Below are 222,500 nucleotides of genomic sequence, written 5' to 3' on the forward strand. Positions count from 1 at the left end.
ACTCCCATGATTATAAAAGCACTCAGATTGTATGCGGTTTATGACATGTACTGATTTTGTTTGTTTTGTTTTGCTTTTTAATTCATGTGGCTTGGCTTGACCTTTTTTGATCGATGTTTTTTTTTGACGTTCACAATCTCGGCCACTTGAACAGACCATTGGTGTTTATTTGGGTCAGATTGTGACATATGCCGGGACACTGAAGTGATAGTAAACCAAAGACTATGTAAATGTAGGGTCATTGAGCAAACACAAAGGTCCAACACCCAAACTAGTTGTGTTTTTTTATGTTTGTTTGTTTATTCTTTTAACATAGATAAATATCTCGGTCTTTGTGGTTTTGACCTGTGAATCCTATGGACATTTTCCTTCTTTTTTTTCCTGCTGTAGTTTGAGGAGTGGTTCTTTGTCGAACGTTAGTGAAATTTATTTATTTATAGTCTGTTCATCTGAGATGATGATATTAGATGATATTAGTGAAATCCTACGGTGAAGACTGCGTGTGTGTGTGTGTGTTGACGGCAACTAGGCGCTGCCAGGTAGATCTACGTGACAATGGAGTTGTTCGACTTAATCACCATTGTTGATCTTCGTTAGATGGACACCTCCCCCACCCCCCAAATCTTTCCACGGTGATTATCCCCTCAGGCCACGCCACAGGTGGTAGTTGTGGACATGAGAGATTGTGTTCTGATCGATACACACAGAGTGAACATATAACTTATACAGCAACTGTTGTTTCCACAAAAACTTTTTTTGTGTGACAAATAACTTGTTTGCAAGGGTCAACAATTTTTTCAAGTTTCATTGAGTGAAACGGGTGACTGATTATCCTTTGTGGAAAGAGTTACTTATCATGTTGAACAAACTCATGATCCTTAAAAGAGCACAGTGCAACTTTCACGTTAAAATTAATCAGATGTAGCTGCTTTGACCGATAATTACTACTAAAGAAATAATGTCAAAACAAGAAGCTAATATATGATATATTTAGTTTGAATAAATGAATATAAAAATATAAAAATAGATGAATAGATGAATGAATAGATAAACAAATACATGAAGAAAGAAAGAAAGAATAAACTGAAAACAAACATTATAATCACTTTTGATGAAAACATTCCATCACCATTCTTTGTGGTACCCACAGAACCTGTTTGACATTGTTGAGCCCTGTGTTTCATCCCGTTCATTGCCATCATCTGCTGATTCACACATTCTCTGTATCCCACATCGTGAAAAGAAATTCCAAGAAAACCGTACCCTTTTCGTACCTTGGTCTTGTCACTTGGAATAAACTTCCCTGCCAAATTCGCCATACTGAAACAAAATTTCAGGTCAAATTTGGCCTAAAACTCATTTACTCATTCGTAAAAATTTGCTTTCATGGTGGTCTAGATGCTGGCATGTGGTATCTGTTCTTGACCCTTGTGTTTTAGAGAACGACCGCATTGTAAAAGTCCTTTTTTTTTTTTTTTATTGTTATTGCTTTTATAAACTGTCACGCATCTATTATCTGCGTCTTTAGCTGATATTCACACTATGACCATTACCTATTATTGTTACCATTGTCAATGTTATCGTCATATTCCTATCTCGGCTTGTGTTATATTCCCAATCTAATTTATAATCCTTTCTTCTTTAGTCTTTTTTTTTAATTTTCAAATTTATCTTAGTTTATCTTTCAGAAGCCTTGTAAACAGTGTCCCACATTGGGACCTTTCCAAAAGGACGTATGGTGAGAGAATATTAGAACTTTGTAGATATATTTGGCACATGTATAAAAGTAATACGCTCTCTCTCTCTCTCTCTCTCTCTCTCTCTCTCTCTCTCTCTCACACACACACACACACACACACACACACACACACTCACTCACTCACACACACACACACACACACACACACACACACACACACACACACACACACACACACACACACACACGCCCTAATACAGTATGTGACTGACATAACTGGATGTTGATTGTTCCAGTGTGGGTGTAACGCTGACCTGACACATTCTCAGGCGAAATGAAAGCACATGGCTACTGCTTGACTGAATTTTGGGCATTTGGGAAATGCGCACTCATGGGAATCACGTGGACATTGAAGTTCGTGATGTTCTTGTGTGTAATGTCTGCCACTCCTCCCGCTATAACACGCCTACACGTTTCGATTGATCTGACGCACCAGTCGCTTGCGACACTATCTTGGTGTGTGCTTTTTCGGGCGTTCACTGGAGTCGGAGATGAGGCCTTGCTTATAAGAAGAGATAATTCAGCTTTGAAAACGAAACAACAACACACGAAAGAAGAGAGTAAAAAGAAGAGGAATGATAGAAGGTAGGGTATCATAAATGAAGGAAACGAGAAGTAAAGGAAAGAAGGGAAGGCAAGGAAGGAAGAAAGGACAGATAAGGAGTGAGGTAGGAATGGAAAAAAAAGGAAAGGGGGAGGAAGAAAAGAAAGAAAGAAATGGAGGAAGGGGAGGAAAGAAAGAAAGGAAGTGAGAAAGAAATGAAGGAAGGAAAGAAAAGAAGAAATGAAGGGGGGAGGAAGGAAAGAAGAAAGGGAGAGAGTGAGAAAGAAATAAAGGATGTAAAGAAATGAAGGAAATAAAGAAATGAAGGGGGGAGGAAAGAAAGAAGAAAGGAAGAGAATGAGAAAGAAATGAAGGAAAGAAAAGAAGAAATGAGGGGGAAGAAGGAAAGAAAGAAAGAGAGGTTGGGAAGAAAGAAAGAAATGGGTGGAAAAAAAGGGGGGGGGAGAAAGGAAGGAAGAAAGGATTGAAAGAAAGGGATGGAATGAGGAAAGAAGAACGTAAAAGAAGGGAAGAAGAAAAGATGTAAAGAAAGGAAGAAATGAAGGGAGGAAAAAAGGAAAGAAAGATAGGAAGGGGAAAGGAAGAAAAGGGGATGAATAAAGGAAAGAAAGAAAGGGAGGAAGGCTGCATATAAAGAAAGAATGGGAGGAAAGGAAGGAGCGAAAGGATGGAAGGAAGGAAAGAAAATGATTTTTAAGGACGGGAAAAGGAGGGAAGGAAATAAATAAAGGACGGGAAGAAGGAAGGATGAAAGTAAGGAAGAAAGAAAGAGAAGGGTGAATCAGTAAAGGAAATGCAGCTGTGTGAGAACCGAGTGGCATATAAGGATGAGGGGGCTGCAAAACAACTACTGATTTACTGAATTAAAGAGTATGGTTGCAGAAATGATCCGCGCACAGGCCAGAGACATGTAAAGGCCAGTCACAAAGGGTTTTTCTACTGTTTTATTTTACAATATTATAGAAAAGAAGAAGAAAAGAAAGAAGATGAGAAGACAGTGCAGTATAATGGTAGGCAGCTGACAGTGGGTGCGACAAATGAGCGTGTGGACACAAGCACAACACCTGTGAATATGAGCGACTGGATGCCTAACAGCTTTCAGTTCAAATTCGAATTTGAATAGCGTTATTGCGACAGGTCAATGGTTGGACACCGTCACTGCAGTGAAACTTAGTGTCAGTTGAAATCCCTGCACCGACGAATGATTTAAACTGAAATCATATATGCTTCTAACTGATTAAAGTGAGTGTGTAAGCACAACAGACATAATCTGGCAGTGAATAATACATAGATTTGATTTAATAAATGTTTGGAGCATCTGTTTAGAATGGGCTTTGCATTTACAATTCGAATGGCGTCACGCATTTCTGTGCGAGTCATTGAAGACCAGCAGGTTGGCTACAAAAAAGGTATCTGCTCCAGTTCGTGTGTGAAGCAGTATTTGAAGCCAGCTGAGCGCTTGGCTACAGAAAGAAAGAAATGAACTGTGAATAAAGGAAAGAAAGAATGGAAGGGGGAAGAAAGAAAAAAAAAGCGTCTACGAAAGCTGGGTGTCCTCTCCAGCCAAAGAAAGAAAGACAAGGTGAAAAAACAAACAGCAACAAAAAGAACAGAAAGAAAGAGACAAAAAAGGCATGCAAAGAAAAAGGAAAGAAAGGAAAGAAAAACAAACATTGCAAGCTAAGCTGGATGTTCTCTACAACGAGCCCAACTGTTGTATCAATCAGATTGCCCAAATTGACTTGTGTATTTCTCTGGATCGCTTGCCACAGAGTTTCACTTGCTAATGCCGAGATATCTCAGGAATCCACAGGGGACGAAACTGCAGTCGTATTCGGCATACAATTAATCAGTTCTCTTCCTTAGATAGAATTCAGTTGACCCTAATTGCTGTCATTTACATCCTCCTCCACCTTTCTCTCCTTTTCCCTTCATCATTTATTCTTTTAGTCATGTGAGTAAACAGAGTGAGTCTATGTAAAATAAAATTTAAAAAAATTAAAAACCCGGTGTGTGTGTGTGTGTGTGTGTGTGTGTGTGTGTGTGTGTGTGTTGTGTGTGTGTGTGTGTGTGAAACTTTAATGTGGGCATTTTCTTAGCTTTACAAGTGCTGCAGGAAGCCAACTCGGTAGGAAGGTAGGTATGATTAAAACCGTTGAGGTCATCTGCTTTATGTTGATATGGCAAGAAGGGTGAGAGGTCAAAGGCAGGTCAAAGGTCAAGGTCATTATTTGACAAAAAAATTATAGAAAAGGCTTCACAAAGGAGTTATCTTACTTTTTTTTCTTTCTTTTTCTTTCTCCCCCGCCCCTCTTTTTTTTCTTTTTTTCTTTTTTTTTTTAATCAGACTTGGAATTATGACCTGTCTTGGTTGCAACATGATCCGTGATTCAGATTCCTAGGTTAAAAGTCAATGTCACACCTAGGAATATGATACTGATAAGTTCGTTTTTTTAATTTTAAAGAGGGGGAGAAGGTCTTCATCAAATCTGCTTCAATAATTGTCACAGCGAGAACAAGACATTTTATGTAATGAAACAAGGTCAAAGGTCAACGTTCAAGGTCATAACACAGCAAATCGAAAAATATAGAAACATGATATGACATGGGTTGTTCATCCTAGTTTCAATTAACAGAGTATATAGAGGTTGGTTAGGGCCAGAACATGAATGTATTGTAAAATTAGAGGTCAAAGGTCAAGGTCACATCAGTGTTTGTCTTTAGGGCCATATCTGCTTTGTAGTGTCATTCTATTTTCTTCTTCTTCTTCTTCTTCCTTTGTTGGATTAAGTGTATATTACACGTGAGTCATGAAGGCCTCGCCTCTCTCTCTCTCTCTCTCTCTCTGTCTCTCTTCTTCTTCTTCTCCCTCTGTTCTTTATACATATTTGCAATTTATATATGTATAGTTAGATAGACAGATAGGTAGATAGATAGATATAGTTAGTTAGATAAGAAGAAAGTCCATCCTTTTCGGGTCAAAAACAAAATCGGTGCGTGCTTGCGTGCATGCGTATGTGTGTGTGCACGTACATGCGTGGGCGCAAGTGTGTTCAGTTGTGTGTGTGGTTGAATGTGTGTTTATCCGAGTGTGTGCTGTGGTGTGCATATGTGTATTTGTGTGTGCTCATGTGTTGTTGTTGTTTTGTTTGTTGTGTGTGTTGTTGTTGTTGTTTGTTGTTGTCGTTTTGTGTGTGTGTTTGTTTGGGGGGGGGGTGTTCTCTCTCTCTCTCTCTCTCTCTCTCTCTCTCTCTCTCTCTCTCTCTTTCTGTGTGTGTGTGTGCATGCGTGCGAGCGCCGCACTCAGAAGCCGGGAAGATTGATTATTGATAAAGCTCATGGAAGGCTCTCTGTTTTAAAGTAAACTGACATTGTTTAGCTCCGTTCTATCATTGTCCCAGTCGAGTTGGGAAAATGTTTACACAGGTAACAACTAAACAAACTTTTCCTTATTTCAGAATAAATTTGCAAAAAGATTTAGAGAGAGAGAGAGAGAGAGAGAGAGAGAGAGTTCGCGATATAGGTCTGTAAAACAATGGCTGACATTATGTGCGACTGATGTCGCAGTTTCTCCACTCGCTAGCTCTCGCTTTCTTCTTCTTCTTTTTCTTCTTTTTGCGACTGAGGAACCTACCTAAGCAGAGCGCAATTTTGGGGGGGTGGAATAAAAGCTTTCTCTTCTGAATTAAGACTTGATCTTGGAATATTTCGGCCTTCATAGGCAAGGAATTAAAAAAAAGTTTGTGAAATCAATTTCTCATCAAGTCTAGCCTTTCGCATGCGCGGTTCGAAATTTTGTAAATCCGGTTCATTTCTAAGTCTGTGCTTGGTGTCTGAGTCGCTTTACTATGTGGACTTGGCATGAGATAATTATTTAAACATCGGACAGGGGTGAGAGGTGTTTGGTGTCAAGAACCCTTGAAGTGTGTGTGGTCAAACAAACCATTTATGTAAGAAAGAGAAGTACCTTTTAAGACCTACACAGCTAGCCTTTAAAAGGGGCGATAGACATGTTGGATAAAAAAAAAAAAATTAAAGATTAAGACTGCTAGCTGTGTATACTGAGCAAATCTGGACAGCCCGACATCCTGCACAGTTTCAGAAACCCTTCTAAACTGATGGTTTATGCTAAAACAGCTGGCTAGTCAAATTACGCGTGGTCATTTACTGCCAGTGGGTAATTTCATACATTTTGATGAATCAAAAGACAGTTCCTTGCGTTGTCGTAATAAAGGTTATAATTACAACGCTGTTATATGACTACACCAAATTAGAAAAAAGAAGAAAAAAAATATGAACTTGTAAAATGAACATAAAGAAGGGGAAAGAGACAGACAGACAGACAGACTGAGGCAGAGACAGAGACAGAGACAGAAACACACACACACACACACACACACACACACACACACACACACACACACACACACACACGGAACATAGAAGAATGCAGTTGTGTATACACCGCTGGCCATCGCTTTAAGCTCTTCAATGACCTTGAAACAAAAGATAAGCCAGGTGTGTATAAACGTTGACACTGTTGACAAGTACTTGAAATATATATATATATGTGCGTGTATGTATGAGCACACACACACACACACACACACACACACACACACACATATATATATATATATATATATATATATATATATAAATATATAAACCAGAGTTCTTCCACTATCTCTAAGGCAGTTGGGACGGGGGAGCGGGGTGGAAGGAATAACCCCCCTCCACTTCGTTGTCCCAGTTTGGCACACCCCCTCTCTGACCATGGAGGTGGAGGGTGGTAGATATACTGGTGGTCACAGAGAGAGAGAGAGAGAGAGAGAGAGAGAGAGAGGGAGGGAGAGAGGGAGAAAGGTGGGTGCCTAAACAAATCGGGTCAATGCAGCCTCGGTCCAAACGATGGATTCAGGTTTATCAATAGATTATCCTTATCTTACCTAATGAACAATCAAATGTATAAGTTACAGAAAATTCATTATCTATATTGAGACAGTGTATGTGTGTGCGTGTGCGTGTGGTGTGTGTGTGTGTGTGTGTGTGTGTGTGTGTGTGTGTGTGTGTGTGTGTGTGTGTGTGTTTGGGCATTGAATTGATGACATTGTGATGTCTTTGATGGTATATCTGCGTACTTCCAATGATACTGTTGTTGTGTCACAGGCGTTTGGGCATTGGGCTGATGAGATCTTTTTCTTTTCTTTTTTAACAATCCGTTTTTGTTGTTTCTTTTTAATTAGTGAAACAAAACAAAAGACATGAACAACAACAAAAATAAAATCAAACATCTGAAGATCGCATCATACAAACATCCATACTGGACTATGTAACACTGAGGAATTCAGTTGTTGTTACATTTCTCGAGAAACATCATCATCTCATTACCAGAATTTTGCACAGTTTATACATACCACTGTAGAAGAAATAAAACATTAACACCTTGAACAATTGCAGAGTATTACAGCGGCAATTGATTTGCAAGGGTATTTCCATTTCATAACATATAAAGAAAAGAAAATTTTGAAAAATAGAAATAAAACAGCAACAACAAGTAAAGGAAAACTAACAGACAACAACAACAACAACAAAAAAAAAGGTTCATCGCACAGTGAACAATACTAAGGAAGTGCCATGGCCAAAGAAAGAAGAAGAAAAAAGAACCGACATATTATCTAAACACCTGCTTTTATAATATACATACATGTATAAGTATACACACATATTTATTTTTTCATCGACAGCCAAGTTTATAGATTCTTCAGTAGCAGTATAAGTCGACAGCCAAGTTTATAGATTCTTCAGTAGCGGTATAAGTTGTGACATGTGCGGTTAAGAGGTATTATCAATTATTGACTGATACGGAAGCCACGTTGTTTTAAAACTATGTACGTTCATTCCCATTCTAGCATTGTGTTCTTCTATTTTGTAATGTGAAGAAAGATACCATTCAAATGCAGTCAAATCCGGTGTGCAATTATCAAATTTACATTTATAGATATACATTTTCCAAGGAGTATTAACAAATCAAATACTCGGTCTGTGCATGTATTTTCATAAAATCTGAATAATACAATATGTTTGTTTATTTGTAGTTTAAACACACTACACATTTTGCTTTCACTAATTCTTTGAAGTTTTTTTTTTTCCAGAAACGTTGATAAACGCTGCACACCCAGAATTATGTTCAATACTGTCTTTCTCTTCCATGCAGAAATCACAGTAATTATCATCTTTGATTCCCATTTCTTTTAGAACGATATGTGTTCCCAAAATTCTATGTATGATACGTAACTGAAACCATTTTAGTTTAACATCTTGTTGTTGCTGTTTGTGTGTGTTTTGTTGTTGTTGTTGAATACTTTTTTCCATGAAATATCTTTTCCCAGTTTTTCATTCCACTTGACACAAGAGTTTGGAAGTTTGTCTTCTGTTGTGAATATATTGATGAATATCTTATCTCCTTTAGATATGAAATTTATCTTTTTAGCGGCCCAAAAATACTGTTGCGAATACAATTCTTTGGCTTATCAAATCCTGTCTGCCATATAGGTATATATTCTTTATTGACATTATACATCCATTAAACGTTAAGAAGTTAAGTTTCATTCTGTATCTTAAACTGAACTCATTCTGTATGAGGAAAATTCCATTGTTACCAAGGAATGTGCTATACAGTATACATCCTTATGAATCCAATTTCTATATTTCATTGTGCTATTTCTAATTTAGATTTTCTCATTATAAAATACTGGTTCTGAAAGCAACTCCATTTTATTTTGAGAAGTTGGTTTCATATATTTACAAAATTGATTATAAGCCATTAAAGTATCCTTCCAAAATCTATTATCGCTGTTTTTATCCAAAGCACAACTAGGACCATATTTTTCGATTCCACAAATAAATGGGTGCACTTCTGAAAAATATTTGTCCATTTGTGCATTGTTATTTTAAATTTACGTATCCAAGTGAGTTTTAGTGCTTGCATATATGCTTTTAAATCTGGTACATTTAATCCCCCATTTCCTATACTTTCAGCTGAAGACATTGTCGTGTCCAAACAGACTGTTCATTTCAGTGTTTGGGGATAAGCTGGTGTCGAAGCAGGCGTTTGGGTGCTATTTGATAGTTTGATGCCTGACCCAGCTTTCTTATGGTGTTGTGATGATTGTGTCACTGGCATTTGTATGCTATATTGACGATTCTTTGATGTCTGTATTATGGCGATTCTCAGTTACTGGTGTGGGTGGGTGGGTGCCATGATGTGGAAGCATATGCGTGTGTCTGTGTGTGAGTTGCGTGCTCACGCATACTGCGCCGAACACACGGCACGCATGTTCATTATTTATGTAATAGGCCAATGAAAGCGCCGGCCGAAACCAGTCAGACTGGAAGCTTGGTTTCTGCAATACTCTGTGACCACCATGCCGGCAATAACCTGCCATTATATCTCGCTGGGTATACCTGATGCCGTCCGATTGCAACAGGCCGTTGTTGGTGAGCCCAGGAAACAGCCTGTCACACAATACGTGTTAACCAGAAAGTACAAATTCCCTTCCGTCGTCCATTTATCGAGCCAGAGGTCGGGCGCTATGCAGCAATGTGAAAATATATTGACAAATGTCACTGGAGGTCACAAAACATGTCCACAGAGGTGAATTAGAATCCAGCAGGCAGCCTGTTCCGGCCCAGAATCCGTTTTTGTGTAACCTGAGCTGAAACACTTTCCCAGCGTTGTCACAAAGAATGCCGCGACATGAGGCGTGCATGGATGGGTGAATGTTCTGTTTCCCCAAAGGGCGGGGGTCTCTTTGACTTTCACTGCATGCATAAACAGGCCCAGTCCATAGCAGTGTGTACATGCAGACGAATATTCTCATGAACGTAACTAAAGAATAATTTGGAACTGAAAAAAAAACAACACTGGTCAGTTATAATCACACACACACACACACACACACACACACACACACACACACACACACACACACACTTGTGTGTGTGTGTGTGTGTGTGTGTGTGTGTGTGTGTGAAAGAGGGACTGAGCGAATAATTGTGTGTGTGCAAGTGCACATTTTTTTGTTGAGGTTGTTGCATGTTGTTCAGTTTGCCTGCATTGCGAAAGACAGGTGAGCAATCCTCATGTGATGCGTCCAGTGTTTTTAGCTTTCTTTCTTTAAGAGAGAGAGGGGGTGAGGGGGGGGGGGCGAATTCGTGTTGTCACCGGTACCCTGAGTATTGCGACATAACTTCTTTCTCAACATCTGCCTGTGGACATACCCGTGTGCCAGTTTTCAGCCCACCAAAGGTTTTGACAGCCCCACTCACTGTCACATGCCGCGTGTTGCGCACACATCGGTGACCTTGAAAATGTCACACTGAAACCTCTTATCCAATCCACCACAGCCATCCACCCGACTCACCGTCCTCCCACTCACCCCTCCTTTTTAGTTTGGGTCACAGACTTTGAGCAAACACATTAGTTAAATATTGTTTTAAACAAGATGACTGGAAAGAACTGAATTTTTCCTATTTTTATGCCTAATTTGGTGTCAACTTACAAAGTATTTGCAGAGAAAATATCAATGTTAAAGTTTACCACGGACACACGGACACACACTCACACACACACACACACACACACACACACACACACACACACACACACACACACACACACACAACCGAACACCGGGTTAAAACATAGACTCACTTTGTTTACACAAGTGAGTCAAAAACGGATGTGATAACACCACAGAACGTTATTAATTGTGTACAACTGTCAGTACTCTCGCTCAGTTCATGTATGAACTACGACCGATAGGTTGGGACTGGAACAGAGAAAATTCTGACACTCTATACATCTACCTGTCTGTGTGTATACTGCCTGCTTATCTGTGTGTGTGTGTGTGTGTGTGTGTGTGTGTGTGTGTGTGTGTGTGTGTGTGTGTGTGTGTGTGTGACTGAAATTAAACCATTTATGGCATTTTCTCATTATAAGAATTGTTGAGTAATCTTTGAAATCTTTATTCAGCACTGTCATAATTATTAGCAATGCTAACAGGCCTAACACAATAAGCGTTTAAGAAGAAGAAGAAGAAGAAAACAGTTTGTCGAAAAAGCAATTACCCTTACCGAATACCGCCTCTGTTTTTTTGTTGTTGTTTTTTAAATGCAGATGTCTTGGACGTTGTGCAAGGCAGAGACTTCAAGGATGTGAGGCTGGATGCCACATCACTCGACTGCTCTTCGGTGTATTTCAGTCCGCAAGGCACTAATAATATCTCACTTGGGGTTATTAGTGTCTGTGTTCAGTCTCAGCTCCGGTAATCCTCGCCGGTCTTCCTCTGGATCTGGATCTGGATTTGTACATCGTAAGAGCCACAACTGGCAGTTGTCGCATCGGAAACTGAGGCTGTCCAATGCAATGAAGTCTGAGATGATATGTGACCCTCGACGTGAAAACGAAAACTGAGTAGGCAGCCACAATATTTCTTATTATATTGAATTCTGAACAGTTGTTCCACTCCAGTGCAGTTCCAGTGTAATTTTTAGTCGCTTGTCTCTGAGGAATCCTATGCCCTCGTTCACGGCCCGTTTACTGATTGGTTTACTGAAAGGTTTGAAGTTGTATTCTTCACCTTCCATGCCTCGCTTTCCAAGTCAACTAATCAAGAGGCAGGGTTGGTAGTTGTACAACCTTGTACATTGTTGTCAGCCTCATCTGCTGTCTGCGGGTTTGAAGAGTTGACAGTTGGTGCTGCTCGGTGCAGCATCTTTGTCACACAGCTCAGGGCTGGGTCGCATGAGTGATCTTAGTAGCCCAAAGTTTGCTTAGCGTTCAGAACTGGTGGCATAATGGATAAGACGCTCATCTGCCAATACAAAGAGTCCGTGAGAGTCTGGGTTCGAATCCCGCTCTCCGTCGCCCTTTCTCCCAAGTTTGACTGGGAAATCAAACTAGGTGTCTAGTGATTCGGATGAAACGATAAACCGAAGTCCCGTGTGCAGCACGCACCTCGCGCACTGAAAAAGAACCGGTGGCAACAAGAGTGTTATCCTCTAGTTAAAATGATGTAGAAGAAATCCGCCTTGATATATACGAGAATATAATGATTATATGCATGCACTCAAGACCAGATTAAGCGCATTGGGTTATGCTGCTGGTCTAGCGTCTGCCTAGTAGATGTGGTCTAGCGTATATGGATTTGACCGAATGCAGTGACGCCACCTTGAGAAACTGGAACTGGAACTATTTCCAAAGAATTAGGACAATTCTTAAATCCAAGAAAACTTAACGCTGCTGAGATCGCTCGTGCAATCCACTCCCGGTCCATGCACTTCTTGTTATTGGTTAGAAATCGTGCTGCCTGGTGTTGCAAGCTGTTCGGGTACGACGACTATATTTGTTTTCCATGCACGCGACAGCATCAACCTCGTGCAACCTGTGCTCGCTCTGTCCACCATCATTCTCCTCGGTGACTGTCCTGTCACTGGGTGTCTGTGAGGCTGGACAAATTTGTACATTTTCTTTTGGTGTCTTTGATATGTTTGTGTGCATGCATGATCATGCTGAATGTGGCCCATTTTCTTTTATTTTATGTTCATTGTCTTCTACCTACCCATTCGTTATAGTTTTATCTGCCTCTTTTATCTGCTTTATTATTTCATTCCTCTTTTTTTTTCTTAAAAAAAAAAAAAAAATTTTAATATTTCAAAATATTTTTAGTCTTTTTTTTCTTGAGTGAGGCGTGGCGTATTGGTTCTCAATGTTTGCCCAGTGCACAGTTTTCTGTGTAGGTCAGGCTTCTGCCATCGCTACCTCTTTGGTTTTTTTTTGTTTTGTTTTTAAGATCTGATGTTGGATCAATCCACAGGCTTTGTTGCCTCATTTAAACTGAAACTGGTGATTGACTCATATTTTTGGTTTTTATTAACAGTGACAAAAATTCTGTTTTAATTTATTCACTGTATATGTAGATTCTGATCATGCACAGAATCTTTACATGCTGAATATTCAAAGGCAAAAAATATATATATGAAGATAAAAATAGCTCAATTTTCGTGTATTGTTTGAATATTGCTAAAGAGTCAATGTGTATACCTACATACATACATTCACACAAATGAACACTCCATCCAGTGTAGGAAAAACATGCAAATTTATTCAGTTAAGTTTCAAAATCTGTTTAAAATCACATAATGAGCTCAGCAAATTTCATGTAACAAAATAAAACCAATACATTGTCAAACACATTGGCACACATACAGCAGGCATAGATGCACACATGCACAACCACACACATACACACACACACACACACACACACACATGCTCACACCTTTGCATTGTGAACATTGATACATATGTACATATGCGCACAAACAAGCACACACTCACACATGAAAATGTGTTCACAGACAGTGTGCAGCTGTCAAAACATGAAGCAGCACTTTCAAAATTCCCGTATCAGCAAATGCACAGAAAATGTCACAGTCACATGGAAACCAGACATGGAAAATAGAAATACAATAAAAAAGATTAGTAAAAAAAATAAAACAAAGAAACGTCCATCCCCAAAATGCTTTTCTTTGTTTCCAACATCAACCCATCCTCTCACACACAGACGAGACAAAGGGTGGGATGTAGGTGGTATGAGGTGGGTGAGGAAAGAGCTAAAAAAGTACCACTCAATAAACTACCAAGAAGTCTCAGAGCACCTTGAGCTGACCTCTTATACAGGTCTAGATTACCTGAAAATGGATTTCCACCTACAAAAAAAAAAAAAAAAAAAAAATTTCAAGCAATATCAAGTTCAAGAACTGAAACAGCATCTGCATTGCGACAAGGTCATTTCAAATGCTTTCGGATAAATAAAGCAGCTCCTTTGCCCTTATGGCCCTGAAGAAAGACCAAATGATCAGTGATTATCAACAGATTTTGAAATTCGCACACACTAGCTGCCGCAGCACAGTGGTCAGCATCACTAACTGGCATGACATCAGTTTAAACCCCATCAGAAGTACGTTGTTGTGTGATTTTTTTCAGTTCACAAAAATCATATTCATGCATGCATAATCTTTCTTTTTGTAGACACATACACACACACACAACCTAAACTGTTCCGAATTATTAATTCTAACTGTACAAGACACTCTATATATCTCAGAATTTACCCTAAGCTGTATAGAAAAAAAAAAAAAAAAAAAAATCAGTTGTAAGAATCTATGGGGTTTCTAGCTAAATAATTATCACAGAGTTATCTACATATTTGCCGAATCACCCAGTCATTGCCAGCCTTTCTCTGTTTACATGCATAAAAAAATGCATGCGCATATAAAATTTTTCCTCTCCAGACATAAAAAAAATCTGCATACATGTGTGTATCCAATCCATCAACTTATCAATTCTAAAATAATTTCACACACTGCAGAATAATTCTTAAATAAATATATCCATACTTTTGTCTATTACTCATCTCAGGGCCATAAACAGGTGCAGATCAACTAAATGAACTACCGTGAAAGTTAACCTGATCACATAATAAAAGGGAGATAAACCATTCTCACTGTCATGATAATGCATTTTTATTTCCCTTCTCTTTGATCAAGGCCACACTTGATTTGTTCAATATCTGGAGAGACTGAGATGGAACCAAAAGCTATTGCTTTATTTCAGTATATATTGTCCTTATTTCTTATTTCTAGGTAAAGTTTCACTGCTTTAATCATAAACTGCAGACAGGAATAGGCAGAAGAGAAACTGAACATACAGAAAACAGAATTGCAAGGCATGTAATTCAGGAACTACTGGAAATTAATTTCATCGTTTTAAAATGAACAGAAAACAAATTAATTCAAAATGGACGAATACCAAGTGAATACTGATCACAATCATCAGTTTGGTTCATGCAATATATTTCCTGCCAAGAAGACACAAGTAAATGATAAAACTTGGGAAGGGTGTGTAGTTTGTTGTTTTTCCTGCAACATAAATTTTAGTATTCTGAAGTTTATTTTCAAAATCTATTTTCAGTGTCTTTTATGTTTGTTTCATATGACACATTTGGACTGAACTTGTGACTATGTGTGCACATATCATTATCATATCTTCAACACCCCAAAATGAGTAAAAGGATTAAAATACTTTTAATCTAAAATCTTTAAAATCTTTGAGGGAGTGGTTGGGAAATGGTATTAAAAGAAAGAAAAAATGTAAAATGCTTCTGTTTCTGAGTAAATATCCCATTGATACACACATTCCAGTGTAAAAATCCACATGTACCCTTCAGGCAAATACCAATAGGTTAGTAATCTTCAATCTACCTAAAACCCATAATCTTTAAGGCATAATTCTAAGTCTGAATGGTCACTGATGTTTTGATAACAGGTTGCAATGACAAAGTCAGATTTCATCTGATTAAAAACACTTATTTCTAAAAATGTGATTTTTTAAATCCAGATTAAAACATACCAAACCACTCCCAAAATCTGAATATTTCATTTCATCATTCTTGAAAAGTGAGAGAGAATGTTTGTTGAGACATTAAAGAGAGAAAAGCTTCTTCCCGTCCCTTCCAACAGTCACATGTAATGATGCGTACATTATCATAAAGCATGCATTTTAAAGACAATGACACTGATGTAGAGACGCACGCATGCGTCATATGTGTACCCCTTTACCTTTTAAAAAAAATATATATACATATATATCACATGAATCCCAGTAAATCCATGGACTCGTCGCTCTTAAGTGTTATGAACAACAGGTATAGCATAGCCTAACATAACTTCTAGGATTCACATATATCAAAATTTATTTCATTATGTTTCTAAAATAAAGAGCAGATCAACGAACCACATCAAAAAATATTCATAAAGGTTCTCATATAAGCAACTAATCATAATATCTTCTGTTAAACACATGCAGACATGTATATAGACACACTCACTCTCTCTCTCTTTCTCACAAATGCACAAGTACAATATTTTGCATCACCTCAGAGAAAAAATGAGTAGAATGAATCATGCATTTCATTTGGCATGGGATAGAATAAAATAATTTTTAAAAAATGGAAAAGTAACCTCATTCTGACTACAACAAAATATATGCATCTGCTAACACAGAAACTTCTCACAATCACAGAATTTCTTTCTCTGACAATTCTTTTCCTTCATTTTTTAAATGTATATCAGAGTTACCCAAGTTTTTCCCCTTTCTCTGCTGAAGGTGGGTGAAAAGATTAGGACAGTTTTCATAACAGAAAAAAAAAAAAACTACAGGTAAATCATACTGAGCATTCAAAAGAATTCAGAGGTCACAATCACATGTTCCATGCAGCTGATCAATCATCTTCATCCCCATCCAGATGGTAGCATTCCAAAGCATTGGAAAAGCCTGAAAAACAATAAAGTCGTTTGTCTTATCAATCATGATTGTTCTTGATTTGTTTTTTCAACAACTCTGTTTCAAGAGGAAAGATAGGCAAGGGAAAAATCATTAGGAGCAAAGCTCATTTATTCAATAAAACATTGTCTCATAAGGTGGAACAGAATGCTTTGTGAAATTCAGATACGGGTCTAATCATACTTGAGTGTTTCACACATTTGCTTCAGTATACAGTACTTAACAACTTGTGATTCATCTCAGCTTATGTGCAAGTGTGAATGAGAAGTGTGTTTGAAGGAAGGCATGGGTTGCCTGTGCTATCTTTGAAGGTGGTGACTTTTTTCGTGAGTTAAAATGATTGTTTAATGTTCATACATACGCACAATCACACACACACACTCTACTGCACCACCGAAAGTTTTTCAGATGAAACAATAAACTTAAGCGAGGTCCTATGTGCAGCCTACACTATGCACACATAAAAGAACCAACAGCAACCCTGGCTAAATTCTATAGAAAAAGAAGAATCCAAATTTGAAAGTAATAGTAAAACAAATACACTCACAGACAGAAACAAACAACAACAACAAAAGATGGCACTTTACTGTAGCGATGTGCTCTTCCTGGAAAGAGTAGCCCTAACTTCACTCACAGAAATCTGCTGTGATAAAAATCAATACAACAGTGAAAGAAGGCGTTTGTGACAATGAGAGAACAGCCAACTATATCATCTCATAGTAAATTTCAAGCATTACCATCAAACAGCTCAGCCCCGTTCAGACACTCCACCACATAGTCACAAATCTCTCTGGTTTCGAACCTGAAACAGCAGCATTTTAACAATGGATTATTACATACAACAATTCAATGACTGTTGGACAAATATGTTTTTAATTTTCCAAACTAAACCAGACTTCATACAGAAACACACCTTTGAAGAAACCAGCACAGACTGATGGAGAGAGAAAATGCTTAAAAGACAAAGCAAAAACAACAGAAATGCGTAGGATGGCTCAGTCTCAGGACAATGTGTAATTTTCTGTACCTGATTTTTCATTTTGACATATCAACTAGACAGGTAATAGGTTACTTAAGAATTTACTTGTCAGTGTCTTAGCTGATGATGTACAATATGTGTTTTTCATAATGATCATTTCAGAGATGTAGGAAAAAAAAACAAAAAAAAAACGACAAACACATGACAAGAGAAAACCAAACATTTCAAAGACATGCTGACCTGAAGCGCCAAGCGTTGATTCCTTTCTTGGACTTTTTCTCCATGTCCAGTATCTTGCCAAAGTTGCTAATGCAGTGCTTCAGCTGCTCCCCACAGCCTTTGGGCACATTCCCCACGTGCACCACCAGTGCGTCTTCCAGCTTCCAGCCAGTGACCGACTTTTTCCTGGGTTTGACAGGTGGCCTGGATTCTTTGGTACAGGTGTCTTCTGCAGACGCACCTGGGCAGGTGTTTTCAATAGCTGGTGGGACTTTTGTGACAGCACACTCTTCACTGTCAGTCTGTTTCCTGGAAGGTGAAGCTTCAGGCTTCATGTTTGGAGAAACATTGTCACCGCCCTGAGATTTTACCTTCAAAGGTATGTTGTCCCCACCATCATTTAGTTCAGAGGTGTCAGAACACTGGATTCCAGACACAGTGATGATATTTCTGGGTATCTGGGACACAGACAGTTCACTACAGTTGTCAGTGCTTTCATCTTTCATGTCCTCTTTATTTTCCACAAACATGGAGTTCAATGGAGATTCACAAGGATCAACAGAAGAATCACTAGATTTGGGGATAATGCCCATCGGTCCCTGAGAGCTGTTCAAAGTTTTAGGTAATCGACAGGAGGATGCACTGGCTGACTCCTCAGTATCCTCAAAAACTGATGAAGTGTCTTTTGATTCTGAAGCTTTGACACACCTTGGCTGAGTGCTGATTTTGTGTATCCTGTGCACAGGCCTTGAGCTTACTGAAGCAGTTAAACCAGGAAAATCTTCAGAAGACTCAAAACAGAAGTCTGGAGGCTGAAACACAGGGGCAGAAGGCTCAAAAGCAAACTCACTGTTGTCAATGAGAATGGACCTGTGTTTGGGGGGACAGCTGATAGCATGGTCAGTTCTTGTCACTGAAGACTGAGCGGGATGTTTCCCACATGCCTGAACAAAACAGATAACAGAAAATATAAGCTATCAGCAGAATATATGAAACATGTTTTTCATCTAGTTTATTTTTTCTGAGCAATTCATTCTTTTTTCAGTTGAGCTAAAAACATAAAATTAATACTGGAAGTAGCTTATATTTTTTGTCCAATTTACTTTTAAAATGGACAAATCATAATAAAATGTTTTAAAATAAATCATTTAAAGCAATTGTGATTTTACACATCCAAGCCTTCAGTTAGAATCTAAAATACGAAATTAAAATAAGTACACATGTTTTTGTGAACTTTTTGAATCAGTGAACTGTTTAATCTATCACATATCTGAGATCTGATCAATAAAATTGAATTCTGATAATGTTTCAACACTTTCTTTTTTCTTTGTTCAATTTTTTTTTTTTTTTTTTTAAGTAAAGGCACATCACCACATTCCGCACAAACCTTACATTGCTCAATTCAGAATCTGCAAGCTCTGTCTTCAAACTGACAGAATGATCCTGAATCATCTTTCCTCGGCCAACTGTAGTGATTTGACGCTGGGTGCCTTGATGCTTAGTGCTAGCTCGCAGGCCTTTCTGCTGAAACAATAAATATAACTCCTTTCTTTGAAATTCTACAGGCTGTATACTAACCACAATCTCTATAAACTGAGGTAAATCACTAAATGCATGCATTCACAACAAAAGTTGTTTTCAACCAAAGGGCAACCAAAAGCAAAAGTTAAAAAAAAAAAAAAGTCAGACAGCAGGCTTCATGGTATTTGGATCCATCAAATTATGACTATATGAGTATATCAGTGATAACATGTTGCTAACATGTTGCTCACTCTAGAATCTATAGATGCCTAAAAAAAAAAAAAAAAGGCTCAAAACAAAAAGAATCAACCTAAACAAAATAAATCAAAAGTAAAAAGAAATGAGAGAAATTCTTTATAAAACATTTTAAAACATATGTCAATTTATATTCCAATGAAGAAGGCAAAACAGGTTCCTCACCATTACACTTGGTTTCATTACACATGACTGGATTAAGTATATTTTGACCAAATATAAACCTTTCTTTTCCAATATAAATTCAACCCAGCTCTTGTCAATTCATGGAATGATAGCTTGAAATCAAGAGATATAAATAAGATATAGGAATTTTCTTTTGTGTTCATGAGCTGCCACTCCAACTTGTATTCACTAAAAAAAAAAAAAAATTACAACTAGTACAAGTAAGCTTTCATGTTTTTGGCTGTTTATATCCCATATTTAGGAAGCCATGTTCAACTTTCAGGGTATGCATGTTGAATAAACAGTTATGTTCATGTAATTTCCATTCATAACCCACTGAATGATGACATGGATTATGGTACATCAGTTTGATATTCTGCAAGTATGAAAACATGATGGAGATTTACATCATTTAGCTACTAGCAGACATGCTTGTTTCTCGACCTAAAAGACAATAAAACTAAATCTTTACACTACCCTCACCCCATCAGGACCCTCAGGTTGAATGTTCAACACTTATAAATCAGATATTGCAAACCAATCAAAATAGGAATCAAAAGCAACGTTTCAAAACAAATTCAGATTCTGGCTCAAAGTGCTTCAGTATCTCCCACATCCATCCTTTCACTTACACTTGCAGTTGTAGGCCAAAAATCTGCGTCATCAGGCAGGAAAAACTCATCCTGGAATATCTTGGGAAGGCGTGGAACAGCTATGTCTTCCAGGCTTTTCCCTCTGCCATAGCAGCGGGAGGATGACAGCTGTTTGGGAATGTTGATATCAAGCTTCAGCTGGTTTTTATACTGGCACTTGTCTGATTGGCTTTCTATGCTGCTGTCATCAGCTGTTTCCAGATCACTGTCACTCAGTGACCAAGAAGCTGGGTCCATGATGTTCTTCCCAAGCTGGTCTTTGCTGTCCTTGGGCTTCCTCACCATCTTCAGCCGTCTGCAATAATGAAGGGATACAACTGTTGTAAAGCACACAGAGAAAAGGTAACTGGTATTTAGGGGATGGCTTTCAATAGTAAAATGACATTAGAAATACAGAGAACACTAAGCACACACACACACACACACACACACACACACACACACAACCTCTTTCTGTCTTGAACTAACATGGAACTGCACAAGTTTGTGAAATAAAAATATCTAAACAGTAAACTGTTCAAATTTCTTGTGTCATTAACATCTGGCTTCTGTCAGTGAACTCAGGAATATTTTACTTTGCTTGTAAGGACAAATGGACCCCTACCTTTGTAATGACACACATAACTCATCCATGTATTCTAATCCTTTGTTATGTCAACAATGTTGAGAACAAAGTCATGAAATGAGTATGCTGAGGAAGTGCAGATAACACCTGAAACCATAAAAATTAAAATGACTGTACAATAATCTATAATTGCAATGCAATGCAATTCATTGACAGACTCTTACTCATATGAAATACAGTAAATATTATACATCTTAATATGTTATAACTATGACATCTCCTGCTTTATCCCCTGTACTCTTTAGTTTTGAAGACGGAAAAAGTTGTAAATTAGTTAAAATCATTGAAATGTGCTGTACATTTTTTCACCTACACTCTTTTAATGGCCCCGTTTAAGGCATTCGAGTGGGGAAGAAATGCAGAGCATATAATTATTACAATCTTATTAACCAATACAACGTTTTCCGTCTTCAAAATGAAACTGAATGGAAAAAGAGTACATGGGAAGAAATGTGGATATTGCATACATACATATCTAAATAGAGAGAGAGAGAGAGAGAGAGAGAGAGAGATTATTTAACTTTAAGATCCAATGTGTGTGAACATAACTGACGCTGCAGCAGGATTGGGTCTCATCTGGGTTATCAACAGTTCCCTGAAGCTCTGGCTGACAAACCCGAGTGTGGCTGTGCATTGGGAACCCGGGATAAGAGGCGTGGGAGTTATGCCTGTGAAACGATGCAGATGGTGGGGCAGAAATTGGGGTGAGATTGGGGAGGGGTTCGGGGTTCATACAGCTCAGTTGCAGGCTAATGGATATAATTGTGATCGCTGACAAACACCGGTTAACTTTAAACGTCAGAATTCACACGAAATCAAATATCTAGTCCTGTCAAAAAGCAAGAACAATGATATTTTACTGATCTGTTGACCCTACCTGAAGTTGCCGCAAGTTTCACTTTGTGGCGGGGATTGAATTCTGTGGACCATCGGCCTGTGAGGAAATAAGGAGCGAGAGTGAATGTTCTTAACAAGGGAGGCCATTGTTATTGTTTTCCGTCAACGAAAAATGGCAACCCAAATGACTTTCCAAAGACGGGGTGCAGTCAAACCGCCGGAGAAAGGCAGTTTTCCCCTTGATCATGACGGTGAATATCAGGGAGAGTCGAATAATGTCTTTACATTACATAATGTCTTTACATTACATCTAAGTGGCAGCAGCATTTATCCTTACATCAGAAAGTGTTTCACATACAATTCTTCGCTGTTATCCAGGTTTACAACAGCGATTGGGGGTTGTTGTTTTTTATGCGGGGGGGGGGGGGGGGGGGGGGGGTCATTTCTGTGTGTGTGTGTGTGTGCGCGCGCGCGCGCGCGCGTGTGTGTGTGTGTGTGTGTGTGTGGCATCTTTCTCACTTCCTGCATGTTTCTCTCTGTGTGACCCAAGTATCTCCTACCTATACGCACGGACTACATAACTCGCACAATCCCACATCACACTTTACAGAGACGCGCTCGGACACACACACACACTCACACACACACACACACACACACACACACACACACGTCACACACAAGGTCACACACCTTCACACAGTCATACACACACTCATAGTCACACACACACACACACACACACACGTGTGTGACGTGTGTGTGTGTGTGAATAGAATAGATTTTTTTTTTTAGATTCTATTCTATTCACACACACGCACATGCACACGCACACACACACATATACACATACACATATACCTCCCCGAACACTCTCTACACACACATGCAGACACACATACTAGTAGTAGCGCTCATCCCTTGGCTAAATAATAACATAAATCAGGGATGTGAGACCTACACAGAGAAATGCATTTGTCCATTTCACTGGAAAAAGTAAAGAAAAAATAAAGCATCTGTTTGTAGGGTTTGACTGCTACAGAAAAGCCCCAGAGGCCATTCCTGAGATATCTGCAGATGCAGAGAGAAAATGGTGGAGGGGGAATTGCTGATATGTTTTTCACTCTTAACCTTGTTTTAACATGGAACACACACACACACACACACACACACACACACACACACACACACACACACTGGTATACGTGTGTGTACATGAATAGACACCCCAACCCCAAAGACACATAAAGACAGAGATGCACATACATACACATGCGCACACACACACATGCATGATCTCTGTCCCTGTCTAGCCATTAGGCATTCATCACTTTATGCAACAAAAACTGCAACATTGGACAATGCTTTTTTTTCTTTCTTTTTTTTTTTTTTTTTTTTTCTTTTTTTTTTTTGTGTGCTGAAATTAAGCCAGCTGATGTTGCAGTGGTATACTTGATCAAGTTGATGGGTGCTGTTGGGTTTTTTCGGGGTTACTTTTTGTGATTATTTAGATCTGGGATCTAAAGCTGAAGTACCAGAGATTCATTACCATTACGAGCAGAAGATATGTTTGTTTTGTTTTGTAAATTTTGTTTTGTTTTGTTTTTTTGTTAGCTTCAGGGGAGCTTTGTAGTCCTCCACCCCACCCCCTTGTCCCGTCAGCTACAGTATGCTTTTTTAATTCAGTCCCTCTCACAACCCTGTACTAAATGATACAATAAGACTTCTATTCCATCAACCAAAGTAATAAGTTGGAAGTTATGTAGATTACCATCTGCACAATTTTTTAACCATATGTCCACATTTGGATGTCACGCACATGACTGCAACATCCCAGTCTTCCCATTTGAGCTCATAGTTCATTAAGCTCTGAGTTGGAGTCAGCCATAGGCCATGAAATCCCTTTCTCTAAACTGGACTAGAATTTGTGTCCTCCCAGACATCAATCCTTGATGCTAACCGCTTTGCCGAAGTGGCTGTGTGGTGGAATGGATTGCAAAGTGCATATGAATGTGCTTGGTAAATACACATCTGCAATATCATGGAAAGGGTTGAACTTTGTTGGTTGTGTACATATTTCTTTATTAGTTAAGAAAAATCATTTTGTACAAAGACCTGTGCACAGTATAACAAGAAAGAGCTTTATAAAACTTTATTTCCCCAAGCCCCATGCACTGCAGTGCAATATGTATTGCACAAATCATACAAAGTGGAATTAGTTGACAAGATATATATATATTGTTTCAGGAGAATGCAAACAGTTTATGAAAAAATACATGCGCTGCCTTCGTGAAAACAAACAAGAGAATACCAAGTGTAGACAAGAATCAATGGACTACTTAAACTGTCGCATGGACAGGTAAGTTTCTTGTGTTTACCTTCTGCATTTCACATTTCATACTGAAGTTTTGAAAATTAAAACCAGTGGTATTGTTCTTCACATCTAAAAATAAACCAAACAACAAAAAAAACCAACAAAAAAATGGTATGATGTAGATCTCTGTGTGTATGCTTGATAAGTTTAACCTTTCTTTTAATTCTGGGGCAAGTACTCAAAGAGCAAGGATTGGAAGCAGGAGGAGCTAAACTAATTTCAGGACATTCTTCTTCTCTCATTTTCCTTATGTCTAACTTTAAGGGATGTGTTGCAGGTTTCATCAGTAAAAAAATACATCTAAAATTCAAAACACTTTAATTGTAAAGCTGCGTCTGTATATTCCTGCATACATGTGAGAATTCATTTTCAGTTTCTCTTGGAGTTGTTCCTACATTCAGACAAATCCATATACACTACATGCCTGACCAGCAGCATAATCCAAGCACTTAGGCTTTGAGTGCATGCACATACTTGTGTACCTATCAGAGTGGATTTCTTCTACAGAATTTTGCCAGACGACAACAGCTATGTTGCAATAATGATAATAATAATAATAATAATAGTACTTATATGGCGCAAACTCCACATATAATGGGCTCTAAGTACCTCACATGAAACAGTACATACAATAGTGCATAATGACATACCTCAGTCCATAAAAAGTAACACATATATGTGTATCTATACACAAAGACAATACTAAAAATTGCAGATGTATATGAGCAATAACACACACACACACACACACACACACACACACACACACACACACACAACAGCAACCAAAAAAATGCCCTACACATGCACACACACACACACACGCTCGCACACACAAATACCCAGCCACAGACACACACACTACATGATTTCAATAGAGGGTAAAGTGGGGTGGGAAGGAGGAGGAAGAATGCAGACAATTAACTATGCTCCATCACACCCAAAGGCCTGAAGAGAATTCCAGATGGAAGATGCTTGATACTGAAAGGCCCTTTGGCCAAATGTCTTTGAAGAGGTTTTGGGGACTCAAAGGAGCTTTTCAGCAGAAGACCTGAGAGAATGGGTAGGGGTGTAAGTATAAAGAACAGAAGATAAGTAAAATGGAAGAGATCCTTCAAAGTGGCGATTAGGCAATATGGTGATTTTGCACTGAATTATGTACTGGATGATTTGATTTTATATCAATGAAGTTGATATAAAAGTGGGGTAACATGATCCTTTTTTGACTCTCTGAAAATGATTATTGCAGCATTGTTCAAAATCATTTGAAGGCATGACAACAATCCAGAAGGCAGACCAGCAAGAAGTGAACTGTAGTAGTCAATGGGATTTAGGATAAAAAAAAAAAACAAGCTGAGTGGTTGCTTCAATAGTTAGATACGGTCAAATGGTACAGATTTTTCACAGTTGGAAGTTTGCAGTTTTACATAAATTTCTAACATGGCCTTGCATGGACAAAGCCTGAAAAAAATGCACCCAAGTTTCTGACAGAATTTTGAAAGTTGATATCAGCACTGACAGTCAAGATATAGTCTGAAATGTGACAAGGTGCAGACTTAGAATCTATATGTATGGCTTCTGTCTTGATGTCATTAAATCAAAGCTTGTTTGTAAGCATTCACTCCATCACAGAACAATCTCTATGCTTTTACAGAGGATAGCAAAAGAATTTGGGGAAGAACTTTAGTGGATTGGGTGTCATCTGCAAACTTGTGAAAATCACATTGATGCTGTCTGATGATAACGGACAGTGGTTGAGTATACAGACTAAATAACATTGGACCAAGAACTGAACCTTGGGGAACACCATATTGAGCAGGAAGAGGTCTGGATTCCGAAAGAGAAATTGAAATGAACACCCTTTGAGTGCGATTGGACAGGTAAGGCTTAAACCAATCGAGAGATTTGCCAAAAGTTCTTTTTTCAGAGCACCATTTGAGAGACAATGACATTGATTCTTTATTTTACAACAGTCAAAAGATATTCACTCATGCTTGACATTTTTTATACTTATGGTTCCTAATCTAGGCACACAAAGGTCGAGAGAGAGAGAGAGAGAGAACATAATGAACCGAGTGTGTGAATGGACAGCAGCACTTTCCCATGGTGTACTTCCTGTGCAGAAACCTGATGCTCAAAGAAGACTGGAAGAAGTTGGGTTACAGTGATATGGCCAAAGACACCACCAGCAACACCAGTACCACCAGCAACAACCCATCATCATCATCATCATCATCATCATGATCCTTGACAGACTGCACCAATGACAGTGGTATCACAATCCGTTGATACTTTCATTTTCAACTACTTCAAGCTATTTGACCAGTCTGATATATTATCAACAGCAGCAGCAACTCAAAAACCATAGAGACACTCACCGCTACTCACCAGTATGTCATGTCACATACAGGAATCCTCCATTGTGTTGTCATACAGCCATAATGGTATAGGTCACTAACAGTTCTTGACTAGTTATCTGTTTGCCACATATCAGGAGGATGTGATCTTTGTTGGGACATAGGAGACAACAGCATGAGTTATACAAATTACCACTTCAGTCAATCCCTTCTTAAAATTCTGCAAAAGAAAATGAAAAGTCTGAAAGATAAAGTTTTTTTTATATATATATTCAAGAATGTAAACTTTTAAGAAATTTCTTATTTTTCTTTGTCAAATTAAATGTTTTAAAGAGCTGGCTTGCTTGCAGAGAAAAGCAATTATTTTGGAGGGAAAAATGCCAGGAATGTGCAGACATCTGATGGCTTACTTTGTGATGTCAGTTTTCTTTCTTTGAATGGAGAAATTGGGAGAGTGGGTGAGAAAGAGAAAATGAATCCAAAATTGGATAGAAGAAAGTTCTGAGAGTGAATGAGAAAGAGTGAATCCAAAGCCTGTGCATGAAATGTAATTTCTGATACAATTTTTCAGTTAAATGTAATAAATCCAAAAGTGTGATAAATTTGGACATTGTGTCAAGTTGCTTTCTTTATGAAGAATGTCTGTATGCATGCATTTGGGTGACAGGATGAACAAAGAATGTTTTGACCTATTGTTTTTCGTCGTTGTTGTTGTTTTTTATCTAGTTGATGTTTGTACAGATGAATGAGTTCAAGTGGGGTTTTTTTGTTTGTTTTTTTGTTTTTGTTTTTTTTTCTTGTTTTTTTTTAAATCTAGTTATGTTTGTACAGATGAATGAGTTCAAGGAGGTTAGAAGAGCAGTGTGCTGTTCATATACTTCACACAGACCACCAGGAATGATTACTTTGGTCCTGTGTCTTGCAGATTTTTTCATTAATCATTACACTCATGATGATGTCTGTCAGTGAACACTTGCAGAAGGAAACTTGTGGTATCAGTGTGACAGGGTTGCATGGTGCAAAACTAAACCACTTCCTATTTTTACAAGAAAATATTACATGATGAGAATGTGGATAAGATTTAAAGTGGCAAAATTGTGTTGCTTGGAAACATTGATTAAACATGATACCAGGAATCTAAAGAGCACTTTTCAAAATCTTTCTCATGACATTCAGTACAGAGTACCCGAGTGCATAAAAACGACATGGCCTAAATGTCAGTGCTATCAATCAATTGGTTCATAATTCAGGTTAAGCATTTCTCTTTGTGACATTCAGACTGCTCTCCCACGGGATAGTGTGTCACTACAGTACAGCACCAACCCCACCTACCCCCCTTCTTTTTTTCTGCCTGCAAGTGTATTTGTTTTCTGATCAACAAAATTTTTGCCTGACAATCCTTTCAGTACATTGGGTTCTTCTGCATGTACCTTTTTTTTTTCTTTTTTTTTTCTTTCTTATATTCTTTCTTCTTCTTTTTATATTCATAAAAGTAGGCAATGAGTACAACTTTATTGTGTAGTTCCATGTCTAAATGGATTTTTATAGCTGCATTATCATCATCAAAAACAGATGTATGTCCTAAATTCTGTGGCTTTTCATGACCTATTCCCATGGTGGATATATTGAAAGTTGAACGTTCTCTGTCACTCCACCTTTTTCACAATAACCAGAATAGAATGTGACCAAGAAACTACTCTTAAATATTTCCCATACTGCCCTTTATTGTACAAAATAGACAACTGCTTTTGCCTTTATATGTCTTTGGATGGGTGCAGTTGCTGAATGCTTACAGCTCTGGATTGTGCCCCAATTTTATTGAATTTGATTCCCAGTTTCAGCCCACCTGGTGGGTTAAGGGTGGAAATTCTTCTGATCTCTCAGATCAGTGTATGTGCAAACCTGCTAATGCCTGAATTCCTATGTGTGAACATGCATGCAGATCCTGTGTGCACATCAAAGACCATGTAATCCATGTCAGTTTTCATTGGGTTATGGAAACAAGAACATACCCAGCAAGCACACCTCCAAAAACAGAGTATGGCTGCCTACATTGTGTGGTGAAAACGGTAATACATATAAAAGCTTATACAAACATTCGGTTTAACAAAGGAGTTGCAGCCCACAAATGCAGGAGGATGTCTTTGAACTGCACTATCAAAAAAGAGATGTGTAGACAGCAAGCTGTGTGAATGTCATCATATTGTGATATTGTGTCTGGCTTGACATACACTTATCAGTTTGCAATACATCCTTCAAGATACATGTTCAAAAGAAAAGAGACAGATGATAAAGCATAGCAACCTTCTGATATGAATCATACGTTCTGTTCAAGGTGTCATGTGCAGGGCATATGCAGTGGTATGTAACCCTACCTACTATTCACACAAACACACACACAAAACAGAGACTCACACACACTGTCTTAGCACAAAAATGGTTTATTATCCACAAATAATCTGTCCTCAGATTACAAAGCATACCATCCTTAACTTCCAGATCACATGCAGCATACACACACACACACACACACACACATCCATGCACATATACCACATACTCCACACAAGCATTAGTAATTCTGAAACAAGTGAATTGTCCACTTTCACATATTTGCAAACATTCTGAACAGATGCTGATATAAAATAAACGTAACCTGTTTTTATGCAGCTAAAAAAAAAAAAAAGAAAGAACAAAAAGTGTCCCAGTATTGAACAGACCTGTGTATAATACAAGTCCACTGTTCACAGAAACATCAGAGCTGTTTCAAGCACTTGAGGAGAGTGTCTTTGAGCCGGACACGGATTGCTTCATCATCACACAGAATGTGAGTCGACGTACTGTCCACATGGATGAGTGTGTCATCATTTGGCTGAAAAGATCAACAGATTAACGCATGAAAATTAAAGAGGAGAAACAATACATCCATGACAACTGCATAGGAACAGATATTCTGTTCAATTCTGTGTCTCATTCAAATCTTTTACTTTATATAACAAACAATGCATGCTTGACAACTGCATAGGAACAGATATTCTGTTCGAATTGTGTCTCATCCAAATCTGTTTTGCTTTATATAGCAAACAATGTATGCACGATAACTGCAAAGGAACAAATATCCTGTTCAATTCTGTTCATTTAAATCTCATTTCACTTTACACAGCAGAGATGTGTCATTTCCAGGTTGTTGTTTCTTTGTTAGTGTAAAAAATTTTGCTTATTCATAAAAAGAGAAAGACCTAGAAGAAGACTTTTTTTTAAAAACCTGTGCTCCACAATAAAAAAGATAAAAGGGATCACAGACATATATACCAGATCTATGCAGAGTTTTACAAATGTTTTACTTGCCTAACATTTCATTCATGTATTACAGCTTCACATTGCAAACACATGAACACAAATAACATTCAACCAACATTTTTTCCCCCCCAAAACATGATAAATAGGAAGAATGTATTTACACAGTGTTTAACTGGAATTAAATTCCTCACACAGGAACACAATAAAGTCATGCCAAGTTAGAATTCCATTTGTCCATGTGCTTTGTCCCTCCCTCCAAAATGAATGTGGTGCTGGTATTGATCATGAACACAAGGCAGACTGACTGCCAGTTTCAAAGCGATGCCATAGTGTGCAGACAGATCCATACATGCTATACAACATCTACTGTTAAAAAATGAAAATAAAATAATTTCTTTCAATGCAGCAGCAGATGCCTTATTTTTAATACTTTTTGCCATACCTCTGATATTCAACATCACTAGCATACTGAAAGAATGATGAACAATTTATCAAGAGATGAATAAATCACCTCTAAGTACTCACCAAATGAATGATGGATCCGTTTTCACGTTCTTCCACTTTTACAGAAGAGATTCCTTGCTGCAAATGGGGAGGAAAATAAAATCAAACTTATTCCATCAACTCTGATTATACAACACACCAGACACACACACAAATCTGTCTGAACATGGAAAGGCAAAACTATAACATATCTACAATTATTAAATATCTCCCACATGAAATCTTTTCTCAAACTGTACCTGAAGTCGTTTTTTCTGTTTTGCAAATGCTTTTTTTTGTTTTGTTTTTTTCAATGACTGACAAAGCATCTGGAATTCATATTAACAAGTGATCCTTGTCAATGTCCATTACAACTTCTGTGTCAATATGCAATTCTTGAAGATGTCACAAAGTACTAGAACTGTCACAAAAAAAAGTAATTCCAGAAAACAAATCCACTTGAACAAAAGAAACATGCATGCACACGTTACAGTGTGTACATGCATACATTATGCGCATAGTTTTGGTTGGCTTCCCGGTGTTTGGAAGGAAAGTAAAATTTGTTTACAGAGACTTGTAACTGCAGAACAGAGGAGTTCAAGAATGATAATCTGTGCAGGGTCATGGAAATCTTCAAAATCAGCCTGAGGGAGTTCATACGCTTTCTACCTTTAAGCAACAAGTACAAGTATTCTCGTACCAAAGCACTATTCCAACTTCATTCATTCTCAAAATATATACCATAATTTTCTGCCTTCTAGGCGCTAAAGCCCAAAAGGCGCACCCCCTGAACCAAAGAAAAAATTATTTTGAGGTTGTATGAGGCACATACATCTGATAAGCTGCATCTGCCATAAAGTAAAAATCCTTCATTTTGTCTCTGCTAACAGCGGATGTCGTTTTCCAAGTAGTGATGTCATCTTCAGAAAACTGAACCGCAGTCAGACTTGTTTTCATCTGTCTGTTGATTCTGCTTTGTCACCTGCAGTTTTCTTTTTCTTTTTTACACTTTTTTTAAATACAGTTTTACTGCCTTTAGTCAAATGTACACTGTTGTAAAGCGCCAGTTCGTTAACTTGTTCAATCAGAATCCAGTCTGCCTGCCCTGCTTTTCAGTCCTGTCTGCCATTTCGCTTTGTGTTCTGATTTTGAAAAGTGATCAGTTCACTTCCAACTTCTCTACCTTCACACCATAAATTTATCCTCAACTCAGTCACTGCTCTTTTTTCATGGCCTAAGGGCGAACTGAGATCACATTCAATTGAAATATTGTGTCGTATGCAATTTGGTTTCAATTTTATTTGATGGCGAACACGAACAGTGGTAAGACTGAAGTATTGCTGTTCAGTGTGATTGTGAATGTTTACTGTGATCAAAGATGTTGTCATATATTGAGTTTATAGAGTCAGGTGGCCCTATGTGGTGGTCAGAATTTAGTTTTCAAACATAAATAGGGTACATACAGCCAATAAGACACAGGGGTCAGATTCGAGTAAAATAGTAGCGGAAATTATGGTAATTTTATTTCTCAAATAAACCAAGCCTTACAGTGGAAGCATACAGAGACTGCTTTGTCTGGCCAGTTTTATTTGTAGGAGACATAATCACAGCACAGCCACAAGTGTGTCAGTGTTCTATACAACAAGCGTACCTGTGTGAGCATCTCCACAAGCTGAGAGATGTTGGGGGAACCAAACAGGTAGCTTTTGCTGATGGCTGTGCCATCAGCCCGTCTTTTTCGCCCAGGTTGACTTTGTAGGTGGGGGGGGAGTGGCTGCAATCAAATGACATGAAGTGTTATAAGTGAAAATGGTATGCGCTTCAATAACAACCTTGTGCAAACCAATAACGCATCACTAAGGCAGCACAGACTACATACTCACCATGATATGGTGTGCTATGTGTGCTCAATTTTTCTTCTTCTTGTTTTTTTTCACTGTGAATGAAATAGTTGAGTTTGCTGGGGTTTTTCAAGATAACAAGCACTATGCACTACAGGACAGACTGCATGTGAGAAAAACATGAACTGATAATAAGTAAGAACTCAAATACGCAACACATGCACACAAACTCAAACACATACACAAACACACACACATGGACATCTTGTCTTAATGTCATTAGAGTCATATTCACAACACATCAGTGGATGTGTGGCCTGTTTCTAACAAGCATATGACTGAAGCCATCCTGGACTGCATACATTCCAGTAAACTGAATGCAGCTAATCATACAATTCCTGCTACACTGAATGTCAGAGATGATGCTGATCTTTAACGTACTGAAATAGAATAATAACAGCAGCTGGTTATTTTTTTATGAATTTTTTTAATGAAATGTTGCGTTCAATGAAAACTGTTTACTGATGTCATACTATTATCAACTATGTTAGTGAACCAACCTTGAGAACAGATTTGTTGTCCTTGGATTCCAGGGAAGCGGTCAACATGCAGATGGCAGCTCCAGGCCTCACTTCCACAGGCTCCAGGTCAGCTGCCAGCTGAAAACAGTGCACACTGATGTTATTCACACACTGTCTGTTGTAGGTTTGCCACGTGTGTAGATAACAGACTATAGCTGTAACACCTGCAAGCACCTGTGTGCTTCCAGTCTTGGGCTGTAGAGCCACGTGCACTTTCATCATTGAGAACACAGACTGTGTCATCTTCACAGTCTGATGGGCTACCAAGAAAAGGTGTGTGTTTGTGTCTGTGTGTCTGTGGGTGTGTGCATGCATATTTGTACGCATGCGCGTCTGAAAGTGTGTGTGTACATGCGCATGTGTGTGCTTGTGTATAGCAGGTATGCTTGTGTGTTCACAGGACGTGCATGTAAGCATGACATGCATGCTGTGTGTGTATATATGAATGCACGCAAGTGACGGAATTTCCGAACAAATGATGAAGTTGCAGTTGTTTCAGTGTGGGAATGGTTCAGCAGCTCACAATGCTTGCTTGTCACACATCATCCCAGTGTCAACAAATTCCAACACCGTGACAGTTCTGGGTGGGTTTTTTTTAGTTTGTTTGTTTGCTTCTAACTTCTCAAAGGAAATAATTCTCCAATTACACTGGACACACATAACCAACACTTTCTTGATTAACATCAAAACCACCAGGTATTTGTTGTAGCTGGAGTGAAAAGTGTATAAATGAACATGAGCACTTGCAAGCACTGACATATCCCTTTTACCTCTGGGTCAATGTGAATGGTTTCCCACTGTCTTTTCACCGGCAGATTCAGCACTTCGTACTTCTTGTAGGTCAGTGGTGAAGGCTCCTGCAGAGAGAAGATACACATGACTGGCATACAGAAACAAAAACCACAGTAGATAACATGCAATTCTGCTCTTGTGAAAGTACAGCACTGAGTTTTTCCTGACAATATTTTGCTGAAATTACACACACACACACACACACACACACACACACACACACACACACAGACTTAAACATATGCACACAAACATGCACACACACACGTGCACACACACTCACTCAACATGCTCCTACCCAGTCAATGACGAGATCGGTGCGGTGCGGAGCCAAAGGGGGAGGACTCATGTAGGACTCGGCCACCACCAGGTGCAGAGGCTTCAGGTCACGGATCAGCATGTTGGTCTGTCCGAAGCTGAGGGTCACGTCAACTGGCAGGTACAGAACCTGCAGAAGGACGTGTCAATATGGTACTGCATTGCATGGCATTGCATTGCACTGCACTGTATTGTATTGTATTGTACTGCATTGCACTGTACTATATTGCATGGCATTGTATTGCATTGCATTTGTATTTGTATTTCTTTTTATCACAACAGATTTCTCTGTGTGAAATTCGGGCTGCTCTCCCCACGGCGAGCGCGTCGCTACACTACAGCACCACCCATTTTTTTGTATTTTTTCCTGCGTGCAGTTTTATTTGTTTTTCCTATCGAAGTGGATTTTTCTACAGAATTTTGCCAGGAACAACCCTTTTGTTGCAGTGGGTTCTTTTACGTGCGCTTAGTGCATGCTGCACACGGGACCTCAGTTTATCGTCTCATCCGAATGACTAGCGTTCAGACCACCACTCAAGGTCTAGTGGAGGGGGAGAAAATATCGGCGGCTGAGCCGTGATTCGAACCAGCGCGCTCAGATTCTCTCACTTCCTAGGCGGACGCGTTACCTCTAGGCCATCACTCCACATATTGCATTGTATTGTATTGCACTGTATTGTATTGAATTATTACTTTTTGTCGCAACAGACTGCAATGTGTGAAATTTGGGATGCTCTCCTCAAGGAAACCAGATAGCCACAGCACAGTGCGCCAATTTTTCTTTTTCTGCCTGCAAGTATATTTGTTTTCCTATCAAAGTGGGTTTTTCTACATAATATTGCCAGGGACAATACTTTTGCTGTCATAGGTTGTTGTTTGTATGTGCATTAAGTGCATGCTACACACAGGAATTTGGTAAATTATGTCAACCAAATGACTTGCGTCCAGACCACCATAGAAAGTACTGGCTAGTGTGGGATTCAAACCTGTGTGTTCAGGTTCTCTTGCTTCCTAGATGGGCGCATTACCACCAGGACACCACTCCACCACAAATACTGCATCTGTGTGCATCAATATTAACCCCTTGACTGCTGCTGACCAGTACGCTCATCAGTGAAGGGCTGTCACCTCACTGAGATCAGACAGAGCTAACAGGTAAGGAGGTAAGGATGTCAGTGAAGGGCTGTCACCTCACTGAGATCAGACAGAGCTAACAGGTAAGGATGTCAGTGAAGGGCTGTCACCTCACTGAGATCAGACAGAGCTAACAGGTAAGGATGTCAGTGAAGGGCTGTCACCTCACTGAGATCAGACAGAGCCAACAGGTAAGGATGTCAGTGAAGGGCTGTCACCTCACTGAGATCAGACTGAAATTCCAGGTCTGGATGTCAGTCATCATTGCATATTTCGACTTCTTCCTTTTGGGATAACATTACTTCTGTTCAGCAAAATCAATTACACCATTAATATGAACACAAATAGCAACTGCACTTCAAACTCATGCCACACTGATTTCATTTCACAAAGGGTCAGCTGTCAACGAGTTAATATGAAATATGCACACAGCCAAAACTGTGGTGTTTGGGGGTTAATCTCACACATAAAATGAAGATTACAAAAGAAATAATGGAAAAAAAACATGTATATTTCTAAAAGTTCATGCATCTGAAAAATATTGAATATACAACAAGGATTGTAACTTACAACACAGACCAATCTGGTCTCACAAAGCATCCAAATTTACAGCTGTTTATCAATATATCTAATTTTCTAAAAATGAGTCACCAGATATGCACCTGGATTTGAGGTGACTGATACAGGCATTGATGAATAGGCATGGATGTATTATCACACTCACCTTCATCATCAAAGGCTGGTATGGCGCCAATGCATCCATGTAAGGAAAATCTGGTTCTGGAACATGCATTTGTAGAGTGCATTTGCATGCATCAAAACACATATACTGATTTCCGTAGTTTTTCTCTTCATGAATCTTAATATTCTCTCCTCTTATGTGCACACACACACACACACACACACACACACACACACACATACATACATACATATGTAGGATTCTGCCACCAAGCGGTTGTGTGGTTTTGAGCTGGGAGTATGGCTGCCTACATGGGTAAAAACGGTTATACACGTAAAAGCCCACTCGTGTACATATGAGTGAACGTGGGAGTTGCAGCCCATGAACGCAGAAGAAGAAGAAGGAGAAACCTCTTCAAAACCTCAAATCTGGCTGCCGAGACAGAGTGTATTGTATTGTGTTTTATGACAATGCACTGTATCGCATTGCATCGTAGTTTAGTGTATTGTATTCAACTGTGTGGTATTGTTATTTTTTGACACAACATATTTTTCAGTGTGAAATTTGGGCTGCACTACTCAAGAAAATCATGTTGCTGCAGTGCGGTGCCACACTTTTTTTCTTTTTCATGTCTGCAAATGTATTTGTGATACTATCACATAGGATTTTTCCATAAAATTTCGCCTGGGACAACCCTTGTTGCATGGACAATGGGGACACTGAATCTGATCAGTATCCTTGGAATAATGTAGCCATTAATAGCAGATGCACCATACCTGAAACTTTGCCAAAGCAGACTTATATATATAGCTAGTGAATAACATATCCAACCATTCAGTCCCTAGTGGGATGCATTATGACTCGACCACCAATCCAGGTGTGGAGTGACTGTGTGTGAGGCCTGATCACTGTGTCTCAATGCCTGATCAGCGCATGGGGTTTATGCAAATATCAGACACATGCTCCCTTGTTTTTTATGGCAGATGTGGAGTAGCGTATATGGATCAAGTCTGCACGTTTAGACACTTTAAAACTGGACCTGTGACAGAGGGTGCAGAGTACCTGTGAAGATGATGCAGTTGGCCGGGTTCTGGCCCCAGGTCTCCATGAAGTGCACTGCATCCCCCATCCTCAGCGAAGGGTGACCCGTGAACACGATGCACGGCATGCGGAAGTCACTCCCCATGTCTGAAGACAGTGTTCCATGAAGTGATTCATGAAAAATGGTGCTCAGTAGTAAGTCAGATAGGATAGGAACACACAAACAAACAAACAAGTTTCATTTTCATTTCTTTTTCTTCTTTTTTTCTTTTTTTTTTGATTACAATTTCTTCTGAGAACTTGCTTTTATTGACAGGATTGATGCTTATCATAAATGTACTGATTAGCAAGCCTGTCTAAAGCTTATGTAATGTCATTTTCCAGTTCATTTCAAAGGTGCATTTGTGAGTGAATAGTGTGTGCATACATTTATTAATAATATCTCTGTGTGTCTGCATGTCAGCAGATATATATGTGTATGCATGTGTGTGCATGCATGCAGGTATGTGTGCGTGCATGTGTATGCAAATATGCATTGTATGCATGTATGTATATATGCATAAGCCGTGCATTAAAACAAAAGAGCACATAGAATATCTACCAACAAATGAAAAGTAAGAGCCAGACAATGAAAGAACAGTGAACAACACAGAGCATTAGGGACAACATAAATACAACACAAGTGTACAATACCATTAATATCCTTGAAGTGCTTCAGTCGGCCACAGTTGACCATCTGCACACCAAATCATCATTGCGAATCATGTCATTAAAGTTTGAGAAAAATATGGAAACAAATCAAACCAAACTACCTGAAACAAAATCTGTGTCCTCATACAGGCGAGAATCAAGATCAGGACTGGATCAAAACATGAAAAAAATAAACACATAGGTCTCCCTCAATGATAGGCATCAAATGAACGGAACACATGTTAATAATTAATATTTCTGTTAATTGTTATTTTTCTCTCACAAGACAGAACAACTGATAATGTCTCAGACAAAAATTAATACTTCTGTTTACAATTATTTTTCTCTCACACAACTGTTCATTCCATGCAGTCTGCAGTGTCCGATCCACAAATACACAACATCAAAATACAAATGAAGATTGACCATAAATACTGACAATACCTAAATGCAATAATTTGGCTTTTAATTGCACTTTCTGGTACAGTGATGGACAAGACTGACCATAAATACTGACAATACCTGATTCCAATAACTCAGCTTTTAATTGTGCTTTCTGGTACAGTGATGGACAAGACTGAAAAGGCAAATTATGTGGTCTTTCATGCCCTGCTCTCACAGTGACCTCAGTTTCAATACCCCTCCACTTCCGCACTTGGGATGACTTTTTTCAAGGTCTCAGTGTTGGTGGATTCATGGGTGACTCTTGTTGGATGGTCTCCACTCGGGGCAGACACTCACTCAGTCTGGCTCCACAGCTAAGCCATCACTGTGGTCAGTAGGTGGTGTCCTAAGTACAGTAAATCAGAACAGTCAATACCGAACACCACCGAAGTGACTCAGCAGCAGTGCAGGGCTCCTCTAGTGTGTGGCCTCCTGGTGACCTAACATTGATGGTTCCCTGTGGCCTGCCGGTACTGGGACTGTGAAAGATGAACTTGGGTGTGACTGTGTATGGGGGACTCAGAACAGGTGGCGTGGGAGTAATGCCACTGAAACGGTGCAGGTAATGGGGCAGCAAAAAAAAAAAAAAAAAAAAAAAGAGAGAGAGAGAGAGAGAAAAGACAGGGGACTTACCTCTGTGTGGGGGAAAGGACTCTCTGGGATGTACACTTTGCTCTGTTTGCTCTTTCCCAGCCTGAAACAAAGTCACACAACAGTGCAACTAAATGGCAACATTCAAAAAATCATCTTTTTTTTAAAACTGAAATTCACAATCAGTTCTTCTTCCCCAAAGCTAGCTACTGAGGCACCAAGATCGACAGAGAAGGAAAGTGGCAGAGTGGTTATCAAGACACTTATCTGCCAATACAGGTTCTGTGAGGGTCTGGGTTCGAATACCAGCCTCACCCGTTCTCTTGAGTTTGACTGGAAAATCAAACAGATCATCTGGTCATTCGAATGAGGCAATAACCTGAGACCCTGTTTGCAACATGTACTTGGAACACTGAAAAAGAACCCATGGAAACATAAGTGTTGTTCTCTGGCAAAATTCTATAGACAAAATCCACAATGATAGGTACACAAATAATTATGCATGCACTCAAGGCCTGACCAAGTGCGTTTGCTCATGCTACTGGTCATGGATCTGTCTAACAGACATGGCATCATGAAAATGGATTTGTCTGAGCGTCGCAACAACTGTATGAGATACTGAAACAGACGGACTTAATGTGGACAGACAAGAAAAAATAACAACACAAAGCACTGCAGCATTCTCAACAATTCTGAATACGCACACATACAGGCATGCAACTGCTCACACACATGCATGCATATAAACAAATGCACCCGCCCCCACACACACTCACACTCACACACACACAATCCACACACACATGAACAGTAAGTGACTGACAGCTTAAAAAACTCAGTTAAAAAACATTTAATAAAGAATGGATAGAACGTCCACCTGGAATGAGGTTCTGAAGCAATAATAAGTATAAATCTGAAAAAAAAAGACAAAAACTTCTCACTCAGTATAATACACCTTGGAAGCTTATTGGGAGAACAAAATGTCTTAAAAAGATGTTAATGTATAAATAATAATGAGCCAAGGAAAATGTGGCAACAGCCGACAAGAAATAAGAACGATATCTACACAAAACAAAGACGATGGTGTGTCTGGATTCTCACCATTCAGCATAAATGTTGGAGTAAGCCAGGGAGATGTCAGACACAGGTGAGAGGAAGTAGACAGGTGTGTTGGGCACAGGGGAGTTGTCCAGGTTCATGAAGAGACATTCAAACAGGTCATAGATCACGCCCGCAGGGTAGCAAGGCACCAGTACACTGCCACCCCGCGTCACCGTTGACACTGTACAACACACTTCAGAGTTCAGATCTGACATGTCAACTTGACACATCACTGTTCAGTATTAATCATCAGATCTGATACGTTGATACAACACTACACATCAATGTTCAGTATCAACAATCAGATTGGACATGCCCGCTCTACAGGCCAGGTATCGCAATATGCAGTGATCACATGCAGTTAGTTATCACAAAATGTGGTTAATACATTATGCATTGATCACATTATGCAATTATCACTTTAAAGCAATTATCACATAATGCAGTTGACGAATATACAGCAATCACATAATAGTTAATTCACTGTGCACCTATCACATGATGCATTTATCCAGTGGGAAGAGAATAACTCACCACAATTCTGCACAAATTCCACAATCATGGGATCAGGTAACACCAGCGGTGTCTGTGTCACACCAGTCAGGATCATCACATCGCTGTTCTTCAGCTGTGTCTGTTCCATCGACTGTCAAACACACACTGCCATCTTCAGTACAATACACTGTCAAACACACACTGCCATCTTCAGTACAATATACTGTCAAACACACACTGCTATCTTTAGTACAATACACTGTCAAACAAACACTGCCATCTTCAGTACAATATACTGTCAAACACACACTGCCATCTTCAGTACAATACACTGTCAAACACACACTGCCATCTTCAGTACAATACACTGTCAAACAAACACTGCCATCTTCAGTACAATACACTGTCAAACACACGCTGCCATCTTCAGTACAATACACTGTCAAACAAACACTGCCATCTTCAGTACAATACACTGTCAAACAGACACTGCCATCTTCAGTCTAATATACTGTCAAACAAACACTGCCATCTTCAGTACAATACACTGTCAAACAAACACTGCCATCTTCAGTACAATATACTGTCAAACAAACACTGCCATCTTCAGTCTAATATACTGTCAAACAAACACTGCCATCTTCAGTACAATACACTGTCAAACAAACACTGCCATCTTCAGTACAATTCATCTTCAGTACAATACACTGTCAAATAAACACTGCCATCTTCAGTACAATATACTGTCAAACAAACACTGCCATCTTCAGTACAATATACTGTCAAACAAACACTGCCATCTTCAGTACAATTCATCTTCAGTACAATACACTGTCAAATAAACACTGCAGTACAATACACTGTCAAACAAACACTGCCATCTCCAGTACAATATACTGTCAAACAGACACTTCCATCTTCAGTGCAATACAGTCAAACAAACACTGCCATCTTCAGTATAATAAATCAAACAAACACTGCCATCTTCAGTACAATATACTGTCAAACAAATACTGCCATCTTCAGTACAATACACTGTCAAATAAACACTGAAATCTTCAGTACAATACACTGTCAAACAAACACAGCCATCTTCAGTACAATACACTGTCAAACAAACATTGTGTGTATACATGTGCAGACAATCAAATATGCATATCAAAGATCTTGATATCCACGTCAGTGTTCAGTGGGTTATGAAAACGTGAACATATCCCAGAATGCACAACCCTAAAAATGGAGTATGGCTGCCTACAAGGCAGGGTAAAAAATAGTCATGCAGACAAATTCCACTCATATAAACAAGTGAAAGTGGAAGCAGCATGCCATGAATGCAGAAGAAAAGGAAAATGATCCTTCATCTTATGTTGAATAAGCTCCTGATTGCCACTGCATACAATTCATATTATTCTGTAACCATTTCCATTACTTCTACTGTGATATGGTGAAGGGTGCTCCTGCCTTATAGATTAAAGCTTTGGTATTTTGTCAAACTGCCACAACATTAAAAAAAAACACTTTTTGAGTCATTCAGATATCCTTAAGAAATTAGACAATACACAGTGGCAAACACAGTCAATCCAAACAGACTTTCTCTGTCTTACTTTCCCTCTCCCTTACTCATTCACATACATGATTTCACACATATCATGCATGCACTCACGCATGCACACATGCCCGCACGCACATGCACACACAGAGTAAGCTAAACAAAACAAAATTCAAATAGTTTAAAGAACAGAAATTCACTTTACCTTTGGGTGTGTGGTCAATGTTGATGAGGCGCCTAAATAGCAGATCTGAAAAGACAAAATAACATTTGCTTCCTTTCAAAATGAGATAGAAAACCCCACCTGATTTGTCTAGCGGGTAACAATTATATGCAGAAACTTATGATTTATTTATCACTGCACAATTCCTTGTCTTATGCTACCAAACTCACCTTTTGCAGAAGAACAGTTTAAATGTTCTTCAAAATTACAAAGCATTTTCAACATATTTTCATGTGGCACAAACTCCAAGCACTTGATGCAGACTAATCCTTGACAGTTCAAGTAGTTTTTTTTCAAAGACTTTCAAGATCACTCATACTACTTTTCATCACACTGCAGAAAAATCCAACAGCTTCTAAGTATATTAGAAAAACTAAAAAAACAAACAATGTTTCAATGGGTTTTTCTTGTTTGTTGGTACTATTCAGAACAATGTCTTACACTTTTACTTTGGTTGAATTAAGAAATGACAATTTACTTTGTTGGGTAATACAATATTAGAGAAAGAGAAATGCTGAATTACCATTACACATTCACTGTGTGTTTAGACCCAACCCTCTGCTTATATCAGAGATTGATAAAAGCTAACAGTTGGGCCAACAGTAAAGTTAGAGCTGTATGATCATTGGTTTCTCCATTACAATGGGAATTCATTTACAACTCAGTCTCTTGTGAAGGACTACAATGACCAAACTATGAAACAAGACTGCACTGACTCTTAATGCTGCAACAGTGGGAGCTAGCTGGTGTTTGGGGACCATCCCACTGCCAACTATCCCATTGCCCTCTTGGCCCAAAAAGTGTAGATATAAACTGGGCAAGAGGCACTCCACTATAATCAAATTCTTGCCCAGGTAATCAGGACAGCTGTTGCCTCTTCTGCTGTTCAAATTGTCATAGTCAGACACAACAATTATACATATATTCACTGTTGAGGCATGTGTACCTTTTCATGAGAGGACTGGATCAGCCAGTTACAGCTTCCTATGGCCCAGCCAGAGCTGGTGGGTGACACCTGGAGAGCTCCAAACACATCCTGTCACAAGGTTCAACAGCTCTGTTGTATATTTCAACAACAACAACATGAAAACTTTGCTCTTTAAAACAATGCATTATTTTACCACACACACACACACACACACACACACACACACACACAACCTATTTAAGGAAGCAAAATGCACAGATAGTGGTAAAAACAAGTTTGCAGAAACAGAGAGAAAAAATTACACTTCACAATAATTCTGATTTCCTGTGAAGTTATCAAAAAGCTTGCTCTGTTTTTACCCCAAGCAGGATATCTTAAATTGGCAGAATCTCTCTCTCTCTCTCTCTCTCTCTCTCTCTCTCAGACACACACACACACACACACACACACACACACACACACACACACACACACACACACAAACATATATTACAAAGTATGCTGCTCCCATTATTACAAATTAACGTTTAATATTTATGCATGGAACACATGAAAAATCTCGCTTAAAAAAAACATGCCACCATGAACAGAGTTTGTGACCTTAAATTGAACTTCATAATACTGGAGGCTGGAAAGAAATCCAGACATTTGAACATTAGGGGGAAAAAAATAAAAAAAATAAAATAAAAATAAAAAAAAAATAAAAAAATAAAAATAAAAAAAAAATATATATATATATATAATATATATATATATATATATATATAAGGAGAAAGAGAAAAAAAAGTTTTCAAAATTGTTAGTCTATGGCTGCTGTTGGAGGAAGTACTGTAACAGAATCAGTAAGGTGTTGGACTTCTGATCCAGTGTTCAGCAGGGACCAGGGTTCAAGGACCTATTTCAGAATAATTTTGTGTCCATGAGGAAGACTATATTACTCCAATTTTCCCCACTCCACCAACATGTAAGTGGGCACCAGAACTTTGGTTTGGGAAAGGTTACAACAGCGGAATTAGACGATTGGGCCTGGCCCTCCAATGCTGAGCCCTAGACACACTGAGCAGAGCCCTAGACACATTGAATGCAAATTCACTGCCCCAGTGACCATATAAGGCTATGGGACCTTTAACTTTTAATCTTAACTATGAATACCCATCTCACCAGTTTCTGGTTGTGGCCGACAATCTGCACTTTGGACAGGCAGGCATCAATGTCATGCTGGGTGAACAGCTTCCGCCATCCCCGCGGTTCTTTCGCTGTCTTCAGGCATGATGGCAGCAAGCTGCAGACAGACAGCACAGTTTCAAATACATTCATATATATATATATATATATATATATATAACACATATCTACCTACCAACCTACATACATACATACAGACATGCATACAGATAAAGACTGATATACACATACAGATACAGACAGACATAAAGACATACAGACAGACAGACAGATAGATAGATAGATAGACAAACAGATAGACTGTTGTCATACTGAAATAATTGAATACATGCTTCCATCAACTGTAGTGCTATCACATATGAACCTGAAACAAATACCATATTTCCCATTTCTTGACATGTTCCCCCAATCAACAATAATAGTTTTAAAAAATATATATATTAAAAAAAAGTAAATTGAGATCATTGTAAAAAAACAAAAACAAAAAAAACAACAACAATAACTAAAAATTCTACAGAGATAATCGAAGAAAACCAATAAATAAAAATTACACTGAGGATATCATGAAAATCCAGTCAGTAACAAATACATTGAAATAATCATGAAAATCCAATAAAAAATAATAAACTGAGATAATGGTGAGAAACCAATAAAGAAATAAAAAATGAATTCAGAAAACAGTAACAAATGAACACATATTCTAGCAAACAATCATTCACAAAGTATACAAAGAGCCAACTGTTGGCAGACACACAAACACACAGCACCGCCCCTACCTGGCAAAGTCCCTGTTTGAAGGTCTACACACACACACAGCACCGCCCCTACCTGGCAAAGTCCCTGTTGGAAGGTCTACACACACAGCACCGCCCCTACCTGGCAAAGTCCCTGTTGGCAGGTCTACACACACATATAGCACAGTCCCTACCTGGCAAAGTCCCTGTTTGAAGGTCTACACACACAGCACCACCCCTACCTGGCAAAGTCCCTGTTTGAAGGTCTACACACACACACAGCACCGCCCCTACCTGGCAAAGTCCCTGTTGGAAGATCTACACACACACACACAGCACCACCCCTACCTGGCAAAGTCCCTGTTGGAAGGTCTACACACACACACAGCACCGCCCCTACCTGGCAAAGTCCCTGTTGGCAGGTCTACACACACATATAGCACAGTCCCTACCTGGCAAAGTCCCTGTTTGAAGGTCTACACACACACACAGCACCGCCCCTACCTGGCAAAGTCCCTGTTGGAAGATCTACACACACACACACAGCACCACCCCTACCTGGCAAAGTCCCTGTTGGAAGGTCTACACACACACACAGCACCGCCCCTACCTGGCAAAGTCCCTGTTGGCAGGTCTACACACACATATAGCACAGTCCCTACCTGGCAAAGTCCCTGTTTGAAGGTCTACACACACAGCACCACCCCTACCTGGCAAAGTCCCTGTTGGAAGGTCTACACACACACACAGTACCGCCCCTACCTGGCAAAGTCCCTGTTGGAAGGTCTACACACACACAGCACCGCCCCTACCTGGCAAAGTCCCTGTTGGAAGGTCTACACACACACAGTACCGCCCTTACCTGGCAAAGTCCCTGTTTGAAGGTCTACACACACACAGTACCACCCTTACCTGGCAAAGTCCCTGTTGGAAGGTCTACACACACATACAGCACCACCCCTACCTGGCAAAGTCCCTGTTGGAAGGTCTACACACACATACAGCACCGCCCCTACCTGGCAAAGTCCCTGTTGGAAGGTCTACACACACATATAGCACAGTCCCTACCTGGCAAAGTCCCTGTTGGAAGATCTACACACACACACACAGCACCGCCCCTACCTGGCAAAGTCCCTGTTGGAAGATCTACACACACACAGCACCGCCCCTACCTGGCAAAGTCCCTGTTGGAAGATCTACACACACACACACAGCACTGCCCCTACCTGGCAAAGTCCCTGTTGGCAGGTCTACACACACACACAGCACAGTCCCTACCTGGCAAAGTCCTCTTCCTTCCAGTAGCTGGCTGTCTTCAGCTTGGGGTTTCTCTCCACGTACCTCACAATCTCCTCCATGAACATCCTGCACACCACATCAGTCAATAATAATAATAATAATAATTAGTATTTCTATCAATGTTAATTCACATTATATCTTTCCAAGTAAAAACATGCTCAGCTGTGCTTTACATTGTAAAACTCCGCGTATAAACACATTCAAATATAGTATATGACACCAAAAGTAATTTTTCAGAGGGACAAAGGGGAGGTTACCTACTTCCTGGAGGTTATCGACCGTAGTTTCGTTTTCTCCGCATAGGCGGATAGTAGTTTGCACAAGACAGGAATGTCAGACCCCTGCCGGAGTCTGCACTAGTTGGGTCACGGTTAAGTATGTGTAATTAAATTCACATTATATCTTTCCATGTAAAAACATGCTCAGCTGTGCTTTACACTGTAAAACTCCGCGTATAAACACATTCAAATACAGTATATGACACCAAAAGTAATTTTTGTAAGTGCATGCATAAAACCATCAAGCAAAACATTCAACATAAATTTCAAACATCACAATACCTAAATGATGAAATTACATATCACAACACCAAAATCCCAATATCCCAATGCCTGAACCCATAACACAATTCTTGAAACCAAATCTGAATACTTTAAACCAGTTACATACATCACAATGCCAATATAATGCACAACTCAAATCAGAACACTCAAAGTTAAAAAGTCCACCTTACACATCACACAGCAATCTTCACATCAGTCATACATCACTGCGCCTTCACAGCAACAGCTTTTCTCTCTCTCTCTCTCTCTCTCTTACACGTGCACACACATACACAACCCCCCCCCCCCACACACACACACACACACATACACACACACATACACATAAAACATCCACACACCCACACAATACACGCCCACACAAGCACACACCTTCCAGTCTGTAGCGTGGGCTCCGTAGCAAAGATCTTGCCCCTGAAGTTGGTGAACTTGGTCAGGTAGGGCAATGCCAGCATAGTGCTGTGATTGGAAATCAAGATGGCATCGATCTGAGACATGTCCACCAAGCCAAACTGCAAAAAGACAGTTATACAAACATTATTTCAACAAAACAGAAAATCTTTCACATTTATGACAAGTAATAAGTTCATGAATTAGAATATGGCAAAACTGGTGATTATCTCCTTTTAACATTTTTTTTTCCTCCAAAACATTGGTGATTACACATCAGGATGTGTTTATAGACTTCTTCAGATAAATGTGTTATTTCAAACAATGTTTCATTAAAATCTATTTATCAAGTGACCCAAGCAAATGCCAAACTTGGTCAGAAATGTATTGCAGGTACATATGATGTGCTTTATAAACTAATAATTTTTCATATAGTGTAAATAAAATTCACACTGAACATTTCAATGCTTTCGTTTCCTATTGTTGAATGTTCCAAGTCCTACTTTCCTTCACCCCTTTCAGTTGGTGATGTCTAAAACCAATCTAGTTACACTTCAACACCAACAAATATTTAAACAGAAACTTCAATAAAGGTTCTCGTATGTGATCATGAGACAAGCAGTATTTTTTTTCAGGCTGAAATGTTAAAAAAGTCTGATTTTGTGGTGTTTCTTTTTTCTTTGTCTGTTCACAGGCTGTAACCCCCACATTTACTCATATACATACGTAAGAGAAGACTTTCATCTGAATGACTGCCTTTTAGTTTTACCCCACGATAAAAGATGCCCAGGCAACAGTGAGATCCCATAACAAGAGAAAATCAGCTGGAGCTGACTTATCAAAACTGAACTGATCCAAGTATTAAAGTACGAAAGGAGATGAATCAAAACCTCACCTCTGGTACAGCAAACTCAAAGGCGCCATCGATGAACACTTTGCCTGCACACTCTTTCAGTTCTGGCATCTGTGGAAACATAACGAAAAAACGAAAAAATGGCCAATTCTGCTTAATATGCATACATGTGCAGCTGCATTTGCTTTCTCAATTTTGTTATTGTCTTGAACTGTCTTCTTAGAAAAGAAAGAATTCGCAAAATTAAATATGTGTTTAACCCCCCAAAAAACTTTTTTTCTGCTACTAAAGCAGATTTTGACAGAATGAACATATACGAGGGTCATTCAATAAATAAGGTGAATTTTTCGGTATAAGGACTTCTAATACAGATAGAAGCTTCCTTTTTTTTTCTTTTTTTTTTTTTTTTTTACTTCTTTTTCACATTGATTTAATTTGTTTTGCAGATTAAAGAACAGACTGAAGCGGACCAGCTTTCAACCACCTCTCCAAGGCCCTGCACCGCCAACATGAAGACCTGCTGCCCTCGTCCCCTGCCGAGATGGAAACACTCCCTGACTTCGAGGAACCGGCCGACCAACTGGAAGGAGTCTCAATCATCACAAAAGTCCCTGGCATCGACCAAAAGGACTGCCAAGCCCCTCCCCTGCTGAAAGCTCTGACACTGGAGATGATTGAGACTCGGTACAATCCCAGCGAATGGACGCACGTCTTCACAGACGGATCCTCGGAGGGAGCGGTGAAGAATGGAGGAGCAGGCATCTTCATCAGGCACACAGATGGAAGACTGACCCCTGGAGCCTTCCCCACAGGAAGAATCTCCTCGAACTACAGAGCGGAGACAGCAGCACTACTCCATGCTGCACAAGGCCTCAGGACGTCAGTCAACCCACCACCAAAGATAGCCTTCTTCACTGACTGCAGATATCTCCTGCAGGGACTCCAGTCAACCAGAAACGAACAGCAGCTGACAAACATCAAAGCAGCCCTTCATGACCTTTCAAAACGGTCGACTGTCACTGTTCAGTGGGTTCCTTCTCACTGTGGGGTCACGGGGAACGAAAAGGCCGATGCTCTCTCCAAGGCAGGCAGCAAAATGAAGCAGTTCAGCCACCCCGTGACCTACAGAGAGGCCAGGACCATCATCCACAACCGTTACCAGAACCAGTGGAAGAGAAGGCTGGGTGCAAACAGTGGTGTCGATCCAATCCACCAGCTCCAGAGACACCAGCAGACAGTCCTCTTCAGACTGAGAACTGGCCACTGCCGACTACTGAGTCACCTTCACCGTATGAAGATCGCCCACACTGATGAGTGTCCATGTGGCACTGGACCCCAGACCCCTGAACACATCCTCCAACACTGCCCAACCCATGAAGCTCTACGGCGTCAAACCTGGCCAGGGGGCACAGAGCTACAGGCGCAGCTTTGGGGAGACCGCCACGACCTGGAGAAGATCGTGGGTTACATCGTGGCGACAGGGGTGACCGTCTGACGCAGCCAAAACATCGAACGCAGAAGAAGAAGTTTTGCAGATTAAAAAAAACTTTGAGAGTTTTGGCGATTAACAAAGATGGCCGACCAAGAAGCATGCTCCAGGATTGAACAGCGGTCAGTTATCAAGTTTTTGGTTGCTAAAGGGTGCAAACCAGTTGAAATTCATAGGAGAATGTCAACTGTGTATGGTGCCACATGTTTCAGCCGAAAAAATGTCTACAAGTGGGCTAAATTGTTTAAAGAAGGACGGAGCAATGTTGAGGATGAAGACAGGCCTGGAAGGCCTACAGAAGTGAGGTCTCCTGAGGTGATCGAATCAGTCAATGACCTCATTCAGTCTGACAGAAGGGTGACAGTGGATGACAGTGCCAACTACTGTGAACTGCTGAGGCAGGTCAAGAAAGACATAAAGAACAAACGCAGGGGTCATCAGTCAGAAGGAGTCATCTTGCATCATGACAACGCAAGGCCTCACACAGCAGCCCGAACGGTGCAGACCATCAACGACCTGGGCTGGGAACTGCTCCCTCATCCCCCTTACAGCCCAGACCTTGCCCCTTCAGACTTTCACCTGTTTGGTCCCTTGAAAGCGTTCACGAGAGGCACGAAGTTTGAAAGTGACGATGAAGTCAAAAGTGTTGTGAGCGACTGGCTGAGACATCAGTCCAAAGATTTTTACGCTGAGGGAATACGGAAGCTTGTGCACAGATGGGAAAAGTGTGTGACAGTTCTGGGAGACTACATTGAAAAAAAAAGAAAAAAAGTAAGCTTCTATCTGTATTAGAAGTCCTTATACCGAAAAATTCACCTTATTTATTGAATGACCCTCGTATGTAAATTTCTTACTGATGTAAATTCTCTACACATTCTTCCTGTCATAGGCATGCACACAAGCATAAACAAACACATACGTACACATACATACACACAAGATAACACAACACACATGCATATTATACACAATCTGTCAATCACACCACCACAAATGACATACATAACACAAAATATAAAACAGAAATCATGAAAAGGAGAAAATTCAAACTCACCAACTTCTCTGCAAGTTTACGTTTATCACCTCCCCCAGTGAAACAGTCTGTCACTTTGGTCAGAATTGTCCTGAGCACAAAGCATGAAGTTTACAAATCAACATTTTACCCATCAATTTTATCACAGATTGACAAAAGCTTAAAGCTGGGCCAACAGAGAAGTGAGAGCTATATGATCTATGGTTTCTCCACTGCAATGGGTATCAATTTACAGCTTAGTCTTTTGTGAAGGACTATGACTCTCATACTATGAGACGAGACTATACTGGCTCTTAGTGCGGCGGCCTTGGAAGCTAGCTGGCCTTTGAGGACCATCCCAGTGCCGACTGTCCTAAAGCCCTCCTGGGCGAAAGAGTGATGATATAACTTGGGCAAGACTCTCTCCACTATAAGCAAATTCTCGCCAAGATAGTGCGGACAGCCGTTTCAATGGCTATAGTCAGACATGACTATTGTACACACACACACACACACACACACACACACACACACACACTAATATTTCATCCTGACCAAGGAAAAGAAATGCCAGCTGCAAACAAAAATCCCTATGCGATGAAAGCAGTCACAATACAATTTGCAGTTAGATACAAAGATAGTCACTGTGAATAAATAACTTCTGCACAAAGTTTCATGTCATAAAGCTTATGGTTACATTCAAAATACTGATGAATCTTTATTTGTATTCTGAATAACATAACAATAGTTCATTGTGGATCTGTGTTTTACCCCATAAATCCTTGAACTGAAATTGTGTGTGTGTGTGTATGCGCGCACGTGTGCATGTGTGTGTGTGTGTGTGTGTGTGTGTGTGTGTGTGTGTGTGTGTGTGCATGTTAGCAAGATCCAAGATGATCCAACTGATTCAGCTTTCAATTTCATAAGTAAATTTTGTACCACCTATAAAAACAACACTGCGGTGCCACTCTGGAAGGCTTACACTCAAAGCTAATGGTCACATAGACTTGGACTCCCAGGTCCCAAACAATGAAAACTGACCCTGGAATGGTGAGGAGAGGCAGGAAGTGAGTGATTTGTGAAATGTCCAGGCCACAATCCAGCATGAGGGCCACGCCCTTGAAGTACAACACAAAGCATGGCTTGCTGGGGTTGTCTGACAGGCAGATCTGAAAGACACAGATTCATGCTTTAAGTTGAGTTAAACTTTAAGTAGATCTGTCTCTGACAATGTGAAAATGACAGGTGATAGGTTTGGGTTTTCTACCTGATAGATGATAGCTCTCTGAGAGTGAGACAGATCAAAACCTTGTTTTCTTAAAAAATGCACAATCGACTCAAGTCTGCAAGTAATGCAGATGCTGAAGATGGCAACCAGGAATCTTTGTGAATGCTTTAAAGTTAAACTGTTCCTTTTATCTGTTATTGTTGTCATAAAATAAGGGATTTATATTGTTATTTCTTATATACAAAATGAAATATCAAATTTGAGGAGATGACTGTGTAGCTAAACCTTTGTTAATTATACCAGTGATGTCAGTATCAGTAGTAGAAGCATACAGTCTACAAAATACACAATAGCAGCAGCAGATGACACAGCTACAATAGTAATGACTTTGAAGTAATAGTATATGAAATATATGTGAATCTAAAAAAAAATTTGCTATATCATGATCAGCAGCATTCAGTTTGCTGCAGGATTATCTTACTGAAAGTTCTCAATACAATTACCAGTTGTCTGGCTTTCAGTTAAATACTTGATTAAACACCTGTGACCTGTGATACATCCTTGACTACATGTACATGGTTATTGGTATCTTATTTCATCATTTGGTTTTGAACATTAAAATCAAGAAATGGTTTAATCATTCCAAGATTGATATACATGTACTAACGTAAGTACTGTGCCTTTTGCTTCTTTTATCTACATATTCGATTGGAAAGTTTTCTCTCTCCATACTTTTCATCATTAAACATCCCTTTTCCACTTTTCAAACCAGACCCACATCACACCCAACTAAGTTCGGTGAGATAAACAACAAACAAACAAGTACATTAATAGTCACTCTTAATAAGAAAAGCAGACAACAGACATTGTTTTCCTTCGAATATTCAATTAGTCATGACTTGCACCAGGAGCGGCACAACCGCTAGTGTACTTCATTCATTTCATTTATTTCATTGTAATTGTATAACTTAGTTACATCTATTAAATCTGATTTCGGGCTCATGACAGTAAAATGCAAGAAATACACATCTTATAGGCTACTTATAGTGGTAAGTTTTGAATCTCAAGAAAAACGAAACGAAGGCACCTTACAAGTTTCATTTTCTTTCAGTGCGCCGGATTGAACGCTTGTCTCCCTTATTATTCGGGCTCTCCACATGCGGACAAACTAATTGGGGATTGCAGCAGGATGTACGCGATTGTGATTCCTTGCGGAATCCGGAGCAATCCGAAGCTGTCAAATATAATAGGGTGTCAAAGACCAATGAGATCTTCATTTCTAACAGAATAATCATTTAGAAAAACACTCCTTTAATTAACTCATACCTGCATAGACCTCAGTCAGTAGCAGCTTCATTCTGTGTATATAAAAAACTATCAGCCAGGGAACTTCTGAGGAGCATAACTGTTCAGCTGAATCACTATGTAGTTTACTGTAACGTCTGAGTGATCTCACATACATGCATATAGAGATATTCAGGTGTTTGTGTGTGTGTGTGTGTGTGTGTGTCTGTCTGTCTGTCTGTCTGTCTGTCTGTGTATGTCTGTATGTGACGGTGAGTGTTCTATTACAAGTAACTTAATTCCCGGGTGTTAATATGCCCCGTTTAATTCTTTCCTCAGTGCATTTGCCATAACACAGAATTTTGCAGTTACCCGTTCATGTCGAGATTTCTAAATTAATGTGTAAATTTTCACAGATCTTCTCTGGACGTGTTTTGTACTATATAGTTATATCGCTGATCATATTCGAGTCTTAATCATTCAAACTATCTCCGGCACTGAGACAGATACAGCCCCGGCCGCGGCAATACATACTGAGTAGTACCAACTTGAACAGACGGTGATCAGTGCCAGATTCAGAAACCATGCATCCGGCTCTGGGGACTTGGGGTTTGGAGAAACCTCAGTAAACAGGACTATGCTGAATTAACTGAGTAGAAATACAACTGATACATTTCGATGACAGAGCTGGCCGCGAACAAGAAAAACGAGAAATATGTCGCCTTAGTTAAATTGAATATGAATTTTTTTTTTTTAATTTAAAAAATAAAAAAACGCCGGGCTGAAAATGTAATCATTCCGTTCTTCTTGTTGCTGATAGGCAGCCAACTCAGTCAAAATTAATGTTGAGGAATACGTAGGGATACCCACCGATCCGAGCTGACTGGTCTGGTGCAAAGAAACTCAGTTGAGGTGGCAGTTGGGGGGTGGGAGGTATATAATCGAGTCATATATAGCGAGGAGCGTTACCACTGAGTGAGGCGGAATGCTGCCCGCCATACCACTGAGTTGCAGAATCAAGCCCACCATGCCGATCTGATGCTGGGGAAAGGCCCGGTCAGTAGACTGGAAGGATGGGGACGGACTGAAGAGTGTGTCAGTAGATATTAGTTTAATTACCTACTACATTGACGTACTTGGACCCTCAGTCTAACTTTGAAATCAAGGTTTTCATAAGAAGGTGCTGTGACCACCTCTTTCAGGAAACCGTTCTACTGAGATAATGATTATACTGTCCGATATGGACGAAATATATGCCGGATTTCATGCACTACAGAGTTTACTGAATGGAAGGGCACGGTGTCATAGGCCAGAGATTTGGATTGTCAGTCGCCGGCGGCTCCAGTCCGAATTTCGGCCCACGGCAGGCCCAGGCAGCTGGTTGGCCGCTGTGGCCGCCGGGGGGACCGTCGGAAGCCCTGGCAGGATTTATCGTTAGGATCCCAGGTGGAACTTGTTCAGCCCGTGGACAGGCACCGGGACTTCCATAAGCTGGAAATGCAGCAACTGAAGGGTTCAGTCGATTAGCATATTCTCAGATCTCGTGATCAATTAACCAGTGGTAGTTTTGGCCAGACTGATATATACTCAGCTCATACCCACAAAACATCATGCACTTCTCTGCCGGGACCCTTAATAGAATCATAGTCGCTGGTGCTCACAGTACGGTGGTGGTTGTGGTGTTTGTCACCGTGGTGGTGGTCAGTCATAGTGTGGGGATCCCCCTTATCCTGTGTGTGTGTGCCGGTCAGTGTGTGTACTATGTGTGTGTGTGTGTGTGTGTGTGTCTGTGTGTGTGTGTGTGTGTGTGTGTGTGTGTGTGTGTGTGTGTGTGTGTGTGTGAATGCATGAAGAGACCTGGACAAAAAAACTACGAGACATGTCACACTGGTTGTCCAAAGTAGCTGCGAGACATGACCCAGAAATCTGACTGAGAAGATAGAACCCGCGGCCCGAGCAGCTCAGTCCAATCAGAGATCTCGATCTACTATGGGATCGTTTGCAAGGTCCTTAATTAGTATCAGATGGGAAGACATATATAATTATAGGCTATGGTACCAGATAACCGGCCCTTCATCGTGCAATAATCATTGCAGCTGGGGTGAAAAATGGCCCGAGACCCCATTGAGTTCAATCTATATGGTTTTCATGCTAGATCTAGTTCAATACTGATTATCAGGCCTGACCGTATAGGTTCTACTTCTTTTTCTTTTTTTAACACTCTCCCCTGTTATTAGCATGCATTTAATCCCATCATCGTCAAAAACAAACGAAGCTGGAGCTGTGCCGGTCGGCGTTTATCCCCGAGGAGCGCTTCGAAAGCCGGAGTGGTACAGCCTAGATACCGCGAAATAATTTTTTTTTTCTTTTCTACTTAATAGAATCAGTGCTCTTTCCTGCAGCCTCCCCCCCCCTCCTCCACACACACACACACACACACACACACACAGTGACATAATAATCAATATTTGATTGTGTTCACTCAACGGAAGGAAGAAAGGATGAGCTCTTGATTGAAAACGAGTTTACCCAAGTCTCAAACATTTTCAGAATCGAGCTGAATGAATACGCTTCCGCTAACCCAGCGAAAGCAATCGCGATGAATGTCGGCCTTGGAGAGTTCAACTCCGGTTGAGATGTTGACGGAACCGTAGGCAACATCCGATTTGTGCGGCACAGTGGAATCTCACGTGCAGCATGGAGGGATCAAATGCAGGAGATAAACTGTTTCAGCTGTGGATGATTTACAGTGCAAAGGTAAAGTTTTTCGCTTGTGTAGTTTCAGAAGTTGGGCTAATTAATCTCGTACAGTGGCGCAACGCCTCTTACGGAGAGTTGACACGGATGAGAAATGAAATGGATTTCGAAATTTTTCTTGTCGGTGTGACACAGATTAAGAATCCATGTCAACACATTTATCTCTCATGCGTGAACAATGGGTATGTGGTCCTTTTTTTATCTGTCAAAACAATCCCTTCTGTTTGTTTTGAATGGCTCATTGTGGGGATCATAGCAGACGATGATGTCACACCTGCTGAATGAGCATTTTGGTAGTGAAGATCGCTGTCTGCTGGTCTAAAAATAGATTGCTTCCAGAAGAAATGTGGGAAACTTCCTGCATAGTGTGATTTGAAACATATAACATTTTACACAGTTAAAAAAAAGTTTTAACATTATGATTATAAGTAGAAAACTGAAAAGACAGATGAGACATATTTTACCTAAGACTACATTAGTATTAAATTTATAAGTATTAGAGAATGATCAGAAAGGCCCTTGATCAGTCAGCAATTGCTGTTTGAATGTTGTATTGAAGTGATTTTTTTTTTTTATATATATAAAAGGAAATGTAAGTATTTAAAGGAAGTAAATGGAAACAAGATCAGTTAATGACAACAGCTAATGACTAAATGAGCTATAATAATAATTATTATAATGATTATAAACTTAAAGATTATTATGGTAATATTGTCATTATTGTCACTATTTTATTTAGTTCCCTTTTTTTGTGTATGTATAATGTGGATTAACGTCAGTTGTGCACAGTATTATTATTAAAATAAAGAGTTAAAATCAGTATTACTACTAGTCGTAGGTGGAAATAAACTCAGAACTGAAAGTTCCGACAATTTTGTTCTGCTCTTGAATGCATACGTGGATGCACCCATCCACACACACACACACACACACACACACACACACACACACACACACACACACACACACACATGGATACACACACACATACACACACACACGCACACACTCACATGCACGCATATGGAATACATCAAAGAATAAGAGAAGGTGCAAATTTTGTTTTATTAACTTTAAGTAAATCCAGTTCAAGGATGTCTTTTTTAGTAGTGGTACAATTTTAGGCTGATAAATCATTATTTTGTCAGAACCATTAGTACAATTGCACTTTTTACTAAAGCATTTGACTGAGACTATTTTCAAAGATTAAGCCATGATCAGAAATTAATTCCTGACTCTGTTAATGTTTAGGAAGAACTAATTGTAAAGTATTGTCCAGTACCGATCAAGGCAGGTGATTTTTAAAACAATTTTTATTACTTGAATAGAAAATGCACAGATTGCTGTATACATGAGAGCAGAGACTGGTGAAAAAAAAGTTGTGATCTGAAAAGATCCAGAATTGACATCTGTCATATTTTCTTATAGTTTGGATCTTTGTTATTAACTCTTTTTTTAAATCATGAAATTATGATTTTAACCCTATCTTATTTTGGTGTCAAGAAAACCATTTTTAACAATATTTGAGAATGATAAGGTAGGTATGCTCATTTACAAAGTTGTAGTGACTATATATATATATTTATATATGTGTGTGTGTGTGTGAATATATATATATATATATATATATATGTGTGTGTGTGTGTGTGTGTGTGTGTGCTTTTTGTTTTGTTTTTTCATAAGATTAAAAAAAAAAAAGCGTAAAGAATATTTTTCTCATGGATTGTGAATTTCAGTCTCGCTGAACATGACTGCAAAATAGTATAATTTACTATAATAGTATAAATGATATAATTTCACAGTTAATGTGAGTCACCTTATAGGTTTCCTCAGCCATATGTCTGAATATGTTGATCTTGATTTTTATACTGGCATTCCAAGAGCATATATTAGTTAATATTATGGCTAGCTTTTGCTTAAGAAATTTATCATGATAACCTACTGTTTCAAACACAGTCTGATCAACTATGAGTATGATCAAGGCTCTTCTGTGTTTTTAAACTAATTAAAGCTACAGCTCCCATTTGCTCATTATCAGAAGTGGGTTTTGATGTGTTTGAGGAGTTTTACCTTACCATTTACTGATTTAGGTGACCATTTTCTGTTCTTAGTGGACTAATTGCATCAAGCTATTCAGAGCTGCATTGAGGAATTATGTTTCAACATATACCCTCATTACTAAACGGAAAGTATAGTCAATCATTAAAAATTTTGATTGATCAAACGCTTACTTACATCAATTAGAAAATTTGGAATGCTTGCCAGGAATTTCTGAGGACTGAGAATAATTTGAAGCAAAAAGTGGACTTGGCACAAATGTTGAGCTCCGAATGATTGTTTTATCTCCAAGCAGTATTTGGTTGGCATTTTTGACTCACTTGTGTAAACAAAGTGAGTCTATGTTTTAACCTGGTGTTCGGTTGTCTGTGTGTGTGTGTGTCTGTGTGTCCGTGGTAAACTTTAGTTTAACATTGACATTTTCTCTGCAACTACTTTGTCAGTTGACACCAAATTAGGCATAAAAATAGGAAAAATTCAGTTCTTTCCAGTCATCTTGTTTAAAACAATATTGCACCTCTGGGATGGGCACAAAAAAATAAACAAGAGGCAAGGCCTTCAAGACTCACTTGTGAAACACTTAAAAAAAACCCACAAAAAACCCCACAATCTTTTTATGTATTGAGTATAATTTCAAAATGTAATGTTTAAGATGAGAAAGATCAGTTCAAAGCAAATTAAGTCCCCTAGCATTAATTACAGAGTAATTTCCCTTTTTTACTATCTTCACCAAAACGTTTGCAAAATAAATAAAACTTCCATGCTTAGCAAAAGAAGTTCCTGTTTGAACAAAAAATGATAATAATGACTGCTCTTGTTGTTGGGTCAGAATATCAGATCAAAGTGCCAAGTTTAGACAATACAAAAAATATAAATATAACAGTAAATGCAGTTTGCATATAATTAGGCTTCATTTTTTTTTTTTTTTTGTGTGTGTGTGTGTGTGTGCCCATCCCAGAGGTGCAATATTGTTTTAAACAAGATGACTGGAAAGAACTGAATTTTTCCTATTTTTATGCCTAATTTGGTGTCAACTGACAAAGTAGTTGCAGAGAAAATGTCAATGTTAAAGTTTACCATGGACACACACACACACACAGACAACCGAACACCAGGTTAAAACATAGACTCACTTTGTTTACTCAAGTAAGTCAAAAATGAAGCCTAATTATATGCAAACTGCATTTACTGTTATATTTATATTTTTTGTATTGTCTAAACTTGGCACTTTGATCTGATATTCTGACCCAACACCAAGAGCAGTCATTATTATCATTTTTTGTTTAAACAGGAACTTCTTTTGCTAAGCATGGAAGTTTTATTTATTTTGCAAACGTTTTGGTGCAGATAGTAAAAAAGGGAAATTACTCTGTAATTAATGCTAGGGGACTTAATTTGCTTTAAACTGATCTTTCTCATCTTAAACATTACATTTTGAAATTATACTCAATACATAAAAAGCTTGGATTTTTTTTTTTTTTTTTTTTTTTTTTTAAGTGTATCACAAGTGAGTCTTGAAGGCCTTGCCTCTTGTTTATTATGTTGTAAAGCATGCTCAGCATTGACACTAGACAGCCACAGTTAAGTGACAGTAACACAGGCAGAAAGGCATTTCTGAAGCAGTTTTAGATGCTTTGCTGTGTTACTTGTTTTTACTCAAAAGTTATACATGTGGAATAATATTAATGATCTATTATTATAATTTTTTTATATTGAATATTCTGTCAAATCTGTTCCAATATTTATGCAGTATGTGATATTCATAACATATAGTGTCTATATAAATCAGAATTGTAGAAAAAGAAAACTGCCTCTGAACAAGATACAAAATTTGTGTGTGTGTGAGTGTGTGTTCATGCATGTGTGTGTGTGTGTGTGTGTGTGCGTGCGCACGGGTGAAAACACACGCATATTTGTGGGTTTCTGTGTGTGTGAATACATGTATACCTGGGTGTATGTAGATTGGAAAACATATCTTCTGGAGCCACAGGTGAATACTAGAATACTGAATAGTAATTTGTTTTGTTTGAATGTTTTTGTTTGTTTTTTTGATAAACTTTTTTTTCTCTTTGTGTTTTCAGCATGACATCAGGATTTTACGGGAGTTTGTGGATCTGTTTGTGGACAACTACAAAGAACTCATTGACATTGACTTTGACCACCTGAATGATGGGTGAGTAGTGGAAGTTTTGTGTGCAAGAATGCAGTCAGGCTACAAGGCTTCACATTCAATGATTTACAGATAATCTTTTTATTTGGTGTTCCAAATAAGAAGTATGAAAACAATGATAACAAAATCAGTATCAGTAGAGAAGGTAACAGGTTTGTCAAGTTATGTACTTAGATAATTTATATTATTTTTATAGTACTTAAAGAGATAACCGGTTTGCCAAGTTCCACGCTTTCATAAATGTTATCTTTATAGTACTTCCTTTTCTTTTCTTTTCTTTCTTCTTTCACTTTTTATTTTTTCCTTTTTTTATGAATATTTGCAAATTGACTCACTGTATTGGATTTGCAAAACTTATTTAAAAAAATATATATATATGTATATATTTATATATTGTAGGAAAAAAAAGAAAGATAAAACAACAACCCTGGTTTGCTTAATTAGTTAGTTTGAATACTTTGGTAGTTTCTGATGAATGTTCAGTATGCAGTTTCCTTTGTTTAATTTACAGTTCAAGTCTTACAGAGTTTACTGTTTTGTAAATGATGGAACAAGTTTCCCAGTTCTGACTGTCTTGTGATCCCTTGACAAGCAGTGGTATCCTGACCCTATATATATGTGTGCAAACAATGTTAATGTGTATGTGTGTGAGTGAGTGTGTGTGTGTGTGTGTGTGTGTGTGTGTGTGTGTGTGTGTGTGTGTGTGTGAGAGAGAGAGAGAGAGAGAGAGAGAGTTTGTTTAACCACATACTTTCCTTTGCTTTGTTTTGTGTCCTGGTTCGTCCATTTTCTTGTCCCTGCTGGCTTTTCCCATTTCACTGTTTGGTCATAAGTGCTGTGGCCCATATATGTTCTTTGTTCCTATCACTTTTATCTGTTTGTAATGGTGCTTGGAGCTTTGAAAAAAAGAGACTGGCATGACTGTTTGAATAGGCTATGATCATAATAATGACTTTTTTTACGTCCTTTTTTTTTCCCCACAGTAACAATGATTATGATAATAATAATGATAATGATGATAAAGATAGTAACAATGATAATAATCGCAATGACAGTAATGATCATGATAATAATATTTATTAATATTATTGTTGTTATTATTGTTGTTATTCTTACAAAAAGCTCAAAATACAAGATATTTACGGACTGTTGTTGACTGCCTAAACTCCTAGAGGTGCAACAGGCAAGGATTATGATTATGATATATAATAATAATGATAAATATATATTTTTTTTTTAATGAAGTAAGATTCAGTTAATAATGAGAGACAGAAAAGACCGTGGCATGTGAGAGACAAGTTTCTATAGATCTCTGAACCTATGTTCTATGTACATAAAACAAACTGACCAAGCCTCAGAAATCTTATCTTTCTGAACTCTCTGTTTCCAGAGATACATAGGTATGAAATATTGCTGTCTCTGTCTGTTCAGAACAAAATCAATAGCAACCATTGCTAAATTAGTAAATATGAATTAGGTCGACACAACATGAAAAGTAAGGGATGGGGATCCCAAGCAATCTGTAATGGATCATGTTAAAAAAAACCCTATTAAATGAACAAAAAGAGAAAAAAGGTATTAAAAAAAAAATTAAAACAGCCAATGAACTGACAAACAACAGGCACTTTTTCTTGTAACGTTTGTAACAGATCTTCAGCCTTCATTTGATGTACACACAGCAACAAATGGAGAAACAGGATGACCAGTTCACCTGACAGACTCGATCAAGTTCAGCATTATCTGATAACTTATTTCATTGATAAACTGACAGAACTGTAAAATCCGCAAGTAAATGTAAGATAACTTCAAAAACAAAGAACAAAACCAGAACAAAACATTGACATGCACATTCTGCCCGTGTCAAGCAAACAAAATGAATTTGAAAAATTCAGTGGATTGTTGTCTGCCAGTATCTGTCTTGTCATATTCCTTATGTTTTGTTTAATATACCATGACCATGGGCATTGTTAGTGTGCACATATTCATCACAAATGCAGGGGTATACCTGCCTTCCTCATAAACCGCAGCAAATCCTGTAATGACAGACAACAGCAGCAATACAAGGACAAACACTACCACTATGATAAACAACAAGCAGTATAACAGCAAGAACACTGTCAACAACACTAGTGATAATAACTAAATAAGGCCAACAATCCAGCAACATGACAACAAGAACAAACAGTAGCAACAATAGCAGTAAAAACTGATAACAACCTGACACAGCAGTATACTATTCAAAACAGTCTTCTTCAACAATACAGTTCAAGATAGTTGTCTAAAACAACAGCAATAGTTTACCTTTTTACTTTGAATAAAAAGGGCTTGAGCATATGTAAGCCTGTTGATGTGAACTGTAAATTCACAATATAAATTCAAATTGTATCACTCAAGAAATGCGTGCAGGTTTTCAGCAGAAGGCCCCCACCTCACTCGCCTTCCGGACAGGATTCTGGAAGCTCTGGGAAGTCAGCTGTCCCAGTGTGTGGGCGTGGCGACTGGTCCCAAGGGTGGGGGGGAGGCGGAGGATGCTTCCCAGGCACTAAAGTTTGCTGAAAAGATCGTGCAGTGTCTCATCGTTCTGTGCAGGTGTGTGAGGTTTTAGATGTTTGAATGTCGGTGTTAAGTTGCCAGAGTGAATTCTTGTCAGAATTTCAGGTTTTATACAGTAATGGTGTGTGTGTGTGTGTGAGAGAGAAAGAGAGAGGGTTCAGTGTGTGTGTGTGTGTGTGTGTGTGTGTGTGTGTGTGTGTGTGTGTGTAGGTAGGTAGGTAGGTAGGTGTGTGTGTAGGTGGGGGGTGGGGGCGATGCATGAATATATTGAATCTGAGAATTTTCACAGTCATGTAATGTTTTTATTGCATTTTATCTAAATGACTTCATTGCTCTGTGAGTATTTGATAATTCAAGATTTATAATGAAGCTTCAGACTTCGACTTGTGAGGCTGTATGTCAGCGGGTGTAATAAACCATGTTGTTTCACGAGGATTCCAGCTGCATGAATCTGTAGTTATTAGCATAGTGTATGCTCTGGCAGCTGTTGGGCCAACTGTTATTTCCTGTGATTTGCAGAAACCATGACAATGTGCACCTGGTTGCTTCCTGCCAGTTCGTCAGCCACATTGTCATGCTCAGTGGTGCGTGTATTGAACAGGTGAGACAGGTGTGTGTGTGTGTGTGTGTGTGTGTGCTTGCTATGTTTTATGAGTGTGTAGACAAGCGTATGTTTGCATGTGACATTGTCAATGTGTGTGTGTATGTACATATATGTTGCAGTAAGGATGTTGGCTGCGATGTTTTGTAGTTTGCAGATGTGGTGTACAGTATATGAATCAGTCAGCATGCTATCACAGTCATACCTCCTTGAAACTGAAACTGAATCAATATGTAAGTCTGCATTCCTTTACAGATGTATAGATCCGTCTGTTCTTCAGTTGTAGTGTCAAGCAAGTTGTTCGGAGTTATAAATGTATTTTGATAAGATAACTAAAATGAGTTTTGATAAGACAACCAGTCACTGAAACACAAAGCTGGAACTAAAACATTGTGACCCCAATGTTTGCTGATGTTCATCAAATATTTGGTTTGGTAAGAACTGTTTGTCTTCTATTTTGTAATCCATTTCATGCCATTTTTGTTGAAAAGTGAGTTTGCATTTGTATGTATTAGTAATTATGCATTTGTGTCCGTAAAATGCATTTGTGACATTATATTATACTGTTTGCCTTTTCTGCTGGAATTGAAGCTCATTATTTTACTTTGAATATGTTGCCTTTTTTTTTTAGCTGCAAATTTATATGTGTTTATATATGTTTTATTCCAGATGTCCTCTTCTCCAGGAGACACAGCAGCTGCCTCCACAGCTGGCCATCTTTCCTTTGTCAAACACACCCTCCACTTGTTTGAATGTCTCTATGACCCATACTTTGTCTGGAGAAAACGTCTGCGCAGGTCAGTTGGATTGCTTTCTTGTAAATCATCTTTATAACTGTACACTGGAGTTACTGTTTGAAAAAAAACACATCATAAACATTTGCAATATAGGTTTACAATATTAGTGCATGCTTGACACTTCCAAATGCAGATATGAGTAGATGTCCAGGAAAGAAAACGGGAAGAAAATGAAGACTTTGCGTACATGTGTTGTTCTGTTGCTGTACTGGTGTGTGGTGATGTGCAGTTGGAACGTGGACAAGATGCGGCAGAGATGTCGACCAGCCCTGCTACACAACGAGGTGGTGCCATTCTTTCATGGTAAGGCCTCTGGTGGCAGAGAGAAAAAAAATTCACTGGCTTTGTGTCTTTCTGTGGTGCTGGAAAAAAAATCAACTCGCTCTGTTTTTGGTGTTGCCAGGTATTGCACTGTGGTGGATATGAATAATGTTGAATAGTTAGTTTTTCAAAATTATGGGGAAATTTGGATTCTGTCTGTACTTAATTGAAACTTCTGATTTGATAAGTGTGAGTGTGGTTTGTGTGTGCTTTCTTTTTGTGTATATGCTTTTGCTTATTTGCTTTGTCATCAGTGTCTCTTTACTTACGTGATTTTGAACGGTGTGTATGTTTGTGTGTGTGTGTGTGTCTTCATGTATATTTGTATCTGTCGAATTGTGTATATACTTGTGTGGTGTGTGTGTGTGTGTGTGTGTGTGTGTGTGTGTGCATAGTAATTGGAGCTTTCAGTTTCATGTCTGTCCACTGATATTAGATGTGTGGCTGTGTGTGTGTTGTGTGTATGTACATTGGTGTGTGTGTGTGTGTGTGTGTGTGTGTGTGTGTGTAAGTGTATCTGCATTTTGAACTTGAGTGTATATGTGAATGAAATTGAAGATTGTTAATGACCTTGTCCATGAAACGATACCATCATCAACCATGTATGTGGCAACAAAGTTTCCTTTCTTGAAAAATAAAGATGTAATAGACACAACACCTGAACACATTAAAATTCCTGATCTTTTTTGTTTTTCTATGCCCTTGCAGAGTGTTTCCAGAAGACAGGGCTGTCCAGTGATGTACAGCTCCGTTTACTTCATGTCTTTGGAGCCATCATATGTGGATCACAGGTACAGCTCATTAATTTTGGTGCTTAACGATGATGCTAGCAGTAATGAGAACTGTGACAACTTGCAGTTATGTTCCTCACATTCACACACACATGTGTACACACACATGTGTACAGACACACACACACACACACACACACACACACACACACACACGCACACATGCACACACACACACTATGCAGGCATATACACACACACATATGCACATACACACACACTATATATATATATATATATATATATATATATATATATATATATATATATATACATGCATGTATATGCACACATGCCCCATGTCCTATTTGCTAATATTTCTACATACTCGGTTTTGATACCAATATCTTGCCCCTTGTTAAGATAATAAAGTTGTTCTGATTCAGATTCTGACAGAACTGTAGAAAACATACCATAAGAACTGAACCAAATATACCATAAAAACTGTACCAAATATACCATGAGAACTTTTCCAAAGAATGATTACAGACATACTGTAAGAACTATACCATACCTCTTATACAGTAGGAGCTGTACGGACCATACATTAAGAACCATACTTAAAGAACCACACCAACCATACTGTAAGAACCACATCTACCATACTATAAGAACCATATCAACCATACTATAAGAACACCCATACTATAAGAACCATATCAACCATACTATAGGAACCATATCAACTAATCAAAAGAACCATACCATCCATACTATAAGAACCATACCAAATATACTATAAGAACCATACCAACAATACAAAAAATTATAGCAACCCTACCATTTAAACGATACCAACCATGCAATAAGAACCATAACAACATACAATAAGAACCATAAAAACATACTGGAAGAACAATATGACGCTATGACAACGCCAAACAAACTGTGATAACCACGTAAGATTTTTTTTCTTATGACTACACCAACAACACCAAAAGAACCATAAGAACAATAATGATGATAATGATAATAGAAGGACATTTGGTATGCCCTATCTAAAGATACAAAAGCCCTGGGCGTTTACAATGAAAAATACAATACTATAAGAAACAAACTATTGTACAATAAATACCACACCAACAGTACTATAAGGAATACACCAAATATACTTTAAGTACCATGCCAACCACACAATAACAACTGTACAACTACACCAAACATACTACAAGTACCATACCAGCCACATGATAACAACTATACAACTACACCAACATACTACAAGAACCATGCCAACCACACAATAGCAATTGTACAACTACACCAAACATACCAAAAGAACCATGCCAACCACATAATAACAACTGTACAACTACACCAAACTTACTACAAGAACCATGCCAACCACACAATAACAACTGTACAACTACACCAAACATACTACAAGTACCATACCAGCCACATGATAACAACTATACAACTACACCAACATACTACAAATACCACACCAACCATACAATAACAACTGTACAACTACACCAAACATGCTACAAGTACCATACGAACCACACAATAACAACTGTACAACTACACCAAACATGCTACAAGTACCATACGAACCACACAATAACAACTGTACAACTGCACCAAACATGCTAGAAGTACCATACGAACTACACAATAACAACTGTCCCCAACGTATCGTTACAGACGAATGCCCTGAAGGGGATCACGCCGGCCACACTGGACGTGATGCTGAAGGTGCTGTCAGCTCACACGGTGCACGGACCCACCAACGCCCAGCGTCAGGAGGCTGCCACGCTCAAAGACCTCGTGCTGCAGTGTATTGTTCGTGTCATCCACGTCATCCATGAGTGCAGTCCTGACCAGGTAGGCTGGGGTTTTTTGGGTGTTCTTTTTTGTCCCTTGCATTGAAGTTTACAAGAAGGTGCCACGCCATAATCAGTTAGGTGTTGGACTTCTGATTCTGTGTTAACCAGTGATCATGGTTCAAAGCACTGTTGTGGGTGTACAGACAGAAAATACAAAAAAAAAACTTAGCCGTATGAAGAGCACAGGAACTGTCAAGATGGCTGCCAGAAAAAGAGGGCGCTAGTCAGGGATACTGAGGGGAGGTAACCTACTTCGGGAGGTTATCGGCCGTAGTTACTTTCGTTTTCTCCACATAGGCGGATAGTAGCTTGCACAGGACAGGAATGTCAGACCCCTGCTGGAGTCTGCACTAGTGGGTCACGGTAAGTATGTTACTTAAACAAAATTTTAAGAAGAAAATTTCCTTTTTGTCTCTTGCATTGGAGGTTACAAAGAGATGGCATGGTAGAGTCGGTAAGGCGTCAAACTTCTCATCCAGTGTTTGCCAGTGATCATGGTTTGATGCCTCTGTTTTTGCATGGTGTTGTGTTCCTTGGGGAAGGCATCTCACTCTGATTTCCTTCTCTCCACCCAGGTGTGAATGGGTACCTGACTTTGGTTGGGGAAGGTTAAAATGGCGGAAGGAGAGGATTGGGCCCTGCCTTCCTGTGCTGAGTCCTAGACACAGTGGATATGAGTTCACTGCCCTGTTGGTCAAAGGGACCTTAAACCTTTTTAAACTAAATTGAAATTATGTTTTCTCTTGAAACAGCGGCAGCAGCAACAGTTCCTTTTTACACTCTTAAACACATTAGCAGAACAATACTATACAGCACATTAAGCAGTCACGTGGTGCTGCAATGACAGCTTGCAAGAGTCTAGTAGGCACTTTGATGGTGGCAGCGATTTTCATTTGACTATTGTAATTTTTTTTCATTTTTGTTTTGTTTTGTTTTGTTTTTTGTTGATGAAAGTTTGTGACATCATCACTTTTATTCAGGCTGGTTCAGAAATTACTGTTCAGTTTCACCACATCAGTTGTAATTCAACAGCACATAATAAGAAAACAAGTGCGCTTATTCCAGCATTTTCCTGGACTTTTTTTTTTTTTAATTGAGGGGATGTGCCTTAAATGCAGGAGCCAAAAATTATGGTATATTGATAGATCCCCTTTGATTGAAGATGTTTGTGTGCTCTGCAGAGGCAAGAAGGGTTGTGTGAAGTGATGCAGGGATACATGCAGGTGTTATGTGTGTGTGATGTTGAGGTGTTGGTGTGTTGCAGAGGCAGGTGGAAGTGTGTGAGGTGATGCAGGTGTTATGTGCATGCGATGTTCAGGTGTTGGTTGTTGCATTGTGTTGGGACTTTCAGGTGTTGAAGTGTTGCAGAGGCAGGTAGAGATGTGCAAGGTGATGCAGGTGTTACGTGTGTGTGATGTGAAGTGTTGGTGTGTTGCAGAGGCAGGTGGAAGTGTGCAAGGTGATGCAGGTGTTATGTGTGTGCGATGTTCAGGTGTTGGTTGTTGCAGTGTGTTGGGACTTTCAGGTGTTGGTGTGTTGCAGAGGCAGGTAGAGATGTGCAAGGTGATGTAGGTGTTATGCGTGTGTGATGTGAAGTGTTGGTGTGTTGCAGAGGCAAGTAGAGGTGTGTGAGGTGGTACAGGTGTTATATGTGTGTGATGTTGTGGTGTTGGTGTATTGCAGAGGCAGGTAGAGGTGTGCATGGTGATACATGTGTTATGTGTGTGTGACGTTGAGGTGTTGGTGTGTTGCCGAGGCAGGCAGAGGTGTTCGAGGTAATGTAGGTGTTATATGTGTGTGATGTTGAGGTGTTGGTTGTTGCAGTGTGTTGGGACTTTCAGGTGTTGGTGTGTTGCAGAGGCAGGTAGAGGTGTGTGTGGTGATGCAGGTGTTATGTGTATGTGATGTTGAGATATTGGTGTGTTGGAGAGGCAGGTAGAGGTGTTCAAGGTGATACAGGTGTTATGTGCGTGTAACATTGAGATGTTGGTGTGTTGCAGAGGCAGGTCGAGGTGTTTGAGGTGATAACAGGTGTTAAGTGTGCATGACATTGAGATGTTGGTGTGTTGCAGAGGCAGGTCGAGGTGTTCGAGGTGATACAGGTGTTATGTGTGTGTGTGACATTGAGATGTTAGTGTGTTGCAGAGGCAGGTCGAGGTGTTCAAGGTGATACAGGTGTTAAGTGTGCATGACATTGAGATGTTGGTGTGTTGCAGAAGCAGGTCGAGGTGTTCGAGGTGATACAGGTGTTATGTGTGTGTAACATTGAGATGTTGGTGTGTTGCAGAGGCAGGTCGAGGTGTTCGAGGTGATACAGGTGTTAAGTGTGCATGACATTGAGATGTTGGTGTGTTGCAGAGGCAGGTCGAGGTGTTCGAGGTGATACAGGTGTTAAGTGTGCATGACATTGAGATGTTGGTGTGTTGCAGAGGCAGGTCGAGGTGTTCAAGGTGATACAGGTGTTATGTGTGTGTGACGTTGAGATGTTGGTGTGTTGCAGAGGCAGGTCGAGGTGATACAGGTGTTATGTGTGTGTGACATTGAGATGTTGGTGTGTTGCAGAGGCAGGTCGAGGTGTTCGAGGTGATACAGGTGTTATGTGTGTGTGACATTGAGATGTTGGTGTGTTGCAGAGGCAGGTCAAGGTGTTCGAGGTGATACAGGTGTTAAGTGTGTGTGATGATGTTGATGTGTTGCAGAGGCAGGTAGAGGTGTGTGAGGTGATGCAGGTGTTGTGTGTGATGTTGAGGTGTTATGTGTGTGTGATGTAGAGGTGTTGGTGTGTTGGTTTGCTGCAGAGGCAGGTAGAAGTGTGCGAGGTGATGCAGGGCTACATGCAGGTGTTGCTGAACCTGGACATGGAGCCGTCTGTGGAAACTGACACCAAGATGCAGCTGGCAATGATCAGTGAGTGCTGCAGTCTGTCTGTCTGTGGGGTCATGTGATCTGTATCTCATGGTATGTACTAGGTATCTGTAGGGTCATGTGATTTGTATCTCATGGTGTGTACTAGGTATCTGTCTGTGGGGTCATGTGATCTGTATCTCATGGTATGTACTAGGTATCTGTGGGGTCATGTGATCTGTATCTCATGGTATTTACTAGGTATCTGTCTGTGGGGTCATGTGATTTGTATCTCATGGTATGTACTAGGTATCTGTCTGTGGGGTCATGTGATCTGTATCTCATGGTATGTACTAGGTATCTGTGGGGTCGTGTGATTTGTATCTCATGGTATGTACTAGGTATCTGTGGGGTCATGTGATCTGTATCTCATGGTATGTACTAGGTATCTGTCTGTGGGGTCATGTGATCTGTATCTCATGGTATGTACTAGGTATCTGTCTTTGGGGTCGTGTGATTTGTATCTCATGGTATCTGTTTGGAGGCATCATGGCAGAATAAGTTAGGCGTTTGACTTCTGTCCCAGTGTTCATCACTGATCAGGTGTTTGATGACCTGTTTCGACATGGTGTTGCGTTGGTGTTTCTCTACCCTCATGTGAATGGGTACCTGACTTTAGTTTTGGAAGGTTAAAACGGTGAAAGGAGAGGATTAGGCCCCACCTTCCTTTGCCGAGCCCTGGATACAGTGCATGTGAATTCACTGTCCTGATGGCTTGATTGGTTACAGACCTTTGGCAAGTCCTTTGGTCTGCCCTTTGGTCCCTAGTGACAATGTACGGCATGGTTCAAGCTTTCATTTCTCCAAAGCAGCGCCACCTGTGTAAATCAGCAGACCAGTTAGTGTTTTGAGTCAGATTAGGGAATGTTTGACTATACCCAAAGCAATGCAGTTGGCCTCTGGTGATCGGGAGGATGTGCTTTGTCTGTGAAATCCAGGTGCCTGATGTGGGATGGCATTTTCTGTTTATAAAGCCCGCTGTCTGATGTGGTTTGTCTCAAAGTCCTGGTGTATGTTTGTGGGGTGATGTGGTTTGTCAGAAAGTCCTTTCGCTGGTCCATTCATCTACGTTTTTTCAAGGAAACCTTTGTTGTTGGTTGTTGTTTTTTCAGACTTTTTTTTTGTAATATATTATTTTTTGTGTCTAGTATATATGTGAGGTGCCCGTTGGCAATTTTTTTGTTTTGAATGCCTATTATTGAATATAATTTTTTTAAAGATATATATATTATGTATTGATATATTTATGTTCGTTGTTGTTGTTTTTTATCCTAGGCAAAAAATTGGCAGAATGTTCAGTATCAGAGGCATTACGTAGGTTTATGTGCATGAATATGAATTTACTTGTGCCTAATTTTCTTTTCCAGTTGTGCTTTTTTCCCTCTTTTTTTTAGGTTCTACAGGATCAGTTTTTAGTTTTTCAGTACTGATATGGCCTTGTATGGTAGGCAGGACTGTAAGCAACAGAAGTTAAAGATATGTGTAAGACATATACGTGAGAGACATGATCAATGTGTGACAGACATGATCAGTGTGTGACAGACATGATCAGTGTGTGAGAAACATGATCAATATGTGACAGACATGATCAGTGTGTGACAGACATGATCCCTGTGTGACAGACATGATCAGTGTGTGAGAAACATGATCAATATGTGACAGACATGATCAGTGTGTGACAGACATGATCCCTGTGTGACAGACATGATCACTGTGTGACAGACGTGATCACTGTGTGACAGTGTGACAGACATGATCGATGTGTGACAGACATGATCAATGTGTGACAGTGTGACAGACATGATCGATGTGTGACAGACATGATCAATGTGTGACAGTGTGACAGACATGATCACAGTGTGACAGACATGATCAGTGTGTGTCGATATGTGACAGACATGATCGATGTGTGACAGACATGATCAATATGTGACAGACATGATCAATGCGTGACAGATATGATCAGTGCGTGACAGACATGATCAGTGCATGACAGACAGACATGATCAATGCGTGACAGACATGATCAACGAGATGGTAGCCTGCAATGACAAGTCAGCTCTGCAAGTGTTGATGGTCAGTGGGGGAACGTTCGATGGCTTCATTTCACTCCTGCTTAAAACCACGGTCAGTACTGGCTTTCTACATTGTTTTGTGTCTATATCTTTATCATGATGATCTGTCGGTCTCACCTGTATTCGTCAGTCTGCCACTGTCGTTCTTCCACTCTTGTTCTCTTTGACTCTTTCAGTTTGTTCCCACTTTTCATTCCTTACTGCATGTTTTCTTTCCACATCACTCTAAAGCAAGTAAAACTCACTTGTCAGATATCAGTCATTTGGTGGACTCCAGTCAGTGGATTTAAAAGAGAGGAAAAAAATCCCAAGCATTTGTTTTTCATTTCTGTTCAGTTCAAAATGCATTATTTACCCTACCTCCAGGAAAATAGTGACCAGTTAGCTGGTGCTTGGTCTTGCATTTATTTCGATATTGAAAGCTCAGGGATGTAAATCTGTGGTTTCAACACCCACCTTGCTGCTTGTTCAAGGGAAAACGGATCATGTTTCAGCAAGGAAACATTTTGAAACACAGATTTTCTTTTTTTTATATATATATATATATGAATATGTATGCTTTGATACACAAAGTGACAAATAGCAAGAATTTTTTTTTTTTTTTTTTTATTTTTTTTTTTACAATGAAATATGAGATTGAAAGAAGAAAAGAAAAACATTACATATAATTAAGAAATTTTCTGTGTTTAGTGTCATAATATGTGGTGTTTTCTGAATCTGTCAGTTCTGATACTATTCCAGTGAAGTGGACAAACAGTTAAGAAATAGAAGTGTTATCGCTGAAGCATGGCTGTTGGTTTCAGCTGACTGGGGTGGATGCACAGAAACTGGCCATGGCAGTGGTGAGAGTTATGCAGGCCATTCTCTCTGGGTCAGCCAACGCTAAGGTGAGTTACACATTTTAACTCTCTTTGGGATGGGTTAGGGGAGGGGATTATGCCATCAGTAGGAGAATGGTTAAGATTTTGGGGGTGGACTGTCATTGTGGGGATGTGGTGGTAGTCTCTCTATGAGGGTCATCAGTTGGTGGCGTAGTAGGTGGTGTCCTTACTGCATCGAATCAGAACAGGCACTACCGAACACCACCAAAGTGACTCAGCAGCAGTGCAGTCTCCTCTGGTGTGAGGCCTTTTGGCAACCTAAGCATCAATGGTTCCCTGTGGACTGCTGACTCTGGGACTGCAACGGATAAACCTCAGTGCGGCCATGAATAGGGGACTACAGGAGTAATGCTACTGAAATCAGGCAGATGATGAGGCAGCAAAATGAAATAAATAAATAAAAGATTTTTGGAGCCAATATTTACTGGCTCCATTCTTGTTTTTTCTGTGATGTCCGCATGCAGTGTTTGAACAGTCGAGGCACAGTCAGGCAGGGCCGTGTTTAGCTTTCAAGGAGAGGAGGGGAGGGAGGGAAGCAAGGGGGGAACAGAACAGAAAGTGTGTGGTCCAGCACAGTGAGTACTGACCCCACAGATCTTTCAGGACCCACTGGATGGGCCTTCCCTCTGCTGGAACACAAAGACAGCTGTAGGTCGTGAATTTGGTAGAGAATGGTGTGCGTCTGGTAGAACATACTAAGGGCAAGTAAAGCTTCTGTAGAAAAAAAAAAAAATTTTGTATGGAGGAAAAAGTGTGAGTATGTGTTTGTGTGTTTATGTGTGTGTGTGTGTGTGTGTGTGTGCGTGATTCAGTTTCAAATTCAGTTTGTGTTTGTGCTATGTGCTATGTGTGTGTGTGTGTGTATAGGGGGGGAAGAGGGATGTGGTGGCAGGTTGGGAGAGGGGAATGGGGATATTCGTCTGGGTGTGCATCTGGGGGAGGTTGATTCAACTGTTGCGTATCTATGTGCAAACCCTTTTGCTTGGGGGGAACATGTTTCAGGGAGGAAGCAGAACATATTTCAGATTCAAATTTGAATGACAGAAGTTTCTTTCTGCATCTCTGTCCATTTCAGACATTGTTTGAAGGCAGAGTTGGCTATCAGCGGTTTGTCGAAGCCCTGAAAAGTCTTGGTCAGCCGTCAGTGGAGCTGCTGCAGACACTTCTGGACCTGGTAAGCCAGCGGTGGTTGTGGGGTTGGGGAGTTGGTCATGGTGATTATAATAGCAGTGGGATGTATTTGCATGTGAAATCTCTGCCAGTCCACAAACACATACAAGGATAACAATCACATGAAGTATAATGCTTCCAGAGTAATAATTTGGACTGTGTGATATTAAGATGTTGTTTGTTAAAATGACAATGATTTGGCAGTAGAGTGAGTGTGTGTGTGTGTGTGTGTGTGTGTGAGTGACTGTGTGTGTGTGTGTGTGTGTGTGTGTGTGTGTGTGTGTGTGAGTGACTGCGAGCATGTCTGTGGTATGTGCATCTATGTGTATTGGCATGTGTGCATATGTACATGTTTATATGTGCCCCGGTGAAAATAAGGTCCTGCAGTTACAATGTATTTAAAAAATACTAAGCAACATACACATTTTTACATGCTTTTTTTTTTAAATAGTAGTGTCAGTGGTGTAGTGTTTGGGAAGGTTCACTCCCTTCACCAGATTTCCTGGTATCCATCCCCATCAGCCACATCCAGTATGTCCAACAAAGACCATCAGATCAGAACAGGACAGGAGGCAACTGCTGTTCTGACTATCTGAACTAGAATTTGATTACAGTGGAGAGTGTCTTGCCCAAGTTGCATCCCCAACTCTCTTGGCCAAAAGGACTTTGGGACGGTCGTCACTCTGATGGTCTGTTGAGGCCAGCTAACCCTCAAGGCTGCAGCACCAAAAGGCAGTACAGTGTATTTGTTGCTGAGTTTGCAAAGTGCTTAGAGCTTGGTCTCCAACCGAGGATAGGTGCTATATAAGTATCCATATCATCAATATTGCCTCCTTGTTTAAGAGTCATAGTCTCTCACAAAAGACTCAGCTGTAAACGAATTCCCATTGTAGTAGAGAAACCATTGACCATACAGCTCTAACTTAGCTGTAGGCCCAAATGTTAGCTTATGTCAATCAATGATACAACCAAATAGCAGGAAAGACCAAAAGCCAGATCACCTGAAGTGGTTATGAACACACAACTGGAATGTAACGAACCAATCATTTCCGTTCCCCAGGTGGTGGAGGAGCACTACGAGAGCAGCAGCAAGCTGCGGGTGGTCAACACCCAGGCGGCCATGATGCTGCTGCAGTGGCTGCCAGACGTGCAGTCCCGAGAGCTACAGGTGTGGCTGGCCGAGCGGCTGGCCAGCCTGTGCACACATGGACACCGCAGTCGCATGAGCTGCTGCACGGCCGGCATGATCCCCCACATCATCACCGTGCTGGGCCGGCAGAAACAGATTGACCACAAGGCTGTCGGTGGGTGGAGTGCGTGTGGTGGTGTTTTGTGATGTGGTGTGTGTGGTGCGTTGTGTTGTGTGTACAGATTGACCACAAGGTTGTTGGTGTGTGTGGTGTTTTGTGATGTGGTGTGTGTGGTGTGGTGTGTTGTGTTGTGAACAGATTGACCTCAAGGCTGTTGGTGTGTGTGGTGTTGTTTTGTGAACAGATTGACCTCAAGGCTGTTGGTGTGTGTGGTGTTGTTTTGTGATGTGGTGTGTGTGGTGTGGTGTGTTGTGTTGTGTACAGATTGACCACAAGGCTGTTGGTGTGTGGTGGTGTTTTGTTATGTGGTGTGGTGTGTTGTTTTGTGAACAGATTGACCTCAAGGCTGTTTGTGTGTGTGGTGTTGTTTTGTGATATGGTGTGGTGTGTTGTTTTGTGAACAGATTGACCTCAAGGCTGTTTGTGTGTGTGGTGTTGTTTTGTGATATGGTGTGGTGTGTTGTTTTGTGAACAGATTGACCTCAAGGCTGTTGGTGTGTGGTGTTGTTTTGTGATGTGGTGTGGTGTGTTGTTTTGTGAACAGATTGACCTCAAGGCTGTTGGTGCGTGGTGTTGTTCTGTGATGTGGTGTGTGGTTTGTATACACTGACCACAAAGCTGTCAGTGAGTGGTGTGTATGGTGTAGTGTGTGTGGTGTGGGTGTGTTGTGTGTGTACAGATTGACCACAAGGCTGTCGGTGAGTGGTATGTGTGGTGTGGTATGGTGTGAATGTGGTGTGGTGTGTTATGTACATATTGAGCACAAGGATGTTGGTGTGTGTGTGTGTGCATTGTGTGTGGTGTGGTGTGGTGTGTACAGGTTAACAACAAGGCTGTTGGTGAGTGGTGTGGTGTGGTTTGGTGCGTTGTTTATAGATTGAGTGGTGTGCTGTAGTGTTGTGTTGTGTTGTGTTTGAGTGATGGTTTCATACGTATTATTCTAAGTATTTGTGAGTGTGTGTGTTTAGTGTATATGTATCTGTTATATAAGTGTGCGTGTGTGTGTCCCTATGGATGTAGTTGTGTGTGCTTGTTATTGTATGTTCATTAATTTTTATATGCATCTGTTTGTGTATATGTGAGTGTGCAAGCATCTGTTTGTGTTGTAATTAATTTCATTGGTCATGTGTGAAACATATGAAAACAAGTCATTTGATTTGTTACTGATTGTTGTTACAGGTCATCTGATTGGTCTGCTGGAGACTCTGGGTACTCTGTCCATGACAGCAGGAGAACTGAAACAGCTCATCAGCTTGTTCCGAGTGGATGAAGAGGGAAAGCAGGTAATTCCTCTGTGTGTGTGTGTGAGAGAGAGATGGACGAAATTGTATATATATGAGAGAGATGAAGAGCATCTATGTGTGTAAGTGCTCATGCTTTTGTTTGCATTTGCAATAAGTGTATGTGCATCTACTTCCCAGTTTTAGTGTAGAGTATAGAGTTTGTATAGAGTTGCATTCATGACTGGAGTGTATGTAGCCTTGTTAATTATGCCACAGTAATGCATTGGAAGTGTTGCTCAGTGCTGTATTCATGCATGCAGGGCACACTTGCAGAGTGATAATCTTTAAAATGAAAATCACCTTTACCCACAGATGCCGTACACAACCCGCCTGATGCGAGCCATTGCCACAATGGCAAGGCGAGAGGGGAAGGAGACAGCACTGAATTTCTTTGACTTACAGAGTCCTATGGATGTGAGTTGTCACCCACTGTAGTTCCTTACTTCATTCCTTTGGAGTGTGTGTGTGTGTGTGTGTGTGTGTGTGTGTGTGATTCTCTGCAGTCCCCCTGTTAGCTTGTGTGTTCAGCTGAACCCCACCAACACTAATGCCAGGCTGTACTTTGTTTTGTTTGGTGCTGTGTGGGAAAGGACTTGATATCAGATACTTGACTATATTATAGATTATCTACATTGACTTAAAAGAGTGTGTGTGTGTGTGAAGGGGGTTAGGCACAAGTTTGTGTGAGTTGACTTTGGTCTCATGACTTGGCATTTATGGTGCAGCTAATTTGTTCTCAAGAGTGTTATCAGAGTCATTTACCATTGTAAATACATCGTTCCTGGTCTCACCTCGTGTGACATGTTCCTTTCTCAGTTCTGTGTAATCTGTGTTTAAAGTTGAGTGTAATTTTTTGGGTGTTTTTTTTTGTTTGTTGTTGAACAGCATATGCAGTATAGTGTATTTGGATCTGTCCGCATGCTCTGACACATCTTTGAAACTGAAACTGAATTAAAACTGTGAATAGAGTACCCCTAGTCACACGAAGGGTGTTGTGTGTGTGTCTGTGTCAGTGAGTACCCCTAGTCACACGAAGGGTGTTGTGTGTGTGTCTGTGTCAGTGAGTACCCCTAGTCACACGAAGGGTGTTGCGTGTGTGTGTCTGTGTCAGTGAGTACCCCTAGTCACACGAAGGGTGTTGTGTGTGTGTCTGTGTCAGTGAGTACCCCTAGTCACACGAAGGGTGTTGTGTGTGTGTCTGTGTCAGTGAGTACCCCTAGTCACACGAAGGGTGTTGTGTGTGTGTCTGTGTCAGTCCATCGCGCTTCCCGCTGTACGCAAATGGCCGGGTCCTGCCTTCTCCTTCCACGCGTGGATCTGTCTGGACACGGAGATTGACCTCAGAAAGTACACACTGATGGGGCATCAGACGTTCAGACGACAGCTGTACATGTACGTCGTGCCGTTTTGTATCAGTAAATTTCAGTGTGGTATTGTCCCTGGCAAAATTCGGTAGAATAATCCACTGTGATAGGAAGACAAATACACTTGCACGCAAAAAAAGACAAAAAAAAGAACAAAGAAAAAAGGGTGGTGTTGCACTATAGTGACACACACTCCCAGGAGAGAGCAGCCCAAATTTCACACAGAGAAATCTGTTGTGACAAAAGAGTAATACAGTACAATAAAGTGCCATACAGTGCCATACAGTGCCATACAACACAAAGCAATGCAATGCAGTGCAGTACAATGAAATCTGTTGTGACAGAGTGACAGAATTATACAATACAATACAATACAATACAATACAATACAATACAAAGTTCTTGAAACATGTTAACTGTGATAGTGACTTTTTTTTGCTGTTGGGTTGTTTTTTGTTGTTTTTTCTCTCTTTTTTTCTTACATTTGTTCATTTTGCCCTATATAATTCTCATATATATATCTGTGATAGGTTATTCTTTATTAATAGTATTGGTGTGAAAAAGATGTCAGTTTTGTGTTCAAAGTCTCTGTGCTTCTAGTATTGATTCTTCCAGTATTTCCTACTGTTTCTGAAACTTTTTATTTGTGGTGTTTCAATTCTGCATTTTCATTTGTAATTTGGGTGAGTTAGATTTGGAGACATGTTATTGCAGTCATTTGTTTTTCCTCAACAGATTCAGTGACGGGTCCAACAATGGCCTGGAAGCATTCCTGACCCCCAGCTATGACCTGGTGATAGCGGTGTACAACAAAAAGGAGTTTTGCACACTGACAGTCACAGACACACGTCTCCAGGACGGCTTGTGGGTAAGATTTTGGTGTTCTTTTCTCACATGATATAGGTAGGATCAGTCTTACAAGCATGGTAAAGCAGAGCAACTGTCCGTCTGCTTGTGTGGTAGACCTTGGATGTTGTGTTGCAGCTACTAGCATTCCTTATTTCTGATTGGCTAATATTATCAAGACCTGGAGTGAGATTGTTTATGCGTGACAGAGGTCAAGGGCCGTTACTCTTCAGTTTCTATCCTTGGAATCTTCCAAATTATAACCATGTATCTTGCAGCAGAAAGTTTACAGAATGACATCAAATTATTATAGCAATAATAGCATAGAGGATTTAGCCCATGGACAATATATATATATATATTTTGTACAATAATGGCTTATTGGTGCATTAAACTGGATGTTTTCAGCTTTTTCTCACTTTCTCTCTCTCTTTTTTGTTTTTTTTCCCTTTAAAATAGTATTCTTAGCTAGTTTGTAACTTAATTGATAATATTCCTCATATTATTCATACTGGATTCATTGTTGAATGCACTTAGAGCAGCATGGTAAGTACTAAATAAATGCACATTATTATTATTATTATTGTGTGATTTTCCTAAAGACAGAAGCATGGCAGCCCCTGAAAGAGGTGTCTGGGTGTTTCAGCACTGTGTGGTATTATTATCATGTAATAAGCATGGCAGCCCCTGAAAGAGGTGTCTGGGTGTTTCAGCACTCTGTGGTATTATTATCATGTAATAAGCATGGCAGCCCCTGAAAGAGGTGTCTGGGTGTTTCAGCACTGTGTGGTATTGTTATCATGTAATAAGCATGGCAGCCCCTGAAAGAGGTGTCTGGGTGTTTCAGCACTGTGTGGTATTGTTATCATGTAATAAGCATGGCAGCCCCTGAAAGAGGTGTTTCAGCACTGTGTGGTATTGTTATCATGTAATAAGCATGGCAGCCCCTGTAAGAGGTGTTTCAGCACTGTGTGGTATTGTTATCATGTAATAAGCACGGCAGCCCCTGAAAGAGGTGTCAGGGTGTTTCAGCACTCTGTGGTATTATTATCATGTAATAAGCATGGCAGGCCCTGAAAGAGGTGTCTGGCTGTTTCAGCACTGTGTGGTATTGTTATCATGTAATAAGCATGGCAGGCCCTGAAAGAGGTGTCTGGCTGTTTCAGCACTGTGTGGTATTGTTATCATGTAATAAGCATGGCAGCCCCTGAAAGATGTGTTTCAGCACTCTGTGGTATTGTTATCATGTAATAAGCATGGCAGGCCCTGAAAGATGTGTTTCAGCACTGTGTGGTATTGTTATCATGTAATAAGCATGGCAGGCCCTGAAAGAGGTGTCTGGCTGTTTCAGCACTGTGTGGTATTGTTATCATGTAATAAGCATGGCAGGCCCTGAAAGATGTGTTTCAGCACTCTGTGGTATTGTTATCATGTAATAAGCGTGGCAGCCCCTGAAAGAGGTGTCTGGGTGTTTCAGCACTGTGTGGTATTGTTATCATGTAATAAGCATGGCAGCCCCTGAAAGAGGTGTCTGGGTGTTTCAGCACTGTGTGGTATTGTTATCATGTAATAAGCGTGGCAGCCCCTGAAAGAGGTGTCTGGGTGTTTCAGCACTGTGTGGTATTGTTATCATGTAATAAGCATGGCAGCCCCTGAAAGAGGTGTTTCAGCACTGTGTGGTATTGTTATCATGTAATAAGCGTGGCAGCCCCTGAAAGAGGTGTCTGGGTGTTTCAGCACTGTGTGGTATTGTTATCATGTAATAAGCATGGCAGCCCCTGAAAGAGGTGTCTGGGTGTTTCAGCACTCTGTGGGAGTGGTGCACACAGGCGCTCGACGTCCTTTCACCAACAGTCAGGTCATGGTGTACATTGATGGCCGACAGAAGTCCACCACACCTTTCAAGTTCCCCTCTCTCACTGAGGTGATATCCATTTTGTTCTGTCTGCTGTGATGTTTCTGTTTTGTGCATTTGTGTTTTTGTTGTCTGAAGTGTTTTTCTTTTCTTATTTTGGCTTGCCTGTTTCATTATCTTGATTGTGTGTCTGTGTCTGTGTGTGGTCATTTGCTCAGTGAGGATAAGTACCTCAGCACCTTTGGTGAGTTTGTGTCAGACTGTGTATATGTTGAATTTGAACAGGTGTGTATATTTTGTATTCGATTACGTATGTATATGTTGTATTTGAAGGGGCAGCACAGAAACACCACAATGTATTTGTGCTTAGCCCTCTGACATTGATAGCTCCCAGTGGATTGCTAGTGCTGGGACCGTTGAAGAACAGGCCTAGGTGGGTGGGATTCCAGATAAACAGCATAGGATTGTTGTTTTTAACTCCACATATTCCTTCTGCACTTTTCAAGATTGCAAAGTGCAACAGAATGTGCATGAAATATGCAACAGAAAAACACATGTTTTGTCATTGTTTTTGTGTGAATGCTCAAGACACTATCCACAATAATCAAATTCCAGCCAGGATAGTCAGGACAACAGTTGCCTCCTCTGCTGTTCTGATGGTAATAGTCAGACACAACTGTCATGCATACATTATTGAATGAAAATTTATATAAAGATATACATAAGAAAATAAATGTAACAATTTTCCTGTTTTGCACAGTAGTAATAGACACAACTGTCATATATTAGTACATTATTGAATGAAAAAAATAAAGATAGATTTGAGAAAAAATATAACAATTTTCCTGTTTTGCACAGTGGTTATTGTCAGACACAACTGTCATATATTTGTACATTATTGAATGAAAAAATAAAGATAGATTTGAGAAAATATATAACGATTTTCCTGTTCTGCACAGCCTTTCTCCACGTTACGCATCGGCTCCCCAGGCCCACACTACACAGAGATGCATTCTGACAACAACAGCAAACTGGACCAGAAGAAAACATCTGTCTCTCCGCTCAAAGCCATGTTTGGGGGGGGGTCCAAGAAGAACTCCCCTGCACCTGCTGTGGGTGTCACAGTTCTGACGACTGGCGCTCAGGATGACTACTGGGGACCGCCCATCACCTTACATGGGCGTATGTCGACAGTCTGCGTCTTCAGTGATGTGGTGCAGCCAGCCCAGTTCAGAGCTCTCAATATGTCAGGTCAGTTTTCATGAAGCTTTATCCCTCCACTTTCTCTTCCGTCTTTCATAGGCTGCAAATCTCATGTGCACTCTTATTTATGCTGCCAAGATATGGAGTCCGCTTCTGCAAAGATAAGTAGGTAACATGAAAAATATACTGCACTGTAAATGGTGTCTTTTTATTCTAAAAAAAAAAAAAAAAAAAAAAAAAGTAGTGTTAAGATTCTAATGTGTGATAAATGCTTTGTTCAGTTTTTGTTTGCAGTTTGCATTGAGTGATATATATTATCTGTTTCAGGGCCTAATGACATCACTGTGTTCAAAGACGATGCTGATCTTGCTGAGCTCTCAGCTAAACTGTTGGCCCGATACAGCGCCAAGGTTTGTTTGTGTTGTTTTCTGCTGTCTGTGTTGATGGCGGTGCTGTTTTGTTTTGGTTTAGTTGTGTTTTGACAAAGAGAATTAACATTGATTGTTCACTGTGGACTGCCATCACTGGGACTTCCATAGAAGAACCTGGGGTGTGTGTGGGGGACATGGAATGCGTGGCTTGGGAGTAATGCCACTGAAATTGTGCAGATGATGAGGCAGACAAAAAAAATGGCTGTTAAACAAAACCAAACAGGATATTGTGTATTTCAACAGGATGCTTGAAAAATTAGACATTTTTCAAGAAACTGTATTAATATTAATTTAATCAACATCTGTCATAAAAATCAACTCTATCTCTCTCTTTCTCACACACACACACACAACAAAAAACAAAACAAACTCTCTCTCTCTCTCTTTCACTCGCTTGCTTACTTGATAGCTCGCTTGCTCATTTTTCAAGAAACTGTATTAATGTTAATTTAATCAACATATGTCATAAAAATCAACTCTCTCTCTCTCTTTCTCACACACACACACACAACAAAAAACAAAACAAACTCTCTCTCTCTCTCTTTCACTCGCTTGCTTACTTGATAGCTCGCTTGCTTACTCAAACTCTCTCTCTCTCTCTCACTCATTTACATTCACACTCGGCTGCTCTCACACACACACACACACACACACATACACACACAAAGTAGCCTGTTCAGCCTTTGCAGAGCATTCAGCATTGTTTTTGGCATGAATACTTTCCATTTTTTATTGTCACCTGTTTTTGAAAATTGTTGGATGTGTGTGCGATGTTTACAACAGGCGTGCAAAGACCATTGTCGGATGTGTTTGTATGCTCACAACAGGCGTGTAAAGACCATTGTCGGATGTGTTTGTATGCTCACAACAGGCGTGTAAAGACCATGTGTGCGCAGACCTGTCCCCCTATCAGAACCATGGGCAGTTCTCTGGGGAGAAGTGCATTGCCTGGGACATCAAGGTCAGTGCACTGCAGGGCTCTTCATAACTTTGAATGCATTTCACTGCTTGGGGGGCTTGCAAGTCACCAGTGCAAAATAATGTCATCGGTGTGTTAAAGCCATGGATGTAAGTCTTGGTAGTAGGTTGTGTGCATGATTGTTGTTTATTTAGTCATGAATGACTGCCACATTCAAAGGGGCTTTCAAAGTTCTTCTCTTCCTTACTTAATTAGTGACAAGAAAAGATTTGTTTGTTAGATGTTGTTGTATAATAACTTGTCTGTATATTTGAAGCTTGAGGGTAACTGGGGTCTGAATGGTTTTTGAGTACTTTTTTGTTAGATATTGTTTTAAATTTGGGTTGCCATTTTATTATGCAGAAAATTACATTTCAAGAATATAGACAAAAATCTGGAACTTTCAGTGTGCTTTAGATATATATGTATTGGTTAGTTCTGAAATAGCATTGCATTTTTATTACTATCTGACAATACACAAATTTTTATAGCTCAAGTCCAATGATAATAAATGTTTTTCTCACAAAGACAAATGTTGACATCACTGTGCAAAGTCTTAGATTTTATCTGTCAGCAAATTTGGAGAAGATGTATAGAAATATTAACTATTTTTTTCCATTTTGAACTATGTAACTAGCATTTTCAGAGCAGACCGCTCAGCATGCTTTGATCATTATGCTGAAGATGTGAGCCAGGTGAGGTCTGGATTAATCTTGAGTTATCAAAGCAAATTCTCACCAGCTGCTTTGGCAAAAAGGTTAACGACGTGGACTGACAACCGGTCCAAGCTCCATCAGATGTGGGGTTTTATAAGCCAGTGGCCAAAAACAAACCCAGAGTTGAGTGTGCTGTGGACTCAGATGGGAATACCTGGACCGCACAGCCAAGGGTCATCAACTTAATGTATGTGTCTTTGGGAGTGTTGCTCAGATTTCCTGACCTACAATGCAGGTGTATGTATCTCTCAGCCTGGTTGGTTCCAGTATATATCACGAGAGTACAACCTTGTCCCATCGTCTCAAACCTAAATGGACCCCATAGCAGCATCTTCACCACCCCCATTATCATTCATCATCACTGAAATAGAGAAAACGACCGACGGGCGCAATAGCCGAGTGGTTAAAGCGTTGGACTGTCAATCTGAGGGTCCCGGGTTCGAATCACGGTGACGGCGCCTGGTGGGTAAAGGGTGAAGATTTTTACGATCTCCCAGGTCAACATATGTGCAGACCTGCTAGTGCCTGAACCCCCTTCGTGTGTATATGCAAACAGAAAATCAAATACGCACGTTAAAGATCCTGTAATCCATGTCAGTGTTCAGTGGGTTATGGAAACAAGAACATACCCAGCATGCACACCCCCGAAAACGGAGTATGGCTGCCTACATGGCGGGGTAAAAACGGTCATACACGTAAAAGCCCACTCGTGTGCATACGAGTGAACGCAGAAGAAGAAGAAGAAGAGAAAACAACCCACCCAAAATGTCCAAAATTATGGGGCACCCAAACAAATCACACAAAAAATTCAAATTGTGATGTGATGTGGGCAGGACACCATCAACTGTGTAGGAGGCATTCAGGTGTTGTTCCCACTGCTGGAGCAGGTGGATCCTGATGCACCTGTGCCTACACCTGTCCCAACTCCTATGACACCTGTCGCCAATGAGCCTCTCTTGTCCTCTGATTCCGGGGATGAATGGGTGGTTCTCAAAAGCAGCTCTTATGCAGGTGTGTGATCTGTGTGTGTGTTTTTTGCTTGGTGTATGTGAGTGCATGTGTGCTCAGGAATATGTTCAATTTGCACACCCATGTCTGTGTGTGTATCTTTCCCTTTTCATTTTCGTGGTTAAATGTCATCTGTAAACTCATGACTTTTCTTTCGTGAAAATTAGTTTTCAATTGATTTAAAAATCTTACAAACTTATTTTGTACCTTTGATATGTGAACACAATGTTGACCGCACAAATATGGCATTTCCATTTCATGATGTGTATATGAGTGTGAGTATATGTGTGTGTGTGTGTGTGTGTGTGTGCACGCATGTGTGTGTATGTGCATGCTTGTGTTTGTGTATGTGTGTGTGTGAGTGTGTGTGTGTCTTTGTGTATGGGTGCATGTGTTTGTGTGTGTCATGTGGACTGAATAATATGTAGGTGAACTGGTCTTTTTAACATTATTTTGATTGCGCTTTTAACATTATATTGCTCTCTCTAAGATTGACAGGTTACATGCCCTGAAAATGGCTCCTTTGCTGTGAGCTGGGCTATTTCATAAGTAAACGTAACATAATTTTATTTTATTTGTTGGTGTGCATGTCTGAGTGTGTGTGTGTGAGAGAGAGAGAGAGAGTGTGTGTGTGTGTGTATATATATGTGTTTGTGTGTGTGTCTATATGTATATGTGTGTACATGTTTGTGTATGTATGTGTGTGTGTATACATGTGTGTATACGTGTGTGTGTACATGTGTGTGTTTACATTTGTTTCTGTGTGTGTGTGTGTTATCAGACAGCAAGTTGGAGCAGAACCAGGTTGCGGCATTCCTCACCTTGCTGCGTCACATGCTGCAGACTAAACCTGTCAACCAGGACACCTTCATCAGAACGCAGGGTGCCGCCACAGTGGGCGCTCTGCTGCAGAAGGTACAACTCTTGTCCCCCGCACACCTCTGTCTGCAGGTTTCTTGTTCAGTTTCTCAAGGTGCCTCTGCATTCAGACATTACACTGAATCCATGTACACTACATGATATCTGCTAGGCAGATGCCTGACCAGCAGCATAAGCCAACAAGCTAGTCAGGCCTTGAGTGCATGGATATTTATTTGTGTGGATTTCAAAGCGGATTTCTTCTACAGAATTTTGCCAGAGGACAACTCTTACATTGCCATGGGTTCTTTTTCAGTGCAGCAAGTGTGTGCTGCACAGGGGACCTTGGTTTATGGATGTGAAACAGAACACGTGGCATCAGAAAGAGTGTCTCCATAGAAAAATCTACTTTGATAGTAAAACCAATGCACCTGTGAACAGAAAAAAATGAACACACACACACACACACACACACACACACACATATATATAGATATATATATATATTATATGGGTAGCACTGCAGTGTGGTGACTTGCTGTCTCTGAGAAGAGCAGTCTGAATTTGACAGAGAAAGCTTTTGTGACAAGACAGTTATACATTACTATTTGATTGATAAGCCTGACCAGTGAATTGGGCCTTTCAAAGTTCAAATTTAACTTTTGTTTTTGAGTGCCAGATGGGCACTCTGGACAAAACATTTGAGTACCCAGTTGTGGTTTTGGATGCCAGCATGATAAAATGAAACAAAATCTTTGATTGAGTTATAATTTGCATTTGCGTTGATGTTTGGAAAACCGCATCCATGGGCCTGATCTTTTAACACTGAAGATGAGAAACATTGTTCATCGCCAGTGCGCCATGAACATCAACATCCGATTGTGAACATGCAAAGATGATGCTCCATGAAGCAAGCTGCAGCAGATGACACTTTACATTTCGGTCGACAGCGTTCAAGCTTGCTTTCTTGGTGTATCTTTTAATTAATTTTCTTTCACCTCGATCAATATTTGAGTGCCAACTGGGCACTCTCGACAGAAACTTTGCGTTCCCGAGCCAACTTTTTGTAGCATTTGCACCCGGGCACCCACTTAATTCGAAGCCTGGGTCTTTGCATAGATCAGTTTATTGGGCTTTTTGACACAACAAACTTGTATCACATAAAATGATTGTGATTGGTAAAATATTGTTATTTGCTCCACCCTTTCTTTTAATCTTTAACAAAGCAGATGTTGTTTTATATACATGGATCAGTGCACTTGCTGTGTCTCCTCTTGAACTGAAACTGATTGATAGAAAGTGATGGAAGAGAAGACTGAGGCGAAACTTAATTGAGGTGTGGGGGTTCATAATGGAAGGTGAATGGAGCAGTATGTATTGATCCATTGTACATTGTATGATATTGATGATTCAATTGTTTTGAATGGTATAATGCTTTATATTTTTTTCATCTAATACTTTTGATTGGTAAAGTATGTTTGATTTGTTTATTCCATACTTCAAGATCAGTTTATTGGGCTTTTTGACATAACAAACTTGTATCACATAAAATGATTGTGATTGGTAAAATATTGTTATTTTAAATTCCATATAGTAATAGATTGGGTTTTGTTTAGCCTCTTGATGTAATAAACTTGTCTTCTCTATCTGTGTCTTGTGTCTTTTCACCCCCTCCTTCTCACACTAACTGTCTTCTTTTCTGTTGTCTTCTTCTTTCCACTTTCCCAACATAACCAAGCAAAAGAGTGATGGTGATTTTTCCTTTTTATCTAGGTGAGCCCACAGCTGATCGATGTCAATGTTCTAATGGCTGTTCAACTGTTGGTGGAGGCTTCTCAGGCCACAAGTAAAACATTGACCAATCATCTCTATCAGTACATCCTGTTTGATTTCCGGGTGTGGAGCAAGAGTGCCTTTCCTGTGCGCATTGGTAAGTCACTGGTTCGTTGTTTGTATTGTTCATTGCTATTTGGAATCTTGTACTGAACTGTTTAACAATAGCAAGATGCAGTGTGTGTGTTTGTGTGTGTGTGTGTGTAAAGCTTATGTGTGCATATATGTGCATGTATTTGATATACAGATATGTTTATATTTGTTTAAACATTTTAATTAAGGAAGCATGAATTTGATATCCATATTTCTGTGTATGTCTGGCAGTTGAATATTGGACAGCTTGCTTGTATGTTTTAATGTCTGCTGGTTGTGATAATGCAAATATCATTGTTAGGTATACCATACCATACCGTGAAATGCATATAAGGTCACTGGCAAACATGCATAGGTTATCTTTAACATGACTTTGATATCCAATTTACATAAGCATGTTGAAATGACAATTTATGTACATGTACATAATACACAACTTATTATGTACATTTTGTTTATGAATTATTTGTGCAGGTCACATTCAGTATTTGTCCACAATCATCAAAGATGACAAAAAGCTCTTCAGGAAAAAATATGGAGTGCAGTTTTTTCTGGATGTCATCAGGGCATACTACACGTAAGTTGACATGTCAAGTCATATGTCTGTCATCATTCTTTTTCTGCTGTTGGTTATTTACTGAATAAGTGAAAAGACTGTAAGGGAAGAGAATTTGTGCTCACTGCGTCAGACTGTTTTGGACACTGTCACATGTATGTAAGCTATTCTGGCTGGAAGACTGCCATTCACATTGTGAATAATCATTGGTGGTAAGAGAGGCATCCCCGTACTACTAGAGTGCAAGAGAACTTCTTTTTTTTAAGTATATTGATTTTCACAGCCCCATTCAAATTGCAGATTTTTTGGTTGTACTTTGTGTTGATTTCCTAGAGACAGACATGCACAGCACCTCATGTGAAGTCCAGGTTGCTACCTTCACCTCCCATAGTGAAGAAGCACATTACTCGTCTTTTGCAATCTCTCCATTGGCTTTCTGTCTCACACAGAATGAAGTACAAGATCAGCTGTCTTTGATATAAATGTATTAGCGAATCTGTCCCTTTGTATCTCTGTGACTGTGTTGACCTCTTTACCCCACCTCGCTCTCTACGATCAGCTTTAGATCCACTCTTGTTTCCATCAAGCAGCATGTTGGACCTTACGAAGATCTGCTGACATCAGTTGAGAAAAGAAAGCTACCCTGGTATGGCCATGTAACAGGATCCTGTGGTCTTGCTGAAACAAATGGCTCAGGAAACAAGATCCAGCGGCCTTGATAAAATAGTCCTCCAAGGAACTGTTGAGGGAGGGAGACAGAAGGGAAGACAGAGAGTGATGGACTGGCAACATTGCAGAATGGACGTGAAAACCATGTGCAGAGAGACCCAGGCTTTGACACACAACCGACAGACCTGACGGAATTGTGGACAGGTCTTCTGTGTGGCACCCAAATAACTCATCACAGAGTTGAGTGAGAAGAAGAAGATTCAAACACTCCACAGTCACCCACCCCTCTTTCTCCAGTTCAGGACCTTATACTTGGAACGAGCTCCCTCTTTCACCTCATCAAATCTCTGCACTCAGCTCTTTCACGTCTGGCCCTTAACTCACTCAGTACGGCCAGTCCTCTCTTCTCCTCTTCACAGACCCTTCAGATGTCCAGTGGGTGTCTGAATGACCCAACCTTTAGCTTCCATCATCAGAATTGTGGTATTCTTTGTTAACATTCACCTCTTCAGTATAAGAGCCTTCCGCTTGCAATATTTTGATGATGGTAATTGGCGTGAAACGCTGTTAACGTTGTCTCTTTCACCGTTCGTATGGAGAGAGTTAAACCTTCTGCTTTACATAATACCCCTTTCCCACACCACCTCTTTTCAGTCTACAATTTCTCCAGCCTTTTATTTACATGTATGGTTTTTAAGTTTGTCTTCCATCCCCCTAAATTAGAGTTATGCATGCATGTGAATGACTTGTATGAAAGTGCTTTGATTTGTCTCTGCACAAGATGCAGCACAATATAGATTATCTTATTATGGTGATTATTATCATTATCATTATTATGAAGACAGGGAACTATAGTGTCTTCACTTTCTTTAAATCAGACAGGTGTTAATCGTGAGTGTGTCACAGGTAATAAGAAAACTGGAGCAAGTGAAGAGTCATTCAGCTTCTTTCATTACTCATAGCATCGACAGGCTAAATCATACCTGTTTTCTTCTTAAATCAGATGGTGAGTGGTTTTGAGTGTTAATAGACTGTAGGAAAATTCAGCTTGTGCATGAGTCAAAATCACAGGCCTGGCTTGGGATATTCTTGCTTAGTTGATGTGTGTGGTTTCCTCACGAGCAGTGCCACGCTTGGCTAGGACAGTGATTGTCTGTCTTTCAGGACCAGTGAGGAGAGTGGTCTGTCTGAGGAAGACAGCAAGACAATACGTGTGTCGCTCTTCAACCTCATCAAGTATTACATCGTCCGTGACATTCGTGCTGAAGAACTGAATCAGATTGTTGGATTTCTGGTTGTGGTCAAGCAGCAGGAGTTGGTGAGTGCTGTGTGTGTGAGTGCATTTATGTGTGTGTGTGTGTGTGTGTGTGTGTGTGTACCTGTGTGCATGCACGTTTGTGTTTGCATGTGTGTGTGAGAGAATAAAAAGCAAGACAGAATGGGAACATGTTTTAAAGGAAAAATAGTTCACAAAGCTTTTGTTAAACTGGTTGGAAAGTCCAGTAAGCTTTCAATTGCAATAATCTGCCAAATCCACCAGATTAACAGCATGTTCTTGCTATGATTTATGTGTGATTTCTTCATGGGCTGTGGGCCTGCCAGGGGTGTGCATTTATCTTGTCACTCAGTTTATGCATTACTGTTCCATAATCATTGGAACAGTACATTGTGGGGCTGTGCCCACCTGTGTGTAGTGTTGTGGAACAATACATTGTGTTGCTGTGCCCACCTGTGTGTAGTGATGTAAAACAATACATTGTGTGGCTGTGCCCACCTGTGTTGTGATATGGAACAATACATTGTGTGGCTGTGCCCACCTGTGTGTAGTGATGTGGAACAATATATTGTGTGGCTGTGCCCACCTGTGTCGTGATATGGAACAATACACTGTGTGGCTGTGCCCACCTTTGTCGTGATATGGAACAATACACTGTGTGGCTCTGCCCACCTGTTTGCATCAGATACTGGAATGTCTGGACCTTCTGCTGGCTATGCTGGACAACCATGGACGGAAGCACGACAACCTTATCGCACTGCTCTTCGAGCCGGAGCAAGCCGAGATGCTGTACAAACTGCTCACCTACAAGAACTACCCCATCATCTTCTATGAGAAAATTGTCAAGGTGACAATGATTTTTTTTTCCTTTCTAGACAACTTTTTATTGGTTATCTGTATTTCTTTAAATGTATCTGAGCTGTTCACACTTGTAACTATCCTTGATTATATGTTCATCAGCAGATCTTTCACTTTTTGAGCTTAATGAACTATCCTCAGCTGATGCTAGTCAACAGGTCTGTACTGTTTTCTGGTCCCACCCAACTGGTTGTGCTACAGGACTGTTGTTAACTAGGTACAGGATTTGCTTATTCATACATCTTTGATAGAGTATATGTCTGTTGTTCACTTTATGCTCACTGTAGCCACTGGTTTTTAATTTGAACTCATTCTTCATATGAACAAAGTTTTAAGCATTATTGAAAAAGGCAAGGTCAGCAAAAAATTAGATACAGACTGTGGATTAACTTTTTAGCCAATGAATTATTGGTGAAAACAGATTGTAAGCACATCAGCTGCCTTGGCGAAGTGGTTAGCATCATGGACAAAGGGCTTGGAGGACACAGGTTCAATTCCCAGTGGAGGTGGGTTTTTCAGCCTGTGGCTGGCTCCTACTCAGAGTTGAGTGTGCTATGGGCTTAAATGGGAAGACTGGGACCACACAGTCAAGTATCATTCACTCCACAAATGAGTCTGTGGTTGTGTTGCTCAAATTTCCTGACCAGCACTGCCAGTGTATGTATCTCTAGGGCCTGGTTAGCGCTAGGATATTATTCTGACTGGAAGTGTAGAGTACACCCTTGTCACATAGTCCCAAACTTCATGGAACCCCATAGCAGCAGCATCATCATCATTGTCATCCTCCTCCTCTTCATGATCAGTATAACAAAAAGTCCCAAATTATGTGGCCTTTCATGCCTTGCTCTCATGGTAACCTCATTTTCAATACTCCTCCAATTCTGTGCTTTGGGTGAGTCCTGTCAAGGTCTTCAGTGTTAGCGGGTTCAGGAGAGACTGTCGTTGGAGGGACGTTTGGACAATCCACTCTGGCTCTGCGACTAAGTCAGTTGACAGTAGGGGGCTTAGTAGGTGGTGTCTTTGATATGTTAAATCAGCATAGGCATTACTGAAGACCACCAAAGTGACTCAGCAGCAGTGCAGGGTCTCCTCTGGTTTGTGGCCTTCTGGGGACCTAACATTGATGATTGTTGTGGACTGCCAATGTCAGGACAGTGACAGACGAACCCTGTTGTGGCTGTGTAAAGGGGACGCAGAATAAGCAGAATGGGAGTAATGCCACTGAAATGGTGCAGATGACGGCTCAAGCAAAAAATGAATAAATAAATGAATAGATAATTTATAAATCGCAAGCACTACATTATGAAGATAAATGTTCTTATAGGTGTGATACACAGAGACAATGACATGTTAGGAACACATATCATCTTGTAAGTATGATGCATAAGGTAAAGATGAATGACTAAAAATTTGTGACAATGATGTCACAGTTTCCTGTTTTCTTCTTTTCCCTTGTGGCATAAGTAGATATTGTGTAGCATATACGGATCAGTCCGCATGCTTTCACACCTCGCGGAAACTGACGGACTGGAGCTGTTTGGTGAGCAGGTGCTGTGGGTGTTGCTGAAGACGGACCGGGTGTACGACAAAAGCAAGCACCGTCTGCGGCTGGGGGACATGGGTCACTGGGGGCTGGTCACCATGATGGCCGGCTATGCCATCTCCGCTCCTATGATCCGCCGCTTTGTGGAGCAGGTCTCCTATGTGGGTCAGTCAACTGTCTTGCTGTTTTCTTATCATCACATTGTCTTGCTCGTGCAGTATTTGTAATAAACACATGAGCATTATCCCCCTTCACTTCATTGCTTGGGGTGAGTCCTGTCAAATCAGAATAAATGATCTCTTAGTCAAAAGGACAAGAATATGAAAACAAAAGTGTGTGATGTGTGTGTATATGTATGTGTGTTTGTTGTATGTGTGTGTATATGCTATGTTTATGAGTATGTGTTATGTATATGTGTACAGACACGGTCCAGAGCTACAACTCCATTCTTGCTGTGCTGTCTCTCATCCACAACTGTGGCCTGGACATCAAGCTAGAGGCCAGCAGACAGGTACGCCATACCCACTCTGTCTCAGTAATTGTCTCACCTGAAAGGCACTGCAGTCACTGTCACCAGTACCTGTCATTGTCTCACCTGAAAGCCACCGCAGTCACTGTCACCTGTGCCTGTCATTGTCTCACCTGAAAGCCACCACAGTCACTGTCACCTGTGCCTGTCATTGTCTCACCTGAAAGCCACCACAGTCACTGTCACCTGTACCTGTCATTGTCTCACCTGAAAGCCACCACAATCTACTTCACCTGTTTTTTTTTTTGTTAGTTTTATTCACTGGCTTGCTTTGAGATGAAAAATGTGTTTGTGAATGATCTGCCATCTTTAACAATCTTTTTCTTTGGTAACCATAAAAGTTTTTAACTGTTATACTTATATGACTTACTAACATTTATATGTATAATGAGCTTGACTGACTGACATTTATAAGCATAATAAGTTTTGCAGAAAGTATATTTTTAGATAATTGATTAACAATTGTATCTAAACAAGCCTGTTGAAAGGTTACATTTAAATGACTGACTGAAATTTATGTATATGATAAGCATTGCAGACCTATGTCACATTTATGCCACCATATCTTTGTGTTCTTACCAGCTGATGTCCATACTGGCCTCCAAGGAGAAAGACACAGCAGCCAAAAGCTTTGCCAAGCAACTGGCCTGGCAAGACACACTGGTACGTCTTCTTATTTCTGATGAAGATGACGGCACTGCCTCCCACCCGACCCCTGTACGTACCTCAATCTCTTTGCCGAGGATCTCAGAAAGTTTGACTGAAGAGGCAGAGGCAGAGGCAGGTGCGTCTGAGAGTGGTGTTCCCCTGAACACGTCCACGCCCAAAAGGCCCAACCGGCTGACCATCACAGCCTCTGAGGACAGTTTGCTGGAGCCCTCCACCCTCCACTCCCCCTCCTCCCCCATGTTCGTGCATGTGCAGGAGTTGGAGGACCTCAACGGCTCGGAGGAGGATCGCTCCCACTCCATGAGTCGGAGCTCCAGTGCCAGCGCTGAGGATCTGAGCGCCCTAGGCCAGAGGGTGGCGCTGCAGAGACACAGCTCCATCCCCCCGGCACAGAGCCCCACAGACAGCGCCCTGCCGATGAGCGACAGTGCCAGTGACATCATGGGACTGTCAGACCTTGACTCGCGGAGGTCGTCTGGGGTGACGCACAGTGACAGCATGCAGCATGTGTGGGATATGTTGGGCTGCTCCACGGATGCTGTGGAACAGATCGAGGAGCACTGCCAGAACATTGTGGTGTGCCTCATCTCCATCATGTGGAAAGGCCTGGACGGGTCAGACAAGGCTATATGGAAGGTCAGCTGATGTTGAGAACAGCTGTATTCAAGTGTGTTCATTTGTGCTTGTATGCTTATGCATGTGTGTGTGTGTGTGTGTGTTTTGTTGTTGTTTTTTTGACTCACTTGTGTAAACAAAGTGTCTATGTTTTAACCTGGTCTTCGGTTGTGTGTGTGTGTGTGTGTGTGTGTCCATGGTAAACTTTAACATTGACATTTTCTCTGCAAATACTTTGTCAGTTGACACCAAATTAGGCATAAAAATAGGACAAATTCAGTTCTTTCCAGTCATCTTGTTTAAAACAATATTGCACCTCTGGGATGGGCACAAAAAATTTTTAAAAAGAAGCCAAATTATATGCAAACTGCATTTACTGTTATATTTATATTTTTTGTATTCTCTAAACTTGGCAATTTGATCTGGTATTCTGACACAACAACAAGAGCAATCATTATTATCATTTTTTATTCAAACAGGAACTTCTTTTGCTAAGCATGGAAGTTTTATTTATTTTGCAAACGTTTTGGTGCAGATAGTAATTAATGCTAGGGGGCTTAATTTGCTTTAAACTGATCTTTCTTATCTTAAACATTACATTTTGAAATTATACTCAATACATAAAAAGCTTGTGTGTTTTACTCTCAGTGTACAGGGCTTTCACTATGTTCATTCGCTCAAGTGGTCTTTTTCGGAAAATACTTAAATCAATACGACGAGTGGACTTTACAGATCTATTGGCTGAGCCCTGAAGATCATGGGTAAAAATCAGTTGCGTACACATATTTATACACATTCAAAGCGTGTGCTCATATTCTTCACGAACGTGAACGACACCATTTTGTTTCAAGTTGTTGACCTGCCCGTTCAATCCTATATTCAATGGACATTACACGATAACATGTGATGGAAAGTTGGAGAAGGAGACCGTTAAATATTTATTCAAAGAAAGATTTGTGAACGCCTCATCACTTACTGGATTATGCCCCAAACTGCCATAAAAATATCCACAGAATCAGTCGGAATTCACAGTTAAAAATTGTAAACCATGCGAGTTAATACCTTTGAATTGATCACGATGAAACGAAAAAAATTCCAGTCTTGACTTTTCTCAAAATGAAGTCCTTTTCACATCATACGGTGTTTAGAAGTACTTGTACTTGGCTCTACATGTTATTAGTTTAACAAAATACTCAATTTTCATATCAACTTTAAAACTATAAAACTAGAATGAACATAAAAGAGAAATTGAATCGACCGTGTCATACTACATTCCTGGCGGGTGTAACTAAACTTGTACATCTATCTAGATCTAGAGAAAATGGCTAAATGTTGCAGTGTGATTGCGGCAATAGCCACATCTCCTTTACCGTGGACTTAAAAAGAATTTTTTTTATTGCCCGTAAAGATTTTTTAAATGCCCAAGATACACCAGAATAATGTGATTTAAACAGCGATCCCATTGTGAATACCGCAGTTGATTTATCGCCCTTTAAAAAAGTATGTTCAAATATTAAATTTTAGAACGTCAGTTAACCCTTTCGCTGCCAGGAAAATAAGATTTAAGTGAAATCTATTTGCCAGGGTTTTTTCACAAAAAACGGGTATAAATTTTCAAAAAATTCTGTGCTCTTTGTTATTGGAGAAAGACCCATAAAAGTATATATTTTCTGAAAGGGAAATGAATAAAGAATACAAAACACATGATGTTTTCCCATTTTATGCATTTTAAGTGACATGCTGTTGTTTTGAAATCAGTGTTTTGTTTTTTGTCACATTTTCAACTTGTTCATTACAAACATTAGTCTGGTAATTTGCACAAAAATATCATTTTCTGGACAAATGGATATCTGCACACACAAAATCATACTAGAACATCCACAATATAAAAAAAACTGAAAAAGAAATAGATGCATTGTGACTTCTGCAAGTGATAATATGGATGTGAGGCCACGCCCCCTCAGTCTCCACCCCTCTCCTCTTCACCCCTCTCACACGGTCACTTCATCAGACCGCGTTGGCTGAGTGCCAAGAAAATAGCTCATACGGTGCCCTGCTAAAAATTCGTCTGCTAGAGTTGAACAGCCTGCATCACTCACTGATAGTTGTATCTTGGCCACTCTCTTGATTGCTCCCTTTATTTTCTATCAAATCGTCCTATAAATGTTCACCACTGTCTTCTCCTTCGAATTTATGCTCCAATTCTTTCTGAGCATTAGCTGAAGAAAGTAATCTTGGTTGATTTAGTTCGCCACGAACGCATGTCTTGAGCACGGAGTCAGTCCGACATTTTGTTGAGCGAGCGAGGAGAGGAGCCAGGCAAAGACTGCGGCCAGTAACCCAACCAAAACGTTCAAATAAAGGACTGCCTTATGACGCAGATGGTGTTTCTAGCTATGAATAGAATCCAGAAAGATTCCCCAAGCTAAAGCTACCAGCATTTTTGTCAACGAACTGAATGCAAAGCAGGGAAAAGTCAGAATATTTCGATGACGAGTTATCTCGTCATGCAGGCAGCGAAGCATACATGCTTGCCATGACGAGTTATCTCGTCATGCAGGCAGCCTAGGGGTTAAGGAGCCACGATAGTGTAATGGGTAAGACATTTTCTTCTCACCCAAACACGCGGGGTTCGAATCTGGTTAGGACTTTTTTTTTCTTTTTTTTTTAACCCGAAGCTTTATAATAACCAATACAGAACACATTTTAACGATTAGATTTTTTTTTTAAGTGTATCACATGTGGGTCTTGAAGGCCTTGCCTCTCTGTTTTGTATGCTTATATGTGTATGGGGAGAGAGAGAGTGTGTGTTTGCATTAAAATATTGACTAATTCAAAGTTTATCTGATCTCTGAACAAGTTGGCACAACAAATGAGTTTATTCATTAATTAGAGGCTGCTTATGCTTAGCCCAGTATGTTGCAACTCTGCACATACACTTGCAAATGCATATGTACTCATGCGCACACACGGAAACACAAAATGTCAGTCACATGCTCATTCACTGCATGTACTTCAGCAAGTTCAATATCAATCACTTTACCAGGAGCGAGGCCAGGTGTTTGTCTGCCTGGACAAAGTGAGTCGCAGCCACACCTTGGTGCACCCAAGACTGGCCCTCAAGCGCCGGCTTCTGGTCATGATGCTGCAGGCGTGCACGGAGGACATCCGCAGCTCAGGTGAGTCCTTGTCAGTGTGTGTCGACACATTTTGGTGTGACGGAACTGAGGTCACCATTTGGTGTGACGGAACTGAGGTCACCGTTTGGTGTGATGGAACTGAGGTCACCTTTCAGTGTGACGGAACCGAGGTCACCGTTTGGTGTGATGGAACTGAAGTCACCGTTTGGTGTGACGGAACTGAGGTCACCTTTTAGTGTGAGGGAACCGAGGTCACTGTTTGGCGTGATGGAACTGAGGTCACCTTTTAGTGTAATGGAACCGAGGTCACCGTTTGATGTGCCAGAACTGAGGTCACCTTTTAGTGTGACGGAACTGAGGTCACCGTCTGGTGTGACGGAACTGAGGTCACCGTTTGGTGTGGCGGAACTGAGGCTTATTGTCTGTCTGTAAACAAGAAATTTGATGTAGGTTTTGTCCACTTCGATCTTGGGAGGAAAGGAGATTGTGGAGGATGGGGGTGGGGTAAGGATGGATTTAGGGTGTTGGGGTAAGGATGAATCTCAGGGTGTTGGGGTAAGGATGAATCTGAGGGTGTTTGGCTAAGGGTGGATCTCAGGGTGTTGGATCTAAGGTGTTTGGCTAAGGATGGATCTCAGGGTGTTTGGCTTAGGATGGATCTAAGGTGTTTGGCTAAGAATGGATCTCAGGGTGTTTGGCTAAGGATGGATCTAAGGTGTTGGGGTAAGGATGGATCTAAGGTGTTTGGCTAAGGATGGATCTTAGGATTCTGGTATTTGGGTAAAAAATGGATCTTAGGGTGTTAGGGTAAAGATGGATCCTTCTCAGGTTTGCAGTGTGATTGTAGGCACTTTCTGATATTTTTTAACTACCGGTACATATACTTTGCCGTGAGCCACTAGTACAGACTCCAGCAGGGGTCTGGTTCCTGTCCTCTGCAAACTACTACCTTTGTTTTTTCATCATGAATCCTTTAATTTCAAAGGAAATTTTCCTCTCTCTCTCTCTTTTTTTTTTTTTTTTTTTTTTTTTTCCACCAAGACCTCAGACAGAAAATGTGTTGGCACTATTCTTATGAGAGTTTATGGCTGTTTCTTATGATTTTATGAGTGTTAATGGATGTGTCTCTTTTTTTCTTTTTTTTTTTAAACTGTATTCTGCTTACGTGATGGCAGCAGTGGCAAAGACATGGCCTGTACTTGGTGTCACAGTGTAGTATAACATTTCCAAAACTTTGTGATTTCTGTATTGTTGTGATTTCTGTATTCATTCTTGATCATATGAACTGGGAGAGTTCAATTCACATTTCTTTTCCTTGTCAGTTGAGTGTACAAAGCAAATATGTCGGAAATCGTTGGAGGTTTCTTTAATGCTTCTGTCAAATTCAGACATATTGTTCAGGGCTCAGACTTTTCAGCGAATTTGATGATAAGTAAAAATGACATTCAGCACCAAAACAAAATTTCAGTGAAAAACAAAATTTCAGCAAATGGCAACTGCAAGAGCAACTGAACTGAAAAAGTCTATTTGCTTTGAGTTAAGAGTAATATATTGGAATATTGTTACTGTGAAACACTACTGAAGCTGTGAAGGTGAAAACTGAGAAGTGCTGGTATGTATCAACACCTTTTTCATCCCTGTGAATTGAAGATTAAGGTGTTCTGTGCGGATTACAGATTTTTGATAGTGGCAGTAAAGTGCTATAAATGGCTCTGATTTGTGTTGGATTGTACCATTTCAAATGTAACTTTCAAAATCTTTTGACTTATCCTTGGACCCCTTGAATTTAAGGAATTTTTTATTTTCCACAGTTGGAGCCATGATTGTTACATTGGGATAGCCAACCTGGTTGTACATGAGTGTGTCTGTGCATTGGCAAATACATGCAGTGAAAAGAGAAGTTTTAATGGATGTTTTGAAAGACAACTGATGCGGAATATCAGGGCAGTTATTTCCAAGTGGGTGCCTGTTTGAAGGTGCAGCATGACTAGAAAAAGGAAATTTGATTGGATTTTTTCTTCAAATATTAGTTTAGAATTCATTCCCATTAGAATCAAAAACTTTTTCAAGTATATGACAGGATTGTGTATTTGATAGTGAATTTATGGACAATGGGTGCCCCAAAGAGTTGATTGGATGGAGTGTGCCAGTAAACCAAAGTGATTTATAACAGTAATGAAAAGTTTACATTTTTCTAAACAAGGACAGGAGAGTCTTATACCTGGAACTGAAGATAACATTTGGTTAGCAATGTTTTATTATTATGTTTGTGTGTTTTTTGGGGTTTTTTTTTTTTGCATTTGTTGGCATTGATTTCATGCTGAGGAACATTTTCAAGTTTTTCGTTCTTGAGCAGAAAAACTAGGACTTCGTGAAGAAATAAACTAATCTTTTGCAGAATTCATCATTCCTATTTGTCACTGTTGCTGTCTCCTGTTTTGTTATCGTTGTTTGTTTTTTTTAAAACTTTTCTCTGTATTTCTTAAGATTTTTAATTATTTTTTTCAAAGACAGCTTTTGTTGGATTGTATTTCTGTCACATTATTTTGCTCTGTGCTTTTGCAGCTTGTGTTTTTCACCTGTTGCACACTATTGTCTTGTTTGTTAGATCACATCTCCATTTTCCCCTCTGCTTTTGGTAAGCACTACCACTGACTGCTTTACAGGGGAAAGGGAACGTGCCTGGTTTATTTTGTTTTTTGTGTGTGTTTTTTGTTTGTTTGTTTGTTTGTTTGTTTGTGTTTCCTTTTGGTTGTGTTGGGCGTGGCTGTGGAGATACTCGACCAATCTTCAGTTGTATTAGTATTGCAGCTTGTGTAAAATGAACCCTTATGTCATAGTCACATCTCCCATATACCTGTTTGTTTTCAGTTATTTTCAGGACTTGATTGCACAATATTTGTCAGAGCTGTATGTCACGGAATATGCTCAATGTACATGAGGTTGAGGTGGCATCATGAAATATTCTTGAGGAACATTTTGTGCATGTGTGTGTGTTTAGACTTGATGCAGGTTAGATATTGGTTTTGTTTTATAGTGTGGTGGATGGGTGTATATCTGAACAAAGAAAGAAATATATTAATGCTGCAAATTCTCATTTGCTGTAAGTTATATATTAAGTTTTATATTTGAACAAAAAAAGAAATGGGTTGATTCTGCAAATTGTCATTTGCTTTAAGTTACATGTTCATGATATATATATATATATATATATATATATATATATTTACATATTTACATACACACACACATATTGTTGTTTTTTGCCTAATGTTTTCTTTACAGTCTTATTCATGATGGTATTTATGATGATTTGTCACTTCAACATTTCTCCAGTGCATGTATATTTAAAAGCAGTATTTGTGTCAGCATGATCAACTGTATATTCATGAATACTGCATCACACACACACACACACACACACACACACACACATATATATACACATATGAAATAGTGTATACCGCTTGGATGGGAGTTAATGTATTGTGCATGTTTTGTTTTTTATCCTGTGTAATGATACAAATTATGAAGAAAAAAAAAACAGGCACATATAAGTAGGCGTAAATATGGGCATGTGTATATGCTATAATAAAGTAATGAATCTGTCAGTCAGCCAGCCATGAGTTAGGCAGGTGTGGATTCTTTTTAAAATTCTCTTTACTCATTGACTTTCCCAGAAGTGTTATGACTTAAAAAAGCTCACATAAAGAAGCTCACATAGGAGCAACGTTATCATTGCCAATAAGTGCCTCCATCGTCTTGTTTTGATCAGCTTGTTACAGTGTTATGGTATAACTGCATGTGCAGCTGATTCAAGGAAATTGTCTAGTATCTTCACAATCTTTGGGGCAAGTATTGTATTGTATTGTATTGTCTGGCCAGGATCTGTATGTGTTGTCCTTTGTATCTACATTTGATGCAATGTTTTTTTGTAGTTTATGTTTGCTCGCTTAGTTGGACCAACCTGTATGTCTTTTTTGATGAATGGTATTTTTATTGGAACTATGGTATTGTAAAGTGCTTAGAGCAGAATAATTTGATTATGCGCTTTTCTTTTTGTTGTTGTTGTTGTCTTTGTCTAATTTGTTCTTCATCAATTTTCATCCAGGCATTTTTGGTGTTCATGTGATCCTTGCTTTTAATGCCCAGTACTGTTGCTTTTCACCTTTGTCATAATATGATTACTAATGCCTTAATAACTCTTTTAGGTGATATGATTCTCTTATTATGATATTCAACATTTTGATTCTTACTTGCTTTTGTTATTTTTATGGTTTTGGCTTTGTGAAATTACAGTTTTCAGAGTCCTTTGTTAATATAAACTAATAAAGCTTTATATGCTTAACCGCTGAAGTGGTTTGAATTACTTGCATGTTAAGCTGTTAAGACATGTGCATCATCGTTCTTTTTCATCGATTATTTTTTAAAGTTGTTGAAGATTTGGTCTACACCTAGTCATTGGAATCATTCTGCTTCAGTTTACAGGTGGGGTTTTTTTTTGTGTGCAGGTGTGTTCATGATTCTGTGGAAGAGTTGTAAAAGTAAAAATATACTGCAATCTTTGTATGTACTACATCATGACAACTCTTTTGAATAATCCTTGTAAAGTCAAAGGGTCAAAATAAATGATTTCAGCACAGATTAATCATCAACTTTGAAAACTCTTCTTGCCGGTTTCAAGCATAGATTACGGCAGCTAGCCAGTTTCAGTTTCAACGTGGCATCAGAGTTGATTAATACATGCTGCCCCACCCCATGACTGCGATTTTTTGTTTGTTTGTTTTTTGATTTTTTGCTCTCTTTTTTTTTAAGGGGAGAGTGGTGACTAGATCGGGCAGGTACATGACATACACGGATGCCCAGTGTACTGGTTAGTCCTGTAGAATCTAATAAATGCAATGAGTTTGTAAGTGTATGGTTAGTAAGTTATATGGTTTGATGATAGAATTGGCCGTAATGACAATAAAACACAACTGAATGTTACTGTTTCTTGATCTCACACAGCAGTGAGACAGACTGTAGTGTGTTACTGTTTCTTGATCTCACACAGCAGTGAGACAGACTGTAGTGTGTTGTTTCTTGATCTCACACAGCAGTGAGACATACTGTAGTGTGTTGTTTCTTGATCTCACACAGCAGTGAGACAGATTGTAGTGTGTTGTTTCTTGATCTCACACGGCAGTGAGACAGACTGTAGTGTGTTGTTTCTTGATCTCACACAGCAGTGAGACAGACTGTAGTGTGTTATTGTTTCTTGATCTCACACAGCAGTGAGACAGACTGTAGTGTGTTGTTTCTTGATCTCACACGGCAGTGAGACAGACTGTAGTGTGTTATTGTTTCTTGATCTCACACAACAGTGAGACAGACAGTAGTGTGTTATTGTTTCTTGATCTCACACAGCAGTGAGACAGACTGTAGTGTGTTGTTTCTTGATCTCGCACGGCAGTGAGACGTACTGTATTGTGTTGTTTCTTGATCTCACACAGCAGTGAGACAGACTGTAGTGTGTTATTGTTTCTTGATCTCACACAGCAGTGAGACAGACTGTAGTGTGTTGTTTCTTGATCTCACACGGCAGTGAGACAGACTGTAGTGTGTTATTGTTTCTTGATCTCACACAACAGTGAGACAGACAGTAGTGTGTTATTGTTTCTTGATCTCACACAGCAGTGAGACAGACTGTAGTGTGTTATTGTTTCTTGATCTCACACAGCAGTGAGACAGACTGTAGTGTGTTATTTCTTGATCTCACACAGCAGTGAGACATACTGTAGTGTGTTATTGTTTCTTGATCTCACACAGCAGTGAGACAGACTGTACTGTGTTATTTCTTGATCTCACACAGCAGTGAAACATACTGTAGTGTGTTATTGTTTATCTCACACAGCAGTGAGACAGACTGTAGTGTGTTGTTTCTTGATCTCACATGGCAGTGAGACAGACTGTAGTGTGTTGTTGTTTCTTTATCTCACACTGCAGTGAGACAGACTGTAGTGTGTTGTTTCTTGATCTCACATGGCAGTGAGACGTACTGTAGTGTGTTATTGTTTCTTTATCTCACACAGCAGTGAGACAGACTGTAGCGTGTTGTTTCTTGATCTCACATGGCAGTGAGACGTACTGTAGTGTGTTGTTGTTTCTTTATCTCACACTGCAGTGAGACGTACTGTAGTGTGTTGTTGTTTCTTTATCTCACACAGCAGTGAGACAGACTGTAGTGTGTTGTTTCTTGATCTCACATGGCAGTGAGACGTACTGTAGTGTGTTATTGTTTCTTTATCTCACACTGCAGTGAGACAGACTGTAATGTGTTGTTGTTTCTCAATCACATGGGGGTGAGACAGACTGTAATGTGTTGTTTCTCAATCACACATGGGGGTGAGACAGACTGTAATGTGTTGTTTCTTGATCACACATGGGGGTGAGACAGACTGTAATGTGTTGTTGTTTCTTGATCACACATGGGGGTGAGACAGACTGTAATGTGTTGTTGTTTCTTGATCACACATGGGGGTGAGACAGACTGTAATGTGTTGTTTCTCAATCACACATGGGGGTGAGACAGACTGTAATGTGTTGTTTCTCAATCACACATGGGGGTGAGACAGACTGTAATGTGTTGTTGTTTCTTGATCACACATGGGGGTGAGACAGACTGTAATGTGTTGTTTCTTGATCACACATGGGGGTGAGACAGACTGTAATGTGTTGTTGTTTCTTGATCACACATGGGGGTGAGACAGACTGTAGTGTGTTGTTGTTTCTCAATCACACATGGGGGTGAGACAGACTGTAGTGTGTTGTTTCTTGATCACACAAAGGTTGAGACAAACTGTAATGTGCTGTTGTTTCTGCCTCTTGCCAGCAGACTGTAATATGTTGTTTCTACCTTTTGCCAGCAGACTGATATATTGTTGTTTCTGCCTCTTGCCAGCAGACTGTAATATGTTGTTTCTGCCTCTTGCCAGCAGACTGATATGTTGTTGTTTCTGCCTCTTGCCAGCAGACAGTAATATGTTGTTGTTTCTGCCTCTTGCCAGCAGACTGTAATATGTTGTTGTTTCTGCCTCTTGCCAGCAGACTGATATATTGTTGTTTCTACCTCTTGCCAGCAGTCTGTAATATGTTGTTTCTGCCTCTTGCCAGCAGACTGATATGTTGTTGTTTCTGCCTCTTGCCAGCAGACTGTAATATGTTGTTGTTTCTGCCTCTTGCCAGCAGACTGATATATTGTTGTTTCTGCCTCTTGCCAGCAGACTGATATATTGTTGTTTCTGCCTCTTGCCAGCAGACTGATATATTGTTGTTTCTGTCTCATATTGTTGTTTCTGCCTCTTGCCAGCAGACTGATATATTGTTGTTTCTGTCTCTTGCCAGCAGACTGATATATTGTTGTTTCTGCCCATTGCCAACAGACTAATGTGTCGTTTCTGCATGTTGCCTGCAGACTGAATGTGATATTGTTTCTGCCTGTTGCCAGCCCAGCCACTGGCCAACCACACGGAGAACGCCATAGAATTGGTGCGCATGGTGTGGGGCTTCATCACCAAAGAGGCTGACAACTTGGGACACGCCTTCTCTGAAACAGTCAGTCCCACGTTCCTGCAGTCACTTTCACCTTCTTCAGTTTCTTTTATTAACATTTTCATTCTTCTTGATTCTTTAGATGCTCCTCTCATTCTCTGTGATTGGGCTTTCATTTACACCTGTGACTGTTTTTGTTCAGCTGTGCAGCCTTTATTATTATTATTATTATTTTATTATTATTTTCATTACTACTACCTTTTTTTTATATCACAATTATTATTTATTTATTTATTTATTTATGTAAGCTTATCTATCTATATATATATTTTTTTTTTTTTCAAGGCCTGACTAAGCGCGTTGGGTTACGCTGCTGGTCAGGCATCTGCTTGGCAGATGTGGTGTAGCGTATATGGATTTGTCCGAACGCAGTGACACCTCCTTGAGCTACTGAAACTGAAACTGAAACTTACTCTGTAGTGTTGTTTTTCATGCTTGCTTGATTGTTTGTTTTCTTTTTTAGTTGGGAGGGTAGTTCCTTTCTTGTTTTTTTTCAAACAGTATGTGCAAAGTATGACTATATTTCTATAGGTCACTTACCTTGGGTTCTTTAACGTTTAATGTAAAAATCAGGCTGTTGAGCGCATCATTATATAGGCCACATCCCTGAATTTTTTTTTTAATTGGGAATTTATTTGCACATAAGCTACAGTAGTTTATAAGCCGCAAATGTTACACATACAAAAAAAAGAAACGAGTGCAAAAACATCTCAAAATTAGACACAGAAAATGAGAAACTCAGCAGATTGCCTTCAGTTTAAAGCTGCATTATGGAAGTTGTCTGAGCAAGGGCGATCAGCTGACTGTTTCATGTGCATAAAGGCCATGTGTTAATTTGGAGGGAAAAAAACATGAACAGTTCTTTGTCATCGTTCGTGGGCTGCAACTCCCACGAGCGGGCTTTTACGTGTTTGACCATTTTTACCCCACCATGTAGGCAGCCATACTCCATTTTCAGAGGCGTGCATGCTGGGTATGTTCTTCTTTCCATAACCCACTGAACGCTGGATTACAGGATCTTTGACATGTGTATTTGATCTTCTGCTTACGTATACACACGAAGGAGGTTCAGGCACAAGCAGGTCTGCACATATGTTGACCTGGGAGACCGGAAAAATCTCCACCCTTTACCCACCAGATTGAAAGTCCAACGCTTTAACCACTCGGCTATTGCGCCCGTTGCATGAACAGTTAAAACTAACACACTATTACAGTGAGTTTTTAATTCACAAGGAGTCGGAACTAGTTTTGAAACCTAAAGTGAATTTAAAGATAGACTGGAGACTGACGGCAACACTTGATTTGACCTGAATGTGTCATCGGGAAAAATCTGCATCATTGGAAAAATCCACTAAAAAGCCGCTTCGTTATTTTGGCCGCAGGGGTCATAGTTGAGAGAAAAAGTTGTGGCTAATAGTCCGAATTTTACCATATATTTCAGTCAAAGTATGTTTTCCCAAAAGTGGTTGCAACATTGGCAGGTCAGCACACATGATTTAGTTCAGTGGACAATGTGTAACTGTGTACTGGTGTGTGTCGGTCAGTTGATGATGTATCAGTGTGTACTGGTGTGTGTCAGTCAGTTGAGGATGTGTCAGCCTGTACTGGTGTGTGTCGGTCAGTTGATGATTCAGTGTGTACATGATGTGTGTCAGTCAGTTGATGATGTATCAGTGTGTACTTGTGTGTGTCGGTCAGTTGAGGATGTATGATTGTGTACTGGTGTGTGTCAGTCAGTTGATGATGTATCAGTTTGTACTGGTGTGTGTCGGTCAGTTGATGATTCAGTGTGTACATGATGTGTGTCAGTCAGTTGATGATGTATCAGTGTGTACTTGTGTGTGTCGGTCAGTTGAAGATGTATCAGTGTGTACTGGTGTGTGTCGGTCAGTTGATGATGTATCAGTGTGTACTGGTGTGTGTCGGTCAGTTGATGTATCAGTGTGTACTGGTGTTTGTCAGTCAGTTGAGGATGTATCAGTGTGTACTCGTGTGTGTTGGTCAGTTGATGATATATTCAGTGTGTATTGGTGTGTGTCGGTCAGTTGAGGATGTATCAGTGTGCATTGGTGTGTGTCGGTCAGTTGAGGATGTATCAGTGTGCATTGGTGTGTGTCGGTCAGTTGAGGATGTATCAGTGTGCATTGGTGTGTGTCGGTCAGTTGGGGATGTGTCAGTGTGTATTGGTGTGTGTCGGTCAGTTGAGGATGTATCAGTGTGTACCGAAGTGTATCAGTTTGTTGATGATGTATCAGTGTGTGCTGGTGTGTGTCGGTCAGTTGATGATGTATCAGTGTGTATTGGTGTGTGTCGGTCAGTTGAGGATGTGTCAGTGTGTACTGGTGTGTGTCGGTCAGTTGATGATGTATCAGTGTGTACTGGTGTGTGTCAGTCAGTTGATGATGTATCAGTGTGTACTGGTGTGTGTCGGTCAGTTGCTGGACGAAGTGATGGCCCTGCTGGACGTGTTGGGGGTGTGGGACACAGAGGCCGGTCACGGGTGGACGGAGATGGTACACCTGGGCTTTCACATCCTCCTTGTCTTCGCCAGTCAGCCACAGCTAGAGGTGTGTTTTTTTGTTGTTTTTTTCTTTGTCGTTGCCTGGTGAATGAGTCCGTAGGGTACTGGAGAGGGGAGTGGTGTATGATTTAACCCATTCAGGAGGGGAGTGGAGTATGATTTAACCCATTCAGGACACTGCTGCTGTGGGGTACTGGAGAGGGGAGTGGAGTATGATTTAACCCATTCAGGACACTGCTGCTGTGGGGTACTGGAGAGGGGAGTGGAGTATGATTTAACCCATTCAGGACACTGCTGCTGTGGGGTACTGGAGAGGGGAGTGGAGTATGATTTAACCCTTTCAGGAGTGGAGTGGAGTATGATTTAACCCATTCAGGACACTGCTGCTGTGGGGTACTGGAGAGGGGAGTGGAGTATGATTTAACCCATTCAGGAGGGGAGTGGAGTATGATTTAACCCATTCAGGACACTGCTGCTGTGGGGTACTGGAGAGGGGAGTGGAGTATGATTTAACCCTTTCAGGAGGGGAGTGGTCTATGATTTAACCCATTCAGGACACTGCTGCTGTGGGGTACTGGAGAGGGCAGTGGAGTATGATTTGACCCATTCAGGACACTGCTGCTGTGGGGTACTAGAGAAGGGAGTGGTGTATGATTTAACCCATTCAGGACACTGCTGCCTCAGGCCAGAACCTTTTTTTTGGCTGAGGCTGCCTAAAAAAAAACAACAGAAATGAGTAGTGGAACAAAAAGCACTGGCATTTTTTATTGTAGACAGATTGTCTTAAAACTTGGCATGATAGATTTATGCTTTTGTTTTTTTCTGCATTAAAATCTTTGTCACTTGACAGTAGGCTTCCTTCGGTCATGGCTGACCATGGATAGAGTATATCCGACCTAATGTCTAATTGGGCTGTCAGCTTGGACCAAGCAGCGTCACCTGTGACTGTAGAGACCCGATGCGAGAGAGACAGTCTCTGTCGCAGTGATCGCATGTGTAAGCTGATGCTGGTCTGTCGGCTGCCGTCCCTTTTCTGCGAGCTCGCTTTTCTGCTGCAGCAGCTGACAGTTTGTCCTCACCAATCCGTAGCTGCTTCTTGAGAGTGCTTCTCCATCTGTTGCAGTCATCTGCAAGGCCCTCCCAGGACTCAGTGTGCCTTCATGTCACGTTTGCAAACGTCTTTGTATCTCAGCTGTGGGCGGCCGATGCTTCTCTGCCCCGTGGTGAGCTCTCCATAAAGGATGTCTTTTGGGATGCGACCATCTTCCATGCGGCGAACGTGGCCCGGCCAGCGCAGCCAACACTGTCTCAGCATGGTATACATGGTCGGGAGGCCAGTGCGAGTCAGGACTTCGGTGTTTGTCACCTTGTCTTGCCAGGAAATGCCGAGTATGCGCCGTAGGCTTCTCAGGTGGAAGGTGTTGAGCCTTTTCCCCTGACGAGCATATGTGGTCCATGCCTCACTGCCATACAGCAAGGTGCTGAGGACGCAGGCATTGTATACAGCCATCTTTTTCTTTGTGGTCAGCTTGGGATTTATCCACACTCTTTGTGTGAGGCGGGCTAGCGTTGTGGCTGCCTTCCCAATCCTCTTATCGATCTTGGTGTCAAGGGAGAGGTTGTCGGTGATGGTGGACCCAAGGTAAGTGAACTGATGGATGGCTTCAAGCTCGTAGTCATCAATGGTGATGGCTGGTGGAGATGGCGTGTCTTGGCCTAGGACATTTGTCTTCTTGACACTGGTGGTCAGACCGAAATCTTTGCAGGCCTTGGAGAAGCGGTCCATTAGTGACTGCAAGTCCCGCTGGGTGTGGGTCACAACTGCGGCATCGTCATCAAAGAGCATGTCTCTGATGAGGGCTTCATGGACTTTTGTCCTTGCTCTGAGGCGGGCAGTCAGAATCATATATGTATATTGTGATATATATGTGCATGTAATTATTACAGAAATCTACCTCAATACAATATTTGTTTACATACCCATGTGTGTGCAGCCATGTTCAGCTGCAACTGTGAAGCTGACAACACTTGTCCAGACCAAGCTGATCAGCAGCTCTGCTGAGGCCTCCTTCATTCTGGGCTTCCTGCACGACCTCATCGTTAAGGCTGTGGAGGGTGAGTCCCACACACCTCTGTCCTTGTGTTATGTGATACTGTATTATTCTTTAGTGGCAACAGATTTATCTGTGAAACTGAGGCTGTTCTCCCCAGGGAGAGCATGTTGCTGCAGTGCAGAGCCACCTTTTTTTTCTATTTCTTTCTGTTTTTTTGTTTTCTCTGCCTGCAAGTGTATTTCTTTTCCTATCAGAGTGGATTCTTCTACAGAATTTTGCCAAGGACAACCCTTTAGTTTCTTTGGGCTCTTTTTCATGCACTAAGTGCATGCTATACATGGGACCTTGGTTGACTCATTGAGCCCTGCACCCGAGCATTGCTGAGGTGTTAAAATTTGTCTCATTGAAATGGATTTCACATGTGCATAAACCACGAGGAAAGAGAACTAACTACTGCAATATTTCCAGATGTGTCTACATGAAATTTGGAGGAAAAACGGTATGTTTCTGCAGTTTTTATGCATCACTATGGCATGGAAACTGGCCGAGGCTGTAAACTCCCCAGGGTTAATTGTCTCCTCCGAATAACTAGCATCCAGACCATCACTCAAGATCTAGTGGAGAGGGAGAAAATACTTGCAAGATGGGATTTGATCCTGAATGCTCAGTCTCAAGTTTCCTAGGCAAAGGCATTACCACCAGGCCACCACTCCACTGGTGATTTGGGGAGTAGGGGTGCGGGGGGAGTGTTGGAAAGTCTATGATCATTCTTTGACTGAATGCTCAGACGTTAAGCTAGAGATTGGGGTTCTGTTGAACACCCAGTATTCTTTCATCATTTCCTGCATGGAATTTCTGAGAAGTTTGTTTGACGCGTTGCAGAGGATTCGGAGAACTACACATACTTGATGAACGTGCTGAAGGCACTGATTGGCAAAGCTCACACCTTGCTGACCATTGACCACCTGTTGCCCCACCTGCCCCACACCGCCATGAGTCCTACTTTCTTTGACGACTTCCGTACCTACTGCAACACAGAGGAGTGGCTCAGCTTCATGCACAACTATGTGAGTGTACAACAGGAATCACCTGTCAAGATGAAGTTTTTACATTTCTTACTTGTCCGAACTGTACGTCCTTGCCAATAAAGGGAAGGGAATTGAGTCTTGACAGGGAATTGAGTGTGGACAGGTAGGTGAGAAATGGCCAAAATAATGTCATCACATTGTTTGCAGGTGCGCACTGGGATTCTGAAAGAAATGGGGAGAAATAAGGCATGGTGCACTGTAGTTAGAATCAGAAATACAGAGTGGCCTTTGTAAGTTTCTTTGCAGGACAGTGGATTTTCGTGAAGACTGCACTGCATAATCATTCATGTATATGGCTATTCGGTCACCTCCATCAGTTTTTAACCTTGGGCAAGCACGTATGTCTGTGTGTGTGTGTGTGTGTGTGTGTGTGTGTGTGTGTGTGTGAAAGTATAACATACTTCCTACGGAAACTTTTGTTTTCTGACTTTCATGGATCTGCCACGGGACTAGTTGACTGGTTCATCTGTCTCTCCCCGTCCCCCTCCAAAGAGGACAAATTATCAAGCAGGTCAGAAACACAAGACAGCCTGTTTGGAGAGAGGGACGTGTTGCAGGATGAGGGTGGTGTGTTTCAGATCAAGCCTCAGTACAACCACTTCATGGAGAGCCACTTTGGGGAGACCAGCACCAACCTCAACACCTACTGGATGGAGTGTCAGGAAGCAGTGGAGGTCACCTACCACAAGCACAACAGGGAGATTGGTGACAGCAAACTCAAGTTGCAGGTAAGTAGAACCATCAGTCCTGTGTGAATCAAACCCTCTGGATAGAAATGCTTCATGGTCCTTGTCTGTCTGTAAGTTTCCCATGCTCTTCTGTGTTTTTCATTCTTAACAGTAACAAAACTGATTTGTTTTTGAATATTTTGGTTATATTTCTGAAATACTTATTCCAAAACAACTGGTTCATTTCATTACCAGTTTTTAAAAAGATACAAAAAGAATCTTTTATTCGTCAAATTTGGGACGGCTATATTCCATATTTTGTCACTTCTTTTCTGAATTGCCCTGCTGAACATAAGTATTTTGTGTGGTTGCAGAGCCAGATTTTCGATGCTTGCTCTGGGCGGGTATCCACGGAGACTCGTCGGTTCCAGAACCTGCTGACTCAGCAGAAGAATCAACACCTGTCCACCTTGCGCCAATGGAAGGCTACCAAGAAGTTTTTCATTAGCGAGAGAGGGGCATGGAGAGAAAAGTAGGTACCAGAACCATTAAGGAATCTGCTGCTAGGCTTGAATCAATCAATCAAAAATACTTTATTAATTGAAACCTAGCATTATTATTGTCATTGTTGTTATCTTGGCAGAGTGTGAGTTTGTCTTGTGGGCAGTGCAATGTAAAGTTTTTATTCAGTGGTTTTGATGTTAGTATGCATATCAGTTGGCATACACTGTCAAAATATTTATTTGGTGTCATATACTGTACCATGTCAAACTGATGCAAACTAGGCCTATACACTGTCAAAATAGTTAACTGATTGAAATTTCATTCATGCATTATGTCCTGTTTTTAGCTTGTTGTTTAGTGTGATTTTAACATAAGTGAAAAACTTAACTTTGTGGAAAGATTTCATTTAAGTAGATGTCAGTTAGATTTTTATAGAAATAGTGTAAAATGGTAAATCAAATTGATAGATTGGTGTCTCTGTGAAAATATTTGCAGTTTCATGGTTTTATTGGTTCTTTTTTTTTTCTTTTTCTTTTAATAAAAGGGTTGCAGGGGCCAAGACAATACCATTTTATCTTCGGAATTCAAAATTGATGGCATGCTGCTAATTGTTTAAGGGCCTTAGGCTTACATAGCATAAGATCTTTTGATTTGTATCAGATGGAGAATATGACATAGAAACAGAGACAAACATACCTGGAAACTATCCAGATACCAACATTGACCATCAACAGGCACATTTACAGTATTGACATGAAAATACTGTCATGATCAGACAACAAAACAGCTGAATGTATATTCAGTCTTTGACAATGATATCAGTCAGTTTTCTTTCTTTATATATATATATATATATATATATATATATATATATATATATATGAATTCAGAGACAGAAACTGAAAAATTGAAACTGTTGACGGTTTGCAGATACACAGACGTGGTGCACTGGAAACTGTCCAACCAGGAGAACTTCTCCCGCATGAGAGTGAAGATGATTCCCAACTTCACCTTTGATCCTCACCATGATGCCAGTCAGCAGAGAGATAATTTAGGTATGACGTTATGAGTTGTGGTGTTGTGTGTGATGTTCATGTTTGGGTGTATAGGAGAGTGAGGAAGATGGACAATTAGTCTGATTCTGTGCATCACTAAAAAGACTGTGTCTTCAGCCCCGCAAAAGTGCAAATAATGACAAAAACTGTTAATGAAACAAGTCCTAACCATTATATTTTACGTAAGATTAATAGGAGGACAATGTAATTGCCTTGACTACAAGTTACATCGTCATTGTCATTGGGATCGTTTGCCTGCAAGTGATAGCTTTCTGATTGGGTACTGTCAGTTCTCAAGATACAGCACTCTAGCTCTGCACCAGGTCTGACGTATTATGTGTGTTTGTGTAGGTGGGCCATCAGAAGAAGATGCGATAGCAGCAGAGAAGATCCGTGTTGCCAAGGAAGCTCTGGTGTCCAAGGAGAACATCGCTGATGACACGCTGGGGGATGAGGAGTGGAGTGTCATCAGCGCCTCCAGGTAAACACCTAATGCCTCCAGATAAACATCTGTTGCCTCCAGGTACACACCTAGTGCCTCCAGGTACACACCTAGTGCCTCCAGGTAAACATGTAACTGTTGTGTGGTCAAATGGTTAGAGTGCTGGATTCTTGCCAGTTTCCTGAGTTTGATTCTCAGTTTCGGTGCATGTGGTGGGTCAAGGGTGGTTTTTTCTGATCTCCCAGGTCAACAGATATGCAGACCTGCTAGGGCCTGAACCACATTCATGTGTATACGCATGCATATGATCAAATACACATGTTAAAGATCCTGTGATCAATGTCAGGGTTCTGTGGGTTATGCAAACAAGAACATAACCCAGTATACACATCCCCGAAAATGGACTATGGCTGACTAAATGGCAGGGTAAAAATTGTCATATGCCTAAAAGCCCATTTGTACATATGAGTGAGTTGTAGCCCAGGAATAAGGAAGGTAAACACCTAGGGTTTATCACAAAGGAAAGGTGGTAGTAAGAGCATTCTGCTTTTGGACAGGTGTCATCAACCCCAAAATAAAGTGAAGACATGTTCTTTATGTTGTGAGCAGAAAATACACAGAAATGTCCTTGCCTAGGACATTCTTCATTACAATGAATAAGTAAAAAGTTTGTAATGTATAAACTACAAAATTAGCACAAAGTGTGGGTAGCAGTTGAGTTGACATCCACTTGAACCACTATCATCATCATCACAGTTGTCTTGGTGATAGTGACACCTGTGTGACAAAAGGTACCACTGCAGCGTGAACCTTGAAGCACATGCCAGCTGAAGAGGCCAGGCCACAGTTGTGCCTTGTCACATTGCAGAGTAGGTTCATAGCTACTGACAGCTTGTTTGGCTGACTGACTGACTGGCTGACTGACTGACTGTTGTGTTTGGGACCCGCATGGATGAATAATCACAGCTTGTTTGACTGACTGACTGACTGACTGACAAACTGACTGACTGACTGTTGTGTTTGGGACCCGCATGGATGAACAATCACAGCTTGTTTGGCTGACTGACTGACTGGCTGACTGACTGAATGTTGTGTTTGGGACCCGCATGGATGAACAATCACAGCTTGTTTGGCTGACTGACTGACTGTTGTGTGTGGCACCAGTGTAGAGGAGTACACAGGCAAGGAGAAGCTGGTCATCTCTGAAGACGTGGAACTGGTCACCTTGGTGGATGTCATCAAAGGTCGCCTGGAGGTCACCACTACCCACATCTATTTCTTTGACTGCAGCAGCAACAAGGAGGAAGGTCTGGGTCATTTTTAAACCACTCTGTTCCCCCCGGAGCACACACACACACACACACACACACACAGCTGCAAATTGTATAGGAATTTTGGAGAAACAAAAATTTGTATTTTGGTCATTGCTTTACACTTCTATGTCTGTACAATTACACATACTTCAGTTGACTGTGATGGACATGTAGGCAGAGACACACAGATACACACAAGCATGTACACACACACACAAACACATACACAGGGTTTTAGAATGGATGGAAATGAAAACAGATTTTAATTACACATACTTAACCTTGACCCACTAGTGCAGACTCCGGCAGGGGTCTGATTCCTGTCCTTTGCAAACTACTACCCACCTATGCGGAGAAAACGAAAGTAGCTACGGCCGATAAGATTTTCAATATGATTATTATTTTCAACTTGATGTAACTTGGCAACAGTGGTATTAGTACAAAGTCATGATAACTGGGTGTGTAATCCATTTCAGGTGGTGAAGATTTTAAGTGGTCACTGACACAGCTACGGGAGATTCACTTTCGTCGCTACAATCTGCGAAGGAGCGCTCTTGAGATCTTTCTGGTTGACCAGACAAACTACTTCATCAACTTCCCCAGAAAGGTAGAAACATAGCGCAGGTTGTATGTCTAATAACAATGATTTGGGAAGTGGATAAATTTGATCTGGCTGGACTGAAGTTTGTCAGACTTGCTGAACAGAATATCATTTCAAATCTGGCCTTGGAACACATCTGTACAAAACTGCTTTTATGGATGTCTAGGTGTTGGCATGTGGTGTTGTGTGTGTGTGTGTGTGTTTGTGTGTGTGTTTGCTTTTTCATTGACACATTTGAATTGTCTTTTTCATAAGTCTGTTAAAATGCCTTGTGGTGTTAATTTTTGTTACTATGTTTTTCCTTTTTTGATGTTAATTGTATGTACTCTGGGCCCCTATTCAGTGGAGGTTGAGTGCATTTCAAATGCCCATATTGTTATCATCATCATTATTATTATTATTATTATTATTATTATTAAACTTATAAGAACCTGTTTATTGTATGTTCCTTGTTATCAAAGTTTTGTTAAGGAAAAGGAGTTATTTTTGAAACATCACTATGCTGTTGATATAATTTCTGTTGTATATGCTGTTCAGGATTACTTTATAGAAAGAATTCTAGTTCTGAAGTTTCAGTTAATAAAGGACTTGGTATAAAGTATTTTGGGAATTTTATTTTTAGTATATCAGATTTTTCATGGATTCATTAAAGTATTTTCATTATTCTAGCACAAGTGTTTTGTTTTCTTTGATTTGGTTGGTTTGTGTTGTTTTTGTGGTTTTTTTGTTTGTTTTTTCAACCTGAAATTGGTTAGTTGTGTAGCAGCTGATTGCCAATAAATGTTTTCAGGTCATTCAGACAGTGCTTTCTATGTACTTGACGAGCATATTTAACTGCGGTGTAAATCATTTTCAGCACATGAGGAACAAAGTGTACACCCGTATTTTGAGCCTGCGGCCTCCAAACCTGAGCTACTATGGCACCAGGTCCCCAGCTGAGCTGCTGAAGGCCTCCAACCTCACGCAGGTGATGATGGCCAACACCTGGCTTTTTCACATTTGATATTGTTGCTTATAGGACAGCCAACCACACATGGCCATATCAGGACTGCACAGCAGTACAAAGTATTTGACCGTGTTCAACACATATCTCTGTCACATCTGAAAAACAAGAACAGCAACAACAAAACCTGCAAAACAACACATTCATAACATATTATCTTAACCATTAAGCTCCTTAAGGAAAATAAGACTAGGCTTTGCTGAGTGCATTAGCCCTTCCACTTATCCCCAGATCACAAAAAATCATAAAAAAGATGAGAGTGTTTCAAAGCTACACAAAAAAATACATGAAAAAGATCAAATAGACAAATGACACTGCAGAATGGACAGCTAATGCCCATCCCATGTTTACAATACCGCTACCTCATCGACAGAGCCAGCAAAGACAGTACAACTCAGACTGCTGAAAAGAGAGAAAAGTGTCAAGGCTTGTTGGAAAAAAGAAAGGGGAGTTGACTGGGAAGCAGACATTAGTGAAGAAAGAAAAAAGGCAGAAACAAAGAGAGCAATAGAAAAGAGGAAATTTTGAACGCAGAATTTCCAGAAGGTGGGGATGCTGTTTATCTTGAGAGACCCCCAGGATATCATGGGGTACAGTTCTGGGCAGGTGTGGTTTATTGAAAGCACGCTGAGTGACTGACTTGTCTTGCTCCAGGATGACAAGATAAAGAAATGTAGCTGTCATACTGTGTTTCATTCACTGGACATGGTTACCAGCAGTCCTCTTCTGTTCAGTGTATTCTTTCTGCCATACATCATTCAGTTCTTGTTTGAAATGAGAATATGTGGGGTGGAGGAGGGGACTCATAGGCTGGTAGTTCACTTTCAAGAACTTTAAATCACATTGAAAATCATGTTGCCTCTTGCACAGCAGATCATTTCATGTCCTTGTTGGTTTCAGTGTGGATGTGATGATGATGGTAAGATGAGATGTTTTGTCTTTCAGAAATGGGTGCAGCGGGAGATCAGCAACTTTGACTACTTGATGCAGCTCAACACCATTGCCGGGCGCACGTACAATGATCTGAGCCAGTACCCTGTGGTGAGACTCTGCAGCTTTCCTCACAGTGCAAAGTTAAATGTGTTTTTGTTGGCTCCATTCATTCATCATTACTGTTATTATTGATACTTACATAGCACCTACCTCCAGTCAGAGACCGGACTCTAAGCACTTTACAAACACGGAGTCATTTGCACGACAGGCTGCCTACCTGGGTAGAGTCAGCTGATAGCTGCCTTTGATTCGTTTCCTGTATCACTCATTCAGGCTTCAATCATGCGCACACAGACACAAGTATATGAGAGTGGATTTTTCTGCATGAATTTGCTAAGGACAATCCTTGTTTTGCAGTGGGTACTTTGATATGCATTAAGTGCATGCTGCACACAGGACCTTGGTTTATCATCTGAATGGTTTCAGATCTGTTCAGTCACTTTTGTTTTTTGGATATCATTTTGTTTGTGACCATTTGAGTGACACACTGTGTGTCACAGTTTCCCTGGATCCTGCGTGACTATGTGTCGGAGGAGCTGAATCTGGAGAATCCGGGAGTATTCCGGGACTTGTCCAAACCCATGGGCGTTGTCAACCCCAAGAACGAAGAAGAGGTCCGCGACAAGTGAGTCGTTTGTTATTCAGGTTCCTTGCTGTAAGTCTGTCTTTTAAATGTGACATGTGGAGCAGACTGACACACATGCTTGGCATGAAAAATCATCGACATTGCTTTGGTATGTAAATAAAAAACAGACAACAACAAACAATACCAAAAAAATCAAACTGGACTCTGTGTGGTGGTGCAAAAATAATTTATATATTATTTGTACACAGTTTAGTTCCCAGCTTTGTTTCACTGCAGGAGCTCTGTGAGTACAACAAGAGACATGTTTTATGTCCAGAGGGAAAAAGCTTTTCACACCATTTTGGAAATAAGGCTGTGGTTTACAGTACTAGTGAAAAATATTTCTTGTGATGTTTAACATTCATTTTAGGCTTTTTTCCGACCATTTTTAAAGAAATGATGGATGTTCAGTCATGAAATGGATGTAGTTGACTAGGCCATGATTAGCATGAGTTTATTTTTCTGGCCATAATTCTCTGACAGGTGTGATTAAATCTGTGGGCTGTGATGCAGGTTTGACACGTTTGAGGACCCAACAGGGACGATAGAGAAGTTTCACTATGGGACCCACTACAGCAACGCAGCGGGCGTGATGCACTACATGGTGCGCATGGAGCCCTTCACCACCCTCCACATCCAGCTGCAGAGTGGAAAGTGAGAGTTGTCTCCCTCTCTGCTTTCTCTTTTCTCCTCTCTTGTTCCCCTCTCTCTCACACATCTGCTTGCACCAGTGGACTTGAACGAGATAAAACAAAATGACAACGAACCATACCAGCCTTTGTCTTCACTGTTGATTTATCTTTTCTCACTCTTTCTTTCTGTTAGTCTCTTTCTCTCTCTCTCTCTCTCTCTCTCTCTCTGGGATATTGCACAGGGGTAGTTTTGATGTGATCTTTATTTGGATAAGTTGGGCATGGGTTGTTTTTTCTTTTCGTGTTTTGCTACCCCATCATAAGCATCATTTCAGTTGCATTAATCCCACACTGTTCATCCCGAGTTCCACACACACAGCCAGAAGCAAGTTTCTCTGCTGCACATGTGGATAAACATCAATAAAAAATATATTCTGATGAAAAAAAAAAAATTCAGCTATTGTCTTTTTTTTTGATGACAGACCCAAGACAGAATGTTGTTCAACCAACACACTGTGTTTATTTGCTTTTCCTTAGAACTGTTTCCTGTGTTGACATTGTGTCATTGTATTGTATTACTTTTTATCACAACAGATCTTTCTGTGTAGAATTCAGGCTGTTCTCCCCAGGGAGAGCACATCGTCTCAGCACAGCACCACTCTTGTTTTTTGTTGTTGAATGTGAGTGGATTTGATTTACGATCAAAGTGGACTTTTTCTGCAGAATTTTGTCAGGGACAACCCTTTTTCTTTGATGCAAGCTGAAGCACATGGTGCACACAGGACCTTTTTTTTTAAAATCTCATCCGAAAGACTAGCACCAGACCACAACACAAGGTCAAGTGGAAGGTGGAGTTAAACTTTAAGTCCACTGTGGTTTGCCAATGCTGAGATTGTGACAGACCAGCCTGAGTGTGGCCATGTATGAGGGACTCAGAATGAGCAGTGTGGAGAAATGCCACTGAAAACAGGGCAGCGAAAAAAACAATACAATTCCCAGTCCATATTACTGTACTGTTGATACACTGGACATGTGCTTTGTGCTGGAGAAGGGTGCCAGACTGGTTAAGGTGTTTATCTGCCAATACTGTGTTACATGAGGGTCTGGGTTTGAACCCTGCTCTCACCCTTTCTCCCATGTTTGATTTGAAAATCAAAATGAGCATCTGACTGGAAAATCAAATCGAGCGTCAAGTCATTCAAATGAGATAAAGTGAGGTCCCATGTGCAGCACATACATGGCACACTAAAAAAAAAAAAACCCAAAAAACATGGCAACAAAATTGTTTTTCTCTGGCAAGATTCTGTAGAAGAAATCCATGCACAGAAATGTACAGGTATATATAGATATATTTAGGTAATTCTGTAGAAGTCCACTCTGATATATTCATACATATACACATATATACATATATATATATATATATATATATATATATATGTATATTTTATAGGTTCATAAATGTATATGCATGCACTCAAGGCACATAGGGTTATGCTGCTGCTCTGGCATCTGCCAAACAGATGAGGTGCAGCAAATATGGAATTGCCCGAAGGCAGTGACGCCTCCTTGTGAAACAGAAAGTGTATGTGTTGTGTGTGTGCTGTGCAGGTTTGACGTGGCAGACCGTCAGTTCCACTCCGTCCCAGGCAGCTGGAGCTCCCTGATGGACAACCCCAACGATGTGAAGGAGCTGATTCCAGAGTTCTTCTACCTGCCCGACTTCCTCATCAACGCTGACAGTGAGTCACCACACTGCTCGAAACCCAAGAGTTATTCCATTGTGGTGGTTTGAATTCTAGAAATGTCTTTTTTTTTCTTGTGATTTTGAGAAAAGGCAGTGTGTTGTGTGTTGTTGGTGTGGGGTGCTATTGGAGAATTTGTTTGGTTTTTGACTTCTCACCCGATGTTGACCAGTGATGGGTTTCAAGGCCCTGTTTCAGCATGGTGCTGTGTCCTTGGGAAAGGCACTTGACTCTGGTTTTCCTCACTCCATCCAGGTGTGAATGGGTTCCTGACTTTGGTCTGGAAAGTCTAAAAGCAATGGAAGTAGAGGATTGGTCCCCTCACCTTTTGCCAAGCCCTAGACACAGTGAACATAAATTCACTGCCACTACAGTTGTAAAAGGCAAAGGGGCCTTTAATCTTGTTAACTGTTGATTTATCATTTTTTGGTAGAAAGTGTTCAGTCCTGCCTCACTTCATTATTTTTTTATGATCAAACCAATAAAAAAAAAAATCTTACAAGTGTACACTTCTCTCCTCGTAAGTGGCAGTGTAGTCTTCTTTTTTGTGTGTAAAATATCAAGTTTTCTGAAGTATACAGTGTTCATTTACAGGTAATATGGTATTTCTTGACAGATTAGAAATCAGATGATTTTGTTTAATTTGTGTTTAGTTTCAACAGCTGCTGTCCTCCTTGAATCATTCATTGAATCATTAGTTCCAGTGGGTTTTTGCTCAGTCTTGGTTCTACATTGTGTACACACAGTGTGTGCTCAGGACTGTGAATCATTGAAAGTTTCATGTATTAACAGATTCACATACACAAACACTTACGCCCACACACCTGCATTTTTTTCTCTTTTTTTGTGTCTTTCTCGGTCTCTCTCACTACGCACGTGCATGCACACACGCACACACTCTGCATCATCAAAAAAAGATGACAGCTAACATGGCGCCCTTCCTTCCACCCCCCATAGTGAAACAAATTTAAAAAATCAAACTGTAAGAACTGCAGTCATCTCCCCCAATCCCCCAGTTTCCGTTATCTTCTCCCCACTTCACTCGCCCTCAGAAACATTTTAAATACAATAGAAATACTTGAAAGGTAAATGCTTTTTTGTCAGCTAAACAGAAATGACATTCATTTGCTTTTATTATTTGTTCTGCTTGTATTTATTCAGTGTGTGTTTATTTTATTCATCTACAGTTGTTGATACTTTAACTAAGCAACATTATTTTTACCATATGTTGTCAGCTGTGGCAGATTGAATAACATTCATTTGTTTTTATTATTCATTTGATAAATGTGTATGTATTTTGATGTGCTACAATTGTTGATACCTTGACAAAACAAAAATATTATTACCTATGTTATCACCCTTGGCAGGTTTTGATCTTGGTCAGCTTGTTGATATCTGAACAAAACAACTTTATTTTTACACAACGTTATCACCTGTGGCAGGTTTCGATCTGGGTCGGCTTCAGATCACTCGTGATCCCGTGAACAACGTGGTGTTACCTGGCTGGGCACGAACACCTGAGGAGTTCATTCACAAACACAGACAGGCTCTGGTCAGTTTTGCCACATGTGTACCTGTCATTTCTTGTCGGCATGTCTCATCTCCACACCTGTCAGACTGTGTTCAGCTGTGTCTTGTGTAGTTAGTGGTTTGTGATGATATGCCACGAGAGTGTGTGGATCTACTTATGTCAGTGTGCATATAAATTTGAATGTGCAGCATCGAAAAGACTCACTTTTGTTTGTTTTCATTGAATATTTGTTTGTGATTTGTAGATGAATAATTGAGAAATTCTTTTTTTTTTTTTTTTGATAAATTACTAGAGAGAATTATATGTTTAGATGCTTACATTTGCTGTTAGTGAATCTCAGAGAATGTCATGGTTTCTCAAACATTTGTCTTTGTCTGCATATGTTTCCCCATGTTCTGACCACCTTTGTTCAAATTGTGTGTGTCAGTAAGTACATGTGTTTGAGTGATTGTGTTCAGGACTTTTTATCATTGAATGTCACTATATTACCTGTCAGAACTTAGATGATTGATGTTACTCGTGAAAAATTATGTCATTTATTGTGTGCACAGGAGAGTGAGTATGTGTCAAGCCATCTGAATGAGTGGATCGACCTGATCTTTGGCTACAAGCAGAAAGGACCTGCTGCAGCTGAAGCTCTCAATGTCTTCTACTACGTCACTTACGAAGGTTTGATTGATGTGGATACTATATAGCACCTGTCCCTGGTCAGAGATCAACCTCTAAGCACTTTACAAACACTGTGCTTAACTGATTCTTATATGTTGTTATGAATTCATTCATTATTACATAAGGAAAGGAAAGAAAACAGTTGTGATGAAATAAATGTCTTCTGTATGGTATCCCTGTATTCTGTATGTCAGCTGTACAGTTACGGAGTGCACTGTCAAAGGCATACTTTGTACACAAGTGGCACACATCGTCATCAAACACACACTCAGTCCCCTTGAAGACACTGGCAAGCAATGTTCGAACAGTGTAGAGGCTAAAGCCAGTAAGCTAAAAGCAGTGAGTGAGAAGACAAATGGTGGAGAAAGCAAGCATGCCCATATTAGTATGGTAATATCTGTACTCGGTCAAAGGGAAGCACCAGATGTAACAGATGAATCAGTACTTTGATACAATGTGTGAAGGATCTAATGTATCCCAACAGATACGTAACAGAAGGTGTGTGTGTGTGTGTTTCAGTCATCTGTTCAATTTATAAGTTGGAAAAGATGGAGAGATAACTGGAAATTGCAAAACATTGTCACATAATAGAAGGAACAACAATGGTCAGTCTTTTTTTGTCTTTTTTTTTTTGTTGTTTATGGTTTGTTTTTTAAAGAAGGCTGATGGTGACTGAAGGTGTGTGTGTTGTGTGGGCAGGTGCTGTAGACCTTGACGCCATCCAGGATCCCCGGGAGAGGGCGTCCTTGGAGGGCATGATCAACAACTTCGGTCAGACCCCCACCCAGCTGCTCAAGGTCAGCCTGCTGTCTGCTCTGCTGAAGGCAGCACTTTGTACTGATATGTTGAGACTGTTGTTTGCGGGATTTGTTGCATTCGTTACACAAAATGATTTGAAATGCTTTTTTCTTTTCTTTTTTTTTTTTTACATAGATACAAACATGTGCATGCATACTTATGTGTGCACACATGCACACAAGCATGCACACTTGGGCGCACACTTGTTCATCAGTTTGATGGATGAATTAAGAGATCCACAAGATCCACAACGTTTCCTTGTGATGTATATTGTTCTGTTGAAAAGTGTTGTATTTTCTTGCAGCAATTTAAAGTAAATGTCAGTAACTTAAGTTTTATGGTTCATTGTCATACAGTGTTCTGTTTTGTTTTGATTTTTACCACAGTAAAGATGATTTGTTTTGATTTTTACCACAGTAAAGATGATTTGCTCAAAAACAGAGGCAAGTATCAAAATGTGTTCACTGGTATAAGTATAGATAAGGTTCAGCTTCTGTGATTTAACACTTTGTACCCTGTCAGTACAGCTGCCCTGCAGTCACTGGACTAGCCCTACCACAGATGAGTGCACTGTCAAGCCATACTTCATGCACAAAAAGCACACATGAAAAACATGCTAAGACCCTTGAAAATGCTGGTGAACAACACAGAGGCTAAAGCCAACAAACTAAAATCACTGAGTAAGAATACAACTGATTGAGAAAGCTAAACCTTTGTGCCTACTGCAAAATGGAAATACCGTTCTTGGTCAAAGGAAAGCAAGAAGTTACTTCAGATAAATCCATACGCTTGGTACAAAGTGTTAAAGTTGTGTGCGTTGGGCTTGGCTAGAGGGGACAGTGTGAGTGCATAGTTCTGCAGTTTGCCTGGTGTTGGACAGTACACAGTACTGAAGTGTGCATTGTGTTGGACAGTACACAGTACTGAAGTGTGTATTGTGTTGGACAGTGCATAGTGCTGAAGTGTGCATTGTGTTGGACAGTACACAGTACTGAAGTGTGTATTGTGTTGGACAGTACACAGTACTGCTGTGTGTATTGTGTTGGACAGTACACAATACTGAAGTATGCATTGTGTTGGACAGTACACAGTACTGAAGTGTGCATTGTGTTGGACAGTACACAGTACTGAAGTGTGTATTGTGTTCGACAGTACACAGTACTGCAATGTGCATTATGTTGGACAGTACACAGTATTGAAGTGTGCATTGTGTTGGACAGTACACAGTACTGAAGTGTACATTGTGTTGGACAGTACACAATACTGAAGTGTGCCTTGTGTTGGACAGTACACAGTACTGAAGTGTGTATTGTGTTGGACAGTGCATAGTGCTGAAGTGTGCATTGTGTTGGACAGTACACAGTACTGAAGTGTGCATTGTGGTGGACAGCACACAGTACTGCAGTGTGTATTGTGTTGGACAGTACACAATACTGAAGTGTGCATTGTGTTGGACAGTACACAGTACTGCAGTGTGTATTGTGTTGGACAGTACACAATACTGAAGTGTGCATTGTGTTGGACAGTACACAGTACTGAAGTGTGCATTGTGTTGGACAGTACACAGTACTACAGTGTGTATTGTGTTGGACAGTACACAGTACTGAAGTGTGTATTGTGTTGGACAGTGCATAGTGCTGAAGTGTGCATTGTGTTGGACAGTACACAGTACTGAAGTGTGCCTTGTATTGGACAGTACACAGTACTGAAGTGTGCATTGTGTTGGACAGTACACAGTACTGAAGTGTGCATTGTGTTGGACAGTACGCAGTACTGAAGTGTGCATTGTGTTGGACAGTACACAGTACTGCAGTGTGTATTGTGTTGGACAGTACACAATACTGAAGTGTGCATTGTTTTGGACAGTACACAGTACTGAAGTGTGCATTGTGTTGGACAGTACACAGTACTGAAGTGTGCATTGTGTTGGACAGTACACAGCACTACAGTGTGTATTGTGTTGGACAGTACACAGTACTGAAGTGTATATTGTGTTGGACAGTGCATAGTGCTGAAGTGTGCATTGTGTTGGACAGTGCATAGTGCTGAAGTGTGCATTGTTTTGGACAGTACACAGTACTGCAGTGTGTATTGTGTTGGACAGTACACAGTAATGAAGTGTGCATTGTGTTGGACTGTACACAGTACTGAAGTGTGTATTGTGTTGGACAGGACACAGTACTGAAGTGTGTATTGTGTTGGACAGGAGCCTCACCCAAAACGTATGTCCTTTGAGGAGGCCGTTGCCAAGGCCAACAAGACTGGTCGGCCAATGAGCATCTTCTACTTCCTGTCAGACCTGAAGCCTTTCTTTGTAGAGGTAAGGACTGTGGTTCACAGCTGGATTGCATGAGCAACATTAGCAGTGCTAAATTTACCTAGCATTCTGAATTTTCCTCTCTAAACTGCATCCACAGACTTATGCACAGCAAACTTTGTGCTGCCGAGACTGCTTTTGCAAACCGGCCCTGGACCTAGATGTCTTGTCTTTTGTTCCTCTCGATCCTTGTCTCTCTGTCTCTCTTCCTCCGTCTCTCCTCCTTTCTTGTCTGTTATCCAATACGTTTCATTCCTCACCTCATCACTACCCCTCACCTTCTTTTCATCTGACACTTGTATGCATTGCATCCAAAGTCCGTTCTTCAATAAACCTTCTGAGTTCACTCCTTATCTCTCCTATCCCTCTTATCCTTTTTCACAAAACAGTACACATTTTCCATCAGTGTTTAATTATGATTTTGTGAAATTGTTCAGCTGCACCTTTCGGTACCCTCTCAGCATCATTTCTCCCACACTGCAAACTTTACCCTGTGTACACACTGTTTCAGGTGTCCAGTGATGTGGACCCACTGGTGTATGTCCACGTTCCTCGCAGTCAGACCCGGTCCATCTTGCAGAAGGGCATGCCAGACAACATGGTGTGTGCTGTTTTCACATGACTGCAGGGGAGAGAAGTCACCAAACTTGACAGTGTAGTGCTACATGCTGCAGTTCAGGCACCTGATAATTGTTCCTTTTTTTCTCTGATTTGATGAAAGATGACATCACCAATTTTATGCAAACATGAAATTAGAAAAAGAAAATGACATTCCAGAAGTAAATATTATCTTGTGTCAGTTTGTTTTAACTCTGCCTGTTTCTGGCTGTTTATTCTTCTGTTAGTTTATCAGTTTATCTGATTTTAGGTAATGAAGTTATTTTTATCTATTTATTCTCTCAGTTTTCAAGTTCATGCACTTAATGATTTTTAAATGATTGTTGCCTTGTGTTTTATTGTTCATCTTGATACCATGACAGAATGAACTTCATGTCAGGGGTCTTTCAGTATCAACAGCATCCCACCTTCTGGAAAATGTGTGCCAGAAATTTCCTCTTTTCTATTGTTCTCTGTGTTTCTACCTTTTTCCTTCCTACACTGTTGCTGCATTTTCTGCTTTCCCAGTCCATTCTCCTGCCTTTTTTTGAACAAGGCTCAACTTTTTTCACTGTGTGTGTGTGTGTGTGTGTGTTTTGTTGTTGTTGTTTGCAGTCTATGATTTACTTTTTTTTGTTTGCTCTGGCGATGAAGCAGTGATAATTCTAACACTGGGATGAGCAATAGTTGTTCATTCTGCAGTTTTATTTGCCTGTATGGTCTTTCATGTATTTTTTGCATGATACTGAAGTTGTTGTTTTTTGTTTTTATGTTTCTTTTGTAATCTGGGGATGAAAAATTAGCAGAAATGCTGACATTCCTTGAGCACAGCCTAGGCTGATTCGCCTTAAGGAGTTAAATGATTAAGATAATGTCATGAACTGTGTTGTTTTTGAGGGGTTTTTTCCCCAGATGTCACAGGGTTTTGTGTTTAATGAAGTTGAATTTTTATTTAGTTGTGAAGTCTTGATATGGCCTGTGTGGTCGGTTGGACTACTTGCAACAGTCTGATGTCAAATGACAATTGGCTGAGGTAGTGTATGTCACATATTTTCAGATCACAGTGACTGAGGACGGAATCATCGGAGTTCATGGATGGTTGCCTTTTGACAAGAACATCAATTTCTACTACACCTTTGAAAAGGATGCCACTATGCTCAGCTCCAAGTAAGTGATTAAATAAAATGGTTTATGGTAGTCAAGTTTATTACAATTCGTTTGTTTTTTGTTTAACTAGATGTACCAAACTATGCTTCTTTGAGGTAGTTGCAGAAATGCCCTTGTTCACACTGCTGAGATGAGCCTTTGCTGTGTCGTTCAAATGCATCACAACTACATACCCAGTGATGACAGGAAAAGCACATGATCATACACAGAGATGGAAGGAATTTGTTACTCACAGGCAAGGAAGCGATAAAGATTTAGGTGACGAGATTTCAGATAAAAAAGACAAGTAGATCTTCAAGAATGTTAACAACGTTGCTCATACTGCAGTTGGTACAGTCTGTAAATGCAGTGTTTCAGACAAACAGACTGCTGCTTATGCTTCAGCCCATGATGGGTGGTAAAAGCATTCAACAGTTAGAGGGTCCTTGGTACAAATCCCAGCTGCGGTTAAGTGTGGAGGTCAACAAATGTGCAGACCTACTGGTGCCTAAGGTATACCCCTCCTGTATATGTGCATGCAGAAGATCAAATGCATTTAGAGATCCCCACAAACCACATCAGTGTTTGGTGAGTTCTGGAAAGAAGAACATACCCAGCATGTACACCCAGAAAATGGGGTAAGGCTGCCTACATTGTGGGGTAAAAACAGTCCTACACATAAAAGCCTACTCATACATATTTGTATTTCATTTTATCACAACAGATTTCTCTGTGAAATTCGGGCTGCAGCGCCACCCTTTTTTTTTTCTTTTTTTTTTGCCTGCGTGCAGTTTTATTTGTTTTTCCTATTGAAGTGGAATTTTCTACAGAATTTTGCCAGGAACAACCCTTTTGTTGCCCTGGGTTCTTTTACGTGTGCTAAGTGCATGCTGCACACGGGACCTCGGTTTATCGTCTCATCCGAATGACTAGCTTCCAGACCACCACTCAAGGTCTAGTGGAGGGGGAGAAAATATCAGCGGCTGAGCCATGATTCGAACCAGCACACTCAGATTCTCTTGCTTCCTAGGCGGACGCGTTACCTCTAGGCCATCACTCCACATAAGAATGAACATGAGTTGCAACCCATGAACACAGAAGAACAATGCTTGAGCCTTACGTTTTTACAGACTGACGTAAGTGGTCTTTCAAATTGATACCATATTGTAACTACTGCTTGTGTACACATGATTTCGTCTCTACGTATCATTCCAGAACAAAGAAGAGGATTGGAGGACCGTTTGCTCCCGGCCTGAAGATGGAACCCAAGCTGTTCACGGTAACCCATGACGCCCGCCTGCTGCTGAGTGGGGGGTACTGGGACAACAGTCTGCAGGTCTACCGTCTGGACAAGGCCATGACCATCAACCACATCATCCGACACATAGGTTACTGACAACACTTTTGTGCATTTTTATTGGGTTTTTATGTGTTCATGTATGTGTTAGTGTATGTGTCATCACAATGTGTGACTGTGTCAGGAGAGCGTTCATGCCTGTGTTCATGTATGTGTCATTGCAGTGTGTGTGTCAGGAGAGTGTTCATGCCTGTGTTCATGTATGTGTCATTGCAATTTGTGACTGTGCCAGGAGAGTGTTCATGCCTATGTTCATGTATGTTTCATTGCAGTGTGTGTGTGTCAGGAGAATGTTCATGCCTGTGTTCATGTATGTGTCATTGCAGTGTGTGTGTCAGGAGAGTGTTCATGCCTGTGTTCATGTATGTGTCATTGCAGTGTGTGACTGTGTCAGGAGAGTGTTCATGCCTGTGTTCATATATGTGTCATTGTAATGAGTGACTGCATCAGGAGAGGACTGGGCCCCACCTCCCTGTGTCAAGCTCTAGACACAATGAATATGAATTCACTGCCTCTATGACCATAAAAGGCTGTGGGACTTTTAGCCTTTAACCTTTAACCATTCCACGACCATATGGAATGTTTTGTATCTTTTGTACCATGTTTGGTTTTGTACTGTCATGATTTTCTTAGTGCAGTGTTCAACATTGTTGCCAGAGAAATAGGTTTGGTGAGTCTGGGCTGTTTGCAATGCTCAGTGAACAGCCGTGTTGTCTGAAGATATAATTCACTGCTTGTTTTATCCTGACATTTTCCTGTTAAAAAGGTAATGATGATAGGTATTTGTAGAGCACATAGCTTTTGGTCCTTGGTGCTTACATATGCACTGAAACTAGATGTGTACAAATGCACACACATGCATGCATGCACACACATGCACACTTAAAAGTGTGTGTGAATTTTTTAAAACATTTATTTTTAGTTGTGTGTTTTCATTCAGAATTGTTCATATCAGAATGTGAAGAATCAAAGAGGGAGAGTGTGGAAAGTCTGAAGTTAATTATGCAGTCGTTAAGACCGATGATTCTTCTCTCAGAAACCTGTCATGTTTCTGTTGAATGCTAAAAAAGCATTCTCAACTGGGTGGTCAGTTTGAGTCAGAATAGCAGGAAAATAGTTATGGCTTGTGTTATGATATTCTTCTTTCTCTTCTTCTGCTTCTTCTACATCTTCTACATCTTATTCTTATTCATGATGAATGAAAAATTGAATGTATGTGTATGTGTGAACAGTAAGTGCGTGTGTGTGTTTGTGTGTGTTTGAGTGTGTGGGCGTGAATGTGTACGTATGTCTTTGTTGCTTGTTTTATAATTTTGTGTGTGTGTGTGTGTGTAAGTACCTATGTACATATAATGTACCAATAGTTCCAGTTTTTCATCGCTTTGTTACCTTTAATAGACTATTCAAGTTCCTATTCTTATTCATCGTTCTTATTATTTTATTTTATTTCAGTTTATTTCTTTATTTTTATGTTTTGTGTCGTTCGTTCTTTATTTTTTATGTCGTTAAATGGGCAGAATTGTAAAAAGGCCTTTACTGTGCCTAATTCTTTACCCATTAAAGATTCAATCAATCAATCAATCATCAACTTCTTTTCCCTGAGCTCTGTGAAGAGTCACTGGGGCACCACCCAGAAGAACTGTTCACCAGATTCCTCCAGACTGTCATTTGTGTGTCAAACCTGGGTCTCTGGGAAAACCATTTGCAGAGACCCCAGCATTATGATAGGCAAAGTGAAAAAGACGGGACAGAGAACAGAGCAGTGCTAATGAGGACAGGGACTGTGTGCAGATGTGATCACCTGTCTGTCTTTGGATCACTGCGGCCGTCACCTCATCACAGGATCCAGGGACACCACATGTATGGTGTGGGAGATCGTGCAGCAGGTGAAGTTTCAGTTTTTCACACTGGCACTTTTTAAGGTCTTCATCGCCCACTAATTGTGCTTCTTTAGCAGCAGCTGATTGCACTCTGTCCTGTTCATTCGGTTGTAATAAATCAAAATTATCATCACATAAATTGTTGGAAAACTCATCGTTAGATCACTGGTCAAAATCTGAATTTTCTACACATCCCAAAATTTTTCTGTGTACGTATGTTCAGTCAGCAGTGCCATGTCTGCAAATGATGTCTACACAGCACATGGACCAGAATGTAGCGGCAGCCACTTTCCCACAGCCTAGGGAGTGGGAGGGAGGTGTAATTCCTCTGATGCTGTGTGGGATGTAGCACAGTTTTAATGGGGGTGGGAGTGGGATTTCTTATTCCTGTGACACTGTATGCTGTGTGGGATGTAGCACAGTTTTAATGGGGGTGGGAGTGGGATTTCTTATTCCTGTGACACTGTATGCTGTGTGGGATGTAGCACAGTTTTAATGGGGGTGGGAGTGGGATTTCTTATTCCTGTGACACTGTATGCTGTGTGTGATGTAGTACAGTTTTAAAGGGTGGGGGGATTTTGTTATTCCTCTGACATTGTGTTAAGCTATGTGTGATGTAGCACAGTTTTTAGGGGGTGAGGGGGATGTCATTCCTCATAGACTGTATGTTTTGTGTGACATAGCACAGTTTTAAAGGGGCGGGGGTTTGGGGGGGGGATGATTTGTAATCCATTTGACATGGTTGTGGGTGTTGTGCAGGGAGGGTTCAGCAGCAACATCGACACCCACTCTGTCATCACACTGTACGGACATGATGAGGAAGTCACCGCTGTCCACATCTCCACGGAACTCGATCTGGCCGTGTCAGCCTCAAAGGTCTGTGGCCTAGCTTCTTTTCATTCTCCTTGTGAATTCATCGTAAAAGACTTGTTTTCAAGAAGAAGTGAGGGATAGGGAAATTATTGTTTAGAATCTATTTCATACATATATTTCAATTATTTTGCAGGGGTTGCTGAAATCAATTTAAACCCCCACTCCAGGCACATCAAGGGAAGCAACACTTAATTCTATACCAACCTAGTTTTATGGGACCAGAGTAATCCCCCAACTGTCTGTATTCAATAGCTTTCTGCATCTAGTTCTTCAGTGTCTTCCTTTTCCCACCCACATTGTCATCTGGTACAAGCAGAGCATGAAAGCATGACAGTGGGTTTTGTTTTCTGTTCAAGTTATCTCTTCTCAATTACAACTTCCACCAGATTCCAAAGAGGGTCCTTATCCTGGAAGTCATGAAGTCTGAGTTAAATGAAAAACTCTGGGGTGTCTGCTATCAAACATGGAAAGGAAAGTGGACAAACGGGAGTTTATTCCATCCTCCAGCACACTTTTAATTTTGGTTTGCAGTTCAGGGTTGCTTTCCTTTGAAGTGGTTTGTGTGGTCAGTGTTACCCTTGCAAGATGAGACAAGCACAGGCATTACAGGTTTGTAAGCAAAGAAAATTTTCTTCACAAGATTTTGGACAAAATCAGACTTCAGCTATAAGTATCTGGATTTTGTTGTTGATGATTTCTGTGTAAATGTGAATTTGTTGTGTATAACAGTGAATTTTTTTTGGTAATACTGTGGATTTTTGTATAGTATGTAACATTTTGTTGAAACTTTTTTTTTCAGTATGTAACATTTTGTTGAAACTTTTTTTTTCCTGTATGAATTTTCATGGAGGGTGGGAAAGTGAAAGGTTTTGCATACATGTGACCATTTAAAGAGATTCTGTGGCAGAATTGGTCAGGCATCGGACTCCTGATCCAGTGTTCACCAGTGATCAGGGTTCAAGGCCCCACTTCAGCATGGTGTTGTGTCCTTGGAAAAGGCACTTTACTCTGGTTTTCCTCACTCCACCCAGGTGTTAACTCTCTCCATACGAACGGCGAAAGAGATGACGTTAACAGCGTTTCACCCCAATTACCACCATCAAAATATTGGAAGCGGAAGGCTCTTATACTGAAGACGTGAATGTTGACAAAGAATACCACAATTCTGACGACAGAAGCTAAAGGTTGGGTCATTGAGACACCCACTGGACATCCGAGGGGTCTGTGTAGAGGAGAAGAGAGGGCTGGCCGTACTGAGTGAGTTAATGAGTACCTGACCTTGGTTGGGGAAGGCTAAAATGGCAGGAGGAGAGGATTGGGGCCCTACCTCCCTATACTGAGACAGACACAGAGGATAAGATGACACCTCCATGATGGCCATATAAGGCTATGGGACCATTAACCTTTTAACCTTAACCTTTTGTTCAGGATGGGACAGTGATCCTTCACACGGTGCGGCGAGGTCTGTACATGCGGACGCTGCGCCCTTCATGTGACCCCTCCTGCAGGCTGGACATTCCCTTGCTGATGGTGTCGGACATTGGGCAGATCGTGCTGTACTGCACAGAAACCAGCATGCTGGGCAAGACGGTAAGGCCGCTTTACACTGCTGGCATCACACTACATTCCTTGTGCTGGGTGGGGGTGGGATGTGGGGGCGGGTCAGGGTGTGGGAATAGTACCCATAGACATTGGTAAAGTATCCTTACACACTAACAAAAGTTAATTGTATCCTTGCGCACTCACGAAAGACATCATTTTGATGTAGTTTTTGTACAACCCTGCAAAGTATGAAGGATAATCCTTGAACTACTGCTGGTGAATTGAAGGATCCAGATTTCAAGATTTTGTTGAACTGTGGCCCCTGCTGGGGCATGAAGAATCCATATACAGTATTGTATGGCTGTTATCGTTATTATTAATCTTATTTGTTGTTGGTGTTGTTTTTCCTGTTTATTTATTTATGTGTGTGTATATATACATACATATATATATATATATCATTTCATTTTATTTTCCATCAAGGCCTGACTAAGCACCTTGAGTTACACTGCTAGTCAGGCATCTGCATAGCAGATGTGGTGTTGCGTATATGGATTTGTCCAAACGCAGTGACGCCCCCTTGAGTAACTGAACGGAAGTGAATTGTTGCAGCTGTACACCAGTGCAGTGTAATTGTGCATGTATGCATGCATAGACGATATGACCGTGTGTGTGTGTGCGTGTCCCCTGGTGACAGGAGAAGCATGTCCTTCACGAGTACTCCATCAACGGCAAGTTCCTGTGCACACGACGTGTGGTGGCTGCTGTCAGTCACATGACCATTGCCGGTGATCACATGGTGCTCGGGGACATGGATGGCCAACTCACCATTTTCCAGCTGTTTGGGTATGTTTTGTCTCCGTGTTTTTGCACGTTTGTCTGAGGGATTTTGCATAGGTTTCATTTCCATAATTTTACACCTTTGTCTGAAGGATTAACAGGTTTTGTGTTTCTACTTCATTGAATGGTTTTGTGTAGGTTTCATCTCCATGTTTTTGCACATTTGTCTGAAGGATTAATAGGATTCATGTTTGAATGATTTTGCACCTTGTCTGAATGATTTTTTGTTGGGTTTGTCTCCGTGTTTTTACACCTGTATTTGAATGAATAATAGGTTTTGTTTCTGTGTTTTTACACCTTAGTCTAATGATTAAGTCTGATGAACTTGAGAAAAAGTATTATGGCTGTGTGTGTGTGTTTTGTAGTGATTATAAATGAATATATGTTTTCACACAAACTCATGGGAGAGGAGACAAAAAGAGATCACATGTATGCACGGACAAACACATGCTACACACACCTTCCTGTCCACCAGCAGAAAACTGATTGACTAAATGGGCTCCTTGCACTGTGTACCACTGAAAGCAAACAAATAACTAAGGGACTGACTGGGCTCCTTGCACTGTGTACAGCCTGAAGCCTCTGACAGCCCTTCAGCTCCTGGTCCCCATCCAGTGTCTGACCGTCACCCACGGCAACAGTCACGTCCTGGTGGGTCTGCGCGACGGGAAGCTGATCATCGTGGGAGTCAAGGGCAAGCCGGACCCCAGATAGTGGTGCAGATGGAGGGATAGGCTGAAATTAACATAACTGTTGACCCTGTCATGGGTCATCCTATTAGCTGCAGACTTGGGGTCAGCACAAAACTGATTGCCAGAGTTCTTCGTTGCTGGGGTCAGAAACAGTGGATTGACTACTGGAAGATGCAGCTGAGTTCTGCATGTACTGCTGGAAGGAAAGCTGATTGACATATCCAACAGCATGTTGTTGTTTTTTCATTAAAACTGAAGTGTTTACCTGCATCCGTGGAGTTCTTGGGTGCAGGTGTCTCTTTTAAATCAGCATGCCCTTTTTTCCTTGGTGTTCATGCTTTTGTTCATTCTTCAGCAATGGGGAGCATTTCGCTGTTATTCTTAGGCATAAACAAGGGTTGTGATGTCAAGGAATGTGCCTACGATCATGACAAAACTGTGCTTATGTGGCAGTCTTTTTTTTTCTTTCCTTTTTTATATTCTGCTATACTATCATGTCAAACGAAAATGCCATTACAGCACTTGCTACCTTCATGAATCACAGTGAAGTGAATCACAGTGAAGTGAAGCAGTGGAGAAGTTTCTAATTTAACCCTTCCACCTTCTTTTCCCCCAACTGGAAAAACAGGTATAAGGTCTGTTGCTGCGTTAGTTTGTATTGAACACAAGGTATGGAATTGGACAAGGAAGGGGAGAGAGGAATAACAGATGGAAAACAGTTAGGAAGTTCTAGCCAGGAGCTACATTTGAACCGCTTGTCTACATTCTATTGTGATACTGTCGTTTTGTTGTGTTACAATTTACTTGTGATGATGTTGGTTTTCTGGTGCATTGTTCATTGTAATGTGTTCTGAATGCTTTGACTGTGTGCACCCATGCATGAGCAATACAGTGATGTCAGTGCATACAGCTCACAGTTATCAGTGTCGAGACTGTGTGTGATTATCAGAGGTACACATCATGTGCTTGTAAATGTGTGTAATAAAGTTGCATGGGGCTTTTTGATTTGGTTGTGTGTTGCATGTTGATAGAACTCTATTTGTTTTGTTTTGTTTTTTTAAAGAAAAATCATTTATTTTGTGTATGTTGTGTTGTTTCATGTTTTTGTGTTTTGCTCAGAATTACAAAGCTGGAGTTCTTGTGAGGAAAGCAGCCATAATAATGTGTTTATTTGTTGAGATACTCGTCATGGAATACCTGTATTAAAAACTTGAGTATACACACTATTTATGTACACACCAATGAAAGAAAACTCATCAGCTTTCATTCACATGTTGATTGCTTTGTTGGTTGCTTTTTACATGGAGAGTTATTGTCATGTTGTTAGATTGTAGGAACATCTGTTTCTCACAAATTTTGTATGAGCATTTATTGTCACAATCTCTGAGAAGGTGAAAAGTTAAATGCAAATGTTATGATATTGTAAAAAAATAAAAATAAAAAATAAAAAAATAATAAAAGAGAGAGAGAGAGAATTATCTTTCTAGAAATGCATGAGAAAAAAACACATCTTCTAAGCACCAACTTTTTGTGGGACTTTGGTCCTGCTGCCTCAACAGTGGTTGTGGCTTACTTGTTGGCTGCCCTCCTGTGTCAGAACATGCTCAGCAGACAGTATAGTGAATACAGATAGGTCCTGCAACATTACAGCCAAGATATCAAGTTTGATGAGAATGATATATTTGTAATAGTAGAAAAGGATTCAAAAAACGAAACTATATTCTGTACATGGAGGTGCAGATTAAGGATTCTGTATTGAGTGCAATATGATTTCTGTACAGCTGTTATGTCCTGTGTTGTCTTTGTTGTGTTTGCTATGACGTGGATGTGTGTTCATGACTGACTTTCAAACAACAACCAGAAAGTCTGTCCACCATGAAGTCAGCAGTATTTTTTTATCACCAGCCTTTGCCCAGCCCCCCCCCCCCCCCCCCCCCTGCTCCCCACCCCACCCCCATCTCTGCTTGTGGAGGGCAACTCTAATTCACACAGAGATCTGTTCTCACTGTTGACAGTTTTCTACACAGGCAGTCCTCACACTGAGCAAGTCTTCATGCTGTGCACAATACTGACATTGTCAGAGGAATATATTGCTTCCTTTTTCAGGTATATGTCTATGGATATGCATCCAACCATTTTGTCGGATCTGCACTCAATTATTAGTTGTGTCCTTTGGTATTTTTACCCCCAACCTTGAGCAGACTGGTGGTGTATGTATTCCTTGACATCATTCAGTGATGAGTTTGATAGCACAGAATATTCCTGCGTTGTAACTGCTAACAACACTGTTGTTGCTTCATCACTTTAATTTATCAAGCTGGCATGGCATCAAAACAATCAAATGTAAACAGTGACATCACCTGACTTGTACAGGGTGTTGATTATCATGTGTTGCATCTGTGACAGTAACCTTGACATGCAGCTGTCGTGTTGTGTAATGAATGAAGGGGTGAAGAAAAAGTTGCTTCATTGTCCACGTTCAGAACATGTTTGTGGCGGTTGACAGTCACACAGGACACACATTACAATTTCACTTTCAGTTTCAAGGAAGAGTAAAAGCATGTGGACTGATCCATATACATCTACACTGCATCTGCTGTAATTTTGAAAAAAAAAAAAAAAAAAAAAAGGCAGGTGCTTGATCTTCGCGTAAAACCAACGCAGTGATCAGGCCATGAGTTTACCCTAGGTTTGTGGAAAATATTAACATGTATTCAAACAAAAGGTTTTTACAAGACAAGACAAGACAAGACAAGACACATTACAAGACAAACGTGTACAGCATCAGAGACTAAGGTGATGATATCAGAACGTCTTTTTTGTGCAACCTTCAAGTGAACGGAATTCAGGTAATAGTAAAAGTATTGCAGTAGCAATGACCCACCTTACAGAGAACTTAGGATGGTAGCGAGCTGGATTTTGGGGGGATGCTGCAATATCTTGTCATGTCCCCCAGTCATTAGTCAGATACACATAGCAGGACAGCTGATTTCTGTCCATATTCCAACGCACTAAGGCCTCATGTATTTGTTTAGTTTCACCTTTATGTTATGTGTGGCATAAGATTGAAAGACTGCTGGTCTTGAATGGAACACCACACTCTGTTATTTTGCCTCGTTATATTAAGAAACCATGGTCACTGTATATGTTCACTGTTTATGCACATGTATTAATTTTGTATGTATTCTTTTTTTCTGCCCAGAGGGCTGGATGTTAAACAGTAGAAATGCTTATTCCACTTCCGCCATGAAATAACATGTTTTTTGAGGCGGTGGGAGTTCTTGGGGGTTTTATAGGTTCATGTGTGTCTATGTGTCTGTGTGTGTGATATGCATGTGTGACGCTCCTGCCCAGATGATGATCAGGATTCAGGCAGCAGAACAGATCAACTCCCTCAGACTCAGAATCAGAATCAAAATTTATTTTACTTTATTATCTCAGTAAGAGGATTTAAATGTGATGAAATCTGTGATACACATTGCAAGCAAAACAGTAAAGTTTGGCATACAACAGATGTGACAAAATTACACACAACAGAGTTGTAGCAAAACAAGCCACAATTTAAACACACACACACACACACACACTTTTGCACAACGTAATGAGCAAATGTAGCGGTGATCAATATAACAATACCAAGCTGTAAAACACACAAGTCAAACAAATAAGTCATAGAAACATCAGTTGCAAGCGTAGAAACCTCAGTTACAGCAGTAAAATTAGCATCTCTATAGTGAAATAAAGTATACCTGTCATGCAGAACAATTCTCCTTCATTTTCACTGGCTGGAGACTCCATACTTGGGGACTAAAGGCTGGTGACAGACTGTGCCGCAGACTTCAGTCAGGAAAGTAGATCTTTTTTCTTGTCTGAAGTTGACTTCCTTGTTTCCAGTGCTGCTGGTTGTGCTGAGCTGAAATGGCGAGCCAGTCAGTTTGTGAATGGGATTACCAGTACACTTTACAGGCAGTGAACTCGATTGTAAAATCCCAGTTTCAGATATCTTTGTTCAAGGAAGGCATGGGTGTTGACTTGAAGCTGAAATAGTGGTTTTGCTGGAATACTGAACAACAAGAATGCTGTTTGAAAATTTGGACAAAGATTGTTTCTGTAGAGATGAGTGAGCGATTCCCAATAAATGCCTTGGCCTGTTTTGGGATTATTATCCAGTTTGCTGATTGTAATATGTCTGTTTAGTACATGTTGTTGAAGTTCTTTAAAATATGCACTATTATTGATGGAATAAGGTTTGTATTTGACTTTGACACATTCTGTGTGGACAGACCAATAACAGAACACAAGTATAACTGAATCAGTCAGACAGTACATAAAATTTATTTTTTCTTTGGTGTTTGTGCACGTGTTTTTTCTGTTTTTTCATCTGTTGAGAGAAAGATGATTTTGCTCACTAATGATATTACGTCCATTTGAAAAAAAATGTGATATTTAGTGTCAGAAATAGGCACTTCTGTTTTCCTTCTCATATGAACTGAAGAAAGAAATGCTGACATTTGTGATAGTCTGTACAATCTATTTACTAGGAAATGATTTGCCATATTTATTAACTGGATCACTGGTGCCACTTCAATTTATATCTTATCAGGGATACACTTAGACTTTCTATCAACCCTGCTGAATTGTCCAGGAATTTCTGAGTTGTAGAAACTGTCCCAGAACCCATGTTTTAGCAACAACAAAGAAAATCTCAAATTTCAAAATGTGGGATTTTTTTTTCTTCCAGTTTCAAGATGATAAAGTAGTTTGAATAGTCAACAAAAATGTCTACATGCCCAGTAGGTAATATGGTACATTTTTCTTTATAAGCAAAGCAAAGACAATATGAATGATCTGTCACATAAAAAACGGTCTAAAAACCAAAATGATGAAAAAGGTTGTTTTGAGAGCAGCTATACACGTAGACCATTTACAACTTAGTCTTTTGTGAAGGACTATGACTCTCAGACTAGGAGGCAAAATTGCACTGGCTCTTAGTGCTGCAGCCTTGTGGGCTAGTTGGCCTTTGGGAACCATCCCAACGCTGACTGTCCTAAAACCCTCTTGGCTGAGAGAGTGGGGATGTACTTGGGCAAGACACTCTCCACTATAATCAGATTCTAGCCCAAATGGTCAGAACAGCAGTTGCCTCCTCTGCTGTTCTGATGGTCATAGTCGGACACGACTGACTATCATATATATATATATATACACGTAGGTTCCATGTCTACTGGATTTTGACTTCAAAAAGATTGGCATCTCTGCTGGAGAGAGGGGTATATCACTTTTGCCTTGTATAGAATTAATTCTATCATCTGTGTTGGTGGTGGTTGTGTCTGTGAGTGTGGGCTTATGTGTGTGTGTATATGTGTGTGTGGCAGTGATGTTGTTAAGCTCAGAAATGATTGCTTTGTAGTGTTATGTCACAGTCATTTATCATGCATATTATGGTCAGTTGTCAAAGGGAGTAGGCTATAGCATCAGGTAGATCATGCATCCAGTGGATCGTCAATTTCAAGCTGGGTTTTTTTCTGCTGCCTTGATACAAGGCTAACTTTGTACAACCTCAAAGTAAAATTTCAAGACGAAATTAAGAATGAATGTTGTTTATAGATAAATAAATTAGTAATTAGAAATAGACTGTGTGTGTGGATGTGTGTGTGTGTCCTTGATACAAACGGATTGATCCTGCTTTGAAATTCAGATTGTCAGTATTTTAAGAAGACCGACTAATGGCACTGTGCAACTGAAGGGTGTTTTTTTTGTGTGGGCAGGTGTTTGTGGAGATTTATAATACCCATGCCAGCTGTTGTTTAAAAGATGAAATATTATTTTTATTAAAAGTCAGTGTTCTGGGAAGGATGCAATAACCTTGTTTCATTTAATTCCCTTCATTAGCCATTCTTTTGTAATTCATTTATATGTATATGAATATTATCAATATATATATATATATATATATATATATATGAATGTAGTTTCAGTTGCTGTGCATCAGTGTTATATGTTATAAAGGAAAAAAAAAGATGTATAGCTTGAAATCAGTAGGACCGCAAAAATGAAAATGTCATGTGGAATTTGATTTTTAAAGTCTGAATAAGAAAATGTTCGTTAACACATCTCCTTAAAATACACACAGGTTTTTGTAATTTTGCACAGAAAAAACCCCCAATTAATTCATTCTATATAATAATAATAATGATTGATGTGTGTGTGTGTGTTCCAGTTCATTCATTCTGGAAAATGCTTAATTCTTATTCTTTTGCATTCATTGGCAATAATTCCAAGTTTGACTTGATTCAGACCAACATGTTGTGATCTTGTTTTGGCCAAAAACAGTTTCAAAACTGTGGGTATGACATAATCCTGAATAAATGTTATGATTATGTGTTTCAGTCACTTTAGAATTGTTCAGTGTGCATTCTCAAGCATCAGTAAAAATGGAGAGAAAAAAAAATTAAATTCAGTGACTTCATCGTAATTAGCTTTGTTATTTTTGCACCACAAGAAAAATATTATCATGTACCTGTACACAGCACTGAGTCTTTTTAAGTGTTGTGCTTCAGGTAGCAAAAGTTCATCTTCATCAAGTGGTTACCATTAAACCATTTTCAACTGGTTTTTCTGTGAACACTTTGTACATTTGAATGTCATGTACACAGTTGTATGTATTAATGCATTCATCAGTGTACATGGTATCAGTACATGTCAGTATAAGCAATGATGTGTGCTTGTATTGGTGGATATGTGTAAGTGTGTCAAATGACACATACACTGTGTTAGGGTATGTGTCACTGTGGCAAATGAAAGATGTGTACTGTACTGATACATGTGTCAGTATATTTGTTAATGTGTACACTGTGTTGATGCATATGTCCGTGTTTTCGGTAATATGTTATCTGTATTGATACATATGTGTCTTAGTTTTCTTTAGCATGTACATGGTGTTGGTGCATATGTGTCAGTGGTTTTTGTCACATTATGTTTATGCAGATGTGTTCATGGCTGTGTTCCTGGTGACAAGAGCTTTGTTCAGACCTATGAGATTCTTCTCCAGTGTTGCACGTTGTCAGAGAGTATGTATATCTGGTGCCTTCTGAGCAAGCCTTATGAAACAAATGTTGTGTTGGCTGTGATATAATCTTGGTCATGTGAGTAAAAATCAGCATTTAGTACGTATCAAAGTCCATATCATGCTTAGTAAACAACTTATGATTGACAAACGCTCGTCTGTAATCGTTAAAAGTATTTCTTTTAACCCCTCTTAACAGGTTTGTGGGGATATTGTCTGATGTACCCATGGTTACTTGACCAGATGATAAAAACAAATGTCCACATTGCCTGCAGTTTGTGGTCGGGGGAGGGATCGCCATTGGCAAAGTGTGCTTATTTTTAGCTTCTGTTTTCCTATTTATATGTGCTTCTTGTACATCACAGGTAGATACCTGAATCATGAATCATGCACACAGGTATTTGAAAGCAACCAGTAAACCAGTAACCAACATTTTTGTTGTTGAGTGTTTTTGATTTCTTTTTTCTCTTTTAAGTTATATGAAGCATCATGACTGTATGACTGCCCACGGCTGGTGGTTATGGCCTTGACCTCTGACCCTGAATTTCCATGGAGTTCCTATTCTCTGTATGGCCAGTGGCCGTTTCAGGTTTAGTGAAAATTGAATGTCCTTTCTTGTCTTCCTGCATCAGTGGCTGCAACTCCCACATTCACTCCTATGCATGAGTAGGCTTTGATAATACCATCATAAAAGCAGCCATACTCCATTTTCAGATAGGTGTATGATGGGGATATTTTTGTTTCCATATCCCACTAAATGCTGACATGGATTGTGGGAGTTATAGCAGGCATATTTGATCTTTTGCATGTGTATACTTACAAAGGAGATTAAAGCACAGGGAGATCAGAAAGATCTCCACCCTTAATCCACCAGGTGCCAATACTGGATCAAACTCAGGATCCTCAGAGTCCAGCTTGTTGACCATTCAGTCATTGCGCCCATCAATCCTGAATGTAAGACACAGGTTATATCTGGCCCATCAACTTCGTTTTTTAATGCCATGTTTCACCTTGACCTTTAACCCGAGATATGAATAGCAATCACACCATGAAGGGGATGGCTGGTTACAGACAGGCTCACGTCGTCTCACGGGTGTCAGAAATGAATCACAAGGAGACAACACATCTATCTGAAACCTGACACAACACAGAAGTCTATATCAACACCATGTTCACACTGTTTGTGATAACTTACTTTTAATACAAAAATCATTTTTGACATAGTTCAAAACTGTACACAAGTCAACTATGTGATGAGTGGAATGGAAACTGCACTCAAAAACATTATTTTACAAGTTTAAAGAGATGTATCTAAAAATGTACCAGTAATATTTGCAAATTCAATGAATTGTTCATAAAAAGAAATATTGTGCAAGTTAAATGAATTTCAAATGCAAACGTTATTGAAGAATAATCGTTAACAATAGTCATTCATTTATTTTCAGTCTTCCACCATTTTAGTTTTCTCTTTTTCCAGTCAGTCACATGTATATTTTCAGCAACCGAGATGATTCATAGACTGGGTTGTTGATTTTTCACTGTCAGTCTGTATACAAAAAGGCATATAGTGAGAAAGACATCAATTTATCACTTTAGATAACTTCCACAGTCAGTTTCTTACAGAAATAAAAATGTCATACAACAACTGCTAAAAGATCTCGCCCTCGGTGAATGAAATATCTGTAGTTCATAGCTTTCACCATCAGCTGTACCACAGTATCAAGGCAAAGGTATTGTTCATGACACAGTGGTAATGTAAATCCAACACTTGCTGTTCCTCAAACGCTGGTAAGCTACGTCCTGGTTCAGGTCACTGTCACACATTTTGGACACCATGGAAGATCCCCTGGGAAGTTTGCGGTCTTGATGCTGGATAAAGATACAAGAATAGGTATGCCAGAACATCCGTGCAAACTGTGGGCATGCTGCTTGCACAATTATGTTCAATGTGTGGGGTAAGTGTGCTTGTGAGTGTGCTGGCATGCAAATAGTCTGTTTTTGCGAATCCACTGTACTGTTGACTTGTAAATGGATGAGCGTTGTATATGTAAAAGTTAATCTACATACATTCTTATATTACTTTTTGTTTACTTTTGTGAGAAATCAGTTGGGGGTTTTTTTTTTTAAAGAATAATGATAATCCTGCTTCAATGATAAATGCATGATTATCCATATTATTTCCAGACGTATTCTCTCAACAGTTAAATGGTATCTTTGAGATTTTTTTAGTCAACTGTGTAAAATGAAATGAGTACATATTCTTGCATTATTTGTAATGAGTCCATAGGTTTCAACTGATAAAAACAATGTTTAAATAGCAGAAAAGACTCACGTTTTTGTGAGATGACACCCATTCAGGCTGAAAATTAAAAACAAAATACAGGAATGAAAGTCAATTTCTGTTGCAAAATGTGTATACGCATATCATTTATACATTTTGCTTAATTACAACCAAAGATCATACTTTAAACGTCCACACATGTTAAAAATCAGAAAACTGAACAACCCAATCTTGAGCAAAACTGCTTGGATGTAGTCTGTTTGAAGGCTGCACATCAAGACCAACTGTGAGACAAGTGCAATCAAAATGTGTGACCACAACTGTGCAGCATGAGAAAACAACACTGAACTTGATCAGATCAGCTCATGACCACCTACATGCATTTCTGGTATCCATGTCCCCTCTCATCATAACTGAATGGCAAATTTCCCCAGCAATAGAAAATATGTCCCCAGAGAGTTGTTCTCCCAAACTCAGTGACTTTCTTTTTTTTCATTTCCCAAGCTTTTGCCTTCCTTTCTACCCTGGTCTCACCTGTTGTTTGCTGTGCTATTGTCTCTACTTCTCTACTTCCTTCTGTTCTTCTCCCTAACCTTCTTTCTTGTCTTCTGCCTTCTCCTGTGTCTCATCCTTGGCCTCTCCTGCCTTCTCTTGGGACTCATCTTTTGGTTCCTCAGCCTTTTCCTGTGCCTCATCTTTTGGTTCTTCTGCCTTGTTCTCGGCCTGCCCCTCACTGGCCAGAGCATTCTGACCTACAGTGACAAAGCACAGCACACAGTGCAAGGTGAAGTGAACCAACAAGTGGCACACAGTGAACTCAGGTCAGTGATGTTAGTGTCAGCACAGTCATTTGTGACATTGAACAAAATAAGAAAAACAACAAACTTGTCAATCTCCAGGACATCAAAAACAAACAAAACACATACATGTCAGTGAAATCATTCATGTGTGAAATCAATAATGTATGGTAAAAAAAAAAAAATATATATATATATATCTACAGGCAATTCGATTTAAACACAAGATAACAAACCTGAAAGACATTGGCTTCACTGAGGTTCAGCTGTTGTTGAATGTAATGCTTTGTTAGCGGTGAGTTAAACTTTAAAACCAACCAAATGATTTCCTTTCTCAACAGTCAGCATAAACGTCACTATATTTTTTCCACTTTTTAAATACACATAAGTATTTCAGGCACTAAAGCTTTGTGCAAAAAACAATTAATTTCAGAATCTTTTGACTACAGTTAAGTCCAGCACAATAACATATGAAATCACATTTATTTTTAACAAGAAAAACAGAAAAGCATGGACATTCAGCTGAAGTCAATTTGCTGTAAGTAACAACATCAGATTCAAAAAGTGAATTCGCTGCCTGATATCAGTGTTCCTTATATGTGTGACAGTACTTGTCTCAGCATATCTTGGAAATGTTCTTCTAACAGTGTTTGGAAGTTGAGTTAGTAGAGAGGTAGTGTGCTGAAAATGTTAAATTTCAGACATTTGTTTCTTTATTATTACAAATGAGACAGTACAAAATATGTATCAGTACACAATATCTACCACCTGTCGACCATCACATTACCTACGCAAAAGAAAAATATAATTCTCTCAAAGACACATAAAGGAAAGATCTTTTCCTGGAAGCATAGATGAAACAGAAAATTATGTTTGCTTGTTAAAGGAACATGCCCACTTTACTGAAGGGGCACATCAACATTTTTTTGTTTTTGACTTCATACAAGTATGAATATGAGAATAAACAAAAAATAACTATCATCAATGTCTGGAAAAGAAAGGTGGGATTTTCATAAGCTGTGTTACACACAAAAACAACAATGATGGAAATACACCAAAAAAAATATCTGCCAGCCATTTCTGGTTATTAAAAAAAAAAAAATTAAGAAAAAGAAAAAAAGGATGGGTTTCTATATGAGCTGTTATGTGGAAATGTAACAGAAATGTCCAAAACTGACAATGGGAAGGAATAGTTTGGGACATTGAAACTGAAAGGCTATTGAACAGAACTGTCTAACTGAAGATAAGGTAACACAATTTGATACCCTGAAACTGTAAGATTAAAATCTAACAACAGAATTTAATCTAATGCCACAAATTGGAAATAGCAATCCAGAAAAGAACACCTCATACAGACCAAAACAAATCTGTAACAACTCATGCAAGGAAATTCCACTTCAGGAACAGGTAAATAAAAAAAAAAAAAATCAAAACCATTAAGAATCAAAACCAAAACAAATTGCAAACAGTAACTCATGCAAGGAAATTCAACTGGATAAAAAAAAGAACAACAAAAAACACAGATCAGAAACCAGCCCCATGATTTCATTCTCTAAACGTTTCCAGTGGGAAGAACAAGCAATGACCTTGGGGGAGACAAGCTGAAACTGAACATCTACGGAAACATTGATTCCGGAATACCTGCTTCCAGATCTATTCCTGAATGAGACGATTCCACTTGCGGAACTTTCCCTGAAAACACCAGTCAGACTGACAAGTCAGAAACTGTTAGAGGGTGGGGGAGGGAGGGTGTTTGGTTGGTTTAGATTTTTTTTTTTTTTTTTTTTTTTTCAATTATTTGCATGTTGTGGCTTCAAGGTGGGTTAAGTTCTGGCCAAAGATCCACACATCATCTTCACAAACCCCGGACCTCCTTCATTCCATGTCTTCCTGGCCTGCTGTTCTACCATCAAGGTGAAACATTGATTTGATTCTGCTGTTGGGAATTTGACAAGAGCTGAGGTCTGGTATTAACTGCCAGATGAATAACTGAAATCTGACCACCTCAATTTGTGTGTGTGTGTGTGTGTGTGTGTTTCACTCATCCTTCTTGCAACAATACTACACCACTGTGTGGAAGGAGACTGCAGAAAGGGAAGGGAAACCACTGTACAGGTGGTAAATGCAGAATGGGAAGGGAGAGAAGCATGCACCGCATTAGTCCATCAGCGCTGACAACAGCCATAAACTATGTACTGAATGAAATCATGTTGAGGCACTTAATACTGGACTGTAATTATATATCACAAACATATATGCATAAATATTCCTGCTGGGTTACAAAGCTTTACCTCCTTTTAATAAATTCTGGACACATACTGTGGAATCATTTCATCTTACCCATTTGATAGATACGCCAACTAGAATTACTCCATCTTCACAATCTCTTATTGATCAGATAATATAGTTAAGATATGTTCACCAGCTTATGGTTGCAGTGACCACTTTCCTATTTGTTTAACTAGGTTAAAGAAAGGTGTTAAAGTTCCTAGAAATTGTCACAAATTAATTAGATATAGAGACTTTTCAAAATTCGATCCAGACAAGTTTTTGTCTGATTTAATTAATTCGCATATTTCTATTGTTAATCAGTTTACAAATGCTGATGAGGCATTTGAAGTCTGGTATCATAACTTTTTAAATGTGTATGATAAACATGCTCCATTAAAATCTAAACGTGTTAGCATTAATTCAAAAGTACCATGGCTTACACAAGATCTTCAAAATGCCATTGATTTAAAAGATGCCTTACTAAAAACAGGAACCAAAGAAGAGTATGCTAAACAAAGGAATTAGGTTAAATATCTGAAGCATGTGGCTAAAAAGAAATATTTTCAAGAACTAGTTTCTTCCAAAGCTGATAGTAAATCAATCTGAAAAGTGATAAGCCAGATCACTAATCATAATGCCAACACTAAAAGTACATCAGTCAGCGATATGTCTCCTGATAAACTTAATAGACATGTTTGTGGAATAGGTAGTTCAATCATAAAATCTGATAGGTCTCCAAATAATACTCTTGAAGGTTTAAGTGAATTCTGTACATCAAAAATTATTTTGTCTGACTCAAACATTCCCTTAATGGCTGTTCATGAGGTTTACAATGCATTATCACACTTAAAACAAACTGGAACCAGAGGCATTTAAACTGGCAAAAGTCATCCTGCTGTACAAGTCAGGAGATCAAAAAAGCCTTCAAATTATAGACCAGTTTCAATCTTGTCTACTTTGTCAAAACCCCTAGAAACCCACATCAAAAAACACATTTTTAATCATTTTAATTCCTTTAGAACTTGATATATTGCCAATGAAAATTAAACTTGAATATAATAAAGCCATATTATGTTCAAAATATTATCAGGTAATGCCCCACCCTCTCTCATGAGTAATTTTCCAGTAAATAGTCACCGTCACACACATAAAATAACCTTGACTCGGCCAAGAATTGATCTTTATAAAACAAGTCTCACATACTCTGGTGGATATTTATGGAATTCTATTTCATCTACACTTAATATAAACTTCAGTCTCAGCGTTTTCAAAAGACTATATCATAAACATCTAATGGCAGCGCTAAGTTCTACAAATCCTTGAAATTGCTGAGACTGAAAAACAAATGATGAATTCTCAATATCCTTGTCTATGTGTCTATCTCCTTTCCTCCCTTCCTCCTTCCCTCCCTCCCCCCTCTCTCTCTCTCTCTCAACAGTTTTTCCTCTCTCTCCTTCGTATCTCTTCCTTCCTTACCTCTCTCCTTCATGCATATGCATACTATGTTATTTTGTGGAGAATTGTGTATTTTCTATGGCATTTATTTGTTCTTGTTGTTGTTACATGCGATGTGTATGTATTTTTTTCCCTTTTTTTTCAGTCTTCTTGTATTTCCTAATTAGTTTATATGTTTTCTTTACGAGGGTAGGATGAAAACAGGCCGATAAGTGCCTATTCCTTTTCCCTCGATAAAAAAGTTTCGATTTTTTTAATTTCAATTTCAATTTCAATTTCCTTTTGCTGCAAAAACATGAAAAAGAATAAAGGAAAGCATTCATGTTCTTATCCAGACATAACGAAATAAAGGCAGCAAACAAAGCACTGATAATCATGTCAACAAATAAATAGTTCATATTGTTGTCAGAATACATGCAATTCATATTGTTGTCAGAATACAAACAACTGATATTCATGTCACAAACCACAGTTTGATTTTGATATGAATACTTATATAGTGCCTATCCTCAGCTGGAGACCACGCTCAAAGCGCTTCACAAACTCAGACCAAGCTCTAAGCACTTTACAAACCCGGGGTTCATATTCTTGTTAAAAGCCGAACAGTTTTTGTTCTTGTCAGAAACCAAAGTGTCTGTATTCATGTCAGTACACTTGATATGCATACACAGGTCCACAGAAACCAGAAACCAAGAACAGTTGGAGAAGCAGGTATACACAATTAAGGTGAGTGACACCAAAGACCAGTGCCAGAGAATGGCAGACACTGACAACTAAAGTACATCCAGTCACAGGCTCTTCACAGAGACTGCCTGAAAATCAGCAGTAAAAACAAACTGAAGTAGTGAAAGCTACACAAAGGTGCATAGGCCCACAACACCAACATTACCAGCATCATCATCTTTTTGTGCACTCTCCGCTGTTGGTTCTGTGGGCTTCTCCTCTACTTTATCTTCAGTTTTCTCTGCAAACCAGCACATCTGAATATGTGGTGTCCATTCCTTGTTAACCATTCTTCCCTAACACATGAGGACTCTGACAGGCTAGTGGTTAGCTGTAACATTCTTTTCAGAACTTGTTGAAGGTTAAGAGCTCAGATGACATGCAGAGAGGTCATTCACTTTTTCTCTTGTGACATGATGGTCATCAACACCAACAACTGACCATAGTCAATCATTCTTTGCTTCATCCTGTTCCGCCTTCTTGTGGGCAGACTACATAAATGTTTGTGTCCTGACCACCAGCAGTTCTACACCACTGTAAGATGGTAACTGAAGAAAGGGGAGGGAAAATAGGTTTTGAAAAATCCAGCAGCAGTTATGTACAGTGTGAAATTTGACATTGTTGCTTATAGTCTGGCCAACTGCAAAGGATCATATCAGGACTGCCCAACAAAACTGAAAATTAATTTGTATTAAATCTGTCACATCTGGAGAAAAAAAGTCCTACAAAACAACAGAGTTTATGTCATATCACCTTAACCATTAAGTTCACTGAAGCAAATATGACTAGGCTGTAAAGAGGATGCCAGCCCTTCTACTTCATTTCTCATCCACAAATTTAAATAAACCTCATAAAAGATATATATAAAAAAAATTATTAAAAAAAACAACAACTTCAGAATCAAACAAAAAATAATCTAAAAGGTCATTAAGGCAAATAACAGTGTAGGTGGACTATACAAATTTGTATCCTGAACACCAACAACACTGCATTACTGCATGAATGGTAAAACACAGAATGGGAAGGCAGACAACTGCATGGATGGCATCTGCACAAAGTTAAGGGGAGGGAGGCACTGTATGGATGGTAAATACAGAAAGGGATGGGAAACCACTGAATGTGTGGCACCTCACTGATCTAAAAGTAGATCAATGATGGTAACTCCAGAAAGGGAGGAAAGACCATTGTATGGATGGCGACTGCACAAAAGGGAGGGGAGACCATTGTATGGATGGCGACTGCACAAAAGGGAGGGGAGACCATTGTATAGATGGCGACTGCACAAAAGGGAGGGGAGACCATTGTATGGATGGCGACTGCACAAAAGGGAGGGGAGACCATTGTATGGATGGCGACTGCACAAAAGGGAGGGAAGACCATTGTATAGATGGTGACTGCACAAAAGGGAGGGGAGACCATTGTATGGATGGCGACTGCACAAAAGGGAGGGGAGACCATTGTATGGATGGCGACTGCACAAAAGGGAGGGAAGACCATTGTATAGATGGTGACTGCACAAAAGGGAGGGGAGACCATTGTATGGATGGTGACTGCACAAAAGGGAGGGGAGACCATTGTATGGATGGCGACTGCACAAAAGGGAGGAAAGACCATTGTATAGATGGTGACTGCACAAAAGGGAGGGGAGACCATTGTATAGATGGTGACTGCACAAAAGGGAGGAAAGACCACTGTATAGATGGTGACTGCAGAAAGGAAATGGAGACCACTGTATGGATGGTGACTGCAGAAAGGAAATGGAGACCACTGGATGGATGGTGACTGCAGAAAGGAAATGGAGACCACTGTATGGATGGTGACTGCAGAAAGGGAAGGGAGACCACTGTATGGATAGTGACTGCAGAAAGGGAAGGGAGACCACTGTATGGATAGTGACTGCAGAAAGGGAAGGGAGACCACTGTATGGATAGTGACTGCAGAAAGGGAAGGGAGACCACTGTATGGATGGTGACTGCAGAAAGGGAAGGGAGACCACTGTGTGGATAGTGACTGCAGAAAGGGAAGGGAGACCACTGTGTGGATAGTGACTGCAGAAAGGGAAGGGAGACCACTGTATGGATGGTGACTGCAGAAAGGGAAGGGAGACCACTGTATGGATGGTGACTGCAGAAAGGGAAGGGAGACCACAGTATGGATGGTGACTGCAGAAAGGGAAGGGAGACCACTGTATGGATGGTGACTGCAGAAAGGGAAGGGAGACCACTGTGTGGATGGTGACTGCAGAAAGGGAGACCACTGTGTGGATAGTGACTGCAGAAAAGGAAGGGAGACCACTGTGTGGATAGTGACTGCAGAAGGGGAAGGGAGACCACTGTGTGGGTGGTAACTGCAGATCGGGAAGGGAGAAAAGCATACACCAGTCCAGCAGCACTGACAACGGCCATAAACTATGTATTGCATGAATTACACGTTGAAGACTGAATAATTATTATCTACAAACAGATTTGTGTGTAAACTTCTGGTGGGCTGTAAAACATAACCTTTTGTTGAAAAAAAAAAGAATGAAAAAGAAGCAAAGCATTTGTGTTATTTTCCAGATATAAAGAAATGAAGCCAACAAACAAACAGTTGATATTCTTGTCAGCAAATAAATAGATTAGTCATACTCTTCTCAGAATACAAAGAGCTCATATTCTTGTCAGAAAACAAAGAGTTCACATTATTGTTACAAACCAAATACTTCATACTCGTGTCAGAAACCAAAGAGTTCATATTCTTGTCAGCAAATAAATAGTTCATATCTCATCAGAATACAAAGAATTTTATTCTTGTCAGAAAGCAAAGAGTTATATTCTTGTCAGAAACCAAAGAGTTCATATCTGTCAGAAACCAAACAATTATATTCTTGTCAGAAACCAAAGAGTTCATATCTGTCAGAAACCAAAGAATTCTATACTTGTCAGAAACCAAAGAGTTTATATCTTATCAGAAACCAAAGAGTTCATATTCTCGCAAGAAACCACAGTTTTCAAATTTTCACCAGAAAGCAAAGAGTTCAAATTTGCATAAGAAACCCAAGAGTTCAAATTCTTGTCAGAAACAGTGGAGTTCATGTTCATGTCAGAACACTTTACATGATATACAGGTCCAGGTACAGAAACCAGAAGCCAAGAACCGTGTGAAAAGCAGGTATACACAATTACGGTGAGATACAAAAAAGAGCACCAGGAGAGAATGGCAAACACTGACAGACTGAAGTACATCCAGTCATAAGCTCTTCACAGAGACTGCCTGAAAATCAGCAGGAAAAAGAAACAGAAGTAGAGAAAGCTACACAAAGGTGCATAGGCCCACAACACCAACATTACCAGCATCATCATCTTTTTGGGCACTCTCCGCTGTTGGTTCTGTGGGCTTCTCCTCTACTTTATCTTCAGTTTTCTCTGAAAACCAGCACATCTGAATATGTGGTGTCCGATTCCTTGTTAACCATTCTTCCCTAACACACGAGGACTCTGACATTCTTGTGATTAGTTGTAATGTTGTACTCTTTCGGAAGTTGTTGAAGGCTGATCTGAGAGTTTAGCTGCCATGTAGAGAGGTTATATGCTGATCATCAAAACCAACAAACTATCCACAGTAGAAAGTCCTTCATTTAATCCTGTTCTGCCTTCTTGTGGATGGATTACATATACATTTGTGTCCTGATCACCAACAGTATTACACCACTGTAAGATGGTCATTGAAGAAAGGAAAAGAATGTATTTATAATCTAGCAACACATATATCAGGTGTAAAATTTGATGTTGTTGCTCATAGTCCAGCCATCCACAAAGGGACAAATCAGGATTGCACAAATACATTAAAAAAAATCAACCACGTTAAACAATAATCCCTGTCACATCTTGAAAAAAGCCCTGCAAAATAAGGAGCTTCATGACATATTTTCTTGATCATTAATCCCCTTAAAGAAATAAGACTAGGCTGTGCTGAAGACGTAAGCCATTCTGCTTAGTATGTCATCCCCAGCCTTTGAAAAAAACAAAAAATCCCTAACAGACAAGGATCCAACCACCTGTTCATTTCAATCATGTCTTTTCACTCAAATAATCACATCAAACATCACTGTTAGGAGCATATCAGTCCAATCAACACACATGTAATCAATATAATGAAGTTCTCATTTAAAAACTAAACATCAAAGCAAAGACAAAGCAAAAGGAAAAAATGCTATCATTATATTATCATGAAGCACATGTTATGCAAGTTTTTTTAAATGGCATCTTGATTGATTTTTTTTATATTTTCTAATAAGAATAGTAATTTTATAAAATAATAATAAAAAGAATTGACAGGAAAACCATCGAAAGCAGAGTAGATGTCAGTCAATGTCCTGATATGAACACCATTCACACATATACTTTGTCATGCTTCTTTCCACCTGGAGAATATGAACATCATTATAACTGCAATCGGAGAGATATAGAGAAATATAGAAGGCACACATAAAAACATACTAATACAAAAGAAAATACAGTGAAGTCATAAGAACAAAGAGAAGATAATAAACAGATATCTGGTTTTCTATGAGTCTTTCTGCAATACAGTTAAATCATATGGACAAAGTGAGGATGGTAAACAGATATCTGTTTTCTATGTGTCTCTTTGCCTTTCACTGACCCTCAAAATGTGCTCTCTCTCTCTCTCTCTCTCTCTCTCTCTCTCTCTCTCTCTCTCTGTCATCATGCAATACTAATGATGATGTACATTACTGTTCCTTGTTTTAGTATAAGGCATTCAAACCTAGAGAAATCGCTACATAGTGAACGAATGAATGTAATTTATGTTTTGTTATATATATTTATGCTCGCTTGCTTCTGTTGTTTCACTGAGTTGTATAATGTTTATGTGAACCTGTTTACTTGTGGCTGAGGTCTAAATGTGAATAAACAATTCCAGTTCTGTTTCCGATTCTCTTTCTTTGTGTGTGTGTGCGTGTCTTTATCATGAAAACATACTTCTTGTTCAACATTACATTATCTTGCCTTGTCAACTTAACACAGAGAAACATTTACTAAATAAACAGTTTAACGCCATAAAAATATCTGAAGCATGTACACATTAAAACCAACAAATCTTAACAAAACTGGTGCAGACTGGAGAGGAAACTAAATGTTATGATAAGTAAACATGGCAGATGATGGAAAGGAAATTATTAGATTAGTTTTGTGACCTTAAACTTTTTTCTGGTGGATCAATTTGATTCCCTCTAAGTTGGCATAGGAACACTCAAATCTTTTCAAAGTAGTATAATAAATTCAACATGAAAAACAAATCGCATGTCTAGCCCTTCGTACACTTGGTAAACATCACACAAAAATATAATCTAACTGCAATAATACAAAAGAAACTATAATTTCTCACGAAAGAATATCATAAAAAGAACCTGCAATAGCATAAAAAAGCACTTGCATTAGAATACAAAAAAAGATATCCAGTAGAATATGTATAACAGCAGATATGATAAAAGTACAAAAATAGTACAAAGGAAGATTTGATAATAAGCAACAGAAACTGCAACCAAAAAACGTGAGAGACAGCAACTAACCACGGAGGCAAAGTGGTTAGCATCACACACCAACAACTTGGAGGACAAGGGTTCGAACCCCATTAGAGGCAGGGGTGTTGTGTTTTTTTGGCCTGTGGCCAGTTCCTTGCCTGAGTTGACTGTGCCACAGGCTAAAATGGGAAGACTGAAACATCACAGTCAAAATTCATCCATTTCATTCTTTGGGATTGTTGCTCAAATTTTCTTTTCAACACTGCAGGTGACTGTATCTCTTGGGCCTGGTTGACAACGAGATCTTTGATGAAGGGAAGCATACAATGTCAAGTAGTCTTTAACCTAAATGGACCTCCATAGTTGTGGCAGCAGCATCCCCGTCATCATTATAGATACAGAAACACAACAGCAATAGCACAAAGGAAGATCTGATATGCAATAGCAATCGTACAAAGGAAGATGATAGCAATAGAACAAAGGAAGATCTGATACACTATGGCAATGGCAAAAAAGATTTGATACACTATGGCAATGGCACAAAGGAAGATCTTATACACTCTGGCAATAGCACAAAGGAAGATCTGATACAACATGGCAACAGTACAAAGGAAGATTTGATACTCTATGCCAATAGTACAAAGGAAGATCTGATACACTATGGTCATAGTACAAAGGAAGATCTGATACTCTATGTCAATAGTACAAAGGAAGATCTGATACACTGGCAATGAATAGTACAAAGGACGATCAGATACACATTGGCAACATCACAAAGATCTGATAAATGGAAGCATAGCACAAAGGAAAAACTGATATAAACAATAGCAACTGTACAAAGGAAAAACCGGTACTCAATGGCAATATTATGAAGGAAGATCTGATATGCTATGGCAACAGCACAAAGACAGACCTGATTTTTTTTAAGCAGAAGTACAAAGGAAGATATGATAAGCTACAGAAATAGTACAAAGAAATCTAATAAGCGATATCCATAGTACAAAGGAAGATCTGATAAGTGATATCAATGGTACGAAAGAAGATACGAACAACAAAAGTACAAAGACAGATCTGATGAAAAGTGATAGCATCATACAATGGAAGATATGATAAAGAGCTATAGCAAAAGCACAATGGAAGATATGATAAAAAGCTATAGCAATAGCACAAGTGAAGATCTGATAACAAGGGACACCAATAGTCCAAAAGGAAGATACAAAAATTTTGAAAAAGGCGACTGCAACAGTGAAAAGAAAGATCCAACTATGAGCAGCAACTATCATGTAAAGGGAGATAAATGAGTCAGCATCGACATTACCAGCACTTTCATCTTTTTCATCTTTGTCTGCTGCTGGTTCTGACGGCTTCTGCTCTCCTTCATCTTCTTTTTTCTCTGCACACCAGGTATTGCAGATTACACACTGTCTCATTCTTCATTTCAAGTCTGCCTCACACTTGGCTGTTGCCACCTTACCAATCAAAACACTTGACACTGTTACAGGACCAAACTCTCTGACCTGAAGTGCCCTGACTGACCTGAAGTGCCCTGACAACAAAATACTGCTGCACAGACAAAATCTTCACAGTGACACCAAAATGCACTCCATTATCTGCTCATCCATTTCACAACATAAATATTGACAATGTCATAACAAAAAATTCTTAGAATACAGGGGAAAATATTGGGACAATGGTGAAAAGATTTCTGACAGACAAATAAAATTCCAATGATAGGAGTCTGACAGTATCATCAAGTTCATCAAATGTTGTCAGTGTAAGTGTGCAAAAGTATCTTGCTCTTTCATTCAAAACTTTGCAAGTTCTTAAGCCAACTTGAAAACAACATTGCTAATAACAATAGTGGCACAAGATAATGTAAAACAACACAATAATGAAACAAACAATTTTACTGATAAATCAATCTTAAGATTATCATATTGGAATGAGACTAAATGAAGTTGTGTGTTAGTTTGTGTGAGTGTTAGAAATGGGTTGTACGTGGGTGGGGAGCTGGGCAGGGAGAGGAGGAATCATTTACGTCTTATCTGTAAACGATTTTGTGTAAACGTATTATGTGTAATAACTACACAATTCAAATATGCAGGCTATAGAACATACAGGTGCATCGGTTCATCCATTTCACACAAGGCTCTTTGATGAAAGGAAACATACAATGTCAAGTAGTCTTTAACCTAAATGGATCTCCATAGTGGTGGCAGCATCATCCCCGTCATCATAATAGATACAGAAACACAACGGCAATAGCACAAAGGAAGATCTGATACACTGTGGCAATAGCACAAAGGAAGATCGGATACACTGTGGCAATAGTACAAGGAAGATCTGATTCACTGGCAATAAACAATACAAATAAATATCTGATTCATGATGGCAACAGCACAAACAAAGATCTGATAAATGGCAGCACAGCACAAAGAAAATCTGATATAAACAATAGCAACTGTACAAAGGAAAAATGAAGGAAAAGGCAATATTATGAAGGAAGATCTGATATGCTATGACAACAGTACAGAGGCAGATCTGATAAAGAAAATTAAGCAATAGTACAAAGAGAGACAGGATAAGCAACAGAAATAGTACAGAGATCTAATGAGTGATATCAACAGTACAAAGGAAGATCTGATATCAACAGTACAAAAGAAAATAGGAATAGCAAAAGTACAAAGAAATATCTGATCAAAAGTGATGGCAATAATAGAAAGTAAGATATGATAAAAAGCTATAGCAATAGCTCAAAGAAAGATATGACAAAAAGCTATAGCAATAACACCAATGAAGATCTGATAACAAGCGACAACAATAGTCAAAAAGGAAAAGAAGAAATTTTGGAAAAAGGCAGCTGCAACAGTGAAAAAGAAGATCAAGCTATCATGTTAAGGGAGATAAATGAAAATCTGATAGCAAGCAACAGCAATAGTCCACAAGGAAGATTCAGAAATTCAGAAAAAGGCAGTTGCAACGGTGAAAAGGAAGATCCAGTTACAAGCGACAGCTGTCATAGAAAGGGAGATAAATGAGTCAGCATCGACATTACCAGCACTTTCATCTTTTTCATCTTTGTCTGCTGCTGGTTCTGATGGCTTCTGCTCTCCTTCATCTTCTTTTTTCTCTGCACACCAGGCATTGCAGATTACACACTGTCTCACTCTTCATTTCAAGTCTGCCTCACACTTGGCTGTTGCCACCTTACCAATCAAAACATTTAACACTGTTATAGGACCAAACTCTCTGACTCGAAGTGGGCTGACAACAAGATACTGCTGCACTGACAAAATCTTAACAGTGACATCAAAATACACTCAATTATTGGCTCATCCATTTAACAAAATAAATGTTGACAATGACAGAATATAAAATTCTTTGAAAGGTTCCCAAAGGAAATGAATATGAGGATAATAATGAACAGATTTCTAACAGACAAATAAGATTCCATTGATAGGAGTCTGACAGTATCATCAAGTTCATCAAATGTTGTCAGTAGAAGTGTGCAAAGTCAAGGTTCATCCATTTCATTCTTTGGAAGATCTGATACACAATAGCAACAGTACAATGGAAGATCTGATCCACAATAGCAATGATACAACAGAAAGTCATTTTCACAATAGCAGTGGCACAAAGGAAGATCTGATACACTAAGGCAATGGCACAAAGGAAGATCTTATACACTCCAGCACTAGTACAAAGGAAGATCTTAGACACAATAGCAGTGGCATAAAGGAAGATCTGATATCCTATGACAATCGTACAAAGGAAGGTCTGATATACTATGGCAACAGCACAAAGGAAGATTGGATACACTTTGGCAGTAGCACAAAGGAGGGTCTGATACACCATGGCAATAGTACAAAGGAAGATCTGACACACTAGTGATAAATAGTACAATGAAGATGTGATACACAATGGCAATAGTACAAAGGAAGATTTGATACCCAATGGCAATAGCATGAAGGAAGATCTGATACACTATGGCAACTGTACAAAGGAAGATCTGATAGACTATGGCAATAGCACAAACAAAGATCTGATAAATGGAAGCACAAAGGAAAATCTGATATACACAATAGTAACTGTGCAAAGAAAAAACTGGTACTCCATGGCAATATTATGAAAGAAAATCTGATATGCTATGGCAACAGCACAAAGGCAGATCTGATAAAGAAGAAGTTATAAACAGAACAAAGGAAGATATGATAAGCAACAGGAACAGTACAAAGAAGATCTAATAAGCAATATTAATAGTAAAAAGCAAGATCTGATCAGTGATATCAATGGTACAAAAGAAGTTAAGAATAGCAAGATACAAAGAAAGATCTGATGAAAAGTGATAGCAATCACACAAAGGAAGAGATGATAAAAAGCTATAGCAGTAGCACAAGTGAAGATCTGATGACAAGCAAGAGCAATGGTCCAAAAGGAAGATACGGGAATTCAGAAAAAGGCAGCTGCAACAGCGAAAAGGAAGATCTAACTGCAAGCAACAGCTGTCATAGGAAGGGAGATAAATGAGTCAGCATCGACATTACCAGCACTTTCATCTTTTTCATCTTTGTCTGCTGCTGGTTCTGACGGCTTCTGCTCTCCTTCATCTTCTTTTTTCTCTGCACACCAGGCATTGCAGATTACACACTGTCTCACTCTTCATTTCAAGTCTGCCTCACACTTGGCTGTTGCCACCTTACCAATCAAAACACTTGACACTGTTACAGGACCAAACTCTCTGACCTGAAGTGCCCTGACTGACCTGAAGTGCCCTGACAACAAAATACTGCTGCACAGACAAAATCTCCACAGTGATACCAAAATGCACTCCATTATCTGCTCATCCATTTCACAGCATAAATACTGATGATGACAGAACATGAAATTCTTTGAGAAGTTCCCAAAGGAAAAAAAATGAGGGCAATGGTGAAAAGATTTCTAACAGACAAATAAGAATCCATTGATAGAAGTTTGACAATATCATCAAGTTTATTAAATGTTATCAGTACAAGTATTCAAAGTATCTTGTTCTGTCATTCAAAACTTTGCAAGTTCTTAAGCCATCTTAAAAACAACACTGCTAGTAACAATAGTGGCTACAAGATAATGTAAAACAACACAATAATGAAACAAACAATTTTATTGATAAATCAGTTTTGAGAATATCATATTGGAATGAGACTAAATGAAGCTGAGTGTTAGTTTGTGTGAGTGTGAGAAATGGGTTGTATGTGGGTGGGGAGCTGGGCAGGGAGAGGAGGAATCATTTACGTCTTATTTGTAAACGATTGTGTGTAAACATATTGTGTGCAATTCAAATATGCAGGCTATAGAGCATACAGGTGCATAGAACACCCACTTCACTGCTGCATTTGAGCCAGGTTAGCATACAATTCACACCACACAGGAGGAAGAGCGGTGCATGATCAATAAAAGTGTGAAGTTTACCAGCTTCTTTGCCGTCAGATTCTGCCGGTTTCTCCCCACTCTGCCCCTCTCCCTCTGCCTTGCCTGCACATAGTATCCACACCCACTGATCTCTGTCCTCATGTCATGGCCACACTATCACGTCACTGTTGGAATGATCTCTGTACTCATATGACCACACTATGACATCACTGATCTCTGTTCTCATATCATGACCACATGATTGCATCACTGTTAGAATAATCTCTATACTCATATGACCACACCATCACATAACTGATCTCTGTTCTCATATCATGAACACTTGATCACATCACTGTTGGAAGACATGGCTACTATCTGAGCAGTGTGCACTTACAGTTTCTATGCACAAAACGCAATGTTGGATTATTTTTTACGATTGGCAAACTGTCTGACAATCATAACATAATTCTTTTGATTCATCTACAATTAAAACCAGTCAGAAGAATGAAATAAGTCTGACTCTGATAGGATATGTCATTAAAATAAGTCTGATTGTGATAGGTGTCAGGGCAATAACAAAATTATGCCTTTACTATCCAAGTGATTTCAAGTCTCATTCTGGTAGAAAATACTATGGCATAAACATGTTGTCTTTACTTTTCAAAAGATCAAAATAATTTTCATTCTGGTAGAAAATACCATGCATTACCAAATTATGCCTTTCATTCAAATCACACAAACTTCCCCTGAGAAGAATGGTGCAATCAAATCTTTAAAAAAGACAGCAACATTACCATACTTGTACACTGTGATAATGATACATTTGTAAGCCTTCAAATCTACTTAATCAGTGACAAAACTGACATCAAACCCAAATTATGCAGCGTTGCTGCACATGTATGCTTTACAAAACATCAAAACATCAACTGTCAATGACAAAAATGATACTGTGAAGAACTGTTCAATCTGATAATGAAAATGTAATTAACTTAAATCACAGCAGCTTAATACAGGCATTATTTTTTCAAGTGTCCACTAGTGTTAATGGATAAATCTGCACACATGCTATCAAACCATACGGTTCAGATAAAACCAGCAATTCTCCTGAAACAATTTTTTTGTAAAAAAAACATTCAAAAATGATGTACTGAAACAAACAAAATACAGATCAAAGAAACACTTCAAGTGTCCAGTACTGTTAATGGGTAATTTTGATTGGTCGATTATCAAATCATACATTCAGATGAAGTCAGGAAGTCACACAATTTCCTGTAACATTTTTGTGAAAAAAAACAACACACACATAAAAAACACACTGAAACAAAATAAAGATCAAAGAGAATACACAGCAAAGCATGATGGAGGTGCAGAAAAACACAAAAAGCTACAAAATAAGAGATCTGCTGTTACTACACAAGAAGTGAACAGAAAAGTTGGTCAATATCAGAAAACTTTTTTGCACAACTGAAACTCAATCAGAAGCAGAGACTAAACAGATGTCTATTACAGATTCCTTCATTACATAAATCGGCTGAAAAACAGATACATTCAAAACTTGTTAATGACAACAACAAACAAAACAACATCAACAACAACAAAGATAATAATAGTAATACTATTATTATTATTATTAATAACAACAACAATAATAATAACAGATGATAATAATAACAATAATAATAATGGAAGTTTGAAGGTGCCAAATGTTGTCTGAAAAACAAATCAAAGCACTATCTGCACATCTGAATGAGCAAAGGCAAATATCTGAAGTAAGTGTCAAAACGAGGTCATGAAATGCGCATATAACTGGCTGTGGTAATAAGAAGTTCTTGATTTACAGCGGAAATTATCCAGAGAGAAATCAGTGTGATGATACAGTGCAAAATGAAGAAGTAGGTGCATCACCATCTGTTCTCAAATTCCACTTTTGCCTTCTACTTTCCTCCTCTTCTCTGTGTGTGTGTGTGTGTGTGTGTGTGTGTGTGTGTGTGTGTGTGTGTGTGTGTTTGTTTGTGTTTTATACACCACCCTTTCCTCCATTCTTTTTTTCAGGGAAATAACTAGATGTCTGTGCATTTGGTACACCATGAAGTATGTGAACATGTATACACATCCTGTCAGCAAGGCAATGAAAGTCACACATCAAAAGCACACTTGAGAGTTGCAAACCACACATATAAAAGCAAATAAAAACACAGATTGAGATACACACAGAAATTACAGGATAAAAGAATGATCACAGTGTTTTATCCACCACGTTCGTGCAAGAAAAATTAGATACACCAAACACGCAAGTCCGTTTGCTCACAAAGAGTTACTGAGTTAAGGTCTTTCCTATATAAACATTTCAAAATTGTGAGGTCTGGCCTTTATTTTTTCAGATTTAAATGGTAAATGTTGTTTAAATGTTTTTGCATACTATGGCTCACTTTAAAATAGCTGAGCAATGAAAGCTGGGTTGTGGAATCAATACTTCAAGTTTGACAACATCGGCAGTGGTTCAGATGTTGTGCTGTGCATTTTGATTCTGATTCACAGTTGTAAATGCTGCTGTCATTAATTTCTTCATGTTTTTTTAAACTTAGCTAAGTGTATCTTTGTTGACACTGACACCAACATAGTGTGATGATTCAAGACCTCAGTATAATCATATCCACAGAAGTCTGGGTCTAGTCAAGAAAATATATATCACTGGTCTGCTGTCTGCTGCTTCAACACTGGAGGTGATATCTCTGTTTTTACAACAAGAAAAATCTGGATTGAATCACTTTTGTTTGTTGTTGTTGTTGTTTTTCATGCATGCAAAAAAAAAAAAAAAAAAAAAAAAAAATCACAGACCACGATGCACAAAGAAAGAAGTGAGTCAATATTGTTGACAGGGAAATAACAAGAGAGAAAAACAGCTTGAGTTGTACAGAAAATGCAAATCGATTACAATAAAGCACTGAACACAAAACATGCCCAGTGAGAACCAGGTCTGTATTACGGGAAAAAAAAAAAAAGGAGCTGAGTTAGGTAACTCAAACTAGGCTGCAAGTTAGTGCAAAAAGTACGTGGGGCCTGGACTGATAAAGAGAACAGCACTCATATCGGTGGCGGTAGTGTGAGTGGCGGTCCCTGTCTACCTTCAGCCTCTGCAGGTTGCTCTGCCTGCTGTGCTTCTTGTTCCACAGGCTTTTCTTCTGCTGGCTGTTCAGCAGGCTGCTCTTGTGGCTGTTCTGACTGTTCTTGCTGCTGTTCTGCTTGCTGCTGCTGCTGGGCTGTACACGTACACACAGGGTCAGGAGTCACGCCACAGTCTTTCCTTCTTCTCTTTGGATTTGAGATGCAAGCCTGTTGCTTTTACCCTTTGTCTTCTAACAGTTCAATCCTTCAGCTACATGCTGTTAAGACTGCAATTTCAGTACATCGGATATCGTCCACATTTTCTCTGAATGAAGACTGCATCAAATCCTGTGCATATTACTTTTGAGAAAAGGCTTAATCTGACAGCCCTTCATCAAAGGAATTCCATCCATTTCAACCAACTATATAAAAGAAAAAAAAAGACTGGTGTGCTTTTTTCCCCAAGTTAGGACCATCTGCCACAAAACACCTGACCCCTGTTATGTAACTCTCCAGCATAAAATGATTGATTTAACACATAATTCACATGAAGTTTGAAAAGATTCAATATTCAGTTCAATATCTGCTTCAGCAAATATGATATGAACCTCTCTATGTATGTCCAATCAGTTAAAGGCCTCATATTCCACTCATGCTGCCAAGGTTTGGATGTCTATCTTTGACAGGTTTACCCATCTACATGTGGAACTGTCTCTCAGTTACAGGAATTTCTCTGTCTCCAAGTCAAATATTCTCATAAATCAGACTGTACAGAATCTGTTTGCTGACAAGAATTTTTTTTTTCTTCCAGTACCTGTAAGAGAATATGCAAAAAAAAAATAAATAAATAAAAAAGCTAATTAAAAAAACCCAAACAGAAATGGTTTTCCTTTCCATGAAAACAAACATGGGCACTTTGGCAGAAGATTTGTTCTGATTCTCCCCCACACTACCGTGAGTGCTTGTCAGACAAAAGTAAATAGATGATATGACAGAAGACACAAGCTGTGTGGTTACAGATCAGAAGTACACAGGTGTGAATCGTCAAACCTTCTTTACGGAACTCAGGAGCAACGTCCGCTGCTTGAGGAACCGGTGATCCAGACACAGCTGCATCAAGTCAGAACAAAAACACACCTACAGCACTTGACCACCCGATCCTAAGGTAGGATTCAGTAACAGTCAGGTCGAAACAAAAACACACCTACAGCACTTGACCACCCGATCCTAAGGTAGGATTCAGTAACAGTCAGGTCGAAACAAAAACACACCTACAGCACTTGACCACCCAGTCCTAAGGTAGGATTCAGTAACAGGTTGAAACAAAAACACACCTACAGCACTTGACCACCCGATCCTAAGGTAGGATTCAGTAACAGTCAGGTCGAAACAAAAACACACCTACAGCACTTGACCACCTGATCCTAAGGTAGGATTCAGTAACAGTCAGGTCGAAACAAAAACACACCTACAGCACTTGACCACCTGATCCTAAGGTAGGATTCAGTAACAGTCAGGTCAAAACAAAAACACACCTACAGCACTTGACCACCCAGTCCTAAGGTAGGATTCAGTAACAGTCAGGTCAAAACAAAAACACACCTACAGCACTTGACCACCCAGTCCTAAGGTAGGATTCAGTAACAGTCAGGTCAAAACAAAAACACACCTACAGCACTTGACCACCCAGTCCTAAGGTAGGATTCAGTAACAGGTTGAAACAAAAACACACCTACAGCACTTGACCACCCGATCCTAAGGTAGGATTCAGTAACAGTCAGGTCGAAACAAAAACACACCTACAGCACTTGACCACCCGATCCTAAGGTAGGATTCAGTAACAGTCAGGTCGAAACAAAAACACACCTACAGCACTTGACCACCTGATCCTAAGGTAGGATTCAGTAACAGTCAGGTCAAAACAAAAACACACCTACAGCACTTGACCACCCAGTCCTAAGGTAGGATTCAGTAACAGTCAGGTCAAAACAAAAACACACCTACAGCACTTGACCACCTGATCCTAAGGTAGGATTCAGTAACAGGTTGAAACAAAAACACACCTACAGCACTTGACCACCCGATCCTAAGGTAGGATTCAGTAACAGTCAGGTCGAAACAAAAACACACCTACAGCACTTGACCACCTGATCCAAAGGTAGGATTCAGTAACAGTCAGGTCGAAACAAAAACACACCTACAGCACTTGACCACCCAATCCTAAGGTAGGATTCAGTAGTAGTCAGGTTGAAACAAAAACACACCTACAGCACTTGACCACCCGATCCTAAGGTAGGATTCAGTTGCAGTCAGGTCGAAACAAAAACACACATACAGCACTTGACCACCCAATCCTAAGGTAGGATTCAGTAACAGTCAGGTCAGAACAAAAACACACCTACAGCACTTGACCACCCAATCATAAGGTAGGATTCAGTAACAGTCAGGTCAGAACAAAAACACACCTACAGCACTTGTCCACCCGATCCTAGGGTAGGATTCAGTAACAGTCAGGTCAGAACAAAAACACACCTACAGCACTTGTCCACCCGATCCTAGGGTAGGATTCAGTAACAGTCAGGTCAGAACAAAAACACACCTTGCACAGACATGTACACATACAAGGAACCTAGCTTCCTGTCTGATCAACTGAATTACGAAATAAAAAAACGGGTTGGAGGAGAGAGGCACTGACAGCAGATTTATGGAGAAAAAAAGAATGCATGTTATGCATGTGAGGGTGAGGGTGAGGGTGAGAGTGAGTGTGTGTGTGTGTGTGTGTGTGTGTGTGTGTGTGTGTGTGTGTGTGTGTGTGTGTGTGTGTGTGTGTGTGTGTGTGTGTGTGTGAGTGTGTGGAACAAATGTTGAGAGTGACAGAGAAAGAGATAAAGATGCAGGCAGACCACAGAAAAGAAAAGTAAGAACAAAAATCTTTGTTAAACCCCTGACCTTCCTCATCCTTGTCTTGCTGTATTTCTCCTGAATCTGGATGGGGAAAAAATAACACATCAATTATTGTGCTGCAGACACACCTTGTAAAAACACCTACATACATTATGAAAAAATAACTTTCATCATACAAACACACACACATGTATGCTACTTAATAATGTAAGAGCAAATCAGATTCTTCCTTGTCACTCAGCTTTCATAATATCATTATACACTTACGCTCCTTCATGCGAAATTGAAGACAAACTCACATTCACAATAAGCAATGACTGTGCTGCAAGCATTTGAAAACAATATGCAAAACATGGCAGACTGTGCACGAATTGTGAACATGTAAAAAATCCGACCTTTAAGAATTGGCCATAACGGAAGTACAAATGAGTATCAAAAAAAGTAATTAACACCAGGAAAAATATCAGGGGTCTGACATGACCCCCCATCATTCGAAAACATACACACTATCATGCCATTCAACAATATATAGCTGACCCTTGGTATATAAACAGACAATGACAAGTGACCCACATTCATTCAAAACACAGCAACAGTATCATGTCATTCAACATTATACAGCTGAACCCCTGGTGTATAGACAGTCAATGACAAGTCCAGACCAGCAGATACTGATACCTACCTCTTGTAGAACCATCTGGGTTGAATTCCAGGCCTCCAAAAACAGCTTCAATCTTCCGGTTGGCCTCTTCCACAGATGAGGCACCATGGACGGCATTATGCAAGATGTCATGGCCAAACTGAGCACGAAGTCTGTGGAGCAGAAACAACAGATGACAAGCCATTTGAGCAGGTGGTCTTCATGCCTGTCCTACAAGGGCATGTCTCACAGTAAAACAGGGAACGTTCTTGACAAAAAAAATTATGCATGTTGTTGATACCGTCCATGTTTTCAAGGTAATGCTGGTAAGTTCCATCCTATCTCTTTTCTCTCATCTGATAATGATAATAATAATAATAATAACAATGATAATAATGATAATATGTTTTAATCAAGTTTTTTTGTTTGTTTTTTTACTTCTATTGTTTTTACTAATTTCAAACATACACATGTTCGTATGTCTTGAACGATCAGGATGTGCATGCACATGCACGTGTGTGTGTGTCTACATCTTGTGTGGAGTGGGTGTGGGTTTGTAGGATGGAGTTGGAATGGGATGATCTGTGCGTGCTGGTGTATTTGTGTGTTTTCAGTATGCACACGTCATTGCATGTTTTTTATTGTAAACACCCAGGGCTTTTGTATCATTAGATTGGGTATATCAAATGTCCTTTTATAATAATTATAACAACAACAACAACAACAACAACAAACAACAAACAACAAACAACAACAACAAGAACAATAATAATAATACAGTTTGTAAAGTGTTTCACCTCCATAGCACAGGGGCCCTGAGTGCTTACAATTAACATCAATGTGGGGAAAAAAAGTGCTACAAAAATTTAACGCACTGAATCTGACTAAATGATTGCAAGCATATACACCTCCATACGCATCATGCTCTTCAGGTGACACACATTTACTGATGACGAACTACAGCACATACACAGGCAGAGCAGTTTTGCTCATCCTGTACTGTGTATTCAAGGGAAGTTGCCATGCTGTTAGAGGTAACGTAAAACTGTATGACTCTAGTCAGCTTTAAAGCCAGTCTGAAAAGTTATTTTCCTGGAGGACTGGTGCTTTAATTCGTTCAACCCTGTGCACGCCGCTGATCGCTGTTCTCCACCTGAGCCCACCTGACAGGCGGGTGAAGAAACCTGTTTATTTAAACCTGTTCGTCAGCTCATTATTATGCATTAAACTGCTAGGTAAGGGAAGTAACTCCTACTTAACTTCCTCCCTCACTGGCACACAAAGTTTCGCTCCAAAAATCGAACAATTAGTGTGTTTTTTATCTGTTTTTTCACATTGAAATGGTAAAACGTCAAAGGCTTACTGTGCAGTTTAGAGCTCAATGAAATTATGATGGACTCTTGCAGCGAATTCAACCTTGATAATGACAATTTGTAATAATTCTTCTGATAATTCTTGTGAAAGTGAAGGAAATGAAATTAGCAACCGGTCGAGACAAAGTGGCAGGCATTTCAATCAATATCTACGGAAGATGACATTTTACTATTTCTGTTTTCAGTTTGAGATTACAAGTAAACTGTTGCATCCCTTGTCTTGAGACTTCAGCAACCTGTGTCAAAATTATGTTTTAGTCATTGTATGAAGTGTGGTAGCTACTGATTGAGTGGTTGCTATAAATTTGTGCCTGAAGTGAAGCACCCCTTCCTGTTGATGCAGCCAGGCCAAAACATGCCAGGCAGGGAGGGTTGCACAGGCAGAAGACCTTAAAGGGCTGAAAGGGTTAAAAGGAATGCTACTGTTGTCTAAAGCTGTGAATTATTAATATCATTGTTCTATTCTGAATGTGGATTTGCTACAATCTTAACATGCACACATATATTTGTTTGCTCAGCAATATAGTCAGTCATGTCAAGGGTAAACAACCAAAACAACCACTAACATGATTTTCATCTGTTTTCCATTTTTATCACTCCAGACAAGTCCAGTTCTTTCAACAAAATTATGACCAGTGGATCAGACATGTTCTACGACTCAAAACACTTCAATTATGAATGATTTTCTCCATGACTCAAGTCACAGTATGACAGTTAATCGTGTCTGACTATGACCATCAGAACAGCAGAGGAGGCAACTGCTGTCCCAACTATCTGGGCTAGAATTTTATTTTAGTGGAGAGTGTCTTGTCCAAGTTACATCCCCACCCTCTCGGTCAAGAGGGCTCTAGGACAGTCAGCATTGGGATGATTCCCAAAGGCCAGCTAGCTCCCAAGGCTGCAGCACTAACAGACAGTGCAATCTTGCCTCCTCGTTTGAGAGTCATAGTCCTCCACAAAGACTTCCCACTGCAATAGACAGACCACTAATCATACCGCTTTCACTTTGCTGTTGGCCCAACGATAAGCCTATGTCAGTCTGTGATATAAGCTGAGCCACAATCACAGTGATCTGTGTGCAGACTACTAAAGTCACGAACTTCAAAAGCCTCAAGCTTGTTTGAACCTCTCTAATCACTACATCTTTGACACAAAAGCCAAAAAAATGGCCACTCAATGTCATAATCAGTGAAAAGTACTGCTGCAGAGCTCAACCTGCAACCCTCCTCCACTGACCCCTCTCTCTTCCCCCTTCAGGGACAGGGAAATTTTGCACAAACTGTAATCCTTGCAGAAATGAAAAGGTTAAAGAGACAACCCTTCCGGCATGGACTCCTCTCTTTTCCCCCTTCAGGGGTGAGAAAACGATGAAACAGACTGTAATTCTTGTAGAACTGAAAGGTTTAAAAAAAAAAAGAAAAAAGAAAAAAAGGGGCGGGGGAGGGGACTCACGAATCTGGCGCCTGCTCCTTGGCCTGTTCAGGGTCGGTAGGTCCAATCTCCTTCCTCCAGCCCTCCACAGCGTCTTCCTTCGACAGCACCATGAACATAGTGGGCCCACTGAAACACAACCACACACAGTGTTATCTTTTTGTGTTATCATTCATACAAAACAGTCACAGACACAGTTCTGTTTCTTGTCATCATATTCTCTCAATTCTGGTGGATATTTGAGTATTCTAGAATAAGTTATTTCTTTTACAGATTCTGGAAGAGGTGTTGCTAGCATTAAAGGAATGCCCAGATTGATTTGTGGCAGGAAGACAGTGGTTGATATAAAAAAAAAATTTAAAACCAATGGTTTTATCCTTGAAGGGTTAAAGTACATCCAGTGCCTTAGTTGGTGTTTAGTTTTGGAACTACATAGGCATTTGGAAAGATTACATTTTTATACTATAATAATAGCTACATTAGTACTTAGTCATTACAACAGACTCTATGTGTAACAGCATGCAAGAGACTGCACACACACACACACACACACACACACAACACACACACACACACACATCTCTTTTAAGCATTCTCTGAACGTTTCTTTCTCATTCTTGTTCTTCTTCAATGTATCCCCCTTTCCCATCTCACAATCAATATTGGGATCTATTGAACAAGACGTATAAGAGCACACACACACACACACACACACACACACATGCACACACTCAAACATGCACACACTCAAACATGTATTTGCACATGTGCGCATGCTCATGCGTGCACACACATACACACACAAACAAACCTGAGTGCTCGTACACACACACACACACACACACACACACATACACACCTCCCCACACCACACACACACACACACACACACACACACACACACACGCACACACACACACACAATCTAGACAATGCAGACACACACACAGACATACAAAACACATGAATACATACACACATACAACATCACCATAAACACTACCACAAACAGATCCACAAACCCACTCACATACAGACACATCTCACCAGACCACATTCCCACACACACACACACACACACACACACATACATACATACGAACATGCAGACACACACATACCACTAAACACACCATCCCACACTTCCCCATGCCACACCACACCACACAACCACCACACCACACCACACATGTCATCTTCCTCTTCTTCTACCTCAACTCTGTGAAGAGTCATTGGGGTGTCGCACAGAAAAGCTGTTCACCAGATTCCTCCAGGTCTGTATAAGACCCAGGAACCACACACATCGTTCCCATTCATATTTATACACAGCCTCCCCATCAAAGAGCACGCAACTCAAACATGTTCAGGACAGGTAACTAATTACCTTGTCATAGATTCTACCAGGTCATTAAAGTACTCTTTGTCTTTCTGGTCGTCATAGAATTGCTCGGCGATGTCTCGGGTGATGGTGGTCTCCTTTCTGGCAGCTATTCTGAACCCTGCTTGATGGATCTTGTCAATGATAGCATCTGAAATAGAGCACTTGTTGATCAACACAACAACAACAAGAGACATGATGTACTCTCTGTCCAACACCCATACACTGGGAAAGGAAGTTAAGTAATCCCTGTGCAGTCTGCAGTCATCATTCTCACCTAATGTCGTCTTTGTCTCAAAGTTGTTGTGGGTTTTTTGGGGGTTTTTTTTTTGTTTTTGCATCAAGAGTGAAAATCAACTGATGATATGCAATGCTGTAAACTACCTTGTAAGTGCCCCCACTCCACACACCCCACCACCACAACTTTGCCCAAATTTCTCTCTAAAGCTGGTGATGGACACTGACTGGGTTCTTTACCCTCAAAACCCACTGCCTGACACAGTCAAAGAACCAAAAGGCAGCCGTCTAGGACGAGGAAGATCATGGATGGGGTAAGCAGAAGACACAATCCAGATAGTATGCTGACTACAAGACCTGAAAGAAACAAAAGAATGGGAGAAAAATCCCGAAAACCTCAACCATCTATTCAACACAGCCATTTCACCCACTCTAGGAAGACATTGTCGGGAATGGCCAGAGAGCGAAACTGATGCGGAAGTGAAGCTACTCATAGAAGAAAACAGTAAAGAAGAGGACATCATCATATACACAGATGGCTCAGTCACCAAAGACCAATCCGGTTGGGGATTCACTGCGAAACAAAATGGAAAAACAATTAGGGAAGAGAATGCTGCCTACAAAGTCACATCCTCCAGCCTAACGATGGAAGATGAAGCTGTGACACATGCCCTCCAGTGGCTATCGTCTATCCATATGCCCGGAAACCAATATGCCATGATTTTACTGACTCAGTGAACCTCATACAGAAAATTGAAAATGGAATGGGAAGCCCAGAGTGGCAAAAGCAATGTGCAACTTTCAGATTAAAAAACTTACATGGTCATACTGCCCGGGACATGCAGGTGTTAAGGGAAATGAGTGAGCTGACAGACTTGCTGGTAATGCAACAACAACGAGTGGCCTACATCTAGGAAAATCGGAAATCCTCAGAAAAGTCAAAGAATATCAAAAAGAACAGGTACAAAGCCATCACACCATCAATCGCCTCAAAGAAATAAAGGTAGAGAGAGGGAGCGGCCTTAAGTCTAGCATGAAAGGTAGAGCACAATGCTTTGCAAATCAAACAAATATCGGCATCATTTCCAAATTTCTTCACAACGGAACAGAGTCTCTGTGGGCTTTTCCAAATACAACAGACTGAGCAACACACTAGATGCCACGTTCTTGGCATCAGAGATCTTTTCCCACCCCTCTTGCGGCCAATCAGTGGCAGCCTCTGTGCGTGTGTGTATGTGTGTGTTTGTGTGTCTGTGTGGGTCTGTGTATTTGTGTGCATGTGTGTGTGCGCAAGGGTGTAAGTGTACACAAGTGTCAGGAGAGTTCTGTGGACGTGCGTGTGTGGGGGGTGGGGGGCGGCGGGGGAGGCAAGGAGGGAGTAGAGGATGAGGTATGTGTGTGTATGCATGCCTACACTGTGGGAGCAACGGAATATTGGAACGTGCAGGTGTGCATATATATATTTATATATATATGTGTGTGGGGTTGGTGGTGGGGGATATGGGTGTATGTGTGTGTGCTTGTACAAAGTGTGCTTGTGTGTGTGTGTGTGTGTGTGTGTGTGTGTGTGTGTGTGTGTGTGTGTGTGTGTGTGTGTGTGTGTGTGCCGTGGAAGCTGCGATACGTAGCCTAGAAATGAGTGTGTGGAGGAGGGGGGGTAGAGGGCGTGCAGGGTAATGTGTATGTGTGTGTGTGTGTGTGTGTGCTGGGAATCATGTATGTTTATGTGTATTTGATTGTGCTTTCATATCTGTGAAACTGCATGTTTGGTGCATATCTGTTATGAGTATGTGTGAATGTGTGTCTGCATGTTTTACATTTATTAGCTTATTTATCATCAGTGTTGTCTTTTTTATTTTTTTTATTTTTTTGTATGCTTATAGTTGACTTCATCAAGTTTTTGCGCCTTATAAATATTATTATTAGTAGTCTATTTATCTATTATTTACTTATTTATTTACTTATTTCTTTTTATTTTATTTTATTTTATTTTATTTTATTTTATTTTTTTAATTTTGTTTGTTTGTTTGATTGTGGTTTTTTTGTTGATACTTCTAGCTGGGAGCCTATTTCCTTACTTCGTTTCACCATGGAGTACTGTCTGGGTGTTTACTATAGACATGCATGAAAAGTCTCTTGTTTAAACTGGCACTATAAACAGGAAATTGTTCAAATGTGTAATGGATGTATTTCTGTACTTGATCTCCTCTCTCTCTTTCTCTGTCTCTGTCTCTCCCTCATATGTACCTAAGTATTATGATTATGTACCTGAAATGTTTACTATGCATTTGAGCATATTCAAATGTCATGTTTATATTCCTATAACCTTTTGTTATTTTGTGAATATTTTGATTTAATTTCTCTTTGCCTTAAGGGCTGGATGTAAAAACAGCATATGCATGCTTGTTTGCTCGTTGTTCTCTCTCTCTCTCTTTGTTTGTCTGTCTGTCTGTGCACACATGCACTCATTTGTGTGTGTGTGTGTGTGTGTGTGTGTGTGTGTGTGTGTGTGTGTGTGTGTTTGAGAGAGAGAGAGAGAGAGACTGGAAGTGGGAACAAAATGCTCGCAACTGGAACAAAACACTGCTCTTACTTCATTTTCAATGACACATTGACATTATATACAGGTGTTCTGTCCTTTATCTCAAGAAGTAAATCTGCAGTGCTTTATAAAAGCAACACAATCACAAATACCAAACTGAATTAACATCAGGTCATGATGATTTTCTTTTTCTTTGTTCAAAGTGTTGTGTGGGAATTTATAATGCATCATACCCCAATGCACAGCTTTTTTAAACCAAAAAACAGGGGGTGGGCATTTACAAGATACTGGGTGTTATAGTGGTTTACAGTTGCTACCCAGCTTTTCTTTAGGTCCTGCACATAGCAGGTATGTGTTTGACTGAAACTAAAGTTAACCATCACCATACTGTTATGGGTTGGTATGAGTTTTGTTGTCCACAGTTGCAGGCATAGCCTTCATGGTTCATGTGTGATTCCTACTGGTTTAAAAACAAAAACAACACCTAAAAAAATTTCTGGGTTAGACAAATCACAGTCAGAGAAAACACTAAGTGCTTTTCTAACACTTCATACAAAAGCCAACATGCAGGCAGGTTGACAAAGAGCCAGAAATTGTTTTGCTTGTAAACGACAAACAAATGAAAAAAATACAACTGGGTCCCTGAAAAAAGATGTTGTTTCAACTGCATAAATCGATCCACATTGATTTTTTGCTCACTGTCCAAAAACGATTTTCAAAGATTTGGAATGCTGTGCTGGAATGAGAATGAACACCTGAGCTTGATAGTCCTTGCCACTATGGACTGGCATTTCACTATTTAATATCCAAACAACTTGTATGTTCATTTCTGTCAAACAATTTACAAATCATCATCTTTTCCAGGAAATTAAGAGAGCCATTACCACACCTTTAGTGCCCATAGCATCAGGCTTGATCATGGCAACCGTCTGTTGCATGGGGAAGAAGAACTGCAATTCTTTCTGGGCTGCTGGCACAGAATCTGAGCCATGGATCTGGTTGACAGCGTCGTCATCCACAGCAAACTGTGCTCGTAAACTGCAAAACAGTCACACCATTACAGCCTGCAAGCAGAACACACTGTGCATGGAACACCTCATGTATATAAAAAATCATTGTTAATGTACCTGTCTCAGACATCATCTTTTATGAACTTCCTCTACAGGAGACTTTCTAGTTTCCTTTTTTTCTGTCAGAGAATAACAAGAACATCCCAGTGGAATGATCACACTTCTGTCAGGAAACAAACCGATTGTGAAAAGTCACGTATCACACATTTCTCTTCAACTGCTTTCCTTTGTGCATATATGTCTTCTCAAAGGTGTTGTGAGATACCATATAGCAATAAATAATCATGGTTTTATTGAAATAGGAGCAATGACAGGAGTTGAATGACCTGATATGGTATCACCTTGCAGCCCCACACATCACAATATTTGAGCTGTTTACATTTAGTTATCAGCTCACCACAGTGTTGGCAAAGCACTGATGTCATGAAGGATGCTGCAGTCCCATATATTTTGTCATGACCAAATCCTACTATATACCAACATAAAGTTTTGACAGCATGATATGAAAATCAATTTGCAATATCCAGATTTCATGTCAGTGCTGGACTTTATTTGGTTATTGTCTGCTGATGAAGAAGTAGTTAGAAAGAAAGATTCTCAGTTTCCACTGAACACACTTACTGTGTCAGACCACAGAAATCTACAGACTGTATGTTGAAATCATTCTGGCAAATTGTTTGTGGATTACAAAATACTTAGAACCTCACCACCCCCACCTCCCATCTCTGCCAATCAGTGTATAGGGCTCGGGTTGCTAATGTGATCTCAGCTTACATTGACAGTTTTTCAAAGTCTACAGATATAACGTTACTTAAGAAAGGTCTTAACGCAAAACTGGTGCTGATGTTTTGTTTAAAGAAGTCTTTTTACCTGTCTCATGCTGACGTTTTGTTTAAAGAAGTATTTTCACCTGTCTGGTGCTGTTGTTTTGTTTAAAGAAGTGTTTTGACCTGTCTGGTGCTGTTGTTTTGTTTAAAGAAGTATTTTCACCTGTCTGGTGCTGTTGTTTTGTTTAAAGAAGTGTTTTCACCTGTCTGGTGCTGTTGTTTTGTTTAAAGAAGTGTTTTCACCTGTCTGGTGCTGTTGTTTTGTTTAAAGAAGTGTTTTCACCTGTCTGGTGCTGTTGTTTTGTTTAAAGAAGTGTTTTTACCTGTCTGGTGCTGAGGTTTTGTTTAAAGAAGTGTTTTGACCTGTCTGGTGCTGACGTTTTGTTTAAAGAAGTGTTTTGACCTGTCTGGTGCTGACGTTTTGTTTAAAGAAGTGTTTTGACCTGTCTGGTGCTGACGTTTTGTTTAAAGAAGTGTTTTGACCTGTCTGGTGCTGACGTTTTGTTTAAAGAAGTGTTTTTACCTGTCTGGTGCTGAGGTTTTGTTTAAAGAAGTGTTTTGACCTGTCTGGTGCTGATGTTTTGTTTAAAGAAGTGTTTTTACCTGTCTGGTGCTGAGGTTTTGTTTAAAGAAGTCTTTTTACCTGTCTGGTGCTGTTGTTTTGTTTAAAGAAGTCTTTTCACCTGTCTGGTGCTGTTGTTTTGTTTAAAGAAGTGTTTTTACCTGTCTGGTGCTGTTGTTTTGTTTAAAGAAGTGTTTTTACCTGTCTGGTGCTGTTGTTTTGTTTAAAGAAGTGTTTTCACCTGTCTGGTGCTGTTGTTTTGTTTAAAGAAGTGTTTTTACCTGTCTGGTGCTGTTGTTTTGTTTAAAGAAGTGTTTTTACCTGTCTGGTGCTGACGTTTTGTTTAAAGAAGTGTTTTCACCTGTCTGGTGCTGTTGTTTTGTTTAAAGAAGTGTTTTTACCTGTCTGGTGCTGTTGTTTTGTTTAAAGAAGTGTTTTTACCTGTCTGGTGCTGTTGTTTTGTTTAAAGAAGTGTTTTTACCTGTCTGGTGCTGAGGTTTTGTTTAAAGAAGTGTTTTTACCTGTCTGGTGCTGATGTTTTGTTTAAAGAAGTCTTTTTACCTGTCTGGTGCTGACGTTTTGTTTAAAGAAGTGTTTTCACCTGTCTGGTGCTGTTGTTTTGTTTAAAGAAGTGTTTTCACCTGTCTGGTGCTGACGTTTTGTTTAAAGAAGTCTTTTTACCTGTCTGGTGCTGACGTTTTGGCCTCCTCCACGTCTGTCGGTCCCAGCAGTCCTCGCCAGTTCTCCACGGCATCTTCTCGTGCCAGACCCAGTGCCATCAAAGGACCACTGTCCACACAGACATCCAGTACGGACATGAAACATACAGCTATATGACATTTATGAAACACAGGTCCACTAAATAGATATACGAAATGAAATGTACAACTGTATGACATTCATGAAACACCAGTCCACTAAATGAATACACAAAATTAAACATACAACTGTATGACAATCATGAAACACAAGTCCTCTAAATAAATACATGAAATGAAACATACAACTGTATCACATTCATGAAACACAGGTCCACTAAACAAACACACGAAATCAAATATACAACTGCATGATGTTCAAAAAACACAAGTCCACTGTACAGGTGGTGTGGGACCCAACATGCAGCACATCAAAATGATAACAATGCATGTAAGAGAGTAACATAAAAATTAGAAAGTATCAGGTTCATCCCAAACCATATCATATGCTTCACTATCTGGTGAGTAGTTTCCACATATTACATCATGTAATTGTTAACAAATATCATGGGTAGGAGTGGCTGATTTTTGTAATATTGGAAGGTTTGTGGCCCGGTCCTCGGGACACTTAATGGATGTGCCTACCTTAGTACTGAAACAAAGTAAAACAAAGAAAAAAAAAACTTGCCAATATACCAATAAAGGATTCTGTCCAGTATGTTAACATTCCCACCCAAGGAATATTTTAAAACTACAGTTTATTAATAATGGTTAGTAATACGTGGTTGTTTTTTGTTGGTGTGTGTGTGTGTGTGTGTGTGTGTGTGTGTGTGAAATTTGATGTATACATAGGTGAGTTATCAGGCTTACCTTGACATGCGCTTTGTGAGTTCCTCATAATAATGTTGTCCTTCATGTTCTCTGTAAAACTCTTCAGCTTGTTCTTTGGTCAGCACAACTTCTTTCTGGAGGGCAATCTGGAATCCAGCCTCCTTGATCTTTTGCAGGATCTCATCTTGAACAAAGGGAACAGAAATACGTCATGATGCTCTTGGCATGAAAAGGACAGGAACATGTCTCGATGCTGTTGTTCTCAACAAAAAGAAAAGGGGGATACCTGGATTCTCTGAACATGAACAAAGAGAACAAACATATATGGTGAATAAAGAAAAAAAGAAAAAAAAAGAAAGAAGAGTACTGTGTCTTCAGGCTCTTAACATAAACAAAGATAAGAAGACCACATTTTGAAGGAGTGATGCTCTCAACATGAACATGGAGAAGTGGGCTGTCTTGATGGGCTGTCTTGATGCTCTCAACATGAACATGGAGAAGAGGGCTGTCTTGATGCTCTCAACATCAACGTGGAGAAGAGGGGTGTCTTGATGCTCTCAACATCAACGTGGAGAAGAGGGCTGTCTTGATGCTCTCAACATGAACATGGAGGAGAGGGCTGTCTTGACGCTCTCGACATGAACGTGGAGGACAGGGCTGTCTCAATGCTCTCGACATGAATGTGGAGAAGAGGGCTGTCTTGATGCTCTCGACATGAACATGGAGAGGAGGGTTGTCTTGATGCTCTCGACATGAACGTGGAGAAGAGGGCTGTCTTGATGCTCTCGACATGAACGTGGAGAAGAGGGCTGTCTTGATGCTCTCGACATGAACGTGGAGAAGAGGGCTGTCTTGAATGCTCTCGACATGAACATGGTGAAGAGGGCTGTCTTGACGCTCTCGACATGAATGTGGAGAAGAGGGCTGTCTTGAATGCTCTCGACATGAACGTGGAGAAGAGGGCTGTCTTGATGCTCTCAACATGAACGTGGAGAAGAGGGCTGTCTTGATGCTCTCGACATGAATGTGGAGGAGAGGGCTGTCTTGATGCTCTCAAGATGAACGTGGAGAAGAGGGCTGTCTTGATGCTCTCAACATCAACGTGGAGAAGAGGGGTGTCTTGATGCTCTCAACCTCAATGTGGAGAAGAGGGCTGTCTTGATGCTCTCAACATGAACATGGAGGAGAGGGCTGTCTTGACGCTCTCGACATGAACGTGGAGGACAGGGCTGTCTCAATGCTCTCGACATGAACGTGGAGAAGAGGGCTGTCTTGATGCTCTCGACATGAACGTGGAGGAGAGGGCTGTCTTGATGCTCTCGACCTCAACGTGGAGAAGAGGGCTGTATTGATGCTTTCGACATGAACATGGGGAAGAGGGCTGTCTTGATACTCTCGACATGAACGTGGAGAGGAGGGCTGTCTTGATACTCTCGACATGAACGTGGAGAGGAGGGCTGTCTTGATGCTCTTAACATGAATGTGGAGAGGAGGGCTGTATTGATGCTCTCGACATGAACGTGTAGAGGAGGGCTGTTTTGATGCTCTCAACATGAACGTGGAGAAGAGGGCTGTCTTGATGCTTTCGACATGAATGTGGAGGAGAGGTCTGTCTTGATGCTCTCAAGATGAACGTGGAGAAGAGGGCTGTCTTGATACTCTCAACATCAACGTGGAGAAGAGGGGTGTCTTGATGCTCTCGACATGAACGTGGAGAAGAGGGCTGTCTTGATGCTCTCAACATGAACGTGGAGAAGAGGGCTGTCTTGATGCTCTCAACATCAACGTGGAGAAGAGGGCTGTCTTGAATGCTCTCGACATGAACGTGGAGAAGATGGCTGTCTTGATGCTCTCAACATGAACAAAGCAGACTATGTCCTGATGCTCACAACATTTATGAAAAGAAGAGAACCGTGTCTTGATGTTGCTAACATAAACAAAGAGAACTCTATCATGTCTTGATGCTCTCAACATGAACAAAGAGAAATGGCCCCATGTACTCAACATGAACACAGAGAAGAGGACTGGGTCTTCATGCTCTAATTATGAATAAAGAGAACCATACAATGTTTTGATGCTCGCCATGTGAACAAAGAGAAGAAGACTATGTCTTGATGCTCTCAATGTAATAAAAGGGGATTATGCCTTGATGCTCTCATCATGAAAAAAGATAAACACTCCCTGTCTTGATGCTCTCATCATGAAAAAAGAGAAACACTCCCTGTCTTGATGCTCTCAACATGAAAAAAGAGAAACACTCCCTGTCTTGATGCTCTCAACATGAAAAAAGAGAAACACTCCCTGTCTTGATGCTCTCAACATGAAAAAAGAGAAACACATCATGCCTCAATGCTCTCAGCATGAAAAAAGAGAAACACATTATGTCTCGATGCTTTCAACATGAAACAAGAGAAACACATCATGTCTCGATGCTCTCAACATGAAAAAAAAAAAGAAGAAGAGAGAAACACATTATGTCTTGATGCTCTCAACATGAAACGAGAAACACATCATGCCTCGATGCTCTCAACATGAAACAAGAGAAACACACCATGTCTTGTTGCTCTCAGCATGAAAAAAGAGGAACACACCATGTCTTAATGCTTGATATTAGAACCCACACTGGCAACACAAAGGTGGCTTTCCATCAGCTGAAGAATGTGTAGGGATCCAGGGATCTCACAATTAACATCAACATCGGGATCTTCAGCAGTACAGTGAAGCATGCCCTTCTGCATGAAGCAGAGACCTGGAAAACCACTATGACCACCATGAAGAGAATCCAGACTTTCATCAACACCTGCCTCAGAAGAATTCCATGGATTCACTAGCCAAACAGAATCACTAATGACGAAGTGTGAAAATGAACAAGACAACAGCCTGCAGAAGAAGAGATCCACCCAAAAGATGCTGAAGATGGCCACAGGCTCGGCAAGCCTGCATCCAGTGCCACAAGGCAACACCTCGCCTGGAATCTGCAGGGGGAAAGGAAAAGAAGCAGGCCAAGAAATACACGGCGCTGCAACCTGGACACAGACATCAAGAGGACAGGCTGCACCTAGGGACAGACATCAAGAGGACAGGCTGCACCTGGGGACAGACATCAAGAGGACAGGCTGCACCTGGACACAGACATCAAGAGGACAGGCTGCACCTGGACACAGACATCAAGAGGACAGGCTGCACCTAGGGACAGACATCAAGAGGACAGACTGCACCTAGGGACAGACATCAAGAGGACAGGCTGCACCTGGGGACAGACATCAAGAGGACAGGCTGCACCTGGACACAGACATCAAGAGGACAGGCTGCACCTGGGGACAGACATCAAGAGGACAGGCTGTACCTGGGGACAGACATCAAGAGGACAGGCTGTACCTGGGGACAGACATCAAGAGAACAGGATGTACCTGGGGACAGACATCAAGAGGACAGGCTGCAACCTGGACACAGACATCAAGAGGACAGGCTGCACCTGGGGACAGACATCAAGAGGACAGGCTGCACCTGGGGACAGACATCAAGAGGACAGGCTGCACCTGGACACAGACATCAAGAGGACAGGCTGCACCTGGGGACAGACATCAAGAGGACAGGCTGCACCTGGACACAGACATCAAGAGGACAGGCTGTACCTGGACACAGACATCAAGAGGACAGGCTGCACCTGGGGACAGACATCAAGAGGACAGGCTGCACCTGGGGACAGCTGGAGTGACTGGCACAGGACCAGGAAGGCTGAAAAGAGTTGTTAGTGGCCTATGTCCCAGACAGGGCTACAGGCGTAAGTGAGGTGACGTGATTCCTCCCACTGTAATTCCTAGTTTCCAGTCGATTATTTGTTGTGTGTTGCTGTTTTGGCTTTGTCTGGCTAGGGACGGGTGTCTAAGAGTCTTGCAGCAGATGACACAAACAATTTAAACAAACAACTGGTCACATGTTTTTCTAATGTCTTTATCACTTTCATCTCACATACCTTTGTTCTTGGCAAAGGCCTCTGGTCTGATCAGGGCAAGTGTTCTCTGGATATCCTTCTTCTTCTTCTGAATAGTGGGAGCATGCATGTTCGGGAAGAAGAATGCCAGTTCTCTGCACAAAATAAGTTCAATGTGAAATCAGAAAAGTCCAGACACTGTAAAATCTCACCCATATTTAGCCGGGCAGTTTTAACCACTTTTGTTAAATCAAACATCATTTTCAGTAACTGATTATGTAACAGTAATCACAGGAAATGTCTGGTATCTTGTGTTCAATTTTTCCTTTTTTGATATTTACATATGTGTTCCATTTGTAAACACCTGGGGCTTTTTTTCTAGATTAGGTGTAAATGCTCATAACAATAATAATAATGGTAATAAAAGAATCAAGTTTGAGTTTGCTGTGGTTTACAGCCACACCAACCTTAATAATAATTAAAAAAATTAAAAAATAAATAAATGAACAAACAAATTAAACAACATTCATCTCACTGCAACACATACTTTTCAGTGAAAGTGACTTCATACAGTTTCCCTAAAATTTGTTAACAGTGGTCTGTCAGTGCATGTGTGTTTGATTGTGTGTGTGTGTGTGTGTGTGTGTGTGTGTGTGTGTGTGTGTGTGTGTATGTTCTTTCTTTAATTTAACGTCTGTTCACTTTGTGTGATATTAGACGTGTCATGTGTGTGTGTGTGTGTGTGTGTGTGTGTGTAAGAGGTGAGAGTGTGGTGGGGATGGTACTTAAAGGGGGATATACAGAGAAATGATTAACTTGAACATGTGTGTGTGTGTCTGTGCATGTCTGTGTGTGTGTGTGTGTCTGTCATGTCTGTGAGTGTGTGTGTTTATGTGTATGTGTGTGCACAAGGATGTACTATATGAGTGTGCATGTGCATGTATGTGTAGGGAGGAGAGTTGTCCTGTAGCACAGTATGATGCATAGTCATATGTATTAACACATGAAAAGGCCACACACACACAAAAAAAACAAAAAAACCAAAAAAAAACCCACAGATGAGTCATGGAAAGCAGTCATTTACCTTGCAGCGGTTTCTTTGGAATCAGACCCATGAAGGGCATTCATCAGTCCTGCCTCACCATACCGGGCTCGGAGACTGAAACAGACATTAGCATCATTCATGTCATCTCTTTGTTGCCATCTCTAAGGAGACTGAAACGAAGAGTACCAACATCACCCATCATCTCTTTGTTGCCATCTCTACGGAGACTGAAACAGAGAGTACCAACATCACTCGTCATCTCTTTGTTGCCATCTCTATGGAGACTGAAACGGAGAGTACCAACATCACTCGTCATCTCCTTGTAGCCATCTCTACAGAGAGTACCAACATCACTCATCATCTCCTTGTAGCCATCTCTACGGAGACTGAAACAAAGAGTACCAACATCACTCGTCATCTCTTTGTTGCCATCTCTATGGAGACTGAAACGCAGAGTACCAACATCACTCGTCATCTCCTTGTAGCCATCTCTACGGAGACTGAAACGGAGAGTACCAACATCACTTGTCATTTCCTTGTAGCCATCTCTACGGAGACTGAAACGGAGAGTACCAATATCACTCGTCATCTCCATGTAGCAATCTCCACGGAGATTGAAACGAAGAGTACCAACATCACTCGTCATCTCTTTGTTGCCATCTCTACGGAGACTGAAACAGAGAGTACCAACATCACTCGTCATCTCTTTGTTGCCATCTCTACGGAGACTGAAACGGAGAGTACCAACATCACTTGTCATCTCTTTGTAGCCATCTCTACGGAGACTGAAACGGAGAGTACCAACATCACTCGTCATCTCCTTGTAGTCATCTCTACGGAGACTGAAACGGAGAGTACCAACATCACTTGTCATTTCCTTGTAGTCATCTCTACGGAGACTGAAATGGAGAGTACCAATATCACTCGTCATCTCCATGTAGCAATCTCCACGGAGACTGAAACGCAGAGTACCAACATCACTCGTCATCTCCATGTAGCAATCTCCACGGAGACTGAAACGCAGAGTACCAACATCACTCGTCATCTCCATGTAGCAATCTCTACGGAGACTGAAACGGAGAGTACCAACATCACTCGTCATCTCCTTGTCGCCATCTCTATGGAGACTGAAACGGAGAGTACCAACATCACTTGTCATCTCCTTGTTGCCATCTCTACAGAGACTGAAACAGAGAGTACCAACATCACTCGTCATCTCTTTGTTGCCATCTCTACGGAGACTGAAACGGAGAGTACCAACATCACTCGTCATCTCCTTGTAGCCATCTCTACAGAGAGTACCAACATCACTCATCATCTCCTTGTAGCCATCTCTACGGAGACTGAAACGGAGAGTACCAACATCACTCGTCATCTCCTTGTAGCCATCTCTACAGAGACTGAAACGGAGAGTACCAACATCACTCATCATCTCTTTGTTGCCATCTCTACAGAGACTGAAACACAGAGTACCAACATCACTCGTCATCTCCTTGTAGACATCTCTACAGAGACTGAAACACAGAGTACCAACATCACTCGTCATCTCCTTGTAGACATCTCTACAGAGACTGAAACGCAGAGTACCAACATCACTCGTCATCTCCTTGTAGACATCTCTACAGAGACTGAAACGCAGAGTACCAACATCACTCGTCATCTCCTTGTAGACATCTCTACAGAGACTGAAACGCAGAGTACCAACATCACTCGTCATCTCCTTGTAGACATCTCTACAGAGACTGAAACGCAGAGTACCAACATCACTCGTCATCTCCTTGTTGCCATCTCTACAGGAGACTGAAACAGAGAGTACCAACATCACTCGTCATCTCTTTGCTGCCACCTCTACAGAGACTGAAACGTAGAGTACCAACATCACTTGTCATCTCTTTGTTGCCATCTCTACAGAGACTGAAACGGAGAGTACCAACATCACTCGTCATCTCTTTGTTGCCATCTCTACATAGTCAACAATGATGCAGTGACACCAGAAATGTGATTGCAGCACAAAATCTGATTTGCAGAGGCACTGACATCTTGGGCATGTAACTGCTGCAGCAGGATCCATTCTTCTCTCCTTGCTGGTACACACACACACACACACACACACACACACACACACACACACACACACCACACACACACTACAAGGACTGGCACCTCTGTAACGCACACGCACTTACACACTCATATAGACATGTAGCCTTTTAAGTGTTTGACCGTTTTGTTTATTTAACCTGCCAGGTAGGCAGCCACTCCATTTTCAGGAGTGTGCATGCTGGGTACGTTCTTGTTTCCATTACCCACTGAATGCTGACATGGATAACAAGATCTTTAACATGCCTGTTTGATCTTCTGAGTAAGTATACACACAAAGGGCATTCAGGTGTTAGCAGGTCTGCACATATGTTGACCTGTGAGAACAGAAAAAATTCCAACCTTTTACCAGAAGGCACCATTACCAAGACTGAAACCCAGGACCCTCAGACTGAAAGTCCAATGCTTTAATCACTCGGCTATTGCTTCCAACAAAAGAGCTCTATGTGATACAATACAATACAATACAATACAATACAATACAATACAATACAATACAATACAACACAATACCAAATACAATACATTACAATAGAATACAACACAATACGATACCAAATACAACACAACACAAAATACAATACAATACAATACCAAACACAACACAGCACACCACAGCACAGCACAGCACACCACACCACACCACAACACAACACTACACAACACAACACAACACCATACCTTTCTGGATCTTTTTCCTTGGCGTCCTCCACGGTGGGTGGGCCCAGCATGTCGCGCCAGTCCTTGATGATGGAGTCGTCCTCCTGCCCTTTGGTCAGCACCAGCACATGGCTGGGGCCACTGGACATGAAGCTGACCAGGTCGTTAAAGTACTCCTGCACAATCACAACCCTCAATGGCGTCAAGGTCACCTCCTTACACTTTTTTGCCTGTGTTCTAAGTTTCAGTTTCAGTGAAGTATTCCTGCACCACCACAACCCTAAATGGCGTCAAGGTCACCTCCTTACACTTTTTTGCCTGTGTTCTAAGTTTCAGTTTCAGTGAAGTATTCCTGCACCACCACAACCCTAAATGGCGTCAAGGTCACCTCCTTACACTTTTTTGTCTGTGCTCTAAGTTTCAGTTTCTCAGTTTCAGTTTCTCAAGAAGGTGTCACAATGCGACTGGAAAAATCCATATGCTCAACACCACATCTATTTGACAGATGCCTGACCAGCTGCAAAAACCAATGTGCTATGTCAGGCCTTGAGTGAATGCATATGTATAGTTTTATTTGGAGTAGATTTCTTCTACAGAATTTTACCAGAGGACAACACTTATGTTGCCATGGGTTCTTTTTCAGTGTGCAAAGTGCATACTGCACGAGAGACCTCGGCTTATTGTCTCATTTGAACAACTTATATTGCCATGGGTTCTTTTTCAGTGTTCCAAGTGCATACTGCATCAGAGACCTCGGCTTACTGTCTCATTTGAACAACCAGACACAGTTTGATTTTCCAGTCAAACTTGGGACAAGGGGCAAGACTGAGGTGTGAACCCAGACCCTCACGGACACTGTATTGGCAGAGAAACATCTTAACCATTTTGCTGCTTTCCTCTGTATTTTAAATATTGTGGTACTGAACCTCTTCAAACTCATGACACCTTTAAGAAAAAATTAAGTCATGTGACGATGTGAAACAATTACAAACAAGAGGCAAAATGTATGACAAGTTCTCTTTAGAAAACAATTTTCAAAAATGAGTACAAATTTTATGCAGATATTTTTTTTCATCTTACACTGATGTGCACAGGCTTCATAAAGGTGATAGGTAGATAGATCTTATTGGTATCTATCACTCTGCCCAGTTTGATTTGCATACTACCTCCAATTGTGAAGAAAATGCCAATGGTAAAAGTATGTGCACATACATGCACATGCATGAGCTCACAAGCATGCATGCATACACACACATGCACACGCAGACACACACACACACACACACACACACAGAGTATCTGCATGCAGTAAAAACGACTCACCTCTGAGCTAAGATGTGAATAGAATTCTTTGGCCTCATCCTCCGTGAGTTTTCGTTCCTCCTGGGCAATGACCTGAATTCCTTTTGCCTTCAGCTAAGCAGTCACAGCAACATGAAACAGATATTACACTGGTGGAAATACATTTATGAAAACAATAGAAAGGTCTGAGTTGTCGACAGCTCTTCAGTACTATACTGCAGCATTTATGTTAGGAATACAGTGGGAACAAGAACAAACGAGAATGAAAAAAATTATACGTAGTACCATGTCATTAAACACCTTCACATTGCTATTCCATATAGATAACAGAACAAACAATACCATATGTCATTTCTTTTAGTACCTGTGCATAGCTTCAGTTTCAGTCTTGTTTTTAAGGAGTCATCACCACATTTAGACAAATCCATATATGATACACCACATCTCCTTGGCAGATAACAGACCAGTGGCATAACCCAATTTGCTAGTCAGGCCTTGAGCGCATGCATAAATATTTGTGCACAGATGACAACACTCATGTTGCCATAGGTTCTTTTCCAGTGCACCAAGTGCATGCTGCACAGGTGCCTTGGTTTAGCATCTGATCCCAATGACTGGACACACATTTTGATTTTCTAGTCAAACTTGGTTGAAAGGGTGAGACCAGCATTCAAACACAGGCCCTCATGGACACTGTACTGCCACAAAAGAATCTTAACTATTCTGCCACTTTCCTCCTCAATTTTATTGTGTAGCGTTTCCATGTCAATCACAGAACAAACAATACCAAGTGTAATATTTTTTAACATCTTTACACAGCATTTCCATGAAAATCAAATAAAAAAACAATACCAAAGGTCATGTTGTTAAACATCTTTACATAGCATTTTCATGTAAATCACAGAACAAACAATACCAAAGGCCATGTTGTTTAAAATTTTTACACTGCATTTCCATGCCAATCATATGCAACAGTGTAAACGGACTGATGAGCACATGCACTCCTTATAATGAGGTTGGGGAAAAACAGAATTCTTTTTAAAAGCTAGGACAAACATGAATGATTCATACCTCCTCTAAAATGTCATCCACTTTGCCTGCCGCCACGACATTGGGTTTGATGATGGCAACTGTGTAACCTTCTTCCACTGTTAGAAACAGAATATTTACTACTGTAGCTATGTACCGATAATGATGCCACACACATCAAACTAACACAGTATCATTCTGAAAAACAAAATTGTTGTAGCTCAGCACAGATCATATTATCATACTGCTTAAACAAACAATGTTTGATGGGGAAAAAATGCCAGAATTTGACCCTCTAATAAATACAACCAAAATATGAAAAATATCAAAACTGTGGGAGAAATGGAATAAACTGTTTTGATCAGTTCTGATTTGTACACCCAAAGATCTGACAATGAAAACCTTTTTGATACCCATTTTCAACACTAAATGTACAAGGGTCCAATGTCATTAACAAAAGATGAACAGATTAAAAAAAAATTATGACTATAAACAGCTATGGTTAAAATGTCATTAATAAAAGATGAACAGATTTTAAATATAATTAGAACAAACAGCTATTTTCAACTGTCTCAGTCTGTGCCAAATGAATGAAGCAGTTCAGGGTACTGAACTTTCTATGCTGAAGGTTGATGGTTTGAATCCTCACGGCACATGGACAACACATGCTGGAGATTTTTCCTGTCTTCTGGATAACAAAATTGTGGTCCAGCTTAGCTCATAGGCTCCTTCATGTGTGTGACTGTGTATGTGATTGTGTATGCAACACTGTATGTGATTGTGTGACTGAGTGCTTGTGTGTGTATATGTGAGTGTGCATTTGTGTGTATAGGTGTGTGCATGCACACAAATGCCTGTACATGTTGAAGATCTGATAATACATGTGTCAGCATTCTGTGGGCTCTAAAAACATAAAAATACCAGTGTGTGGCACCCTCATAACTGAAGCATGACTGTAAAAAAAGGAGGGAAAAAAAGAGAAAAATTCAACACATAAAAGTGCATCAGGAACTGTCACCTTCAAACACAAATCCAAATAACAAGACACTAGTATAGCAGCTTCCCAGAATATACTTTCATCCAAAGGCACAGACCAAGACGCATTGAATAATGAATATTTGATATGCCAAACAATGAAATATTTTCCCCTTTTCTTCCCCAGTATTTTCTATTTCATTTTGATATTCACCAAATGAAGATTCAAATACAGAGCACAAAGATTGACTAAAATGTGCACAAAAACCAACGAAAGAATCTTATTTTGTTTCTGTTCAACACCCATTTTTTTGGAACATAAACTCATTATGATGTTGCTGTTGTGTGGGGGTTTTTTTGTGTGTGAGTGTGTTTGTGTGTTTTTGTTGTTGTTTTCTCATGTTGTATGGAGATCTGAAAACTTGTCCTCTTTGGGATTTTGTCTCCTGTGCTTTAGAGATCTGAAAACTATATTCATGTGCAGAATATATCAACTATTTCACAAGTGCTCACAGTGGAGCTGGTTCTCATAAAGTGCAACCGATTCTGAGATAAGAAACATCACCTGCAAGAACATGCATTACAGTTAAGAAGTTCCCTACTTATTATTCTCATATTTTGACAATTAAAACTAAAATATATTAGTAACTGTTGATGAGTGTTATTATTAATCTGAAACAAAGATCTAATATATATATAGATTTGCTTTTACCCAAAATTATCAGTAGTAAATTATATCCTCAAAATGTATGCCCTTGGTTTTTTCTTATCTTACAATTGTGATTACGTATTTTGTTGCACATTTTATCCCTTGATCAAAATAACACTATCACTGTAAGAACTCAAATAGACCAACAAAGTCCATGATTTATCAACATTTCAAAATTCAGAACACACACACACACACACACACACACACACACACACACACACACACACACACACACATAATATGCAGTGCAGCAGTGCAGCAGTGTCATGTTTTTTTCTTCTTTCTATTTTTATAAGCAAAGCATTTGCAGTTTCTTTTGAAAATTATTTTCGTGAATATCTGCATGCTTAAACAAATGTTAGTCAACAAAAAAACAGTCTTGTCAAATAAGCTGATACTGGAAAAAAAAAACCAAAACATTTTGGGTGGTGCTCAGAATATGACAAGGAAAACATTACAAAGCCAGCACAAATGCAGAGACAAATATGATATACATCACTAATAGGCAAACACAACATTCACCAGGAGTCTGCTAATAATTTTCTGCAGCCTTCTGTCATTGTGCTCGTTTATGTTTTCATTTGTTTGTGTGTTTGGTTGTTGTCCCGTTTTTCACCCTTGTCCAGTGGTGTCACTCCCATTCCGTTCTTCCTGAAAACCCTCCCCACCCAGCCCCCTACACAGCTGTTGTCCCGTTTTTCACCTTTGTCCAGTGGTGTTACTCCCATTCCGTTCTTCCTGAAAACCCTCCCCACCCAGCCCCCTACACAGCTGTTGTCCCGTTTTTCACCCTTGTCCAGTGGTGTCACTCCCATTCCGTTCTTCCTGAAAACCCTCCCCACCCAGCCCCCTACACAGCTGTTGTCCCGTTTTTCACCCTTGTCCAGTGGTGTCACTCCCATTCCGTTCTTCCTGAAAACCCTCCCCACCCAGCCCCCTACACAGCTGTTGTCCCGTTTTTCACCTTTGTCCAGTGGTGTTACTCCCATTCCGTTCTTACTGAAAACCCTCCCTGTCCAGTGGCGTTACTCCCATTCCGTTCTTCCTGAAAACCCTCCCCACCCAGCCCCCTACACAGCTGTTGTCCCGTTTTTCACCCTTGTCCAGTGGTGTTACTCCCATTCCGTTCTTCCTGAAAACCCTCCCCACCCAGCCCCCTACACAGCTGTTGTCCCGTTTTTCACCCTTGTCCAGTGGCGTTACTCCCATTCCGTTCTTCCTGAAAACCCTCCCCACCCAGCCCCCTACACAGCTGTTGTCCCGTTTTTCACCCTTGTCCAGTGGTGTTACTCCCATTCCGTTCTTCCTGAAAACCCTCCCTGTCCAGTGGCGTTACTCCCATTCCGTTCTTCCTGAAAACCCTCCCCACCCAGCCCCCTACACAGCTGTTGCCCCGTTTTTCACCCTTGTCCAGTGGTGTCACTCCCATTCCGTTCTTCCTGAAAACCCTCCCCACCCAGCCCCCTACACAGCTGTTGTCTCGTTTTTCACCCTTGTCCAGTGGTGTCACTCCCATTCCGTTCTTCCTGAAAACCCTCCCCACCCAGCCCCCTACACAGCTGTTGTCCCGTTTTTCACCCTTGTCCAGTGGTGTCACTCCAATTCCGTTCTTCCTGAAAACCCTCCCCACCCAGCCCCATACACAGCTGTTGTCCCGTTTTTCACCCTTGTCCAGTGGTGTCACTCCCATTCCGTTCTTCCTGAAAACCCTCCCCACCCAGCCCCCTACACAGCCACAACCCAAGAACCAGCCATTTACAGACAATCATCGCAGTAAGGGCACTGTTTGGCCATGATCTTATGGAGACACTATGCTGTTGCTGAGTAACTACAGTGCTGTTTAGTTGTGCCTGTTCTGATTCAACAATTCACAAAAAAGCTCCTACTCAGCCCCCTGTTGACGACAAAAGTCGCTAGGCTGTGGAGTCAGTCTGAGTGAGTGTCTCCCCAAGTGGAGATGATCACCACACAATTAAACACAAAACTCTGTCACATCTGAAAGGAAAACAAATCTGGACATGATCTAAACAGAGGATGGAAATTCCCATTGTGATGTGCTTCTAAGAGGATTCAAACCAGCCTCTTGTCAGCAGTCTGCAGTGCCAAAAAATTTCACAGGGGCTGGTACAAGATGCTTGCTTACTTGTTTCTTTACAGATATGTGGGCAATTACTGGAATGAAATGCATTCATGTATAATCGTTCTGAAGCATACACATCTTTCCATATCTTGTGTGTATTTTGTTATTTAAAAACAACAACAAATAACACTTTTTTCCTTCAAAAAAATGACCGATATATGTATGATACAGTGATGTAAACAACTTATGAAAGCTTACTAATACCTAAGTATTTCTCATTGTTTATTGTGAAAATGAATATGTTGTGAAACACATTCATGACTAAAGAACTTTAAAATGGTGTTAGTACTGTAAAAAAAAAAATATATATATATATATATATGATGCATTATATACATGTTAAAAATAACGATAAAAAACAAAAGAAAACCATGTGAGGAAAACACAAATACAAAAAGAACATAAAAATCTATCAGCTATCTTCTTTGTTAATCAATTACATGCTTTTTCTCTGTCTGTATGTATGTTTGTCTATCCTCTTTCCCAGAGCAGGTTGGAAAAAACATTGCTTTATTGGTTATCTCATTATTCTAGTTGAATAGAAACATTGGTTAATTGGTTATCTCATTGCTCTAGTTAAAACTGTTCTTTCTTTTCCTTTTCTTTCTTTCTTGAGCACACACACACACACACACACACACACACACACACACACACACACACACACACACACACACACACATCTCTCTCTCTCTCTCTCCCTCTCTCTCTCTCTCTTACATATACACAATATTTACAGGGCTGTGTACATGACTTGTTCTTGAATGATTTGATTTTTATTCTTTCGATTTTTGGGGTTGTTGTGCTTTTTTTTGTTTTTGTTTTTTACAATCAGCAAATGATGTAAACAGAACATTTGAAATTAGAGGGAAATGAAAAAAAGGACATAAAAAGCATGCACATGCACATTATAGACATTTTGTAAACAACAGCAAAGCATAATTTCTATGAATAAAGTAACTATAAACATATGATTCTAATGATAAATTCTAAACATATATAAATAATAAACATGCACATTAGGCATACAGAATAAGTACAACAGTAAGATACTATGAGACTGAAAGCAGTGATAATGAGTTGAAATAAAGGCAGACATAGAAGCAGCTGGCCTATTTTCAAGAGAGCTGGTTAGAGCAGGCTGGGAGGGAGCTACGACAGATCAAGCAGGGAAACAACAGCTGTGACAAAGCTTTGTGGAAGCTATCCTTAGAAAGGATGTGATACATCTGAAACAAATGACAGAAAACAACAACAATCCTAACTGTGACACAAAAGGGTGTAGGCCTTTTGACCATCATACTCTGTACAAGCAGAGGAAATTAATAAGGCCAGAAGAAACAAAGGTCAAGGTTAATGGGTCTACAGGGTACTAATACAGCAAAGTCCAACCTTCCTCCGCATCATGAGCAGGAGTAAGATCATCTCCATACATTACTACTTCTCCATTATACTGAAATTTTTTGGCATCTGCAAAGAAAAACATGCAAGACATATCATTACAGCAGACATTTAACAATGTCACTGAATGAAGAAGAGAAGAAGAAGAAGAAAAAAACCCAAAGCACATCTTCCCCCTAACCCTTGTGTAGAAATCCATGATTCAGACAGCAATGCCAAGCACACCATATCAACTGCACAGCAACAAGTCAGCATGTGGGTGGAGAAAAATAAATCTGATCTGAGCTGTGTGTGACTGTGAGTCATAAAGCTCTGGGATTGTGCACTCATGGCCTCCTTCTTTTTCTCCTCCCTCAACCCTATGAAGAGTCACTGGGGGCCTACATGGATGAACTATTCACCACAATCCAAATATTGCAGCTACCACACTGACAAGCTCTTACAGAGTTTAGGAGACACTGTAAAAGTTTGGTCTGAAATTAATTCCAGACCTGTAGCCAGACACTGACTGCAGAAACACAGAGTAGAAAGACAGTGCTAATGATAGCTTTTTTCCATAGAGAGGTTCATAGAGATTCCTATCAAAGGTGATAAGGGTTGTCAGGAACAAGTTCCATGGACAAGCAGGGAAGAGGAGGGGAGTGGAAATTAGAAAACAAACAGGAAATTCCTTCATGTAGCACAAAGATCCAGTTTCAGTCCACATACACACATACATACAAGTCCACATATTAAGTGATCACCAGAGCTGAAGCACACAAACATAGAAGAAAACAAAGTAGGGTTGTTGGGTTGTTGTTTTTATATGAAGAATTTAACTTCAATGTTCAGAACTGCACATATAAACAGGCAAGAGGCGAAACAAGAAAAAGAAAAGCAACCCACTTGTCTTTAATCAGGACATGATTATGCGAGGCAGAACTAAAAGAAGAAAAATCAAAAAGGGATGTTAAAGCGCTGATCTGGAAAGCAAGCACCAAGACTGAAGGTTTGATGGCTGAAGAGCAGAAGAAGAGGTAGAAGAAGAAGAAGTAGAACTAAACATCCAGAGGTGCTACACTCCCAGATACCTTCACTGTAATCCTGGGGATGGGTGGACACCGCACGATAGGGAACTTGAAGGGGAATGTATCACACAAAGACAAGTTTTCTCATACTATATTCAGCAAAGTAGTAGAAATATATCAAACATGTTCATGTTTCACACAAACCACCAGTTCTGAAAATGACCTGAATCACAGTCCAACTTAAAACAGGTTTGACTAAAATTTGTCACCAATAATAACAATAATAATAATAATGGCAGTATCTACAGACAATAACAAAAGGTAAGAATTATAATACAGTTACAAGTGCAGATAAATTTGTAAAAGAAACAAAACAATTTTGTTATGATTAAATCAATCTATAGTTTGTTAAATTAATTTCTATCTATCTACCTATCTGTCTATCTACTCATCTGTTTATGTGTGTGTTTGTATGCGTGTGCACATGTGAACATGCATACGTGTGATTAATGCATGCGTGTGTGTGTGTGTGTGTGTGCGCGCGTGCATGCGCGTGTGTGTGTGCATGCGCGTGTGCACATGCATGTGTGTGTGTGTGTGTGTGTGTGTGTGTGTGTGTGCTTGCATAATTGAGTGTCAGCATGTCCATGTACACTGTGTGTATCTCTTAAGCCTGTGCCTGTGTATGTGATTGATCTCTGTGCATATGTAACAGATAATTATACAGACTCACTAGAGGCTATATTAAAATAAAACACTGTTAATAACCAGCAGTGACAGTTATTCTTCAGGTCATCATCTATGTTACATTTGCAACAGAAACTGACAATTATTTGGGGATTTAAATACCCTATACAACAGAAACCAGTGACTGGGACAGAGCTTTTCTTATACTTGTAGACATTACGTGTAAGACTCATAAAACAGGCCACAGCAGACAACAGAAGCTGTGTCTGTGTTGCAAGCAAATCAGAGTGTGTCTGTGGTATCAGTCTTAATTAGACAAGAAGTTTACCTTGCTCAAAACTTTCCTCTGCTGCAGTAAACATTTACAACAACAATGATCATTGATGTCAAATGTTTTGCAAACAGAATGCAAACAACATAGACAAAAATTTAAACACTTGACCAAAGATAAACACAACATGAATGAAACTGTGACTCGTCAGTCTTCAGGTTCATTCATAAAGATCATGGCCATGCTCATGATAGCAGGATGAAAAAGAATCAAAACAACAACACCTCCATAAGAAGTAGAGGTAGATCAACATAATGATCACCATAATGATGATGATCATCATGGTGAGGAGGAGGATGGTTATGATGATGATGAATATGGTGATAGTAACAGCAGCAACAGATCAGAGTCATCATTTAGTTAAGAGACATATAGAACAGTGTACATGCTGTCAAAATATCATCACTTAGTATGCATTTACCCTCAACAGCGCCATCAGGAACTTTGTCTGCCAGATACACATGACATTACAGTGTATGTATACATACACACAATGATGCATCAACATTTCATTTGGGGAAAGAACATAGGGTAGGTAGGCCTAACTGCGAACAGTGTGTAATTGCAAACGGTTCCTGTACTGCCCCAAATTGAAGAGTTCGCACCACACACATTTGTATTTGTATTTCTCTTTTTATCACAACAGATTTCTCTGTGTGAAATTCAGGCTGCTCTCCCTAGGGAGAGCACATCGCTACACTACAGCGCCACCCATTTTTTTTTATTTTTTCCTGCCTGCAGTTTTATTTGTTTTTCCTATCAAAGTGGATTTTTCTACAGAATTTTGCCAGGAACAACCCTTTTGTTGCAGTGGGTTCTTTTACGTACGCTAAGTGCATGCTGCACACGGGACCTCTGTTTATCGTCTCATCCGAATGACTAGCGTCCAGACCACCACTCAAGGTCTAGTGGAGGGGGAGAAAATATCGGCGGCTGAGCCGTGATTTGAACCAGCGCACTCAGATTCTCTCGCTTCCTAGGCGGACGCGTTACCTCTAGGCCATCACTCCACATTTCATGATATGACATCTGCTACGACCTCATTCTGATAACGTTAATGAATATCCATTTCCAAAAACCAGTCAAACATCAGCTGTATCCAGCTATTTCTGCACTCTTTATTCTCTTTGTGCATTACTACCGACCAAGTTCACAAAAGTGCTCTCAAAGTCCTAAAATCAAGGGAAGCAAGTAGTAGGACTTGAACTTTGACACAGTTTAAAATAGCTGATTTGACTGGATGTGTTGAATGAATTGCAGTTAGACCATCAGGATATTTTACATGAGTCTATTCACAAACGATGATACACAGTTACTGAGCGCTCTCAAAAGGGTGTGTTTGTGTGTGGTGTGGGGTGCGTGTTTAAATGTGTTTGTTGGTGTATGTGTGTATGTGTGATCAAAACCAACAATACAACAGTCTGGTGCAGTGTCCCAATAATATTTTATGTCTAATGAGTTCAAGACCTGCTTCTAACTTAATTGTCCACATGTGCCCACACCCATCATTCACAATTAGACTTGCCTGTTCACATTTACCCTCAGGCACCCCTGCTATTTCAACCATTGTAAAAACATTGAAAAGAAGGAACAGATGAAGTTTTGCTGGTGTAACCTAATCAGAGAAAGCTTTCAAAAACAGGAAAGTTACATCTGACGATTGTACAGCCTGTTATCTGTACAATACACATGCTAGCCTGGTTGCTTCAACTGGATCGTTTGCAATTAGGAATACCTACCCTGTTGAACAGTATGCATGGTGTCAAACTTTCATTACACTGAATATGCAATTACTCTGCTTTGACACTAGAAATTTTTGCTGTCAAGTGCAAATGACATAAGTGTGCATGCATATAAACTTACAGTTATACATCTTTATTAGAATATAAGACTGCAAACTATGACATAGTTCTGGAAATTATAACCCAGGAAAGTGTATGTTCCTCTGTCTTTGGACTTGAACAACAAATTGCTTTTCTCATGTTTAAAGGAATGCTCAGTATATTCTTGTCCCTCCTCGATTTTCTTTTTCATTGTTTTTTGTTGTTGGTGTTTTTGTTTTGTTTTGTTTTCCATTCATCAATGTTTTTTCATGGTTCTACAAACTGATGTGAGGTACTTGTCATCTATTTATGATTGCATGAAAAATAATGAGACCTGTATCGATCAGATTAAGAATACTGAAAAAATGAACAATGTTCTCATGCTGAGCTGACTGATATTCCTAAAAATAAAGCATGTTGTTAAAAGTTTTGGCATTGATTACTGCTGTTGTCTTTATATGAAAATAATGGAATATCTTATACTGCCTTTTATTATCAAGTCTCACTATGAACGCTGCGAAAATTTTGAATGTAATTAATCTTTATTATCTCAAAGAAAGAACTAAAATCAAAGCATGCTATTTTGTGTCAGTTTCTCTGTCCATTTGCCTTTCTGTTCAGAAACCCTAACACACATCAGTGTATAATTAAACCTTTTTTTTTCATTGAAGAGTACACAACTATCACATCACCATATACCACTTACAGCCTCACTTGAATATTTCAGTAGTGCATAATTTGTTTTCCTAGCCTCGCACCAATACAATCCTAGCTTGACTATGAGTATTTTTAAGAAATACCACAATAACAAGTACAGCAAAGCAAACTATTGATTCATTATGCTCTGGCATGACTACAGTACACAGATCTGCCAACATACCTGCATCCTCCTCTTCTTCTTCATCTTTCTGGGCTTCTTCAGCAGCCTCTCTGTTGGCAACAAATGGATCTTTCACCTGAAAAAGAAAGAAAACTGATGCAAACAATTTATTTTGAGACATTTTCTTACAGACTGCTGAAAGTGCTCAAAGCAGTTAAACCAAGGACATCTCTAACCTTTTCACTTCTTCTCCATGATAATACTGGGCTTGCTGATAAATGATACATATTCTCTCTGTCAAGTTCCAACAAACAACTTTTGATTCAATGGGGTCTTGAGTGATTGCATCTACATTTTACCACAACATTTTAGCTTGCCCAAGTTTACAGCTTAAACCAGGCATGAGATGGAAGCAAGTCTGAGAGCTATTACTTGATCAGACTAGCACATTAACTTTGTTTTTCTATATTATAATTCTATGAGCATGATTTTTTTGACTAGTAATATGGCAAGTAAGCAAAACACATGCTTCAATTCACAGAAAATCTGTCCAGGAACAGGAAAATACTAACTATCAGTGGGTTCATTTTACTTTCTGTCTGTGTTCATAGTCTGCACCTCCCATGTTCGTTAATCAACATGTAGAGTTTAACATGCATGACTGGTTTTATCCCACCATTAGGCAGCCATATTCAATTTTCAGGGGCATGCTGGATGGGCATGATCACGTTTCCAATAACCCATCAAACATAGATTATGAAATCTTTAATGTCTGACTTTGATCTTTTACATATAAATACACATCCAGGGGATTAAGGCATAAGCAGGTCTAACCTGGGAGAAGAGAAGATTTTGCATCCTTAACCTGCCAGGTACCAATATCAGGGTCAAACCCAGGACCCTCAGATTGAAACTCTAAGTTATAACTAAACGGTATTTGTGCCCAGCTGATAGTTGACTGATTAGAGAGACTGCTGACTGGTTGGCTGATTTCTCACATGGCTCATGTTTGCTCTTTCTTTTTCTCTGTTTGGTGTGCTTTTATTTATTTATATTTCAATACCAAGTAAAAAAAAAAAAAAAAAGGAATTGAAACACACACACACACACACACACACACACACACACATACACACACACACACACACACACACACACACACACACACACACACAAACACACACACACACACACACACACACACATAGAGGGTTAATTTTTTATGTATACATATTCTGCATACATATATAAAAACATGTGTACCTCCATGCACACAAATGTACACACACACACACACACACACACACACACACACACACACACACCATATCCAGAAAAACACAATGCTCTCTCTCTCTACCCATTCCCATGAATTTCATCCACACCAAACAAACAAACAAAAAAACACAAAGGAAGAGTTCAGACATCCCACCTCTTTGCGCTCCACAGTGCCATCGATGACTTTGTGTTCCTGGGCCAGCTGCTCTGTGAGGGTTCTGAGAATGAGAGGGGCATTGGCACCGTGAACGTAGGACACCAGAACACCTGCCTGAAAAAAAAAATATCCATCAACAATCTACAGTTGTAGACCTCAGCAGCAGTAAAATGAGTGAAAAAAAACAAACAAAAAAACTTCTTTTTTTTTTTTTTCTTTTTTTTTTTTTTTTTTTTTTGTCTGCTTGTGGGTAGAGAATACAAGTGTGTGTAAGCCAACAGATGCTCACACAAATATAATCAATACACAATAACCATACTAGTTTCATTTACAGATAGAGAGAGACACAGACAGAGACAGAGACAGACAGATAGACAGATAAACACACACACACACACACACACACATACACACACGCACACACACACATACACACACACTCACACACACACATAAAGAGATACACACACACACACACACACACACAGAAATAAAGTTAAGTAAAGGCTGCAAGTTATAACTTACTGCGAAAAAAAGATAACAAGGTTCACAGCTTCCTCTGTACTTCTCTAATGATTCAATTGTGTCTGCCTTGGCCTGCAAGAAAAAAAAATATCAGACAGCATATCAGTTTTGATAACATACATAAAAGCAAACACACACACACACACACACACACACGTACACATACACCATCTTCTAACTGGGACCGTTTATGTAGTTTTCACACACACACACACACACACACACACACACACACGCCTCCTTCTAATGGGATCATATAATGATACATGCAGCTTTATTGCTTTCCTGTGTTTTAGTTTTTGTTGTTTTTCTTTTAAAAGAAAAAGTTTTCTTGATTGCCTGTGTTTTGTTATTTTTCAAGAGAAAAGAGACAACCCCTCATGCTTATTTTGTTTGTTTGTTTTTATAGCATACAATGTCAATGCAGAGTTGAACTTACCTTTGCAAAGTGAAGAAGATCATCGCCAAGCTCATTCTTGATGCGGCGAAAGTTACTGATCATGGCATCACAGGGGCCACTCCACTCCTGGAATACGTCCACCACTGCAAGCAAACAGTAAACTGTACACTCACTGTGCATATTCGATTCATAAAAGTACTACACACAGACAGAAAGACACACACAGACACAGACATAGACACAAACAGACACACACAGACACAGACACACAGACACAGACACAGACACACACACACACTCAGATACAGACACAGACACAGACAGACATACAGACACACAGACACACACACACACACGCTTACTCACTCACCTACACATATAAATATACTTTTTTTTCAATAATGTACAAAATGTTTAAGCATCTGTGTCACAATGAGAAAATAAGAACTAATTGAATATAACTATGTTGAGAGAGAGAGAGACAGAGAGAGCAAGAGAGAGAGAGAGTGTGTGCAGTGTACATGTGTGAGGGAATGGTGCAGGGGAGTGTGCAGTCAACCTAAGTAACTTACCCCACAGGCCCTCCTTTGTCATGATGTCTTCCCATTCCTCCTGGGATTCAACCTCTTGCATCAGCTGAATTTCTTGCTTCTTTTTTGCCATGATGACTGTGATTTATTGCCTTCAGTAATCAAAATCATACATTTTAAAAACAAATTCATTGTCAGGGTCAAGATACTTAATCAACAACAACAAAAAAAAAGCCAACATGCTCCAACAACGAAAAATGGTTAAAAATATCAAAAAAGGGAATACAGAATGAAAGACAGAATGAGAAAGAAGAAAAAAAAAGATTCTATAATCAAGACACAACTGGACACTGTGAAATTTGGATACCTGAACTGGTCAAAAATATGAAACAGTTCTCCAGAAGGAAAGTAATACAGTGGCAAGCATAACTAAGTCAACACATTTCATATAATCTAATAAGACAAGCTGTTTTTGTTAATTGTTTCCATGAATAAGCTGCTTTTTATCACTTCATGAATTCTTATTTAAAAAAATAAATAAATAAAATAAATAAATAAAATCATGGATTTTTTTTTTTGGTTTAACTTCTCCTCCCTCACTCTATACTGTGATGATGGCACAAATCAACAAGATGAAAGTGGGATAGATGTGGCAGAAACAAGGTGAAGGAGGAAGATAACCAAACCAACCAACCAACCAAAGAGATCTCACATGAATGCTTACGAAGTTGGGCACATGTTTTGGTAAAATACAGCAGATAAATAAGTCATCCATGACAAAAGCCTCTTGTGGAAACACCCTCAGGTCCAAGATATGAACAATCACAAACATGGACCCACAGAAGTCAGTTTTCACAAAACCTCAATTTAATTGGTTGATTAATGAATAGTTCTATATATGAATATCTCAGATGTAAGAAAGATTTTGTATTAAAGACGGCAAAATTACAATTTTCTTATTCAATCTTATGCACGCATGCACATGCGCACACACGCATGCATAGAGCTATTCACTGCCATGGAACAGGGAAACCAAGCTGAAGTGATCATAATGGATTTTACCAAAGCGTTTGACCGTGTTTACCACAGTGGAGTACAAGGCAAGATCAACAAATGGATCAGGGCTTTCATGCACAAGCGACAACAAGCAGTCATAGTCAATGGAGCCTCCTCAGAGCACACCAAGGTGAGATCAGGAGGACCGCAAGGGTTGGTTTTAGGCCCAGCACTGTTTCTAGCATCAATGATCTCCCAGAGCAGCTCACCTCCTTGATAAGTCTCTTTGCTGACAATACTGCTGTTTATCGCCTCTCTGCTAGTGACCATGACCAACACCACCTCCAAGAAGATCTCCACCGTCTTGAGCAGTGGGAGCAGAGCTGGGACATGGCCTTCCACCCAGGAAAGTGTACCACCTTCCCTGTTACCCGCAAGAGAACCATCACCAAGAATCAATTTCGGCTCCATGGTCACACTTTGGCAACCGTCACCTCTGCCACGTACTTTAGTGTCACCATCTGCCAAGACCTCAGCTGGGACATACATATCAACAACATCCGTGCCAAAGCCAACAAGACCCTGCGCTTCTTGTGACGCAATTTGAAAGTGAGCGCCACCCATCTGAAGGAGACTGCCTACAAGACCTTCATGCGGCCCATACTTGAGTACGCCTGCTCAGTATGGGACCCACATAGCCAACAGAACATTGACAAGATTGAGGCAGTCCAGAGGACAGCAGCCCAGTTTGTGACCAACAGGTACCACAACACATCCAACATGTCTGCCATCCCTGACAGACTCCAGTGGCCCTTCATCTAGCACCGCAGAAATGTCAATAGGTAAGCTATGCTGCGTAAAATCCTCAACAATGAGGCAATTGTGAATAGAAGCAAGCTGGTCCCTGCCCCTGCCAGACTGAGAAGAGGACACCTACAGCAGCTGAGCCGCATCCTGTGTAGGACCCAATACAGAGGATCCTCCTTTCTGCCTAGAACCATCGCAGACTGGAATGCGCTGCCCGAAACAGCAATGGCAGCTGACACCCTTGACACCTTCAAGTCAAGGGTGCCCCAAGAAAACTGAAAACCGCAAAAGAAGTAGTTAGATAGAGTAGGTAGGATTAGGCATCCCCCTCCCAAATACCCCTAACTCTTTAGAACATTTTGATTTTTTTAATTTATTTTTGGGCCCAGCCCTCCCTTCTGGAGGACTGGGATCAACTAGCCCCTGAGTGGGTGAAGAGCGAAAAGTAGTAGTCTGCTGATAAAACCCACACAGAGTAGGTGTAATGTTAACTTTTTTTTTCTTTTTTTTTTTTAATCCCTTGTCTGTCTAGTTCTTTATCTTTTCTATATTACAGCATCTCTATCTCCACACAACCCTCTAGTCGCGGCAGAGTAATCAACATGACGACTGTGGCCGTCAACTGGATGATGATGATGATCAAAAGTTGTTTGCGAAGTGATGATCCTGACGATACAAACTAATCTGAAAGCAGTTGCCTGAACATCAAGAATATCCAATCTTGGTAACGTCCTGTTTTAGCGTCCTATATTATTGCAACCAATCTTTAAGCATTTTCACATCTGAAATAGCTCTGTGCGCTATGCCCTTCTAAGCTCGTAGCATTTATGACAACCACTGACAGTTCCTGACACAGTTGGTTCTTAAGAGAACACGGGCTCGATGTTTATCCACAAGAAGCAACAGGAAACTTTACAAAATTTCCCTAAAACAGCACATACTCGACTGGAATAAGCTTTCTGTTACTATCCACATATCAAAACACAGAAACTGAATTATTTTCATTGCACACACAATTATAATTCTTACCTTCTCACTGACTATCGGTTGCCTGAACAGTCAGGTCGTGCTGCAAATCGCACCAACTGTTGTTCGTGGCAACGGCTTCTTCCGTCAGGGGAGACCACACATGGGAAACTCACTCAATAACATGAAGTGGAAAAATAGGCCGAAGGACGGAACTACGGAAACTTTTTTTTTTTTTTTTTAATAATTTTTTAAAAGAAGACGAAAATATATAAATGTACACAAAGATAGATAAATGAAAGCCACCATTCTGTTTCAATTGAGAGGGTGCAAAGAAGAAGCAAAGAAGACAAAGCAGAGAAAATGAAGTGGGAAAAGAGGACAAGAAAGAATTGGGCATCACAAAGCCCTTGAAGGCTACAATGAAACTATGATCCACAAATACCATGAATTCACGTGACATTCTGTTGTTTCTCAACGGATGTGTGTGTGTATGTATGTATGTGTGTGTGTGTGTGTGTGTGTGTGTAGGTGCATGGGTACATGTGTGTGTGTGGGGGGGGGGGGGGGGGGGGCGAGGTGTATGTGTGTGTGCGCGCGCGCGAGTGTGTGTGGTGTGTGCTATATAACTTGAGAGAATCTGGCACCTTTCTATTGTATCAATGAGATTATCTCAGCCTGTATTCTTTGAGATTTTCAAAATGGGACCCTGTCAATCGTGTGTGTGAGCGTGCCCGTGTGCATGTGTGTGCACGCACGTGCATGTGCGCATAAGATTGAATAAGAATATTGTAATTTTGCCATCTTTAATACAAAATCTTTCTTACATCTGAGCTATTCAATCAAACCACACCCCCATCATACACACACAATTACAGATAAACAGACTGATGTACAGAGTGTGTGAGATAACTTGTGCATCCATGTAAATAACAAATGACAGAGTATGAGTTTAGTTCAGTTCAGTTACTCAAGGAGGCGTCATAGCCTTCGGACAAATTCATGTACACTGCACCACATCTGCTAAGCAGAAGCCTGACCAGCAGCATAAACTAACACGCTTAGGCTTTTGGGGGAAAAAAGTATGAGAGAGAAGAAATGTGTAGCTGTGTGAAAAGGGTAATAACTATGAGAAAGAGTGGGAGGGGGGGGGGGGGGGGCTGAGACAGAAAGAGACAGAGGATATTTCTATGGACAGAGGGAAACTGCCATGATATGAGATAAAGATGATGATGCAGACTCTTAATCTGACTGTGAAATGCTTCCCCATGTTAGCCACATGTTACTGAGTTAACCTCCAGAACTGGAGTTCATGAAATGATGGTTCTTTGGTGAGGATTAAACATTTTTTTTTTTAAAGACTGCAAAATAATATTGCATGATGAGTAACAAATATGTGCCAACTAGAATGTCTCTGATTTTGTGTGTCAAACAATCAAGATTGTAAGAACTAACATAATCATGCTCATTGCTTTGTTAAGGTTTTGGTGAGAACTATGCAGTTGTTCACACACTGATTGTTTTGTAAAAGTTTTAGTGAAAGCTATGCAGTTGTTCACACAGTCAAAGATAAGTGTAGTAGATGGTGGTTTATCTGGGTAAATGTTTAGGTAACAGAACGGGAATAGTGCAAAATGACATTTATGAAATGTCTGAATTTTGCACAACAGAGACAAGTTTGCTTGACATTCTGCTGCAGAATGAAAAATATCCAAAACAAAAAACAAAAAAAAGGAATGAAATAAAATAAACAACAACCAAGACTCTGTGTGACATGCTTGCACACACAGACACACACACACACACACACACACACACACACACATACACACACTGTGTTAGTGACACACTGCAACACAAGAAAATATTACCATTTATTATATTTGATCACCTCAGTATATTAGCTGTAAATTCAAAAAAGCATACTGTCAGAACAGAAAATAAATTGTCAAAAAACTAATGCAAACCTAAGTCATAAAATCATATCTTACATAAGGAGCAAAATCGATGCAAAACAAATGGAATTATACAGTTTTAAAAGAAAATTCTCATCATCGACAAATGCAAAATTGGGCCCGATTTTTCAAACCTAAAATGAAAAATAGATGTGAGCAGAGCTGAATACATAATTATGCCAACCAGTCATATCTCCCTTATTAATATTTTCCACTTTTATCAAAATACAATATAAATAACAAGCAGTAAAAATCATCTTTGTAACTTTAACCCAAACATTCTATGTCTGTATATATTCCTCTTATAAATATCAAGTACCATTTTATAACTTATCAATAAAGCCAAAGCCATTGCACTGCAGTTTTCTTCCATAGCAAAAGAAACAATTTACAAACAATTTAACACTTCCAAACTCAACTTACACATGAAAAGACAAAAATGCAATTTTGCCCCTTTTGATAAACACCATATAAACCCATGTTTGAAAAGGCACGTTCAAATGGGCAATGGTGAATCAGTGCCCTTTGTACATACACTGAAAAAAGAATAGAACACACTCTTAAATTTATACAAAATTATTATTAGATTCTATGAATTTAAGCACAGATTCGGTTGAACGACAAGATGTAAGTTTTCCTTCGATTGAGAGATAGAAAGAAAAACCATTACCTGAAATACTTAATTTTTTTATTCTGAACTTGTATAACTGAAAAAAAAAACCACTTTAATAATGCTTTCAAAGATTTTTTTGCAAGAACATTTTTAAACACTTAACAATGATTTGTTTCGCTTTTCTGAAAGTCTTAATTTTCATTTCTGATTTCTTCAAAGTATGGTAGCCATGATTAATCAATCAAGTACTCATATTTGTTCAAAGTTCTGACAGCTTCTGAGAACAAGTCTATCACAACAATTTACAACCTGTGACTGTTCAGCTAACAAACACACACACAAACACACACACACACACACACTCAAACAGTCACATATGCATTAGTGACAGCTTTATACAGTTTAATCATCCAACCCTGCAAACACTTCTACAAACATTATATAGCTTGTCACTGTCAATCTCTTTGTGTCTGCGTCTCTCTTGACAAATCCAGCTCGCGGTCTATGTCACATATCATCGTGTGTTTGGACATGGGAGATATTGTGAATGGCTGTCCATGAATTAAGGTAAAATAATTCAGCATTTTTCAACGGTAGTATTCAATCCCAGTTCCAAAACATACAGTTTCTCTGACTCAAAAATTGGTATCTTCGCAATATTTTCTAAACCAAGCAGGACAGCATCTTTGCAGCCGCCTGCATGAGGAAAGCGCATGAAAATAAATTTTCCTTCTGACAAGCTATTTACAAGATGAAAAGCCACTGAAAAAACAACAACAACCAAACAAACAAACAAACAAAAAAAACAACATAAGGCAAATGAAGATAATGAAACAACATAATGCACTTTAAATTCAACATGACTACCAAATGTATGTACACATCCAAAACATTTAATTCCCGTCATTTTCCTTGACCCACTAGATCTGAATTACATTCATCTTTAAGCATGAAAAGAAAATCATTTGCACTATAGGTAAGTTATGTACACATGCACCAACACACACCATTATGAATAAGACTAGGACTTAGCCAATATTGCAAAACACTAACAAATCATGTGTGAGTCATAATGACTATCAGGAAAGTTGTCAGATCACAGCTTTAAAAAGAACTTATGAACAAGAATTGAAAAGAAAGGGGGAACAGGAATGTTGGAATAAACACAACCATCAGCGTATGGATTTTTGTCTCAGCTCTCGGGATCCAGGAAGAACTGTTTAACAAAGCAGCAGAAAAAAAAACAAACTTGTGTGGTTTATCATTCTTATTTCATGAGCAAATCTTTTCTTGGTAGTAAAAGACTCCAGAATCTTTTAAATGATTCCTCTTCACCCTCTCTTTATCTGCAGTAGATGTAAACAAAACAATTGAGGTAACATGAAAAAAGGTGTTGTGGGTTTTTTCAGCAATGTGTATTATCTGCTTTCCTAAACAGTATCAAAACTATGTGTCAGGCATTGCTTCAGAAAAGGGCAAATGATCAACATATCATATCAACACAAAGTACTCTTTATCGCTGTAAATATTGTTTCACATCCATACATGAGCTCTCTCTTTCTCTCTTATTCACAGTAATTAAAGGGAAACCAAATGAGACAGGAACAGCCGAAAAACAAACCAAATAAACAACAAATGCCAGCAAATATTGCACCAGTAAAATAAATGAAGTAAATACTGTGGAATGTCTTGCTGGAGACATACATGACCAGTAAATGTATAAACATCACCATCCTGTCAATGTAGCAGTTCACAGGAAATGGATAAAATCTATTCAGCTTTGCTACTCAGCCTTTACAACCTGCTGTCAGGCATCTATTCATCACAGTAAAACTTCCAACCTGAGCAGTGGATATATTTTCCTTTGGAGATATTTTCCTCCATAAATTCCACTTCCATCAAGACATTTGTCTGCTTAAAACAGGTTATCACCTACTGCAAACACTTACTGGAGTTATTTTCTTTGAGGAATGGTTACATGTAAGCCTGGCGTGTCTATCACTTATTGAAAAATACTTTTGAGTGCCAGATAAATGTTATTCATGTTGCAAGTACAGTGACAAATAGTCTGATGGTCAGTTTGTTTAGAACACAAGATATCCTGGCAAATCTGCAATCACTTCAGTAATCTGTGTGTGCCTATTCATAAGTAAAAACTTGGACTTTATCATGCAATATGATTCTTTTCACAAGCCTCTGTAGGATCAAGTGGCAAGGTAAGTAATGCTGAATCCTGAACAATGAACAGCACCAAATAAACACCACCCTGAGAAACATGGCTTTGGCCAGACTTTTAACAACACCTCATGAACCTGATAAAAGAATCCTTCAACTCTCAGTGAAGTCAAGAACAGCATTACTTTCTTTCTTTCATTTCTGCCTTTACAATCCAATAAGCCAATCTCCAACAGATTAAGGTGCAGTAAAGCAACAGCTATCATCTTCACCCAGAAGTCTATCCAGATAATTCAAATCAAGGCGTAAAAATGAAAATGTGACTTGGAAATTCTGATTGGAAGAAAACCTGACCCAAACAAAAGAGGAGAAAACAAAATGTAAAGGGCCCCAGTGGATGATGATGGTCTTTCTTTCACACATTTTGACTGCATCTCAGTCATGACATGGAAACTTCATCTTTGGAAAACAAAATACCCAGCCTATTCTAAAGTTCATTACTATTTTTCACAACAATGTTTCACTATGCCCTTTTTTCTTCAAAAGTCTTTCCACCTCTCCATTTGGTCCTCAAGCAGTTACAGGTAGTATTTCTGTGATACATGGGAGGCTCTTTCCCTGTCTTTGGGCACTGCATCTTGCCTGAAAGAATGTAGGTGCAGATCAGGCACATGCTGAGAAAACCAGCGTCAAGTATCATCAGAAAGACCCTGACTTGGAACCTCCAAGGGAAGACAAAGAGAGGCTGACCAAGAAACATTTGGCGAAGACCTCCAGACAGAAGACAGCCTTACATGGAGCCCGACAGAGGCAAAGACAAAGGACAGGGGACTGTGGAAGTCTCTTGTTGATGTCCTATGCCCCAGGAAAGGTAAAAAGACTGTCAGTTTGTCTTCCATGTGATGGAGACCTTCTCTGCAGTTGGTGACCACATCGCTAGCTTGACAAGTCCTCCTTGGACACTGACTGAACTGGCTGAGATGAAGCCTACAGCCATGGAAAGTGACTGCAACCAACACTGCAGGAGACTGGTTTGTGTCTTTCTTCTCTTGCACTGGACTGAGTTAGGAAACATTTTCCTCTTTCTTTTTTCTGATAAGAAACAACATAGCACTCATTTGCATATAAAATTTATGTTTAAGTTTGTTTCAAATGTAAACAAAACCTAATTCAAAAACAAACTCTTTATACATCTCTCTCTCTCTCTCTCACACACACACACACACACACACACACACACACACACACACACACACACACACACACTCTCACACACATACAGCTTTTCATGTGCAGAATATAGTTATTTCCAGACCAAATGTCAAATCAAAAATTCAGAAGGCACATTACTGAATCTCTTTTGGCTGTTAACTGTATTTCATATTTCATTCTAACATATGTCTAAATTTTATTTTATAACAGTGGCAGCAATCAGAAATCTGTATAACATGTGCAAGAGTTTAGAACAAAAAATTCATGGACACTGCACATATTCAAATGTTAAATATTTTATCATACTTGTATTAAGATTTTCTCATCAAAACATTTCAAGACAAAAAGGGCTGAAATACAAATCAATATTATCACCACAAATATGTACAATCTGCACAAAACTGAGGACTAGCAGAAACATCAGCATCTGGGACAATTAAAATACAAAATCCGTTAACTTAGAAATATTTAGGAACCAACATTTTGCAAAACAATTTTCTTCCCCTATCAGGAAAACCATCACTTGTGTTGATCAATTATTCACAAATCAAAAAAGAAACACATAACCTTTCTTTTGATGGGACTGATATAAAACAAAAGTATCTGAAATCCGTGATTAAAATCAGTAATGAATTGGTGAATCAGCATAGAATAAAAGTAATGACATTATCAAAACAAAAGCAAAACAAAAAAAGAGTGAGAAATCAGAGCAAACAACAAAGCACAGAAGCCCATTCAGGAAACAAGATACGAGGGTCCAAGCCCTGACAAAAATGGCAATTTTGCCTCTCTCATTGTGCCCCTAACAGACTTCTTTGCCTTCTGAAACAGAACTTGATCTGTAGCCAAGACAGTGCACCCTGCTACCATGTGCTTCCTCCCCCAGTGCATGGTTGACATTCAACAAGACAAGTGGTATCTCACACTATCAAATCAGAAACAAAAATAGTTTCAAAACCAGCCAAAATATATTGTCATGTTCTGGAATATTTCAAGCTAAATTTGCAATGCTAAACAGGCCAACATGTATCAATGCTGACCAGTAGTAAAAACAATTACAATTTTAGCTTTGTATTCTTAGCCTTTCACTTACTGGCATAGTATTTTACAATTCTAAGTTTGCATGTTTTATGGTCAAGAGTAGTCAGTTACCCTCAATGTGTGTGTGCATGTGCATATGCAGACAGCATGTGTATGGGGGTGTCAGTGCACATATGTGAAATGAGAATGTGTTTGTGTTTTAAAGTCGATGATGTGAGTGTGTGTGTGTGTGGGTATATGTGAGTGAAAGAGAGAGAGAGATTGAGAGAGAGTGAGCAAGAGAGAGAGAGAGAGAGAGAGAGAGAGTGTGTGTGTGTGTGTATGCATGTGTGTGTTAATCTGATTTTTTTAAAAACATATGTGTGAATGTATGCTTGTCTGTGTACAAGAGGTTAATAATAAATTATGTTCCCATCTGCAACCAAATTTATGCATGATAACAAAGAGAAACAACAAAACTATTTAATGCGTCCCAAACAGGAACACAAAAGAACACAGAAAACTATGTGGCTAATTGGAAAACAAATAAAGATACCCAAGTATGAAAATAAAACCGCCTCCAATCTCCAGCTCTGAGAACTGTTTATCGCTGCTTATTGCAGCCATGGACAACAAACCTGATGAGCCCCTCCAACCTAATATTGCAACTGCTTGCTTTGGTTGCTGTCAACATTGCACCTTCTCTGCAAGGACCTGCAGAGAAGCTTGTCACCCTTTGGAGTGAATCAGTGAATAATATTTATTCCCCTTTCAAAAGACTTCATTATTTTTCCTCCCCAAATCATGCCATTTACTTCAAAAGTACATTTTTCATTTTCACTCCTAATTCAGACCTGGTGGAAGAGTGATGAGAGATTGAAACGGTGGGAATAACCAAGACAGACTTTGCACAACCATTAGTTTCTTTTCCGTTTTTGGCAGAACTGGGATAAATATTCCTTTCTTCTGATGACATTAACGGCCATAAACTAATTTTGAAATGATTTAAACATTTGGTGCAGTCTTGTGTAAGTGCTGAGCACATGTGTATGCATGTGTCTGCTCAGGCAAGAATGAATGCTTGAAGCCAGCGAGTCGGCTTTCCATGTTTCTAAGAAAGATATAGGTATATGCATGTGTGTACATAAAACATGGCAACTGGTTTTCTTCTTTCTTTCACCAGAAATTATCTGTGCAATTGTTCACACATGCATGGATGTGTGTTTGTGCAAGTGTATGCTTGTGTGTTCATGGGCATGAATATGGTTGGCACGTGGACATTACTCACATGTGTTTGTGTGAGTGCATGAGGGACTGTGTGCATGTGGGTGTGTCTGGTGGGTTAACATGAATTAAATAAATTTCAGAATAAATACAAAACATCCAAAATGCATTGGCTGTCAGCTCTTGTCAGAAGCACATAAATAACACAAAATAACACAAACCCATCCATCCAACACACACACACACACACACACACACACACACACACACACAAACATCTAACTTCTAAAAATCAAATAAGTAAATAATGAAAGAAGGACACTGGTAAATTTCATAACTTGGATATCCAATCCTCTTAGGACTAAATACAAAATACCAAACACACACACACACACACACACAATGTACAGATGTGCATGTTCACACCTCACACATTCCTGGAACACTTCTGGTCTCAACAAGAGAACAATATGCAGATCTACACTGGACCTAGTCAACCCGTCCATCCCCAAACAGTTCTCGAACTAACGTCAGCAGACAATTAAATAATCTGTGCTTCATGGCTGTGTTGGTGGCTGTGTTTCTGTTTTTTCGGCAGTGTTGCTGGCTGTTGCTGAACCGCCTGTAAACATCTGAAAGACACAAACAAGAAAACATCATTTGTGCTTCATTACAATCTTTCACTAAGCACTGAAATATCGTGCTTCATTACAATATGTCACCAAACATTTCAATCTTGTGCTTCACTGCAATTTTTCATCAAATGTTGTGCTTCATTCAGTTTTCCGTTTCATTTGCAATTTCTCAAAAAGGCATCACTGCATTCCAACAAATTCATATATTACAATCTTTCACCAAACATTGCAATGTTGTGCTTCATTACAATATCTCACCAAACATTGCAATACCTAGGTGCAGGCTTCAAAGAGAACTCTACACACATCAAAATCCTCAAGCTTATTCCACAAAAGAAATAACTATGTGAACAAAACAGCTTTTCACGCTGTGTAATATATAAATTATACCTCAATAAAAGGATAATTTCATATCAAACCGGTCTGTCAAAATCAACTGTGGGACGATGCACACAGACATTTTGGAATACAATCTTGTAGACAGATGCACAACTCTTCGATGATATATATGATATGTAATCAGAAACTGTCCAGTCTGTATGACTGATAATCAGAACATTAGTGATCCTGTAATCCATGTCAGTTGTGAGTTACAGAATCATGAACGTAACCAGCATGCATACCCCTGAAAACAGAGTATGGCTGTCTTCATGGTGAGGTAGAAACTCACAAACATAAACACCCACTCTCTGATAGACAAGTGAATTTGGAAACTGCAACCCATGAACGCAGGAAGAAAACAAAAGCTATGTGTAATTAAACAAAAGCTTTCTTTTCAAAAAGTACCAAAGTGTGCTCAGCTTCTCTTTGAGCACTGTAAATAATCACAATCAAGCCAAGTATGTATTGTTCCCAGAAAAAAACTGAGCATCTCTTTCTGCAAACATTCATTATGTTTATTATAAAACTTTACTTTTTTCCAACAACTAATTCAGTACTATAAAGCTAGGGGGCACAATTTGCATCCACACATCATATGTATTTACTGCTATCAAACATTAAAACCACTTACTGATTTGATAAACTGTGTGCTGATCATACTTCTGGCCACTGAAGTGAATTTCTCCCTGGTTCCATATTTACATCTGACATAGCCATACAAGTTGGCTCCATTCATCAGAAACCCCACAATCACAACCATCTGAAAATGGAGACATTGGCAAAAAAAATATATTAACAATAAGAAAAACACACATGATCACTTCAATTTCATCAACCATAACTACAAGTACAACGGTCACACTTTTATAATTCATTGATTTTATTATCAGTAACAGAAGCAATTATGATCATTGCAATTTAACCAACCACAACAACATTCATATTTCCCTAACCAATAACATCATTAATCCAATATTAAACTAAAATTTTGAACTGCTAATAGAAAATAAAAACTGCCTTTGCTGAATATGTCAAAGTTATTTTTAAGAGTGCACTCTAAAGAGTGTGTGTGTGTGTGTGTGTGTGTGTGTGTGTGTGTGTGTGTGTGTGTGTGTGTGTGTGTGTGGTGGGGGGGGGGGGGGATAGCACTCTTCCTGATCTGTCATAAAATATTCTATGCAATCATATGGTCTCTATTCAGCATCAAATTCGTTCTCATGCAAGAGCAGATTACTCTCTTAAATAATACATGCAAACATACTAACACTAGTTAGAGCACAGATTTGTATCCAAGCTGTGAGTATATTTACACAGACATCAATGTAAATAAACAAAACTAAAACAAGACACTGATTTCCACAAGTATAACAAACACTTGATGACATAACCTGAACACAACAAGAAAAAACAACAACAACAGAACCACATGATGAAATTGAGATTACACCTAAACAAACTAACAAGTAAACACTCAATCAAAGTGACGTAAGAGCACTCACAAACCACTTGAAGTTGAGGCGGAAGAGGGAAGCGATGGAGAAGAACACCCACAACACTTGTGATACCACCATGGACAGCCAGAATATTCGTGACTCTGCAGCAGATATCCTTCTACTTCCTGGTGTGCCCTGCAACACCACAAAGTCAAACATGCAAGATGTGTGTGTGTGTGTGTTGTTCTGCATGTTTGTGTGCACACGCTCGTTTACGGTGTATTTAATGCATGTATGTCTATGTATAATTTACAACAGGAGCTCCCTGCCACAGAGTTGTGAGCACCAATGAATTTTTTGTTGTTGTTTGTTAGTTGTTGTTTTTTTGCGAGGGATAAGCCTGGCGATAATACAAAGCACTCAGACCGGTAAGCATTAAAAAAAAAAATTTCTTTGGAGAGTGAGTGTGGGGTCAAACAAGGGAAAACAATTTATCAATTAAAAAGAATCAAAATGCAACTCTGAAAATGTGTTTCACAGTTATAATATGTATCAGCAAGAAAAGAAAACATTACTCTCATCAAGGATGTGAATGAAGAATGATCAAGTATCAAATCATGTGTTCACTGCAGGAACTATGATTCTCAATACCACAATGAAACACAAACTGAAACAAACTGTACAGGTTTTGACAAGAAATGGATGCCACATTTACAGTTAGTAAATGGATTCTTTTTTATGTTAATGTAATGAGGTAGAAATAAATCTGTTTTAGCAAATCCACCCAGACATGCAAATGTGAAACTGCTACACATTAAGAAAGCAAATGTACAGGAAATACTCCAGTTCATTCAGCACAAACTACAATTGACTAGATCTGTCAAAAAGGTGAAAGCATGTCTTTGTGCCATACAGAAATACAGGATATTCAAGGGTTAAGGATCAAGTGCAGGTGAAATGAAGGTGGGTATCTGTGGGAGGTCTATACTATGAATGAGTCGGTAGACATTGAAAAAAATCATCTTGTATAACTTCTGATTTTTCAATTACATTTTTGATTAATTACCATGGTGTATGCCTGATTATGTTCCGTGCATATTTAATCATGCATTATGTATGTCTTGTTTCATCAATTTCAGCAGTCCCATGTGAAACTGACTGAGCTTTTCTGTTGCATATAAAATTCAAAAGAACAGAACCTTTGTAAAGGAGGGATGGGAGGGGGGAGGGTAAATCATGGACACATACAGATAAAAGTAATGTTTGTCACAGAAATTTCAACTTCTGCCACTGTAACATACATAAAAAGCGCAACACGAATGGAAAAAAAAACCCAGTACAGGACAACCTGACCTAAAGAACGGAAGGTAACTGGTTGTAAAACTGAACTATGTAACAGCAACATTCATTTTGTGTCCAATTCAACTTGTTCATAATCGAAAAGCCATAAAAACACATCTGTTCCAAAACAAAAAATCAACAAAAAAGAAATGAAATTAAAAAGAAGACTGGTGCAGTTTAACTTCTGCATAATGACCTTCAAGAATGTCATGAAAAAGATTTTAACAATCAGAAGTGATATATGTCTCTGGTTAAACAGTTTAAAGGGTTAAAACAGATCAACAATCAAGTTTTCTCCAACTGAGGTTCTAAACTAAGCTCAGAATACTTAACAATTTTTTTTAATGACATTGTTCCATGCATCACAAAAACTGCTCCTTGCTGTATTTACATTGAAACAAAATATAATATACATTGATGAATGTGTTTGTACATAAGTTAAAAGCTAAAGTTGTAACTGGTAATAAAGGAAGACCATGACAAAAATCATATATAATCAGTTTCAGATTTCTTGCTGAGGAGAATCTGTCACATACTTAAGATGTACACAAGTATCAGGACAGTGCTCTGCATAAAATTTTCTTGCTGTCACATCTCATGACAAAATCAGATGTGAGTACTAAACCCCCTCGTTCACCCACCCCATTCTAGCTAGAGAGCAGTGTGGGTTGGGCTGCTTGCACGAGATTTTCAGTCTGTCTCAGTCTCAGTTCAGGCTGTCACTGAACTGAGATCAGCCTCTTCCTTGTCAACAAATGACAAGATTCTGGGCTTTTCGCCCGCGACTGTCAGAGGAGGCAGCCGTGCCAGTCTTTGGCTCTCTTCAGGGCTGTTTGCCCATTTTGACGCTTGTAGTGGGGATCAGTTTCCTCCGAGTGGTCATGGTCTCTGTGTGCTCTGTGTGAACTTCCAGCTTTGGGGTAGTGGTACCTCTTCTGGAAGGTAAGAGGAGACTGTAAAGACAGTCCTAACCTGTGTTCTGTCTGTCTGTCTTGTGTTCATGTCCGTGAATGAGAGAGAGAGAGAGATAGGAGGGAGCGAATATCTGAGTAAATATAATACTTTGCTCTTTTATGTGCATTTGTAGGATGCATATGCATTTTTAGACATAAATTTTATAAGAATGTGATAAAATATTTGTTACGTGTATTAAAGGGTTCAACCGTAAAATCTAGATTTAAGTCTTCCTTGTGAACCCCTTCAGTTATTCGTTCTATTAATGTGTGCGTATGTGTGTCACTGTATTATATATGATACATAAGCAAGAATATTCCAAACTACCCCCCTTATCCTTTTCCGTTATCCTTGCTCTTGGGTGTGGTTGTTGTCAGCCTTTTAAACTTCCGAAATAGCGCAGCTGAGTAAAATTGATCTATTCTGTAGCCCATGTGTTGATCAGGGAGGGGTTAAACTGAAATTTTGTAAGATTTGTTTTCTTTACGAATTCTGGGCTGGGTACATTTAGGTTGTTTAATTGGGGTTGTCCAAAAGTGAATCCTACCAGTGGATAATAGGCTATATACAGTGGTTTCAGCATTCCCACTTTCGTGTTTATCCACGGACTTCCCTACTCTTCCACTGACCCTCCACTGTCTCCCCGGGAACCCCTCTGCCTGCCTTTGACTTCCTTGGTCCAGGCTTCCGTCGGCTGCTGCCGCCTGCCGCTGGCTTCCGTCGCCAGCGTTCTCTGGCCTGGCGCTCAGCTGTCTGGGTGTTCTGCTCTTCGTCTTCGTCGTCACTGCTCTTCGTCTTCGGCGTCACTGTTCGTGTTCGTCGTCGCTGTTCTTCGCATCTGTCGTCACTGTTCTACGTCGTCGTAACTTACTGTTCGTCTTTGTCGTCACTGTTCTTCGTGTTCGTCGTCGCCGTTCTTCGTGTTCGTCGTCGCCGTTCTTCGTGTTCGTCGCCGTTCTTCGTGTTCGTCGTCGCCGTTCTTCGTGTTCGTCGTCACTGTTCTTCGTGTTCGTCGTCGCCATTCTTCGTGTTCGTCGTCGCCATTCTTCGTGTTCGTCGTCGCTGTTCTTCGTCGTCGTCACTTACTGTTCGTCGTCGTCGTCATGACAGCATTAACGTTGTGCTTGTTTCCTTATCTTAAAGCTCTGTTTTTTTTGTGTGTGGGTTTGTTTTTTTTTTGTGTGTGTGTGTGTTATATTTATCCATTGTTATTTAAGTGTTGTTGCAGCTGGGGTTGTGGTTATTGTTTGTGGGCAAGCTAGGTGTGTGATTAAACAAATGTATGTGAACCCCGGATTGTTGTAGTCTGTGTTTGTGTTGTCTGGGTGTTAGTGCTGGGCTGGGTGGGGGTTTCTAGTCCGCTCTCTTATAGAGCGTGACACTTGCCATTCTGTTTACCTTAAACTGTAATGTATTGTGACACTGTTTCTTCTTCTTCTTCATTCGTGGGCTGCAACTCCCACGTTCACTTGTATGTACACAAGTGGGCTTTTACGTGTATGACCATTTTTACCCTGCCATGTAGGCAGCCATACTCTGATTTCAGGGGTGGTGACACAGTCTAAACCAAAGGGACGACCAGGAAGATGGAACATACGATAGAACCACACCCACTTACTTTCCTTGATTCGTAGACCCAGTGACTTTCCCCCTTGTCGTCCACGTAGTTCCACCACCTCAGACCCACCAGCAACCTTCCTGGAAAAACAAGGGGACAAAACTCTACATGTCTTCTGTTGTTACCTTTATTACAACATACAAAACACATCTAAATCTTGAATAAACACCACATGTACACACAAACTCACATACAACAAAAACAACTATCTCCCCATAGTCCTTATTTAAAAAAAAAAAAAAAAAAGGAAACTTCATTGTCTTGTATGTAACACACACACACACACACACACACACACACACACACACATATGCATACACACAAAGTGAAAATTATACACAAAAATCCACAGGTAATATTCCATATACTTGAATACCTGTGTGCTTGTGCGCTGCCTATCTATGGCTGTGAAAGAAATAAATAATTGGTCCAACAGCAAGGCAAGAGCTGAATTATCAATGGTTTCTCACTGCAGTGGGAATTCATCTTCAGATAAACCTTTTGTAAAGGACTATGACTTTAAAACTACGAAGGAAGATTGCACTGGCTTTTAGTGCTGAAGCCTTGGGGGCTAGTTGGCCTATGAGGAACATCCCGACATCAACTGTCCTGAAGTCCTCTTGGCCAATTGAGTGAGGATTAACTTGGTTAATACACTCTCTACTACAATCAAATTCCAACCCAGATAGCTGGACAGCAGTTGCCTTTTCAGTCTTCTGCTCTGCTTATGGTCTTAGTCCTACAAGAATGAGTATCAAACAGACTGATGCCAAACAAGACAGTTCCATAAATAATTAAACAAAGCCCATCCTTTCTATTTTGAGTACTGTAAATACACTAAAGTCCAAATTAAATAAATCTTTTCTTTTCAGTCACCACACTGAATCCACACAATTACACACACACACATTTCATTCACTCTATGTCCATTGCCCAGCATGATACAACACTGAGGAGCTTACCTGTGACATTTTTTGTGGTCCAAAAATCCATGCATAATAACAGGATGATGATAATGAAATTGGTGATGAAACTAGAGCTGAAGAACTCGCACAGCATGTAGGTCAGGATGGATGCAGCTCGGAAGATAATGTGGAAAAACACAGCCACCTTGTGCCTGAAAATGGAATAGTCAAATACCAATGAGAAGAATAAAAGAAGAAATAAATAATCACACACACACACACACACACACACACACACAGACCACACACTTCTTTCTGTGTGATTCTCAACTCCTCTGCTCTCGCACTGCTACTGTCACCATGGTGAACGTAAATTAAATCTGAGCATTGCTGTCAGATATGTCAGGACATAAACAATGCCAACTACATGATGACACGATGCAGCACATCATCAGCCTGGGCATCAGCAGAGCAAAGACAAAGAGAGGAACCAGAGTGGGCAGACTTTGCCGTTTGTAGGGCTCTGTCCCCTGCACCGAACCTTCTGTCTCCGATGTCAGTCCTCCTGTTGCTGTGACTGTAACTGACAACTTCAACATTCATGTTCAAGCCCACTCCTTCACTTCCCGTGACATTGTCCTCTCTGCGATTTTCCAATCTGTAGTGTATCCCCCATGATTGGCTCTGCTCTGCTTTCGACCCCTTCCACACCTGTCTCAACTCCCGGACCTTTCTCTTCCTTCACACTGTCCTCCACTGTTCAGTCGCCATCCTCTTCTTCCGTTGCCTGTCTGTCTGACTCACCTGCTTCACCATTAAATTCCTCACCTGCCTCTGATCTCTTTCATGCCTGTCTGTTCAATGCTCAATCTGTCTGCCCTGATCAAAAGACTGACTATACCCAACCTTGACGCAAACATTTTGAAAAACTACTGACCAGTTTCTAACCTTCCATTCCTGTCCAAACTCCTTAAAAAAGCTGTCCTGAAGCAGCTCAACAACCACCTTTGTTTCAACAATCTCATCCACCCCTTTCAGTCTGCCTATCATGCTGACCACAGTACCGAAACTACTCTCCTCCACATCCTGAATGATCTACTGTTAGTGTCTGACTCAGAACAAATTTCCCTTCTCACTCTTCTCAACTTGTCAGCCACCTTTGACACAGTAGACCATTCAATCCTTCTTTCCCATCTTCATTTTACATAAAAAAATTTTTTTGGTAACAACAGCACTTTTCTCAACTGGTTCAAATCTCATCTCACTGATCAATTCCAGTCTGTCATTGTTGATAATTTCAAGTCTGAACCCATTATTATCAAACATGGAGTCCCACAGGGATCTGTTTTTGGCCCAGTGCTCTTCACACTGTACACTGCTCCTTTCGCTGAAAATATCAACCGCCAAAATGTCAGTCATTATTCGTATGCTGATGACACTCAACTCCAGAAGAGTGACACCCCTGAAAAATTGTCATCGCTCTTTCAAGAAACATCCAACTGCTTCCTGGACATTCAAAACTGGATGACTCTAAATAAGTTACAACTGAACGCGGAAATATCTGCCCACTGTTGCAACATCTAGACTTGTTGTTTCTCTCATTCTCTCTCGCCTTGACTACTGCAACTCTATTGTCTGGTTTGCCTGCTTCATCCATTCAGTCCCTTCAGCGCATACAAAACTCTGCTGCCCGACTAGTCCTCAGAAAGAAAACATCTGAGCACATCACTCCTCTTTGGCAACATCTCCATTGGCTCCCTGTCTCACACAGAATAAAGTACAAGATCAGTACTCTAATTTAAAATGAAATTTTCTATCTAAAATTACGTTTAAATAACATACTTACTGTGACCCAAATAGTGCAGACTACGGCAGGGGTCTGACATCTGTCCTGTGCAAACTACTATCCGCCTATGCAGAGAAAACGACAGTGCTGGATTCTTCTGCCCCATCGCCTAACTCTGCTGTTACCCAGACTAATATCGGCACTTCCACGTCGGAGTGCATCTTGATAACTCGATCCTGCCTCTCGGCAGTGCTCGGGCCAATCTTGTCTATCCCCTTATCCGTCAACACACAACAGCTGAACATCGGTCCTCTCGCAGGAGCTATTCGCGAGGTTGGACCGCCGTTCAGCTACGGGGGGATGCACATCCCACGGCAAGCTGACAGACTTGCCAACCCCTTGTCCACAACACCCATAACACTGGATTACGGCGCCATCATGCCACATGCCACGACCGTCTCGCGTCCGATGGCGACCGATTCGGGTTGGGATGCCCACGGCACTAAGGGACATTATAATTATTCCCCTTTCAGCTGTTTTCACCTGTGTTGGTTACAGTGGCATCGAACCACGGACTCTCACACGCAGCATGACACTCCATCCTCTACAGCAAGGAGACGTCGCACCAGGGGATATGTGCTCTAAAGACACCATCCTTTTCGCCGATTATCAGCGCCAAGGGAGGCAACTCCGCATTCTTAACCTAGGCGGTTGACGCTGTAGTTACTTTCGCCGACACAGCACGTCACTCCTGCCCCCCGTGCTGTCCACCAACGATGTTTTTTCGGTTTCTCATTGGGTCCTGATACCCTTTCATGGACTTACACAACTTTGCATAGCACTGAACTTTTATTGGCCACTGAACTTTTGGGTTCTTCATCCCCCCACACTTGCACACAGTCCTCTGCAGGCAACCAACCCTATTACCATTCTCTCTTTGTTATACACAATAACAGGAAATAGATCACAATATTTCCCCTTCTATTCTTTTTTATTTATTATCAAAATCAACAACAACAACAAAATATATATATATATATTTTATATATATATATATATATAAAATAATAATAAATATTATACAAAAAAAGGGTATATATATATATAGATAGATAGATAGATAGATAGATAGATAAATAGAGAGATAGATATAGATATATATATACAATATCTTGCTACATTTATACACATTTCTATTTACATTAAAAGATGTATACTTATCCCTCAGTATACACATGTGTGCGCTTACAGGATAGGTTCATACGACTTTCATATTAACATGTACAATTTTATTTTTATCTCCATTCATTGACATCTATTCATTGAGATTCCCTACATAGCAATATAGGCACACTTACTTTTGTGTCATTCTGTTCACAATGCCCAGATCTCTCTGTGTCTACATACTGGCACTTTATTCATATGCGTATGAACATCTCTTATATATAGGTGCATACACAGATTCCTTTCCATAACGGATTATGCACACTTACCCATTTACTTGTATATATCTGTGCACGCTACACGTTTGCTTATACAGCCGCTTATTTCTCATGACTCGATCTCCGTCATGTCACTGGCATATTCCTGACATCGTCACTTGAGTCGATGGAAGTTTATAATCCCTTTGCACATATATGTATTCATTTTCATACATTCATCCCTACCTTGCTTTCGAAGGACGACTGCACTCACAGACAAAACTGCCTCATTCACACCTGAATGTATGCTCCTTCACATCTCAGTAGTGGCTGGTCCTTAGGGACCCATACACACTTTCTTCCCACCCACAGGGCTAAGGATGCCCTCTCTTAGTGCATGGAGGGACAAGGCAACCCAACTCATTTGCCTACAACAATCACCCACAGGGCTAGAGATGCCCTAACCTGGTACAAGGAGGGATGAGGCAGTCCAACTTAGAGGTGCCACTCCCGACACACACGCCCTTCATTCCTTCCAAGTTTTAGCGGGC

General features: G+C 40.0%; 5 protein-coding genes across 26 annotated transcripts in view; 1 reads left to right on the plus strand and 4 right to left on the minus strand.

The window, feature by feature from the left end:
• Positions 1–13,498: 13,498 nt before the first annotated feature.
• On the minus strand, positions 13,499–22,206 carry LOC143286834 (uncharacterized). Of its 2 annotated transcripts, none has more exons than XM_076594670.1 (6): positions 22,029–22,206; positions 20,506–20,821; positions 19,325–19,453; positions 17,954–18,876; positions 17,472–17,536; positions 13,499–16,725 (listed from the first exon to the last, which is right to left on the minus strand). In XM_076594670.1, exons 1-6 carry the CDS (start codon positions 22,133–22,135, stop codon positions 16,673–16,675), a joined length of 1,593 nt encoding a protein of 530 aa, XP_076450785.1. In that variant the 5' UTR covers positions 22,136–22,206; the 3' UTR covers positions 13,499–16,672. The 2 variants fall into 2 exon arrangements, with proteins under 2 accessions (XP_076450785.1, XP_076450777.1); XM_076594662.1 differs by having other exon boundaries at positions 19,325–19,456.
• A 6,966-nt stretch (positions 22,207–29,172) lies between these two features.
• Positions 29,173–52,811, minus strand: LOC143293426 (integrator complex subunit 9-like). Its single transcript, XM_076604281.1, has 21 exons — positions 52,758–52,811; positions 51,479–51,606; positions 50,480–50,549; positions 47,979–48,047; positions 47,066–47,205; positions 46,110–46,196; positions 44,074–44,194; positions 42,931–43,020; positions 41,967–42,011; positions 40,252–40,363; positions 39,718–39,898; positions 38,659–38,719; positions 37,585–37,627; positions 36,913–37,038; positions 35,893–35,948; positions 34,015–34,164; positions 33,695–33,781; positions 32,904–33,002; positions 32,154–32,276; positions 30,545–30,601; positions 29,173–29,591 (listed from the first exon to the last, which is right to left on the minus strand). The coding sequence occupies exons 1-21, from the start codon at positions 52,764–52,766 to the stop codon at positions 29,475–29,477; spliced, it is 1,971 nt and encodes a 656-aa protein (XP_076460396.1). The 5' UTR covers positions 52,767–52,811; the 3' UTR covers positions 29,173–29,474.
• Positions 52,812–55,550: 2,739 nt separating this feature from the next.
• Positions 55,551–142,046, plus strand: LOC143286845 (neurobeachin-like protein 1). Its single transcript, XM_076594682.1, has 58 exons — positions 55,551–55,706; positions 59,846–59,937; positions 62,341–62,523; positions 63,007–63,088; positions 63,758–63,885; positions 64,115–64,188; positions 64,915–64,997; positions 66,648–66,827; positions 69,628–69,736; positions 71,754–71,860; positions 72,612–72,695; positions 73,765–73,863; positions 74,920–75,163; positions 76,349–76,452; positions 76,765–76,866; positions 77,708–77,844; positions 78,552–78,684; positions 80,467–80,586; positions 81,477–81,768; positions 82,048–82,130; positions 83,023–83,112; positions 84,659–84,836; positions 85,615–85,748; positions 87,465–87,621; positions 88,092–88,194; positions 90,007–90,160; positions 90,804–90,965; positions 92,525–92,684; positions 92,942–93,030; positions 93,631–94,353; positions 97,379–97,511; positions 104,959–105,065; positions 107,498–107,629; positions 109,578–109,698; positions 110,520–110,704; positions 111,304–111,453; positions 111,768–111,925; positions 112,828–112,952; positions 113,304–113,433; positions 114,559–114,701; positions 115,184–115,314; positions 116,165–116,275; positions 117,257–117,352; positions 117,805–117,929; positions 118,443–118,583; positions 120,173–120,303; positions 121,749–121,858; positions 122,389–122,506; positions 123,206–123,303; positions 125,511–125,624; positions 126,133–126,222; positions 127,276–127,385; positions 128,580–128,752; positions 130,513–130,607; positions 131,361–131,477; positions 132,903–133,064; positions 133,714–133,862; positions 134,429–142,046. The coding sequence occupies exons 1-58, from the start codon at positions 55,647–55,649 to the stop codon at positions 134,568–134,570; spliced, it is 8,043 nt and encodes a 2,680-aa protein (XP_076450797.1). The 5' UTR covers positions 55,551–55,646; the 3' UTR covers positions 134,571–142,046.
• Positions 142,047–143,373: 1,327 nt separating this feature from the next.
• Positions 143,374–203,415, minus strand: LOC143286852 (thioredoxin domain-containing protein 6-like). Of its 21 annotated transcripts, none has more exons than XM_076594694.1 (30): positions 203,340–203,415; positions 200,550–200,659; positions 200,017–200,120; positions 199,578–199,649; positions 199,050–199,166; positions 197,678–197,753; positions 192,941–193,018; positions 187,764–187,840; positions 186,714–186,806; positions 185,412–185,566; positions 182,670–182,744; positions 181,628–181,740; positions 177,691–177,835; positions 176,804–176,911; positions 174,553–174,701; positions 170,891–171,035; positions 169,528–169,635; positions 166,745–166,875; positions 166,108–166,143; positions 164,209–164,268; positions 163,179–163,313; positions 160,111–160,173; positions 159,207–159,281; positions 157,718–157,792; positions 155,981–156,055; positions 152,471–152,545; positions 149,308–149,382; positions 144,489–144,647; positions 143,947–143,973; positions 143,374–143,483 (listed from the first exon to the last, which is right to left on the minus strand). In XM_076594694.1, the coding sequence occupies exons 2-29, from the start codon at positions 200,638–200,640 to the stop codon at positions 143,969–143,971; spliced, it is 2,670 nt and encodes an 889-aa protein (XP_076450809.1). In that variant the 5' UTR covers positions 200,641–200,659; positions 203,340–203,415; the 3' UTR covers positions 143,374–143,483; positions 143,947–143,968. The 21 variants fall into 21 exon arrangements, with proteins under 21 accessions (XP_076450809.1, XP_076450817.1, XP_076450826.1 ...); XM_076594702.1 differs by lacking the exon at positions 192,941–193,018 and adding an exon at positions 194,020–194,064; XM_076594711.1 differs by lacking the exon at positions 164,209–164,268.
• Positions 203,416–205,137: 1,722 nt separating this feature from the next.
• Positions 205,138–222,500, minus strand: part of LOC143286924 (Golgi apparatus membrane protein TVP23 homolog B-like) — a 22,789-nt gene continuing 5,426 nt past the window's right edge. Inside the window, exons 3-7 of the mRNA XM_076594882.1 lie at positions 218,800–218,954; positions 217,838–217,917; positions 213,991–214,119; positions 213,123–213,251; positions 205,138–212,107 (exon numbers count right to left, since the gene is read on the minus strand). Coding sequence (XP_076450997.1) covers positions 212,033–212,107; positions 213,123–213,251; positions 213,991–214,119; positions 217,838–217,917; positions 218,800–218,954 — 568 coding nt within the window. The 3' untranslated portion in view covers positions 205,138–212,032. The remainder of the gene's footprint in view (positions 212,108–213,122; positions 213,252–213,990; positions 214,120–217,837; positions 217,918–218,799; positions 218,955–222,500) is intronic.

Source organism: Babylonia areolata, chromosome 1 (genome assembly GCF_041734735.1).
Source record: "Babylonia areolata isolate BAREFJ2019XMU chromosome 1, ASM4173473v1, whole genome shotgun sequence".
In the NCBI taxonomy this organism is placed as follows: Eukaryota; Metazoa; Mollusca; class Gastropoda; order Neogastropoda; family Buccinidae; genus Babylonia; species Babylonia areolata.

Bases quoted from the DNA above. Each gene is read 5' to 3' on its own strand.
- LOC143286845 (XM_076594682.1), top strand. From the start codon at position 55,647: ATGGAGGGATCAAATGCAGGAGATAAACTGTTTCAGCTGTGGATGATT. The intron at 120,304-121,748 runs GTGAGTCACCAC...CACCTGTGGCAG, and splicing joins CTTCCTCATCAACGCTGACA to GTTTCGATCTGGGTCGGCTT. The intron at 126,223-127,275 runs GTGTGTGCTGTT...ACATATTTTCAG, and splicing joins AGGGCATGCCAGACAACATG to ATCACAGTGACTGAGGACGG.
- LOC143293426 (XM_076604281.1), bottom strand. The intron at 38,720-39,717 runs GTGAGAATCCAG...ACTTTGTTTCAG, and splicing joins TCCAACATTTATGCTGAATG to GCTGGGAAAGAGCAAACAGA. The intron at 37,039-37,584 runs GTATTGTACACT...CACTGTCTTCAG, and splicing joins GCACTTCAAGGATATTAATG to ACATGGGGAGTGACTTCCGC.
- LOC143286852 (XM_076594694.1), bottom strand. From the start codon at position 200,640: ATGGCAAAAAAGAAGCAAGAAATTCAGCTGATGCAAGAGGTTGAATCC. The intron at 166,144-166,744 runs GTAGGTATCAGT...TTCCCCATCCAG, and splicing joins CCCAGATGGTTCTACAAGAG to ATTCAGGAGAAATACAGCAA. The intron at 163,314-164,208 runs GTTTGACGATTC...GTACGTGTACAG, and splicing joins TCCTGAGTTCCGTAAAGAAG to CCCAGCAGCAGCAGCAAGCA.
- LOC143286834 (XM_076594662.1), bottom strand. From the start codon at position 22,135: ATGGCCTCCCTTGTTAAGAACATTCACTCTCGCTCCTTATTTCCTCAC. The intron at 19,457-20,505 runs GTAAGTGAAAGG...TTATTGTTTCAG, and splicing joins TTTGGCCTACAACTGCAAGT to CAGAAAGGCCTGCGAGCTAG. The intron at 18,877-19,324 runs GTAAGGTTTGTG...TGTTTTGTTCAG, and splicing joins CAGATTCTGAATTGAGCAAT to GCATGTGGGAAACATCCCGC.